The sequence below is a fragment of the Myotis nattereri genome (assembly GCF_964212035.1).
Source record: "Myotis nattereri genome assembly, chromosome: 20".
In the NCBI taxonomy this organism is placed as follows: Eukaryota; Metazoa; Chordata; class Mammalia; order Chiroptera; family Vespertilionidae; genus Myotis; species Myotis nattereri.
Window position 1 is genome coordinate 11,461,561 of NC_138096.1, and position 255,832 is coordinate 11,717,392.

Below are 255,832 nucleotides of genomic sequence, written 5' to 3' on the forward strand. Positions count from 1 at the left end.
CTAAGCAAGATGCACCAGAGAGAGAAGAGGCTGATGGTAAGCAGGCCACCTATGAATTAAGAAAGTTGTTTTAGTAGGAGGTAAGCATTTCTCACGGGTTTATATTTCAAGGCAAGATGGTCCTTAAGGTCAGCACACAGGACGATGCTCACATATTAATTAACCCAGCACATGACCGTGTGAACACAGGTAATTATGAGGTTTGCAATCATTATCAGCAATAGCATCTAAATCGCCGCCAAACAGTTCTACCAAATTTAGAAAGTGTGAGGACATACTAGTATGTCCACTAACTCCCACAGTAAGATTTTCCTTACTAAGGAAGGGAAGCAAAAATACTTTCAAGTTTCCTGTGGTAAGTATCTCTGAAAATTTAAATGATCACTATTGATACTTTATAAGAGGCCGAAACTCTTTTAAAATAAGGTTTAGATAGGAATATAGGCTTCATTGGATATGCAAGGTACAAGGTATGAGAAAAGCTTACACAAACGCAGCAAGTTGGTTTCAGATATCTGGTTCACAAAAAGGGAAAAAAAGGGCCCAGGCAGTGTGGCTCAGTGGCTGAGCATCAAGCTATGAACCAGAAGGTCACGGTGTGATTCCTGGTCGGGGTACATGCCCGGGTTGTGGCTTGATCCCCAGTGTGGTGCGTGCAAGAGGCAGCCGATCCATGATTCTCTCTCATCGTTGATGTTTCTATTTCTCTCTCCCTCTCCCTTTCTCTCTGAAATCAATAGACATGTATAAAGGGAAAAGAAGGAAAGAAAAATGAAGACATTTTCTAGGCCCAAGTGGGTATTATCGTTGCTGTGTATTTAAATCACCAATTGTACAAATGAGTTTCATATATCGGCTTGGCTTTCACCACTGCCTTCTAATGGAAAACCAGACTGCACTTCAGTCCACCAAGCGGGAGGTGAAACAAGCTACAGGCTGCCTCTGGGAGGACAGGAAGCCAAGAGGCACTTCTATCACTTCTGAATCACAGGGAGGCCTGCTTTCAAACAAGATTTTCCTCTTTGGGACCATTTTAAATAGTCGATCAGTAGGCGATAGGGAGGCGCTAAGAGAGGAGGCCCTGGGAGTATTAGGAGCTATGCAGTGAGTCATCCCATAGCAATCTGTTTCTGTTGCAATGTGCAGAAGAATGACTTCTAACTGAACAAAATTCTTTCAAGGCTAAAGTCTGGTTGTGGCAACAGACAGAGCGAGCTGGATGCATGGAAGAAAGGAACGGCCATCTACTTAGTGATCTTGAGGGACACCAAGAAATCCCACAGAAACCTAGGTGATCCTACTAACCAATGTCGCTCCCGTAGATTTAATTTTAAAAAACCTAGAGTTTGGGAACAGGAGGGGGAACCAGCAAAGGAAGACTGGGAAGCAGGGGGCTGGTCCATCAGGAATACACAAGAACAGACGGTGTCCTGGGAAATCAGGTGAACTGAGGGGCTTCCAAAGAAGGAGGAGGAAATGTCCGTGCCGCTGCCTGGTCCAGGAAGTTGAGAGCCAAGAATGTAACACTGGATTCGACAAAGTCCCCGGTGACCTTGACAAAGGAGGCCTCTGCGGGGAGGCGGAGAAGACATTTTGACGTGAATGGGTCAAGAAATGGAGGGGAAGAATGAGAGAGAGTGGGCCACAGCCCCTGTAGGAGTTTAATCGTAAAAAAAACCAAAACAAAAAAAAAACAGGAGAAAGAGGCGGTGGTGAGTGGAGGGAGATGTGGGGACTCAAAGAAGGGGCTCCTACAGGGAGAGTTGTTCCAGACGTTTCTGGGTGGGGATCTAATAAAAAGGATGTGGGAGATAAAGAGAGAGGACTGCAGGAGCCATACCCTTTACAACGTGGGAGGGGTGGGGCCCGGAGGACAATTAAAGAGGATGATTGTTTTAGATAAGAGTCCTGGGTGGAGGCCCTCAGCATATTAATTGATCAAACAGGCAGGCTCTCTGAGTTCTGATGACAAAGTCTCACTGAGCACTTGGAGCACACCAGGCACTGTTTTAATCACTTGGCATATGCTGCATCTCGTCCTCCAAACAACTCGAAGAATTAAAAAAATCGAGCCCGCAACTCATTCGTTTATTAAATCGCTGAACAAATATTTACTAAGATCCTACTGTGTCCCGAGCCCGATACGGCCTGTTGGGGAATAAAAAAAAAAAAAAATGAACAATAATAAAAATTTTTTCAAAAAGGGAGACTCTCTCTTTTTTTGAAGATAGAAAATTTATTTTATTTTATTTTTAAATTTCGTTTTATTGCTTAAAGTATTACAAAGAGTATTACATATGTCTCTTTCCCCCCGCCCCTCTTGACAATCTCTCTTAAACGTTTTGGAAAATATCCACCCAGACCTTTTCTATATGTATATGTAATGTATGTATCATATATAATTAGGGGTATAGGATTGTACATAAAATTTTAAACAAATGAACAATAAAATGATCAGGTCAGAATTGCGGAATGTCCATGAAACACCAGGCTTTTTGCTAATAAATAAAATAGAGACAGGTGAAAGTCCTATGTCCTGCAAGATGATATTTGACACATGCAACGTTTTGTTTTCCAGAGGGATTTCTATTACACTTACAAAAAAAAAAGGCCTTACATGATAAAAAAAAAAAAAAAAAAAAAATCAAACTGCTCAACCTAATTCTGTTTGAAAATCCACATGAAAATCCCAAGGATTTTAGGACCAGCATTTTTGTTATTTTTTAAATTACACCCAACCCTCACCATCAGCACTCCTGGCTTATTCTGGGCTATTATCTTTCATCTTTCACTTCGCTCAGTCAGTTCCACCCACTCCTCATCATTCTCCTCAGCAATCTTGTCAGAAAAAAAATCAATTTGCTACTTCTGCTGCTCTGAAAGTGGGAGACCCAGCAGTTCTTCCCTTTTATGGAAGAGAAATGAGGGTGGAAATGAGCTCTCCTCTGAGCATCCCTCCCAGAGGCTGGGCGCATTTCTAACACAGGTACCGTGTCAGTTCAGACCATTTCCAGCAAGCATGTCAAACTCGAGGCCCACAACGAATATTTTTGCGGCCCAGCCAATATAACGGTATGTAAGAAACGTTTTCATAAAAATTTCGTAACTTAATTTTTACAATATCCTGCTATACATCATTATTAATAACAAACTACGACATTCACTAATGACTGATTACTGTAATCGTGTTGCATTCATTTCCCTTACGTGCCTTATGCACAGGCGCACCATTTCTCTCCACTAATACCAGCAGCGAATATTTTAGCAGCCAATGGCCATGTCCTTAGTCTTAGACTGACTTGTTTGGTGTGCACAACAGGAAATATTTCGCTTTCGACGAACAAGAAAAATAGATTTATTTGCGTTACGCTTATTAATTTCTGCAGTTATTCAGTGTCTGGTAAGTTAATGTTCAAGAAAAAATACTAATTTTTTTTTTTAATATATTTTATTGATTTTTTACAGAGAGGAAGGGAGAGAGATAGAGAGTTAGAAACATCGATGAGAGAGAAACATCGATCAGCTGCCTCCTGCACATCTCCCACTGGGGATGTGCCCGCAACCCAGGTACATGCCCTTGACCGGAATCGAACCTGGGACCTTTCAGTCCGCAGGCCGACGCTCTATCCACTGAGCCAAACCGGTTTCGGCAAAATATTAATTTTTATTAACATGTTCTATTATTTTATGTTAATGATGAATCATTTATTTCAGCCCCTTGTATTCTGTCGAAATAAGCCCATGTTTCTATGAAAATTGAAGCTTTTGTCTTTTTGCGGCCCCCCATAAACTTAAACCTGTTTATTTGGCCCGTGTTAGCCTTTGAGTTTGACATGTTTGATTTACAGCAACTGCCGCACTTTTAATCAAACCTCATTAAAATGGAAATGTTCGATACGATTTGAGAGCACTTGCTTGTTGCACATGAGTTTGCTCACTGAAAGCATTTACTTTTCAGGTAATAGGACTAAAATAAATGCTATTGAAGGAGAAAAAGACTAAAGTAAAATAAGATGTTAGATCTATAGGGAACTCTCAGTCTTTGCTGTTAAGGCAGCTTAATGAAGGCTGGGGCAGCCAGTATTTAGTCACCTGGGGGAAGGGAGGGAAGAGATAGTGTCAACATTTGAGCATATGGGATATAGTCAGTAATGTTGGAATAACTATATATGGCGCCAGGTGGAACTGGAACTATCAGGGGGAACACTTTGTAAAGTATATGATTGTCTAACCATTGAAACTAATACAAAACAATACTAAATGTAAACTGTAACTGAAAATTAAAAAAAAAAAAAAACATATCGTCAAGATTTGCAAATTATACCCCATGCCTTGGAATTAAAGATTAACCTCTGAAAAAAAGTGGAAACTGTGAAATTAAGAGGTGGACTATTTTTATTTATTTCTAAAGGCAGCAGCCACACCCCTAAGTAATAACGTATCAGGAGGAGGCTGTAGGTTTTCCTCTATGGGAACAAGATGAAGGCCAGTGGGGACTATTTCTGCCTTTAAAGCGGCGCTGATAACTCTCTGTGTCTCTAACGAAAAGGACAAGACGACAAGGGGAGACACAGAGACTCGCCCCTCTGCGCCCGCCGCTAATGTCCCGGAGTCAATGGGCTAAAGGGACTTATCGAGGGAAACAGTAATGACTCTTTAAAGCAGTTGTTCAAGGGAACAAGGAACAGAGAAGACTCCCAGACACGCTGGGAGATGTGCTCCTAGGAGACATGGAGACCCCCCCCAGACCCTGGGGGATGCGCCCCTAGGAAACACGGAGACGCCCAGAGACTCCGGGAGATGCGCCCCTAGGAGACACGGAGACTCCCAGAGACGCCGGGAGATGTGCTCCTAGGAGACACGGAGACTCCCAGGGACCCTGGGAGATGCGCCCCTAGGACACACGGAGACTTCCAGGGACCCTGGGAGATGCGCCCCTAGGACACACGGAGACACCCAGAGACGCCGGGAGATGCGCTCCTAGGAGACACGGAGACTCCCAGGGACCCTGGGAGATGCGCCCCTAGGACACACGGAGACTTCCAGGGACCCTGGGAGATGCGCCCCTAGGACACACGGAGACACCCAGAGACGCCGGGAGATGCGCTCCTAGGAGACACGGAGACTCCCAGGGACCCTGGGAGATGCGCCCCTAGGACACACGGAGACTTCCAGGGACCCTGGGAGATGCGCCCCTAGGAGACACGGAGACTCCCAGAGACGCCGGGAGATGTGCTCCTAGGAGACACGGAGACTCCCAGGGACCCTGGGAGATGCGCCCCTAGGACACACGGAGACTCCCAGGGACCCTGGGAGATGCGCCCCTAGGACACACGGAGACACCCAGAGACGCCGGGAGATGCGCTCCTAGGAGACAAGGAGACGCCCAGAGACGCTGGGAGATGCGCCCCTAGGACACATGGAGATGCCCAGAGACGTGGGGAGATGCGCCCCTAGGAGGCATGGAGACGCCCAGAGACGCTGGGAGATGCGCTCCTAGGGGACAAGGAGACGCCCTTCCCATGCCCAGTTCTCACCCTCGCCTGCACACGGAATTCAATCCCTGGGGGTCCGGGCGACTGTAAAAAAGTACCCGGGCCTGGGCACCAGCCCTAGGAACCGAACCCTGCCACGTGGGGTGTGGCACGGCCTCAGGCCTTTTTAAACCTCTTTGAAGTCACTTACTCTTTTCCATACGGTCCTGGGCTGCATCACGACGTTTTGGTCCATGACAGACGGCACTTAACGCAGGGGTCCCCTAATATTTTAAAGGAGCCCACAAATTCCTGGGGAGCTCTGACGTCGTAGCAGTCGACCCTGACGTCGCCGTGGGCCCTGATGTCTGCCGTCACGTCGGCTACACGTCATCCCTGACGTCGGACGTCGTCCCTGACGTCGGACGTCGTCCCTGACGTCGGACGTCGTCCCTGACGTCGGACGTCGTCCCTGACGTCGGACGTCGTCCCTGACGTCAGCCGCACGCAGCAGCCACCCTGACTTCGCTCAGCTGTCCTGACATGGGTCGTCACAGACGCCCTGACGTCGTCGCAGCCGTAAATCAACCCACTGCAGTACAGCACCTGCGATGAGGTAGGGCCCTAACACCTGGAAACGGTCCTAAACGGCTGTGTTCCAGGTTTCTGCACTCACGACACTTTTTACCATTATTTTAGCGTGTTCCCTCTCCTTCAAGAGAAAGGTTGCCGTGAAACAGTGCCGTGCCCCGCCATGGCAGCCTCGTCCATCTCTGTCGTGTGTGTACCGAGTGTCTGGTTGCATTTTTTTTCCCTTGGGCTTGGTTTCTCTGTGTGGTTTCATCAATTTAGTATAAAAGCCTCCGCGGGCATTGTTCGTAAAGCCCACGGTCGTGTCCAGTGATGTCCTGGGCCTTCCGGTCCCCCCCCCCCTCCCCCACTCATGACTCACCCAGAGCAACTTCCGGCCTGCGGGCTCTGGGCATGCTCAGTGCCCCGTGCAGATGTGCCACTTGTTGATCTTTGATACCGTATTTTTACTGCACCTGGTCTATGTGTAAATATGTCTGGATCCACGAATGCCATTATGTTACAATTTCCTACGAAATTCAGTACCGTCACGTGCTGTGCAGCGAGCAGCCCGGGAGCAACAGGCCCCACCATAGAGCCGAGGCGTGCAGCCGGCCAGGCCTTCCAAGCGTGCAGCCGGCTAGGCCTTCCAGGCGTGCAGCAGGCCAGGCCTTCCAGGCGTGCAGCTGGCTAGAGACCTTCCAGGCGTGCAGCCGTCTAGAGACCTTTCAGGCGTGCAGCCGGCCAGGCCTTCCAGGCGTGCAGCCGGCTAGAGACTTTCCAGGTGTGCAGCCGGCTAGGCCTTCCAGGCGTGCAGCAGGCCAGGCCTTCCAGGCGTGCAGCTGGCTAGAGACTTTCCAGGTGTGCAGCCGGCTACAACTTCCAGGTGTGCAGCAGGCTAGGCCTTCCAGGCGTGCAGCCGGCTAGGCCTTCCAGGCGTGCAGCGGCTAGGCCTTCCAGGCGTGCAGCCGGCTAGAGACCTTCCAGGTGTGCAGCAAGGTAGACCTTCCAGGTGTGCAGCAAGGTAGACCTTCCAGGTGTGCAGCCGGCTAGGCCTTCCAGGCGTGCAGCCGGCTAGAGACCTTCCAGGTGTGCAGCAAGGTAGACCTTCCAGGTGTGCAGCAAGGTAGACCTTCCAGGTGTGCAGCAAGGTAGACCTTCCAGGTGTGCAGCAAGGTAGACCTTCCAGGCGTGCAGCAGGCTAGGCCTTCCAGGCGTGCAGCCGGCTAGGCCTTCCAGGCGTGCAGCGGCTAGGCCTTCTAGGTGTAGGTGCATGCCGTGGGGTCTGCACTGCAGAATCACCTGTGGACACGTTCCTCATGGCCCATACCCCCATGGCTGAGCAGTATAGGACTATATAAGCCTTTAAGGGTGTGAAGAGAGTTCTGATTACACAGGCGGTCGCCAGCTTAAGGCAAATTCATAAAATAAAGTCGCTGGACAAGATTATTCAAGGTCTCAACTATGTTAAAGAGGAAAAAAAAATCAGCCCTGAGAAATTTCTAGTTTTAGTTTTTTTCCCTGAACTATTTTTCCGTAGAAAAATGTGCCATTAGTTACTTTCTAACATAGTAATTTTTTCCTGAATCGCTTGTCAGGAAAGAGATTGAACCAGAATGCAATCACGTATCAACAGGCCAGGTGACCTTTAAACATTTATAAGGCGCACAGACATGTTCAATATGGCCTTGCACATTGAGTGGCAGAATAACCCAGGGACCTGTAAACACTGAACAGTGCCATTTTATGTCATAATCTCCCAGAGCCTGATACTGAATGTATTTAAGCCTCTACACAATGTAACCCATTGATAATTCTACTACTTTTTAAAAATATTTTTTCATTGATTGCAGAGGGGAAGGGAGAGGGAGAGAGAGAGAGAAACATCAATGATGAGAGAGAATCATTGATTGGCTGCCTCCTGCACGCCCCACACTGGGGATGGAGCCCGCAACCCCCGGCATGTGCCCTGACTGGGAAATGAACTGTGACCTCCTGGTTCATAGGTCGACGCTTACCCACTGAGCCACACTGGCTGGGCTAGAACCTCTGACTTTCATTTGCTCTGTATCTCAACCCCCAGCCCCGCCAACACACACACACACACACACACACACACAACTGTATCATCCTTCCTTCCAAGGTGTTGAAGGGATTAAGTAAGATAATATATGTAGGCACTTTAAATCATGCTCAATAAATGGTGGTGATAAGTTATGTTAACTGTTTAAACCTGTGTGAAGTGGGATAACCATATGGTGGCAGAGAGAAAAGGGAAGCAGTCCCATACCCCAAAGACAGGCCAATTCCAAGAGCTCCGATTTTGATGCGTCCCCACTCAAACAGGGGTTACATCCCAGCACATATAACTGTCTGACATATAACTGTTGAGTTGGTTTATTTGAAAACCATTGGTCTAGTGAAAAAAAAAAAAGTCTACGGTGAAATTAGGGTTCCCATCAGAGGCCTGACTCCGATATTTGAGCAAGTTCCCCAACTTCATCTCATCTTTGTTTTCCTGCTCTTGGGGATCAATCATGCTCGCCTCTGCTTAGCCAAGAGAACAGTCATGAGGGGGAAATGAGATACGAGCAAACCTCCCATCGTACAAGTGGAGACGAAGACATTCACATTACAATGGGATCTGTTTTCTTTCTCTAAGGATATTATGAAGCCGAATAGGAATAATGATAACCACCTTTCACGAGAATTAGAAATAATACAGGTATCTTGCTTGCGCAGTGACTGACATCAAATAAGGAGCCAATAAATTGCAGCTATTATTTTGATGATGATGTTGATGACGACAACGACTGAGGGACTTTAAAGCGATGTCTGCCTCCTGTAAAAGGACGTTGACAGAACAGCTGTGCAAACAGTGCCCAAGTTCCTCAGGATTAATAGAAAATGTTCACGTCTCCACTGTCAGGAGCCCGCTGTGTCCCTGTTTGCTAAGTGAGAACATCATGAGCAATGGCGATTAGTCAGTCTTGTCCAGCCTTCCTTAGGACGTTATAAAATGTGGCATGCTGGGAAGGAGCTGCCACCGTTGCCCTTTAAGACTCATACTGTGGTGCTTCATCAGAATTGCATTACAAAATAAATAGGACGTTTACTTTTATCACCACGCCCGTAGAGTCATGCATGGGGTAGAAGTCAATCAGCCACGGAGAAACTCCCAGAGAAAACCATGTAAAATACCTCTTTGCAGGATTATCACAGGGGCAGTCTGATCATGGATGATCTTTGTGAAATGTCTCCAGCTTTGCTTTAGCTGTGAAGAATATTTCACTCAAATAACATGTTTTCATCGTGTTGTTAGCTTATTTGATCTTCATACTGCCCCCCGCCCCAACGAGAGCTTTAAGGTGGTGTCATGCTCTCTGTTTCACAACTTGAAAAATTGACATGCTGTAAGGTGAAGTGACTTCTGCAGAGTCAGAGATTAAGACAGCTATCGTCCAGGTCCCTGGATCTAGCTTCTTTCCGTTGCATTCTGTGCTTTTCACGTATCTCTGGTGCTCGAAGAAAAAATGTGTCTGCGCTAGCCCATTTGGTTCAGTGGAAAAAGTGTCGGCCCACAGACTGAAGGATCCTGGGTTTGATTCCCTTTAAGGGCACATACCTCAGTTGCAGGCTCTGGTAGGGGCGTGTGCATGAGGCAGTCAATCGGTGCGTCTCTCTCACATCGATGTTTCTCTCTCTCTTTCTCTCCCCATCCCTTCCACTCTCACTAATCTCTAAAAATCAATGGGGAAAAAGAAAATGTGTCTAAACAATCCATCACTTTTTTTAATGACCACAAATAATACTTTGAGGTGAGTAGAATACACATTCTTCTAGGGAGTCGATCCAACCTTACTATTAGTAATATATAAGATGAAAAAAACTTGCCATCTCAGAAGAAAAACATCCGTAATCAGCAAAGATAAGAACGAAACAATCAGGCAACTGAAGCTTTTGAGCTTCAGGTCAAAAGTCTGGGTCCCAGGCTAATTCTGGCTCTAAGTATTTGTGTGACTTTGGATAAACTCCGTATCTCTCTAGGGTTCCAGTTTTAGCATCTATAAAATAAGGGAGTGGGACTAAATGTAGCTGGCAGATGTTGACGTTACCATAGTTACAAATCAGCGGTTGACCACATGGGAGCTAATCACCTCGTTAGCAATAATTTACTAACATAAGAAAACTGACAAGCACCCTGACCCGTGTGGCAGTTGGCTGGGCATCGTCCCCTGCAACTCGGGGTCACTAGTTCGATTCCCAGTCAGGGCACCTGCAGGGTTGCAGGCTCAGTCCCCAGTGGGGGGCATGCAGGAGGCAGCCCAGCAGTGTTTTTCTCTCCCTCCCTCTCTCTTCCTCTCTGAAATCAGTAACATTTTTAAAATAAATAAAAAAGAATTGTACACCAGAACCTATATCATTGTATTGATCAATATCACCCCAATGAATTCAATTTAAAAAGAAAAAATGATTAGCAAGGTAAGTTAAGACTAATAACATTTATAGTAGTATTCTGTATAATAATCTACATTAACTGTTCTCATGAATAAGCTGCAATAAAATAGGTAGTTGGACCAGCAAGTGTCTCAGCTTTATCAAGGTCAAAATTAGAGATGAGGAGATCTATTCAGAGAGCTAACTGGGGGATGTCCTGGTCTCTGCACTGTTCTCATTCTGAGAGTGCCAGAGTTCCCCTCCTGTGCTCGGTTCCTCCCGTGGGTCCAACGCAGTGAGGAGAAGCAGCCTTGCTCCCGCATCCTGCGCCTCGGAGAGATCTAAAACCCATCAGTCGGCCACCGACTCCAGGACCACATCTCTGGGGTAGTGTGAGGCTGCCTTCCCTCGCTTCCCACACAAGTCCCCAAAATGTATTTTTCACAATTCGTTTTTCCTCTTAAAAACATCCCTGAAGTTTCGTCAAACTTGGTTTTACCAGACCTCCGTCCCATAAATTGTCTTTTTCCCCCCTCATATAATTGCCATTTAAAGTGATCAAAATTCCTTAGGAAAAACATTTCCTCTTTTTATAAGTTTATAAATATGGAAGGAACGCATCTTTTTATCTTGCATTTTTATGAATATCCTTTTTCACCTTTTATTCACCGTGAGAGAAATGAAATAATGATCCTATTCCTTAGAAGTTCCTGAAGAAAGGCCATTAAATGAACAACAAGAGATCCCTAATGCATCCCTGGGGAAAGAAAGACCGTTTCAGATGGGTGAAAAGCAACCTTGGGACAGATCTAGAGAAGGGATCTTTTTTAATATCGTGTGTCCTGATGTTTCTTTCAATAGAAACTTTGCAGTAGTGTAATTTTCTTTTCATTTCATGACATTAAGCTTAAACTGATTCTTTAAAATAAAATTAAAATCACACTTTTAAAGGTTTGCAAAAAATAGAGACAAAAATAAAAAACAAACCAACAAAAAATATATGGACCAAGATGGACATTCTTTTCCATTCTTAAATTATGCAACCTTTGTTTTGGTGTGGTGTGTTTTGTGTGGGTTTTTTTCATCAGTAGCCCTGGAGGACTTTGTCACTAATGGGCGTGGCATTAGGGAGGGGAGGAGAAAGAGAAAACTGTTTTTAGGTGGTTCGAATTCTCAGTAGAGATCAAAGAGAATATAGATACAGGTATCTGTTATTAACTACAAAATTGTGCAAGGAGAAAAAAAAGGAAAATAGAGACAGAAGAGGGAAAGGCAAGTAGAAGTGAACCTGCAACGTATACTGCCGACAGCCATCGTCAAGACCACGCTAGTCCAAATGCGATCCGCCTTTGCCACTCTGGATCCTTGTGATGTCACCTCACTTCGGCAGTTCACCAAGTCGAGAACACTCGGACAACTATTTCCTTTGTGTTCCAGCCCTTGGGGAACTGGCCATTTCAATCATTTATTTTAATTAATAATGCCTTCAGTAAATTAAGGTGTTACACCTTCCCAATAACATTCACATGTTAGTAGCACTTCTCTGCTTCCTCATTAATTTTTGTTGTCGCAGAGTGTCTTCATTTGGCTTCTCTCAGAAGCTGACCCTGAGGTGAGGGGCCAAGGGCACACAGTTATTGTATTTATTTTTTTTAAAATATATTTTATTGATTTTTTACAGAGAGGAAGGGAGAGAGATAGTTAGAAACATCGATGAGAGAGAAACATCGATCAGCTGCCTCCTGCACACATGCCCTTGACCGGAATCGAACCTGGGACCTTTCAGTCCGCAGGCCGACGCTCTATCCACTGAGCCAAACTGGTTTCGGCGGCACACAGTTATTTTAGACGTTGATACCAGGAAAGAGTGGAGGAGTAGAGAAGTGGAAGCTAGTGTCCCCTGAAGTTGAGAGGGGACAGATGATGGCGTTGGTATTGGCTGCAGAGAGGGAAGGTAATCTGAAAACGTTTGGAAGGAAATAAATTTATTTCAGACTGACCCCACTTACATAAATAACTCTCTGCCTATAACGTTCTTTGGGCCGAAGACAAAATGTGTATATTATGTTGTAGTCTATGTTCGCATAATAACGTCCCCTGTTGTCATATGTTTACATGTTCAAAATGTCCACTTTAAAGATGATATAATATTCGTTCCTGCATTTGTATTTCCTATGTGTTGCCTCTGATATTTCTTGAATGATCAGGATAGATATGGAAATGAATTTGAACATTGTTAGAAGAGACGTGTGTGTGCGCGAACGTGTTCAATGCTAGACATATGTCCAGAATGCAGAAGAGCCTGGTTAACTGGAGAGCCATCAGAGCAGGGCCCACAATGGGGAGCCTCTTACTTAGGTTGTGAAGTTCAAATAGATGAATACGAAGCAGTGAGGAGTGCCAGCAGGAGGCAGGACCTGTGGAAGGCACTCGGGCATGACGATCATTAGAAAAAGAACATAAATTGTTCATGTGACACCCCTCCTCCTGGTGGATCTTTTGACTGTTGCCCTCTGTTGATGTTGCAGCACACCTCTGTGCTTCCACCTTTCTGTTTCCTTGGACTGTTCCTTAAATATGAGCAGCTAAACCTGAAATTGCCTGACCACAAGGAAGGCTCATTTATCAGGAGCTCTGTCTTAACTCTGGAGTGCGGATGGCGAAATTTCTGCAAAATGAACCAACGGCCTCAATCCAAGACAGAACCTGCAGAGTTCTTTTCCCTCCTTTCCTTGCTTCCTGTTTAGGCTTCCGGCCTTTTCCTTGCCAGCATCTGAGGCGTGGTTCCGAGGCCAGGCCACCAGCTTGGAGACCGTACAGGCTCAGGATGCTAAACAGAGCGGAACACCAGAATGAAGACTATAAATCATCTCGTATTGTTACAGGGTTCTATTTCTAACTGCTTCTTTCTCAAAGAAGAAAAGTCCCTTACGAAACTTGAAAGCAAGTGGTTGCCTTTTATTTAAAAAATTTAAATGACCTTCAAGACTAGCTTAGTTTTTATTTTCTATTCCTAAAGCATTTTAACCAATATTTTTGTGAAATAAGTTTCAAGGTTTTCTTTCTACTCATCAAATCTTCAAATTAAAAGGTGCTTGACAAGAGAAACAAAAAAGCCTCCTAAACTCTTTATAAATTGTTCTTATACAAATACGGGAAAGCAATTTGAAGCAAATTACTTTATAAAATTATACAACAAACCAGATACAAAAAAAGTTGTCAATACATATGTAGAGTGTAATAAGAATTTGAAGCAAAATCATAACATAAACCTATTTGAACTTTAACTCAGTCGAATATTGGGGAGGGGAGAATACTATATTTACCTATAAAGTTATTCAAAACTCAATACTTGATTTAGTTTATTAGTCATGTCACAGACATAAAGAAATAAAATTAAGTAAATAATCCTGATTCACACACTTCCTGGCTTTTATACTCAATAACTTTGTTCATTTCTTGTTTTCAACTTTTCTTGAAGTCATCATTGCTCCCGATGAAATTGCTTCAGATTATTTCCTAAATGAAATTACGTAACTCCTCTTACTCCTTTGATTTTCTTTTTTTTTTTAAAGTAATTATTTCTTTTCAAAGTAGAATAAGAAAAATGTAGCATAGAACATCTCTCCATCTGGTCCTCACTCAAACCAAGTTATTTTAAGTGAAGGCTGGAGTATTAACTTCTAAATCTCTCTCCCTTATTTTACTTAAACGAAGTCTTTGAGCCAGAGACTCATTTCTGGCTACCTGACCTACCCTGCAGCAAGCAGCCTGTGTCCTGTACATGTCAGACCAATCAGAATGACACCACTTAGGGCCCTGTCATTGTTGCCACCATCTGATAACCAGTCCTTAGTGAGACCTTAACGGCTGTTGACGACTTGATGTAATCAACTGCGTTTGGAATCAGAGGACATTCTCGTACTCCTGCTCCCTCCCTCGTTCAGTTACCCGACCCTCCATTTCAACAGTATTGTATGCTAGGTCCTAGGGGTACAAAAATAATTGAGAAAGACCTGGTCAGTGCTCACAGGTGTTTTGTCAATAGTGGATGAAACAAAAAGATCATTTCAAGCCCAACTAGCGTGGCTCAGTGGTTGAGTGTGGACCTATGTCAAGAGGTCATAGTTAGGTCAGGGCACATGCCCGGGGTTTCAGGCTTGATCCCCAGTGTGGGGTGTGCGGGAGGCAGCCAATCAATGATTCTCACTCATCATTGATTTTTCTATCTCTTCCTCCCTCTCCCTTCCCCTCTGAAATCAATAAAAATATATATACATTGAAAAATATATTTTAAAAAAATAAATAAGTAAACTTTTTTAAAAGATAATTTTAAGCCCTGGAGGGGTGGCTCAGTTGGTTGGAGCGTCGTCCCATACACCAAAAGGTTGCAGGTTTGATTTCTGGTCAGGGCACATACCTAGGTTGCAGTTCCATCCCCGGTCGGGGTGCATATAGCAGGCAGCTGATTGATGTTTCTCTCTCTGTGTCTTTCTTCCCCTCTCTCTAAAATCAATAAACATCCCCGGGTAAATGTTTTAAAAAAAAGATAATTTCAATACAGTGTGATATGTAAGGACATATTCTATTGGGAGGGAATGGAAAGCTAATTGTCTTTTACGATTGTTCTTTTTCAAAAAATTTTAAGTTTTGGCAAATATCTCTCAGGAAAGACATGTTCCCCCCTTACTAGAACTGGAACATCTTCTTACCTTTTCTCATTAAACCTTATTTGTCCTAGTTTAATGATAACACGGGGAGGTAATTAGAAAAATAAAAACACAATAACAACCTTAGAGAGTTTGCTGCTGATTTCGGAAAGATTTGCAAGCGCTGTGTTAATGAAGTGTCTGCTCTGTTGGGTGGGGGAGAAGATCTGATCTAACCATTGAAAACAAGGGAGGGAGCCCAGCCAGCATGGCCCAGTGGTTGAGTGTCCACCCATGAACCAGAATGTCACAGTTCAAATCTCCGTCAGGGCACATGCCCCGGTTGCGGTGTGGGGTGTGCAGGAGGCAGCTGATAAATTATTCTCTCTCATCATAGATGTTTCTATCCCTCTCTCCCCTTCTCACCCTCTCTGAAATCAATAAAAACATATTTAAAAGAAAACAAGGGAGGGAGTACCAGGCCCCAGTCATATTTACAGGTGAGGAAATGGAGAACTTATGTATATGCATACACGTTCTCTGGTTAATCTCTTCCCACACCCCCCTTCCCTCTGAGATGCGTCAGCCTGCTGCATGCTTCCATGTCTCTAGATCTATTTTGTTCTTCGGTTTATTTTGTTCATTAGATTCCACTTGTGAGTGAGATCATGTGACATTTCTCTTTCTCTGTCCGGCTTATTTTGCTTATTAGCATAACAGTGCTCCTTCAGTAGAATGCTCACTGTGAACTGCGTTTTGTGGCCACCGACGAGTTATTTGAGACAGACCCTGTTTATCTGAAGCGATGAGATGCACAAAACTATGAAGTCTGAATTAATATGAAGTAGGCAGGGTGACGTGGGTCCTCCGGGGTAACACAGCGAGTGAGTCCTGTCGTGTACTGGCAGGAACTAATGAATAATCACCGTAATCAGAATAGTAGCTGGGTTGAGTGAGGATAAGTGACCCGAACTGTGCCTTTGGTCTTAATCTTAGGGACAAAGAAGAGAGAAAAGCAGCCGTAGGGAAGCAGCTTTCTAAATAAACGATTGAGGAAGAGGCTAAGCTAGGAAAGTTGTTGCTGTCCATTGACCCCAAAAGGCAGTGGGATATGTATCTTGTGGACTCTGTATTTCCAAGTCTCACCCCTATAGAGCCTGACTACGATGGAACTGTACTAGAATTCCTAGTGAAATCCCTTTAGGTTAAAAAAAGAAAGAAAGAAAGAAAGTCTAGCCAGACCGGCGTGGCTCAGTGGTTGAGCATTGACCTATGAACCAGGAGGTCAAGGTTCAATTTTCCGGTCAGGGCACATGCCTGTGTTTCAGGCTCAATCCCTTCCTCTCTGAAATCAATAAAAAAATATATTTTTTAGAAGGAGTATATAGAAAGAAAAAATAATCTCCACAGTCACATTATTGTGGTATTTATTGAACCGTCAAAGATGTGACTCGTGGGGTTCAGTTGTCGGAACTAGCGTGAGAGTCTCAGTAACGACTCTTCCTTCAACGCTGAGAAACTGGGTTCCAACCAGAAATCCCAGCAGAAGGGTGTGTTTGTTGCTCCTTGTGTCTTGGCTCTCAGGATCCTATCAGAACTTGCCCTCTCGTCATCCTGTTCAATATAGAGACGTGGACAGACCAGACTGTCTGGGGTGCCTCTGATTTCTACAGATCTCAGACACTATAAATTTGAGAGTCGCTGTTTCTCATCTTTTTTCAGCCTAATTCTTCTTTGGAATCTATGACCGGTCATTTCATCTCTATACATTGCCTAATTGTGTTGTGATTAAATGCTCACAGCACAAAAACAAACACCAGGGCAGAGCCCTGGTGGACACCTGTCATGTCAGTGCATGTAGGTTGCTCCTAATACAGAGGAGGTGAATGTCTGCGATCCCTCTGTGACATGAGAAAATCGCCTAAAAGAGAAGAGCCACAGTGTGTGCTATCTGGTGCGAATCCCTCCTTTTCCAGTCACTGCCAGGCGGAATGTTAGCATACCTATCTTCTTTTCCAAGGGAACATGTACTACCGAGGGAAATTAAGCAAGATTTGGCTTCCTAGAAATAGTCAAAGTTAATCCTTCCACCCCGCAGTTGGAAAGAGGACGACGATATTAATCTCCTGTGTGTGTTTTTCAGTGCCCTCTGGTTAATGCCTTTACTTTCCCAGTGAGCCAAAAAATAATAATAATAAGTCAGGTTGTTGCAACCAAAGCCTGGATCAGTTGTAGGGTCTCTCGGAAAGTTCATGCCCAGAAACAGGCTTTCAGAAAGTGGGCGTTGAGTTCCATGAAGCCTACAAATAGGTCCGAGTGCCATCCCCCAACGTGGGCCAAATGCAAGGAGTATATTTGGGCTGTAAATACTATCCAGAGGGATTAGGGCGACATTTTCACAGTATCTTCACCCAAAACTCTGCGGAAAACGAGAACTGGACAAGCGCACAGTCTCTGTTTGTGTTGGGGGTTTGGAGGACTTTTGTTATTTTAGTTTTTGTTTTTGTTTAGACTGGTGGCGCTGGGAACCTCTTGTGAGTTCAGCTATCCGTCAAGCTTTGGGCTGAAACGCGCTGAGTCAGGCCCTCTTCCCCAACATGCTCAGTTCCTCAGACGAGGTACATCCTGTGCATGTAAACACCAAGCGCTGTGAGGAAAGGGCTCTGGGCGCTTGACCGCAAAGCCGATTGGGTAAATGGCCACCATGCAAGGCTACCAGGCGGAATGTTCAGAGGCCACTGCCCCCTCCTTTCTCCTCTCCCTGTCCCTCGCCGCCCTACCTTCTGACAAGGATCCTGGGGAGTATTTAGACTACAGGCAAACCTCGGTGCCTTCTTTACTATTCTAAACAGTTCCGATGTGTCCAAGAGATAGGAGCTCTCCAGGTCATGTAGTTCACCCTGGTTCGGCCATCTTTTGGAAGCCCATGTGAAACCCTCCCATGAACTTTAGTTTTTAAACTCAAATTGGAGCCCGGCTGGTGTGGCTCAGTGGTTGAGTGTTGACCTATGAACCAGTAGGTCAGAGGTTGATCACAGTTTGATTCCTTATCAGGGCACATGCCCAGGTTGCAGGCTCCATCCCCAGTGAGAGGTGTGCAGGAGGCAGCCCATCAATGATTCTCTCTCATCATGGATGTTTCTATCACTCTCTCCTTCCTTCCTCTCTGAAATCAATAAAAATGTATTTTTTTAAAAAATTCAACTTGGAATGTGGGACTCATACAGTGCAGTGAAGTCAGATAGGTGGCATTCAAATTCTGAATTCCGTCTCTTTCTTACTGGCTGTGTGGCTTTAGGCAAAGTACTTGACCTTTCAGGCGTCCTTTGTCTCAGCGGCTGTGCAATCCAATCCGGTAAATATTTAGGAAGTACCAGAGGCTGTGCAAGTCATGAGGGAGATAGAGATATGATCAGTATGCACTAGCCCTGGCAGGTCAGGTTGGGGAGAGTCACGGGAGTCCCTCAAGGAGGCTGCAGAATTCTCAGGGCACAGAGGGCTGGAAGGCATGTCATCAGGGCGCCAGGACGCCAGCGCCTGGGAGCACGAGGCGGAGGACTCACGGGGCCTTCCACACCACCACCACCACCCCCACCCCCTCGGGAGAGACTGGTGGATCTCCAGCTGTGGGTGGCCCCAAGCAGCCGAGGAACCAAACCGGACCACCCATGGGGAACCTCACCAGGAGCCCTTGCCAAATTTGGAAAAACCAAGACCTGGACCCTCCTCCCCCTCTAAACCACAGCACTTTCCCTTTTGAGTAGAAGAAAGGAGAAAAGGGACCCGAGAGAGGGAACTTGACAAGCAAACAGGGGGGATCTGTGGCATGCTCTTCCTTTGGGGGGCTGAGGAAGGAGGCGCAGGAAACCCTCCCCTGAGAGGAAGAGAGGTGGGAGGGCAGCAGGTTCTACTGGCAGGCCGGGGCCCTCGGCTTCTCTCTGCCACTGGCCCTGTGGACACTGAGCCACCGCCTCCCTATTCTTGCAAACGGTGGGTAGGCCAGGCCCTGCTCATGCGCCTGAAAACCTTGACGTGCCCCCAACTGGGCCCTTATCCAGCCTCCATCAACTCACAGCAAAATTCCAAATGGATCATTGTCGCAGGAGACTTTTCATTCTACTTTATCTAGCTCTTCTAGCAATTGGATCAGTTTGACTTACGGTGAAAGGAGAAGTAAGCTTTTTTAAAAATATTTTTTTATTCATTTCAGAGAGGAGAGGGGGAAGGAGAGATAGAAATATCAATGATGACAGAGAATCATTGATCATCTGCCTCCTACATGCTCCCTGCTGGGGATTGAGCCCACAACCTGGGCATATGTCCCGACCAGGAATCAAATCTTGACCTCCTGGTTCATAGGTTGACGCCCAACCCCTGAGCCACACTGAAGTAAACTTGATTTTGAAGACTGTGTGATTAGATAATACTTTGGGTACTATCTGATATTTGAAGAAAATACCACAAGTAGAAAAGCAAACATAAGAAAAGCGCTGAGAAGCAGCCAAATCACAAGCAATTTACCGTCTCTTTCAATGTGCTTATTTCATATAACGAGGGAGAAGGATTAGGTAAGTTCTGTTCTGGTCTTCATGTTGGCTGAGAAGCAGTTGTCAATCTGATCTCAACTCTGTTGGGAAAACAACTATATAATTATGTGCATATGAGGGCAAGCCATACAAGGGGACTGGACGTTATGGTATATTATCGTGGAATGGTGTAACTGTCATGTGATTTACTGTATTGCTGAATTCCCTGCAACGGCATGTATTACTTCTGTAACCAGGGACAAAAAGATTCTCGTTATAAGGTTTTTTATACAACATCCCTGTGTTTGACTAGCAGAGTGGTTTATGGGGCTTTCACTGTCTTGGCGAGTCTTTCAGGGGGCGCCTCTCATTGCTGACATCTGTCTCCTCCTCCCAGGGGTACAAAGAAGGGGTTGGGGGGTAGGAAGCGTGGATCAGCTCATACCGGAAAGGGGACAAAGCAAGTCCACGGTCAGGAAGCAGCCAACAATATTAACTTAGAAGATGTGTATTAATAAACCAGTGAATGCCTCGAGTTAGAAAATGTAGAATTACTTGGATAAATGAAAATCCATTACACACAATAAAACAATCGGTAAACTGACGTGGTGAACAGGGTCTGTGCTTTGTCTCGTCACATGAAATAGTAGATGAAAGCCGGTCAGTAACGGGAGAAATTGGGTGAGTAACCCTCACCTGGATGAGCGGTTGCCTTCCGAGAAACCTGACCCCTCGCAGCCAACTTACTCTATTTACCAGAAAAAAAGCATGTTATTAACTGAAAAAAAATAAATAAATCAACCTCTGAAAAGAAATGTGATCTTCTAAATATATCTGGTAAGCTATATTTCTCCCTCTTTCTCTTTTATATTTTGTGTCTTTGAGCACACAGATTTAACAATTTATTATTATCCAAAGCATAAAACTATCCCTCCAGTGGGGAAGAAACTCAATAAATATTAATTGAAGAGCAAAATACTGGGTTAAAGAGAAAGAGCTAAGTCAATTTTCTTTCATTGGATAATAGAAGGAGAATAAAAGAAAGGACATTGGGTTAAGAGCCCTTAGGGGAAAACAAATTAAGTTGGTTGGGTTGGTCTGACATTTCTCAGAAGTTTGCTTTTGACCTCTCAAAAAAATAAAATAAAAATGCCATGCTAGGAAAGTAAGAAAGCGAAGGGTTGTGTGCGTGGCAATGGTGATGTCCTTGCAGCATTGAAAGGAAGGACCTCTGAAGGTCAGGGCAGTACACGGACAGGGGCCATAAAATCAGAGTTGGAATAAAACGCAGGACGATACAGTGAAAGGAGACGGTTGTCAAAGATGCCATCAGACGTTACTACCATAGGCTAAAAGAGAAAGCCCATTCGGATGACAAATGACAGACTGTAACATCTAAAGAGAAATGGGGACATGAAGCAGCCCATGTCCTCATGTGACTCTCTGGACGCTTCCCAGACAAGCTTAGTGTAGGCAGGCCTGTGTGATCCCTGAGCTCTCCCCTCTGCGCAGCAAAGAGGAAGGCAGCCTGGTCTGCAGTTTTGAAACAAACGGCCCAGGGCTGGGCGTAGCGGGAGATGATGCTGGAAGGTGAGGCCACATCCTGGTGGGCTGTAATTTCTGTGCAGAGGAGTTAGAATGTTCTTCTTCAGGAAATGGAGAGCCACAAAGGATGTGTGCTTCACTGTGCCGCCAATGCTTTTTAAAAATATATATATTTTTATTGGTTTCAGAGAGGAAGGGTGAGGGAGAGATAGAAACATCAATGATGAGAGAGAATCATGGATCGGCTGCCTCCCACACGCCCCCTACTGGGGATGGAGCCCGCAATCCAAGAATTGAACCATGACCTCCTAGTTCATAAGTCAACGCTCAGCCACGGAGCCTCGCAGGCCAGGCTCCTGTGTTATTTAAAGGTCTATTCAAAGGGCCATGTCTAGACTGGCCAAAGAAGGTGAGAATTCTAAATGGAATTCCTCTCAGGAAATACGATCTATTTTTAAAACAACCCCGTGGGCCAGTCCCAGGAGTTCATTGTGGACTAGATCACCTCCTCATGAATAAGTTGGCTCTCTGTGAAGAGCATGGAAAACGTTCTGTTTGGAATGAAAACACCGGAAAAGGAGAAACAGAAGAGAGGTATGAGGATAAACAAGCAAAGGATGCTGAATACTCAAAGGGATCATTCAAGTTTGGCACGAAAACATCGATAAACCGTGTTTCTGAGAGAGTCAGTGGGATCTGAGGGGTAAAAGGGAGGATATTTGGGCAGAGAAATCTCTAAGACAGTAAATTAGACATTTCATTTGTTCAGACTGCACTGCACGCGTTTTCTTTGAGAATGCAAGTTGCTGACCCCGGGGCTGTTTTTATCCAACACCCACCGTGAAGGAGGCTTTGTTCAGCTGTGCCTAACAAACGCCACGGAAATCATTCCGCACGCGTGGCCGGAGGATCACTAGGCCAACGATGAGGCAGGCTTTCCTCCCTTCTCCTTTCGGAGGTTAAAGATTTGCAAGCATCAGGCCTAATACATTGAAATCTGCCGTAACATCTGCTAGATCCAGAAGAATTCATTATAACACACAACCCCCCAAAAAAGTCCCAAAACAAAACTACTTGGCCCACGTCCATTATTTTCTGAAGCATTTTTAAATACACCTGACCTAAAAGTAGTTTTCAGGCAAGTTATCAATTTTAAATAGAACACAGAGTTCACTACTCTATAACCTTGAGCACAAATAAAGGGTCTATTAATTGCATAAACTTTAATTTAGCCAACCCTCATTGTGGCACCCCGCTCAACATCCTAGAAACAAAAATTGCTCTATACCTGTAGTAACAACAGAATGAAGAGCTTCAAAAAGAGCTATTTCCACAACCGTATAGAAACTTACAGAAGTGAAAGGCTTGTTGGGGCTAATCGAAATACAATAGCAATAAGTGAAATCTTGAGTAAGAACTATGAAATGGTTAAAAATTAAAATTCTGCCCTAACCGGTTTGGCTCAGCGGATAGAGCGGATAGAGCGGATAGAGCGTCGGCCTGCGGACTGAAAGGTCCCAGGTTCGATTCCGGTCAAGGGCATGTACCTTGGTTGCGGGCACATCCCCAGTAGGGGGTGTACAGGAGGCAGCTGGTCGATGTTTCTGACTCTCTATCCCTCTCCCTTCCTCTCTGTAAGAAATCAATAAAATATATAATAAAAAAAATTAAAATTCTGATTTACTTGAATATTTTTGAGAATGGTTTTTGGATATTATAAAAGACCATAATCCAGGGTTTCATTCTTCAATCTAAATGTAACATTTTTCAAGCACCTACTGTAGATTGGGTATTAACTTAATTTTTTAAAAAGACCTGTTCTCCCCCTAGCCAGTTTGGCTCAGTGGATAGAGCATCGCCCTGCAGACTGAAGGGTCCCGGGTTTGATTCCAGTCAAGGGCACTGGAAGTGTGCAGGGGGCAGAGGATCAATAATTCTCTCTCATCATTAATGTTTCTGTCTCTCCCTTCTCTGAAATCAATAAAAATATTTTTTAAAGTGATACTGATTTTAAATTAACTGGGGGGAAAAACATGATTTGTCAACAAACAAAACTTATCAAATTTAGTTTGGGGACCAAATGTACATTGAAATATAACTATATGTTATAAGATCAAAATGGGCAAAAATGACTTCCATGATACGATTGAATTTTATGCTGAAAGTTTGTTAAAACTTTTAAAAATAAGTCAATCTTAAGAAAAAAAAAAAAAACAACAGCCCTGGCCGGTTTGGCTCAGTGGATAGAGCGTTGGCCTGCGGACTGAAGGGTTGCAGGTTCATTTCCAGTGGGGGGCGTGCAGAAGGCAGCTGATCGATGTTTCTCTCTCATCGATGTTTCTGGCTCTCTGTCCCTCTCCCTTCCTCTCTGTAAAAAATCAATAAAATGTATTTTAAAACAACAACAACTTGCAGTCTTATCTTCTATCTAAAAGGTGAAAAACTATGACTCACAGTGGACGAGTGGGTTGCCTGGACAGTGAGAGAAAGTCAAGCCTCCCACCTCCTGACAGATCTCCAGGCAACCCCTTCACGGTTGGACGTGGGGAGTATGCCCAGATGCCAGTGCAGTTACTAAGGCGTGGTCCACACTAGCTCTCAGCTGGCCACCACCCATTTCACCGAGAGTTTTAGACCAGAGGTTGCAAACCGACAGCCCCGGGCTGGATTCAGCCCCAGAGGTATTTGTTTGTTTGGCAAAGAATAAATTACTTTTCTTTTAATTTGCTTTTTTTTTGTTGTTAATCCTTACACGAGGATATTTTTCCTGTCCATTCTCTAGAGCAGGAGCAGGGAACCATTTTTCTGCTAAGGGCCATTAACATCATTTGAGGGCCATTCAAAATTAGCAACTTAAAAATTATGAAAAACGCCTAGATTTATTGACTTTTGAGTCCAGACTTATTTTGTGCCTATGCATGGCCAGACCAAATGATATAGCCTGCAGGCCAGATGTTGGGGGGGAGGGGCGGCGGGGGAGGGAAAGAAACAGTGATGTGAGAGAGACAAATAGATCCGTTGCCTCCCACTCGTGCCCCAACTGGGGCCAGGGATCGATCCCACAACCCAGGTACGTGCCCTTGACTGGGAATTGAATCTGTGACCCTTCCACCGTACTCCAACCAGTGCTCTAACCACTGAGGAACACTAGCCACGGCTAAATTTACATTTTTAACTTGAGAAATTTTAACCAATAATCAGAATTTTTCCCCACTTAAATAAAAATAAACTGGGTACCCTATTCCCACCCGGTGATTGTAAAGCTGAGTAGCTGCTCTGCCTTTAGGCATGTTCTCTGCTTCGCCCGCGTCCCCACCTCGTCTTACCATCTCTCATTCCAGCTGGCTTCTCTCATTTCTATTACTTGCCTGGTCACTGTGACATCTGAATCTGTAATAGAGTTCCAGCGCATTAGCTGACAATCTTTTCTTCCGCACTTTCAAAAGATAATTCGAAGGCATTTAAAAGAAATGTCCAGAAAATGTCTGGAGAAAATTAATGCAGTGATAATGCACACAAGACGGGCGACTCGTTCTGGGCTGTTATAAAAATGAGATGGACTAACCCCATCTCTGCTACCACCTGCAAGACCCAGGACAAGACTGTAAATGCAGGGACCCCGGCCACAGCCCCCTCCTTCCTCTTCTCGCCTCTGGCTCCAGCCTTCACTACCAGGGGCCCCTCGTACACGTGTGGACAGCCTGGCTGTATGTCCCACGTCTGTTGACAACCCACACTTGACACACAGCTATGCCTTGGCCCTAGAAGTGGCTGGACCCTGGCTGGACCCTGTGGAAGTGGCTAAGGACCCTTGGAGGGGAGAATTCCAGGGTCCGAGGTCCTTGGAACATGACCTGGAGCAAGAGAGAGTATCTGGGTGAGCACAGTCCCTTGGCCCAGCGATCCTCACCCCACAGGCAAGCAGAGGAAAGGGAATCCCTCGTTACCCAACTTTTCCGTCTTTGCCAGTCAGATAGGTGAAAAACGACCTCAGAAGAGTTTTTATTTAATTTATCTTTATTGTTGAAAGTATTACAGATGTCCCCTCTGGTTTTTGTTGTCATTGTTGTTGCTGTTTTTCCCATGGACGCCCTCCTCCCCTCACCTGCCCCTCCCAAGCCTTCGCCACACTATTGAACCTCAGGGTAGTTCTTAACCAGCATGTCTCTTATTATAAATGAAGTTAAGCATATCTGAGTAAATTTCTTTTTTTAATACATTTTATTGATTTTTTACAGAGAAGAAGGAAGAGGGATAGAGAGTTAGAAACATCGATGAGAGAGAAACATCCATCAGCCTCCTCCTGCACACTCCCTACTGGGGATGTGCCCGCAACCAAGGTACATGCCCTTGACCGGAATCGAACCTGGGACCCTTGAGTCCTCAGGCTGACGCTCTATCCACTGAGCCAAACCGGTTAGGGCCTGAGTAAATTTCAAAAGTGAATCATTCACAAGCCCGGAATATTAGCAATACCGTCAACTCTAGATAACCTGGGGCAGTGGGTGGAGGTGGTCATTTTTGAGAAGACCAGCCGTGTGAGGCATGAACCATGCTTCTGCCCATCTCACCCCCCTTCCCCTCCCTCAAATTTGCATGCCTTGCCCTTCCAGGCATTGGGGCCTCAGTTTTAATGCCACCTCCTTAGAAAGGCCTTCCCTGACCACCCAGTAGAAAATAGCCAGTGGAGCCCAGCTGGTGGTTGAGCATCGACCTGTGAACCAGGGGGTCACGGTTCGATTCGCGGTCAGGGCACAGGCCCAGGTTGCAGGCTGGATCCCCAGTGTGGGGCGTGCAGGAGGCAGCTGATCAGTGATTCTCTATCATCATTGATGTTTCTCTCTCTCTCTCTCTCTCTCTCTCTCTCTCTCTCCCCCCCCCCCGCTCCCTTCCTCTCTGAAATCAATAAAAATATATTCAAAATAAAACAGCCAATAGAGACTTCCTAACATTCACAGTCCTATCTTAATTTTTCTGTATTGCCCTTATCGTAATCCAACGTTTCTCTTATTTTTCCTAACATATTTAGTGCCTTTCTCCTCTACCAGAATATGCTATCTAAACATGCAGGGTTCACATTTTTCCACTTACAGCTTCTAGATCTAATATAGCAACAGGGGGGGAAAAAAAGGAAGTTTGATTACATTGTTTATTATCTACTTAAACTAAGGGAACAAGGACATCATCTGTCTTGGTCACCCCTCCGTCCCCCAGAATGGAAAGTCTCCGTCATGTTATGGGAACTCCAACGATAGGCTTGCACACGTGATGAAGGCTTCCTTTCTCGCTGCGCCCTGTGGTCATGCGTGCGGGCCCAGGCTGAAGAAGTGAACTGTGCCACAGCCCTGGCTCACAGGCCAGTCCTTCCAGATTCCTCTGAAAGGTTCTAGCAATTTCCCCGGGGTTCAGGCCGGTGCCACCTTTATCCATACGGCACTCTGCCTCCCTCATCTGCCGGCAGCTTCCTGGTGACTAGAGCAACTTGTGGAAATGAACAGCTTGCCACAGATGCCAGAGCCACGCCAGCAGGTGCCACGCTTCCATACAGGCTGCGGGGAATGTGTCTGGAGCGGCACTGAAGTGGGGTCCCAAGCAGCAGTGGTGTGTTGGGGCCCCACAGGACCAAGCGTCTCTGTAGTGACATCTCTGTTTATGTTACCAAGGCAACCCCAAAAGCGTATTTCTTTCTCAGTCCATCACTTCTGCTTTTTTGTTGTTGTCGTTGTTGGTTAATCCTCACCCGAGGATATTTTTCCATTGATTTTTAGGGAGAGTGGAAGAGAGAGGGAAAGACAGACAGGAACATCGATGTGAGAGAGACACATTAATTGATTGCCTCCTGCACGAGCCCGGACCAGGGCCCGGGCCGAGGAGAAGGAGCCTGCAGCCAAGGTGTGTGCCCTTGACCAGAATCAAACCCGGGACCCTTTTGTCTGTAGGTCAGCACTCTGTCCACTCTGCCAAACAGGCTGGCGCCACTTCTGCTTTTTTTCATAATGGTAGAAGGTAAAGAAATTTCTCAGCATTGCATGTAAATTGTGTAAAACTACTCTTCCACCACTGTTGACTTTAGAACACCCCAAATGTCTTCCTTGAACCACAAGTCCCCATAACTTATACATGGCTCTTTTACTACTCTTTTTTATTTTATTATTATTATTATTATTATTATTATTATTATTATTATTGATTTCAGAGAGGAAGGGAGAGGGAGAAAGAAATAAAAAATCAATGATGAGAATCATCGATCAGCTGCCTCCTGCACACCCCTCACTGAAGATCAAGCCCGCAACCCGGGCTGTGCCCTGACCGGAAATTCAAGCTGTCACCTCCTGGTTCATAGGTAGACACTTAACCATTGGGCAGCACAGGCTGGGCTGATTTCCTACTCGTGCTAATAGTTCACTAAAAAAAGTCCATTCATCTGTTTTCAAAGCTTCCACCCAGTCACCCCAGCTGCCCTGATGAAGCTGCTGGACAAAACCGAAGCTTCCCACGCCACCCAGTGAGATGCTAGGACATTTACAGGAATGTTGGAAGATGCTTCCCCATCTGATCTCCGCTGGAAAACAGAAAGCCCGTCTCAGTTCAACAGACTGGATGGTGGGCTCAGGCACGGAGGGATCACACTGTCCTGGAAATTGCCAAACAGGCAGCTTCTTCACGTTCCCCGAGTGACGCATTGGTCTTTCTCAGTCTCAGAACTGAAGATCGGAAAGCTGCAGACGTGCATCTGTGTAGTGTTTCACAGTTTAAAAGGGCAGCTTTGCCATTGGGTGATACGGGGTAAGTGACTTACCACAAGATCCAAGTGGGGTACAAAATGTATCTGTGGGGCTGGGTGGAGGTGGCCAAGGGGAGGATGGGGACATCTGTAATGCTGCCAGCAATAAAAATAAATTCTAAAAATAATTTTTAAATGTATATGTGTTTTTTTATTTAAAAAGGAAAAACCCTGGCCAGTTACTTGGAGCATTGTCCCATGCACCGAAGGGTTGTGAGTTTGATTCCCAGTCAGGGCACATACCCAGGTTGCGGGTTTGATCCCTGATCAGGGCATGTGTGGGAGGCAACTGATCGATGTTTCTGTCTCTCCCTCTACCTTCCTCTCTCTCTAGTCCAGGGGTCCTCAAACTTTTTAAACAGGGGGCCAGTTCACGGTCCCTCAGACCATTGGAGGGCCGGACTATAGTTTAAAAAAAAAACTATGAACAAATTCCTATGCACACTGCACATATCTTATTTTGAAGTAAAAAAAACAAAACGGGAACAAATACAATATTTGTATTTGCATGTGGCCCGCAGGCCGTAGTTTGAGGACCCCTGCTCTAGTCAATGAAAATAACATATCTTAGGGTGAAGATTTTTTTTAAAAAAAGTTAGTGGTGATCTCTAGGTAGCAGAATAATGCATTACTTTTATTGTGTTCTTTATACATTTTTGTAACCCCCCAAAAAATCCACAGTGAATGTGGACTATGTTACCATTTAAAAAACTGCTCTTAGCCCAGAAATCGGCCCGAACCAATATGCTCAACTAATATTTGACAAAGGAGGCAAGAACATACAATGGAGTCAAGATAGTCTCTTCAATAAATGGTATTGGGAAAATTGGACAGATATATGCAAGAAAATGAAACTAGACCACCAACTTGCACCATACACAAAAATAAACTCAAAATGGATAAAGGACTTAAATGTACGACGGGAAACCATAAAAATTCTAGAAGACTCCAAAGGCAATAAAATCTCAGACATATGCCGAAGCAATTTCTTCACTGATACAGCTCCTAGGGCACTTGAAACTAAAGAGAAAATGAACAAATGGGACTACATCAAAATAAAAAGCTTCTGCACAGCATAAGAAACCATCAACAAAAAACAACAAGAAAACGCACTGCGTGGGAAAACATATTTGCCAATGTCATATCTGATAAGGGCCTAAATCTCCAACATTTATAGGGAACTCATACAACTTAACAAAAGGAAGATAAACAATCCAATAAAAAAATGGGCAAAGGACCTAAATAGATACCTTTCAAAAGAGGACAGTCAGAAAGCCAAGAGACATATGAAAACATGGTCAAAGTCACTAATCATCCAAGAGATGCAAATCAAAACAACAATGAGGTACCATCTCACACCTGTCAGACTGGCTATCATCAACAAATCAACAAACAACAAGTGCTGGAGAGGATGTGGAGAAAAAGGAACACTCGTGCACTGCTGGTAGGAATGCAGACTGGTGCAGCCACTATGGAAGACAGTATGGAGTTTCCTCAAAAAACTGAAAATGGAACTCCCATTTGACCCTGTGATCCCACTTCTAGGAATATATCCCAAGAAACCAGAAACACCAATCAGAAAGGATATATGCACCCCTATGTTCATAGCAGCTCAATTCACCATAGCTAAGATCTGGAAACAGCCCAAGTGCCCATCAGTAGATGAATGGATTAGAAAACTGTGGTACATCTACACTATGGAATACTATGCTGCTGTAAAAAAGAAGGAACTCTTACCATTTGCAACGGCATGGATGGAACTGGAGAGCAATATGCTAAGTGAAATAAGCCAGTCAATGAAGGAAAAATACCACATGATCTCACTCATTCATGGATAATAAAGACCATTATAAACTTATGAACAATAATAGACACAGAGGCAGAGCTGCCTCAAACAGATTGTCATACTGCAGCGGGAAGGCCGGGGAGGGTTGGGGGCAGGTGGGAGGGGGGTAAGAGATCAACCGAAGGACTTGTATGCATGTATATAAGCATAGCCAATGGACATAAGACACTGGGGGGTAGGGGAAGCCAGGGATTGTCAAGGGCGGGGAAAAAAAAGGACACATATGTAATACCCTTTGTAATACTTTTAGCAATAAAAAATAATAAAAAAAGGATTAATAAAAAATAAAAAATAAATAAAAAACTGCTCTTAAGGCCTTCTCATATTTCAGCAAGGGCTCACATGTTCTGGAAGCATGCATCTCCTCCTTGTACAAGTGAAACACTGCTTGGGTAAGAGAGGTAATAGCTTCATCCACAGTTTGATTATTCTGTATTTAGTATATTTGCAAGCTTTTCAGTGACATGCCAGAGAAAGAAAGCCGGGGCTGGAAAGCAGGCTGAAGGAAGAGGAGACGCCTGGGAGTCTATGTCTTATTCAGATGTTGACAGATTGTGACGCTGTCGGGAATCGGTGCCCATCACGGGCTTTTTGCAGAAGATCAGCCACATGAGGCAGGGATTGTCCTGGGATCAGGATGGTCCTGGGAGTCTAGTTGGGGTGATCAACGCTCCAACCGCGTGTTCTAACGTTAAAAGGGAGCGAGAGGAACACACGTCACTGGCTGATAGCTTACGGACAGCAGCCCACTATGATTCATTATTTTGGCAAACATGCGAGATAAGAATGTTTTATTTAGAAGTTTTGTACCATTCCGCAGGGCTCCGCTAGGGGCACGGCACGTAGGTTTTTGCACATGTGTCTGAGTCAATAATGAATGATTCCCTTCATTTAAGCGTATAATTTTTTTTTTAGTCAGCTTCCTTCCTTTTGGTGATTCTATTTCATCCAGGAGCTATAAGTGGAACAAGATGGACCTCAGTATATTTATTAAGCTGATTCACCTATCCCATTCATTTGCAAGGCATTGTGAAATACAAAGGGCAATTCTTCAAGGAAATTATGAAATTCTTTACTGCTATACTTCACAGGGATTGGGGGAAAATAAGCAAGAGCTACTGGCTTTGAAGAAAAATCCTTTTTTTTTCATGCTCCTAAGGGGGGAAAAATAGGTCTGCTAAGAATACATAATGACATTATTGGTTTGATCCCCATGAAGTTTGTCAAATATATCACCCTGTTCTGACTAAAACTTCCTGTATCACATTTTTATAAAAGTGTGTGTGTGTGTGTGTGTGTGTGTGTGTGTGTATTGAGGACCTGTGATGTCAGTTTCATATGATCTTACTTTTTTTAATATCGCTATCATAATACTAAAAAAAAAAAAAAAAAAAAAAACCTGACTAACAACAGACTCTTCAGGTAAAACTGCCCGATATTACAAATGATCTTCAATCAGGATGCTGTAAGTACTTCGATCCTAATTCAAGATACTCAGTGCTGCTTTGTGACTCTTTTACCAATATGATTCTATATCCTGTTTTTTTTCTTGGTATAATAATAATCCGGGCTTATGGAACATTTAAACAAGGCATAACATCAAGCAGAAAATGACAGTCCCCCACCCCGCCCCCACCCCCATCCTCCCCACCCATCCCCCACACCCCCTCCCCCTGCGCCAGACCGCCCATGCCGTTGCCGAAGGAAGTTGTGACAGTGAATGAGCTTGCATTGGAGAAGGGGCTCCCGGGACAGTGGGCTGCCGGTTGCTTGTATGACTATTGCAAACATCTCAGGAAAAAGGAGTTACAGAGGGTAGAATTTGCCCCCATTTCTGCACAGCTCCTCTACAGAAATAGCTGAGGTGAAGGGACTACACCGGGTGGCGGCTTTGGTTGGGAATGAAGTGTGGGCCATTGGCACACTCTCCACTCATCAGGGCAGGGAGGCAGCTGGAGTGATGGGCCTTAGCTAAGCGAACCCTGACCGTCCTTGAGTGGGACGGAGGAACATCCACACTCACGGTCCATCAGTGCTTGGGGAGTGGGGCAGTCCTACACCCTCACCCCTGGGATAAACGGGTTACAAACCCCCCGGTGAGCTCTAGCCAGTTTGGCTCAGTGGATAGAGTGTCAGCCCTGAGGACTAAAGGGTCCTGGGTTCGAGTCCAGTCAAGGCATGTACCTCAGTTGCAGGTTCAATCCCCAGTCCACAGAGGCAACCAGTCGATGTGTCTCTCTCACATCAACATTTCTCTCTGTCTCTCCCTTTCCCTTCCACTGTCACTAAATATCAATGGGAAAATATCCTCGGGTGAGGATTAACAACAGCAACAACAACAAAGAGTACAAAGGCTTGTGAATGATACTGGATTTGTCATTAAAGATGAGACTAAACCTTAAAAAAAAAGAAGAAGAAGCAATGTCCCAGTGAGTAGATGAAGAAACAAGCAGAAACGCAAGCCCCACCCCCTGGCCTTGGGTCGAACTCTGAATTTTTGCATGACCAGGCAGATTTCAGTTCTCCGGGGCTGGCTGCCTACTTCTCACATCCCCACCCCTACTTTCTAGGCTGTAGGGTTCATTCTAGCTGCTAATAACACTTAATCCACCCAACAACACCTACATCAGGGAAAATGATGGGGATCAGAGCATGCCTTCCCGCCTCCCACCTTGCAGCCTCAGAGAATTCGCTACCACGGCCTGCAAGTTCAGGCTCGCTGCAAGGCTTAGCTGCAGGCAAGTCGGCTGCAAAGTGACTTGTGGCAAAGCTGAACTACCTTTTGCCCCCCGGGGCCAGCTGATGTTGGAAATAATAAATTTTATTTCGAAATCAGCCCTTGTCCACAAGACTAGTGTATTCCCGCTCCTATTTTAAGCCTGGAATCTAATAAACAGAACAGGCCGCCCCAGCCATCCTCTGCCTACCCCCTTGTTACCGCCGGTTCGCATCTATTTTTCTGTGTTGCTATTTCTGGCCGTGCTTTTAGCCGCAGGATTGAGTCTCGGAACAGGCAGATAGGGACTCCGGGAAAGACAGATGATGGTTTTCAATTTATTCGCACAGGATGGAGACCAAAACAGCCTTCTCCCGTTCGAGGAGCACTCCACGCGGATGAGCTTAATTGCCATCTTTGAGCCTCCTAACAAAGCGAAACATAACAAAACAAGAAAAAAAGTCCTATTTAAAGGGTTCTAGTCACGAGGCCCATGGAATAAACTCTCTGTTGGATGATCATGAATCCACGTTTGTCAGCAACACTGCTGCAGAGCTTAGGAGTCAGGTGAACGCACACGGGTTTGGGTGGTGCGTGGCCTGACTCTTTCCCCCGGACAGGTGTAGCAGGCACTTCCCCACGTGGAAAATGAAGGGACTGCGTGGATTCCACACGGTGCCTTCTAGCACTGAAAGCCTGTGAATCTGCCCAGCTGGTGTGGCTTGGTTGAGTGTTGACCTATGAACCAGGAGGTCACGGTTTGATTCCCGGTCAGGTCAGGGCACATGCCCGGGTTGTGGGCTCGATCCCTGGTACCTGGTGTGCAGGAGGCAGCCGATTGATGACTCTCTCTCATCATTGATGTTCTTTCTCTCTCTCTCCCTCTCCCTTCCTCTCTGAAATCAATAAAATATATATATATATTTTTTAAAAAGAATGCAATACCCAGCCTATTTGATTCATGATTTGTTGTTTGGCGCTGGGCATAGCTACCATCAAAATGTCACTGCCCTGGAAATAAACATAGAACAGAGTATTGATTAAACACAGGTTGGTACATCCATAAAATGAAAGGCTGTCCATGTATAGCCCCTAGCTGTGTGGCTCAGTGGTTGAGCATCAACCCAGGAGCCAAGAGGTCACAATTTGATTCCTGGTAAGGGCATATGCCTGGGTTTTGGGCTGGATCCTCAGTAGGGGGCGTGCAGGAGGCAGCCTCTCTCTAAAATCAATAAAAACATTAAAAAAGAAAAAATGCGATACCCCGTGTCCTGGGCCTAACTCTGGGAATTTCTGCATTTCTTTTCTTAGAATGTGTGTTCCTAGAACAGAAGGGGACTATAGAGATTATCTAGTGACACTCTACTCAGTTTTTACACAAGAACTTATAACACCCCCCCCCCAAAAAAAAAAAAAAACAACAAAAAAAAAACGAGAACACGAGCTCTGAAGGCACATTTTGGGCCCAGAACTTCCAGGGGCCTGAAAAAAATGGTGTGGCTTATATGAACTTTCAAACCCACTGGTATTTCTCACATAGTCTTAGTAATGAATAACTTGCAAACAAACCCCCAAAAAGCTAGTGATGAAATGTCGTTTGTTGGTTTGTTTCTAATTAAACATCATTTTCTAGGAGTCACTAGCGGCTTGGTGTAATGGCATTATTTTAATTTTACTGTGGAAATGAGGATTATGCCCATTTCCTTTACCTCAGAAGGCTTGGGATGGAAAACCCTGCTTGTGGAAGTACATGATGTGTTGCATAGTTTTGAAATAAAACTGTACTTTTGAATACCACTGGTCTTCCTCACGAGGCATTTCATCAAGAACTGCTTAGCAGCTGTGTTGTTCTGAAATGCAGATGTACTGTTACAGCTTTCATTCCATGACAAAAGAAATCCTGTAACCAAGCAATAGGACTCTGGCCTATTTGATTCATGGTTTGTTGTTTGGCGCTGGGCATAGCTACCATCAAAATGTCACTGCCCTGGAAATAAACATAGAATAGAGTATTAATTAAACCCAGGATGGTACATGCATAAAATGGAAGGCTGTCCATGTATAGATATGCTTTCGAAAAAAAATAATACTTGCATTAATGAAAATATGCATTATTAATTTAAAAACGGTTACTGCCCCGCTGGTGTGGCTCAGTGGTTGAGCATCAACCTATGAACCAGGAGGTCATGGTTCAGTTCCCTGTCATGGCACATGTCTGGGTTGCAGACTCGATCCCCAGGAGAGGGTATGCAGGAGGCAGCTGATGGATGATTCTCATCATTGCTGTTTCTGTCTTTCCCTCTCCCTTCCTCTCTAAAAATCAATTAAAAATATATTTTAAAAAATGAAGAGGTTACTAACTATAGAGTGTCCCCCCAAAAATATATACACACCTTAATAGCTGATAGCTTAATTTTGAAAATGAGATGTATATTATTAAACACTGCCTTTATGATTATTCAAAGTGTGTCTATACATTTTGGGGGACACCCTATGATCCTCATTTTGTAAGTCTGTGTGTATAAAATCCTAAAAATGGATTACATCAGAAATTTCAAGTCGATTTGGAGCAAAGTGTCTTGCTGGGGGAAAAAAATTTTTTTATATATATTTTATTGATTTTTTTACAGAGAGGAAGGGAGAGAGAGAGAGAGTCAGAAACATTGATGAGAGAGAAACATCGATCAGCTGCCTCCTGCACATCTCCTACTGGGGATGTGCCCACAACCCAGGTACATGCCCTTGACCGGAATCGAACCTGGGACCTTTCAGTCCGCAGGCCAACGCTCTATCCACTGAGCCAAACCGGTTTCGGCTGGAAAAGTTTTTGAAGATGATGCTGCTGTTTGTTTTTTAATCTGGAAAAGCTCGTTCCTCCCATCCTCCCTCCCCATCTCACGTCCACCCCCCTCCTTAAAAGCCACCATTTCCTGGGTCCTCATCTGAATGGATGCAGATCTGAAACGATCGTTCCGTTTCCTTCTGCATTTAACGTGAAAAACTTCATGGTCCAATGACAGTAAGAAAACCTGGGAGTCTCAAACAGATGTGTCATGGTTTGCTTTTCCACGTAATAATGAGGAAGCATGCCTTTCTGATACTATCAAAGTGATTCAATATGAATCCATTTTCCAAAAAAAGACCCACCCCTACATCGTAGATAGTGCAATTCCGAAGCCAGTGTGACTTCCTGTAGAACTGGAAAAGAAGAAAGCTACACACACCCTTCCCAAGTCCTGACCCCTGGGGTGTGTGTACTGAGGGACCGTAGTAATTGCCTTCCTTGGTTTGCAGAGAACATGCCGGGACACCCTGCCCTGCCTGGGAGAGCTACTGGCCTGTGGCAAGGAACTAAATGGCAAAGCTTTGGCCTCGTCTTTGTGTTGCTGCCAACCGAAGGCTGCTGATGGTTCCTGGCTTCTGGGCAGGTGGGCAGAGCCTAATGGTTCCTGGCTTCTTGGGCAGGTGGGCAGAGCCTTAGTCTGGGCCCAGGGAAGTGGGATTGGATGAAGGGTGACCTTGAACTGCATCGCGGTGTTAAGTCCCATGCTGATGTCATAGCAGAGGCTGTGGGGTGCCAGCCCAGCTCTGCTTAGACCTACTGCACTGGGCTTACCCATCCATTCGCCAGCCGCTAGGAGTGTGGGCTGGCTGGCAGCTCACACCCACCCTCCTCCAAGAGCTCTGCTGACCAGGGCCATGCCACAGAGCTGAGCCTCCCAACAGAACCCACAGCCCCCGTCTGACACAGCCTACCAGGACAATGCCCCCGGCCCTGGCCACTGTGGCTTAGTGGTTAGAGCACTGGCCTGCGCACCAGTGAGTCTCTGGTTTGATTTCCAGTCAAGGACACGTACTTGGGTTGCAGGCTTGATCCCCTCCTCCTGTTGGGTTGCATGCAAGAGGCAACCAGTCAATGTGTCTCTCTCACATCCATGTTTCTCTCTCCCCCTCCCTCCTCCTTTCCACTCTCCCTAAGAAGCAAGGGGGAAAATATCCTCACTCCTTGGGTGAAGATTAAAAAACAAAAAAAGGAAAATCGTAGCCCCCCCTTACCTCAGGGGAGGACCCCTCAGCAATGTGAGGTTAGCCCCCATCACCCCACGGCACCCCCTGAACGCAGCCAGCGCCAGAGCTCACCTTAGATCACATCCTGCCCGGGCCCGCCTCGCCTCCACCCCACTTCCCTCCATCTCTGAGAGGTTTCTGCTGCAGAGCTGACCCTCAGCAAATCACAGGAACCCCAGCCCTGGCTCCCACTTTGCCTCGGGGAGCCCAACCTGAGACAGGTTTTTTAAAAATTTATTTCAGAGAGGAAGGGAGAGAGAGAGCAACATCAATGATGAGAAAGAATCATTGATCGGCCGCCTCCTGCACACCTCACATTGGGGATGGAGCCCGCAACCCAGGCATGTGCCCTTGACCGGGAATCATACTGTGACCTCCTGGTTCATAGGTGGATGCTCACCCACTGACCCACACCGGCCAGGCCTAAGACAGATACTTTGACATGGGGAAATGGTTGTATTTCCTGGACAAGCATCTGGAGGCACTGTCTGAGAAGCGGTGTCTAGCTTCGGGCCCGTGTGTCTGAGCGCACCTGTGCCGGGGGAGGGCTTGGAGGGGCTCACTCGTTAACTGCTGATGGAGACTACAAATCAGCCTCCTGCCTCGCACCCTGGATGGGCAATAGTCAAGGCCAGGCTGGAGGGTCCAGGAGGACCCCCATCACAGGTGCCGTCTCCGATGCCTGACTCCTGTCCCTGTGTCCCTGCCAAATACCCACAGCAGGGATGGCTCCCAGGGCCAGGCCAACCCTGTGGGGAGGGGCGGGGTGTTCTTCAAGAAAAAGGGGGACAAAGAGTCTGTGTGTCCTGGAATAGTTCTCCAAGACCACCAACCCTCTTAACTCCACGCTTTTCATTTTTAACGTATTCTCCCTCTCTGAAAAGTACTTCCTCCTCCTTCCAGCTTCTCGAAATCCTACGCAACCTTCAGTGCCCTACTGTGCATGCCCTCCAGGCTCCACGTCATCCCACACCGTGCTCCGTGCCACGGAAACCTCTCCTCTCGCCCCCTCTGCTGTTGCCTACACCCTTCTAGAGCTCACGTGGACTGTGTTACGTTCATGCCTCCTCCCTCCAACTTCCTTGAAAAGTCCTTGAGAATAAGGACTTTGCTTTGTACAGAATTTCCCTGCGTAGTAGGCACATTACAGATACTGAGTAAATATTTATTAGTGATGTTGACAGGTTTATGCATAGCTGAGCTGGCAGAAGGAGATGTCTTCGTGTAAATAACAGGATTTTGTGAGGTCTGTTAATTAAGATCTTTTCTTGCCCGGGGAGGTTACCAAATGATCGCAGGGATTAAAGAAGAGTTGGTGTTTTGTTGACAGCAGAGAGATCCAAGTTCAAAGAGGGCTCGGTTCAGGCAGAGCAGACCCTGCTCTGACCCCCCCACACACCCCCCACACCCCATGTGAGCGAGAACCATCCGGTGTGACAGGTTCTACCCGAAAGAGATATAAGAGAGAGCTCTGTGCCCCCTCCCCCCCCCCAAAGGGAGGGGATGCCCCACGCTGGGGGTTGAGCCTGCAACCCAGGCATGTGCCCTTGACCGGGAACCTCAATGGGCCCTTTGAGGAAAGAAGGGGAGGAGGAATGCTGTGTTTGTAAGCCTGTAACAGCCCTTTCGAATGATTTGTGTATCAAAAACTGTGGTCTCAGTTCAAGAGAAGAGGCTTGCTTTTGAAGTGTGGGGATAATTGAGAGATGGTGACAGTGGCACCTTGTTTCCAGAAGGTCGTCTTCTAAGCCTGGCAGAGAGGGCCGGGTGTCCCCTAGAGGTACCCCAGGTGCTACCGGCCTGCACCCTCAGGCTGCAGCGTTAGAGCCACAGAGGACAGAGCGGGCCCCATCTGATCAGCCAGGCCCCACCTGCTTCAGGTGAAACTGCCAGCCAGAGGTTAGCCAAGGTGGTACCCAGGTCCCAGGAGGCGCCACCACTACCCAGGAAGGCCCTTGGAATCGAGTCCCTGACGGGCATGTGAAGTGGAATTTTACCTCTTCCTCCCACATCTAAGCAGGCCAGACTCCTCTCTGCCAGGATAGAAGGAGTGGGCCACTTTCTACTTGAGTATGATCCTGTCATTTTCCTGACGTGCACATGGCCTGCAGGACCGAATAGATCGTCTCTCCAGCAGTACAGGCTGCTGGGACCCAGTCTCATCCCTCTTATATGGGAATATTCTGTTTACCCATCAAGGAGGTGTTGGGCTAGGGCCCAGAAGTGCTGGGACTGGCCAGAGAAGGCCCTTAAAAGGGCAAGAATGAAGAAGGCCAGGAGTTAGAAGAAATCAGAATTATAACCGATGCAACACTGTAATCACATCCAGGGACACCAAAGGGGAGGCACTGTGCTTCTGTAGATATGTGCGTGATGTACTTTGTAATATGAAAAACATCTGAGCTCAAGACCGAGTAGGGTCCTTCTATATGTTTTATACCCTTAGGTCAATTGCAGAGAAATTAATGTTTCTATCTCGACATTGTAAGAATATATGCACTACATGTATGACATATAATAACATAGATGCCCCCCACCTGTGAGGTACATAGGACTTAATTTAATTTTGGGCTCCCTACAGCACTTAGCACCGCACCTTGCACATATGACACACTTGATACATTTAGGAAATCAGTAAAGCACACCTTCCTTCATAGATTTGCTGCCTCAAAGAATGCCAAGAAGTAGCAGAGGTCTCTCCCCTGTCCACACTGGTTCCACCCACCTCCACAGGCTGGGAGAAGGACATGGAAAATGGGGACCCTGGAGGGCATGGCCATTCCCCAGGCTGGGCCTGGACCTAGCCAGGCCCGTGGCCGGGTCTTGCTTCCACGGCGGGGGGCACTGCATCTGGGTGGCCCCCAATCTCTATGCCCCATCAGGCTTCCTCCCGCCCATAGCAGCCTTCACGCTGCCCCTCCCATGGTCTCCTCCACGCCCACCCCCATCTCATCTGTTCAAAGGAACCTGCCCCGTAGCTAAGGTGCACCTCTCTGTCATCACTCATGTGAGTCAACAGAACTAACTGAGGTCGTGGTAGAAACACAAGCAGAGATCGGGGCCAGCGTTAAGCTGAAGCAAAACACGGAGCCTGTGGGAGCTTTGTACGTGTGTCTTTCCCGTGTCCATCAACCTTATGGACGAGAATGCACGGTGAATGATTACGAGGTAAGCTTGAGTCCTTGAACCTGACACTTGTTTTCCCAACTTCTCATCTACATACAGAGAAGTTCCATGACAGAGAAATCCTCTAGGAACCATCACGTGAGCAGATGGTTACATTTTGACTCTTCCACATCTGCACTGCAAGCTTATCCGCGGATCAGTCTCTTGGAAATAGGGGATTTCCAAGTGTCTAAATGTCAGAGCAAGTTCAGAAATAGCCCGCTGGAGTGTTTCCCTTGAGCAAAGCAAATAAATCGCCCTCCAAACCCAACATGTCTGGGGTGTGAAGTTTGAAACAAGGGTGGATATCTCTACACAAAACATTGGCAGGCTTGTAAAAGGTTTATGATCAGCCGCATATTACAAGATTCTATTTTCAGCAGATTCCTCCCAAAGGAGGTGCCTTATACACTTGCAAGGAGCAATCCAAGAGTCACCAAAAAGTAAATATCATGAGTAAAGATTTCCAAAAGGAAAAGTATAGTTTCAAAAACACCAATCTATTAAAAAAAAAAAAAGTTAATTTTCTCTTGCCACCACCCACACTTCATGGTGTTCCTTTCTTTCCATCGCTCAAAACTTCTGTGTCTCTCCAAGAACCGCGCTTTCACTTCACCTTAGGCGTCAGCACTTCCTCTTTGAGCCAGAAAGGGTCTGATGGATCATTTCATCCAACCCTTTCATTTCACACATGACCGATTTTGCAAATTGTATGGAGCACCCATTACCTAAGAGGCAATGCACCAGGCTGTAGGAGAGAGACGAATAGGAAAAAAAAAAATGCGTGATGTCTGGAATCATTTTACAAAAGTAATCTCCCTGCTGTCTTAGAGAACTCGTGTATTTATTTGTTTGAGGACTGATCCTGTGTACATATGGAATAACGCAGAGACATATAACTGCAACAAGACTGATTCAAACCAAATGCAACCCACAGACTGGCGGAAGTCAGGTTGACTGGTGGGATGTTGGAAGGTGATAGGATCTGGACTAGATCTGAGGAATGGATGGATTTCCACTAGATCTAAGTGCAATGAAAAGTTATTTTCCATAGAAGGAATAGTGTTGGTAAAGATTCATAAATAGTAGAGAATATGTGTGTTCCAGGAGCTCTAAAACCCAATATGGTCGAAGCGATGAAAGAAGTACCTGAAGCCCTCGCCGGTTTGGCTCAGTGGCTAGAGCGTCAGCCTGCGGACTGAAGGATCCCAGGTTCGATTCCAGTCAAGGGCATGTACCTTGGTTGCAGGCCGATCCCCAGTGGGGAGTGTGCAGGAAGCAGCTGATCAATGTTTCTAAATCTCTATCCCTCTCTGTAAAAAATCAATAAAATATATTTTAAAAAAGAAAAGAACAAGTACCTGAAGATGAAAAGGCATGGAATCTGGCCAGGTGGAGAAGTCTAATTACGTTTTTCACTACTTTTTATAGCATTCTGTCCTACGTAGAAATTTTGATTGGAAAAAGCAAAGAAGCTAGAGATTATCTATGGGAAAGCATTTGCGTCCAACATTTATTTATGACTGAGTTTCCTGGGTTAGGACCTCCTGATGTTGAGAGTTTAGCAGTGAAGATGCTTCTGACTACGAGTAGACAATGTCAACTTCAACAAATAAGTCAACTTGCCCAGCGCATGTGGCTCAGGTTGAGCGTCGACCTATGAACCAGGAGGTCCATAGTTTGATTCTCGGTCAGGGCACATGCCCAGGTTGCAGGCTTAATCCCCAGTAGGGGGCATGCAGGAGGCAGCCAATCAATCCTTCTCTCTCATCATTGATGTTTCTCTCTCTCTCTCTCTCTCTCTCTCTCTCTCTCTCTCTCTCTCTCCCCATTCCTCTCTGAAACCAATAAAAAATATATTTTTAAAAAATCCTCCAATCAATTTATTATCTTCTCACCTGCCTTCATAACATGATGTCAGAATTCTTAATCCCTCAGTCAAGGTAATGTTTTAGTGAAGGCCACTGTTGCATCCTGCGTCAAGGGCCTATAATCTGGGCACCAAATGAGTCTCCGTAATCACAGGTTGCTACATTGTCATTTGAGTTAGGAAATGATGATGATGTTTTGCGAAACCACATCTTTCATTTCTCAGCCGCTGTTTTCTGCTTTGTGATAAGAGGAAATTAAACACCAAAACAGCATGAGTCACTCGGTAGCCACCACTTCCCTTTCGTTTTCCTGCCGGTTTTCCCTTTGGAGGCTGCCTGCAAGGTCACGGCTGGGCTCCGGAGAGCCTCAATTCAGCTCAGATGAAAGTACCACGGTGATGTTTCGTCCTTCGTTCGCCAAATAGGTGGTCCAGACTCAGCGCCAGAGAATTAAAACATCCAACTGAGAGGAGAGACACGGCCGTATGGCCTAACTACTCACCATGATAGAAGGAAAGTCCACTTGTTAGCATGGGAAGGAGTTCACAGCAAATGAAAATGTGTTTACATTGGTGTGTGGGTGTACCTCTACCCAGACATTTTCAACGCATTATATGGAGATGCCTGCGGGGGTGCGGAGTGCTTTTTAAACAAACAAAAACACCTAATGGCAGTCGTTCTGTCTTCTAAGGGCTGGTGTGGGTGGAAGGGCCTGGTGCTGATGGCGATCAGAACCGCAGGATCCATGCCAGCGGAAGAAGAATCTCCACGCTACTTCCTTTTTGCCTACGCGAAGCAGTGCAGACCCATCTTCCATACGATTTTACTCATTTAGATCAACTGAAGGACTTGTATGCATGCATATAAGCATAACCAATGGACATAAGACACTGGGGGGTAGGGGAGGCCAGGGGATTGTCAAGGGTGGGGGAAAAAAGGAGACATGTGTAATACCCTTTGTAATACTTTAAGCAATAAAACAAAAAAAGAGAAAAGAAAAGATTTTACTCATTTAAAATAAAAGAGGATAGCCCGGCCAGTGTGGCTCAGTTGGTTGAGCACCGTCCCATGTACCAGGAGGTTGCTAGTTCCATTCCCGGTCAAGGGCATGTGCCTGGATTGCAGGTTTAATCCCTGTGTGGGAAGCAACCAATGGATGTGTCTCTCTCACATCGATGTTTCTCTCTCCTCTCTCTCTCTCTCTCTCTCTCTCTCTCTCTCTCCCTCTTCTTCTCCCTCTCCCTCTCCCTCTCCCTCTCCCTCTCCCTCCTCCTTTCTACTTCCTCTGAAAATCAATGGAAAAAAATATCCTCGGGTAAGGATTAAAAACAAGAGAGAAAAAGACACACACATACACACACACAGCAAATATATCCTTCTGTTAAAATTTTCATGCCAAATTCTTCGTTGAAGAATCCAAAGGGGCCTGAACTATAACGCATGTGCATAACTTCCTTCTGTGAGGCATGTGTCTTCTGCATTGCTGGCCATAAGGAAAGAGTGTACCAAGTGAATCTACTCTCCCTTTTTTTAATGGGTGGAAGTCCCTCAGTAGATGGTGTTGACAGTTCTAGCAAGGAAGGAGCTGGGATCGTGTTCTCGGGCTTGTGGGATGCAGAGGTATGGCAGGATGCTTGCTGGGAATTTCACCTTATTCACTCTTCCTTTGCGTGATCCTTCTTTTTTTTTAAATATATTTTTATAGCCCTGACTGGTCTGGCTCAGTGGATAGAGCGTCGGCCTGCAGACTGAAGGGTCCCAGGTTCGATTCCGGTCAAGGGCATGTACCTTGGTCCGGTCAAGGGCATGTACCTTGGTTGCGGGCACATCCCCAGTGGGGAGTGTGCAGGAGGCAGCTGATCGATGTTTCTCTCTCATCGATGTTTTTAACTCTCTATCCCTCTCCCTTATTCTCTGTAAAAAATCAATAAAATATATTTTTAAAAACATATTTTTTTATTTATTTCAGAGAGGAAGAGAGAGGGAGAGAGAGAGAAACATCAATGATGAGAATCATTGATTGGCTGCCTCCTGCACGCCCCCTACTGGGGGGATCAAGCCCGCAACCCAGGCATGTGCCCTTGACTGGAATCGAACCTGGGACCCTTCAGTCTGCAGGCGGACGCTCTGTCCACTGAGCCAAACCAGTCAGGGCGCGTGATCCTTCTCAGCATTGTCGTGTCTCGGTCCTACAGTCAGCAGTTCACGTGCAGACATTTGTCCCTAATTTGTTTCTTTATCAAAAAAAAAAAAAGTGTATTGAGAGGGAGAGAAAGAAGGGAGAGAGAGAGAAATTGATTTGAGAATGTAACACCAATCAGCTGTCTCCTGCACGCCCCCTACTGGTGATGGAGCCTGCGACCCAGACATGTGTCCTTGACTGAGAATGGAACCAGCAACCTCCCGGTGCATGGGACGCCGCTCAACCACTGAGCCACACCGGCCAAGGCCCTAGTTTGTTTCTTGAGCGGTTGTGTTCTCTCTGCCACAGGCTTACACACTCCTTGAGGTGCTCTGGGTGTGTTTCTGCAGGGCACCCAGGCCCACGGGCTCCTGGAAGTGTGTTTACTTACATTTCCTTCCCACGAAGAGCCATAAAGAAAACGACCTTGGCCGTATAACCCTCCACTGAGGCATCCCATTTGTGGTTTTCATTCCAAGCCTGTCAGTCGGTTGTGCTTTGGCAACTAAACATCATAAAGGTAAATTTCATGTTAACTTGCTGCTATATACATGGAAATATCCTTTTCCTATTTCTCTTTCCACTTGTGCCAGCGCATAACAGAAATTAAATCCATCTGCCTCCAGCACAGGCGTGGTCTGTTCAGTTAAAGACAAGGAGAATAGGAATTAGAAGGGTCGATTGGAAGACATGTCTGGAAATACACACAGGTACTCAACTCAGACTTCACCTTTTAAAGAGCAAACATCTGTGCCTTGTAAAATCCACGAAACTTATTTATTTCCTCATAGAAAATAAGAGAGAAAGATAACATTTAAAGCTGTGCATGCAAGATTTAGACATGTTCACCTTCTGAGTGTATCTCACTATTTTATTTTCTTCTCAGTAATTATTTTTTAACATGCAAATAACCTATTTTCACCATCCGTGGTTTCAAAAGCCCGTAAGTAGTTTTAGCAAAATATGGAAATCTCCCCTTGTTCCTGTGCTGCCATTTCTACCCCCCCACCTAAAAATAACGGCAGGAAGAGTCGTGAGCATTCTTCCTCAGCTAACCATTTTAAGCAGCTAACAATGAAGCTAATTGCTCAATAACTCAGAGTGCGCATCAGAAAGATACATAAATTAAGCAGAGAGGCCTGCCTGGAAAAAATATATACCGTTACCACCACTGCTTGAGTTAGGGTTACTAATAACTACCGTTTAGTGAATGCTTATGATATCACAGGCACTGTGCTAAAAACTTTACACATATGTACGGGCATGCGTAATTTTGTTCACTCTTTACGACATTGTAAAGCAGGGACTTTTAATGTCCCCATATCACAGGTAAGGAAACAGAGTTCCTGGGAGGTTCCTCAACTTGGCCTTCTTATTCATTTATAGAATTCTTTTTTTTTTTTTCTTATTTGATTTCAGAGAAGAGGGGAGAGGGATAGAGAGATCAATGATGAGAGCGGTTCATTGATTGGCTGCCTCCTGCATGCCCCCTACTGGGGATCGAGCCCGCAACCCAGGCTTGTGCCCTGACCAGGAATCGGGAATTAAACTGTGGCCTCCTGGTACATAGGTCGACGCACAACCATTGAGCCACCCTGACTGGGCTGAGTTTGATATTCTGTGAAGTTATTTATGTCTCAGAGCAGAATAATAGAATTCCTTAATAAACATTTTTAATTTCCGAGCACTCTCTTTTGTTCTCTGACTTGCCTTCTTCACGGCATCCTTATCCCTCCTGTGAGGGTACTTATTAGGATTTATTTCTGTTTCTCTTTTGTTCCTGGCACTATATTTCCCCGGCGATGTTCTGTGTGTTTCTGTGTTTTCCCCACTGGCGTGGAGTGTTACCTCAATGATGCCTGATCCTCCATTCACATCGGAATAAGCCAGTCAGAGGCTTTATTAACATGGATGAAGTTGTGTTTTGTTTTTTTTCCAATGGACTCACTTTGCTTTAAGGTCATCATTGAATGAACAAGCCACGTTGCTGGTGTCCCTAAATGACGCATTTGGAGCTCCTCTGTGAGGCTGGCGGGTTTGCTGCCTGATTTTATTTAGAGAAGAAACGTCTAACGTTCTAACTCAGGCTTAGAGGAAGCTGGGCCGCCATTAGGCATGCACATGGCAGCAGCTGGCTACTTCACATACCGACATCCACCCCTTGTGAATGCTGGTCTGCTGAGCCGTGCATCTCAGCCCCACCCTCTCTCAGTTCTGCCAGGCAGTTGCGAGTTCCTCTTACCCCCTTCTCTTCTGAGACTTTCTGGGCCTCAGCTTCCCTACATCAGGGGAAACGCGACTCACTCTCCATCCGGTAGAATTTTGTCGAGCCCTCTCAGCTCCCTCTGGCACCTCCCTCGTTCTCTCTTGTCATTGGTATGAATTGATTCTTTGGTAATTATTTTATCTCGGGACTGCAGGAGAAGTGATAAATGCTGGCTTCAGAGCCAGAAGTCACATTCCAGGCCCTGGTCACAGTCAGAGGCAGTTCTCTAAACCAACAAATCCTATTTCATTTGTCTAACGTCAGTTGGGTTTCTGTCACTTAAAAAAAAGACCCCTAAAAAAAAAAAAAAAAAAAAAAAAAAAGACACCTTACTGGCCTGGCCGGTGTGGCTGAGTGGTTGAGCATCGACCTGTGAACCAGGAGATCATGGTTCGATTCCCGGTCAGGGCACATGCCCAGGTTATGATCCCTAGTAGGGGAGGCAGCCAATCAATGATTCTCTCTCATCACTGATGTTTCTATCTCTCTCTCCCTCTGGCTCTCTGAAATCAAGAAAAAATATATATTTTTTTAAAAGATCCCTACCACAAAATTTTATATCAGCATCTTTAGACTCACAATCATCCCTCTGAAGACTCTCTAACATTTTTATTTTTTCTAAAAACAAAGAGGTATTCCACACTTAACTAGGCACGCTCTCTTTTCTCCGTCATCCTCCGGCTATTTTCCTAACCATTTCCGTCAGCATCACACTCCCATTTCACAGCGAATATCCCCCCACTTTCTGACACACCCCGGCTTCTGTTTGAGAGCTGTAGGTCCCGGGTGGCACCTTTTCTCTGCCTTAACGGTCTGCGTACGTGAAGATGAGCTTCTGGGCTGTGACACTGAAGCCAGAGCCCGTGGTGTTCCCGACGGCAGCTCCCTCTCGTCCTGCCACGTGGCTGAGCAGAGAACAGCCTCCGTGGTGCCAGAGTGGCAAATCCAAGTCTGTTGAGGCTGCAGGTATCACGCGCCTCGTTAGAATAATGAAGGGAAGTCAGTCCCAGGGCAATTCAGTGCTGAAACCTGACATCCCAGCGCCTGATGAGTAAGCATCCCTGGGCCTCCGCGGGGCCGGCTTTTGTGCCATCCAGGAATCACGGTGACAAGACTCGCTCACGAACCAATTATTTTGGCATTTCTGCCGTGAAATGATGCTGCAAATGAAAAGCCCACGACTTGGGTTGTGAAGGCAGCGGCGGGTGGATGCTCAGCCCATCTGTTAAGGGCTGACATTTTCACAGGCGCTCACGCGGCGTGAACGTGGAGGCTGAAATAGAACCATGAACAGGACCCGCACCCGGCCGGCGTCCCTGCAGGAGTCACCGGGGCAGCGCGACAGCTTGGAGGGAAAGCCCGTTGTGCACCCGGCTTGGTTCTCGGCTGCAGAACCAGGGATCTTAGAGCCAGGAAGCACATACAGGAGACCCCCTCTCGGAATTCCTTGAACTTGAGGCTCCAAGGGACCTCACGGCCAGTAAGGGAGCCTGCAGTCAGGGGCCACCTCCCTGCTGCTCTTCCCTCAACCTCCCTTCACCATCATCCTTGGGTTCATTCCCCCTCCAGCTGGGGTTTGCTGGCAAAAGGCAAAAGGGTTCGAGGACCTAGACTTCAGTCCTGGCTGCAAAGCACAGCTGGTAACACCAGTGATGCAGCCGACAGGGATGCTGCCCGCTGAGACCCTGGTACCAACACCTCCTTCTCCAGCTCCCTTCCAGAAATACTGTCTCCAAACCCGCAATTCTGATTTTCAGAGTTGTAGTTTTTATGTATTGTTTTTTGTTTGTTTGGTTGGTTGGTTTTTTTAATATATTTTATTGATTTTTTACAGAGAGGAAGGGAGAGGGATAGAGAGTCAGAAACATCGATGACAGAGAAACATTGATCAGCTGCCTCCTGTACACCTCCTACTGGGGATGTGCCCGCAACCAAGGTACATGCCCTTGACCGGAATCGAACCTGGGACCTTTCAGTCCGCAGGCCGACACTCTATCTACTGAGCCAAACTGGTTAGGGCTGTATTGTTGTTGTTGTTTTAGTTACCACTTTAAAAAGATAACTCTTGCCTGACTGGTGTGGCCCAGTGCTTGAGCGTCGACCTATGAACTAGGAGGTCACAGTTGGCTTCCCGGTCAGGGCACATGCCCGGGTTGGGAGTTAAACCCTGACTTCCTGGTTCATAGGTTGATGCTCAACCACTGAGCCATGCCAGCCAGACCCAATCTGTACTTCTCAATCCCTTCACCTTTTTCACCCTGCACCCCAATCCTCCTCCCCGCTGGCGACCATCAGCCTGTTTCCTGTGTCTATAAGTCTGTTTCTGTTTTGTTTGTTCATTTATTTTGTTCTTTAGAGTCCACATGGAAGTGGGATCATTCGGTACTTGTCTCTCTGTGCCTGACTGGGAAGAATACTTGACGGGGCAGCTCCATAGGTTGTTGGATGGGCCCCTGGGAGAGAAAGCGGACGTTGGGAGTCATATTTCCAGATGTCGGCGCGGAACCTGTGGGGATGGAGGAGTCTAAACAAGAAGATACAGCGTCGTGAGAAGAGAAGCCGTGCCTTCTTCCTTAAAAGTCGCAGGATCTTCTTTTCTCCATCTCATGCCAGCGGAATCAGAGCCTGCTGCCTACCTGCTTATTAAGTGTGTGGGAGAGCACCGAGTGAGATGGTAATTCAGGGAGGACGTGACAGGGAGCGGGGGAGGCGGGGTGCAGGTGCAGCAGAACCTCCGGCTGCGGTCCTCCCAGCAGCTTGTGCTGTGCAGGAACCTGGGTCCTTCCGGAGACAGTGACAGGCCTCCCACTGCGGACTCGGTGGGAAGTGGGGCGGCCTGTGTCCAGTGACGGCTCACCCTTGTGTGGGGGCAGATGTGAGACGCGATCAGAGGGACACCGTGGGAAGCACAGGTACGCCGGAAGCCATGACTCAGACAACAGCGAAGTCATCACTCGGCTCTGCTAGACAGATGTCAGCAAGAAAAGGCAGATGAAGACAAGGAGGACCAGAGTCACCTCCCGCTGGGAAGAACCGGGAGGGGAGGAGAAGGGGGGGAGATCCTGCGACTTTTAAGGAAGAAGGCACGGCTTCTCTTCTCACGACGGTGTATTTTCTTGTTTAGACTCCTCCATCCCCACAGGTCCCACGCTGACATCTGCAGTTTGGCAGCAGTGGACAAAAGATGGATCCATGGAAATGAGGCCTCCAGTGCCTGACGCTTAGAATACGTTCAGTAAATGATCGTTCCAGATCACCAGCCTCAAGCCATGTGTATCAACATTTCTCCTTGTGATGATGGAGTCACCTGATAGCGGAGAAGAATGAGAAACAGTGCCTCAGCTTCCCTCGCAAACCAACATGTCCTAATATCTAAAATGCTATTACAAGTGGAGAACAAAAATATGAACGCATCAAAAGGAAAATGAGCTGAACATACGACGGGCACTTCACTAGCCAAGACATACAAATGGCCATTAAATACACAAGTGATTAAGTGCACTATCATCAAGGAACACTAAAACACAAGGTATACCTCCACTGCAGAGATAAGAACTACATTCATTTTTATTGAAATTACAATCGACTTGGGGTGGTGAACACACAATATAATAAACAGATGATATATAATAGAGTGGTACCCTTGAAGCCTGTATAATTTATTAACCAGTGTGACCCCACTGGGTTCAATGAAATTTTTTTAAGAAATTACTATCAATTTTTAAAAATTAATTAAGAACTACTAGTAGGAAACCTAAAAAAATAAAAATATAAGAACTACTAGTAAACCCTGACAATTTTTACATGTAGAAAAGAACAGAAGCAACTCCATCGTCTAGTAACGCTGACCTGGTAGTTCACTAAATCTCTTGCTTACAACAATTAAAACATCATCATAATAAGCCCAGCCAGTGTTGCTCAGTGGTTGGGCATCAACCCATGAACCATGAGGTCCCTGTTTGATTCCCAGTCAGGGCACAGGCCCAGGTTGCGGGTTTGATCCCCAATGGGGGGTGAGCAGGAGGCAGCCAATCGATGACGTTTCTCTCTCATCGACATTTCTCTCTCTCTCTCTATCCCTCCTCCTTCCTCTCCCTGAAATCAATAAAAACATTAAATTTCAAAAAAAAAGAAAAACGGAGAAAATCACCTGTATCTGTGGAAGTGAAGAATATCACTGCGAACTTGGTCAGCTAATTATCGACCTGCTCTGTAGGCATTAAGGTTGTAGCCTGTGGGTTACAGCCACATCTAAGTGGTTGGGCACAGTGGGCCTCATCCTAGGGGCTGTCTGCTTTTGTACTCTATCTGTTACGTGTTGACTTTACCATTTAACTCTCAGGAGCAGTCTTATTTCCTAACTCCCAGGTCCTGGGAAGCACCTCCGGCCCCCAGTGCTGCTGGAATTGAAAAGTTGCCATTGCTACTTCTTATCTATCTGGAATCTAACCCTCCCCCCCCCACCCCCCCACCCCCACCCCCACCCCCCCAAAAAAGCTGTTACTGAATCTGCAAAAAGAAGGACAGGAATGAACACACTGTGACCTCAAAAACGGTACGTTGGCCTCTCGAGTGGAAGTCAGCTCATAAACATCTGGTCCAAGTACGTAAACGTTATTACTGCATATGGGGCAAAGTAGACTTATTTTAGACTGTTTTGTCTAATGTGCCGGTAACAGGTACTTACCCTCCTGTTGTCCCTGCTCCTTGGGGAAGTTATGACCAGGGAACATTCTCTTCCCACAAGGTTAAAATCCAGCCCAAGCCTACAGGGTAAGAGTGTGTTTTCCTGTGTGTCCTGAAGACAGTTTTGAGCCTGACCCAGAGTAGGTGCTTAATAAATACCTGTTGAATGAATGAGTGGATGCATGAATGAATGAATGAGTAAAGGGGTGCTTAAGCCTATCATTTTTTAAAAATTAAATCTTTATTGTTCAGATTATTACAGTTGTTCCTCTGTTTTCCCCCCATAGCTCCCCTCCACCGGGTTCCCACCCACCCTCTGCCCTTACCCCCCACCCACTGTCCTCATCCATAGGTGCACGATTTTTGTCCAGTCTCTTTCTGCACCCCCACACCCCTTTCCCCCCGAGAATAGTCAGTCCACTCCCTTTCTATGCCCCTGATTCTATTATATTCACCAGTTTATTCTGTTCATCAGATTATTTATTCACTTGATTTTTAGATTCACTTGTTGATAGATGTGTATTTGTTGTTCATAATTTGTATCTTTACCTTTTTCTTCTTCTTCCTCTTCTTAAGATACCTTTCAGCATTTCATATAATAGTGGTTTGGTGGTGATGAACTCCTTTAGCTTTTTCTTATCTGTGAAGTTCTTCTATCTTTAATCTTGGCTCTACCATTCTAATACTATCATGTAGTATTTAGATTAGGGCTTCTATCTTGACAATTATTGATAGTAAAATATGGCATTCAAAATTTGTGGCCCGGCCAGTGTAGCTCAGTGGTTGAGGGTCAACTTAGGAACTAGGAGATCATGGTTCGATTCCCAATCGGGACACATGCCCGGGTTGCAGGCTGGATCCCCAGTGTGGGGCGTGCAGGAGGCAGCCAGTCAATGATTCTCTCTCATCATTGATGTTTGTATCTTTCTCTCCCTCTCCCTTCCTCTCTGAAATCAATATAAACAAAATATTTTTTTAAAAGAAGACAGATCAGCCGAAACCGGTTTGGCTCAGTGGATAGAGCGTCGGCCTGCGGACTGAAAGGTCCCAGGTTCGATTCCGGTCAAGGGCATGTACCTGGGTTGCGGGCACATCCCCAGTGGGGAGTGTGCAGGAGGCAGCTGGTCGATGTTTCTCTCTCATCGATGTTTCTAACTCTCTATCTCTCTCCTTTCCTCTCTGTAAAAACTCAATAAAATATATTTTTAAAAAAAATAAAAATAAATAAAAGAAGACAGATCAGAATAAAATTGAAATCAGATAAATATAAACTTAAATGTATTTGTGAGCATTTGTTGAAATGAGAAAGGGAGTAGGAAAATGTCAGCCAGGAAAGTGATCATTATGTTGCTTAAAGTGTTGTCATCATGTCTCTACCACTATGTCGGAGAAGGAGGCAGTTCAACCCTTTCACCAAGGCATGTAGTGGCCCAGGAAGACTTGGTTAGTGTCGAAATGGCAAAACACGTCCCAGGCTATCACAGCCAGTATCTCTCAAACACAATGTCCTTTGGACTAGTTCTAGGGTCAGCCAGCCTTCTGGACTTAATTGGCTTTCGTTGGTAAGTTAATCTGCCAGGGAGAGAATGTATTGACAGGCAGATAGGAATGTCTGGTCTGCTTGGCAGTCATAATTGTAAAGTAAATTCATAAATTGTCTTGGAGGCGGACGTTAGTCTCCGGCAAGTTTTATTAAGTTGTCTCAGCTGTCCAGGGTGCTTGTGGCCTTTAGTGGGAGCGCTCAGTGCCTCCAGTCCTAAGCGAGGAGGTCAGATGTTGGACCTTGGTAACCTCACTGGGAGACACAGCCTGGGAGGCCCATCCCGAGAGCTTGTTAGTTTCTCATCAGGAACATTCTAATTACCAACCCACGGGAGCCATTGCCCCCCAGAGCTCACGGTTACCACTCAGTCTGTGCATTCTTCAATAACTCAGCAAGGGCACCACTGTCTCCTGTACACTAATAAGCCCAGAAATCGTGCTCTCAGGCAACTGCCTCCACCGTAGGACTCTGCCCATGATGCAAATTTCACCTACAAGAATGGGAGGGGGAAAGGGAGAGAGGGGGAAGGAAGGGAAGGGAGGGAAGAATGAATGAATTCAGGAGCCAGTTGGCTTGGTCTGAATCCCAGGTCTAGCACTTACTGGCCATGTGATCTTGAGCAAGTTACTTACTATCTTAGTGCTTTTCGGTCCTCATTTGGAAAATGGGATCATAGGATCTACTTCCTATCCTGTGAGGATTAGAGTAAATATGCAAAAATACTTAGGCTAGTACCTGACAGAGAATGGCTTTGGATTTTACTCCCGATATATTTCCTAATAGATCGCACTTTTGCATTTTGCCGCCGCAACTATAAAAATCCTAAAACCAATTTCTCAAGTGCAGAAAATGAACACAGTGCCCACTGATGATGGAAACATTTATCCCACAGACGTAAAAATAGCGAGGTTGTGCTTGTAAAATTTTAATGAAGGAATTGACTGGGCATCTCATTAAATGGCAGATTCTAATGCCACTGGTCCGGGGCCAGAAAATTCTGCATTTCTAGCACCTTCCCAGGTGATGCTCACGGTGCTGGTGTGTGGACCTCACGTTGAGTCACCAGCCTATGGATTGTTTGAGTCAAAGAGGAAAAAAGAACTAGAAGGAAGAATCCTAGCCGATTTGGCTCAGTGGATAGAGCGTCAGCCTGCAGACCGAAGGGTCCTGGGTTTGATTGCAGTCAAGGGCATGTACCTCGGTTGCAGGCTCCACCCCGGGCCAGGCCCTGGTTGGGGCTCATGCAGGAGGCAACCAATCGATGTCTCTCTCTCTCTCACATCAGTATTTCTGTCTGTCTTTCCTTCTCTCTTCCACTCTCTCTAAAAATCAATGGAAAAAACTGGGTGAGGATTAAAAAAAGAACTAGGAGGAAGAAAGGAAAATAACATATTTAAAATGGCTGGGTAGCTCAGGCGGTTACAGAGATGTCCCCATATGCCAAGGTTGTGGGTTTGATTCCTGGTTAGAGCACATACAAGAAGCAACCAGTGAATGCATAAATAAGTGGAACAACAAATCAATCTCTCTTTCTCAAATCAACAAATAGAAAAAAAAATTTAATAATAAATTCCAGCCTGGCTGGTGTGGCTCAGTGGTTGAATTTTCCTGCCCTCCAGTGTAGTCACCGGGTGCCTAAAGAGAGTCGTGGTAGGTTCCTGTGGCATAATTCTGGGGACTCAAACCTGAGCTCACTTCTCCAAAAGCTCCCCATGACTTCGTCAGGAACTAAGTAGTTTCACAATTCCCAATATTAATCCCCATGTCCTGTTAAAAATTGCTAGAGTGGCTTGTTTCCTGTAAGTCATCAGTGACACACACAAAAAATGGTAAATTGCATATCACCCACTTTAAAAATAATTGGTGCTGCATACATCTATTTCAGAATGGGGGAGGGCATGCAAGACTAACACACAAAACCCGTGTAAACCTCTGGGAAAAAGGATCAGTAAATACACTAAAATGTTACTGTCGCCTTCCCTGGTGACAGAACTATGGGTAATTTACACTTTATTTTTGTTTATCCTTCTTTAATGTTTAAGGGAAAACTTAAAAGTCATTTTTTCCCCACAAACAAAAGAAACATAATTCTCCTACAGAGAAAAAAAAAATTTCTGAATGTAAATTGAAATGTTTTAGGCCACTAAGAGGATTAACTAAAGGTGTCCGTCTGCATGTAGCACGGTAATACACACAGAAGAAGTATGTCTCATGGTCTAAATTGGGGAGCGCATCCCCATAGTTCATGATCTCAGAACAAATGTTTGTCTGTTCTGGTGGCACAGCCCAGCTGGCTGCTCGCTGGAAAAGGGCAGCTGTCTGGGGAGCAAAACATACGAGGGCGCTGTCATGAGCTTTCCGTTTATGAGGACGGAGTATATCCCTGAGCGCTGGCTGGCTGCTTTAACAGGCATCACACTGAATGAAACGGCCTTCACCTACCTAACCATTAAATGAGATTTCAGAAAGGGAAAAAGTGGAATGAGCCACGAAGACTGTCTTTTAAATAGCCCTCCTTTTTTTTTTAACTTTCCACATAACTTTTATACATATATTTCTGGATTACTCTTTTTTTTTTTAAATATATGTTATTGATTTTTTACAGAGAGGAAGGGAGAGGGATAGAGAGTAAGAAACATCAATGAGAGAGAAACATCGATCAGCTGCCTCCTGCACATCTCCTAATGGGGATGTGCCCGCAACCCAAGTACATGCCCTTGACCGGAATCGAACCTGGGACCCTTCAGTCCGCAGGCCGACGCTCTATCCACTGAGCCAAACCGGTTTTGGCCTGGATTACTCTTTATTCGCCCATTTTCTCTACCCACTGGGGTCATGACTTAGGACCCAGTCAAGGACACAAGTCAGACTTCTTTATTCCCTGGCAGAAATTACCACAAAGGGTCACAATGCATTTGCCATCATCAAAAAAGCAGATATTATAAACCATTCTATATATATATATATATAAATTTTTTAAAATTGATTTCAGAGAGCAAGGGAGAGGGAGAGAGAGATAGAAACATCAGTGATGAGAGAGAATCACTGATCCGCTGCCTCCTGCACACCCCACACTGGGGATCAAACCTACAACCTGGCTTGTGCCCTGACCAGGAATCATAAAGTAGATCATAGTTTTTAAAATTTCCTTTAAAGTTTAACTTAGAAAAGAAGATTAGGAGCAAGAATAATATTTTTATGAAATAAGAAAAGCAACTCCCAAAGCAATGGGAAAGAAACCAAAGCCTCCATTGGGGGCAAACTGCACATGTCTCTTGGGAACTGCTGGACTGGACTACTTTTGTTCAAATTGCCACATAAGAATCCTGAATCACCACTCTACCCTTTTTTTTTTTTAAGGGACATACCCTTAATTGTCAAATCTCCAATATCTTATAAAAATGCAGCTTCACAGCTTGAAAAAATGTTGCCCAGCTGAGTGTACCACCAGAACTCTTAAAGATATACACTTTGTTCTTAACCTGAAGTTTTGCTTTGAGATAAGACACCTTCCGTAAACAGTTTTACGTAAAGAAATAACCCCACACACTTAGAGAGTTTGCGAAAATAAAGTTGGGATGTTTATTACTTTTTCTACCGGCAGCATGAAAATCACTAGAAACTGTACTTTTGTCCTTTCAAATAATCTGCATTAAAATCATACTTTTCAAATAATTGATATAGAAGATAAAATTCAGTTTAAAAATCCTCAAAATATTTAGATATCAAAGACAGAAATACTGATTTTTTATTCCATTAATGATGAGAACAAGAGATCCAGTTTAATCAAGAGCTGACATTTATAAATTTTAAGCATTTAAGTGAGCTAAAAGATCAAAGGATTAATGATACCAGTTACAGGGAGAGAAGATCCTCTGTGCGTTTTCTAGATTCATTACGGTAGCTACGTATGCGGGGCATCACAGAAGTTCTCAGATCCAGTGTCAAATAATGGGATTTGGGCAAGTGCTCTTGACATCACCTTTATTTAACAGGCACTACATGCACACGATGCAGGTAGGGGGCGTTTATGAATCCATGCAGTAAAGACAAGACGGACCGGACTGCTGCCCAATGTGCACTGAGCCAGTCAGGGTGCTGCTCCACGTTCCTCATGCTCAGTGGTTTCCATGGAAATAAAGGCAGAAGCAGAAATGTGTGCACACACCACAGCATCCTCTTCATTTGGTCTCCTGTGCTTTCTTTGCGTTCTGTTTTTCTTTTGCCTAGAAATTAAAGATAGTATCTTACAAAATCTCCAAGGTCTGTTTTAGAGCATATTGACTGTATCCGGCATTTGTCAAAAAACCCGCTATTCGGTACAGTACTATACTCATTTTTCCCTCCGCTGTATCACAAGTTGCTTAAGAGAGAAGAGGTGTCTTATTCCTGTGTACAGCCAGAGGCTTTAACAGAGTGCCCGGCCTATAGCTGCCGCTGGATAAATGATGAGTAATTAAAACATTTCAAAAATTTTAATTAAATAATAACATGAGTTCTCTTCAGAATCTAGGGCGAGAACATTGCATATAGACAAGAAATAAACGCATCTCAATATTGTCTATGCAATGGGAATAAACAGACAAAAGCTGCAAGGTCAATAACAACCTCTTCAATAAAACAAATGCAACAGCAAGGACAGACTGTACTGTGCTCCATTAACACCAGACATTCACACACTGCCACCCTGTGTCCACAATGGGAACTGCGGTTCTCATGCAAAAGCTAAAAGCTATGTTCTCTAACTATGCTTTTTTAAAATAATCTGGAATTATACTGTCATTAAACCCAAACAAGAATTGTCCTTTTCCTAATTGCACAAAAATGTTTATGCACAGAACAAAATTTTAAAAATTTGTTTTTATTGACGTTGGAGAGAGGGAGATATGATTTTAGAAGATGAAGAAATAGAAACATCAATGATTAGAATCATCAACTGGCTACCTCCTGCACACCCCCTACTGGGGATTAAGCTCATAACCCAGACAAATGCCCTGACCAGGAATCAAAACATGACCTCCTGGTTCATGGGTCAACCTCAACCACTGACCCACACATGCCAGCCCACAGAACAATTTTAGAGCAAAGTACATACATTTAAATTTTCTCAAATAACATGTGTTTGCTGATATAACATATCCTATGATTTAGTCAGTCTTATTTTCAATAGAGAACTATTTCATAGTGTTTCCTACTAAGAACACAATAGCTAGGTGTTTTGGTAAGAGTAATTTGGAAAATCACAGAATCTTAATCTAAAACTTTAAAAATCTGCCGAAACCGGTTTGGCTCAGTGGATAGAGCGTCAGCCTGCGGACTGAAAGGTCCCAGGTTCGATTCCGGTCAAGGGCATGTACCTGGGTTGCGGGCATATCCCCAGTAGGAGATGTGCAGGAGGCAGCTGATCGATGTTTCTCTCTCATCGATGTTTCTAACTCTCTATCTCTCTCCCTTCCTCTCTGTAAAAAATCAATGAAATATATTAAAAATAAATAAATAAATAAATAAAACTTTAAAAATCAGTTTCCTGTCTTGGACTTTCATAACCTTAATACCCTGAGATATATAAATAGAGAAAGGTGTATCACAAAGAGAAGATTTAGCAGTCTTCTGCAGTAAGTTTTGCTTTTAATGGTAAGTTGAAGCACACATTTTTTGGGATCTGGGTAATGAGGTACACACAAAAAACTTAACTCTCACTTCATATTATTTAGAATGTGTGATCATGTATCTTTGCTTCATAAACTTTAAAATTAATAAGGAAAATATACCTACCATGTATACTCTGGTCTTTGTTATCTTTTTTAAATTTTATTTTTTTTATTATTTTTCCCATTCTTAATTCTTTTTTGTTAATCCTCACCCAAGGATATTTTTTCCATTGATTTTTAGAGAGAGTGGAAGGGAGGGGAAGAGAGAGAAATATCAATGTGAGAGACACATCGATTGGTTGCCTCCCCCATGCACCCTGACTGGGGCTAGGGATCAAGTCTGCAACCAAGGTGTATGCCCTTGACCGAATCGAACCCGGTACCCTTCAGTCATCAGGTCGACACTCTATCCCAGGGGTGGGCAAACTTTTTGACTCGAGGGCCACAATGGGTTCTTAAACTGGACCGGAGGGCCGGAACAAAAGCATGGATGGAGTGTTTGTGTGAACAAATATAAATTCAAAGTAAACATCATTACATAAAAGGGTACAGTCTTTTTTTTTTTTTAGTTTTATTCATTTCAAACGGGCCGGATCCGGCCCGCGGGCCGTAGTTTGCCCACGGCTGCTCTAGCTACTGAGCCAAACCAGCTAGGGCTAGTCTTTTAAGTTCAAGTTTCAATATTTTGTTTGCCTAGCAGTGTCTTCTCAAAGCGTTTCTGAAAATGTGGTACACACCAGCTGCCTTAGAGTCATCGCTTAGGGGGTGCGGGGCTTATTCAAGATTCCTTCCTCGGTATCAATATCTGGGGAGGGGCCAAGGAACATGTATTTTAAAGAGTATCCAGCAATGGGTCATTTTCAGACAACAATGGTTTACGTATAAACATAAAAACAATTGAAATGTGTTTCATTTATTCAACAAGTATTTTATTTAAGTACCTTAAAGAAAAACAATCTTAGAATATTTCATTAGGAGATGCTAGCTTCCCACCCTTGGAAAGAATACCAGCTTCCGGATAGGGAAACTAGTCCTTAGTCTTAGCTACATTTCTTTCCCTCGCCAATGTCCATTCTAGTTCTAAATTCTGTGATAATTCAATTTTTGCTCAATTAAATAAAAAAAATCTATTATTTCAATTATTAACATTAAGATTTGTCAGTCGCTTAAAGAAAGGGCAGTGTTTTCCATGTCACTCTAACATAGCACAGCCTGAGTTGGGACATGGAGGGCTCTAGGAGGTGAGGCGGTGGGGCAGCCCTTGTTTCTAGTTTACAGATATCTGGCTGAACTAATGCTCATCTAGAATATAAAACAAATAAGTAAAAGTCAAACAAATAAAAGTCAAAAAGCTTCAACACATTTTACCTCTACTTAAGCTAAAACAAACATTTCTTTTTGAGAATCTAAATCTAATTTAATACAGTCACTAATACTGTAATAACTATCTATGGTGACGGTCCCTAAATTGTCAGCGGTAACGTATATAAATGTCTGTCTGCTGTGCTGTACACATACAAAATAGTACTGAATGCAAACTGTAATATAAAAATATACAAATTCCATAAGGACAAAAAAAAAAATGGGTGTGTGTGTATACTAGTATATATTCAGCAGTAAAATTCTTACCTTTTCTACTAGTGGTATTAACTGCTGGTGTTCCGCTAACGTCTTTAACAATTCCATAATGAATGGCAGGTAATTATGTTTCCTTCTGATATTTTCAATCTGAAAATAAAACAATTATCAAACCATACTAGCTTTGCATTTCTACTAAGTTTCTGACATTTTTATTTTGCATACAACTCAAAATTGAAATGGGGAAAAATCCTCCATTCTCACAAGAAAACTATTAGAAATAATGAGATCCAGTTCCCACTGAGAATAAACATGGAGAGTTTCTGAGCATGGCTTACTACTACTGACATAATTAAAACAAAACTTTTTATAAAACCTAAAAATTTGGAAAGCAAAATTTAAAAAAAATAAACTCAAATTGGTAATAGAACCACACCAAGAGAAAATTTTTCAAGTGAATTTCAAAACATAGTATTTTGATTATACATTTAAAATAGGATATATCCTAAGGAAAAAATTGAGATTCCTGGTAGTGTTATTCTGAACGAATATATCTATATATGCCTATATATAGATATATATATGCGCGCGCGCGCGCACACCCACACACACACACACACACACACACACATATATCCTATCCTATCCTATCCTATATAACAAAAGCCTAACAGGCTAAGTGTCCAGTTGTCTGGTCATCCGTTCAACCAATCAAAGCGTAATATGCTAAGGCTATTCAACTGCTCGCTATGACATGCACTGACTACCAGGGGGCAGTCAGTCAACCAGTCGCTGACATGCACTGACCACCTGGGAGCAGAAGCTCCAACCAGGTTAGCTTATTGCAGGGGTCCGGCTGATCGGGACTGAGCGAGGGCCGGACATGCCCTGGAGTCCTCCCGCGGTCCCTCCCGCGGTCCCTCCCCGGTCCCGATCGTGCACCAGTGGGGTCCCTCGGCCTGGCCTGCACCCTCTTGCAATCCTGGACCCCTCAGGGGATGTCAGAGAACTGGTTCCAGCCTGATCCCGCAGGCCAGGCCAAGGGACCCCACTGGTGCACAAATTCATGCACGGTGCCTCCAGTGTGTATGTGTGTGTGTGTGTGTGTGTGTGTGTGTGTGTGTGTGTGTATGTAGCATAAAGCATATAAAAATCTCTATATACAAATGCTATATATATGTAGCATAAAGCAAATAAGTAATTATGTTACTGTTGTTAGGAACCAAGATTTTCAGATTAAGAGAAAAGATGCAAATACTTAACTTCAAGTATAAAGCCCTTTAATTCTAAATACGAGCATTAATAGGAACTCTTATTATATTTTTCTCTCCAAAAATGAAACAAAAAAAAAACACATTTCTTAGCTCTGAAAAGGTCTAGAAATAAAGGCCAATCAGTATCACTGAGAACCCAGAGAGATGGTTTCTAATACCACTTCCCACCAAAGGACCCAGGGCTTCTTGAAGAAATGGCTGATTCCAAGTCTGAGGTGGGAAATGTACAAGATGGGCCTGAAACATCAGTCACCAGGACAGAAGCTAGGAAGGACGAACAGTCATGTCAAAGGACTCAGGAGACAGCTTGCAATGACCTCTACTGGCCAAAGGGGGGATAATTTGAGCATCAGCAATATCTGCAGTGAACTGAAGCATCAAATAGGTTAAAAATCTGTTCCTAATACTTTTTAAAAAATTAAAAAGAAAGACAGCTCACTAGTTACTTTCGCAGAATGCCAGGGAATCAACTCATTCTGAGAACTAGTAAGTAATGGGAGGAAAGTGGTCACTATTAGAAAAACCTTCATGTCAAAATATACCATTCCATTTTAAAACATTAAAGGAACAAAGTTTTTTAAATACCTTGTATCTTTTTAATTTCTGTACTTCTTCTTCGATGAGCATCTGATTTTTGGCGAGTTCTGACTGGATAGCACTTAGCACACCACCCTGATCCGTACCCATGGGCTCCTCCTTAGGGGAAAGGAAGGAAAAGCACCCGAATGACTGAGGCTTAAGTGCAGAGCGTTTTCAAATGACACGCGCAGTACAATTCCTTTAAAATTTACCCTTAATACAGAAACAGAATTCCAGCTGAATACATGCAGTATTCAAGGATAAAAACCCTAAGTAATACCTTCCATGTTTCTATATTCTGCAATACTTACTGTTTACCTAAAAGTGATCTATACTGTAATATAGTTAAATCTATACCCTTCCATTCAGCTATAAATTTGCTTAAATATACTCTTAAGAAAATGTGGTCAAAGAATGTAAAAAGATCTTTTTGTCTGTTACTAATTCTCTCCAATCCTATTTACTACAGAAAGATAATCATAAAGACTAGTAAAGATTCTATGTGAGCCTAAATGTACGCAATTGAGCCCTAGCTGGTTTGGCTTGGCAGGGTCCCGGGTTCGATTCCAGCCAAGGGCACATGCCTGGGTTGTGGACTTGATCCTCAGTAGGAGGGAGGCATGAGGCAGCTGATCAATGATTCTCATCATTGATGTTTCAATCTCCCTCTCCCTCTCTGAAAACAATAAAAATATTTTTTTAAATAATAAATAAATGTACCCAATTGATTCTGTGAAAAATGCAGTCTAACTTGCTTAAATGACAGTAAATAATTGCTAACACTTATTTAGCACACACTACTCCTCAGTCACTGTTTAAAGTGGTTTACATATATTATCTCAGTTAATCCGCACAACAACCTTCTAAGGTAAATACTATTATCCTCATTTTACATAAGAAACTGAGACACAAAGAAATACACTCACATTAATGCATCCACCACAAGAGCTGAATCTAGGCAGCCTGACTCCTGAGGGTGTTCTCTGAACCACCACTCAGGACACTTGATTCATTCTACGTTTGAAAAAAGAAGAGGAAAGAAGGAAGGGGTAAATCCTTCCCCTGAGAAAATGACTAAGCCAGAAAACATGGCCACGAACCTCAGCAAGTTGTCTCTGTAGCTCAGCTATCTTCTGTTCATATATCATTTTTCTGTCAGACACGATGGCCATTAAGTTAAATCGAATTTCACCTTCACTGTACCTAAAAAAAGGTCAAGTTTATAATGTAATAAAGAATAGTAACACTATTACAATTAAGATAATCTGCTGGGATTGCCCCATGATTCTCTGGGAGATCAAAGTCAGTGGTTCATGTATTGGAAGATTCCACATAGTGAAGATGCCAATTCTCCTCAAATTGATACAAATGTTTCACACAATTTCTATGCAAGTCCCAGCAAGAATGTTAGCAGATACAAGTTTATAGTGAAATTTGCAGGGAAGGCGGAGGGTCTAGAATGGCTAGAACAATTCGGAAGCAAAGGAATAAAGCAGGAGGCGGCACTGTCCCTGATGACAAGACTTAAGGTACAGTAACCAAGATGGTGGTGCTGACAGACACAGATCAGTGGAACAGGACGGTGAACCCAGCAACACCCCACACATACGCCCACGGTTCTGTCCCAGGTGTGGGACCAGTTCCGTGGAGGAAGGACGGCCTGCTCACCCAGGGGTGCTAGAGCAGGTGAACAGCCATAGGCCAAAAAAACCCACCCAAGACATGGATAAAAGTTAACTCCAAATAAATCACAGACTTAAATGAAAACTGTTCAACCACAATAAACCTATAAAAGACAATAGCACAATCTTTGGAATCTAGGGCTAGGGAAAGAATTCTTAGACTTGACAATAAACATACAATTCAATGGGATTGAGAACTTTTGCTCTGAAAGACCACGCTGGGAAGAGGGGGATGGGCAAAGGGCTGGGACAGAGTATGTGCAGACAATGTGTCTAAGGAAGGGCAGTATCTAGAGTAGGAAAAGAACTTAAAGGCTCAACCGTCAAAAAAGAAACAATCTAATTACATACAAAATAGGCAAAAGACACACATCCTTAGTCACTAGGGAAATGCAGATTCAAATCATGATGAACTATCACTACCCACCAATCAGAATGGAAATAAAAAACTCTGACAAAACCAAATGCTAGCGAGGCCGTGGAGAAACGCTCCCTCGTACATTACGAGTGGGAATGCAGAATGTACAGCCACGCTAGAAAGGAGTTTGGTGGTTTCTTAAAACATGGAACATGCCTTACCATACAACTCAGCAGTGTGCTCTTGGCCATTTACCCCGGGGAAACGAAAGCTTAGCTTCACACACAGATCTGTCTACATGTCTGTGATAGTTTTATTCGTAACAGCCAAAACTGGAAACGATCCAGATGTCCTCCAGTGGGTGAGTGGGCAAAACAATGGTATATCCATACCACGGACTATTGTTCGAACAGATTCAACTATTGATACGCTTAACCTACAGGAATTTCTAGAGAACTGTGCTGAAAGGAGCCAGTCCAAAAAGGTGACACGCAGTACGATTCCGTTTATATTACATTCTTTAAATGACAAACGTGATGTGGGGGGTGGCAGGGAGGGAGGTGGTTGGGATGGGTGGGAGTGGGCGGGCAGTATCTAGAGTAAGAAAAGAACTTTAAGGCTCAACCATCAAAAAAGAAACAATCTAATTACATACAAAATAGGCAAATGGGCACCTGAGGACTCCTGGGAATTCCTCGGTGCCTTGACAGGGCCAGTGTCAGCATCCTGGCTATGGCACGGCAATAGTTTTGCAAGGTGTCACCAATTGCAGGATGAAGAGCACACAGGATCACTCTGCATTATTTTTATAATTATCTCAAAAAGTTTAATGAAGGAATATATGCTCAAAACAAAACTCTGCAAAGTAACTGCATGAAACATCTAATTTAATGGAGATCTGCGTTTAATTCCGCTAACAACAGGGCAGGATCTAGAGGTTTTCCAACAGATTCCCTGAACCCAGTAATCAAAGGCAGATAGGCAGTGAGCATTGCTAAAATAAAAATGAAATAAAAGTTTTTTTAAATGTTTAAAAACCAAACCAGAATGTTATGCGAAGGGGGTTAGCGGAGCATTTACTTCTGTATCCTCTTCTCTATGACGGGCCTCACGGCGCTGATCCAGTCGTCCTGACTGCAGACCCCTGGAGAAACGGGGAAGATTTCCGTCAACCACTTCCTATCTTTGGTCCAAAGCATCTCTCTCCTTTTATAAATAATTTAGGAAATTCAGGATGGTCAAAATCCTTTTAGCATAACTGTGTTCAGCTTCCATTCTTATTTATTAAAATCAATAAAAATACATACACTTTTCTGAAAGTTAACTAAAAAAATAATAAATTATGTCATCTAAGAGTTCAAATGTTTTTCTCTTAGAAAAATATTAAAGGTTCCAACTGAATTGCAGTGGTCACCCTTCCTATCTGTTGACTTCACGAAGGACTGAAGAGCGAGGGTTGTCCTGAGAGCGCCCTATGTCGTCATCGCCATCGCCGTCCCCTCCAATCTCCGTAGCATGGAGGCTAACACGGAGTGAATTCCGTTTGCTCCTGGCCAAGAGGGAAACAGCAGGAACAGGAACCGGTTACCTAAGTCAATTGGTCCCTCCCGCAGTCCATCCAGTTCATAGAGTCTTCCGTTCACAGGAACGTAACTGACAAAGTGAAACGCATCTTCTTCTTTGGTTGGTGTCTTCGCGTCGAATTCGAACATCTGCTGTCTGCAGTGAAGAAGGAAGCAGTGAGAGGCAAGCAAGGCGGGAAGGACGCAGGGTCCACTCAGCACCCCGTCTCTCACCTGGCGAAGCTGTTGTGCACTTGTCGGATCACATCAGAGTTGCTCAGTGCCAAGCCTTTCATCTAAAATAATTTGGAAAAGTCGCCCATTAAAACAAGAACTGTCACAAAGAGGGCACTTTCGGAATAAGAAGGTGGTACTCACGGCTGCATCAAAGCTTTGTGAAAATTCTTTAAACTCTGACAGCGTCTCTCCTAAATGGACGTCTTGATGAGTACAGTTCAGCAACACACTCACTATGGCTTGCGTAGCACAAGCATTATTAATGACCTATCCAACAGAAAAGCGGAGATACCAGCAATTTGTTAGAAAACAGCCTGACCAGCTCAGCGGTTGAGCGTCCACCTATGAACCAGGAGGTCACTGTTTGATTCCCGGTCAGGGCACACGCCCGAGTTGTGGGTTCGAATCCCAGCTTTGGGGGGGGGGGGGAACCTCACCTTCCTCATCAGTGAAATGGTAGCTAGGCAACGATGTTTTACAGAGAAGCACTACCAAACTGTCCTTCCTGGGTCTTCACACACACACTGTGATTACTAGGTCATTTCTTCCCTCAACATTTTATTCATCAATGATCAGACACACACACCTCCAACTAGAGCATATGATTAGCCTCAGTCAGCCAGTGTTACTGCCTCTCTAAATGGATGCAGATCTTTGGGGAGCTCAATAATTTTGAAGAATGTAAAGGAGTCCTAAGACAAAAAGTTGAGCACTGCTACATAACAAACACATGGGGAAAGATTGTTCACAAGACTTCGGCGTACCCAAGGACCATACCTGCTTGGCAAAAAAGATTGTGTCGAGTCTGGAGTCCTGAACAACAGAGCCTGCTGGTTCCTCTCCTGGCTGCCACTTGAAAAGAAAAATTAGCCCGTGAACTGGCCTACAAAATAAAACACAAATTAGTGACACCACAACCTGCTGCTGCTTATTTTTTTTAATTTAATTTTATTGTTTAAAGTATTACAAATAGTAGTACATATGTCTCCTTTTTTCCCCCATTGACCTTCCCTTGGCCTCCCCTCCCCCCCAGCACAGGCCCTCACCCCACGCTCCCAGTCTTGTGTCCATTGGTTATGCTTATATGCATGCATACAAGTCCTTCGGTTAATCTCTTACCCACCCCCACCCAACACTCCCCAGCCTTCCCGCTGTACTTTGACAGTCTGTTCGATGCTTCTCTGCCTCTGTATCTATCTTTTTGTTCATCAGGTTATAATGTTCTTTATTATCCATAAATGAGTGAGATCACGTGGTATTTTTCTTTCACTGCCTGGCTTACATCTCTTAGCATAATGCTCTCCAGTTCCATCCATGCTGCTGCAAATGGTAAAAATTCCTTCTTTTTTATAGCAGCGTAGTATTCCATTGTGTAGATGTACTAGTTTTCTAATCCACTCATCTGTTGATGGGCATTTAGGCTGTTTCCAAATCTTAGCTATAGTAAATTGTGCTGCTATGAACATTGGGGTGCATATATCCTTTCTTATTGGTGTTTGTTTTCTTGGGATATATTCCTAGAAGTGGTATTACTGGGTCTGCTGCTGCTTTTAACACATTGTCAGTATATTACATTTTACTCAGCTACTTAACATATACAATGCAAATGAAGTAAATTCAAATTTTTTTAAGGTTTCTTTTACTCCTCAGTCACTAGAATGTTGCCTGACACAGGCTAATAAAACTTAAAATTATATCAGTTAAAAAAGAACTATAGTGAAAGGCTTGTTCTCAAATCTGCGGATTATTCATTTCTACCTTATATCACTTAACTTAAACAAAGAAAATAAGAACAAAGCAAAACTAGAAGAAGCTGCCAACCTAGACTGAATTCCAACGCATATGAATAAAGTTCAGAGAGGATGTCTGCAGGTAAATGGCTGATAGCACACGTAATATGAAATGCAGAGTCACTTCATGTCATTCTCGGACGCATGAACAATCCTCACGGAATTGTTAGTGCGAAAGGAAGCTGTCATCTGGTACAGGGAGGGAGTCACCACTTTCCTGAAGGCGCTGTTGTGACCCAGGAAACATCCAGTCGACCCTCTAGGATTCTCTCCAGTCTCTCTCACAACTGCCTGCCATGCAATAAAAATCTCTCCTCTCCTTTGAAGCCAGTTCCAAGGCCCATCTTTAATGAACCTTCCCTGACCACTCAGTGGAAACTGATCTCTTATTCCATCTGCAGTGACTGCGCTTTTTGTGGGGAAGGGGGAGGCGGGGAAGCAAGCCATCCCCTTCTTACTATGGAAACAAAAGCCATATCCCAATGGTCCCCGCTGTCCCTGTTAGAAGCCAACTTGCCCCCAGCCAAGAACTTGCCCACCGTGAGAACTCCCCTGGCCTCCCTCGCAATTCAGGGTCAGCGCTTGGGGGTAACAAGGTGGGCAGCGAGGAGAGGCTCAGAGGGGTGGTTCTACACAGGGTGGGGCAAGAGGAAGGTAATTCCTGGCACCCGCATTTGGAATCTGGACTGCAGCCTCCCAGAAGCACTGGGATAATGTGTAGACAAGTTTGCATTACTATTAATATGCATTATGAAATATGCTTTTGTAGACTGACCTCTTACTCATGTCTCTTATGCTAAAAATGTGTTCCATGTTCTAATCCATGATCTAGCTGTGAATGTGGTAGAAATCAACCAATTACTTTGTTGACATGGAATTACAGGGACTTAGTTTTTAATCCCTTGCAAGCTACTTATCTAGAAGCCTCAGGTTCATGGTTATAAAAGGAGAGTAGTAACTCCTATCTCATAGGACTGAAAAAACTTTAAAGAGATCGTGTATTCAGCCTAGTGTAGTCCAAGAAAAATAAACAGACAAATGTTTGCTTACATGGAGACAATTTTTAACAGTTAGTATTATACTCACTTTAATTTTTCAAAATTCTCAGGTTCTAAACTCCATATCTCTTCTACCTGGGCTCCTCGGCAACCTGAAATAAGAAATTATTTCTTTAGAAAATAAAGTATGGACTCACTTTTCTCCAGCATTAAATATTAACTAAAAGGTGTGCACATTTGGGATGATAAGACATGAGAAATTAAAATGGTAAAACTGACCTAGTTCACAGCCAAACCCTAGTCCAGCGGTTCTCAACCTGTAGGTCGCGACCATCGGAAAACACATATAGCATATCAGATATTTACATTATAATTCGTAACAGTAGCAAAATTACAGTTATGAAGTAGCAACGAAAATAATTTTATGGTTGGGGGTCACCACAACATGAACTGTATTAAAGGGTTGCGGCGTTAGGAAGGTTGAGAACCACTGCTCCATCCTGTACGATTTCCTAATCATCTGCAGTGGGAGTGTTTGCCTTTATGACTAAGTTTCCGGAGCGTGCCTCCACTGACACGCTATCCACGTCTGTGCCTTCTCCACGCCTTCTGCATCCACTTTTTCCCCTGTCGCTAAGCTCTCCCAGCTCTGCCCTTGGCCCTCTTTTTTTCTTACTGTACATTTTTTAAGTGCTAAGAAATAACTGCCACTAACAGCGACTTCTCCTAAATTTTTATTCTATTCTCTTTTCAACTACCTCAGAGTATTTGATAGAATTTACCAGTGAAACCGTTTTGGCTGGCGTTATCTCTGTGAAAAGATTTTAAATTACAATTTCAATTTCTTTAATAAATAAAAGGTTAAGGGTTACCTATTTTTCTTGATTGAGCTTTGGTAATGTGTCTTTAAGGGAATGTGTATATTTCATTTAAGTTGTCAAATTTACTGGTATACAGATGCTTACAATATCCCCTTATTATCCTTTTAATGTCTGTAGATTCTGTGGTAACATCCTCTCTCTTCTTCCTGGTATTGGTCATCTGTGTGTCCTGTCCTCTTCTGATCAGTCTGGTTAGAAGTTTATCCATTTTATTGATCTTTAAGAAACCAGCTTTGGTTTCATTGATTTTTCTTGATTTTTGTTTTGTTTTGTTTTAATTTATTGGGATGACATTGGTTAATGGGTTTCTTTTTATTGATTTCAGAGAGGAAGGAGAGAGAGAGAGAAACATCAATGATGAGAGAGAATCATTGATTGGCTGCCTCCTAAAGCCCCCCACTGGAGATCAAGCCTACAACACAGGCATGTGCCCTTGACTGGAATCGAACCCGGGACCCTTCAGTCCACAGGCTGACGCTCTATCCACTGAACCAAACCAGCTAGGGCTCAGGTATGGGTTTCTATGTTACAAGATCTGTATATTGCATGTTGCGCCCACCCCCCAAAGCCAAAATTAATGGCTGTACCTCCTCCTCTCTAACCCATACTTCACATCACGCCAATCATCTCAGGCTCTGACCATAAGAGACCTCTAGTTTCTCTCACTTCAATCTACTCTGCACACTACACATGGTACACCTTTCTCAGTCCTAACAAACGTCATTTCAGCATTCAAATACCTTTGACGGTGAAGTCCCCAGCGACTGCAGGGCAACGCAAACTATACAACAGAGCATACAATCTGGCCTCGGCTGACCTTTTCAGCTTCCGACGCAAATAAATACTCCTCCAAGTCTGTTGGTTACGTGTTAGTCACTTTGCTAGCTGTTCCCTAAGCCACACGTGTGGCTTGAACATCAGTGCCGTGTACCTTTTTCCTTCTGCCTGTGTTCCTGTAACATTGGTTCACACTTCAAGACAGCACTCAGCACACTGCACCATGGTTTATCCACATTAAAAACCCTCACCCGCGCCCCGCGTGGCTCAGGGGTTCGCCTGTGAACCAGGGGGTCCTGGTTGGATTCCTGGTCGGGGCACATGCCCGGGTTGGGGCCCGATCCCCAGGAGGAGGCGTGCAAGAGGCGGCCGATCCGTGCTTCTCTCATCACCGATGTTTCAGCCTCTCTCCCCTTCCCTCTCTGAGATTAACAAAAACATATTTAAAGGGGGAAAAAAAAATCCCCCCGAGCCTACCAGGGTACCTGACACATGCTAGGTCCACAATCTGCGCTTGGTAAGTGATAGTCCAAATATCCAGCTATGCACAATGGACAGTGTCTGTGCCGACGTTTAATTTTTACCCCGAGTACAAGTTCTCACCTAACAGCTAGAATTAATAGCATTCCAGGAAATGTAACAGATAAAACTAAACGCCCTGCCCCATCCAAAAAAAGAAAAAAAAGAGGCTAGGAAAGAGGGGCAGGAACAGAACAGGGATGAGCAGTGCAGCGCGCTGGCTGTTCCGGGTGGAGGACGGGGCACCGGGCCAGGAAGAGACTGCCAGGCGAGCATGTGGCCTCCGGTCCGGGGCGCGAGCTCGGGGCACACGCCTCGCCGGAAGCCAGAAGCCGGCGGGGAGCCGACCGGGCGGCGCGGCCCGCCGGTCCCACGCGGGCGCACGCTCCGGTGTCCTGCTCGGAATCACCAAAACCTCGGGTTCCGGGGCGGCTGGGGCCTCGGGCACCCCGCCCTCCAGCAGGCACACCCCGGCTGCCCCTGCGGGACGGGCGGCCTGCGACGCGCACCTGGGCGCACCTGCCGGGACGGGACGGGGGGCGCGCGCGGCGGGGGCGAGGGCAAGGCTGGTGCTCAGGGGGGCAGGGGAGCTGCGGGGACTCATTGCAATGAAACAGGTCACGGGGCGCCGGACCCTGCGGCGGGGCGGGCACGCGGGGTCCCTGCCCGCGTGGTGTGACTCTCAGGATCTCTGCGGAAACGCGACCGCCCGGGGCTGGGCAGGGGGCGGAGCCCTGAGTGTCCCCTCCCCGAGTGCCTCCAGGTGCCCGGGAGTCGCCGGCTGCTCCTCGCAGGAAACCCCGCCGCGCCCGGCTCGGCCTCCCCCGTGACCCCCCGGCCCAGGACGGTGCCCCTGGCTCTCACCGAATCCTTTAATGAGCTCGGTGAAGACGCCGGGGTCGCTCTCCATGAGGCACCACTCCCCGGCATTGCTCGTCATGGCCCCGGCCACACGCCGCCCCGCTCCACCTCGGACGCTGGCCGCCACCGGCACCCGCTGCCGCCGGCCACTGATCCCTGCGAACCCGCCGCAGAGCTCGTCCGCCCCACGTCACCCCGCCTACTTCCCGACAGCCTCCGGGGCCGACCCAGCAGCGCGTTAGAGCGCGCGAGGACGTTCTAGCCACCCGGGAGCTAGTGACTCTCTCCCCGGGGCCGCGCAGGACCCGGAACGGAACCGGAAGAGGCGGGGCCTCAGCGCGCCAGAGGAGGCCACATCCGGGATTCTCGCCAATCCGGAGCGAGGGCGGGCAGACGAGAGGGCGGGGCCACTCCCAGGAGCCGGACTTGGAGGCCCGGCGGCGGCGTGCGGTCCGAGTAGGCGTCGACCGTCAGGCCGCCGCGTCTTTTCGTTTCCCCGTGCGGCGCAGGGCTCGCCCAGTGGCGCTGCGGACGGAGGGCCGGCCGCCGAGCACAGGTGAGGAAACGGCGGGAGGCTGGCGGGGGCCCTTTGTGCGGTCCGGGCGGCCCCGAGGGCGCGCGGGCTCCGGCTGGACCTCCCGGTGCCTCACCCCGCATCTCCGCGGCCGAGTCCGAGCCGACGCGTCGCCATCGCCGTCCCCGCGCCCCGCCCAGGCCGCCGAGCGGACCCGGCACCGCGGCGGGGACGTTCTGGCTCGGCCGGGCCTGGGCGCCCCGAGGGCGGGCCTGGCGCCCCCGGGCGGCCCCTTCGGGTGCTCGCGCAGGCCGGCGTCCGCAGGGCCCGCCTTCCTCCTCCGCCTCCTACCCCCCCCTCCACCCCCTCCTCCCGCTCCTCCCGCGGCCTCTGCCCAGAGGCGTTGCCGGGATCTGGGTTCGGGAAGAAAGCTCTTCGTGGGGAGGAAACTGTGCCCTGCAGTCGCGGGTGGGAGCGCGGGGATGATGGACTAGTGGTTCTCAACCTTCCTGATGCCGCGACCCTTTAATACAGTTTCTCGTGTTGTGGTGACCCCCCAACCATAACATTTTTTTCGTTGCTACTTCATAACTGTAATGTTGCTACTGTTATGAATCGGAATGGAAATATCTGATATGCAGGATGTATTTTCATTGTTACAAATGGAACATAATGAAAGCATAGTGATTAATCACAAAAGCAGTATGTAATTATGTATTCAGTATGTGTTTTCCGATGGTCTTAGGCGACCCCCAGGTTGAGAACCGCTGGACTAGACAAGGGGGACGCCTCGGAGGAGGTGGGGTTGCAGAGACGTGCGGTGTTCATCTCAAAGAGTCCGAGATGCGTTAAGCCCCACATGGCCTTCATTCGACAGTCTCTTGCAGAATGCTCGTGTTCAGATGAAAGTCTTGAGTCTATTTTATTTATGCACAGGGACTATAGTCATGATACTGCAATAGCTACGTATGGTTTTAGGCGGCTGTAGAACTATCGGGGGACGCTTTGTAAAATATGCGGTTGTCTAACCACCGTGCTGTGCACAATATTGAATGCCAGCTGAAATGGAAACATTTTTTAAACGTATTTTTTAAGTATATTTGTGCATCATTCCTTAAACCTCTTGAGTTCCAAGAAGGGCCTTTAGCTTCCAAGGAGGGAAAATATTTTAGTGCATAAGACTCTGGTTCTTTGCTAATCAAACAGGTGACCTGCGCCCTGGAGTTAGATAGTGAGCGTTGCCCTATGTGAAGCCACAAAGTAAAACGGTAAATTTTACCAGAACAACAGAATAGCTTTTAGGTGGATATAATGTGGAATAGAAGCGAAACTTTGTATCAGGTGTTTGATTTTTTTTTTTTTTTTTTAACTGGAACTTCCTTGAGGTTTGTCCCTGGGAGCCTCCCTCCAGCTGGGGCCTCAGTTCCCTTTGCCCAGTTCATTGTACTCAAATGGGAGGATGTGTAAGGCTCAGGGGTAGCCTTACAGCCTTAGCGGCCACACCTACGCAGAGTGTCATCAGGACCCAGAGGTGTTGGTGGTCATCTGTCGTCTTTTGTCATCTGTAATATTACGGTGAACTTGAGAGTGTTTTCTGTGCTAAATAAATGAAATCAAAACTTACAGGTATTTGAAACCTAACTTCATTCACATGGTGTCTCTTGAAGAAAGACCAGACCAAAAATTTAGCTCTTGATACAACCTGCAAATAATCTGAAAAGGGGGTTAGGATTTCTTCACTTTCGTTGTTAAAATTTAATCCTAAGAGTTCGTTCTAAAAATCCAGATTTCTAGGCCTTTGAGAAAAATTAAAGGATCTGGCAGTACTAAGCCTGTACCACAGGCTGAAGGTGCGCGCCTTCAGGGCGGATGCTTGACTCGATCCACTCATGCCATTCCCAGTCTGGGTGATACAGTCCTTTGAATGTGTGGCCCCAGTTTTGCAGTGTTGGGTTTTTATGAGCTGTCTTGCACACTTTCTTTCATAAGTGTAAGTAAGCTCTTACAAAAGAATGAGTTTGATCTCTGGGGTGAAAGGTAGCATTTTCAAATAACATGATTAAGAGACGTTGGAAAGAATTCAAGTGTGAACCTTTACTATGTAGGAATCGGTAGGAGTAATATATTATTAGTACTGTTAAAAGGTGCTATAACTTCTAATGAGTACAAGCAGAAAGAAGTGCTGTTACATACTGTGTGTTACTAGCATCCACTGACTGCATTCAAAGTTAAGCAGCTAAGAAAGAGAAGTAGGCAATGTGTAAAATACCCACAACCAATTTCCAAGTTGTGGCCATGCTATTAATATTGTTGCAATCTGCTTAATTTCTTCCAAAAAGTTTAACTTCTAGAAGTTTAATACACCTGTAGCTGTATAAATCCTTTGAAGTAGTGTGCTTTAAGAGCACTGGATAAATCAGGCCAACCCACTGAAGAATTAACTCTTTTATTATTATTAATCTGGATTTACAACACTTGAGTATTCAGGGGTTGGGATAGGTGAGGAACAGATATGGGTTATTTAACCAACAATGTCTGCCGAGTTATTCAGGGAATAAAGGTTCTAAGATCTTTCTTAGCCGTCAGCTACTGTAACTGCCCTCCCTACCCCTTTGATTCTCCATATGGGACTCCAGACCCCCTGCTAAGCTGCCTGTTGAGTCTCTGAAGCAACAAATTATAACTCAGAAATGTGACTTCTTAGTTGTTACTTCTGGTTATCATAGTACCACTTACTGAGCTTAAGTATTTCTATGCCCAGCTGATGTGGCTCAGTGGCTGAGTGTCAACCTACGAACCAGGAAGTCACAGTCAGGGTTCAATTCCCAGTAAAGGCACATGCCTGGGTTGTGGAGCTCAATCCCTGGTAGGGGCGTACAGGAGGCAGCCAATCAGTGATTCTCTTTCAGCATTGATGTTTCTATCTCCCTCTCCCTTCCTCTCTAAAATCAGTAAGAAATATATTTTTTAAAATATTTTTATATCAAAAGACTTTATGGCAGATTTCAATAAGCATAGATTAAGAAGTGTTTCCCTTATAATTTTACTGTGCCAATCTAGCAAGTAACATTTTGCTTTTTGTTAGGTTTCCTAAAAGACAGAAAAATGGAGGACTCTGTGAACCAACTGCAACCCCTGAATGAGAAGCAGATAGCCAATTCTGAAGATGGATATGTATGGCAAGTCACTGACTTGAACCGCCTCCACCGCTTCTTATGTTTTGGTTCTGAAGGTGGGACTTACTATATCAAAGAACAGAAGTTGGGCCTTGAAAATGCCGAAGCTTTAATTCGATTGATTGAAGATGGCAGAGGATGTGAAGTGATCCAGGAAATCAAGTCATTCAGTCAGGAAGGCAGAACCGCCAAGCAGGAGCCCATGCTCTTTGCACTGGCCATTTGTTCCCAGTGTTCCGACATAAGCACAAAGCAGGCGGCATTCAAAGCTGTGGCTGAAGTTTGTCGCATTCCCACACATCTCTTCACGTTTATCCAGTTTAAGAAAGATCTGAGGGAAAGCATGAAATGTGGCATGTGGGGCCGTGCCCTCCGGAAGGCCATAGCAGACTGGTACAACGGGAAAGGCGGTATGGCCCTCGCTCTGGCAGTTACAAAATACAAACAAAGAAATGGCTGGTCTCACAAAGATCTGTTGAGATTATCACATCTTAAACCCTCCAGTGAAGGTAAGCATAGCATCTTTTGGGGGAGAAGGGGTGCAGATATTGAATAAATAACAAATTTATTTGACAAAGACAGTTGTGTAATTTCTAGGAATAGCCTTTCATTCTCAAAACATATTAATTCAAATATGTTTAAGGCCAATCTGGAAACACCTACCACAGGCAGTCCAGACATTAGTAATCAAGAACCAAATGACAGATCTCCATGTTAAAATGTCACCATGCTAACGAAAACTGATCCAAATGATGGACTACGAAAGCAGCCTGGATGTGTTAAAGTCGTTGGCAAAATGCCCCTCGCCAGTAGGTGGCAGATAGCTGGGCTCTGTAGCCCCTTCTAATTTTGCCCCCCTCCCTGCCTTCCTAGGACACATGTTCCATGGAACCTAAGGCCGCCTGAACTAGTGCTCTGAACTTAACAGTTCAGGATATTAATTGTCTCCAAGCAGTCAGCCAGGGAAATGGTAACTTGGGCCAGTTTTCTATGTCTGTCGGAAGAGGTTTTTGAGAAGTTAGTTGGATCTACAATAAAGACTTAGTCTTTCTTAGAAGGAAATAAAAAATTTCGGTCAAGAATAAAGTGTGAACTTCCAGAAAAATCAACATGCCCAAAATTTTACTTTTTTTTTTTTAACACCAGAAGTGAAAGTTGAAAAGATGGCCACTCATGTAGGTTCAGGTTTCAGTTCTGCCCATTGCTTTGTGTCCTGGAGCCACGTAACGTAACCTTCCTGAGTTCCTGCATCTTCGTCTATGAGAAAGGGAGGAGGGGGAGTGGCCCTCCTGGTGACTAAATGTGATCGTGGAGGCTCCTGATGTGTCCCAGCATCATATGAAGCAGAAGACATCACACAAAAGTCCATGTTCTTGTTTCTTTTGAAAAATATGTTTTTGGCAGTACTAAGCAAATACTTAGCTAAAATATTTGTCAGGGCATATTCTTTAGTTCACCCCAGTCCTAACCACACTTTATTACATCACATGGCCTATTCATTTTACCCACCTTTCCCCCATAGACCTTAGAATTTGATAATTCCATTCCTTTCCCCACCTTTTTGCAGAACTGGAATGTAGTGCTTAGAATAATCACACCATTTATTGGCAGAGCATAGGTTACAACCCAAGTTTCCTCACCCTCCCCAATCCAAAGCTCATTTCAACTATTAAAAGAAATTGTAGTAGGAAACACATTACTTTCTTTTTAATATTTAGCCTATAATATTTTCTCAGCTATTAAAAAATTATAAGTTACCTACCTGTCCACATCCACTTATCTCTACTATTCATACATGCATAATCATCAGCTAAAAGAGACAATTGAGTATGAAATTAAATGAAATAGATGAGTACTTTTCAGAGGTATTCTGAGATTATGGACCTAAGTCTGGCCCTATCTACCAAAGTTTCTAATGCTGATGTCTCCAAAAATAAAGCTCTAATGAAATGGAAATATAGGAGTTTTTTAAATATACATATATATTTTAAATTGATTTCAGAGAGGAAGGGAGAGGGGGCAAGAGATAGAAACTTCAATGATGAGAGAGAATCATTGACTGCCTCCTGCACATCCCCCACTGGGGATTGAGCCCGAAACCCAGGCATGTGCCCTGACAAGGAATCAAACTGACCTCCTGGTTCATAGGTCAACCACTGAGCAACACCAGCCAGGCTAGGAGTTTTTCTTTTCTCCAAAGTTTTCTATTGAAGCAGTGATCAAATAAGCAAAATTAACTGTTTGATTAAATGTTTTTTATATCATGCATAACAGCATCACAGATTAAAGAAGTTCATTCCTGGGTATCTACTTATGCCTTTCATATAATGCCTTTACATAAACATGTTCTTTTACCTACTAATCCTACCTGCCTTTTCAATTCTCTGTTTTGTTAAAGGACTTACTATTGTGACCAAATACATTACAAAGGGCTGGAAAGAGGTCCAGGAGTTGTATAAAGAAAAAGCACTTTCTGCGGAGACTGAAAAACTCTTAAAGTATCTGGAGGCTGTGGAGAAGGTGAAGCGCACAAAAGATGAGCTGGAAGTCATTCATCTGATAGAAGAGCACAGGTTGGTTAGGGAACAACTTCTGACAAATCACTTGAAGTCTAGAGAGGTAAGTAAAGTGTACTATGTTACATCATGTGGTTAAACAGTGATGTATGGTATGTATGAAAAAGATAGCCCTAACCGGTTTGGCTCAGTGGATAGAGCTTTGGCCTGCGGACTGAAGGGTCCCAGGTTCGATTCCAGTCAAGGGCATGTACCTTGGTTGTGGGCACAACCCCAGCAGGGGGTGTGCAAGAGGCAGCTGATGGATGTTTCTCTCTCATCGATGTTTCAAACTCTCTATCTCTCTCCCTTCCTCTCTGTAAAAAATCAATAAAATATATATTTTTTTAAAAAGAGAAAGATAAACTGTGGGTACCTATATATTCATTAAAGAAAAACACCTAACAGTGCCCACAGGTAGTTGCATTCAAGAGTGTTCAAGAACAAGTTAGTTTATTTGCTAAGACTTTGACCATTTTGCACAAATTTTTACTTTGAAATTGATCTGGACCCCCAAAGAAAGTCTTAGAGAATATATTGTTGTTATTGGTACAGGTATGTTTTACTGATTCATCATTTTCTGTGTTTCTGCCTGTTATTGCAATAGGTATGGAAGGCTTTGTTACAAGAAATGCCTCTAACTGCATTACTAAGAAATCTAGGAAAGATGACTGCTAACTCAGTGCTTGAACCAGGAAATTCAGAAGTATCTTTAGTATGTGAAAAACTCTGTAATGAGAAACTATTGAAAAAGGTAAGCGTTCCCTTCATTAGCTACTACTGATTGGAAAGGTTGCTCCTAAATTTTGGAAATGCCATCAGCATATGTTTTAGGTGTTCTGAGCTTTATCATACCAAGTTGCATTTTGACTCTGAAAGCTAAGATTAATATGTCCTGTTTTTCTCTTTTCTTTATGAAATACATTTGCTCAATAACAAATACCTAAGGCACATAATTGCTCTTTTCATTTGAAGTTTCACTTACTCTCCGTCTTCATCTTGTTGCCAGGCTCGTGTACATCCATTTCATGTTTTAATCGCGTTGGAGACGTACAAAACGGGGCATGGGCTCAGAGGAAAACTGAAGTGGCGTCCCGACGAGGACATTGTGAAAGCTTTGGATGCTGCTTTTTACAAAACATTTAAGGTGATGTTTTGATTTTTGTTTTAAAACAAATGACACAGTTAGGTAGGACTTGGTATCTTGTGTAAAAACACATTTTAAAGATATTAATTGTTTAAATATTTTGATTATTCATTTGTTCTTGTGAGAAGAATGTCCACTTTTCCATTTCAGTTCCACAAAGTACTGAAAATTCTAAAAGTTAGGCAAGAAAAAACAAGACATCCAAATTAGAAATCAATAAAAATTATCTCTCTTCTCAGGTGACACGATCTTAAATGTAAAAAAGCCTTAAATAATCCCAAAGAAACTACTAGAGCTAACAAAATCAGCAAAGTTGCAGGATACAAAACCCGTAGGCAAAAATCAGTAGTATCCAAAGGCTAAGAAAACATGTCCATTTGCAGTAGCATCGAAAAGAATAAAACACGTAGGGATAAATGTAACTATGGAGGTGTAAGACTTGTACACTGAATACTACAGAATATTGCTGAATGAAACGACATACATGGTAAGACATTTTATGTTTATAGTTTGAAGGACTTAATATTAGTAAGATGACAGTACTACCCAAAGCAATCTACATAGTCCATGCAATCCTTATGGCATGTTTTACAGAAATAGAAAAACCTGTTCTAAAATGTATGTGGTCTTTAAGGGACCCTCCAAATAGCACAGCCAGTCCTTCTAAAAGAAGAACACAGTTTGAAGACTTATACTTGGAAACTACAGATTTCAAAATTTACTGCAAAGATGTAGTGACCACAACAGTGATACGCATTAAGACAGTGATAAAGACCAGTGAAACAGAAAACAGAGCCAAGAAATAAACTCACATTATGGCCAATCGATTTTTTCTTTTTTAAAATTAGTATATTTTTTAATACAGTTTTTACATACACTATATTAGTTTGAGGTGTACAACATAATTAGACATGTAATATACCTTACAAAGTGCTCATCCTAAGTCTAGTACCCTTCTAACACCATACATAATTATGACATTATTACTGTATTCCTTATAGTGTAGTTTACATGGTCCATTGATTTTTGATACAAGTATCAAAACAGTTCCATGGGGAATAGTATATAAATGGTGATGGGAAAACTTGATATCCACATGCAAAAGAATAAAATGGAACCGTTACTTTATACCATATAAAGAAATTAAAGTGGCCCTGACTGGTTTGGCTCAGTGGATGGAGCGTCAGCCTGCGGACTGAAGGGTCCCAGGTTCGATTCTGGTCAAGGGCACATCCCCAGTAAGGGGTGTATGGGAGGCAGCTGATCGATGCTTCTCTCTCATCGATGTTTCTAACTCTCTATGCCTCTCCCTTCCTCTCTGTGGAAAATCAATAAAATATATTTTTAAAAAAAGAAATTAAAGTGGATCAGACTTATATTTAAGTGCTAAAACTATAAAATACAAACTTCTTTAAAAAAAAACACCAGTAAATGCTTCATAATATTGGACTTGGTAATAGTTTCTTAGATATGACACCAAAAGCATGGGCAACAAAAGAAAAAGATAAATTGAACTTCCATCAAAATATAAATCTTTTGTGCATCAAAGGATACTAGCAAGAGAGTGAAAAGATAACCTACAGAATAGGGGAAAGTATTTGCAGATCATATATCTGATATTGTTTTGATGTTCAGAACATATAGAAACAAAGACAACTCAACAGTAAAAATACAAAGAACCCAATTCAAAAATAGAGTACTCGAATAGACATTTCTCCAGATATACAGATGGCCAATAAGCACATAAAAAGATGGTCGGCATCATGCGTCATTGGGGGAATGCAGCTCAAAACCACAATGAGATACCACCTCACACTTGTTGGGTGGCTCGTATCAAAAGGCAGAAATAACAAGCAAGAATTGAAACTAGCCTATTGCTGGTACAACCCTGTGGAAAAGCTTGGTGGTTCCTCCGAAAGTTAAAAGTAATTGCCATACCATCCAGCCATTCTACCATTTACGTATTTACCCAAAAGAACTGAAAAGGGACTCAGATACTTGTGCACGAGTATTCATAGGAGCATTATTCAGGTAAAAACAGCCCTAGTGTGCATCAACAGGTGAATGGATAAACAAAATATGGCCCTACTCAGCCTTACAAAGGGAATGGAAATAGAAACATACTACATGGATGAACCTTGAAAACATGGTGCTAAGTGAAATAAACCAGACACAAAAGGTCAAGTGTTATATTATTTACCTTAAATGAGGTACTTAGTAGGTAAATTCATAGAGACAGAAAGTAAAATAGAAGTTGTCAGGGGCTAGAGGGAGGGTGGAATGGGGAGTTATTTAGTAGGTACAGATTTTGTTTAATCTTAGAATTTCTATGATTAATTTTAATGATTATCTCATTTGTTTTCTCTCTATAGACAGTTGAGCCAACCGGAAAGCGTTTCTTGCTGGCTGTTGACGTCAGTGCTTCAATGAACCAGAGAGTTTTGGGTAGTGTCCTCAACGCCAGCACCGTTGCCGCTGCGATGTGCATGGTGAGAACAGGGGCAGTTCACCGTGTCTGCCACCCTAAGAACATGTTTGCTGTGGGGAAGAACTGTAGACCTAAATAAATAGACTCAAGGATTAGGTTTCCACTTCTTTTTGTCAATTTGACGTATTTGACAGTTTTATTTCATGCTAGTGGCCTGGTGCACAAAATTCGTGCACATTAAAAGGGGATTAATTAGAGGAGGTATTTTAATATTGCTATTTGCCCTTTCTCTGTAATGTAAGTGTCAGAGATGAAAGAAAATTAGTAAAATGTATACGAAAATCTTCCTCCTGTCAGTCTGGGGCACGCCCTAGGACCCAGAGTCAAGTCCCCGCCCACCTGCGTGCACCTTGAAATCACAGGAGACCCAGACCCATTGGGCGAGATCCAGACCTGGTTGGTCCCACCCCTGTCAAGCCCTGCTGGGTGGGGCGCAGCCTCAGGTTCCGCATCAACCCCTGCTGGGTGGGGGGCACCGTCTGTCTCAAGTCCCCCAGTGCACCCTCAGGTCCTCTGGGGTGAGGGGCACGGCCTCAGGTCCCCCAGATATAATATGTTTGAGGAAGTAGACAATGTTTAGGAAACTTTTAATACATATAGAAGTGCAAAGATCAGAAACTGGTTAACAGTAGTCAGGAGACTTCGGTGTCCACCTGCCTATCACTAGATAGCTGTTAAATGAATCATGGATGAGCTTCTTAATTCCTCCTCTGTGGCTGTATTCCTATTTAATAAAATGAAAAGAATATATTCTATCTGCTTCAGAGGGTTGTTGTGAAAAGGAGTTTAAAATAGGCATAGTGTGTTTCCTTTAAATGTGACGTTTTATGAACTTCAAGTATGTGTTTATTTCTCCCAAATCTTCTGAAAATTACTACCATTGAATTTTTCAGGTTGTCTCACGAACAGAAAAAGAGTCTCACATAGTTGCTTTTTCGGATGAGATGGTTCGATGTCCAGTAACTACAGATATGAGTTTACAACAGGTTTTAATGGCTATGAGTCAGGTAACAAACTATTTTATTAGTTTATACTGTATAATCATTGTTATTGCTGTCGTGCGTGATATTAATGCATTTGTGAGAACAAATTGTTTCATCTCAATTTTTTCATGAACATGAAATAAATATATAGGCTTTGGAAAGGCCTATATATTGGCTCAAAATACAATGATAATGTAAAAAATAGTACTTTTAAGTATTTCATTATTTCATTAGTGTCCCGGTGCATGGATTTGTAAACACTGAAGGGAAATTAATTAGAAGAAATACTTTAATATCACTACTTGCCCTTTCTCTGTAATAGAAGTGTCAACCAAATTCAGGATCGACAATGACAGTTCAAAACTGTGTGTGTGTGTGTGATTGGCGCCAGCGAGAGCTTTATATGTATTACGCATGCGCGAGTCAGCTTAGCCTTTTATATATATAGAAGATTATGGAAACTGTCTTTTATTCTTACTCATTTTTTGTTCTGAGTTAGATCCCAGCAGGTGGAACTGATTGCTCTCTTCCAATGATCTGGGCACAAAAGACAAATACAGCTGCTGATGTCTTCATTGTGTTCACGGATAACGAGACCTTTGCTGGAAGTGTCCACCCTGCTGTCGCTCTGAGGCAGTATCGGAAGGTAACACAAATTCTGATACTCTCACCCCATAAAAGTCTCAGTTCTCAAACATTCACTCTGCTTTTCCAAAAACAAGCTATGAACGTATACAACATCAGTAATGGACTCAGCAGTACTTGAAAAGTATTGGCTACATCTATATATTTCCACCAGTTCCAATTCTATACATTACTAAGAATATCCTTTATCAGTGGTATTTTTTAATATTTCAGTGTGTTCCTTGAAATATTAAGGTGTCATTTATGATTTTTGTTAAAGGACTACATAAAGTTAAATCAAAGCTATAGTCTATGGGTTAAGTTACATGGATATTTCTGGGTTCTAATCTGTGCTCTCCGATTGGGCTTTCTGAAATGAGTGAGATGTTCTGTATCCACATGGTAGCTGCTAGTCACGTGGGCTGTTGAACTCTTGAAGTGTAGCTAGTGTGGCTGGCAGTAGAAATAAAACTCGATGAAGAGCAGTGGGTCTCAAAGCGTGGTTTCCCTACCAGCACTACCGAACACCATGTTACAAATGCAAACCCTGGGACCCCGGGGGAGACCTGCTGAATCAAAAACTCTGTTGGGATTATGCTTTACAAGCCCTTAAGTTGGAGACCAACAAGTGAGAGAACAGAATTTGGAGTCAGGATGGCCTGGGTTCTGAGTCCTGGTCATTCTCTTACTGACTGTGGACCTGAGCATATTATTGAACTCTGATACATGCTTACCTTTAGGGTTGTCCCAATAAATACACTACATAAATTCCTTAAGAGCCCATTACAGTTTCTGACACTGAGTGATGGTTCTTTTATCTCAGAAATTCAACTACTTTAACAAGCCATAGCTGTGAGAACGAATTCTTCCATGTAAAAAGTATATATTATAATTAGCAAAGTTAATAATCCTGGTGAAATATCTCCTTATATTAATTCCACCTCCACACACACTGTCCAATGTTTAATATGTTGGTAAAAATAGTTTCGTCCCCTGAATATCCTGACAGGTTTGATAAGTATAGAATCCTCAGGTTGCTCAGGAAGGTGCTCTGTGACCCACAGAACAAGTAATGTAGAACAGAAAAGCAGGAATTTCAGACAGATTGTTGACAAAATTTTATTGTCTAGCCTGAAAATCACAGTAAAGCCTTGAAAGTTTGACAGATTTTATGTAGAGAGGGTGAAAAAAGAAAATCTGTGATAGAATTTAAAGTGTTAATTTTGAAGGTTATTTGCTTTTGCTTTTCTACAATTTTTTTAAATGTGTATTTTGATCTTTACCTACAGAAAATGAACATTCCAGCTAAGTTGATTGTTTGTGGAATGACATCAAATGGTTTCACCATTGCAGACCCAGAGGACAGAGGCATGTTGGATATGTGTGGCTTTGACACTGGAGCGCTGGACGTAATTCGCAATTTCACGTTGGATGTGATCTAACCATAAGCACCAGCACAATTAGTGATCTCGCTAAAAATACACAGCTACTTCCCAGCTAATCTTAATCCAGTGAAAGATAAGATGATGGCATAGTATGTGTATAATGGAAAGTTTACCTAACCAAAAAAAGGGAAAATAAGATAAGCCCAAAGTTCGCCCTATCAGCCTAGCTCCTGGGAAGTAGCTTCGAAATTCACTGTAGCTCCCTCTGATAGAGAGCTGGTAGACACTGTAACATAATCCCACAGGTTTGCTTTGGTAAATAATCACATTTGTATTTAAACGAAGTAAGAGCCAAATTTGTAAGTAGTAGTTCCATATCATGTCACTTGTTTGGAAAGTGCTTAAAGTTTTCTTAAATGTTTTCATTGGGAAAGGACAGCTTTGATAATGTCCATCGACTCTGAAATGCACTGGACCATTAACTGTGATGGCATATAAAGCTCATCTGTGAAACAGCAGCCACGACCAAGGGATAAGTAATGAGTTTTACAGATTCCTTTAAGAGTTTTCTAAGGTCACGTAAATAGCTTTCTTATTCGGTAAAAAACAGATTTTGTCTCATGTTTTATTTACACTTAGAGAATTACTACCATTAACCAGAAACACAACAGAAAGGCCACCCTTGGCTGGGGACGCTAACGCTTGTGTTGCCTGAGGAAGTCTGAGGTGTTGTTTCTGGTACATTTCATTGCTGTGAGGTGAGGGTGTGACTTGACAGTTTCCCCCGAGGTGTAACAACATAGTCACACTAAGTCATACTTTCTTTTTTATTCATGCTCTTAAATGCAAACAACATAAAATGGTTCAAGCATTTAACTCCCCCACTCATAATCTGAAAATGACAAATCTCAACTATAATTGGATTCGCTTTTTCCTAACTGTAAAATCAATACTGTTCTAATTTTTAACTTTTTTAGCCAGTTGTACATGGGTTCTAATTGTAAGCATGTCGGTGGCCTGTTTCTTTGTTCGTTATTCATTGTGAAGAAACATTCTTTCTTGGTAGAGTAAAATTAAAACAATAAAGCAAGCTAGGCCTTTCAGGTTTGAAAGGCAATTTTTGAGTAGCATATCATCACTAACCAGTTTGTAAGAAAGTACTTTTTTCTATTTTATTGTGTATATTAAACTTCTTTTCATTACACTAAAGTGCATTATTTTCTTGAGCTAATACCTCTTCTTTGTGGGGAGGTTTAACTTATTTAAATGCCAATAACTTTCCTTATAATTACATGGTTGTCTATGCTTACCCATAAAACTTCAATTTTTATGTATTTAAGTAATAATAGAGGAATTATGGGGGATTTTTATAAACTCATCACATGTAGAAAGACAGACTAGTAAATGTTCATTGCAGCATTTCGTGTGCTTGGGGTTTAGAGATTTTGTTGGGAGTTAGGGGACTTTAGTAGAGGTAGAACTTGTGTTGATATTGTCCTGTTTTAGGGGAGATTTGGGCTCTAGGAGTGACAAGAAAATGTTTCTTTCACATGTATTTGATGTATAATACTAGCTCTGATGTGTAGGCTTCAAGGCAACTTACAGCAATGTTGTGATTTACCTGAGATTTTTTTAGTCAGCAAAACTAGTAGCATCCTCACACCAAAAAAAACCCACATTGCTTCTGATATCATTTTGTCTTAATCCTCTGTCACACATTGGATTTAACATATTAGCTTTTATGTTCAGATTGAATTTGACGTTTAAAGAACCTAATAGAATTGTGTCCCATCATTTTTTAAAGTACACCCAATCTTAATTTAAAAAGTCATAAAATAATCATTTTATTCCTAATTGAAATTAAATGTAGCATAAAAGTGTATTCCTTTCAGTTACATACTATTCCTATAGTGTTTTTAGACAGATCTGTTCATGAGCTGATGTGAAATCCATCAGAGAAGTAAGATTAGAAATATCTTGCAAATTGAATTAAATGGATTAGGGAACAATTTAAGAAAGAAGAAAAGAAACAAAAACAGAAAAAACCACCACAGAAAGTAAGTTTATTTTCAAATCCTGGACTTTTAGAGCTGGACCAAACCTTAGAAACGTAAAAAGATGATTTTTTTTTTTTTTTAATTTAGGTTAGGGAACTGGGGTTCAAGAAAGGGTGGCTTTGGAGCTCTAGATCTAGAAATCTTCATTTCAGTATTCACATCCCCACAAAATAGGAAAACTGACAAGAATGGGGGTGAAAATAGAATTATTCAAGACTTTTATCTTTTAGTTATTAGGAAATAATGTATATAATTGCTGAAGAATAGAAAACCAAATTATAAACATATACTTCTGTTCATAGTAATCCTCAAGCACAATGCTTTTAATAACCTATGTTACTATATAATACACTCCTATAGGAAAATAAAAAAACTTTACCTCGTGATTAAAATGTATTCAAGTGATAAAGTTAATAAACTTTATTTCCTAGAAAATATATATAAATATTTTCAGGATAAATTTGTAATTAGTAAAACAAAAACTATTGCTAAAGTCCTTCCTTACTAGTTGATATTTCTTGGAAATTCTATTACCTGTCATACGTTATTTAATAACTTTTGTAGGTATGTTGTTGAGGAAGATACTCGGGAATGGGATTCGGTGTTACCTCTGGAAGCTTTTAGTGTGCTGTAGCGCCCAATTTAACCTGTGTGATTCAGTTTTGCTATTTTTACAGAGTAACATCTGATGCTTAGATCATAGGAAAATCAATATCTATATAAAAGTTTGTTAGGATGAGGGCTTACAATACAAATTAGAACTTAATAGGATATGTATTTTGAAACAAAATGGTCACGGGAAATAGCTTAATAGGCTCTTTTTTAACTTCTGAGTGGGAAAATGTGGAAGAAAAACTTTCATTATTCTCTGATCAAGAGAAAGAAGGAATATACCAAGTCAAACAATACCCCTCTCCCCCCATAGATGGACCTAGAAAAACAAGCTCTAACTCCAAATGAGGAGATGCTACAAACATCTTTTAATGGGGGGATGAGGACACATCTGTAATACCTTAACTAATAAAGAATTTAAAAAAATAAAATAAAATAAATCGGGACATTACAAATGATATTATACCGTTTTATGAGGCTTTTCCCCCTCTCATTTTCTGAGATTTTGCAAAAACAAATTATTTTGGAAATTTTAAGGCAGACTCTGAATAAAGTTGATCTGACAAGTGAGGAGCATCATTCAAAGCACAAAGCCATATCTGAATGATAAAATCAGGATCACCCACTGAGATATTGTACCTAAGGACACTGCACCACAAGTATGAATTTCTTGAGAAGTGATAGTCTTATAGTAAGTACCATAAGCAAAAATGAAAAATTCTACTCTTGTATGCCACAGGTTTGAACTAAGTTAAGGCAGTATCCTCTAGAGCAGTGGTTCTCAACCTTCCTAATGCCGCGACCCTTTAATACAGTTCCTCATGTTGTGGTGACCCCCAACCATAACATTATTTTTGTTGCTACTTCATAACTAATTTTGCTACTGTTATGAATTGTAATGTAAATATCTGATATGCAGGATGTATTTCCTTTGTTACAAATTGAACATAATGAAAGCATATTGATTAATCACAAAAACAATATGTAATTATATATGTGTTTTCCGATGGTCTTAGGCAACCCCTGTGAAAGGGTTGTTCAACCCCCAAAGAGGTCGCGACCCACAGGTTGAGAACCGCTGCTCTAGAGAATGCCATGTAGCCTCAATGTAAAACATGCTCAAGGAACAATTAGGAAAAAAAGATAAGGTAAGCTATGAATTAGTTGCATTTAATGTATGGATTTTCTTTACTATTTCCCTGATACTAGCTAATCTCTTTGTTGGAAGACTATTTGTTATAACTCTATTTTTCTTATAAAACTCCTGACATTGTCGTCACTTTTTTTTCTAGTCTTGCTCTATCTGGGTAATGAAAAATCACCCGCATTTAGATTTGGGAAGAATCTTTTGCAGATTGCTTTGTGTTGTAAATAGATTTAAGATCATTTTTTTCTTTTTTTAAAAATATTTTTTATTAGTTTCAGAGAGGAAGGGAGAGGGGAGAGAGAGATGGAAACATCAATGATGAAAGAGAATCATTGATGGGCTGCCTCCTGCACACTCCCCCATTGGGGATGGAGCCCGCAACCCAAGCATGTGCCCTGACCAGGAATCGAACCCTGGCCTTTTTGTTTATGGGATGCTCAACCACTAAGCCACACGATGCAGGCCATATTTTTTTTCAAATTAATGATAGGCCTCTTGGAACAATATATTAATCTCCCCAAATCAAGTTATGTTGTATACATTTTGTATTAGATATTTGCACTCTTCGAAAAATAAGTAACTGAATACTCTTTCAGAAAATAGTATGTTTCAATCTTTATATTTGCATAATTATAGAGACCACTGTCAAAATCTTTAGTCTAAGTACTTCACTAAGCTTGTAGCAAAGTTTTCTAAATGGCATGTATTTACCTTAAACCCTTTTTTAAAATTAGTGAGCTTAATTTTTAAAAACTTATTATGAAGATAATTTTAAAAATAATCCTGCAGTAATGTTTTTCGTGAAAAAACTAATATAGTTTAGCATAAATTCTGAATAAAATTATTATAATAAATGACACATTTCCCTAAACCCTGAAAATGCCAAATTATATCGGAAATTGGTAGAAAGAAGCATAAGCTAGAGTAGTTACATTACAAAATTCTATTACTGAAATTAAGTTGATAATTTTCAATGAGAATTAATTTTGTAAATACAATGAAAATACACAAAAGCTATTTCTGAACCGAAAGTGATTTTCCTTTGCTTCTATTCAGCACCACCATGAGTCATACTAATTGTAGAAATAAGTGACGATATTTAATTTTAAAATATATTTAACTTTTAGTGGTTTTAGAAATTATCAGAATCTGCTTGCACAAAAGAAATAGTACGGTAGCTATGTTGCTGCTGGTTTCGCTTAATGAACACTTGGATTATTAAGGATAGTGACTGAGGTTAAAGGCTTGCTATTTTAATACTATCACCACATAAGTGATGGATATTGTATCAATCCAAACACTGAATGGAAACTTCTGTTTAAATTACTTGTTAGGCTTTATTTGCAATGTAAACTGTTTAGAATCCATACCAGCCAAATTAAAATTTAAATATATGTATTTGATGAATAGCAGGAAAAAATGATTTTGCACTATTCTAAATATGGACTATTTGGTATGGCGTGACCTGACATAACTTTTATAGAGCATTTGACTTCTATTTCTTTTATTGCCAGCTTCTGATAAGAAAGAAGTCCAAAGGGATGAGATATATATAAGAGCTTTCTTTAATTGGTTGGGGGAGGGGCATTACCTAGTTCTAAATGTGCATGTGCTTTATATAAAGGCTTTGATTTCCGTGATTGACCACTTAAGGAATATTTAAATTACACTGACTAATGCCTGCACAGAATAAAAGTTAAGGGTACAAGAGCCTTAAAGTGAAAAACATGATCCTTTTGACTGCCTTACAACATGACTGACTAGCTAACACAGGCATACTGGTTCCTTTCCATGGGTCTGTTCAGTAAGTGGTGCCTTAATAGTGTTGGTGTTTCCGAAATACAGAACTCACAGGGTCTTTGAGAGCTTCCACTCTTACGTACTGAATGGGAATTTAACTATCAAGTTTTCAAACCTGGTCGTACATTTGTAGTGGAAGCACCCGTGAACAGGATAATCTGGGGCACTGGTGTGTTACTACATACGTGACTGTTAACATCAGTACTATTTTGTGGTAGTTTGAGGTTTTTTATTGTTTTATATAACAAATTATCCAGGAAGCTGGACTTTATGTAACCTCTCTAAGGACCAATTTGCATACCGTATTTTAAACACTAAATAAAAAAAGTTATACAGTTCCAAAAAAATGGTTAATTTTTAAGGGGATTTTTTCAAGACAAAAGAAAAATATTTTGTTTCGAGCCTACAAGCAAATTTCATTCAAAATGAAATGAGTGAATGTAGCTGTAAAAACATTACGACTATTGTGATTTGTTTGATTACATTCACATTTTTACATTCACTTTGCCTTTCAAAGCAGGAATCTTTTATAAAACTGAAAGAAAACTTTAAATTGTCAAGCTGGTGCTTAAAAGTATATAATTTCAATTTATAACAAGTGTCATTTTAAAGGACAGGGACCCAGAAGGAGGTGGGGGTGGGGGGGCGTCCTAGGTCTGTTGATAAACTCACTGATGCTTTGTTGAGTCTTCCAAGTTTTCAGTGTAAGTAAAATACCTAACAATGTAATTTTGCTGTTTTCTGATAGAAAATGGAAGAAATACTAATGTATTAAATTTATTTCATGATAAAACAGATTTCACCCATACTGTGAAATCCTGACTTTCTATCTTTGCAAAATACCATATTGAAAAAATCGTCTTAGACACGGATGCAGGTGGGCACTATGCAAGCTGTTGCTGGTCAGTTGTATCATTGTAGATGTTGCTAGAAGTACCAAATAAAGTCTATGCACTTCCAATAATCGTCTTTCTATTTCTTTAAAGAAGTAAGAATTTTAAGATTATCATATGCCTTATAAATTCTAACGCTTTTAGTGATCTGTTATATTTGAATAAGATGAAGATAAGGTTTTGATAACAGTGGCCTTACAGTGCCTCTTTACATACTATTGTGTATAAGTATTTATTTAAAATATATGTGGTTTCAATTATAGGACCAAAACTACTGGATTTAATCAAAATGCACTTTCTTAAGACTTTTAAACAGGATTTTTTTGTGTGTGAAAAAATCTACTCAAAATCGCCTTTGGGGAAAGTTGACAGCAAAAGTCAGCTATGCAAATAAACCTTTTGTTGCAGTGCCAATTTGCAGAAATTTCTATCTGAATTCCCATAAATTTTTTCTGAAAATTTCTAAGATTGGAGCTGGAAGTTAGGCAGAGGGTGAAATCAAGTTACATCAGAATATACCCACAACTTTGAACATTAGATTGATTTTATAGTTCTCTATTTAAAGATGATAGTCAACAGTTGTATGGAGACAGGAAGATCAAAAACCATACGTTTCTCCATAGATGAAGGAAACGACTTAAAACCTTAAACCTTATGAAGAACACTTGACTTTAAAAATATTGCTTATATGGTGTCTTTTATAATATATACTAGAGGCCTGGTGCACAAATTCGTGCACCAGTGGGGTCCCTTGGCCTGGCCTGCGGGATGGGGCCGAAACCAACTCTCTGACATCCCCCGAGGGGTTCCAGATTGTGAGGGCGCAGGCCAAGGGATCTCACCAGTGCACAATCGGGGCGGGGAAGGATACAGGAGGTTGGCTGGGGAAGGATTGTGGGAGGGCTCCAGGGTCCAGCCTGTCTCGCTCAGTCCTGATTGGCCGGGCCCCAGCAGCAAGCTAACCTACTGGTCAGAGCGTCTGCCCCCTGGTGGTCAGTGTGTATTATAGTGACTGGTCGACAGTGGACTGCCCCCTGGTGATTAATGCACATCATAGTGAGCGGTTGAGCAACCTTAGTAAATCGTTAGCATATTATGCTTTCATTGGTTGAACAAATGACCAGACACTTAGCATTTTAGGCTTTTATTATATAGGATTAGTTAGAACACAATAAAATCCAGATACATTTAAACCAAAGACACCTTTTTTCCTCAACAGATTTCCAGCTTTTCCCAATTAGATAATTGGAAGTTTAAGTGTAAATTCGTGATAAAATGAGAAAACAAATGGCCTATTTTTTAAAATATTAGCGGGGGAAAAAAGTTAACACTTTTCTTAAACTGGTCATTCTTTCTAACCTATGGTTCTGGGGGGGGCAAAGGTTCCCACCCAGTTTCTTCTTACATTCTATACTTTCATCAAGCTGGAAGGTGTTATGGACTGAATGTGTCTCCCCAAAATTTACTCTTGAAACCCACACCCCCAATGCGTGTTTGAGAAGGGCTTTGGGAGGTAACCGGGCCTTAGCCCTGGTGATGGGTGGCTGAGAGCTTGCGTTCTCTCTGCCGCGAAGATACAGCAAGACCTTGGCAAGAACCCAATCAGCCGGCACCTCGATCTCGGACTTCCCAGCCGCCAGAAGACCGGGGGATGAACGTCTGTTGTCTCCCCCGTCCCGTGGACGTAACGTCCAGCAGCCGTGCAAAGGCACGGGGAGGGAGAAGAAACGGAAGTCGCCCATACCATGCGAGCGGGGACCTGGGCAAACCCGGGCCGGTCCACAGCCGGACCCTGCGACAGGCCCACGCTCACCTGCAGCTCCACTTACCCGCGGCCTCCTCGCATCCGGACACATCCAATGGAAAAACCGCAGGAAGAACCCAGGCACCGGGCCTCCTGCGCGCTGGGCTGGGCGTGCGGGGAAAGCTCGCGTGGTGACGTCTCGCGCGGTGAAATCTCGCGTGATGAAATCTCGCGAGGTCCTGCCCTGCGCACGCTCCTGCCCGTGCGTCACGTCGTGGCCGCGCCTGGGCAGGTGGACTGTGGCGGAGGCTCAGTGCTGCGGACCGTCACCCTTGTTCCAGTCATTGGAACATTTCGTAGCTAGACGATCCCACAGTCCTAGGGAGCAGTGATGCTGGGAGTCGGGGTGCCCCCGAGAGGAGCCGGGAAGTGCCGCTCATGTGTGCCGAGGTGAGTGAGGGCGGTGAGGCCCTCCGCCTGAGAGCGGGCCCAGCCCCCCGTGTTGTTAATACGGGGCTTTGTCATACTTTTTAAAAAATATTTTTATTGATTTCAGAGAGGAAGGGAGAGGGAGAAGGAGATAGAAACATCAAAGACGAGAGAATCATTGATCAGCTGCCTCCTGCACGCCCCTACTGGGGATCAAGCTGGCAACCTGGGCACGTGCCCTTGACCGGAATCGAACCTGGGACCCTGCTGTCTGTCTGCAGGCTGAGGCTCTATCCACTGAGCCACACCGGCCAGGGCTGTCATACTTGTTCTGTAAGTTACCCTTCCTCCCTCCCTGTGCCGAATCCTAAGCGAGCACAGTGCGCATGTGCAGGGGAGAGCCTGGTGCCTTCAGGGGTGCACCAGCCCGGACGCTCTGCACACCCGTCCTTTTGGGTTTTTATGGGGGATTCACCCCACAGGGTGAGTAAGTCATCCCTGAAGTCCCTCTTCCAGCCCTTCCCCCTCCCTGAAGGTCCAGCCCTCTCCCACTTGCTTGGTTCCCCTGGCCGCCCTCCCCCATCCTTCCTGGCTTTGCAGAAGTCACCTCCTCCACACCGTGCAAATGCACAGGGACGGGCCCACGGGAGAGCATCAAAGTTTAATACCCACGCGCGGGGATTCACGTAGGCATGAACCCCTACCCCCCAACAGGCACCGTTCGCTGTGTGTGTCGGACATTTGCACAGAGAAGAATGGGGCCTTCGATTTCAGAAGCGAGGGTGGGGCTTTCCACGAGCTGAGGCAGAGCTGCACACACGTGGCGGGAAAATCCCCGCTTGGCGACTGGGAAACGGTGGGACCTGGGGCATCTGGCTGACAGGCACCCGCGAAGCCCTGTCCTGGGTCCACACTTAATGCAGATTCGGCGAAGGTGGCATCCTCATGTCTCCCTGAATCTCTTGGGCAGGAAAGGGGGGGAGAGTCGAAAGTTCTGAGCCTTTTGTTTCTTAATAAGCAGCTGAAAATCAATACCCTAAAGGCAGCTCCTTGGTGGCCAAACTCTGGTTCCGCTCCGTTGCATTCCAGTGTTAGAACGGACCACGTGTGAATGAAACAGTCCCAGTTCCTGCGTCATCGGGGTCCCCCCAGTGGCAATTTCATAAACCCGCGTAGGGAGCCCACGCCGCTGCCAGCTGTCTCCCGCCCGACTGTCCCAAGGTCCCCTGGTCCACGTTGACCCCAGGGCAGAAGCACCCCACTTCTCTTACAATCCGTTTTCCTCTCTCTGGGTAGCTTCTCTCCCCAGCATCTGGTCATCGGTCCCTAGGACTGTGGGGATCGTCTGGGAACACGCTTCCTAGGCACCAATAGTAACTCCAGGACGTTTCTGAATTGTTTCACACGGGGCTGACATGTTCCTCCTCCTCATTTCTGTTGAAGAGCTGCACGGAATGGAAGGCTTTGATGGGCAGAAGGGGTGAGAAAGGAAGCTTACAGCGGAGAGTTGGGGGAGCAGGGTCTCCAGGGGGGACCCCTCCCCATGTGCTGACGGGCTACCTTTGCATTCCTGGGAGGGGCCGAAGCTGCAGTTAGTTTAGGTCTTGGGTGTGAGATCTCGGTCGGTGCCGTGGGTCTGCTTTCTCTTTTTTCACACTGCCCACAGGTACAGTTCTGTTCTTTGGAACCACTAAGTCCTCAAATGCGTGATTTTGTTTTTCTGGAATAAGTTTCATTCCATCCTACCAATCCTCCTCTATCATGAAAGGCTAATATGCAAATTGTCCCCTTTGACCGGGAGTTCGACCAGGAGGCAGGGCCAGCCAACCGCCTAGGGCCCCTACCCCCAGCGGTCCCTTACATTTTAAAGAGAAATTACACATCAACCCTCATCACTAAACCCTGTAAAAGGAAAGGCATTAACACCTTCTGAACAGTATACATAATAAAGAACACCAAATCTGTAAAATTCATATATAAATTCCCAATAAAACACATTTTTTCCTTTTCGTTGGACACAACTCCCATCCTCCAGTTTTAAACACCATCTCCTTTGCTCAAAAAAAAAAAAAAAAAATGGCAAGCAGGAAGGTGAGGTTTCCACAGCGATTTATTGTTCATTTTTTTTTATAATATATTTTGAGTTTTTACAGAGAGGAAAGGAGAGAGATAGAGAGTTAGAAACATCGATGAGAGAGAAACATCGACCAGCTGCCTCCTGCACACTCCCTACTGGGGATGTGCCCTCAACCAAGGTACATGCCCCTGACCGGAATCGAATCTGGGACCTTTCAGTCCGCAGGCCGACGCTCTATCCACTGAGCCAAACCGGTTTCGGCTATTGTTCATCATTTTAACGTTTTCATGAAGACTGTTCACATAGTGAGACATCCTCAAACACTGTCGCCGAAATGCTTGTTGCTTTTTTTAAACAACACCTATGAACCCATGGAAGCAGTTTCCCGCCCTGGTGGAGCCTGTGGGTGTTGGTGTCCCTCCAATAAAAGTCCTATTGACAAATATTCTTGGCACCTGTCAGATACACAGAAGATCAGGTGTCACCCAGTGTCGGCAGCAGAACAGCATTGCATGTAATGATGATGGGTGCTCACGCCCGGGTACCGTTATGGGCCGGGCACGACACTAAGGAAGCTCTTCCCTAAATCACCTATTTAAATCTTTCCATGCCAAATCAGTTATAGTTTTTAGCCTTATTTTGGAGGGAAATGAGGCAGTTACTTGTCCAAGATCATAGTAAACGACAGAGCAGGGACTTAAATTTAGGACCATCGGACTCTCCAAGCCCTTCCTCCTAATCACCGCGCCACATAAAAGTCCCTAATTATTACTAATGTTTAACTCTCTTACAGTTGTTGACTAAAGGGGAAGAGGACACAAATTTCTTCCATGCACATAAGAAGGAAAGTGACACCATGGGATATTTTTCTGATAAAGCATATTATGGGAAAACCCACAAAGTTCAAGAATCTGCCTGACCAGCATTGCTCAGTGGCTGAGCGTTGACCTATGAACCAGGAGGTCACGGTTCCATTCCCAGTCAGGGCACATGTCAGGGTTGTGGGTTCAATCCCCCATATGGGGCGTGCAGGAGGCAGCCCAGCAATGATTCTCTCATCATTGATGTTTCCTTCTCCCTTTCCCTCTCCCTCTCCCTGTCTCTATGAAATAAGTTTTTAAAAATATTTTTTTTAAAAGAGTCTAAGCACATGGAGCACTAAAGCACTCCTATTGAAACAGTCTGAACTGTCCAGTCAAACACACACGCACACATGTGCACACACGCACACACACAAATACACGATCCTGGAGGATAGAAATAAAACAAATCAACTCCTCTCTTTCCTAGTCTATAAATCTGGTTCCCGGATCTGCCATTTTTTTTTTTTTTTAGAAAAATATATTTTATTGATTTTGCACAGAGAGGAAGGGAGATTTCTTGATCAATGTAAGATTTTCAGAGAATGTCCGGGTCCTGGTTCCTAACACTAGGGTGACCCCCTGCCCGCCAGGTCAGCGCCCACTTTGGGGGGAAGGACCACATAGCAGGACGCCTGCGCGCTGGCGAGCGCGCCCTGAGACCGGCTTCACATTCGGGTCAGGCCCCGCTGCGCACTCCCGTTCACGTCGGGAAAAGCTCCTGGGCCAGGCCGCAGTGGGAACAGGATGTCAGCAGAACTGGTTTCCTGGCGTCAAACAGGTCATCTTACTGCCAGACGTTAACCTTCGGGAAGAAATCGTGGCAGCGCAGAAGGACATGGGTGTTGGGGTCTCGGGACTGAGTCGGGGCTGGGACCAGGTCTCCGTCCCCCCTTCCTCCTCGGCGCGGCGGGTAATGGTGTTCATTCCGAGGAACACGATGGGAACAAAGGTGCCACCGACCCGCCGATGGGAGGTGCTGGCCCGCAGTCCCGACGGCGGCAGCCGTTCATTGACGCGAACACCCGTGTGCGGGACACGGCGCCCAGTGAGGCCGCTCCCAGTCCCGAGAGAGGCCCGGGGAAGGGACTAACTTACTCCTGGTCCTCGGCTACTCGGCGGCAGGGCCGGGATTTGAGCCCCTATAACAGGGACAGAGTGCGGTCCGCGTGGGGAGATGGGTGGGCACAGGGACCCGGGAGAGGCGGCGCCAGGCGGGGAGAACTGGAGGGAGGAGGAGGAAACGCCGAGCAGCCTGGGGTCCCCGTCGGCCGGGCGGCAGGAGGACGCTCAGGTGCGGGGCAGTGCAGGGAAGGGGGCGCTTCCTCCTCCAGCCCCGCTCACCCCAGAGGCTGCCGCTGAGCCGCTGCCCGCGCCGCCCCAGACCCAGCCGCTCCGCAGGCGGGACCCGAAGAGGGGCGGCGGCAGGTGGCGAGGCTGGCGCTGGCCAGGAGGGCGGGTGCCGAGCTGCCGCACTGGCAGTTGGGGCGAGGCCAGCAGGTGGCGGCCACCGCCCAGGGGCCCAGCCCAGCCGGGTGGCCCAGTGGTTGAGCTCCGACCTCTGAGCCAGGAGGCCACGGTTCCATTCCCATCAGGGCACAGGCCCGGGTTGCGGGCTCATCCCCAGTGCGGGGCGTGCGGGCGGCAGCCGATCCATGATTCTCATCACTCATGTTTCTCTCCCTCTCTCGAATGAATAAAAATATATTCTTTTAAAAAGCGCGGGGGCCCAGCGTCCCGGAGGCGCCGACTCTTCGGTGCCCGAGGCCGAGCTGGCCTCCCCGAAACTGCCCGCCATTGCGGTTCCCCGAGAACCTGGCCCGGCGCCGGCGCTCGGCTGCGGAGGGCTCAGCAGGGCGAGGCGCTCAGCGTCCCGCGTCCCGGCGGCTCCGCCGACTGCCCGGGCCCTGTGCCCGCGACACCGCTTCTTCCGCCCGCGCGCCCTGAGGCCACGCCCCTCCACGCGGCGCGTTCCCGCCTCCCTTGTGGCCACGCCCCTCGTCCTCGTGGCCACGCCCCTTCCTGCCTTCTGCTCTGTGTCATGTTTTTATCCTGAAATCCCCGCATGAGTATGGCCCAGATTCCTCCCAGTAGCTGGTCAGGTAGCGTCCTGCCCGCTCTCTGTGCCCGTCGTATGCATCACCTAAGAATCCTCATTCACCCCAGAGCAGTTCTTCCCTGACCTCTTATCCCGAGAACTGGCGTTGGCCTTGGTGAACTCAGAAACAGAAAATGCAGAGCTACCTATTCTAAGAGGATTTCTACCGGAGGATCGGTGCCTGGGCCATGTCACCGACCGGCTGAGACCTAACTACAGGCTTGCGTCATGGCCTTTCCCACCGACTTCCACGCACGGCTCTCAAGACCCATAGAAGCTGAGGCCATCGTAGCTCAGGGAAACTATTGCACCTGTTTTTTTCCTGGAGCCTTTCCCTAGCAGGGGTAATACTACTTCCTTCCCCTACACAGCTAGGAGTGTGTTTGCTTCTGAATTTTTATATGTCACCTTCCATAATCATTTATATGTAAAAAGTAATTAATAAAATATTTGATTGAAAGAAGTAGAAGGAAAGCTGTGCCAAATAGTGCTAATAAGGTACATAAATGGGAAAAAATTATATTTGTAAAGGATATTAGAATCATGGGTACAGCTTTATGAAATAATACATTAATATTTACAGAATGTGCATAATTCTATTGAGACTGCATACAGTCATGAAAATATGTGGCCTGGGCCTAGAAGGCGGTATTCAAAAAATCAGTAGTTTTAGAAGAATGGTAGAAATATTGGTGATCACTTTTTTTAATATATTTTGATTTTTTTTACAAAGAGGAAGGGAGAGGGATAGAGAGTTAGAAACATCAATGAGAGAGAAACATCGATCAGCTGCCACCTGCACACCCCCTACTGGCGATGTGCCTGCAACCAAGGTACATGCCCTTGACCAGAATCGAACCTGGGACCCTTCAGTCCGCAGGCCAACACTCTATCCACTGAGCCAAACCAGCCAGGGCTGGTGATCACTTTTAATATTCTGTAAGTTTGTGGTGATACCATTTTTGCAACTGAGAAAATAGTACAAATACATCCTGTTGCTCTGTAAATAGCCTAATAGCTATGAATTGTGCCAGCATCCATTTTTAAGATATTCCCAAAAGCCGGTGCTATAATATGCATGCATGCCTACCGTCTCCACATCCCTTCCTACCACTCTCTCTTTAATCCATTACACCACTCACCTAGCTTTTCTCAAGGTGAACATCATGCACATCCCAGTGCTTAACTTTCAGTCCTCACTGTATGTACCTTATTAGCATTATTTGGCCAAGTTTACCATTCCTTTGTATTTGAATGCTTATCTGTAAATATTGCAGTATGTAGTTCTAATATAGAATATCACATAAGTAGCACCGTAACAAATTATAATACATCTAAAATAATAAACAGTAATTTCTCAATATCATCAAACATCTAGTTCAGGGGTGGGCAAACTTTTTGACTCGAGGGCCACAATGGGTTCTTAAACTGGACCGGAGGGCCGGAACAAAAGCATGGATGGAGTGTTTGTGTGAACTAATATAAATTCAAAGTAAACATCATTACATAAAAGGGTACGGTCTTTTATTTCAATAGTTTTATTCATTTCAAACAGGCCGGATCCGGCCCGCGGGCCGTAGTTTGCCCACGGCTGATCTAGTTGGTGTTCCAATTTGCAATTGTCTCATAAATGTTGCAATTATTTTTCAGTTTGGTTGAGTCAGGATCTAAATAAAGTTTACACACAATGATTGGTTGGAGCATCTTTGGAGTTCTTTTAAATCTGTTTGTCCCCACTCCTTTTTTCTTCTTATGTAAATTCTTTCTTTGTTTTTTAAATATATTTTTATTGATTTCAGAGAGAATGAGAGAGGGAAAGAGAGATGGAAACACCAATGATGAGAGAAAATCATTGATGGGCTGCCTCCTGCACGCCCCTTACTGGGGATCGAGCCCACAACCGAGGCATGTGCCCTGATTGGGAATCGAACCATGACCTCGTGGTTCATAGGTCAACACTCAACCACTGAGTCACGCTGGCGGGGCACCTTGCAGATGTTTTTAAAGATGGACTCCATCTGTGTCACCTAGACCCATGGTCGGCAAACTGCAGCTCGAGAGCCACATGCGGCTTTTTGGCACCTTGAGTGTGGCTCTTCCACAAAATACCACGTGCGGGCGCACGTACAGTGCGATTGAAACTTCGTGGCCCATGCGCAGAAGTCGGTTTTTGGCCTGGGCGAGTCTGTTTTGAAGAAGTACTGTTGATATTTGGCTCTGTTGACTAATGAGTTTGCCGACCACTGACCTAGACCATAGGATTTTAAGTAATTGTTGATAAAATATTAGACAACTTCTCCTTCCCATAAAGGGCTGAAGGTGGAAAAACTTGATTCAATAGCAACTGGAGCAAACGGTATTGGAGATTACGAAGAGGGGAAAGAAGATACGCAGAAAATCCTCTTCTCATTCAATAAATAACCCCTTGAAGAACTTCCTTCCCATTCAGAAGCTCACCCTTCCCCATGCCTGGCTCACTTTTCTGTTTTCACTAAAGGACAATGCCTAAAGGAATACGAGGCATTTTTACTCTTTCTGACTGCTAAAAGTATCTCCATCTGTGATAGAAATGGCAGATGCCGAAATCCATTTTCATTTTTAGAAGCCCATGCTTTCCAATCCAGGGCAGCCGCAAGAATGAAAGTGAATGTTACTCTCCAAGGTGCCTCGAGGAAGAAGGCAAGAGGATTGAGAGCGGGTGTAGGAGGGGGGAAGGCAGGCCAGTGTCCCGTCTTGGTCTTACCCATTCCTCTTCCCTGTCTGGAACTGCAGACACACGTGCGCACACACAGTCCGTTTGTGGGAAAATACGTCTCAGCCGCCTCCTAATACAGGGAGATTATGATGCAGGGGGTGCCCTGTGACGGACACTGGCCACATTGTGAGGTCAGATCTCCCTGCAAGGTTTGCCCACGCGCCTTGCCACGCATTAGTCCTCAGTCAGGTTCCTCCCTGCCAACGTCCTGGTGGCCACTCAGACTCTTCGTCCCCACGGAATGGGGTCGTAAGGTCAAAGGAATGAGTCCTAGAGGGACTGAGACGGCAGGAAGGCAACGTCACAGCTGGGAGGTCATCCACGTTGGCAAATTTGCGTTCTTTTTTCTGTACAGAAATAAACACTCCCCGGAGCCCCCATGGATCCCGGGAAGGAGAAGTGGCTCAACAATGCACTTCAGGTGGTCAGTTTCAAGATAGCCCTGAAGGGGTTCGGAAGGCTGGTCGAACGTACAGCGGCCCAGAAGAAGGATGAGAAAGCGGGCTTGTTTACCCAGAAAGAAGGTAAGCTCGGTGACTCCAGGGCGGCCCAGTGGAGTCTGTTGATTAGAACTGGGGAATGTTCGAAACAACACAGCTTCATAGCAAAGACACCAAATAGGCGGCCTGACTCCTCGTTCTCCTCAGTCCTGAAAGCTAAGTGATCTTGTGGAAGTTTTTTTTTTAATTAAATCTTTATTGTTCAGATTATTACATTTGTTCCTCTTTTTCCCCCCCATAACTCCCCTCCTCCCAGTTCCCGCCCCACCCTCCGCCCTCACTCCCCACCCACTGTCCTCATCCATAGGTGCACGATTTTTGTCCAGTCTCTTCCCGCATCTCCCATACCCCTTTCCCCCTCAAGAATAGTCAGTCCATTCCCTTTCTATGTCCCTGATTCTATTATAATCACCAGTTCATTCTGTTCATCAGATTATTTATTCACTTGATTCTTAGATTCACTTGTTGATAGATGCATATTTGTTGTTCATAATTTGTATCTTTACCTTTTTCTTCCTCTTCCTCTTCTTAAAGGATACCTTTCAGCATTTCATATAATCCTGGTTTGGTGGTGATGAACTCCTTTAGCTTTTCCTTATCTGTGAAGCTCTTTATCTGACCTTCCATTCTGAATGATAGCTTTGCTGGATAAAGTAATCTTGGTTGTAGGTTCTTGGTATTCATCACTTTGAATATTTTTTGCCACTCCCTTCTGGCCTGCAAAGTTTCTGTTGAGAAATCAGCTGACAGTCGTATGGGTATTCCCTTGTAGGTAACTGAGTTTCTTTCTCTTGCTGTTTTTAAGATTCTCTCTTTATCTTTTGCTCTTGGCATTTTAATTATGATGTGTCTTGGTGTGGTCCTCTTTGGATTCCTTTTGTTTGGGGTTCTCCGCACTTCTTGGACCTGTAAGTCCATTTCTTTCAACAGGAGGGGGGAAGTTTTCTGTCATTATTTCTTCAAATAGGTTTTCAATATCTTGCTCTCTCTCATCTTCTGGCACCCCTATAATTCTGATGTTGTTACCCTTGAAGCTGTCCCAGAGGCTTCTTACACTATCCTCGCATTTTTGGATTCTTTTTTCATTACGCCCCTCCGGTTGGGTGTTTTTTGCTTCCTCGCATTTCAAATCATTGACTTGATTCTTGCGCTCCTCTGGTCTGCTGTCGGGAGTCTGTATAATATTCGTTATTTCAGTCCGTGTATGCTTAATTTCTAGTTGGTTCCCCATCATGACATCGAGGGTCTCATTAGTTTTCTTGTAGATCTCATTAAGTTTATCGGTGGCTTCTAAATAGTTCTTGAGAGACCTTAAAAGTGTGGTTCTGAACTCTATATCTTCCATTGACAATTTTGTCCTGTTTCTTTGTCTCCGCATTTTGTTATGCTTCCTTGGTGCACCCCCTAGTGGTCTTTGTTCGCAGTCTTATAGTTAAACCTTGATTGTTGTAGCTAATACCAGGGAGGGTTTGACCTCCAGGCCAAGTGGCTATGAGAATCAGCTGTGTCAGCAGTGAGAGAACTTCTGTCCTCTAGGGAGGTGCTAATCTAGCCTTTGCCTGAGGCTATCCGGCAAATGGCTCTATGCAGGGCTTGGGCGGGGCGGGTCTCACAGGATCAATAGGGTGGGCCGGAAAGAGCAGTTATGGCTGGCGGCTCTCAGTCCTGTCCCCAGGGGCTCTGCCTCTCTGAGTCCCAGCACCTGCTGCAAAGCTCGGAAAGAAAGCTGCACTCGCTCTGACCGAAGCCAGACAGTCCCGCTTCTCCCGTTTGAGTCTGGGTCCCTAAAGACTCGCCCGTATCTGGAGCTCAGAGTCTGCGACTCCCTCCCGATTGAAAACGCCAACCGCGCCCTCTGCCGCCAGCCCGCTCCGCGCACTCCGCACCTCAGAATTTGACTTCAGCACTGCGCCTCCTCTGAGTGTCCGTGTGCGTTTCTCTTTCCTCCTAGTTGTAGGACTTCCACTCAGCCAGCGTTCCTGTGGTTCTGGGTGATGTCCGTTCCGTTTTTTAGTTTCACTTTTGAAGTAGTTGTTCAAGGCAGCAAACTCCGGCGTTAACCTATGCCGCCATCTTGGTTCCCTCGGAAGTTTTTTTTTTTTTTTTGTTTTTTTCACTTGTCTGAACCTTAATATTCTCGAGCATAAAATTAGGGGGTGGATTAAATGACATCTAAGGGTTCTTCTAGCACAGTGATGGCGAACCTTTTGAGCTCGGCGTGTCAGCATTTTGAAAAACCCTAACTTAACTCTGGTTCCGTGTCACATATAGAAAATTTTTGATATTTGCAACCATAGTAAAAAAAAGACGTATAGCCCTGACCGGTTTGGCTCAGTGGATAGAGCGTCGGCCTGCGGACTGAAGGGTCCCAGGTTCGATTCCGGTCAAAGGCATGTACCTTGGTTGCGGGCACATCCCCAGTAGAGGGTGTGCAGGAGGCAGCTGATCGATATTTCTCTCTCATTGATGTTTCTAACTCTCTATCCCTCTCCCTTCCTCTCTATAAAAATATCAATAAAATATATTTTAAAAAAAGACTTATATTTTTTATATTTATTTTATATATTTAAATGCCATTTAACAAAGAAAAATCAACCAAAAAAATGAGTTCGCGTGTCACCTCTGACACGGGTGTCGTAGGCTCGCCATCACTGTTCTAGCATATGGCTCAGTGAGCACGCTAACCTTGTTCTCATGTGAAAGCTTGCAATCACAAAGCCGTATTGAAAAATCTCCATCCTTTCCAGTATCCGTATGAGTATATATATATATATATACACACACATATATTCCTTTATAGTATACGTATACATAGTATATGTATATACACCTATATAGAGAGGATATTATATATATATATGTTTTATATAGACATTATAGTAGATAGTATATATTTTATAAAGTATAGATTTGATAAAGACTAAGTACTACTAGACAAACTAAACTAGACAAACTACCTTCTGTGACAGAGGGACTGACCTGACAGATTGAGAAGGGAGAGATGTAATCATGACTTTCATCAGACTGCTAATTCTGCTATACATGGACTTTTTGTTTGTCTGTTTGTTTGTTAATCCTCACCCGAGGATTTTTCCCATTGATTTTTTAGAGAGAGTGGAAGGGAGGGAGGGAGACAGAGAGAAACATCGATATGAGAGACACATTGATTGGTTGTCTTTTGCATGCATCTCGACCAGGGCCAGGGATTGAGCCTGCAACTGAGGTTGTTTCTTTGTTTAAATACATTTTTTATTGATTTCAGAGAGGAAAGGAGAGGGAGAGAGAGATAGAAGCATCAGTGATGAGAGAGAATCATTGATCGGCTGCCTCCTGCAGGCACCATACTGGAAATCAAGCCCACAACCCAAGTGTGCCCTGACTAGGAATGAACTGTGACAAGAAGAAAACTGTGATTCATTTCTGATCTTTGTATTCATGAACCAAACTCCTAAAATAGTTGCAACATAAGCTACGGAGGAGGTATTAGACACCAAAGTAATACTTTCTTCTGACTACATAATCTTTTGCCAAGTCCTTAGTTCTATTTCCAATGGAAAGAAAACCTTTAAAGTGCAGACGAGCCCTAGTTGGTTTGGCTCAGTAAACAGAGCGTTGGCCTGCAGACTGAGAAGTCCCGGATTCGATTCCGGTCAAGGGCACATGCCCGGGTTGTGGGCTTGATCAATGATACTCTCTCATCAATGATGTTACTCTCTCTCTCTCTCCCTTTCCCTTCCTCTCTGAAATCAATAAAAAAAATTTTAATTTAAAAAAAATCCTATATAATAAAAGGCTAACATTCAAATCGACTGAACGGCAGGATGACTGGTCACTATGACACGCATTGACCACCAGGGGGCAGACATGCAATGAAGGAGCTGCCCCCTGGTGGTCAGTGCAGTCCCACAGAGGGAGCCCTGCTCAGCCAGAATCCAGGCTCACAGCTGGCGAGTGCAGCAGCGGTGTTGGGAGCCTCTCCCGCCTCCACCGTAGGTGGTTAGTACGGAGCGAGGTGTCCCAAACTGCGAGAGCCCCAGACTATGAGAGAGATGTCTGAGATCGGGCCTAAGCCGGCAGTCAGACATCCCACCAGGGGTCCCGGACTGCGAGAGGGTACAGGCTGGGCTGAGGGACCACCCCCTCCACACCAGTGCATGAATCTCGTGCACCGGGCCTCTAGTACATAAATAAAGTGCAGAAGAATCGAGCTTTAGTAGGCTGAGATAACGGAGCAGATTAGCAAATAGAAGAGGCCGCAGCCATAGGCCGTGCAGCTCTTGGAATCTGATGCCCACGTGTTTGCCCTTTCTTCTGACGCAGACATGATTAACTATGAGAAGTTCTTTGCGGAGGTGCAGGACCTCTTCGGCATGGAAGTGAAGAATCAAGACGTGAAATGCTTCTACAGGAAACTCTGCAACAACCCCGATGTGCCCACAGACTGGTGTGAGGTAGTCACTCTTCATGTTTCTAGTATGAAATGCATGTCGTATTTTTCTTTCTCTTTTATTTTTTTAATATATTTTATTTATTTTTTTACAGAGAGGAAGGGAGAGGGCTAGAGAGTTAGAAACATTGATGAGAGAGAAACATCGATTCAGCTGCCTCCTGCACACCTCCTACTGGGGATGTGCCTGAAACCAAGGTACATGCCCTTGGCCAGAATCGAACCTGGGACCTTTCAGTGCTCAGGCTGACGCTCTATCCACTGAGCCAAACTGGTCAGGGCTTTCTTTTTTTTTCTTTTTTTTTTTTTACAAGAAATAATTAAATCAAAGTGCCGGCTCCCAATAGAACTACCAGTCTGAGCAGGGACACCCGCCTGGTCCATCCATCTTTAATCAAAAAGGAAAATCAGGGATTGCTTAAGGACCATGCACCATCACCACACGGTGTGTTGAATGTGTTAAACTGCCTTCTCTTCCTCTGGGGACCTTCTGCCAATATACAAAGCAAGGAGTTGACCTTTTTTTAGAAAATATATTTTTATTGATTTCTGAGAGGAAGAGAGAGAGAGAAACATCAGTGATGAGAGAGAATCATGGATCGGCTGCCTCCTGCACGCCCCACACAGGGGATCGAGCCCACAACCCGGGCCTGTATCCCGACCGGGAATTGAACTCTGACCTCCTGGTTCCTTGGTCGATTCCCAACCACTGAGCCCCAGGGGCTGGGCAAGGTGTTGGGCATTCAACCAAGACTTTAAATCCAACCAGCATCCAATCTGTTACTTCGCAGTGGATTCTGAAATAGTGTTCGTGTTGACATGTGTCGTTTGGGATTGTAGATCTTTGGGTATTACTCCTCTGAAGAAGATCCTCTTGCTTCCCAAATGAATGAAGAAAATTTGGTTTTCCTTGTGTCTAGAAAACAGCGAGTCGTAATTACAGGTGATAGTATGACTTTCCCTTCCAAGTTAATATGGGTGCTACTCTTTCCCCCAAAGCAAATATTGGCATATAACGTTTCCATAGACTCCCTTTTCACTTACTTTACTTTGTAAGTGACGGTGTCACACGCAATATCAGAAGAAACTGTACCTGCGGTTGAGTTTGAAATGTTGTCATTGCTCTAAAGGATCTAATGGTGGGCCCCTCTCACCCCAACCCCCTCCCAGCGCCCTTCCCGCACCCACAGCACTGTGTGTGCAGCTGTTCTTGTACCGCACGTACATCTGGTGTGAGACGCAGAAAGAGGGAGGCTCGTTCACATAGCCCCAGCACCAGTTCCCACCTTCTTGGGGGCAGGGGTTTCTCTGTTGAGAACGAGTTGGTTGTTTCCTTTTCTTCCTTAACAAACCTAACAAGTGACTTTTAGGGTCTTTACTGCTGGGAGTTGAACTGAATATTGTGCTGTTGACAGGGAGTCGGAGACGGGATGTGATTAAGTGCATGGTCAAGATCCCCCAGTTGGATTTACTAATAGCAGCTTCTCAGAGAGGATTGATAACAGTCTTTAACAACCAGGTAATTTGAACCTTGGACTCCTCCTTCCCTCCCACCTCCCTTCTTCCCTTCCTCTCTCTCTCTCTTTCTTCCTCCTCTCTCCTTCCCTTCCTCCCTTCTTTCCTCCCTTCCTCTCTCTCCCTCCCATTCTTCCCTCCCTTCCTCGCTCCCTCCTTCTCTCCCTCCCTTCCTCCCTCCCTTCCTCCCTCCCTTCCTTCCTCTCTTTGTTTTGTCTGTGCACTATACATATGTATCGCGTACAGCAGAAACCATAAACCACATTTCAGCGTTATTAAAAAACAAAAAAGCTACATATGAGTAAAATGAAGAGGTTGCTGAACCCCAGAGCACTTTTTGAGAGTTTAGTAGCTGCATCTAGCACTGTTCCTGGCATAGCTATCCTATGAACCAGGTGGCATCAGCACAATTAAAGGATGAGCCTGGATAACGTCTCAGAGAACATCAGAAACATTCACAAGCCAAGTGATTTTGTCGTAATCCTACCAAATGATAAAAGGTCTGAACAAAAACCTTGGAGTAAAAAAAAGCGGGGGGGGGGGGGGGGGGCTCAAATTCTAGCCACTCTATTTTGCTAGCTATGATGTTAAGTAGGAACTTAAGGAGCCTACATGTGTTCTCACCTGTCTTTTCTTTGTAAAATGAGGACAGTAAGACCAATCCTCTCTCCCTCAGAGGATTGTCATGAAGGTCAAATAAGATAATGAATGTGGAAGCACTTTATGAACATACATCCCCATGTAAATGTAATACATTGCTCTCAATGTCATTCTTTTCTAAATTGGACTTCTATTTTTAAAATAGGAGATATTTTAATGGAGACATAGTCTACATTGAATTTCATTATGAGAATATAAGGTGAATGTTTGGTGTTAAATATAAAAAAATAAGCCCTGGCCAGTGTGTCTCAATTGGTTGAGTATCATCCCATGCACCAAAAGGTCACAGGTTCGATTTCCACTCAGGGCATACGCCCAGGTTTTTGGGCCCAGTTTCCAGTGGGGGCCTGCGAGAGGCAGGTAATAGATGTTTCACTCTCACATCAATATTTCTCTCTCCCTCTCCCTTCCTTTCTCTATAAAATCAATTATACACACACACACACACACACACACACTCTCACACTAGAGGCCCGGTGCACAAATTCGTGCATAAGTGGGGTCCGGCCAGCCCACCCCTATTGGGGCCAATTGGGCCGGCCAGGGGGAGGGGCTACAAGCGGTTGGCAGGCCAGCCCCACCCCTGATTGGGGGCAGGGTGACTGGGGAGGGGCTGGCCGGGGGCAAGGACTGTGGGTGGTTGGTGGGCCAGTCCCACCCCCTGGTCAAACTCCGGGTTGAACTCTGGGTCGAACTCCCGGTCGAGGGGACAATTTGCATATTAGCCCTTTATTATATATAGGATTATTTTTGTTGTTGTTGTTGTTGTTGTTGTTAATCCTCACCGAGAATACTTTTCCCTTGAACTTGGAGAGAGTGGAAGGGAGCAGGAGAGACAGAGACACATTGATTGGTTGCTTCCTGCACATGCCCCAACCAGGATAGAACCTGCAACCAAGGTACATCCCCTTGACCAGAAGCAAACCCAGGACCCTTCAGTCTGTGGACTGGCACTCTATCCACTGAGTCAGACTGGTTAGAGCAAATCAAAACATATTTTTTAAAATGTCAAAAAATAATTCCAATTTCTGGTTCATTTCCAACTAGAGGTAAGCTTTATACAAGCTACCCCTCCTCACTCCCCTCCACTCGCTCTAAAAAAAAATAATAATAATATCCTTGGGTGAGGATGTCTTTAAAAAGCAGCTAGTAAAGTGTAAGACCCTGAGAGCCGTCACCAGGCTTAAAGACAACACACAGAGCAGAGCGATTCCACAGAGCTGGACCCTTCCGAGGGAGGAGGGGCCGGAGGAGAGTGGGGGAGAGGGAATGACCAGCAGGTTGGGCCGAGGAGAGAGCGGGCTGTTTCCGTCAGCATTCTCGCCTGTAACTAGGCCAGCGGGGCTTCCATATTCTCTCCCTTTGTTCACAGATGCGAGTGCAGACCAGCACCACGGTTACCGTAAGTGCGTTTTACAAATTCCTACTTAAGTCACATGGAGGCCTAGGAGGGTGGTGCCTCCATCACTAATCACGAGCTCAGTGACAGCTCGGAGAATAAGATGTTTTCATGGGAGGTGCGTTCAGGTGTATGCACGACAGCTGAGCCTTGGGCAACAGCAAAGTGCACCCAGGTCCCGCTTTGTGGAGTTAAATGGGTTGCGGAGAATTGATGGGAAACTGATCGCTCCCCGAAGCTTCCATTTAAAGCTTCACCGAGTTCTTCGGAGCACCCTCTACTCGGGAATGTAAACAATGGCCACAACCCACACTGTGAGAAACAGCCAATAGAAGTAATTTTAAACATTTTTTTAAAACTGGAAAACAGTATAAACATTCGCGTACAGTGTTGGAACTTCTTTCATCCATATTGCTAATTGGAAAGCAACCCAGCGGCAGGTGTAAAGCTAGAGCGGTTTGCTCCCGGCATCCCAGGGTGCCTTGTGGGAGACGGGGGATGCTTGGTTTGCCTGCTGCCTGCTTGCTGGCACCCAGTGCGCTGAACTACGAAGGAGGTGCCAGGCCATTGGGGAGGGAGTGAAGGGGGGGAGGGGGTGTCCAGTTTCTCTCCAGACCTCTGCGCCTCTGGCTACAGGGCCAGAGACCTGGATTAAGCTGGTCTCAATGTGTGTCCCTGTGAAGTTCTCACCTACGTGAACAGGCCACACAGATGGCTGTGCTTCCAGGCCTGTGAGGGGCACTAGCTCCACTGTTCCCCAGCTCTGCTGTTCCCCACTGCTGCTGCTGAGAATCTCCGGGAAGGGGAGAGGGGAAAAGATGACACCACCTCCTCAAACCAGCACAGAGGAGACCTTGGGAGGCTCCTCTGCAAATAAGGGGGCAAAACAGGGCTTTTCAGGTAACTAACCTATTTGTCAATAACCATCACCATTGACAGGACAAAGCACAACATACACCTCCCCGCCTCCCGCCCCCCAATTCTGTGCTTTCCTATCAGGATACCTCCTGGATTACAGGATGTGACTACCTCTCTCAGCTGAAACGAATTGTTGCCACGACAGAAAGGACCATCATTGTGTGGGATTATAAAGCTCAAGGGAGCAGCCAGGTACCGAATGGAGAGAAATACTCAAAGAAATGAGATTGTCATTTTCGTGCTGGGAGGATATGGGCACCACCTTTGTCTATGGAAGATCAGTTCCTTATATGTAAAATGAGGGGATTTAACTAAATAATCAGTTTCAGCATTAACATTACTATTAATATTTTCCACTTAGTGTGTATTTAATGTGGGGGTATTGGGTTTTGTTATTAGTTGTGTTTGTTGTTTTTTAAATATATTTTTTATAGCTTTTAGAGGGAGGAAGGGAGACGGAGAGAGAGATAGCAACATCAATGATGAGAGAGAAGCATTGATTGGCTGCCTCCTGCACACCCCCCACTGGGAATGGAGCCCAAAATGCAACCCTGGCATGTGCCCTGACCAGGAGTCGTGACCTCCTGGTTCATGGGCCTATGCTCAGCCACTGAGCCGCACCCACCGGGCTTGTTTTTGCTTGTGATAGAGGCTGATTCCTTTCTTCCTTTGATGCCTTCTCTGAACCCAAGTATTAGCTTTTTGCCTACGCTCTTATTACCAAGTTCACGGCTTTTCTCTCCAGTCCCGCTTCCTTCGGTAAGAAAATTGCTCAAATCAAACGCTTCGTTCTGGCAAAAAATCTACTGGCGAAGCCCGGCCAATGTGGTTCAGTGGTTGTGTCGACCTGTGAACCAGGAGATAGTTGGATTCCCAGTCAGGGCAGAGTGCAGCCGATCACTGATTCTCTCTCATCTTTGATGTTTGTCTCTATCTCCCTTCCTTTCTGAAATCAATAAAAGTATATATTTTCAAAATGTCCAAGTCTCACTCATTCTAAAGCAGTGGTTCTCAACCTTCCTAATGCCGCGACCCTTTAATATAGTTTCTCACGTTGTGGTGACCCCCAACCATAAAATTATTTTCGTTGCTACTTCATAACTGTCATTTTGCTACTGTTATGAATCGTCATGTAAATATCTGATATGCAGGATATATTTTCATTGTGACAAATTGAACATAATTAAATCATAGTGATTAATCACAAAAACAATATGTAATTATAGATGTGTTTTCCAATGGTCTTAGGCGACCCCTGTGAAAGGGTCGTTCGACCCCCAAAGGGGTCGTGACCCACAGGTTGAGAACCGCTGTTCTAAAGGGAACAAAACAAATAAAATTTTTAAAACATGTATGTTTTCTGCTTTAGGTAGAGACTGAGTTCCAGGAGAGCAATGGCTTTATAGCCTAGGGAACCCAGAGTGGCATTGGCAGATGCTTGTGACTAATTCTGGATAAGCCTGGATGTTCGGCTATTTTCCCCCTAGTTACTCCTGGTGAAATAACTGGGACTTGGATTCTTAACTTTCCTGTTCGCCATCCAATTTTATGTCAGTGGTCTTTTAACACCTGAACCTTTTTATGATTCCTGTCAATATTCCTTACAAACCCAGGACAGGGACATTCACAGAATTACATCAGAAAATCTCACCACTACTGAGCCACAGGCAAGCACCTCACCTTTTCCCCACAAAACAGCCCCAAATGCACTGTAGGGCTCACAGTGAGTATTCATTCACTTCTACTTAGTTAACTTGGTGTTTCATTCAAGCTCCTTTAACACTGTGAAAAGATCTAAAATAAGAAATATCAGAAGTAAAACTTTTTTAAAAATATATTTTTATTGATTTCAGAGAAGAAGGGAGAGGGAGAGAGAGTTAGAAACATCAGTGATGAGAACATCATTGATTGGCTGCCTCCTGCACACACCCCGATTGGAGATCAAGCCTGCAACCCAGGCATGTGCCCTTGACCAGAATCGAACCTGGGATCCTTGAGTCAACAGGCTGAGGTTCTATCCACTGAGCCAAACTGGCTAGGGCCAGAAGTAAAACTTTTATCAAACAATACAGACAGCCCAGCTTGCGTGGCTCTGTGTTTGAGCATCGACCTATGAACCAGGAGGTCACGGTGCAATTCCTGGTCAAGGCACATGCCTGGGCTTGTGGGCTTGATACCCAGTAGGGGGCGTGCAGGACTCTCATCATTGATGTTTCTCTTTCTCACCCTCTCCCTTCTTCTCTGAAATCAATTTAAAAAGTGTTTTAAAGCCGAAGCCGGTTTGGCTCAGTGGATGGAGCGTCGGCCTGTGGACTGAGGGGTCCCAGGTTCGATTCCGGTCGGGGGCATGTGCCTGGGTTGCGGGCGCATCCCCGGTGGGAGATGTGCAGGAGGCAGCTGATCGATGTTTCTCTCTCGTCGATGTTTCTAACTCTCTATCTCTCTCCATTCCTCTCTGTGGAAAGTCAATGGAATATATTTTTTTAAAAAAAAAGTGTTTTAAAACAATAGGGACAATATTTAAATTTCATATTTAGATATTTGGAGCGATGTAATACCTTATGAAAAGCGCTCTTCTGTTCCCAGGAAAACTACTTCATCATAAAGCCGATGGACCACTGCCTCCTGTGCGTGTGTGTGGTGCCCATGTCCGACCAGCTCTGCCGAGATGACATCCTGCTGGGGGACGACGGCGGGTTTGTGAACAAATTCACCGTGAATACAGAGGACTTTGGGTTAAAGCAGACCAAGACCAAAAAAAAAGTACTAAGTCAGGTCTTAGACTCCAAGGACTTTAAAAGGTCAGTATGTCACACAGCTGGTCCAGTTGTTTTAATATAGACGTTGTTCAAGTATTTATGTAGTTAAGTAAGCCCTAGCTAGCTTGGCTCAGTGGATAGAGCCTGTGGACCAAAGGGTCCCGGGTTCGATTCTGGCCAACGGCACATACCTTGGTTGCAGGCTCCTCCCTGGCCCCCGGCCCTGGTCGGAGCTCCTGCAGGAGGCAACCAATCAATGCGTTTCTCTCAAATTGACATTTCTCTCTGTCTTTCCCTCTCTCTCCCACTCTCCCTAAAAAGATAAATAAAAAATAAATGGAAAAATATCCTCGGATAAGGGTTAACAAAAAAAACCAACAACAATAAGAACAAAAGTATTTATGTAGTCAATAGGATGTGTCAGACCACAGGGTAAAGATCTGAAACATCAAACTGAATGAGGAATGCCTCATACCTCAAGGGACTTCCAATACTAAGGGAAGACAGACAGAAAAGTAGCCACTGAAATTCCTATTCTAAGTGTCATTGACAATTAAAATCTATAGGCACTTAAATAAATTACAGAGTTAAATAAAAAATTAAATTATGTCCTAACCGGTTTGGCTCAGTGGATTGAGTGTCGGCCTGTGGACTGAAGGGTTCGATTCCAGTCAAGGGCATGTACCTGGGTTGCAGGCACATCATCCCCTGTAGGGGGATGTGCAGGAAGCAGCTGATCGATGTTCCTCTCTCATAAATGTTTCTAACTCTATCCTTCTCCCTTCCTCTCTGTAAAAAATCAATAAGATATATTTTTAAAAAAATAATAATAAAAAAAATAATAAAAAAAAATAATAATAAATTATCCAGTGTCTAACAATAGGGGAATTATTGATTTAAAGATCAATAGCCATTGGAAAATATAAAAATGAATAGACTCATATGAGATATAAAACAATATGAAACACAGCTCTTCATCTGGATGATCAGAATTTTTTCAGTAAAGAATGTAGTACCAATATGGGACTGAGATTCTTCTATATTATTTTTTAAATTCTGAATTTTAGCTCAAAATGTGATGATGATCTTTTATTTTTCCATTTTAAATGATTTAGGTTATGAAATTTTAATTAAATAATTAAAAGTGGCATAATGCATAGGGCGGTATTATATATGCAGACTTTACTCCAATTCAGAGTTGCACTTTGATGAAAGTCAAGTTGAAATGACAAATAGACACTCAACATGATGTGTTTGTGTGTCTAACATAATCCCTCCCTTTTTTTCTCCTTTTAATTCCCAGTGTTAAAAGGAAGCTACATAATGACTGGGTTATGAAAATTAAATTTATTTCAACCCTAAATTGCTTTGGATCCTGCTCCTTAGACAGTGTTCATTCGTTAGTTTTGGAATCCGTGAAGAGACTTGAGGATAATGGGTAAGTACAGTAGTTCATGTACATGAATATTCTGTGACTTTCAGGCTTTTTTTTTTTTCCAAATTATAAGAGGAGGTTTATTTAGAGAGTTACAGACATAGAAAGAAGTGAGCCAGTTGGCCTGCGTGGGCTCAGGAAACAAGCGACAGAGGCAGAAGAAGGGCCCTGGAGCGTAGGAGGGAGGGAGGCAAAGGTAATGTCCTGGAGGGAAAAAGGGGGGGAAGGGAAAGGCTCGGGTGTGCTCGAAGAGGGAGCGTGCACCTCGGGCTTTTTGTAATTGATAAGCCCATGGCAGCCTTGGAGCTATCAAATTGGCTGTTAGAAAAATCAACGTTAATTATTCCATCGGTTTGACAAGTTTAGATTTTCAGGAGGAAATTGAAATTATTTGTGCCAACGATGGGTCCTCCTGGCAACAGTTTGGCTCATTTGTTGTTTGTTGCTATAATCGATCGGAATAAATCAAGACAGGTATATCCATAACTATATTTTCCTTGTGATTCCTTTTTTCTTTTAATATTTGCTCTTAAATGCTGGTGTTCTTTAAAGTTCTGTAGGTAGCCAATGTTAACTCTCACTTTCCGTGCAATTCTTAGAAATTCATGCACACATACATTCTAATGTTATGTATTTTTAATTTATGTAGTAGTACTGAGGAGAATTTAAATGCCCACTGTCCATAGTTTCCCATAGATTTGGTGCTTGGTGGTTGTAAACACTGAGATTATCTACAGCAGTTCTCAACCTGTGGGTCGTGACCCCTTGGGGGTCGAACGACCCTTTCACAGGGGTCGCATAAGACCGTCCTGCATATCAGATATTTACATGACGATTCATAACAGTAGCAACATGACAGTGATGAAGTAGCAACGGAAATAATGTTATGGTTGGGTCACCACCTGAGGAACTGTATTTAAAGGGCCAGAAGGTTGAGAACCACTGATCTAGAAGGTGCGTTGTTGTTTTCCCCAACTAGCCAGCACTTTCTGTTTTGCTCTGAAAAGCACCCATTTTGCAATGGTCAGGAGTTCGTCTTGGAGCCCAGTGTTGTGCTTCCTGGTATTTACCGTGTCTCCTGGGATTTGGTTGATGATACATTCAGCCCAAGGGCGTCAGTCAACTGGCTGGGCTTTTCAGTTGCTTCCCTGGGCCCCTCTCCTTCTAAATCTGGAAGCAAAAGAGCGTTCTCAAGTGCTACAGTGTCATCCTGCTTTCCCGAAGCTCACTGCCACCGGAGTGTCCGTCACCCCAATAGGAGGAGAGCGGGGGCCACTCCATCCCCTGGTGCAACATATTCCTGCTCCTGTAGTTCCCTGTAATGAGTCTTGAGCTGAGCCAGATGAAACCATGTTTATCCCAGTCCATAACTGGCCAGCTGTTAAATGGGAGCTAGCAAACTCCTCTCAAAAAAATTTCCATTTCAAAAATGATTACTTATTCTGGTTATAATTTTGTGTGATAATTTCACGAAGTTTTGTATCAGCAAAGTGAGCACTCACTATTAATTATGTCATGGAATGCATGTTGGCCGGTTGCAAGACATATGCTGAAACGTTCACCCTTCCATAGCTTGATCATTTCCCAGAAATGTGCAAATAACTACCAGGCAGTTATTATATATATATATATATATATATATGTATATATATATATATATATATATATAATGATTTCAGAGAGGAAGGGAGAGGGAGAGGGAGAGAGATAGAAACATTAATGATGAGAGAGAATCATTGATCCTGCACGCCCCCCACTGGGGATCAAGCCCACAATGCAGGCATGTGCCCTTGATTGGAATCGAACCCAGGACCTTTCAGTCTGCAGGCCGATGCTCTATCCACTGAGCCAAACCTGCTAGGGCCCAGGCAGTTACTTTTTGTCAATTACCCAATTCAGAGGCAGATTATTACATTGGAAAGCATGCAATGCCCTTTGGTAGGGTTGCCGTGAAGCCAGACAGAGCTGGCTTCGGTCCTAGTGCCATAGCTCTTCTTTAATCTTTCCATCTTTAAGTGGGAATACCTACCTTACCATCTAATAAAAGTTTCCTGGCTGCAGTAGCTCAGTGATTGAGCACCGACCTATGAACCAGGAGATCATGGTTGGATTCCTGGTCAGGGCACATGCCCAGTTTCAATCTCAATCCCCAGTGTGGGGCATGCAGGAGGCAGCTGGTCAGTGATTCTCTCCCATCATTGATGTTTCTATCTCTCTCTCCCTCTCCCTTTCTCTCTGAAGTAATATATAATAAAGAGATAACATGCAATTGACAGTCACATCCTTGCACAAGATGACTGCCCCCATGTGGTCACAAAATGGCCACCACAAGATGGCCAGCAGGGGAGGACAGTTAGGCGGTGACTGGGCTGGCAGGGGAGGGCAGTTAGGGGTGACGGGGCAGGCAGGGGAGGGCAGTTGGTGGTGACCGGGCTGGCAGGGGAGGGCAGTTGGAGCAATCTGGCCTGCAGAGGAGCAGTTAGGCATTGATCAGGCAGGCAGGCGAGGGGTTGGGAGCCAGCAGTCCCAGATTGTGAGAGGAATGTCTGACTGCCAGTTGTGGGATCAGGCCTAAACCAGCAGTCGGACATCCCCTGAGGGGTCCCAGATTGGAGAGGGTGCAGGCTGGGCTAAGGGACAACCCCCCCCCCAGTGCACGAATTTTGTGCACTGGGCCTCTAGTATATGGATATGTGTATGTATTGCCTAAGTTAACCTACATGAGGTGCCCAACTTAACGTCTGGAACAATGAGCACGCCCCACACTGGGGATTGAACCTGCAATCCAGGCATGTTCCCTGACTGGGAATCAAACCATGACCTCCTGCTATGCCCACTGGGCTGGAAATTTTTTCTTCAGTAGAAACAATACAGAGTGTTGTGCTAATATCACCACATTATGGAGTAAATAAATCTGTGTGTCAGTGCGGATTTAATAATTACTTACAGTATTTTCTGTGGGCAAATGGATTTATAACCAACTGAGAATCATGAGCCCTATTGAACATAATCTACTTAAATTAGAATTAGCTTCATTCAGGAAAACCGAAGTTTGATATCGGATTTGTGTTTCCCAGGCCTGTCAGAGAGTTTTCCATGCCAAGAGGAGCGAACACTTTTTGCTACTGTATAAAAGCCAATGTCATTGTCACCGGAGGTAAGAGAACAGTCCATGTTGCACAGAGATTTTCTATCTTGCAAACTGTGCTCTCCTTATTGAACATGGAATTTTCATAAAGCTGCATCATTTTACTGGTGGGGAAACCTTTTAGAGAATCTAAACATTTAAATAAAGTCAAAACTGTCTGCCTCTTGTTTGTTTGTTACTCCTCGCCCGAGGATATTTTTCCATTGATTTTTTTAGAGAGAATGGAAAGGAGGGGGAGAGACAGAGAGAGAGAGACATGGATGTGAGAGATACATATCGACCGGTTGCCTCCCACACGCATCCTGACCAGGGCCGGGGATCGAGCTCGAGCCTCCAACCGAGGTACAGGCCCTTGACTGGAATCGAACCCAGGACCCTTCCATCTTCAGGCTGACACTCTAGCCACTGAGCCATATTGGCCAGGGCTTTTTTTTTTTTTTTTTTTTTTTTTTTTTTTGGTGGCTTCTGGGTTCTTAGAAGACCTTCCGTAGCCCAACAATATGTGAAGCAAATTCCTCTGTATTTCAATGTTATTTTTTATTGTTTCATTTTACATTTTAACTTTAGTTCTTTAATGTATCTAGAACTTATTTCAATGTGTGAGAGCATGTGTTCTTAGCTTGGGACCTAGGTGTGGGTTTTCAGGAGTCCTGTAGCCCCCGAAACTGAATACACTTGTGTGTCTAGGTACATTTTTCCGGAGAGAAAGTTAAAAATTTTATCAACTCGTCAAAAGGGATCCATGACCAAAAAAGTCAAGAGTCATGGTTTAGAGTTATCAGAGAAGAAGGCCATGGAGATAGCCTTAAAAAATGCCAACATCTCAGGGCTAAGTAGGGTAGAAGATGGGAAACCAGGTTATCTGCTGAGAATAAGGGCCACGAAGATGATCTAAGAAGCTGGGAAAGGTGGAGGACGGACGGGAATATTCTTTGAGCCTTAGATTCCTCATCTGTGATGCTGGGGTTCTAATTTGAGCCTGGGCTCTGGAGTCCGATTGTTTAGGAACAAATCCCGGCTCTCTTACTAGCAAGTTGTATGGCCTTGGGCAGGTTATTTAACTTCTTTAAGTTTCAGTCTCATCGGTAAGGTGAAGTTGATAACAGTACCTACTCATAAGGTGTGGCTCAGTGGTTGAGCGTTGACCTGTGAACCAGGAGGTCATGGTTCAATTCCCGGTCAGGGCACATAACTGGGTTGCAGACTCGATCCCCAGTGTGGGGTGTGCAGGAGGCAGCTGATCCATGATTCTCTCTCATCATTGATGTTTTTCTGTCTCTCTCCCTCTCCCATCCTCTCTGAAATCGATAAAAATATTTTGTTGTTGTTATTGTTAATCCTCACCTGAGGATTTTTTTCCCCATTGATTTTTAGGGAGCGTAGAAGAGAGAGGGAAAGACAGAGAGAAATATCCATGTGAGAGAAACACATTGATTGGTTGCCTCCTGCACATGCCCCGACCAGGGCTCTGTCCAGGGAGGAGCCTGCAACCAAGGTACGTGCCCTTGACCGGAATTGAACCCGGGACCCTTTGGTCCGCAGGCCGACGCTCTATCCACTGAGCCAAACTGGCTAGGGCAAAATATATATATATATATTTTAACTGAACTAATGGAAGCAGAGAGTCTAATGGTGGTTACCAGGGGCTGGGAGTGGAGAAAATGGGGAGGCACAGACTCTTTACACTGTGCCCCCTGTGCCCCTGAGAAAATAAGCAGCCATTCCACCTGTTTCCAGGAGACGACAAGGTGCTCCGGCTGTGGCACCCCAACATCAGCACCAAGCCCGTGGGGAAGCTCGTGGGGCACATGTTCAGTATCACCGAGGTCGTCACCAACGAGAAGGACCAGCTCGTCATCAGCCTTTCCTCGGCCAAGGTAACAAACGGGAAACAGCAGAAAGAAAGAAGCTGGGTTTTTTTGGGTTTTTTTTTTTCTTTAAAATCAACTATTAGGAAATCTAGAATCCAGACAATTTTTTGCCTGAAAGAGCTGACAGTCACTGAGAAAAGTATTCTCAGTGTGGGGAAGGAGCTGATGAGCCGCTGTTCTGTCTGGGCTGATTACAGCACAAGGAAGGGCGTGTTTAAAGAGTAAAAGGATGCAGCGCTGGGGAGAGAGCCAGTGTTGTCTCCATAGCAAACACGAGAGGCCCGCCCAACACAGACATCATCGTCATTAGGTGCAGGAAAAGCTAGGATTTCTGTCATTGCTGCTCTTCTCAAACCAGTGTTTTATTTTGTTTTTGTTTTGTTAACCATCACCCAAGGACATTTTTCCATTGATTTTTAGGGAGAGTAGAACAGAGGGGGAAAGACAGAGAGAAACATTGATGTGAGAGAAACACATCGATTGGTTGCCTCCTGCACAAGGCCCGACCAGGGCTCAGGCCAGGGAGGAGCCTGCAACCAAGGTACGTGCCCTTGACTGGAATCCAACCAGGGACCCTTTGGTCTGCAGGCTGACAGTCTATCCACTGAGCCAAACCGGCTAGGGCTCTAACAGTGTTTTAAGTGTTCTAAGCAATGTGATAAAATAAGAAAAACCAGCTATAAACATTCTAAATGAGGAGACCGAATTACTATATTTGCAAGTAATGGGATTGCTTGAAAATGTTAATAAAATCAGCTTAAAATTTTAAAATAAGTTTAATAAGGTGACTGGTTGTAATAGCAATTTCTAAAAATAAATTTCTATGTAAGAGCAGTAACCAGTTGGAAAAAAAAAATGGTCAAACAGATAGCATTTACAAGAGCCAAAAAATTATGAAATAGCCCTAACCGGTTTGGCTCAGTGGATATAGCGTCGGCCTGCGGACTGAAAGGTCCCAGGTTCGATTTCGGTCAAGGGCATGTAACTTGGTTGTGGGCACATCCCCAGCGGGAGGTGTGCAGGAGGCAGCTGATCGATGTTTCTAACTCTCTATTCCTCTCCCTTCCTCTCTGTAAAAAAATCAATAAAATATATTTTTAAAAATATATTGTACTCTAAGATAGTGTTCGGCAAGTTAAGCTACATATTTAATGCCAATCAGGATTATTTAAGTATCATTTTTCCAAGTTTAAAGTTAATGTAAAAATAATAGCATGTAAAAATCCTATAAACTTTGGAGAATAGCCTTCTACGATGACACTTTCCCTGTCAGATGTTTACTAAAACATATTGTAAAGCCACAATAAACCACACAGAGCAGTAGTCAGTACAGGGACTGTTAGACACACCTATGAGACAGATAGGAAATGCAAGAATTAGTTCATGTGTGTATGGGAATTTTGCGTATGATAAAAGTAGCATTTCACATCTCTGAGCAAAGGGTGGTTTTGTTCATTAAATTTGGGGAAAACGGATTAATCATATAAGGAAAAATGTGAAATCAGATCATCACTTCATACTAAACAGAAAAATACATTCCATGTGGATTAAAGATTTTAAATGTGGACTACAAAACCACAGAAATTCTAAAGTTTTCCATAAGAACATATCGGCGGCCCAGCTGGTGTGGCTCAGTGCTTGAGCATCAACCTATGAATCAGGAGGTTGAGGTTCGATTCCCAGTCAGGGCACATGGCCAGGTTGCAGGCTTGATCCCCAGTGTAGGGCATGCAGGAGGCAGCCAATCAATGATTCTCTCTCATCATTGATGTTTCTCTCTCTCTCTCTCTCTCTCTCTCTCTCTCTCTCTCTCTCTCTCTCTCCCCCTCTCCCACTCCCTCTCCCTCCCTCCCTCCCTCCCTCTACCTTCCTCTCTGAAATCAATAAAAATACATTTTTTTAAAAATATAATTACTCTATAGAAAAATCACAGGTTTCAAAGCATATTGACATCAACTCAGTAAGGTGGAGAGTGTTGGTGTTATTGAATCCATTTCAGAAATAAGGAAACTGAGGCTAGAACTGAAATCCTAATCTTCTTTTGCCTCATCCCTTGCTGTTTCCACCAACCACAATTCAGAAAGTGGACACCTAAAGTCAAAACACTGCCAACCGTGAATGTGTCTCAGTCAAGCAATAAGATTGGAAATAATTTGAATAGAGACCAATTTCTTCAAACTCCTTGATTCCACTCTTAGGTTCTTCCCTTACTTGCCTGTCATTCTAGGCTCTGAACCTAGATTCATAAATAGTCCAAGATACCTGTTTACTCAATAATACAAACAGCTGATAAGGTTTGATGTCGTAGCTATTCTCTTAAAGTGTTTACTAGAACAAAGGAAGTACAAGCTCTGAGTAATACTGGCCTTCAGGGAGTATATAGTCCAAGCTCCTTCCCAAGTCACATGACTCAGTCACATGACTCAGACATCCTTATGTGTTTATACAGAAGGACCAGCCTATATCTGCAATAGTGAAGCTTTTAACTCAATTAACTACATTATGTGTCTCAAATAAGTTAGTATCTTTGTGAACAGAGTGCTTATTAAAGCTTTATAAGTGGTTTTATAAAATAATCACTTATTTACTCAACAAAGATTATAATTTAATTTTTTTTAAATATGTTTTATTGCTTTTTTACAGAGAGGAAGGGAGAGGGATAGAGAGTTAGAAACATCGATGAGAGAGAAGCATTGATCAGCTGCCTCCTGCACACTCCCTACTAGGGATGTGCCTGCAATCAAGGTACAAGCCCTTGACCAGAATCGAACCTGAGACCCTTCAGTCTCCAGGCCGACGCTCTATCCAGTGAGCCAAACCGGCTAGGGCAGATTATAATTTAATAGCTTAATAATAACTACTATAATTTAAAAATATTTAAGGCTGATGCATGCTAGGAGATAGAATCCTTAATGAAATCACACTTATTTCTGAAATTCAATCACACTGTAAATTGCTAAAAGAAAAAAATAGAAGAAGACGAAAACCTGGAGAAGACGAAAACCATTATTTCAAGTGACAAAGGGTAAACTTTTCCTAGTTTTACTGAATTAATTCTTTCTAGCCTCCTTTGCCAATCCAAGATGTATTTGAGAAGTTACGTAGTTCTCTTTCTTTCCTCAAAGGCGAGCTCCAATAACCTATTTCCCCACACTTTTACTATATTTACACCATCCTTTAAAACTGCTTTCGTACTAGCTGGTTTGGCTCAGTGAATAGAGTGTTGTCCTGTGGACTGAAGAGTCCTGGGTTTGATTCCGATCAAGGGCACATACCTCGGTTGCAGGCTTCTGACCCTGGATGGGGGCATGCAGGAGGCAACCAATCCATGTGCCTCTCTCACATCGGTGTTTCTCTCTGTCTCTCCCTTTCCCTCCCACTCTCTCTAAAAATCAATGGAAAAAATATCCTTGGGTAAGGATTAAAAAAAAAGAAAGAAAACTGCTTTCTGTAATTCTTACATGCCTGGGCAGGAGAAAGGGGAGCGTCTTAAAACCTTCACTTAGTAAGATGTTCCCATCTTCTTAAGTCATGAAAGAGCAATTTGAAACACTCCACCTCAAATATGTCTTCCCTCTATTCTCTAATCCACGCTGTAAAGAAAAATGGCTTCTATAGCGCTGTAAATCACACTCGGTATTTTATTATTTCTCCAGGTTCTCAAAGAATAATAGATATTATGTTTTCTCCTCCCTTCTGTAATGATGGAAAAATCCAGTTCCTTTAACACGATAAGCACCCAGCCTGTTTTGTCTTCTGGACGGAAAGTACAGTGTCAGTCACCGGTGACTGACTGGGCGCTTAATGTGGTACCAGACTATTTCCCCCTGAACAGTAGTTGAACCAACAGACAGATGAGAGCTGAGCAAATATTAGTGTGTGCTATCCAACAAGTCATACTTTGCAGCTAGTTCTTAGGAGCATATTACAGACTCTGAACGGCTTTGAGTGGGGGAGGCCTGGTGTCACAGAGGTGAGCTGTGGTTTTCACCCCCAGGTGTTCAGGGTGTGGGACATACAGACCCTGTCGCTGCTGCAAGTCTTCCACGACAGCCAGGGAGGGCCCGGAGACATGCAGATCTACTCCATGATCTATGACGCCAACCACGGCATGCTCATCGCAGGCAAGTGTCCCGACTCATGGCAAACAGCTCACATTCCGACTTCTAACCCTTTCGAACTAGTACACGAGTATAAGCTAGAAGAACAACAAAACCAGAAGGGGAATTTATAAACCTTTATTCATCACAGGAGGTATTTAATTCAGTTTTATTCCCTCCTGCATTTCCATGGCTGGGTGGATAAAATGTGTAACTGTCCTGCATGGCTGGTGTGGCTCAGTGGTTGAGCATTTACCCATGAACCAAGAGGTCACCGGTTCGATTCCCATTCAGGGCACATGCCCAGGTTGTGAGCTCAGTCCCCAGTAGGGGGCCTGCAGGAGGCAGCCAATCGATGTTTCTTTCTAATTGATGTTTATATCGGTCCCTCTCTCTTCCTCTCTTTCTAAAACTCAATAAAAATATATATTTTTAAAATGTTTAACTGTCCTCAGAAAATACCTAGAAAGATGTGACAGCATGGGTTACGCAGAAACGTGAGATGTATAACCTGTTGCTAAGACAAGGTCAGTTCAGCTCTGTTTTGACTCTTGGAAACAGGAATATGGTCCATTTTATTTATTTATGCTTTTATGGTTAAAGGAAGCACTTTTATTTTTATTATTATTTTTTTAAATCCTCAACTCGAGGATATTTTTTTTTCATTGATATTTAGAGAGTGTGGGAGGGAGAAGGAAAGAGAGAAAGAGAGAGAGAGAGAAACATCGATGTGAGAGAGACACGTCGATTGGCTGCCTCCCAGATCAGGCCAGCAGTCAAGGCACATGCCCTTGAGGGGAATCGAACCTGGGACCCTTCAGTCTGAGGGCCAATGCTCTACCCACTGAGCCAAACGGGCAAGGGCAGGAATACAGTCCATTTTAGAGCAGATGCACCACTTTCTTCAGGCGTTTTGGCCCTGGGCCTTCTGATAATGAGACAGTACTTAACACCAGTGATGGCGAACCTTTGAGCTCGGCGTGTCAGCATTTTAAAAAACCCTAACTTAACTCGGGTGCCGTGTCACATATAGAAATTTTTTGATATTTGCAACCAAAGTAAGACAAAGACATATTTTTGATATTTATTTTATATATTTAAATGCCATTTAACAAAGAAAAATCAACCAAAAAAATGAGTTCGCGTGTCACCTCTGACACGCGTGTCATAGGTTCGCCATCACTGACTTACACAGTAATAAGGGTGCTGTCTCTCCTTCCTACCTGCCTTCACTTCTAGACAAAGTATAGAGAGAGGAGAGGCCCAAGTGACAGATGCCCAGAGCCGATGCCAACAGATTCGTGCCTTCTTGTTGCCTCTTAGAAACACATGCTTACTAAAGAGGCACTCACAGCTGAGCACTGTTCACGCACATACCCTCAGGCTTTGGAGGGAAAATGAACCATATTAACAATACAACTTCCTTCTGGAACACCACCCCGGAATGCGTTCCCTGAGCAATTTCCCAGTGACCACCTGCTCTGACTTCCCCTGGGATTCGTTAGGGACTGGCTGGTTACCATATCCCTCCTAGTTCCATCATGAGGTATTTGGATTGGAAAAATATTCATCACAGTCCTTTACCCATGAGTAGGTTTTCTCTTAAAATTTGAACACCTGAGGAAAGAGTTTAGTAACTCGAAACTCCTGCTGGAATGTTTCGTAACGTTGAGATTTCCTGGGAGAGACTTTAGAAACTCAATGCAAAGGGGAAAATCCACACTGGAAAAAAAACACAAAACAAAACAGGAAAGAGGACTTATTTTTATTTGAGCTATGGATGCTTTGGGGTTCTTATTTATATTCCCAGACGTTATACTCAACCAGGATACATGGTTCATTGATCTTGAGAGTCAAATCATACTTGCAGATTAGCCTGTTACTGTAAAACCAACCCAAACGCCCTTAGGAGAAGGAAAGTAAGAATTACCTGCTCTCCATGTACTGCACTATGGTGATTTGGGAAATAATCTTTTTTTAAAAAAATATATTTTATTGATTTTTTACAGAGAGGAAGGGAGAGGAATAGAGAGTTAGAAACATCTATGAGACAGAAGCATTGATCAGCTGCCTCCTGCACACACCCCCCCCCCCCCCCGAGGATGTGCCCACAACCAAGGTACATGCCCTTGACTGGAATCGAATCTGGGACCTTTCAGTCCGCAGGCTGATGCTCTATCCACTGAGCCAAACCGGTTAGGCTAATCTTATTTTTTTAATATATTTTTATTGATTTCAGAGAGTAAGGGAGAGGGAGAGAGAGAGAGAGAGAGAGAGAGAGAAACATCAATGATCAGAGAGAATCACTGATTGGCTGCCTTCTGCATGCCCCCCACTGGGGATCGAGCCCGAAACCCAGGCATGTGCCCTTGACTGGAATCGAACCTGGGACCTTTCAGTCCGCAGGCCAGTGCTCTATCCACTGAGCCAAACCAGCGAGGGTGGAAAAAATCTTATTTAATAGTAATGTTGCAAGCGCTGGCTTGCAATTATTCTCACTGGTTACATTTAATAAGACCATGTTTACAGTGGGCGTTTTTGTTTTGTTTTTTTATCATTCGTTGGTTGGAAAGGGCTCTCTAACTATCAATTTCAATCACTAAATGGCAGCTCACCTCCCTTTTCCATCTCCATCCTCCCTCTGCACCAGATGGAGAGGCACTCTAACGGGGAAAACACAAGTCACTGAAAAGAGGGTATCAGTGAGACCCAAATGGCCGGCACTTGAAAATGAATGCGGCCCAAAATGAATGTTGTTCTCTGGCTCAGTCACATTTGCTTTATTTATCAAAATTGTTTTAGAGTAAATGAATGCATTTTCCCCTCATTAAAGTTCCTAGGCATTGATATTACTAGTCTCACTGATTGGCTGTTTCCAAACACAACTGGTTGCATAAAATCCTTTGTTGTTCAAAACTTCTAATATTGCCCTGGCCTGTTTGGCTCAGTGGGTAGAGCATCAGTCTGCGGACCAAAAGGTCCTGGGCTCGATTCTGGTCAAGGGCACCTACCTTGGTTGCAGGCTCCTCCCTGGCCTAGGCCCTGGTCAGGGCTCGTGCAGGAGGCAACCAATCAATGTGTTTCTCTCGCATGGATGCTTCTCTCTGTCTTTTCCTCTCTCGTCCACTCTCTCTAAAAACCAATGGAAAAATATCCTCGGGTGAGGATTAACAATAACAAAAAAACTTGTAATATTGGTTCAAAAATAACCTCCTAGTATTGAGTATTTATGAGACTCTTACTTTTTCCCAGGATCTACTGTTATTGACATGTACCCTTTGACTAGGATGATACAAGATACCAAACAGGTTCCTCACACGCACGAGCGAGAAATCAATGTCATGCTTCACAACAGATACTTCCACCAAGTGCTCACCATCTGCTCCGAGTCCATCATTAAGGTGAGTGCGTGTTGGCTGCAGAGAGAAAAAGGAAAGCAGATTGAATTTTCCTTCTTCCTGGGAAGTCTTTGGATGATTAAATATGCAGTGGCACCTGTGATGATGCCCTGCGTTCGATCTATTTTTAAGCTTTCACAAACACATGAAAAACAGGTATGTTAAGCCAGCTCAGACTGCTTAGTATTCAGTGACATGCTCAAATAAATAAATAAAGCTGGTTGTTACTATCAGAATAGGAATTTTGCCCGGCCGGCCTGCGTGGCTCTGACTTCAGAAAAGTATGGAGCAAGATGGAAACGTAACAGAGATGAGTCCAGCAGAAAAGATCACCCTGGATGGTTTCCCCTCTGTTTTAAAAAAAATATTTTTATTGATTTCAGAGAGGAAGGGAGAGGGAGAGAGATAGAAATATCAATGATGAGAGAGAATCATTGATCCGCTGCCTCCTGCACACCCTACACTGGGGATGGAGCCCATAGCCGGGCATGCCCCCTGACCGGGAATTGAACCGTGATCTCCTGGTTCATAGGTCAACGCTCAACCACTGAGCCATGCCGGCCCGGCTTGCCACTTCACTTTTATTACAAGTGAACATAGCAAATCCATGAAGAGGGGAGATTCAGACCTAAGGACTGTGAGACTAAAGTGCCTGCTGTGTTTCCAAAGAGAGATAATGATGAGTCTTGTGTTTTTTCTTTTTTTTTTTAATAGTCTTTTTTTTTATTATTGATTTTAGAGAGAAAGGGGGAGGGAGATAGAAACATCAGTGCTTCAACATCCATCAGCTGCCTCCTGCACGCCCCCTGCTGGGAATCAGGCCAGCAACTTGAGCATGTGCCCTGACTGGGAATCGAACCCACCACCTCTTGGTGCATGGTTTGATGCTCAACTACTGAGCCACACAGGCCAGGCAATGATGAGTCTTGACATGTTCCTGCATTTCCTGATTATACCCAGCCTGGTTACAGAGGCAGCCTTTTCTGAAGTCTTAGCCTTTCCCCCATCTCTCCATATCTCTCTCTCTCTCTCTCTCTGCCCCTCTCCCTAATCACTCCTTGGAAAGCTCCCTCCTCAGGCTTCTCTCAGATTACAAGGGACCCCTCGCTAACTTGGATGAGTGCCAGCAGAGGGGAGACCATCCAGGGTGATCTTTTCGGCTGGACTCATCTCTGTTCTCTCTCCGTCTTGCTCCATGCTTACCGTGGCGATGGACTGCTTCCCACAGGCTCCCTGGAACAGTCCCTGCCTGTCTCAGCCACAGGCACCCCCAGGGCAGCACAGGCACTGGGAGGCGGCCTTGCTTCGTTTAGAACTTCCTTTGAGCAAATCAACATTCATGGCAGAATGCTGAGAAGGGTGTTAGATGGATGTAGCACCATTCTTTTTTTATTTTTAAATGCTCACCCGAGGATATTTTTTCCATTGGTTTTTAGAGAGAGCAGAAGGGAGGCAGGGAGGAGAGGGAGCGGGAGAGAGGAAAGACAGAAAGAGAGAGAGGGATTTGAGAAACACATTCATTGGTTGCCTCCCACATGCACCTCAACCAGGGCAGGAATAACCTGCAACCCAGTTATGTGCCCTTGACTGGGAATCAAACCTAAGACCCTTGGTCCAAGGGGCCAGGGCGACGACCACTCACCCAAACTGGCCAGGGCCATAGCACCAATTGTGAGGCTGTCTTGAATATTGTAAATTTATTGATAAGAACTGAAAGGCATTTGATCTTCTTGTTCTTACCTATAGGTGTGGGAACTTGAGACTGGCCTCCAAATATACCAGATTCTAGACCCTCATGGCTTCAATATTGAACTGACTTCTGCAGCTATCGATGACAGTGGATTTCTTTTTGCCACAGGAGCGTATAACGGTCAGACTAAGATTCAGAACACGGCCTCCCTGCGTTAGTGCTCTGAGAGTTTGCTCGGGAAACTCATTAGTAGTTTGGGTCACAGGGAGGGCACGAGCCTGGCTGGACCACGTAACCCTGACAGCAAGATCACCGCGCCTGACGGGAGCGTGATAACTCTTCTCTGATGGGCATTCTTGTCCTGAGACTGATGTTCACTGTAATCAATACTTTCCATTACATCATACAGCTGCTTTACAGTTGTCAAAAGTCTTCCCCACATACAGTCTTCCTCCATCTTTGCTTGGACTTATCTGTGTTGCACTAACTCATCCAGTCCTACTTTTGGGGACCATCTGCTAAGATATACATATTAGGTTCAGTGGTTGTTGATAATATTTTTATTGACGGTAGATTTGGGGGCCACACAAAATATCCAGCCAGCTTTGTCATAGAACACCTCGAATTCTCCTTTCGACTTGTCTGTGTGAGCTCCTTGGGGTTAGGTGCTGTGTACGTACACATTGGAGGCTCAGGCTGTGCTGTGTTGTTTTGTGTGTGTGTGTGTGTGTGTGTGTGTGTGTGTGTTTAACATTTTTATTGATTCCAGAGAGGAAGGAAGAGGGAGAGAGAGATAGAAACATTAATGATGAGGGAGAATCACTGATCAGCTGCCTTCTGCACGCCCCCTACTGGAGATCAAGTGCACAATGGGGCATGTGCCCTGACCAGGAATCGAACCGTGACCTCCTGGTTCATTGGTCCACGCTCAACCATCGAGCCATGCTGGCTGGGCTGTGCTGTTTTGTTTGATGTCCCTGGTGTTGGGAAGCAGGACATGGAACTTCTAGGAACTGGAGCTACAGCCTGCTTCCCTCTTACTTCATTGTGTTGTAAACTCCCAGCAAAGAATTGCTTTATCTAGACCAGTGATGGCGAACCTTTTGAGCTCGGCGTGTCAGCATTTTGAAAAACCCTAACTTAACTCTGGTGCCGTGTCACATATAGAAATTTTTTGATATTTGCAACCATAGTAAAACAAAGGCTTATATTTTTGATATTTATTTTATATATTTAAATGCCATTTAACAAAGAAAAATCAACCAAAAAAATGAATTCGTGTGTCACCTCTGACACGCGTGTCCTAGATTCGCCATCACTGATCTAGACCAACCGCATGCACTGCTCACAATACATTTATTCTAGGGACATATTTACTGGCATGAAAGCCCATTGATGGATTGAGTGGACATCCTGATATAAAAGTCTGCTTTTTATTCTTTTAATATGTTTTTATTGATCTCAGAGAGGAAGGGAGAGGGAGAGAGAGAGAAACATCAATGATGAGAGGGAATCATTGATGGGCTGCCTCCTGCCTGCTCCACGCTAGGGATGGAGCCCGCAACCCAGGCTGTGCCCTGACCGGAAATCGAACCATGACCTCCTGGTTCAAAGGTCGACGCTCAACCACTGAGCCACGCCAGCTGGATTAAGAGTCTCCTTTTTAAAAATGTGAGCAGGTAGCAATACCCATGAAATAAAATTGCCCCTGCTGAGTGGATGCGGTGTGATTGAGTGAATGCAGCTGCTCTCTCATGGGACAGTTCCTAAGAAAGCAGTCCCCTACTCTTAGCAACGCTGCACAATGTGAAAATTAGTCATAATAGAAATTCTGAGCAATGGATACAGCTATTATCAGACATAAGCATTAAGCAATTCAATGTAACTGAGGTGGCACTATTTTCATGCAAGCATAATATTTTATTGCATTAGTCATACAGTCTAGACTCTAGAGGGTTTTTCAAGTACTAACAGTTAAGGGAGGGGAGGCAAAGTGCTGTGAGGGGCAGCCCACTATACCTAGCACTGAGGTGACCCTGTGATCTTTACTATTGCAGTGATGATCTTTCTATTAATAACAATTGTGGCATGCCCAGCAGGTGTGGCTCAGTGGTTGAGCATCCACCTATGAACCTGGAGGCCACAGTTTGATTCCCTGTCGGGGCTCATGCTGGGTTTGCAGGTTTGATCCCCAGTAGGGGGCATGCAGGAGGCAGCTGATCAATGATTCTCTCTCATCATTGATGTTTCTCTCTCTCTCTCTCTCTCTCTCTCTCTCTCTCTCGCTTCCTCTCTGAAATCAATAAACATATTTTAAATAATAATAATAATAATAATAATAATAATAATAATAATTGTGGCATAATGTTAGATATACAAATGGATAGATATCGGGGATATTTAGCAAACTGGAAAGCCTTGGGAGAATAAAGGCAGAAAAGGTCCATTTAAGACAGAAAGCTCAGATAGGAGAGTTCAAAGAAAACGCTCGCAATTTCAAGACATTGCCTGGTCCCGTTTCATGGTTGTCAGCCTGTGTCCATCAAGGCCCACAGAAACATACACTGTGCCCAGCAAGGCCAGGGACACTCACCTTTCAGTAGGAAATAGACATTGGATAAATCGTGGGCAGAAAGCTCTCAATGAGGCCCGTGTTCTCTGAGATCGGAGCCCAGCTTCCGATCAATTCCTTTCCACCCACCGTGTCTCCCTCTGTGCTCAGGAACCGTTAAGATCTGGGACTTCGGCAGTGGGCAGGAGCTGAAGGTGCTCCCCGAAGGGAAAGACTGGAAGGAGGAGGAGCACTGGGTGAAGCACCTGGCGTTCCTGAAGGTGCAGGAGAAACACCAGCACCTGCTCCTCGTCTTGGAGCACAATGGGAAGATCAAAATGATGCAGGTTTGCCATCCCCCGTTGACACCTGTACTCTCTCTGCTCTTCTTGGGAAAACCAACTGAGTCTGGGGGACCATCCCCATTGAACTTCTCTCTTGCCAGCCAGCTGAGGATGGCATTTCCCCATCCACCACCGTAGGAGGCTGCTAAGTAAGCTTGCCCAGGTCCAAGCAAAGAGCCAAAAAGGCCCTGGCTGGATTGGCTCAGTGGTGAGAGCGTCAGCCTGCAGACACAAGGGTCCCGGGTTTGATTCCTGGTCAAGGGCACATACCTCCGTTGCAGAATTCATCCCCAGTAGGGGTCATACAGGAGGCAGCTGGTCAATGATGTTCCTCTCTCATCACTGATGTTTCTATCTCTCTCTCCCTCTCCCTTCCTCTCTGAAATCAACAAAAACATATTAGAAGAACAAAACAAGAAAAACAAAAAAACAACAGCAAAGAGCCAAAAAGAAGAGCTGCTCAGCCTGGCCAGTATGGCTGAATGGTTGAGTGTCAGCCTATGAACCAGAAGGTCACTGGTTCGATTCCCAGTCAGGGCACATGCCCAGGTTTCGGGCTAGATCCCTAGTGAGGGGTGTGCAGGAGGCAGCCGATCAATGATTATTTCTCATCATTGATATTTCTATCTCTCTCTCCCTCTCCCTTACTCTCTGAAATCAATCAAAACGTATTAAAACACACACACACACACACACACCCCAAAACACAACTTAAAAAGAAACCCAGCAGTGATTAAGATGATTTGATGGCCTGCTGCTGGGAAAAAGGTGATTCAATATACTCTTCCCAGAAAGAACTATAAGACACCTCTTGTAAGGTGTACAATAGTAAATGAATGGGACAGGAATCTAATTCATTCCTGGAGTTGGAGCTGGAAGTGGAATGAAGGGAAGATGCACCAAACCTCTATCCTCAGCTGCATTAAACAAACAGCAAACACTGCTTCCGTAGGCACAGCCGGCCACTCAGGGGCCATTGCTAATGCATATGTTCTGAGGCAGGCTCCCCATAAGTTTGAATGTCTTTGAACCAGTCCCTAAGAGAAATGTAATGTCTCTTTGGCACTTAGATTCTTTTTTTAAAAAAATATATATTTTATTGATTTTTTACAGAGAGGAAGGGAGAGAGATAGAGAGTTAGAAACATCGATGAGAGAGAAACATTGATCAGCTGCCTCCTGCACATCTCCCACCGGGGATGTGCCCGCAACCCAGGTACATGCCCTTGACCAGAATCGAACCTGGGACCCTTCAGTCCACAGGCTGACGCTCTATCCACTGAGCCAAACCGGTTTCGGCACACTTATATTCTTGATTTTATCTTCTCTACCTCAGAAAAGTGCTTGTGCAACTGCCCGATCCTTTCAGAAATCATCACTGTGCTAGATTGTCTGGGTGTGGTCTTGGAGCCACTTAATGGGTTATAAACTGACCCATTGATAGAACGTCATAGACCACAAGAGACGGGAACAACAATTTTTTCATGATCTCCGTTTTAAGGAGATAACATTGCATTCTGCCAACATAATTTATTTTTTAAATTTGGATACATTTTGCTCCTAAAATCTTCTTGATAAAAACCATTGATCGGTGAGAAATTGCTATCCTTACAGTATGACTAAAGCACTGTGTGAGTTTAGAGATTTTGATTAATGCACCGCAAATATTTCAAATACTAAAGAGCCACTTACAGCCCTAACTGGTTTGGCTCAGTGGATGGAGCGTCGGCCTCGGACTGAAGGGTCCCAGGTTCGATTCCGGTCAAGGGCATGTACCTGGGTTGCGGGCACATTCCCAGTGGGGAGTGTGCAGGAGGCGGCTGATCGATGTTTCTCTCTCATCGATGTTTCTGACTCTCTATCTCTCTCCCTTCCTCTCTGTAAAAAATCAATAAAATATATTTTAAAAATAAATAAATAAAGAGCCACTTATGTCTCTTTATTTTCCCTCCCTTCTGGCCACATTGCTTGGTGAGTTTACTCGTGTAGCCCTATTTGTAGGTCCCTTAGAGCAAAGGAGCTTTCTCTGTGAAGCAATGAAAGGCATGCACGCCCTTAGCATCCTGTGAGCTGCTGGTTTCCCAGAGCACCGATTCCCAAAGGCCTGTCTGCCAATGCAAACCAGAGGTCAAAGTTTTCACCAGTTAGGAATAAAATGAAGAAAACAAGGATAGCTTTTTCCTAAAGCTAATTTTACTTTTTTAAAAATATATATTTTATTGATTTTTCACAGAGCGGAAGGAGAGGGATAGAGAGTTAGAAATATCAATGAGAGAGGAACATCGATCAGCCGCCTCCTGCACACTCCCTACTGGGGATGTGCCCGCAACCAAGGCACATGCCCTTGACCGGAATAGAACCTGGGACCTTTCAGTCTGCAGGCCAACGCTCTATCCACTGAGCCAAACCGGTTAGGGCTAATTTTATTTTTTAAGTATTAAGATTATACCTTTCCTACTTTTACTTTTTCATATTAAAATATAACCTCTCCTCTCATACAATGATGATAGCAGTGTTTCTAGTCCCTCCTTTCCTATGCCCTCTCTTGTAAAATTAAATGTTAGTAACTATAAGTCAATATTTTGTGGGTTTTTATTTTTATTTTTTATCTTGCTGTCCTAAGTGGGTCAGTTGAAACCAGCTAACGCCATGAAAACCATGGCGGTCAGCTCATACCACCAAGGGGGCATGTGAACCTAGCAAAGCTGGTACTGAGGATACTCATCTCCGCTCACTGTTTGGATGTGGCTGAGATGCATTCTGCTCCCACAATGGCACAAACTCTAACAAAAAACAACTAGTCGGTAGGAGAACCACTGGCCCATACTTTTTAGGGAAATTAGCATAAATATGAAAGCACAGAGACCTTAGATCACCTAGAAACAAAAAGGTGGCAAAAAATGAAAGGACTGCCCGGCCTCTGTGGCTCAGTGGTTGGAGCATTGATCTGTGAACCAGGAGGTCACAGTTCAATTCCAGGTCAGGCCACATGCCTGGGTTGCAGGCTCGATCCCCACTTGGGGCCATATAGGAGGCAGCTGATCAATGATTCTCTCTCATCATTGATGTTTCTGTCTCTCCTTCCTTCCTCTCTGAAATCAATACAGATATATATTAAAGTAAAAAAAGGAAGGACTTTTGTTTGTTAACTAAGCTAAACTCCTCAGCTTATAAATAAGGCCCAAAGAAGACAGGTGCTCTGTTCAACTTCTCACTAGAACTGAGACTAGAAATCTGTTGTTTTCATGCTTAGGCCAATATTCTCTCCACTTTACTGTAGCTGCTTTCAACCTTTAAAATCCCGCTCTGCTGGCAAAATGACCAACCTTGAAAATGTGGCTTTTATCCTCATTTCAAAATTAAATAGCATGTCATCAATAATAACCACCTAGAAAGCAGAATAAATGATTGCATTACAATAGCAAAGAAAAATATGAAGTGCCTAAAATAAATTCAATACAGATATGCCAGAGTTTTATGGAAATAAAAGAAAAGTAAAGGACATAAAAAAAAAAACCACTCCTGAAAATATGAGAGCTATAACATTTTCACAGATGGGATGCCACAACAATGTCTTGCTTTCAAATTAAAAATAAGCTCTTTTCTTAAAAAAGTGAAAAGACAAGTCACATCGTGTGAAAAGACCACTCACTGGATCCCAGGTAAGTGAGAGAAGATTAGGAACCAGAGTAGCTAAAGAAATCCCACAAAAGCAGAACACCAAACAGCCCAAGATGAAAATGGACCAAGGACAGGTAAGGAAAGCCAAATGTTTCACAAACACATAAAAAGTTCAGTTCACTAATTCAGAAAATGTGATTGATATAATTAATATATTTTACAATTAAATTTTTTAATATTTTTATTGATTTCAGAGAGGGAGAGAGAGTGAGAAACATCAATGATGAGAGAGAATCATTGATCGGCTGCCTCCTGCACACCCCCTACTGGGGACTGAGCCCACAACCCTGGCATATGGCCTTGACCAGAATCGAACCCAGGGCCCTTCAGTCCACAGTCTGATGCTCTATCCACTGAGCCAAACCAGCTAGGGCTAAGATTAATTTTTACATGTCCCATTTCAAACCCATTAGGTAGGCTACATAATCGAATAAAATCAAGTGTTGGCAAGAATGAGAAGAAAGGAGAACTCTGCTCTGCTCCAGTTGGGAGTGGGAAAAGATTAACACTCCTTGAAAAGTCACTTGGCAATATCTAGTAAAGTTGATAACATGCATCTCTTACAACTTGATAATTCCACTCCAGGAATTGTTCTAGAAGCTGTAGCAATTGTCCATAAAAACAAGCAGCAAAAAACTGACAACAAGCTTAATATCCATTACTAAGAGAATGGGTTAAATCAGTTGTAGTATATTCATACAACACTATAAAGCAGTTAAAAATAAATGAACTAGAGCTTTATGTAAAAAATCTCAAAAGTATAAATTTTTTAATCCTCACCCAAGGATATGTTTTTATTGATTTTTAGAGAGGGAGGGCAAGAGAGAGAAACACAGATGTGAGAGAAGCATCAATTGTTTGCCTCCTGTATGCGCCCCTACTGAGACCAAACCCCAACCCAGGTATGAACCCTGACTGGAAATTGGACCCTTGGCCTTCTGGTGTATGGGACGTTGCTCCAACCAACTGAGCAACTCCGGCCAGGACTCAGAAATATAATTTTAAGTGAAATAAGAGAGTTGAAGAAGAATTTATATAGCTTGCTAACTTTATTAAAAGGTTAAAAGCCTGTTGGAAGCTGAAATCCATCCGAATGGAGCCGAGGTGAATGTGAATGCGCTGACTATATCCTGGAAGCATTTTTATACCATCTTGAAATTTCAACAAAACTGGCTTTTGCCAGTTTATCCAGCTGTCTTTCAAAAATAAAAGTTAGGGTTTTCAAAAAAAAAAAAATGGTTAAAAGCCTGAAAGCAATATTTATATAGATTTATTTATATGTATGTAGAATGTATGTATATATTTATGTATAAATATACAAACTTTCTGCCAAAACCGGTTTGGCTCAGTGGATAGAGCGTCGGCCTGCGGACTGAAAGGTCCCAGGTTCGATTCCGGTCAAGGGCATATACCTTGGTTGCGGGCACATCCCCAGTCGGAGATGTGCAGGAGGCAGCTGATCGATGTTTCTCTCTCATCAATGTTTCTAACTCTCTATCTCTCTCCCTTCCTCTCTGTGAAAAATCAATAAAATATATTTTAAAAAAATATACAAACTTTCATAACTAACACCTTGTTCAGGTTACTAATTATTTCTGGAAAGGGAAGAAAAAAGAGGAATTATATTAGGGAGGGGTAGATAGAACTTAAGACTTGACAAAACTGGGTGGCAGATACATCCTGGCCTGTTCTATTTTTCTCTGTATCCTTACAACAGTTCCAAATAAAATAGTTAATTGAGTTTCTCATGTCCTCACTGGGTTTCTATTAAAGGGTAAAGAAAATGATATTTGTCTCATTGTGATATGGGAGCTGCCTGATGTCATACCTGTCCTGCGAGATGGTAATCATATCGTGCGTCTGAAAACATCTACTAAAAACAGGAACATGGCTCTTCCCTTCCCATATGTTTCGCTGATAGCCGAGAAAACCCAGTCTCAAGATGTTCCTGTAAGTTTCATTTATTTATTTTCTTCCCTTTTATTATGGAACATTACAAACAGACACAGAAGTAGAAAAAATAATGCAATGAACTTCAACGTACTATCACTTAATTTCAGCTATAACATGAGTCATGGAGATGTAATGTATGGCTCAGGGATTATAGTCAATAACATCATAAGAACTTTGCATGACAGATGGTTTTCAGACTTACGGTGATCACATTGTAAGGCATATACATGTCGAATCACTATGTCGTACACCTGAAACAAATATAATATTGTATACCAACTCTACGCCAGTAAATTTTTTGAAAAATCGTAAGACATTTTAAGTTAATGAGGAGATAACAAAGTGTACACACAGCATGTGTATTGTGGTTAGATACTGTGTTCATGACGGTCAATGAGTTGGTTTCCTCCCTTCTTTAGAATCCTGCAGTCAGTTCAGAAGTGAACTGCATTGATATATTGCAAGTAGAAGGATATAATTTGATAGCCGCTGGAACCGTAAATGGTGTGATCATCTTGTGGAATTTTGTAACATCCACTGTCAAAGAATTGTAAGTTGCATCTTTTTCTTAAATAATATAAGTTGTACTACAGAAGAGCCAAAGTAACATTCAATGCTAAAACAAATAAATCAACAAAAGCAATAAATAAAAGTAGTAGATACTATCAAGGTAGGCATTCCTGGAGTCATGATCATGAGGAGACTATGTACTAAGTGTCTAAATCCCAGAATCCTATATAATAAAAGGCTAATATGCAAATCGACCAAATGGCGGAATGACCAGTCGCTATGATGCGCACTGACCACCAGGGGATAGACACTCAATGCAGGAGTTGCCCCCTGGTGGTCAGTGCACTCCCACAGGGGGAGCTCTGCTCAGCCAAAAGCCAGGCTCACAGCTGGTGAGTGCAGTAGTGGTAGCGGCAGTGCTCTGAGGGCTCCCGGACTGCGAGAGGGTGCAGGCAGACTGAGGGACCCCACGAGTGCATGAACCTCGTGCACTGGGCCTCTAGATAAGATGAGCCTTAAGTATTTGTGTTCTCAAGTGCTTTGACTTTTACTCTTCTCACTCTAGTACATGCTTACATGCGTTATCCTGTCCAAATTCATAACCGCAACAAATACTGAAAATACACACTAAACTTAAACTCTGATCTCCCCAGAGCTTCAAACATACATGGCAATGATCAAGCCCCAATTACCTTCAAGTCCCACATGCCCCAAACTTTGGCCCAACCTCCCCTCCCCCGAAACAACTCCTCTTCCTGTATACCCAGGGACACCATCTACTAAGTCACCCAAATCAAATGGTGAGAGGCATGCTGGATGGGTTTTCCTTCTCATTCACCCCCCAACACATCTAATTCATTACAGAGCAGTGCTAACAAGGCCATGGCATTTGCGATTCCAAATCTCCACCAATTAGATTTTCTTCATGCTATGGTCAAAAACTTCACCTTCTCCCTGCCATCCATTTCTAAATGTTCTTGCCATTGGTTGTAAAGGAAACAATAGAACGATCGTGTTATTTGCTCCGGATGGATTGCAAGTGATAAGCAACCCACAGTTGTGCAATTGGGCGAGAGAGCAAGGGCCACGTGTGAACACCCTCGGTCAGAGGAATCTGTAATATTGTACTTTGAGGTACAAGGTGGTCAAGAACCTTGATGAATGAATAACAGGAAAGTCAAGTTTATCTGAGCATTTGGGGAAAGGGAAGAGGTAAAAAGGAGGGGGAGAAGAGAGTGGGAGAGAACAAGGGAAAAGAAGAAGAAAATGCAAAAGAAATCCCTGCCTCTCTATTTACAGTGCATTACATATTACTGGTCTACCCGGACTCCGTGCCCCTTCCCAATCTAAGTCTGAATCTTTACTTTTAACCAACTTTTTAAAAAACTGATTTCAGAGAGGAAGAGAGTGGGAGAGAGAGAGATAGAAACATCAATGATGAGAGAGAATCATAGCATTGATCAGCTGCCTCCTGCTCGCCCCCTAGTGGGAATCGAGCCTGCAACCTGAGCATATGGCCTTGACTGGAATCAACCTGGGACCCTTCAGTCCGCAGGCTAATGCTCTATCCACTGAGCCAAACTGGCTAGGGCTTAACCAACTTTTGAGAGAACATGCATCTTTCTTGTCTAGCCCTGGATTTATTCCCCTTTGAACCTTTAGTTGAAGTAGATGTTTCTGCGAAACGCTCCCTCTGTACCCCAGCTCGTGTTCTCTCGGTCTCGGCCCCTACAATTTCTGTCATCCTTCTGTTCCTTCTCTTCAACCCTCACCCGTAAGCTTTTCTCAGAGTCTACTTGTCATTTGCATATGCACTGTACAATGTCTCACCCTTTTATTAATGCAGTTCTCACACTTGAGTGTCGGATGGTACGTGACTCACCACCAAGGGAAATCAGCTAGACACAAAGGGCACAGAGTCCTGATGCCACAGCCCAAGGAGCGGGGAGCTGCCCTGAGAACATGTCCAGCTTGAAGGTGGAGCTCCTCCTTGTTGAAGTGCTAGGCATTTCACCAAGGGATGCATGCAAACACCACATCTAATCAGAGAATGACAGTGTCTCCTTAGGAAAAGATGATTATGTGAAAACAATCGATTTAGAATCAGTGGAGTATTTTTGCAGAACATATAATTTAGCACAGCAATGTCTAATGTAATTTAGGCCCAGCTTTAAAGGCTCTGACACGAGATATGGTACCCATATTCATGGCGGAGGCCATCTCTACCTCTACCTCAAACTTGGCCTAAGATCCCTTCACCAGTCAGGAAGAAACAGCTCTTCTCTTCCTGTTCAAAGCTCTTTGGAGACCAAACTAGAAATTGTTCTTGCTCATTAATAATCCATTCCACCATTTAGCTAGGCTGCAGAGCAGAAATGTGTAAAAAGTTTGAGCTTAACAAGTCATCAAGCCCACAAGGTCCTCTTTTGAGCTTGGTTCACCCTCCCCCGACCCCTCAAGAGCTTCCTTCATCACTCAACAGATCCAATTAGCAGAGGCAATTTCCATTAAAGCAGTGGTTCTCAACCTTCCTGATGCCGCGACCCTTTAATACAGTTCCTCATGTTGTGATGACGCCCAATTTCATTGTTACAAATTGAACATCATTAAAGCATAGTGATGAATCACAAAACAATATGTAATTATAGATGTGTTTTCTGATGGTCTTAGGCGACCCCTGTGAAAGGGTCGTTTGACCCCCAAAGGGGTTGTGACCCACAGGTTGAGAACCACTGCATTAAAGGAAGAAGAACATTTTGCTTTGAGGTCCATTTGCTATAAGAAATGTTAAGTGTGGCTTTAAGAGCTGAGCATGGCCCGGCCAGTGTGGCTCAGGGGTTGAGCATCAACCTATGAACCAGGAGATCATGGTTCAATTCCCGGTCAGGGCACATGCCTGGCTTTCAGGCTTGATCCCCAGAGTAGGGGGGCATGCAGGAGGTAGCCAATCAATGATTCTCATCATTGATGTTTCTCTCTCTCCCTCTCCCTTCCTTTCTGAAATCAATAAAAATATATATATTTTTTAAAGAGCTGAACATGAAGTGCCAGTGGAAACTGCCTGGGAAGGTGTTCAATTCTTTGGAATCTGGGTCAGTGGGAGACTCCAGTAACAAGAGCAGCATAATCACTGAATTCCCTGTGTGTCTTCTCCACTCTGTTCTAAGTTCCCTGATGGCAATAACTACATTTTATTCAAATTTATCACTCTACTTGTTCAAAGAGTAGAATTCTAACCTTTTTTTTAATCCTCACCCGAGGATATTTTTCCATTGATTTTTTATTTTTATTTTAGAGAGAGTAGAAGAGAGAGGGAGAGACAGAGAAATATCGATGTGAGAAAAACACATTGATTGGTTTCCTCCTGCACGTGTCCTGACCAGGGCCCAGGCCAGGGAGGAGCCGGCAACCAAGGTACGTGCCCTTGACCGGAAATGAACCGGGGACCCTTCAGTCTGCAAGCTGACGCTCTATCCACTGAGCGAAACCGGCCAGGGCTGGAATTCTAACCTTTAAATCCTATGAAACTTCCAGAATATTGCAGAAGCCCACTCTCTGACCTACAAGTAGGAAGAATAGTCCAGCCACTTGAATTAAAGGACTTTTACACACTCAATGTTTATGTCTCTACACAGAGCCTTGTTAAAAAAAGATATGTTCAAATGCTATACCTCTGGATTTTCTATTCATATTCAATATCAACATTTTAGGAGTTGGTGAGCTCTGCGTGGGATTTGTAATGTAAGGCATGTAAGTTACCTAATTCTTACAGGTTTATCATGTACACGTATGTTTCTTCCCAGGTACAGACCTGAAGATTGCTTCACTGTGAATCTTGACTTGGATCCCAAACGCTATAGAGTTAACGACATCATGTTCCTCTTCCGTACCGTTGAGTGTGCAAGGTAACTTGGTACTTACTGATAGAGAAATGCTGTCTGAGTCTTACGTGGGTGACATCAAAAGAGTTCTCCCCGCCCTAACCGGTTTGGCTCAGTGGATAGAGCGTCGGCCTGGGGACTGAAGGGTCCCGGGTTCGATTCTGGTCAAGGGCATGTAACTTGGTTGTGGGCACATCCCCAGTGGGGAGTGTGCAGGAGGCAGCTGGTCGATGTTTCTCTCTCATCGATGTTTCTAACTCTCTAACCCTCTCCCTTTCTCTCTGTAAAAAATCAATAAAATATATTTTTAAAAAAAGAGTTCTCCCCATCCCTGCCTTAAGGAAGGTACACGTGAGGGAAGGCAAATTGGGTAGACTGCCTGGTTTCAGCTTTCTTCCCCGTCACTGGGTTTTGTAGTGGATGGTCCCCGGGGATCCAATTTGCTGTGTGGGAATGTAATTTCCTTCACTCAGTCAGACCCACAGCACCCTTTACAACAGTAGCAAAGAGGGGACATGCTCACTTGACCACACTCGTAGCCAAAATCAAACTCTGTGAGCACGGATGTGACGCAGACAGATCAAATGGCAGCAGGTCTCATATGGCCTCCAATAAAACTGAGCAATCATCATCCATTTCGGAGAGAGCGAGAGATCATTATTTAAATATTGAAGAGAGGCCCTAACCAGTTTGGCTCAGTGGATAGAATGTCAGCCTGTGGACTGAAGGGTCCCAGGTTCGATTCCGGTCAAGGGCATGTACCTTGGTTGCAGGCACATCCCCAGTGGGGGGCATGCAGGAGGCAGCTGATCAATGTTTCTCTCTCATCAATGTTTCTAACTCTCTATCCCTCTCCCTTCCTCTCTGTAAAAAATCAATAAAATATATTTAAAAATAAATAAATAAATATTGAAGAGAAAGTATTTTTCTCTTTATATTTGCTTTATGGTCTGGTTTTCCATCCGTAGGCCTTGGTAAACACCTCTCTGAAGAGAAGTCAACAGTTTCTATGCTAGCCTGACCAGTTTGGCTCAGTGGTTGAGCATTGACCTATGAACCAGGAGGTCAGGACGCATGCCCAGGTTTCGGGGTCAATCCCCAGTAGGGGGCGTGCAGGAAGCAGCCAATCAATGATTCTCACCATTGATGTTTCTATCTCTCTCTCCCTTCCTCTCTGATATCAATAAAAAAATATTTTTTTAAAAAATGTTCCTATGCTAGTTTTGGGTCACCCAGCGGTGAGCCAGAATATACAGAATATATTCTGTTGGCTTGGAATTCCTTATTCTGAGAAGATTTTGAGGACTTGCTGTGGATATGCTTGCCCCAGACCCCAAGGCACTGTTCAGCCCATTCCAGCAGTGTCACAGAGTGGACCAGGCCAGAACCGGAAACTGTAGAGCAGAAGTTAGCCAGGCTATTAAGGCCCCACCCCTACCCCCACCCACTCCCACCACTAGACGCCATGTCAGAACCTCTGGGACTGCATCTAGCCTTGGGCATGGGACAGGCAGCTGTTTCGTTCCCAGACCAGGCAACAATGAACCTGAATTCCTGGGGCTCCCCGACAGCCCCCACCAACACAAGGCAGATGAGCATTTGTGACACAAGGTATGGGATGTGCTTTGTTTTGTAAGTGAGCGGCTCAGTATCTACAGAGGATGAAAGAAGTATCAGAGAATGAACTGAAATCAAAGCAGAGAAGAGCACCCATTGAGTAGGAAAGAACCTTAATGTTTCCTCTTTGGGCTTCCTCTCTCTCCTTACAGGAAGACAAGTCAGGATTCCGTATGCTCTTCGTCCCAGTGTGACTCTAGTAAGGGTCCTCAGAGCAGCAAGGTAAGCAAGAAATAGGGAGAGTGTGTCTTAACTTTTACACCCAGTGTTGGTTCAAAAATCAGGGTTGGTTGCATTTTCGCCCTTCCTTCGATAGAAGGTAAAGGGGCCCTGGCTGGGGTGGCTCAGTGGGTTGGGTGTCGTCCCGTGCACCGAAAGGTTGCTGGTTTGATTCCCAGTTAAAGGTTGTAGGCTCAGGATCAGAAGGCAGTCAATGAATGTTGTGCTCTCACATCTATGTTTCTCTCTCTCCCTGTTTTCTCCTCCTTCTCTAAAAAAATATTCTTAAGAAGTAAAGAGGAAAAAAAATCTCTGTGTGTGTATGTATGTAAAAGTTATTTTTTTCTAAAAAGCAATGTCTAAACTGATTTCATCCATTTTTCCCTATTTCTGAAGGCTTTCATTACTTCAAATAATCAATACATAATCATGAATAAAATAAATTACAGAGGCTACTTTTTCATTGGTAAAATAATTTAGACGGTTTTGCTAAACGCATTCCATACGTTTCACAGGGGGGAGCGACAACACAGTGCAATGTTTGGCTTTCAAATTGTGTTTTCAGTTACAATTTCATATATGTTTACACGTAACACTTCTAGTTAGGATTTTGTTTAAAGGGGAGTTTTCACTGCAAAAATTAATTAAAACCACTAGCATGGTGGAAAGAAAAACTTATGAGAATATTAGGAGTCAGACAGATTTGAACTTGAATCCAAGTGTTCTGATTTATCTGATTAGCTTTAGAGACAGCCCTTAATCTCTGAGTTTCCATTTCTTCATCAGTGAAAATAATGAACAAATGGAAATAATAACACCCACATGCATGGTGGTTAATGAAATTCAAAATAATGTACACCACGAACGGGCACGCATTGGGCATTTAATTACTCTCGCTATTATGCTATCTCTGAGCCACTAGGAGGAAGTTGTGTCACAGATAACCCAATTCAGGAACATGAAAATCTCTGCAATATGTATTTCAAAGAATTAATCCAAAAATAACTTTAACGCTTAGCAATGTATCAGCTATCTGAAGCGTCTACTGATCCAGTGTATCTCACTTCCTTACAATGTCTTAGAAACACCTTCTTTTTCTCCCCGAATCCAGGGAAGCAAGCAGAGCATACATGACGGCGAGGGCAAAGGTCAGTATGAAGTCACCTCACTCCCTTATTCTAAAATGATCGCTTTGTGCCTCAGCCGGTTTGGCTCAGCAGATAGAGTGTTGGCCTGTGGACTGAAGGGTCCCGGGTTCCATTCCGGTCAAAGTCATATACCAGGGTTGTGGGTTTGATCCCCAGTGGGGGGCATGCAGGAGGTAGCTGATCAATGATTCTCTCTCATCATTGATGTTTCTCTCTCTCTCTCCCTTTCCCTTCCTTTCTGAAATCAATATATATACTAGAGGCCCAATGCATGAAATTTATGCAAGAGTAGGCCTTCCTTCCCCCAGCTGCCGGCACCGGCTTTCCTCTGGCATCTGGGACCTGGGCTTCCCTCCAGCTTCTCTGGCACCTGAGACCCGGGCTTCCCTCGCAGCCCCAGTTTTGTCCGGAAGGTCGTCCGGAAGGACATCCGGTCTAATTAGCATATTACACTATATATATATATATATATATATATATATATATATATATATATATATATAACTGTGCCTCTTAATCTCCTCTGAAACTGATACTAGATGCATAAGCCATTCTGTATGTGTAAGGCTTGAGCTGGATGTTTACGTGGTTTTAGCGGTTATATACAGTGAAGAAGCTATGCAATAGGACCAAAAGCAAGCTCTTAGGTTTTTCCAGCTATATTGGAGTCCATTTGCTAATGCTGTGTTGTTCTCTGCCCTGATTGAAACTCACTTGGGTTAAAAAAAAAAATTCTAGGGAAAAGAATGTGTTGTTTTGGGTATTTTCTACCCGCATTCTAGAAGACTTTGAATTCCAAGTGTTGCCAGCACCGTGGCAGCTCATTAATTTTCCAGTAGGTGAGCAAACGGATATCATTGAGGGAGAGCAACAGCCAGCTGACAAAAAACACGTTACAAGCATCGGTGTGGCCGAACCTCAGCCTCCTGTCCTGGTCACCGCTCACGAGGACGGCCACCTGCGCTTATGGACTATCGAGGTGACGATGCCCATTATTTACCCGGCATAGAAAAGGATGAAAAAGATCCCTGGCCAGTGTGGCTCAATGGATAGTGTTGGCCTGCGGACTGAAGGGTCCCGGGTTCCATTCCAGTCAAGAGCACGTACGTACCTTGGTTGCAGGCCCCTCACCAGCCGGGGCCCTGGTCAGGGCACATACAGGAGGCAATCAATTGATGTGTTTCTCTCACATGGATGTTTCTCTCTGTCTTTTCCTCTCTCTTCCACTCGCTCTAAAAAAAAAAAAAAAATCAATGGAAAAATATCGGCTGAGGATTAAAAAATAATAATAAAATAAAACAAGTGAAATGCGCGTAAGCCTGTAAAGAATGTTTGTTTAAAATAATATGTAACTAAAAAAGAGATCTGAGGAATGGCATGATGAGGGGCAGGAGAAGTACAAAAATCAACCCCCAAATGATCTGTAATAATCAGAGTCCAGATGCCAATCATGAATAGTTATCTGTACCTTCATGAATATTTAATTTCCTATGGATAGTTTCAAATTACTTCTGCTACGCATAGGATTGTGTTTTGGTAGTAGAGATAATTTTTTAGGTAGACTACTTACAGAGAAACTCAACTCCCACATGAATATTTTACAGAATTTGTGATTATACTTTCTGCAGGGACGACTGCTAAAAGACATGCTACCTTTTACAAAACATTCTGCCATTTCTCTGACATCACTGAACACTGATTCCTGTTCCCGGATCCTACTGACCAGCAACGTAGGTAAGTCATTGTCTTCATGTAGTTGGCTGTCTTAACCTACACGATATAAAAAAGGAAAATATGTGGCATGCGTTCATACAAAGGAATAAGAGCGATGCTCAAAAATGAGAAGAGGTGTTGAGAGTGCCAAGGATAGCTTGCTGAGTGGACAGAACAGTCAATAATGTGAACACCTATCTCATTCCTATTTCCTTACAGTAAGACATTCTATTTCTTCCATGTTTAAGGTGCGTATAGGACTACCCTGACCTTACCTATTGGGGAGAATATAAAGTTTTCGTTTTTAACCTAGAAAGGGTTGTGTTGCATTAAGTCTTCATTATTAAAGGGAGAAGTAGCATGAACAGAGAGGAAAGGAAGTATTGGTTCTCAATAGGAGACTCTATTTTATACTTGTTAATAACTAATATAGTTGATCTTAATTCTTTAATGTAATGATATTCTTTTTAGTGTTTTTCTGTTTGTTTTATTTTTTATTGAATTTATTATTTGGATGGCATTGGTTAATAAATTATGTAGGTTTCAGGTGTGCAATTCTATAATACATCAACTGTATATTGTATTGTGTGTTCACCACCCCAAGTCTCCTCCCATCACCATTTATCCCCACCTGCCCCCATACCCTCTTCTGCCATCTCCCCCCACCCTCTTCCCCTCTGGTAACCACTATACTATTATCTGTATCTGAGGTTTTTTCTTTCTTGCTTGCGTAATCTCTTCACCTTTTTAACCCAGCCTTGCACCCCCCTCCCCTTTGACAGTTGTTAGTCTGCTCTCTATCTCTGTGTCTATTTCCATTTTGTTTGGTTGTTTATTTTATTAGTTCGAGTCCACATATGAGTGAAACCATATGGTACTTGTCCTTCTCTAACTGGCTTATTTCACTTAGCATAATGCTCCCCAGGTCCATCCATGCTCAACCCCTGAGCCACACCAGCTGGGCTCTCCTTCACTTTTGAAGAATAATTTCTAAGGACACAGAATTCTAGGTTGGTGGGGTTTTTTCCTCAGCATTTAAATATTTCACTCCATTCTCTTCTTGCTTACATGACTTCCAGGTGTCAGATGCAATTCTTTACTTCTCTATAAGTAAGGTGAAATTTTTCCCTGTGGCTTCTCTCAAGCTTTTTTCTTTATGTTTGAGTGTCTGCAGTTTGAATATGATGTGCCTCGGTGTAGTCATTGTTGCTTTTTAAAAATCTAGTTGTTGTAACTATCATTTGGATTGTAGGACAATTATCTTCATAACCATTTGGGCTTCATTTGGTCCTTGTATACTCACCTCTCTTTCATCCACCCTGATGTCTAGAAGAGCTTTGACTTTGAGTGTAAAAGACAACCTCGTTTTGACTTATTAAGCCAGAAACAGAAAAGAATTGCCACATTTAAAGTCGATATGAAATTTCTTCTTTCACGGCTGGTTCCGCAGACCCTACTTATTTACTGTTGAAACGCCGCGGCAGTGTAGGGAGCATGGACTTGGACAACAGAGCCCTCAGTCACACGGTGCGATGTTTACATTTTCCACAGAAGGACACGTGATCCTTTGCAGCGTTAGCTCCTTCCTGGACCCGCCTCATGATGAAAAGGTAAGACTTTAGTCTTCGTCTGACTCGTGAATCGGCGCAGATGGATTGACATCTCTCTGTGGTGGACATCACGAAAGATCTCCAAGCCAAGACTCCCTACTCTCACGTCATAGAGACTACTAGGAAACTTAAGCCACATGACAAGTGACACTGGTCTACTGGGGAAAGGAGGGGGTTAGTGAGTGAGCGAGCGAGCAAGCCAGCCACTCGTCATTTTCCACCTACTTCATGTGTTTTTTTTAATTGTATTTTTTAAGTATATTTTTATTGATTTCAGAGAGGAAGAACGAGGGAGAGAGAAATAGAAACATCAATGATGAGAGAGAATCATTGATCGGCTGCCTCCTGCACCGTCCGAGCCCTCAACCGGGCATGTGCCCTTGACCAGAATCAAACCTGGGACCCTCAGCCCACAGGCCGACGCTCTATCCACTGAGCCAAACCAGCTAGGGCTCTACTTCATGTTTTGACTTATTTGTGAGAATCTATGGAGAAACCCAGAGCTTAAAAGAGCTTATCCATCATTTAGCCCTCCACAGGCAGTTTTTATATCTTTTATATCTTCATAGACACTCTATGGCAGTGGTTCTCAACCTTCCTAATGCGCGACCCTTTCATACAGTTCCTCATGTTGTGGTGACCCCCAACCATAAAATTATTTTCGTTGCTACTTCATAACTGTAATGTTGCTACTGTTATGAATCGTCATGTAAATATCTGATATGCAGGATGTATTTTCATTGTGACAAATTGAACATAATTAAAGCATAGTGATTAATCACGAAAACAATATGTAATTATATATGTGTTTTCCAATGGTCTTAGGCGACCCCTGTGAAAGGGTCATTCAACCCCCAAAGGGGTCGCGACCCACAGGTTGAGAACCGCTGCTCTATGGGAATGTGACTGCAGAGCAGTGTCTGCAATTGACACTCTAGTTCAGGGGGTCCTCAAACTTTTTAAACAGTTCACTGTCCCTCAGACCGTTGGAGGGCTGGGCTATAGTTTAAAAAAAACTATGAACAAATTCCTGTGCACACTGCACATATCTTATTTTGAAGTAAAAAAACAAAACGGGAACAAATACAATACTTGTATTTGCATGTGGCCCACGGGCCATAGTTTGAGGACCCCTGCGTCTAGTTCAGCAATTAAGCAATGTCTTCTGTGGCCTGTGTAGGAGCTCCTAGAGTTGAGAATAAGCCATGTCTGGAAGGAACTTACCAGTCAAACATTGGGATGTCTTTGAAAGAGAATGAGCTGGGCCCGTTTCTTTTGTTAATTCCTTGTGTTTTTAGAGTTATTATATATAGCCCTCCCCCCCCGCACCTCTTCCTCCACACACACACCACCAACAAAAATAACAAAATATACCTGGATAAAATTTTAAAATAGGAAAAGTCTTTTTGTCACTCTCTCCTTTAGTCTCCACCTTTCAACTCTGCTTGCTCCTGCTCCTGAGTACATTTGCTCCGAGTTCCCCCACAGCCTTTATCCTAAGGCTATTCTGTTCTTCCAGCAAGTCATTTAATAATTTTCAACTGAATGAATTGCTAATCTCAATTAAATGATAAATTTCTAAAGACATAAGATACTTTCTGTTCCAGGGATCTGTATAGCTTATCAAACATCTAAAAATTGAATTAAAAAAATATATATTTTTTTTATTTCTGAGAGGAAGTGAGAGAGAGAGAGAGAGGGGGGGGGGTAGAAATATCAATGAAAGAGACACAGCAAATGGCTGCCTCCTGCATGCCCCCCAATGGGAATCAAGCCCAAAACCCGGGCATGTGCACTGACTGGGAATCAAACTGTGACCTCCTGGTTCATAGGTCGATACTTAACCTCTGAGCCACACCAGCCGGGCTAAAAATGGAATTTTTGAGACCTTACCAAGCAAAAGAAGAGCTCACTGGGGCAGGGGCACCATCACCTTCCACACATGCCCGCACCATTAATATATTATATTTATATTACTATTATATTAATATCTAATCTAATAAAAGAGAAACATGCAAATTGACCGCACCTCCACTACGCCCCAAGCCATGCCCACTAATCAGAGTGATATAAGCAAATTAACCCAACCAAGATGGTGGCTGGCAGCCACAGAGCCAGAGCAAGCAGGAGGCTTGGTTGCCCCGGCGATGGAGGAAGCCAAGCTTCCCACCTGCCCTGGCCGGCTGTGGCCTCCGCTCAAGGCAACAAAGTTTCAATTATAGATGATAAATAAATCCCAAATACCTACTTTCAGCCAGCCTCCACTGGGAGCTTGGGTGGCTGGGGGCCATGGCCAGCTTGCAAACAGCCCTCAGCCCCTCACCCAGGATGGCCATACTCTCATGGGGTGAGGGTCCCCGCTGGGGGGCTTGGCCAGCCTGCAAACAGCCATCAACCCCTCACCCAGACTGGTCAGGCACCCCAGGGGGGACCACCACCCTGAAGGGGCTATGGCCAGCCTGCAAACAGTCATCAGCCCCTCACCCAGACTGGCCAGGCACCCCAGCAGGGACCCCCACCCTGAAGGGGCTGTGGCCAGCCTGAAAACAGCCATCAGCCTCTCATCCAGGCTCGCCAGGCACCCCAGGGGGACCTCCACCCTGATCTGGGACACCCTTCAGGGCAAACCAGCCGGCCCCCACTCGTGCATCAGGCCTGTATCCTCCTATATAATAAAAGGGTAATATGCAAATTGACCCTAACAGCAGAACAACTGAGAATGACTGGTCACTATGACACACATTGACCACCAGGGAGCAGACGCTCAATGCAGAGGTTGCTCCCTGGTGGTCAGTGCACTCCCACAGGGGGAGCTCTGCTCAGCCACAAGCCAGGCTGATGGCTGCCAGTACAGCGGTGGTGTGGGAGCCTCTCCTGCCTCCTCAGCAGCGCTAAGGATGTCCTACTGCAGCTTAGGCCTGCTCCCCCCTGGCAAGTGGACATCCCTCAAGGGCTCCCAGGCTGCCAGAGGGATGTCTGACTGCCAGCTTAGGCCCAATCCCCTGGGGAGCAGGCCTAAGCCAGCAGGTGGTCATCCCCTGAGGGGTCCCAGACTGCGAGAGGGCACAGGCTGGGCTGAGGGACACCCCCCGAGTGCACAAATTTTTGTGCACCAGGCCTCTATTATAATTAATATAATATTTATATTAATATATTTAAGAGCTCCTAAGCCAGGCTCTTTAATGATCAATAGTTTGCTCACGCTTGAATTTTAATCAGCACATACTTATTCCAAGGTAAATGTGCTTTATCGTTGCCCTCTAGAAATTCAAGCAGCTGCTTGCCTGGCGTGCTCATTCTTTAGAAATTGTTCAAGCGATCTACGTAGAAGACAAACAACTGGTGCTGACTGCGTCTGTCGATGGCTCCGTAAGGTATGGACTTCCATGCTCTGTTTGTTGTTGTTGTTGTTTTTAAAATACATTTTATTGATTTTTTTACAGAGAGGAAGGGAGAGGGATAGAGAGTTAGAAGCATCAATGAGAGAGAAACATCGATCAGCTGCCTCCTGCACACCCCGTACTGGGGATGTGCTCGCAACCAAGGTACATGCCCTTGACTGGAATCGAACCTGGGACTCTTCAGTCCGCAGGCCGACGCTCTATCCACTGAGCCAAACCGGTTAGGGCTGTTGTTGTTTTTAATCCTCACCCAAGGATAGTTTTCCATTGATTTTTAGGGAGTGGAAGGGAGGGGGAGAGACAGAGAGAGAGAAACATCAATGAGAGAGAGATACATGGATGGGTTGCCTCCCGCATGCATCCTGACCAGGGCCAGGGATCTAGCCTGCAACCAAGGTGCATGCCCTTGACTGGAATCAAACCCAGGACCCTTCAGTCCACAGGTCAGTACTCTATCCACTGAGCCAAACCGGCTAGGGCTGGATTTTCGTGCTGTGAATTCAGGGTTTTGAGTATGAGAGGAAAAGGATGTTAGGCTGCAGTCGAAGTACATAACCTAAACACTATCATGCTTAACTGACTGAAATAAATAAACAAATAACTAAAGGTGGCACACAAAACAGCCTTGGGAAGAGGGCCATTGATTTGGAATTCTTTTGCAGGCCTAAGGAAACGAGATCCCTTGCTCATCTGTGTTCGAATGTATAATAAGTACTTTCAAAAAAAAAGTACTTTCAATAAGTAGGCTTTTTGTAGACTTATTTCAAAGAATTAAGCAAGATGGATAGCTCAGAGAGGTAAGCCCAAGCCCAGGGTCCCCACAGGAAGAGACACAGAATCAGAAGTCAGTAAGAAGTCACAGAGCCCGGCCAGCATGGCTCAGTGGTTGAGCATCGACCTATGAACCAGGAGGCCATGGTTTGATTCCCAGTCAGGGCACATGCCAGGGTTGTGGGCTCGATCCCCAGTAGGGGGCATGCAGGAGGCAACCAAAAATGATTCTCTCTCATCATTGATGTTTCTTTTTTTAAAATATATTTTTTATTGGTTTCAGAGAGCAAGGGAGAGGGAGAGAGAAATAGAAACATCAATGATGAGAGAGAACCATTGATTGGCTGCCTCCTGAACGCCCCACACAGGGGATCAAGCCTGAAACCCGGGCAAGCTTGCAAGCCCTGACCGGGAATCAAACCGTGACCTCCTGGTTCATAGGTCAATGCTCAACTACTGAGCCATGCCAATTGGGCCTTCTTTTATTACGGTATAATTTACATATAACATTAGTAAATGACTCAATATTTGTATATGTTGTAAAATGATCACCACAATAAGTCTAGTTAACATCAAGTCTCCTTAACATCCATTACCACAAGTAGTTATAAAAATGTTTTTCTTATGATGAGGACTTTGAAGATCTATTCTCTTAGCAACTTTCAAATATACAATATAGTATTATTAACTATAGTCACCATGATATATAAGGCCTACTTGTTTTTAATTGCCTAAATAATGCTACATATACATACATAAAATTCTAAAAACACAAATATATATGTATTAATAGAAATGTCATGACATTTATTGAAACAAATTGTCACATATTAAAGTGTCTTAAATTATGGTGATGAATTGTCCTCTTAAGAGAATAAATTTAGGTAAGAGAGGCTTCAAAGTATATTAGCGAGTTTAAAATAAATAAAAGAATTTACAACTGTTACCACAGAAATACAGAGGATTATGAAAGAGCATTATGAATGGCTGCATGCCACCAAATCAGACAACCTAGGAGTGGACAAAATTTTAGAATAATAAAACTTTCTTTGATTAAATCATGAAGAGCGGAAGCAGAGTAGCGCAGCGGAAGCATGCTGGGCCCATAAATCATGAAGAATTAGGAAACCTGAATGGACTGATAGTAAAGAAATTAAAACAGTAATCAAAGACAAAACACTAGGACCAGATGGCTTCCCTGGTAAATTCTACCAAACATTCCAAGCAGATTTAATACCTGCCCCTTTCCAACTCTTCCAGAAAGTTCATGCTTCTTAACTCATTGTGCGCGGCCAATCTGACCCTGGTACCAAACCCAGGTAAGGATAACATCAACAAATAAAATGACAGGCTGATATCGCTGATGAACCTAGATGTAAAAATCCTCAAAAAAATGTTAGCAAATCAAATACAGCAACACATTGTAAGGATCTTACACCACAGTCCAGTGGGATTCACCCCAGGCATGCAAGGATGGCTCGACATGAGAAAATCAATCCATGTGAAACACCACATTAACTAAGTGAAGTAAAACTGTCAGTGTTTGCACATCATATATTAGTTATATAGAGAAGAACCTAAAGACTCCAGCAAAACAAACAAACAAACAAAAAAACACACCAAAACACAAAAAAAATAATGATAAATGAATATAATGAAGTTACAGGATACAAAATCAATATACAGAAATTGTTTATTGTGTTTCTAAATACTAACGATGAATTCTCTGAAAGAAAAAATAAAAAAAGCAATCCCACTTATGATCACAATGAAAAGAACAAAATGCCTAGAAATAAACTTACGAAGGAGAGGAAAGGCAGGAAAGGCCAACACACTGAAAACTATAAGACATCTGTGCTCATGGGTTGGAACAATTCACATTATTAAAAGGTGCGTATTGATGAGTGGATTAGAAAACGGTGGTACATCTACACAATGGAATACTATGCTGCTGTAAAAAAGAAGGAACTCTTACCATTTGCAACAGCATGGATGGAACTGGAGAGCATTATGCTAAGTGAAATAAGCCAGTCAATGAAGAAAAAAATACCACATGATCTCACTCATTTCTGGATAATAAAGACCATTCTAAACTGATGAGCAAAAATAGATACAGAGGCAGAGCAGCATTGAACAGACTGTCAAACTACAAGGGGGGGAGGGGGGAAAAGGGAGACATATGTAATACTCTTTGTAATACTTTAAGCAATAAAAAAATACAATAAAATAAAATGTGCGTATTGCCTAAAGCAATTTACAGACTCCAGGCAATCCCTATCAAAATACCAAAGTTATTTTTAGAACAAAATAGGACAAAACATCCTAAATTTGTAGTATGATACCATAAAAGACCCCAATTAGCCAAAGCAATCCTGAGAGAGAAAAAACAAAGTCAGTGTGAGCTCTGATTAGCTTAAACGAGCAGTGTTACTTGGAGAAAAACCTGTTCCTTATTTTCTGGCTTCAATGAATGGTTATCATAAGTCCAAATTCAAATTGACATTTTCTGAAGTTGTTGTAGATTAGAATTCTAGCTAATAAAAATGTTTATGTTATGATTAGATCCATATATTTAATGAAAAGAGTTCTGGACTCAAGTTTAAAATCCATAATGAAAACCTTGTTGTTAGCCCTGACCAGTTTGGCTCAGTGGATAGAGCGTCGGCCTGCGGACTCAAGGATCCCAGGTTCGATTCCAGTCAAGGGCATGTACATTGGTTGCGGGCCCATCCCCAGTGGGGAGTGTGCAGGAGGCAGCTGATCGATGTTTCTAACTTTCTATCCCTCTCCCTTTCTCTCTGTAAAAAAAAATAAAATAAAATATATTAAAAAACAAAACAAAACAAAAAAAACCTTGTCATTAACAAAATAACTTCCACTGAATTCCAGTGACTGTATTCTCCCTATCTTTTGCCTTTCCTTAGGCTCTGGCATGCCCTCAATGGTCATTACTGTGGGTATTTTGGACAGCGAAGGTCCTTTGACCTAGCACAGACAACTGATTTCATTTTGCCTTGTGATGTTAATGAGTACCCCATAGAAATAAAAGAAGAGAGCAAGTTCACAGAAAATAAACAAAAATATGACTATCCTCTGGTATTTGACCGGCAAAGGTAAGGCCATTGGGTTTCCTTTAGAGACCAGACAAGAATTAAGCTATTATCAGCTTTCCACAGTTGCAGTATCGTAGCCAATGAGGCTTATCCAAGGTGTGATTATTGCTAATTTAGAAATAATAATAATAATAAGAAGAAGAATAAAACTATTATGATACCATAACACTGTGCCGGACATGAAAAATTCAAAGGCGAAAAACTCAAAACTTTTCAATTATTTTGCAATCCAGTGGGAGGGTGCACAAAGATTTACAATCCTATATAATAAAAGCGTAGTATGCAAATTGTCCCCTCCACCAGGAGGTCCTCTGGGAGTTCAACCAGGGGTCGGGGCCAGCCAGGGGAAGGGAGGGAGTACCCAGCCAGCAGCCGCTAGGGACTCCACCAGTGTACAAATTTCGTGCACTGGGCCTCTAGTTCAGTATAATAGTACTGCTAAGAATATCAATTCCTAAGATAATCAAAGAGGAGCAAATAAGATTTATCCAAATAAAGAAAACCAAAGAGGCAATTGCCTAAGCAAAGGCACAAAATGATGAAACACTATTATATAGTCATTAACGTTCAGGGAGCAATTAGAGAAGACATGGTAGAAGATAAAGCAAGAAAAGTCTTTAGATTTCAGAGAGGAAGGGAGAGGGAGACAGAGAGATAGAAACATCAAAGATGAGCATTGATCGGCCACCTCCTGCAGGCCCCACACTGAGGACCGAGCCCGCAACCCAGGCATGTGGCTTGACCAGGAATCGTGACCTTCTGATTCATAGGTGGAGGCTCAACCATGTGGGGCATATAAAGACTAAAGCAAAATGAGCTTTTGTTATGGCCAACATAAAAGATTTTCAGCTTTACTGACATCACTGTGACAGAATGTACAAGAGGAAAAGCAGGTCTGGAGAAAAAAAAGATCGTGTGTATGATTGTCTAACCACTAAGCAGTACGTCTGAAACCAACACAAAATAAAACTGGGAAAAAAAGATACTGAGTTTGGTTTTGGACAGGTTGAAGTCGAAGATGCCTGTGGGATATGATTTTTTTAAACTAGAGGCCCGGTGCACGACATTCGTGCACTGGTGGAGGGTCCCTCAGCCTGGCCTGTGCCCTCTCACAGTCCAGGACCCCTCGAGGGAAGTCTGCTGAATAGTCCTTAGCGCTGCCGCAGAGGAGGGAGAGGCTCCTGCCACTGCGCTCGCCAGTCATGAGCCCAGCTTCTGGCTGAGCGGCACTCCCGCTGTGGGAGCACACTGACCACCAGGGAGCAGCTCCTGTGTTGAGCGTCTGCCCCCTGGTGGTCAGTGCGCATCATAGCAACCGGTCTTTCCGCCATTCAGTCTATTTGCATATTAGCCTTTTATTACATAGGATGTTTTCAATGCTTAGTTATGGCTTTTTAAACATAGGCAAAAGTAAGTTTTAACTAAGTGGAAGCTTCCCTGAGTCACCCAAATATCAAGCATTGGTTTGGTACCCAAGGTTTCCTCATCCCTACTATGCAGTATTTTTCCCAATGGCTATATAATGAATTTAACAGCACGGAATGCTCAGGTCTAGTAGAAATCTCTTTCGTTCACCTGGAGAGAAATCTGGGAAGCCAAAGGGAATAAGACTTCCGCACAGAGGTGGCATCGTTAGGGCTGGTGCCATGGGAGCCGGGGGGCTTGGGACGCAGCGGGGAAAGGTGTGGATAGGTGCGTAACAGCTTTTCTCATATCCTCCTGTGCAGGTGGCAGAGGCTGAGCTCCATGGCTTTGCTTTTCAAACGGACACCTTCTAAGCCCTTCAAAGTGGAGCATGATTTTAAGTTTTTCAAGTCTCTTTCTTCTCCCAAGGTAATTCTGAAACACCCAACAAGAATACTGTAGCTTTCCTGAATTATCATATGTACAGTGTATCAATTTGCTATTGCTGCTATGACAGATTACTATAAACCAAGTGGTTTAAACAACACATTTATCACTTGACTGTTCTGTAAGTCAGAAGTCAGACCTGGGCCTGGCCAGTGTGAGTCAGTGGTTGAGCGTCAATCTGTGAACCAGGAGATCATGGTGTGATTCCCGGTCAGGGCACATGCCCCAGTCGTGGGCTTGATCCCCAGTGTGGAGCGTGCAGGAGGCAGCCAATCAATGATTCTCTCTCGTCATTGATGTTTCTCTCTCTCTCTCCCTCTCCTTTCCTCTCTGAAATCAATAAGAAATAAATTTTTAGGAGAACGGCAAAAACGTGCCTAAGGCCCTGCAGCTAAGAAGTGGCAGAGTCCGTTTACACCCAGGAACTTTGCCGCTCCCGGAGTGTGCCCTTTGCACTGAGCATCCGCTCCTCTGTTTTGCAGATTCGAAAGCATGCCTTGGAAAGCTACTTGACTGAAAATAGAGAGGCGGGGATTGTTTTTGGTTCTCTGCCCATATACAGGGTGAGTTGAATGCTTCCAGGACTGCGGTGGTGACGGGACAATAGGGAATCTCACCTCTCACTCCCGACCCTGGGCTCCCAAGCCAGGTCGGAGAAAATCCACGCCACCGGGCGGACTGATGTCTCCATCACCAGGCTGTGTCCGACCCCGAGAGGCCTTCGGTCTGTGTGGCGGCGGCCTTGACCACTTGCCTCTGCCTTCCCCGTGGAACACCACCACAGGGAACTGCTTTGAGCTTTATCCCAGCTCTTCGTTATCGTTTAGCCTGGCACACACACCTGTCACGCTCTGGCCCCCGCCTGACCTGTGTGCCCTCATTTCCACCACCTTCTCCCATGACCCCTATCGTCCAGCTGAGCCAGACTACTCGCTGCTCCTTAAGCACCAGCATTCCTCCCTCCTCAGTGACTTTGCCTGTGCTGCCCCCCTGCCCAGAATTCATCCGCCTCTTGTTTCCCTCCAAATTCCCCCTCATCCTTCAGGTCTCCATTCCAGATCACTTCTGTCAAATTAAAGAACCAATTGGTTAACCGAGAGTAATAACATGAAGATAAAATATTTCAACTTAATTCTAACTTATTATTTCTTAAAATGTTACCCCTCCTTGCCCAAAACGCCTTGTGATGAATATCAAACTCTTAAGCTGCAGGTTGATGCTGAGTGTGAACTATTAAGAATTAATAGTGGGGCCCTAGCCCGTTTGTCTCAGTGGATAGAGCATCAGCCTTCGGACTGAAGGGTCCTGGATTTTATTTCAGTCAAGAGCATGTACCTCCATTGCAGGCTTGATCCCCGACCCTGGTCAGGACACGTGTGGAAGGCAACCAATCAATGTGTCTCTCTCACATCAATGTTTCTATTTCTCTCTCTCTCTCTCTCTCTCTCTCTCTCTCTCTCTCTCTCTCTCGCTCTCTCTCATCTCTTTCCCTTCCCTTCCACTCTCTCTAAAAATCAATGGGCAAATACCCTTGGGTGAGGATTAATTAAAAATAAAATAAAATAAGAATTAATAGTGGGCAACTGTGAAGGGGAGTATATTTTAAAGCAGTTGGAACTTCTCACTCCCTATCCCCCACCCCTGAATGCACATTACGGAAGTAATCACTTGAGTATGTCTCACTCTTCACTTGTGGTTCGCAGGTACCAAGCCCCACGAGTCTGAAATTCCTTCCGCTCATTGGCTCAGAGGTCATAAAGGAGTCTTCTGACGGCTTTCCAGGAAAGAAGAAGGCAGGCCATGTTCAACATGAGAAAGTAAGTCAGCACGTGGGATTCCATGGCCCCTCCCACTTCTGTTTGGGTTGGTATCGTCTGCACCTAAATGAGTAACAGGTAACAAACACAACTACAACAACCAAAAGCTGCTTTATCTATATCTATATATATAAAAGCCTAAGCTACTGGCCGACCGGCTAGTAGCTAGGACGAGCACTGACCACCAGGGGGAAGACACTCAACGCAGGAGCGGAAACCACAGGCATGAAAACATGGAACAGACTGATGAATCTCAGAGGGAAGAGATTAACCAAAGATCTTATATGCATACTAGAGGCCCTGTGCATGGATTCATGCACTGGTGGGGTCCCTCGGCCTGGCCTGTAGGGATTGGGCTGAAACTGGCTCTCCGACATCCCTTGAGGGATCCCGGATTGTGAAAGGTCGCAGGCCAGGCCGAGGGACCCCACCAGTGCTCAAATGCGTGCACCAGGCCTCTAGTTTAATATAGAAAACTTGACCCTAATTTTGTTAGCTTGTGCCCTTAATGAAGAAAATATGAGTGATTCTTGTTATCAACAATTCTACCAATTGTTTGAGTAAGAATTTTTGACAATAGAAGAGTTTTTATTACAAAAATTATTTGCTTTTTTTTTTTTAATATATTTTATTGATTTTTCACAGAGAGGAAGGGAGAGAGATAGAGAGAGTTAGAAACATCGGTGAGAGAGAAACATCGATCAGCTGCCTCCTGCACACTCCCCACTGGGGATGTGCCCGCAACCCAGGTACATGCCCTTGACCGGAATCGAACCCGGGACCCCTCAGTCCACAGGCTGACGCTCTATCCACTGAGCCAAACCGGTTTCGGCCAAATTATTTGCTTTTTTAAGTTAAGTTAAAAAAAATTATTTATTTTTTTAGCCGAAACCAGTTTGGCTCAGTGGATAGAGCGTCGGCCTGCGGACTGAAGGGTCCAGGGTTCGGTTCCGGTCAAGGGCATGTACCTTGGTTGCGGGCACATCCCCAGTAGGAGGTGTGCAGGAGGCAGCTGATTGATGTTTCTCTCTCATCGATGTTTCTGACTATCTCTCTCCCTTCCTCTCTGTAAAAAATCAATAAAATATATATATATATAAAAAATGTATTAAAAAATTATTTTTTTAACAAAGGCAAATCAACCTTTTTTAAAAATATATATATTTTACTGATTTTTTTACAGAGAGGAAGGGAGAGGGATAGAGAGTTAGAAACATCAATGAGAGAGAAACATCAATCAGCTGCCTCCTGCACACCTCCTACTGGGGATGTGCCCGCAACCAAGGTACATGCCCTTGACCGGAACCGAACCCTGGACCCTTCAGTCCGCAGGCCGACGCTCTATCCACTGAGCCAAACTGGTTAGGGCCTTTCTTTTTTTTTTTTTAATACTAGTATATTTTTATTGATTTCAGAGAGGAAAGGAGGGAGAGATAGAAGCATCAATGATGAGAGAGAATCATTGATCAGCTGCCTCCTGCATGCCCCCTACTGGGGATCGAGCCCACAACCCGGGCACGTGCCCTTGACCAGAATGGAACCTGGGACCCTTCAGTCTGCAGGCCGACGCTTATCCACTGAGCCAACTGGCTAGGGCTATATCAGTTCCTTTTAATTTGTTAAGTGATGGATAAAAAACACAGTGGTATAAATAATCCAAAACTAACAGGAAAATGAAAAGAGTGTTAGAGTTTTATAATTGGTTTATTTTATGCCCCATATGTGCATTGCTTTACCTCATCTGGTATTAAATATGTAGGAAACTAAAAAAAGAAAGATCAGTGAAGCTTAGGAAGCTGCCTCAGCCGTTAGCAGATTGATCTGGGGAACAAAGTCTCCCACCTGGTCTTAGGGGGAAGGAGGAGCAGTCACGTGACCCATGCGTATCGAAGCCCAGGCCACAGGTAGTTAAATGTTGACCTTGGGGCCCCGTCAGTCTTTTTCTTTACCTTGGAACTCTCTACATCTGCTCTTCTGTCTTCTCTCTCTCTTCTTCCCCATCGTGGACCATACAATCAAATTGATGTTTGCTTTAAATATTGGCTGAACATGATTGACAATATTAGACACTTCTTGATGTGATTTTTTAATGAGTCCAACATTTTATATGTATAACTTCCAAACACACCCAATTCCAACCAAAACGAACTTTCCTTTCTCATTTGTGGGATCATCACTGGATTTTATTTTCCTGTAAGTCACTGGACGCTGGGAATATTTATTATACAGTATCTCTCTGCTGTGTCTCCGCCTTAGCAAGCTGCTTTGCTCTGTTTCGTTTTAACCAGTCCTTTACAGTTTGGGCAGTTGAGTGACAGAATGAATAACTGCCCAGTCAACTATTTCTAAAGCGTCTGCTCTTCCACCCATCCCCTTCACCCTTCGGTAGCGCCCCCTTCTGTTTTTAAACATTTTGCCCTGGAGGCACCCAGGATAGTTAAGTGAATAAATAGACTTTCTTTCTAGGAGGATGATAATCTCTGCAAAATAGTTGAGCATTGACCTACGAACTAGGAGGTCACAGTTCAATTCCCAGTCAGGGCACATGGCCGTGTTGTGAGCTCGATCCCCAGCAGGGGACGTGCAGGAGGCATTCGATCAATGGTTCTCTCTCATCATTGATGTTTCTCTCTCTCCCTCTCCCTTACCCTCTGAAATCAATAAAAACAGATTTTTTTTTTTAATTAGTGGTGCAACTTGACTCTAGAAAATTATGTTTGTCTTGCAAGGCTAGCTCTTAACTGACATATCCTTTATTTCACAGCTGCAGCGGAGGAAAAGTCTGAAGAGGAATTTAGTCCCACAGATCAACCTGTCGCCTTTCTTCTTCCCAGTCATCCCCAAATAAGGGAAAAATGAGAGCTGGCTGCCAGGGCCGAGCTGCACGAAAGCACGGCCTGAAGGAGAGGTCGGGCTTTATTTCAGGATGAAAGCGAGGGCCCCTCAGACACTGTCACCCTCTCTGTATCCTCAGACCCGCTGACGCCTGGAGAAGCTCATTCATGGAGCGCAGGTGGCCTCAGCTCTGAACGCCACGCAAGCTGCCAGCAGCCAGGCGGCCAACATCTTTCACCCATTGAAATGCACTTAAGAAACTGGCAGTGTTTCTTGTGTACCGTCGGCAAAATGACAAAGGAAACAGAGAAAATCAATCGCATAAGTAAAATCAATGGCATAAATCGCCCTAGTTATTACCTTTCCACCCTCCCCATTGTTCAACCTAACTCCTGGCCAGAATTATCCAACGGTACACGTTAAGAGACAAAAAAGATCAGAAATATAAACAATAAAATGGCAATAAATACATATCCATCAACAATCAAATCTAAACATCAAAATAAATGAACGAATCGAATGAACAAAATAAACTGATAAATAAAATAGAACCAGGGGCATGGAAACATAGAACAGACTGGGGAATCTCAAGGAGGAGGGGGTAGGAGGAAGCTGGAAAGATTAACCAAAGAATTTACATGCATATCTGCACTGCCCGTGAACACAGACAATAGGGCTGGGAAGGCCTGGGGTGGGGGGGGGGATCCGGGTGGAGGAGGGCAATGGGGGGACATCTGTAATACTCTCAACAATAGAAATAAAAACGAAAAAGAGATAATTATTTTGCTGTGGCATACAAAAGAATTGTTATTAAAAGGAAAAATGTACCAGTCAACCTTCTAGCTTTTTTTTTTTTTTTTTGGTAAGAGAGCATTTATTGGGTGAATCACAGAGGTAGATTCCTAGAAGCAATGGGCTTAGGAAACAGGTGGTAGAGGTAAAGGAAGGGCCCTTGGAGCTTGGGAGAGAGGTGATGGTGACGTGCCCAGGGCAGGGAGGGAAGGGGAAGGGAAAGGCACTGGCTCCTGGGAGAGAGAGGCACTGTGTCATCCTTCCTAAGGGCTTTAAGGTGGAGATTTTAGGGGGGCCCCAGGGAAGGTCTCAAGAGATCATTCAGCAGCTTCCCAGGTGTCCTTTCAGGGTTGTGAGCTCCACTGATTGGTTGGCGGCACGAGGGCAGGGGTCATTACTCCATGCAGCTGGTCCTACCGTCAGCCTTTAGCAGTGGCGGGTTTTGTTGCTCATCTGGGCCTGGAGCTGAAATACAGTTGAGAACTAGATGTTACCTCTCGGGAGGAAAGGTCAGGGGCTCCAAACCCCAAGACGAGCGATATGCAAGGGGGAAAAAGTCACCCTGGGGCGAGTCCCACCCTACCATGGATTGTCCATTGCTAGGCACCTATGGCTTTCCACCCTGATGTCCTTCTGACCTGGCCCACCTTCCTGTCCGTGTAACTGCCTACACCACCAGTAGCTTCGGGCGTCTGGTAAGAACCTGCTTTCTGGCTCAGCGATGGCATCTACTTGGGCACTTGCACGGCAAAGGGTTCTTTGTCTTTTCAGGGAACTGTCATGTGGAAGAAAATGTTCAGAGTTTCTTAGGTAAAGTCAGAAGGAATTTTCATTTAGTCTAGAAATGACTCGAGATAAGTAGAACTTGAATGATTATCTGAACTTCCTAGGGGTTATCACTTACTAATTCTTTTAACTCATTGATTTTGTTACTTGGACCAAATGATTCATTTCACCAATGGGGACTCATGTGAAAAATAAAAATGCATCTAAATTTGATCAGTAATAAATGAGATGTTAATTAAGTCATATAAAATAAATTTAACTGGTTTTTCTTTTTCTTTTTTTTCACTTAAAAATATCCTTGAATCCTTATTATATAACTTGTTATATTTAAAAAAATAGCTTTTACCTTTTGTCCAAACTCCTCTATGTGATTTCCAGTTATTTAAGTGGAAATTAGTTATTTTCTGTAAGGCTTATTTCAGCCAGTTTCCTCTCTTTCAGAGAAAAGAGCATGATTTATTGTATAGCAGTGGTTCTCAACCTTCCTACTGCCATGACCCTTTAATACAGTTCCTCATGTTGTGGTGACCCCCAACCATAAAATTATTTTCGTTGCTACTTCATAACTGTAATGTTGCTACTGTTATGAATCGTCATGTAAATATCTGATATGCAGGATGTATTTTCATTGTTACAAATTGAACATAATTAAAGCATAGTGATTAATCACAAAAACAATACGTAATTATATATGTGTTTTCCGATGGTCTTAGGCGACCCCTGTGAAAGGATCGTTCGACCCCCAAAGGGGTCGCGACCCACAGGTTGAGAACCGCTGCAGTATATGGGAAGGGACAGCAGTTTCTTTCAAGCAAGTGTTGCCCTCTAGTGGATCAAAAGAGACAACACAGTTTTTGAACAACTGGCTGACATTCTGGGAAGAATGTATTTGGGGAAAGCAGAGAGATTACTAATGCAGAAGAAAACAAAGACACCAGTTATTTTGCCAGATATCATAATTGTTTTCGATGAAATCAGATAATATTAGGATAATTGACTACCTACTAAATTTAAAACTTAAAAATGCATCATAAGCACAAGTAAATTAATTAGAGACAACACTTCTCACACACAGGGCATAAAAATAGAGCAAAGTGCCCAAGAGATTTGAAAACCTACAAGAAAAAAAACAGGAAACATACAAAAATGGGTGAAAGTTATGATTAGGTTATATATACAACAGGAAACCTAGAAAGCTATACTCCATACTCGCAGTCGTTAGCAATCAGAGAAATGCACATGGAAACAATAACGTCTCACTGTTACATGTTAGAGTGTAGGAAAAATGTAGGAAAAAATGTAGGAATTTATACTGGAATTCCTATCTGAGGAGCAATTGGCAGGTTCGTCAGATTAGGTGTGACCCAGCCCGGTGGGCGTGGCTCAGTGGTTGATCTTGGACCTATGACCCAGGAGGCTGCTAGTTCAATTCCCCATCAGGGCACATGCCCAGGTGTGGGCTCCATCCCCATCGTGGAGCGAGCGGGCAGGAGGCAGCTGATCAATGATTTTCTCTCATCATTGATGTTTCTCTCTGTCCCTTCCTTTCTGCAATCAATAAAAAAAATACAGTAAAAATAACCAAAACAAAACTATGTTTGTGGGTTTTCAGATCTATGTAGTCCAAGGTTGCAGCCTAGTTGAGAATGAAGAAGGCTTCGAGGAGCCAGGCCAGTAAGGAGAGAACCTTTGTCCCTTCTTAGTTAAATTGCTTATCAAGCGCCACCTCTGTCCCTTCCTAAAGTCTCTCAGAGCTCATGCTGCACTCCTGTTTCCCTGGAGCCCTTTTTTAGGTTTTAAAAACAACAAAGACACGCGGAGGCGGTTAGAACTTCAGCAGCTCTGAACTAGGCTGCGGTCGCGGGAGAACTACAACTCCCAGCGGCCCCCGCGCGAGAAACAATTCTCCACGCCCTGGCGCCATTCCATGTTGGCCAATCAGCTCAGCTCTTCCCGCCCCTTCCACAGGCTGCATGGGCTTCCGGCGGGAAGCGGCACCCGGAGTCGCAGGGCAACGGGACCACGGTCGCTTCCGGGCAGAACGCCCTTCCGGCGGCGCGGAGATGCGTGACGTCACTTCCGCTGGGCGGGCCGCGGGCCATCCCGCGCAAATTGAAAGGTTGGTCCGTGCAGCGCGGCGGCGCCCCGCTCTATTGCCGGGACCCCCGGGAGTCAGCGGCGCTGGGGCCGGGTTTCGGAGCCCCTGCCCGGCTGCCCGAGAAGCGAACGGAGCGGGCCGTGCAGAGGCTTTGGGTAGGTTCCTGCTGGTCCCCGCGGCGGGGGTGGTCTGCGCGCCCCCACGTTCCGGGCTGGAGATTCTGGGTTTGCGTGGCTCCCCCCCTCGACCCTGCAGCCGGGCCCCGGGGAGCGCGGGGGGTCGCTGCCTGATGTGGCTCGTGGCCCGGGAGGGTGTGGGGTCCCGAGGGAACGTGCTTGGCGTGGCGGGGGCTGCAGTTCGTGAACCGAGGGGCCGTCCGCGTGGCCTGCAGGCCATTCATTCCCTGCCGGGCCCGGCCCCGGTGGTCGGACCCCAGTCCCCCCCGTCTTTGTGCAAAAGCTCGCAGTCCCGTTTTCGCATGCGATCTCCCAGCTTTTTTTTTTCTTTATTGATTAAGGTATTACACGTGTGTCCTTATCCCCCCATTTCCCTCTACCCCCACCCCCACTCTTGCCCTCACCCCCTGGTGCCCGTGTCCATTGGTTAAATGGTGACAAGTACATTTTTCCTTTCCGCAGGCCAAGGAACACGCGCCTTCTGGGATGGGCCTGCGGGCCTCGCCCCTGCACCTCCGGGCGACCTAGGAGCCAAGAGGCGCGGGTGCAGCTCCCACGGCACCTCGGGCGCCCCCGGGGGGCTCCGGGAGCGACCGGTGGCCGATGGCGCGCCGTCACTGCCCCTGGGCCGAGGAGACAACATGCATCCGAGGGCATTTACCTAGTTCAGAAGAAACCACGTTCCACGCAATGTCGGCGGCGCCAGTTTCCCTCCCGGTGCAAGGAAGCGCTCTGTGAGGACGGTATCGGTGTCGGAGGGAGACTCATTGTGATCCTGGGACTGTGGCTGGAGGGCCAGCCGCATCCGGATGGCCTGCGGCGATTGCAGTTGAGCCTCTGCGAGCTGCTGGCATCTGGGGACTCGCCGGACTAGCGCAGCGGGCATCGGAGCTTCCGTCCGGGATCCGCAGGGTGAGGCTGCCTTCGGACCGACCCTGCGCCTGCTTCCTTCCCTTCCTCCCAAGCGCCGTGTTTGCGGGGAGAGATTCACGGTGTGAAATGCCACGCACCTGCGCAGTGCCCACTGCTGCCTCCGCTCATCGTGGGGAGCTGGGATTCCGCGGTTTCTGTACAGAAAGGGCTCAGGGGGTGCCGCCTGGGTGGAAGGGGTCGGAAGTCAAAGCGTTTGTCCTGAAGCATTTATTACACTTTTTGGTTGAAACGCCTGCCTGCCTACAAGCCGTTTTGAGTTTCCACTCCCGTGCTCATTTGCACGTTGCCTCTGACAATGCCTGCATAGAGGGAGAGTGATGCCATAGCAAAACAATGTTATCGGTTTTAGCAGTGCCTCTTTTTTTTTTTTTTTTAAATGTTTTTATTGGTTTCAGAGAGGAAGGGAGAGGGAGAGAGGGAAACATCCATGATGAGAGAGAATCATTAATCAGCTGCTTCAGCTGCTCTTCACCAAATGGGCAGATGGAACTGGATCCTTAACGCTAATCCAGGGGTCAAGGGCAGATCCTGGAACTGTGGCTGCCTCCACAACTCCTGTTGTTGCTGTTGTTTTTAATATTATTTTATTGGCTTCAGAGAGGAAGGGGGAGAAGACAGAGATAGAAACATCAAGATGAGAGAGAATTATTGATCCGCTGCCTCCTGCAGGCCTCCTGCTGGGGATCGAACCCTGGACCCTTCCGTCCTCAGGCCAACACTCTATCCACTGAGCCAAACCAGCCAGGACTGCTGCTGTTTTTTTAAAATATATTTTCATTGATTTGGGAGAGAGAGAGTGAAGCATCAATGATGAGAAAGAATCATTCATTGGCTGCCTCTTGCAAACACACACACACACACACACACACACCACACTAAGGATTAAGCCTGCATCCCAGGCATGTGCCCTAACCAGGAATCGAACCATGACCATCTGGTTCATAGGTCCACCCTCAACCACTGAGCCATGCCGGCCGGGCAGCAATGCATTTTTAGAGAAGAGAGACTCATACTTCCATGTGTCTAGTATTGTGTTAAGGGCTTGGAGCACACATCATGATCCCATGTGGGAAAGCACTTTGGAAAGAAAATTCTAGACTACGGAAATTGTTTGACAGGGAGGAGCCCAGTTAAAATATTTGAGAACACTGATTCTCAAATATCTCAATAGTAACAGGTCCTTACTCGTTTCCAGACTCTCTTTTTCTTGTTTTGTTTTTATTTTCCTAAAACGTTTGGGTAAATGTATATTTGCCTTTAAATATTGCTGTTTTCCCCCTCTCCTCTCACGTCACGTAGTTCACTTGGCAGGATGGGGATACAAGGATTACTGCAGTTTATCAAAGACGCCTCCGAGCCCATCCACGTGAGGAAGTACAAGGGGCAGGTGGTGGCCGTGGATACGTACTGCTGGCTTCACAAAGGTGCTATTGCTTGTGCTGAAAAACTAGCCAGAGGCGAACCTACCGATAAGTAAGTCTGGACCTCCTGTTTCTGTAGCTTGTTGCCAGTGAAGAATGAGCCTCATTTTCTATTTTAAGTTAAAAGATCCCCCTTTTAAATGAAATGATGGGAGATGTAAATTAACGTTCATTTCCTATGAAGACACTTTTTAAAAAAAAATTAAAAATGTCTTATTTTTTATTCAGTGCCAGGTCTATCCAAAAGTGTGTTTTCGAACATTGCCAAGTCAGGAATGACTTCCTTCTGTGACAGAGACCTAGTTTTTACTTGGATGAAGCCAGACCATCAGCACGCTGATGGACAAAACCCCCAAATCGTCTCCTATTACTTTTTGTCTGAGATAAACAGTGTTCTGAGAATCCATAGTGATTTCAGACGCCTACTTCCTCGGGGGCCGACAACACTAAGTCCTGTTACGGGAGCAAGGCGTCCGCTTCAAAGGACAAGGGCGTGTGGCTCGCTTTCCCTTCACTTGGAGCCGTCTTGACGTCCAGTTATAAACTCCGCGACCTCATTTGAGGCAGGACTGATGTCCTCTTTATTTTTAGATAGAAACATCAGAAAAACAAGCACAATTTTTGGACAGATTTTCTGCAGGGATTTGGACACGAATCATACATTTTCTTTTCTGTAATATATAACCTATCTCCTAGAGCAGTGGTTCTCAACCTTCCTAATGCCGCGACCCTTTAATACAGTTCCTCATGTTGTGGTGACCCCCAACCATAAAATTATTTTCGTTGCTACTTCATCACTGTCATTTTGCTACTGTTATGAATCTTAATGTAAACATCTGATATGCAGGATGTATTTTCATTGTTACAAATTGAACATAATTAAAGCATAGTGATTAATCACAAAAACAATATGTAATTATATATGTGTTTTCCGATTGTCTTAGGCGACCCCTGTGAAAGGGTCATTCGACCCTTAGGAGACCCTTGTGAAAGGGGTCGCGCCCTACAGGTTGAGAACCGCTGTCCTAGAGGAAAGGCTCACAGATCTTAGTATTACCTCAGCTCAATAGACACCAGGTGAAATGTGTTAATCCTGCTTGTTTCTTAGAGGGAAGGAGGGGAAAGTCATTATTGCATGGTAATGTTTGAGGCTGTTAGGGTTAATTTGACCAGGCAGCCTGCAGCTGTGGGATCTGAAGCAGTCTGGGCACACCTGCCACTCCCGAGCTGTGGTCGTGTTTTAAAGCAGTTTCTTTTCCACCATTACATTTAAGCAGCTGCAACTGTGCTTGAAGAATACAGGTTTTCCATTGCTTCTTAAGACCAACGAAGGGTCGTTGTCAGTAGTTTACAACGTAGTGAGTCTTTCATTAAGATGAATATGTTTGATTTAAATGATTGCTTTTTAAGATTATGCCTTTTTATTTCTATTTTGAGTTAAAAGATCCCTTTCTTAATTTTTTTATTTTTATTTTTTAAATATATTACTTTATTGATTTCACAGAGGGAGAGAGAGATAGAAACATCAATGATGAGAGAGAATCATCAATCGGCTGCCTCCTGCACACCCCCCCACTGGGAATCGAGCCCGCAACCCAGGCATGTGCCCTTGGCAGGAATCGAACCTGGGACCCTTCAGTCCGACGTTCTATCCACTGAGCCAAACCGGCTAGAGCAAAAGATCCCCTTTTTTAATGAAATGATGGGAGATGTAAATTAATGTTCATTTCCTATGAAAACATTTTCTCTAAAAAACAAAAAACAAACCTCTTTTCATAATTCATTTTATCAGGTTTTAAAAGGAGCAGAAGTATTACTTACAAGATGCAAACACTTAAATGCCTTTTATTTTCATAGGTATGTAGGATTTTGCATGAAATTTGTAAATATGTTACTGTCTCATGGGATCAAGCCTATTCTTGTGTTTGATGGATGCACTTTGCCTTCTAAAAAGGAAGTGGAGAAGTCCAGAAGAGAGTAAGTTGCGTCTCTCTTTCATCTCTGACGTAATTGTATTGAGGTCTGATGCTATGGTTTGTAGAATACTAGTTGTTTGGTTTTTTGTTTTTATCTGTTTTTATTGATTTCAGAGAGGAAGGGAGAGAGAGAAACATCAAATGATGAGAGGGAATCATCGATCAGCTGCCCCCTGCACGCCCCACACTGGGGATGTGCCCTGACCGGGAATCAAACCCTGACCTCCTGGCTCATAGGTCAACGCTCACCCACTGAGCACTTGGCCGGGCTAATACTACTTTGGTTCTTTGTGTTGTTTTTTTTCTCAGCTGCACAGAGAGCTTCTTTATTTCCAGGTGATGTCAATAAAGAACCCTTCCCACTCCCACCTGACGCAAGCCCCACGCAGGGGCCCAGAGAGAGGCGGCCGCGTGCTGCCTGGGCAGGAGCTCGGGGCTCCCCGTGGGGTCAGCTGTCAGCTGTCGGCCGGGCCCGCTCGGCCTCTGCTCCTCCTGCGGGATGGAGCCGGATCTCCATCCCGGCGAGGCCTGAGGTTCTGTCCGCTGTGCAGGAGCACGGCCCCCCGCCAGCCGGGTGGAGCGGCAGGAGCCCGTCTGCATGTCCACCCACACGCAGTTGGGGCAGCCGCTCACGCAGCAGTTTGGGGGGGGCTGCGGCTCAGATTCGGGGGGCTGGTACGGGGCCTGGGAGGTGCCCCTCCCGGGCAGGGAGGACTGAAGATGCCTGGTGCCTGGGCACCTGCTTGGGAGCCCTCCTCCTGTGGCCCTTCCCGAACCCCCCTCGGCCTTCCCAGACCGGGATCCGGTGGTGCCCGTGCAGCGGTCCCAGCAGGGGAGGCGGGCTGGCCCCTAAGAAGGCAGGTGAGCCTGTGAGCCTCCAGGAAGCTGGTAAGGCCTGGCCGCCCGGCTCGTGGGAATCTCGGCCTCCGCGGTGGCAGAAGGCCCCGCAGCCTCTCGGCTCCCTCACCCGTGTGACCTGGGACAAGTCACCTCACCTGCGGGCTCAGCTTCCCTCCAGCACAGGCATCTGAGGCCGCGCACCCAATGCCAGCTTTTCGTTAAATGTTTAATTTATTGAGGCTTTTTTATAGCCTAGGGCATGAACACATTTCCTTAAGTCTTCCGTGTGCGGGAAAGGATTGTGCGTTCTCTAATTATTGAGTGTAAATCGGGCTTATTGTAGGATTCAAATCTTCCGTCTCTTTACTGGTTCTTTTGTTTTTCATGTGTGTCTTAATCCATCAGTTACTGAGAAAAGAATGTTAAAATTTCACTGTGATAGTGAATTTCTTAATTATTAGTTGTGTCCATTTTTAAAATTGATTTTATTGAGGTGACATTGATTAACACAATTATTTGGGTTTCAGGGGTACAGTTCTATAATACATCGTCTGTATATTGTGTTGTGTATTCACCGCCCCAAGTCAAGCCTCCTTCCAGCTATCCATTTTGTAAATTTTTTTTTCTGATTTTGAGAGAGAGAGAGAGGGAGAGAGACATTGATGTGAGAGCGAAGCATCAGTAGGCTGCCTCCTGCACACCCACTACTGGGGCCCAGCCCACCACCCGGGGCATGTATGTGTGCATTGACTTGATGAAAAAACCTCACTAGTTCAGACTGATACTTCCCATTCAGATTCAGGGCACAGGCTTTTACTTAACTTCTGTGCTTCATCAGCATCTCCTTCCTCCCATACTGAGAATCCTTGTTCTAAGGGGACAGGGGATGATAAAGTTAGAGCGTCTTATAATTCCAGTCGTCCCCCCTATTCAGTGGGTACACATGCCAAGTCCCCCAGTGGATGCCTGACACCCCGATAGAACCAAGCCCTATCATGCTGTGTTTTCCTGCACATAAGACATATGACAAAGTTTAACTTGTAAATTAGGCACAGTGATTAACAACAGTAATTTAATAAAATACAACAACCATAATAACCTATAACAAAAGTTATGTAAATGTGATCTGTCTCTTCTCCCTCAAAATATCTTATATTCTACTCACCCTTGTTCTTCTTTCTTTCTTTTAATATATATTGATTTCAGAGATGAAGGAAGAGGGAGAGAGAGATAGAAACATCAATGTTGAGAGAGAAAATCATGGATCAGCTGCCTCCTGCACGACCCCCACTGGAGACCAAGCCAGCAACCCAGGCATGTGCCCTGGACTGGAATGGAACCCGGGACCCTTCAGGCCACAGGCCGACGCTCTATCTATCCTCTGAGCCACACCGGCCAGGGCCTCGCCCTTCTTGTGATGGAGATGATACGATGCCTATGGGATGAGATGGAGTGAAGTAGATACGGCACAAGATTTCATCCTGCCACTGAGAATGGCACACAATTTAAAACTTACTAATTTTGTTTATTTCTGGAATTTTCCATTTAATATTTCACTTGACTCTGGGTAACAAACCATGGAAAGCAAAACAGGGGATATACTCAATAGGACTAATACTCCCACCACCAGTGGGATTACTGAAAGCAATTAAAGTTTAATATATTTTATTGATTTTTTTACAGAGAAGAAGGGAGAGGGATAGAGAGTTAGAAACATCGATGAGAGAGAAACATCGATCAGCTGCCTTCTGCATGCCCCCCCCCCCCACTGGGGATGTGCCCGCAACCAAGGTACATGCCCTTGACCGGAATCGAACCTGGGACCCTTCAGTCCGCAGGCTGATGCTCCATCCACTGAGCCAAACCGGTTCGGCTCCTTACTGAGTTTTGATTCTACAGTTTACTATGTGGTCATCACCCATCCTTGTGTCCCTGCCTCTCATCATGTTATTTTGGTTTTTCTGAAGCTTGTTCTCTAATAGATTTCACAGGGAAGCTCACAGAAGCAGCGTTCCTCAAGTTCCTTGTGTGCTGATACAGTTCCACCCTTTGCGCGTGGAAGTTGGTTTGATGGTGTGAAAGCCTTGACTCGCATTTTCTTAAGCGTCTTGGTTCACTTTCTTCTGACAGAGGCGTTGCTGTGGCAGAGCCCACTGAGCTGGCCTGTGAGTGCGCCCTAGAGAGAGAGGGCTTGTTCTTTGCTTAGGAGCCCAGGGCCTGCGGGCTAATGCTCTCAAGGACCAGGGGCGCACTTTCAAATGAGCCAGGCTTTTTTCTATTCAAGGGAAATGCCTCGCATTTGAGTTGTATCATAGTTTCTTGATCCAGCTCTGGGTTTTCTTGTTCCTTGCAGGCGACGACAAGCCAACCTCCTTAAGGGCAAGCAGCTTCTTCGCGAGGGGAAGGTCTCGGAGGCCAGAGAATGCTTCACCCGCTGTGTCAACATCACACATGCAATGGCCCACAACGTCATTAAAGTAAGCAAACAAGGAATAACGCGCCCTCGCCGGTGTGGCTCAGTGGAGAGAGCCTGCGGACCGAAGGATCCCGGGTTCGATTCCTTCCGAGGGCACGTACCTCGGTTGCAGGCTCCTCCCCAGCCCGGGCCCTGGTCGGGGCTCGTGCAGGAGGCAACCAGTCAATGTGTTTCTCTCACATGGATGTTTCTCTCTGTCTTTCCCTCTCTCTCCTGCTCTCCCTAAAAACCAATGGAAAAATGTCCTCGGGTGAGGATTAAAAAAAAGAAATGATGCCTAAGTAACAAATAGTGACGTTCATGGAAGCTGGTTGTAAGTTGTTTATTGATGGGAGAGCAAGGAGATGAAGGGACGGGAATTATTGTAGGCCTGACCTCCTGGAGCGGGCTAATGTCAGCAAGAAGGGAACAGTTTGCTTGGATAGAATTCAGCATTTCCAAGGGAGAAAGCCCGAGGGATAAGCTGAGCTCTCCCTTTTTAAATAAGACCCTAGGTGACCTCCATCAGCATGTCCCGGAGATGGAGGGGTGCACTGCTGGGGGCTCAGTCCCACCCCCACTGGCACTGAGGCTTCACCACTTACTGACCCTTCGCCTGGACGCCTGTCCGAGACCCTGAACCAGCCTCGCTGACTCGGGAACTCTGCAGACTTCCAGGCTACCCCATCTGCTCTGCTTAGACCGGTCTTTTATCACCAAATATTAGTGTCCACGTGCCCACAGTCCCAGCCCTCCCTCCCCCTTTTCAGGCCTGTGTTCAAACTGCTCGAAAACAACTGGGATTATAACTATGGTGATTAGATTCAATGTTAGGTAGACTCTTGTAGTCTGACAAGAGAGCCTGTTATTTTCATGGGGAAAATAGATTTAGAGCTCTAAATATGTCAGATACTTTTGGAGCGTAGCCATTCTTTTTTTTTTTTTTTTTTTCTCTCTCGGAGAGGAAGAAAGAGGGAGAGAGAGAGAAACATCATTGATGAGAGAGAATCATGGATCTGCTGCCTCCTGCACGTCCCCTACTGGGGATCGAGTCTGCAGGTGGAGCATAGCCATTCTTCAGATGGAAACTTGTCTTTTGTGACTTACAGTTACTGGCTCCCTCCCCGTGTAAAGCAGTGTTTCTTTTCTCCAAATTTATAAGTTGATTTAAAAAAAAGACTCAGTGGCTATTTGATCAGTTCATTATATACTAGGACTAAAAGTAGAAAAAGCAGACTTGAAAGGATATGATTTTTATGTGTATACTCGAGGCTCGATGAAATTCGTGCGAGGGTAGGCCTTCCTTCCCCCGGCTGCCAGCACCGGCTTCCCTCTGGCACCCAGGGCCCAGGCTTCCCTCGCAGCCCGTTTCATCCGGAAGGATGTCCAGAAGGACGTCTGGTCTAATTGTGCTTTTATTATAGATATTTTTATTGATTTCAGAGAGGAAGGGAGAGGGAGAGAGACAGAAACATCAAAGATGAGAGAGAATCACTGATTGGCTGCTGCCTGCACGCCCCCTACTGGGGGTTGAGCTTGTGACCCGGCATGTGCCCTTGACCGGAATTGAACCTGGGACCCTTCAGTCTGCAGGCTGACACTCTATCCACTGAGCCAAACCGGCTCCGGCAAGGATATGATTTTTGAAAATAGTATCAGCACGTGCACGGTGAAGCTGGTGATAAAATGGATTTGAAACAGGGAGTTGTTGAGTTCTTTCCAGACGCTGTTCTGCACATTGACTGCCCCTCTCCCACAGGCTGCTCGGGCTCAGGGGGTCGACTGTCTCGTGGCGCCTTACGAAGCAGATGCACAGCTGGCCTATCTGAACAAAGCTGGCATTGTACAAGCCATCGTCACGGAGGACTCTGATCTCCTCGCTTTCGGCTGTAAAAAGGTGCTAAAATAGTGTGAACCAAGGAATTAAAGTTTCTCCTCTCCTGTAATATTTCATTTAATACCTGAAATTCTTACAGTGTTAATAGTTATATTTAAAATGAAAAGACGGGTTTTGCTGCTTGATATTTGTATAATCTGGGTGCTTTTTCAGACTAAACTTACGGTTAGAGCATTTTGTTGTTTTGTACAAATTCTTTAGTAGAATATAGACTTAGTCTTATTTTTTAATAATTATTTGCTTTATATTTTTCAATTAGATTAGGTAAATTTTTTTATAATGGGATTGTGTATAAACTGTTTAATGGAAATTTTTATGATATATTATGTAGGAAAGTTAAGATACAGAAATATAGGATGATCTCATTTTTGTTATTCTTATCATCTATACATAGATGACTAGAAGGATCTATGTCAAAAGGATTACGCTGGGTAACAGCGATAGATGAGAGATTTAGGGCCACTTCTATTTTATTCCTTTGGAATTTCTGTTTTCCAAGTTTTCTATAGTGAACATGTCTTACTTTAAAAATAAAACGGTTTACTTTTTAAAAAGTAACAGTGGTAGGTAAGGGGGGGAGTGCTTTCTGTATGAATTTCTATTTGATCACCATGACAACCTGTAATAGCGGTAGGAAGTAAAGTTGTAGAAAGGGTATTCCTTGTGTCAAGAGTCCTAGCCCATGCTTCACCTTGATTTGTCTACAGATTTGAAAGTAGTTAACTGGCCGACCTGTCTCGGCTCTCTCATTGCCCTGATGAAGAACAAGAAAGGTTTCTTAGAAATATTGCAGTGAATTGATTAATAAAAAATAAAAATGGCCCTTATAGGTATTAACAGTTTCCTTTCCTCTTAAAGGTGATTTTAAAAATGGACCAGTTTGGAAATGGACTGGAAATTGACCAGGCTCGGCTGGGCATGTGCAGACAGCTTGGGGATGTGTTCACAGAGGAGAAGTTTCGGTACATGTGCATCCTTTCGGGCTGTGACTATCTCTCATCACTGCGCGGGATTGGGTTAGCAAAGGCCTGCAAAGTGCTGAGGCTAGCCAATAACCCAGACATTGTAAAGGTAAGGGGGACTCACCAAGGGTCATACTCGACTTCTGAAGCGTTTCTTAAATGATAGATAAAACACTAAGAATATGGATTTTAAATATTATATGTTAGTAGCCAATAATGTGTCACTGAAATAAAATGACTAAGACACTAGAACTTTGCTTTTGGCAACTATAATGAGCCATGTTTTCAGCAATTACAAACTAGTGGTTTTTAAAATGAGTAATATAGAGACTTAAGGGCTATTTAAAATATTCTAGGGTAGGAATAATGTTAAAACATACCATATTTGTAAAAAAAATTTTAAAATGTATTTTTATTGATTTCAGAGAAGAAGGGATGAGATATCAATGATGAGAGAGAATCATTGATTGGCTGCCTCCTGCACGCCCCCCACTGGGGATCGAGCTTGCAACCCAGGCATGTACCCTTGATCCGAATCGAACCTGGGACCCTTCAGTTCACAGGCTGATGCTCTATCCACTAAGCCAAATCGGCTAGGGCAAAACGTACCATCTTTTTATCTCTGTCCTATTACTCAATGTAATGGTTCTCAATCTTTAGGTCTCAGGATCCCTTTATACTCTTTTTTTTTTATATATATATATATTTTTTTATTTCAGAGAGGAAGGGAAAGGGAGAAAGAGACAAACATCTATGATGAGAGAGAATCATTGATTGGCTGCCTCCTGCATGGCCCCTACTGGGGATTGAGCCCACAACCTGGGCATGTGCCTTGACTGGAATCGAACCTGAGACCCTTCAGTCCCTAGGCTGACACTCTATGTACTGTGCCAAACCGGCTTGGGCCCCTTTATACTCCTAAAAGCTTTTGGTGGTGGTAGTTTGGTTTATATAGGTTATAGCTATTGACATTTACCAAATCAGAAATTAAAAGTTGAAATTATTTATTACTTCATTTAAAATTAATAATAAATTCATTACATATTAACATAGCTGGTATGTTTTTATGAAAAATAACCATGTCTTGTAAAACAAATGAAATGATGAGAATTGCACATTGATGTACATAAATCTCTGTGATGTGGCTTAACGGGAGGCAGCGGGTTCTCGTCTCTTCCTCCCGCGATCTGCTGTGCTATCCGAGGTATCACGGAGCCTCTGGGAAACGCTGCCTGTAATCCTCACGTCACATCTCTGCTCGCATCACTGCTCTGGGATTCCTCTGCTGTCCTGGCCCTTCCTCCCGCTGGGTAGTTCTCCAAAGCCCTCAGGTTGCAGAGCAGAGCCCCTTTTCCTTCCAAAGGTCAATGCGCGTCCTCAGGGCCGAGGCTGGTGCAGCATCGTGGTGTCTGGGGAGGGAGACGCTGGGAGAGCTGGGAACGGAGGGTCAGGCCCTGGCCTCCTGGATCCCTTCAGTTCTCTGGGTCTTCCCTTCTCCATCTGTGAGTTTGATAGAAACTATTTAAAACCACGTCAAGCTTTAATCATCCTTGACTGTTAGTAGGGATTAGAATGCCAATTTCTCTTTCAAAATGTGATCTAAGAATACTTGGGGGTTTTTAATTCTCGAGTCGTGTATGTTTTGGTTTTTTTGCCTTCTGAATAAAAGGGACTTTGAGTGTGAAGAATATGTTCTTAGGAATGTAAACTTGATGTGCAACTGAATTTCTCATTATTTGGATTAACAGGAGAAGATGCAAAGAAAATACTGTTATAGAAACACAGCATTTTAAGTGCTCTGACATGGTTGTGTTTGCTGGTAGAGGTTTTTAATGTAGATAAAAACAATTGGTTTTTCTATTTCTCCTCATCCTCTCATGTAAGCAGATGGGTCTCAGGGCTAATACATTCTGTATTCTTGTGGATAACGCGTAAATATTTTTGCATCCGTTGTTAGGTTATCAAGAAACTTGGACATTACCTCAAGATGAACATAACAGTCCCAGAGGACTACATCAAAGGCTTTATTCGGGCCAACAACACCTTCCTTTACCAGCTGGTGTTCGATCCCATCAGAAGGAAGCTCGTCCCTCTGAATGACTACAGAGATGACGTAGACCCTGCAGCGCTGAGCTATGCTGGGCGGTATCCTTTCTGAACCAGTGGTAGGATTTTTCAGTCCCTCCGTGTGTCCCTAGTGGCATTTTTAGGGAGACATTCAGTGAAAAGCTTACCAACTGTTTCTTGCTTTCTTTTCTATAATGAAATCTGTGTTTTGTTCATTTTAACTAGCATGCTGGTGAAAACTTAGAGCAACTTTTTGTTTGTAAATCTGCGGCTCATTCGCGATAGCTTGTTAATTACTTAGTTTGACTTGATAGGAACATATTCCAAAGGTGACACTTACAACTCCTTTCTACAGCACTAGGAATGCTGCCTGATCTGTGAATCCTCCAATGGAGCCAAATAGATCTTTTAAAAAAATAACAACAAAAACAAAGGGGACACCTAAGAGAAACACTTGTGGCCAGCAAGCTGGATGTATTAGGAGAGGCGTTGTGGGTGTGCGAGGACTCCCGATGAGGGTGCCCTTCCCACAGCCACCGGCCACTCACTCGGGCAGTGCCGAGCCTGAGCCACTCAGCTGGCCGCCAGCACTCCTCTCCATCTTCTCGAGAGGGAGTAAGCGATGCCTCGGGGCTTTGCTGCAGGAGAGCCAGCTCCTGCAGTGACAAGTAGAGATGCGTCAATGTGCTTGTGGTTTGGGAGTGCGGGAGTGCTGAGTGTGGAAGTCAGCATCCATTGACGTTATAAACCTGAGGATTTTCTGTGACAATGGAATACACTTTTCTTTCTTTCCATTTATATTTTTATTGATTTCAGAAAGGAAGGGGGAGAAATGGAAAGAGAAATATCAATGATGAGAGGGAGAATCATTGATTGGCTGCCTCCTGCACACCCCCCACTGGGAATCAAACCCACAGCCCAGGCATATGTCGTCACCTCCTGGTTCATAGGTCAACGCTCAACCACTGGGCCACGCTGGCCAGGCACACTTTTCTTTCTTATTATAGTGGGTTTTGTTCCATTGTTAATAAAAACATTTTTCCTTAATCTTACCAACCTAGGTATATTGATGATTCGATAGCTCTTCAAATAGCACTTGGAAATAAAGATATAAATACTTTTGAACAGATTGATGACTACAATCCAGACACTGCTACGGTAACCTTCTAATGGCTTCTTTCTAAACGCACATCAGTTGTGTCTCAGAACTGTGACTGAAGGCAGCTCTCCATTTAGTGAACATCTTTGAAGCATTTTTTTTTAAAAATATATTTTATTGATTTTTTACAGAGAGGAAGGGAGAGAGATAGAGAATTAGAAACATCGATGGGAGAGAAACATCGATCAGCTGCGTCCTGCACACCTCCTACTGGGGATGTGCCCGCAACCCAGGTACATGCCCTTGACCGGAATCAAACCTGGGACCCCTCAGTCCGCAGGCCGACGCTCTATCCATTGAGCCAAACCGGTTTCGGCTTTGAAGCATTTTTATAGCCGGGCACTGTGCAGAGTATAGATCAGAAACAGCTTGGTGCTAAAGAAATTATGTCTCTTAGAACATAGGCATGTCGGGTAATTTCCTTCCATTAAAAACCTGTAGACTTGAACGTTCCATTTGAATACACCAAGCACTTGATGCCTCTTTTCTCCTCTCACCCTGTTCACCCTGTCATGTTGCTGAAGACCCAAAACTAGAAACACTGCCCTTACAGGTACAACGTGGTTTCCCCTGATTCACAACTTAGCAAATGTTTAATGAGCACCCCGCTGTGTTCTGTCGCCCTTCCCTGTTTTCTTCTACTTTTCCCCAATTCTGTCTATCCCTTTTGGTCCACTCTCCCCATTCTCTCTTTTCTGTTCATATTTTCACTCAGACTCTATTCTCTTTTCATTCATATTTATTCTAACCCAATTTCTAGTCTGTGTACCAGCCACATAATCTCTACGTAAATGACTTCCTGTAAACTGAAATAGATCCACAGTCAAAAACAAACTCTTCTTCTTCATCTAATAACATTTCTCTTTTTTTTTTTTCCTTTTTACCACTTACTACTATGTAATTTATTTGGTTTATTTTCTGATTCTGCCCAAAATAATGTAATCTTCATAAAGGCAGGGTTTTATGAGCTTTCATTGCAAAGTCCTTACAAGGAGGGATTATGTTTTTTTTTCTTTGTACTCCAGAACATCAGCTAGCCTAAGCATGTTTTATGTGCTTAATAAATGCTTAGTAAAGGACTGAATTATTAAATGAGAATGAGCAAGGGTAAAAAGGCCTGGATTGGACTGGAAACTATGAGAAAGAAGGCACTTATTAACCAGCGAGACAGCTCAAAGAGGCAGAAGGACTGGGCAGTGAAGGCAGGCCAGCTTGTTCCCAGGTGTTCTGGTCTGAGGATGAGAGATCCTGTAACTGACATTCACTCAAATAACGGTGGTAAATACACCAGTCCTGCCTGCAATAAGCCCTTTCTCGGAGAAAGTGTTATGGAAGTCTCAGTGTAGACCAAAGGAGCTGTTTCTTCATCTCGTCCACGAAAGTCAGTTCCAAGCATGGGTTTAATAGAAACGAAGAGTTTTGGAAATTAGATTGTTTTTGTTTGGCCCAACCGATTGCTAGAGGTGGGATAGTTGATTACTTTGAAGACATAATTTTATGGCTTTAACTTTCAGGTGGTTTGTAAAAGGTATGTAAATGATTATTTAGAGGCTTAATTGCCAGGTGGTTATTAAACTAATGTCAAATTTTAAAAGAACTTTTTTCTACATTTCTTCCATTGCAGCCTTTATATCTTACACCATTTATCTTAGGAAGCTTATTTTTTCCTTTGTTAATATATTTTTTATTGATTTCAGAGAGGGGGAGAGAGATAGAAACATTAATGATGAGAGAGAATCATTGATCAGCTGCCTCCTGCACGCCCCATACTGGGGATCAAGCCTGAAACCCAGGCATGTGCCCTTGACCAGAATTGAACCTGGGAGCCTCAGTCTGCAGGCTGAAGCTCTATCCACTCAGCCAAACCAGCTAGGGCTATTTTTTCTTAAGATGAGCTAATAAGATCACTTGCCTCTTGTTAGAAGAGGAACCTAAGAATACAAGGTACATGTAACAGAAAGTGTAGAACATGTAATTAGAGGACAGATAATTCATTAAAAAGCTGTTCTTTTTAAGGGTAATTATTTGCTTATAATTTGTGTTGCTACAGAGGGAAATAATTGACTATTTTCTTCAGGAAACCTTTTTGCTTTTACTATTTTAGCCCGCCCTGTTGAGAAGTCGTAGTTGGGATGACAGTACATCTCAAAAGCCGTCTGGTGTTCATAGCATTTGGCATAGGAACTACTGCCCTAGACCTGAGCTGGCCCCTGTTCCAGGAGCTACAAGACTGAAGGCGAACCCAAGCACTGCGGGCAGGGAACAGGTGGTCAGCACCAAAGGGCTGAACCTGCCGAGGAAGCTGTCCATTGTCAAACGGCCAAGAGGCGGTATGTATTTCGCTTTTATGAAGTGCTCGTTAGCAGTGGTCATGTTTAAGAAATCTATCTTTGCTAAACCCAGGGTCACGAAGATTTCTCCTGTTTCTTTTAGGAGTTTTATAGTTTTAACTCATATTCAGGCCTATGATGCATTGTTAATTGATTTTCTTATGTGATATGAGGTAAGGATCAAGGCTGCGTTTTTGCCGGTTCAGTCGTCCCAGGGCCATTTGTTAAAAAGATGATCCTTGCCCTGGCCGGTTTGGCTCAGTGGATGGAGCGTCAGCCTGCGGACTGGAGGGTCACAGGTTTGGTTCCGGTCGAGGGCATGTGCCTTGGTTGCAGGCACATCCCCAGTGGGGGGGTGGTGTAGGAGGCAGCTGATCGATGTTTCTCTCTCATCGATGTTTCTAACTCTCTATCCCTCTCCCCTCCTCTCTGTAAAAAAATCAATAAAATCTATGAAAAAAATAAATAAAAACAAAATATATTTTTTTAAAAAAAGATGATCCTTCCCCACTGAATTGCCTGGGCACAGTTGGTGGCCGTCGGTTGGCGTGTGTGTGAGTCTCTGAATGTTAGTGTGAAGCGTTGCTCTCTCTCTCCCTATCTTTATGCCGGACACACTGTCTTGATCACTGTAACTTTACAGTCAGTTTCAGAATCAAGTAGTATAGTCCCTTCGTTCTTCTTTTGAAAAGTTGTTTTGGCTAACTCTTTGTTTTGCACCTTTTCATTTAAATCTTAGAATCAACTGTCAGTTTGTTGTTTTTTGTTTGTTTAATTTTTTAAATTGATTTCAGAGAGGAAGGGAGAAGGAGAGATGGAAGCATCAATGATGAGAAAGAATCATCGGTTGGCTGCCTCCTGCAAGCCCCCTACTGTGTATCAAGCCCACAACCTGGGCATGTGCCCTTGGCTGGAATTGAACCCAGGACCCTTAAGTCTGCAGGCTGATGCTCTATCCACTGAGCCAAACCAGCCAGGGATGTTGTTGTTTTTTAAGATATTTGCTGTGATGTTGACTGGGAATTAGTTTAACCTATAGTTCAATTTGGGGAGAACTGACATCTGAATATTGAATTTTCTGATCCATTTATTTAAAGTAAGTCTTCAGCAGTGCGTTATAGTTTTCACTGCCCAGGGGTTGTACATCCGTTATAAAATTGATCCCCATATTTCAGATTTGTTATGCTATTGTAAATGATATTTTGATTTTGATTTCTAGTTGGTCATTCTAGTATATAGAAAGGTAATAATTGGTTTGTGTAATTTGCAACCCTGCTGAATTCACTTTGGTAGACTCTAGGATTTTCCATATAAACAATCAGATTCCCTATAAGTAAAGACAGTCTTGCTTCTCCTTTTCCAGTCTGGATGCCTTTTTTTTCTTTTTCTTGCCTGCTGGAACCCCAGTACAGTGTTGGACAGAAGTGCTGAGAATGGAAAACTAGGTATTGGGAAACGTTTTTGGTTTTTGTTTTTCACCATAGAACATGTTAAGAAGTAGAAAGAATGACTATAATCTATTTATTCTTTCCCTCAAGCATCTACTACATGAATGAATAAAAGACTAACCACAAAAACAAAGCAAACACCTTTGCAAACTTATAGTTCATGCTTTTACTTTTTATTATTTTTTAAAATATATTTTTATTGATTTCAGAGAGGAAGGGAGAGGCAGAGAGAAAGAAAAACATCAACGATGAGAGAGAATCATTGATCCGCTGCCTCCTAGACTCCCCCTACTGGGGATCGAGCCTGCATCCCAGGCATGTGCCCTTGACTGGAATCAACCCAGGACCCTTCAGTCTTCAGGCCAACGCCCTATCCACTGAGCCAGACCAGCAAAGGCTAATTTTTAAATTTAGGTATAGATTATACATGTTTGGTCAAAATGTCCAAATTCTTTATGAACCTAAATATTTTTCATGATAATATCTCTCAAACTTTGTTTCCTCTTCTATTATGGGAATGAAACTGACTATTTCACAAACTTTTTTGTATGTTATGTAAGATAACGTATAAAAGCACCTGGTACATAAGCAAGTAACTACACGTGTTCATTCCTTACTAAGTCTGCTTTGTTAAACTACATCTCATCAATGGATCTTATCCCCTGGGCGTACACACGGACACAAAAATAAAACAATAGAGTAAGTCGCACTCCTCTTTCCTGTGACAGCCGGTCATATAGTTAGAGACAGCTCTGTGACCCTCCTGGATTTCTTCCCTAACTGAACGTTCCGCATCTGTCCCCGGGGGGCGTCACTGTGCAACTGTCGCAGTGCGTGGTCGCTAGCATGGTCCGCTTACCGCAGCACAGCAGAGGTTTAGAGTTGCGGCACTGTTCCAGTCCTTTAGCCAGACGGGGATTTTGTTTTTGCAGACGAAGATAGTGTTAGCTTTCATTTGCATTCTTGTCATTTTGCTGGCATTTACTGAGTTTATCATCAAAATCCGCCAGTTCCTATTAAACTAGGTACAGTTACACATTTACATCTAACTGCAGGTGAAATTATTCTTTTTTTTTTTAAATACATTTTATTGATTTTTTACAGAGAGGAAGGGGGAGAGATAGAGAGCTAGAAACATCGATGAGAGAGAAACATCGATCAGCTGCCTCCTGCACATCTCCCACTGGGGATGTGCCCGCAACCCAGGCACATGCCCTTGACCGGAATCGAACCTGGGACCCTTCAGTCCGCAGGCCGACGCTCTATCCACTGAGCCAAACCGGTTTCGGTGTGAAATTATTCTTATTGAGGTGTTCTGAATTCATTTTAATCCATTGTTCTGCCCACTCGTCTTTTCTTTTTTTTTTTCTTTTTTCATTTTTGAATCTCTGTATTATCTAACATATGGGTATTATCTTTGTCAGCTAGAAATTTGAGAAGTATGGCTTCCTGTGTCTTAAAGTTTTGGTTAAAATGTGTTTGCTTATGTAATGTTCACCTGAATCAGAGACAGTGCAGAAATCTAAAGCACTATATAGAGACACCCTCCTTTCAGACTGATGGCTGCCAGTAGCTTTTCAGGGCTGACCAGCCTGCTGCTGACCCCACGTAATAATGCACAGTAGATGCTGGCTGCTGTCTACTGGGATAATGGGAGAGACACTGCGTGTCCTCCTCAGGATATGCTAAATCTGTGGGATTGCCTGAGTAGCTCGTCTAAAGCTTATTCCAAAAAGAAAACGAGGTTAGTCTGGCGTGGCTTCTTAAGGAAGCCTTGTTGGGGCTCCTACAATATTTGTTTTCTGTAAGGGCTCATAATTCTCTTCATAATAAACAAATTTAGGCTCATGCCAGGAGTCAAAATCTCTGATCTATAGCTTTTTATTTTTTATTTTTTTAAATATATTTTATTGATTTCTTACAGAGAGGAAGGGAGAGAGAGAGTTAGAAACATCACTGAGAGAGAAACATCGATCAGCTGCCTCCTGCACACCCCCTGGGGATGTGCCCGCAACCCAGGTACATGCCCCTGACCGGAATCGAACCTGGGACCCTTGAGTCCGCAGGCCGACGCTCTATCCACTGAGCCAAACCGGTTTTGGCTGATCTGTAGCTTTTTAAAAATTGGATTGGAGGTATCATCTTTTTGTCTCTGGTATTTTGGGGCCCTCAACTATTTTACTGACTTTTTCGAGTAATGGGCATTCAGTCCTGTGAGAGGAAGCTGTTCAGACTGAGAGTTCATTGAACTAATTTAAGACACTTACTGCTATCGCTATGTCTCAGCCTATCTCGGCTGCAGCCTTTGTATTACTTTGTCTTTGATCTATTCTAATACCACAGGATACGTTTGCCGCGCAGCCAATTAGGGCTCCTTAGCAAATTACTTCTGACTCCTGACAATCATCATTTCACATAGATATGGTTTTACTGGGACATTTTTAAAATCAAACATTAAATTAATTATGTATCTACATGTAAATCCCCTTAAAATTGGTTTTTTATTTTTTACATTCAAAATTAAGCCCTTAGTATAATGAGTATATACCCTTACAAAATTGATTGTGTCCTGAAATTTTGGTTTGGGTAATTTCACATAAAATTGTACAAATAATTGACATTAAAGCATACTAACTTGTGAAATTGTAAAACACAGCCAAGAAAAAAATTTTAAGTTATCCTTGGATTTTCTTTTCTGGTGCATAGTTTTAAAAAAAAAAGACTTTATCCTTAGAACAAAGGGACATGGACTGTGAAGCTAAAGCCAAATCTTTAACTGCATGTGGACAAACATTTATTCATGGTCACTTTGTTTTTATTTAGAGGAGATGTCAGAAGATGATCTGTTGAGTCAGTATTCTCTTTCATTTACAAAGAAGACCAAGAAAGATGGCTGTGAAGGTAGTACATCCTTGAACTCTTCCAAAATGCTGATGCCTGACCTGGTGGATGGAACTACTATTAAAAAAACCTTAAGCACACCACCTACGACAAGAAATAAGTTTGCAGCATTTTTGCAGAGAAAAAATCAAGAAAGTGGTGCCGTTGTGGTTCCTGGGACCAGAAGCAGGTAAGGTTCCATCTCTAGGATGCTGTTTGTCTGTTGTGTTATCTACTGCGTTGCCATGTGCTTTAATGGTCTCAGGTAAACGTCGAGTCTAGTTGGGGGAGGTGTAGGACCCGACTTAATCCAATGACAGTTTTTATTGCCTGAGTTCAGACCTGAGTGCACAGCTTTCCCCTTGAACTTCTGGTACTTTTTGTATTAGAAAAACTCTGTTTTTGGAGGCAGTCCCTACTTCTTTGTTTCTACTTTCTTAGTTTCTTTAAAAACTAAGTATACTTTGCAAAGTATTATTAGAAGTATATTTAAATACTGATGAATATAAGAGCTCTATTAATTAAGAACTTGATACAATAGTAGGTGTGGGCTACAAAAGTGAGAGACGTAGATTTCATTCTTGAGAAGCTTGTAGTATAGTTGGAAAAATAGGTCCGTAAACAAAATCTTTTCATCCCATGTGGTAAGTGCTGTGATAGAAGCGTGCGTAAAATTATTTATGAGATTTCATTTTAAAAAGAAACGGCCATATTCTGAATCTTAACACCTTGCAAGGAAACTAAAATACTTATGCATTCTTTCCGTTGGTTTTTCTATTAGGTTTTTTTGCAATTCTCTGGATTCTATGGACTGTGTATCAAAGAAAGCAAGCCCCCAACATCTAGATGAAACTGCTGACACAGATAAAAAGACCAATCTCAATGAATCAGATTGTCTAGATGATAAGAAAGTGGTTGATCTCAATGAATCAGACTGTTTAGAGGGCAAGAAGCTGGTTGATCTCAATGAATCAGATTGTCTGGAGAGCAAGAAGCTGGTTGAACTAAAGGAATCAGATTGTCTAGCTGATAAAGTTGTTGATCTCAATGAATCAGATTGTCTGGAGAGCAAGATGCTGGTTGATCTCAATGAATCAGATTGTCTAGAGGGCAAGAAGCTGGTTGAACTAAAGGAATCAGATTGTCTAGATGATAAAGTTGTTGATCTAAATGAATCAGATTGTCTAGGAAACAAGAAGCTGGTTGAACTAAAGGAATCAGATTGTCTAGAGAGCAAGATGCTGGGTGAACTAAATGAACCAGATCGTCTGGAGGGCAAGAAGCTGGGTGAACTAAATGAACCAGATTGTCTGGAGGGCAAGATGCTGGGTGAACTAAATGAACCAGATCGTCTGGAGGACAAGAAGCTGGTTGAGAGGAACGTCGCACACACTCCGAGTGATCAGACTCCAGATGGCGTAACTGTGATTGCTGATGAAGAGTCTCCGTCTTTTAAGAACATCGGATTCACAAAGACCATTTCACCACCCACTCTGGGGACACTAAGAAGCTGTTTTAGCTGGTCTGGAAGCCTTGGAGATTTTTCAAGAACTCCGAGCCCCTCTCCGAGCACAGCATTGCACCAGTTCCGGAGAAAGGGGGGCTCGCCCAGCTCTCTGCCTGGGAGTACGGTGTCCGATGTGTCTCAGGTCAAGGGCGATGTGTCGGGTGATGAAGCGCTTCCTGTACATGAACTGAGTTCGTCCTCGCAGTCTCAGGAGAGCGCGGAATTGTCCCCACGCAGCTTAAGTTCATCAACACTTCCTCAGCCTTCCAGGAAGGACTGCAGTCCAGAGGTAAGTCACACGAAACCTGTTTTCAAATCTATATGTAAAACAAAGTGGGGTGATTAGCCTATAATTGAGAAAAGTCTGCCTACATTATGGGAATAATTGTCTTAATTTTCATTCTAGGTATTACTGTGTAGACAGTTTACATTTCATTCAACTGAAGAACTTCTCCATGTCTTTGCTATTTTAAACTCATATCCATTTAATCTAACTACATTTTTTAATCACTGTGTGTTCCATTGATAGGTGCCTCAAGTTGTGGAGTAGTTAAGACCTAAGCAGAATAAGCTATGAAATGAAAAGTTGTTATAAATTTAATATTTATTCCTTAATATACTCTTAAATTCAGAGAACATTTAAGGAGATGGCCCTATTAATGTAATGGTGTTCACCTTAAGTTCTAGTACTTCAAAAATACCTTTCACCCCTAACCGGTTTGGCTCAGTGGATAGAGCGTCGGCCTGCAGACTGGGGGTTCGATTCCAGTCAAGGGCATGTACCTTGGTTGCGGGCACATCCCCAGTGGGGGGTGTGCAGGAGGCAGCTGATCGATATTTCTCTCTCATCAATGTTTCTAACTCTCTATCCCTCTCCCTTCCTCTCAGTAAAAAATCGATAAAATATATTTTTTAAAAAATACCTTTCATTTACTCTTATTCTTGCTAAATTTCTCCTTTATAACAAAAGTGATTTTGTTATTTTGTGTTAAATTAATAAAAGCATCCTAGCCATTTTTTAATTTATAAAATACCTTTTAATTTGACGTTAATAAAATCAAAACCCTAGCCATGGCTGGTTTGGCTCAGTGGATGGAGCGTCGGCCTGCGGACTGAAGGGTCCCAGGTTCGATTCCGGTCAAGGGCATGTACCTTGGTGCGGGCACATCCCCAGTAGGGGGTGTGCAGGAGGCAGCTGATCGATGCTTCTCTCTCATTGATGTTTCTAGCTCTCTCTCTCCCTTCCTCTCTGTAAAAAATCAATAAAAAATATATTTTAAAAAAAAATCAAAACCCTAAATAAGTGTGTTCATAAGACCCAGTGGCATATTTTAAAATGACATGATGACATATAGCTTTTTTCAAATCTGAGTTATGTCATCATACTTCAAAATCTCAATTTGAGATACCTTAGATAGCATATCTCAATATAAGACACTTCATTTTTTTTTTTTTTTTTAAACATTAGGGTTAGTTTTTGTTTTTTTGTTTTTAAATATATTTTATTGATTTTTTACAGAGAGGAAGGGAGAGAGATAGAGAGTTAGAAACATCGATGAGAGAGAAACATCGATCAGCTGCCTCCTGCACATCCCCCACTGGGGATATGCCCGCAACCCAGGTACATGCCCCTGACCGGAATCGAACCTGGGACCCTTCAGTCCGCAGGCTGACGCTCTATCCACTGAGCCAAACCGGTTTCGGCAAGACACTTCGTTTTTTATCTACCAACTTTACTTACCACGTTGTGAGAACAGTTATAGCCTCGGTGGTATGTGACAGAATTTCGATGTGTGATAATCCTGATTTTGGACAGCATCTAACCAATCAGTATAGCTTATATTTAGCAAAAGGAAAATATTTTATTTAAGTTCCTAAAGGAAACGTTGTATTGGACTCAGTTAAAGAAAAGAACTAAGTTAAGATGTGGAGACGAGTTGTTTTGACTTGGAGAAGCTGAAACCAGTTAGTACATTTGGGTCCCCAGCCTGTTCCGTGTGGTGTAAGTTGGAGAGAGCGCCGCCCTAATGCCGGGCTGCCGTTATGGCTTTTCCTTCTTTTCCCTTTGCCGTTGGCTCCCCCAGACTGGTCTGGACGACTGTTTCCTTTAACTTGTGCCTCCATTGCAGTGTCATCTCTTTCATTTTCCAGTTCACACTGCAATCTTCCTTTGCACCATGGGTACAACTACACTTGCTAGCTCTTGAACGTCTTTCATCTGTTGCCGGCTCCTGTTGCTTAGAGGTTGAGTGTTCCCTTGTCAGGACACATGTCAGGATGCGGGCTCAATCCCCAGTAGGGGGCGCGCAGGAGGCAGCAGATCCATGATTCTCTCTCATCATTGATGTTTCTATCTCCCTCTCCCTTCCTCTCTGAAATCAATACAAAGATATTTTTGTAAACACCATCTATTGGTGAGGATTCCTTTAAGTCTGCTGAGCTCCTCTGGGAGATTTTTTGCCCTTTCCCAGTGGATGTCTGTGTAACTGACTTTGTAAGCTCGTAGCCACGGTTTACTAAGAAGCCTTGTTCCAGCTCACAGCCTGTGGGCCAGTCATGCCCCCAGAACTCCCGCGCTCCGTCTTCTGGGCTAACCATTTGTTGTACTAATTCATTACGGAAACATGAACCCGCCTCCCTCCGCAAAACACCAGCTGAACTAGAAGTGACTCTTTAAGTCATCTTTTGCTTCGGATGTAAATTCCTATTAGGATAACTGAATGGTTAACTATTAGGATAAATGAATGGTTAACTATTAGGATAAATGAATTGTTAGTGCGAACTGTGTAATCAGTGTTTGATTCAGAAACTGTTTCAGAGCCACAGTGCATGGGGACCTCATTCGAATACGGGAGGGAGACTCCATGTGGCTCACCGGGTCTGCGTGTATGAGTCCAATGGCCCCGTCTGAGGTGAAGTAATCTTGGGATCTTACTCGTGATCTGCAAGAAACTGATAGCCCAGGGTCGCACTCCTGTTAGCTCTGAGAGGAGAATATTAGAGTTTCTATAAGTGGGTTAAAGAGCTAGAAACATCGATGAGAGAGAAACATCGGCCAGCTGCCTCCTGCACACCTCCCACTGGGGGTGTGCCCACAACCAAGGTACATGCCCTTGACCGGAATCGAACCTGGGACCCTTCAGTCCGCAGGCCGACGCTCTATTGGTTAGGGCTACAGTCCATGTTAATGCAGTATTTTTCACTTTGTTTTTTAAATATATAATAATACTATGTAGATCCCAAGATAAATATCAAAAAAACACACACAAAAAACTCATGAAAAATGCAGAAATGTGAAGCCTTCTAAATTTCCCCCCATTGTCCTTTTTATTTGACGTTAGTGGGGACCCAGATTTGTCTGTCTGTAGAAAAGTCTCACCTGAAGGGTTGGGAGCAGCAGGCAGGCCTTCGCGTCATCGCTAACGCTAACTGCATTCGATGTGGCACGACCCTACTTCCTGAAAGCAGATAGATGCCTTTTCTCTTTCACGCTGAACACGTTACACCATTAGAAGGTGTAGAACGATCCTGGTTCGGCGTTTGTGGCTGGGAATTTAGGACACGGAGAGCCAGGCTTGTGTAGGAGGCAGCTTGTGTCATCTGAACTTGAGCGTTTGGGCCGGCTTCTGAGCCGATGCAGAAACGCCTTCCGTTTCAAATGTGTTTTCTCCAGCTCACGCACCTTGCTCGCTCCTTCCCTGCATCTGAGGTGGCACTGGCTAACCTCATTCTTTCCGCATTAGGCCCATTTATCTTTACTCTAGCCCTGGTTTCTTATACTTGCTTTTCTGGGGGGAAAAAAATAACACAAAAAAACCATTTTATTTATACTGATTTTCTCATTTCGTTTTATGTAATCAGAAACCCAAGCTACATGTATCTCACTTTTCAAAAAAAGACACGCTTCTAAGAAACAAGGTAAAACATTTATTTATTTATTTGTTTCATGTCAGAAGCAGCGCATGATTGTTTCCAGAACGTGAGAAACATTTCATGTCAAGATTAAAAATTGAAATGCCTATATTTTTATTTACACAGAAATGTCTACTTTCAAACAAACCTTCTAGCATCAAGTTTGTGCTTGACCAGTGTTTCTCAACCTTCTGGCCCTTTAAATACAGTTCCTCATGTGACCCAACCATAAAATTATTTCGGTTGCTACTTCATCACTGTAATGTTGCTATTGTTATGAATCGTAATGTAAATATCTGATATGCAGGATGGTCTTAGGCGACCCCTGTGAAAGGGTCGTTCGACCGCCAAACTCACAGGTTGAGAACCGCTGTGCTTGACTGTAGGTGTTTCAGTTGTGAAACCTGTGTTTCCTTGTGGTATAAAGTATAAAGGTCTTTGTTCCATGTGCTTATTTAGCATTTATTTGTAATGACTACATAGTCACGTTCCTTTTCACAACGCAGATATGTTCTGTGAAGTGCGTCATTTTTATGAAAGTATAGTGAGATATAGGATCAGATATTTAAGGGACTGAATTGCCCTGCCATTTCTGGAAAGCAATTTGAAGGAGTTCAAATTATTTAACCCGGTAAGTGCATTCTAGAACTTGAACCTAAGGAAATGGAGTTGTACAAGAACATTTACTTGTGAATTGGTCACAGTGGTGATGACTGGAAATAAAAGGCGAGTTATTAAATACATTTTTGGTTTTAGGTCTTAGCTGGTAGGAATAAAGGTGAGTTTGTTTTCCATGTTTTTCTGTAGTGAACATATTTTTAAAGCATAAAAACTTTTAAGTATTTCAAAAGTCTTCATATCCATCTGAAAGGTTTCCATCTCATACTCTAAAATATAATCCCAAATATATTAAAACATTAATGTAGCCCTAACCGGTTTGGCTCAGTGGATAGAGCATCGGCCTGCGGACTGAAGGGTCCCAGGTTCGATTCTGGTCAAGGGCATGTACCTTGGTTGCAGGCACATCCCCAGTGGGGAGTGTGCAGGAGGCAGCTGATCGATGTTTCTAACTCTCTATCCTTCTCCCTTCCTCTCTGTAAAAAAACAAACAAAACAAAACAGAAAAACATTAATGTAAAGTAGCAAATATAAGACTCAACATTGTTGAATAAGAAAGACTTTTCAATCATACCCTGCCTTAGAAAGATGTCCATTTTATTTTGAATGAAAAGGAAAACCCATGTTATTAACATGATGTTTTTGTTTGCTTTATAATACTTAAAAATATTCATGCGCATGTGTATGTTTATATGATTATAGTAAAAAGTCTGGAAATAAATACCAAAATTATTTGCAGTAACCGATAGGACTAGAAATGTAGACAGTACTGTCCCCAAAGGAGTTAGGTCCAGACATTAAACCATCATCTTTTGTTGTTCTTGCTGTCAGAGATTCGCTTTGTCGGGGTTTTAACGGCCACTCCTGGTTCAGTGAAAACTCCAGGGAACCCTCCCTCTCAGTCCCGTTTTCATCATCTTATCGCTAAGCAGAGCTGCTCAGCATAAAATTCTATTATTTTCTCATTTAGTTTCAAAATCTTCGAGTTGTCCTATTTCTTTGTAACTGCCAGCTCAGCCCGTCTTCGGCAGGGGATGAAGTGAAACCACCGAACTTTGTCCTGTCCGAGTTGGGACGTTTCTTTGTCCTGTGTCTTGCTCTCTCCGTCGTCCCTCAGCCGGGATTTCCCCTCTCACCTGTGAGTCCTTTCTTTCTTTATACACCGTCTGCGGCTTCATCGGTTCTCTCTACCGCACTTGTTTCATGTCTCACTTGCTGTCCTGCAAAACACCCACACTCCAATGGCCCCGTATTTCATCCAATAAAAATCAACCCTTTGGTGTAAATAGCCTGTCAATAGAGATCTGTTTAAGTAAATGATGGCACATTTACACAGAGGAACAGGCAACCTATTCAAGACAAAGGTAAGTTTTATGTGTGAAGTGGAAAAATCTCCAAGATACATTATTAAGTAAAATCAAGATATATTAAGTGAGAAAAACAAAGTACGCAGTAGTGTGTATTATGCTGCCATGTGTGTGTGTGTGCGCGCGCGCGTGTGTATGTGCACACACATGTGTACGTGTACGTACGTACGTACAGTAGTTCCCTTATCCATGATTTTGCTTTCTGCTGTTTTGGTTACTCATGGTCAACTATGGTCTGAAAATATTAAATGGAAAATTACAGAAATGAACAATTCATAGCCCTACCCCCCCATTAGCTGGTGAGTAGCCATCTCTGCTCTCAGACCAGCTGTCCTGTTAGCTCAGTGACTGTGTGCACGTCACCCCTATTTTACTGAATGTCCCCAAAGCGCGACAGTAGTGATGCTGCTACCACAATCCAGATATGCTGAGAGAAGCTGTAAAGTGAAGAGGTGAATGTTCTCAGCTTAATAAGAAAAAACTTGTGTGCTGAGGCTGCTCAGATCTATGACAACGAATGTTCTGTTGTGAACGGTGAAGAAGGAAAAGGGATTTGTGCTAGTTTTGCTGTCGCCCCTCAAACTGCAGGCTGTGTCCGGGCTTAGTGTAGACGGGAAAGGTGTTGAACTTCATCATAGGTGTGTGTGTATAGGACAGAGCATAGAATTTACAGTGAGGTACTGTCCACAGCTGCAGGCATCCACTGGGGTCTTGAAACAGATCCCCACAAACAAGGGGGGAGCGACTGTAAATGGATTCAGGCAGCGATTGCCTAGAGGCAATGAAGGACTAAGGCAGAGAGAGAGGCTCACTTAATTCTTGACTTTAGTGCTAGGTGCTATGTGTATTAACCGCTAAAATTATAATTTTTGTAGTACATGTTTATAAATAGCACATTTTTACATGCTGCCTATGTTATGCTTCTGTTCCGGAGTATAAAGGACAGTTTGAAATTAACTAAAGGTAGCTGCTTTAACAAAGGAGTATTAAAACAGGCGTTTATTCTTCAGGTTCCTGGGCTGTATAGGTCTAGTTCTCTGGACAGTCTCTCTACAACCAAGATCAAAGCGCTAGTGCCCGCGAGAGCCAGTGGGCTGAGCAAGCGGCCGGCGAGAGTCCAGAAGAGGAAATGCCACGACGCCGAGAACAAGCCGGGGCTGCAGACGAAGATCAACGAGCTCTGGAAAAACTTCGGATTTAAAAAGTGAGTTGTCTTGTTACTTTAAAATAAGATAAATTTTCCCCCTGCAATTTCAGTCCTTCTCCCAAGTCTTTCTGTTCCCATATGAATCAACTTCTTTTTCTCTTACCGGTTTCCTTTCGCTGGCTCTCCACAACCATATCGAATTGCAATATCTGTGCCTTTTAGTGAAAAGATGGCGAACTGAAAACCTCCGTTCTCAGTCGGCTCTGGGGGTCTCTCTCTTGTTAAGCAAATCACATTCCTTTTCCTGGCCTGGGTGTCCCCGCTTTCTTTCCTTAGGACTGTAATGAGGACAAGGTTAAGACATGGGGTTTGGGAAGATAATGGTGCTTCTGGGTTTAATGCACTTTGTTTCCTTAAATTATCACATCGAAATGGGAGGAGCCCTAGCCGGTGTGGCTCAGTGGATAGAGCGTCAGCCTGTGGACTGAAGGGTCCCGGGTTCAATTCTGGTCAAGGGCAGGTACCTTGGTTGCAGGCTTCTCCCCAGCCGGACCCTGGTCAGAGCGCATGCAGGAAGCAACCAGTTGATGTGTCTCTCCCTCTCCCACTCTCTCTTTTTTTTTTTTTTTAAATATATTTTATTGGTTTTTTACAGAGGAAGGGGAAAAGCTAGAAACATTGATGAGAGAGAAAGATCCATCAGCTGCCTCCTGCCCCCCACTGGGGATGCGACCAACCAAGGTACATGCCCTTGACCGGAATCGAACCTGGAACTCTTCAGTCTGCAGGCCGAAGCTCTATCCACTGAGCCAAATCGGTTTGGCTCTCCTACTCTCTTAAAAAAATAATTTTTAAATGAGGAATTACTGTCCTGGCCGGCTTGGCTCAGTGGATAGAGCATCGGCCTGTGGACCAAAGGGTCCCGGGTTCGATTCCAGCCAAGGGCACAGGCCGGGCTGTGGGCTCAGTTCCCAGTAGGGGACGTGCAGGAGGCATTATCTCAATGATTCTCTCATCATTGATGTTTCTCTCTCTCTCTCCTTTTCTCTCTGAAAGCAATAAAAACATAGATACATTAAAATAACAAATGAGCCCTGGCCAGTTTGGCTCAGTGGCTGGGGCGTCGGCCTGTGGACTGGGGGAGTCCTGGGTTTGGTTCCGGTCAGGGGCATGTGCCTTGGTTGCGGACACATCCCCAGTGGGGGGCGTGCAGGAGGCAGCTGATGGATGTTTCTGGCTCTCTGTCCCTCTCCCTTCCTCTCTGTGGAGGGTCGATAAGATATATTTGAAAAAAAAATGAGGAATTACTGAGTTTATAAGATGAATTGGCCAGATTTCTAATGTATGTGGCAAGCATGGTTTTAAATGAGTTGACCCTGTATATCTACAATACTTGTTAGATTACAAGATTAACTACAGAGTAACATTGATTTACAATTCACTTTTTTCTTTTTAAATCTTTATTATTGAGAGTATTACAGATGTCCCCCTTTTCCCCCCCAATTGCCCCCCTCCACCCGGTTCCTGCCCCACCCCAGGCCTTCGCGACCCTACTGTCCTGTTCATAGGTAAGATCTTTGGTTATCTCTTCCACACCCACCCCCCTTCCCTCCGAGATTCATCAGTCCATTCCATGCTTCTGTGCCTCTGATTATATTTTATTCACCAGTTTATTTTGTTCGATTTATTGTTCATTTTGATCTTTAGATTAGATTGTTGCTAGATAAAATATATGAACAATATATTTTCTTCTCTTCCCCCCCGCCCCCCACCTCCCCACCACCACCATTTTGGCTGCTTCCCTGTGTTTGTTTCTATGTATTAGGTAGAGCTGCTCAGTCTCCTAGAATTGGTAGAGGTCCTATGGCTCAGCCCCCCAGTCACCTGAGCTGGGGGGCACTCTAGGTGCGCCCCATCTTGTAGGTGAGCCTTGATGGCTGTTGCTGTCACTGGGAGGAGCTGACCACCAGGCCAGGCTGTGGGGAGAGCTGGCTGTGGTGCTCACTGAGTCCGCCTCGCGGCTGTGTCGCATGTGGGTGTGTCGAGTTGTAATCTGCTGTGGTCAAGGCTGTCCACTGGGTGCACTGGCTCCAGGGCCACTGCCTGGGGCCACGCAGCAGGAACTACAGAGAGATCTGCTATTGGTATTGGGCTTAGAGATACCCAGGCCAGCTGTGGAACAAGGCGGGCTGGTGCTAGTGCTGGGTCTTGGGCCTTTTGTTGATCGCTTTGGCACCAGCTGCTGCCTGTTTGAGAGATTTGTTTGGGAGATTTTAGTGAAGTCTGAAGCCGGAGCCAGGACAGGCCATTCATTTGGAAAAGCAGCTGGAAACAGCGTGGGTGAGGCTAAAATTGGGTGGGTGGGGCCTCAGGGAATCCCCAAGGCAGAGCAAACAGTGTGCTGACTGAGACTCAGATGTGGCTGCCAGGCAGCCCTGTGACAGGGGAGGTCCCGGCACAGGAACAGTGGCCACTGTGAGCACCCCTGTCTGGGAGAAAGCCGCCCCGAGTTCCTGCCACGATGCCAGACTGTCCAGTTCCTCCCCATGTGCCTGGTTCCCCAGCGCTGGAGCTTGGAAGAAGTGGGGCCCTGTAAGTGTGCGCGTGAGCCCTTTGCTGGAATGCCAGTGTTCCCCTTAGCCTCCCTGTCACTGAGCCACAGCCCCCCTGCTTTTTACGGCCTGTAGGTGCGTGGACTTCTCTCCCCAGCCCTGGAACCCTAGGCTGGGACCCCTTGCGCCTCACTGGCAGCCTCCTCAGGGCATCTCCCTCCCAATTAAAAAAACACAAGGGCACATGAGGCTGTCGGACCAGCCAGTTCCGCCCCTCCTACCGGTCTCCGTGCTGTCTTCATTGCTCCGGTTGTAGGACTTCTGTGCAGCCAGCTTTCGGGCAGTTCTGCATGGTGGTTGCTCTGTATTTTCGTTGTCATGTTGCTCTGGTTACGGGAGGCTGCGAGTACGGGCGTTTACCTACGTAGCCATCTTCGTTCGCTCTTCATTTATTTTCTTGTTCTTGAAGCAAATGTGCTAAAAATAAATGAAAAACAAAGAAAGATTACCTGGGTGCGATAGGATTAAACCTTACCTAATAGAGATGTTGTCACAACCAGATGAAATGGTGCAAATGGGAACACTCTGTAAATAAGTGCTGGGCAGTGTTCTCATTATTTTACATTGTGTAACGTCTAGGATTAAACCATATGGCATGAGTTCTCAAACACCTGTCTTCAGAAACCCTTTATACTTTTAAAAGTTGAGGGCCCCAAATTACTTTGAGTTACATCTGTCAACATTTAACCATTTAGAAATTAAAATAGACACTTAAAAAGATAGTTTTAAACTTATTAAGTACTTAAAACCAATAGCATAGTTGTTTTACAAATGCTAAATTTACGTTTGCAAATCTTTATTGCCTAGTTTAATAAATTAGCTGGGTTCTTGTATCTGTCCTGTGTTCCATCTGTTGTATGTTGTTTTGGTTGAAGTCTATGGAGAAAACCTGGCCCCACCATATTTGCAGTTTGAACATTTGTATTTTGATAGCCTTTTTACTTCACTGTAAATCTTTTTGACATTCCATAAGAAGTCAACAAGCAGTAGGTGTTTAGTTATTGTGATGTCGAGCAGGAAACCCTGACAGTGAACTTCCCGCGCCTGGTATCAGGCATTCCACTGGCCCGTGATGCTCTTTGAGAGCATCTTGTGCTTGTGCATGACAGCGCGAATTGATCATGTGTAAGATGATGTGCCTGGAGGTGGAAAATACCAAAAAATGGGGGTGGAGGGGGGTAAGAGTAGAGCTAAAACATTTGTTCATGCCTCACTTACATTGGTTCTTAGCAAGACTTGAGGTGCCAAGTAGAAAAGAACTCGTTTCTCTACTGGAATCATTCTGCCTTAGCACGTGTGTATTCGGGCATTGAAGCAGATGTTATTGGAGGTCCTTGGAGAACTTGGATGTGCATACGATGAACTGAGGCATATTCCACACAAAAGGGTCTTGTCCTCTTTATATGCCGTCACTTTATCCAGGGAGAGCATTCTCTAGGAATCACTGCCCTTTAAAGACACCAAATTCACCCTGGCCAGCTTGGCTCAGTGGATAAAGCGTCAGCCTGCGGACTGAAGGGTCCCAGGTTCGATTCCGGCCAAGGGCACATGCCTGGGTTGCGGGCTCGATCTCCAGTGTGGGGCGTGCAGCCGATCAATGAATCTCTCTCATCATTGATGTTTCTCTCTCTCTCTCTCTCTCCTTCTCCCTTCCTCTCTGAAACCAATAAAAAAATATATTTAAAAAAATAAAGACACCAAATTCATGGCATTCTGTTCTGTTTTGCAGAGATTCTGAAAAGCTTCCTTCCTGTAAGAAGCCAGATCCCCTGTCTCCAATCAAGGATAATATTCAACTCACTCCAGAAACAGACGAGGACATCTTCCACAAGCCGGAAAGCGCGCGTGTGCAGAGAGCCATATTCCAGTGACCGGCAGCTGGGGCCGCCCCGAGCCTTTCTGCCCGTGAAGTCCTTGGCAGGGAGGCGGGTACCAGTCTGAGATTTGTTCTTAGAGCTACGCCACGTTTTTTTAATAGACTACATTTTGTGTATGAACTATATGATTGTTTTCTTTGTTCAGCTTTTTATATTTTCATAAGAAGCTAACTAGGGAAATTATTTTTAACAGTTTTGGAAGTTTTAATGTTATTTAGGCAAGTTTGCTAGAAATTTATAAAAATTTAAAGATTTCTGTTACATTGTCAAGCATAAGACTGGCAAATGGAAAACCACATTTCTGTAAATTATCTTACCCTAGAGGAAATCACTGAATTCTTCCAAACGTTACAATTTTCCACGTGCCTCTGTCTTTCGGGGTTGAATGGAAAATAAAGTTGCTGGGAGGGGAGGGGCAGTTGGAGGCGTGAAGGTCGTTGCACAGCGGGACAGGCCTTTACTACCCCTGAAGGGTTTGGTTGGGATACACATTTGACAGTGGAAGGAACTACTACTTACATCATTAATATTCTTAGGCTTCAAAATAGCCTGTTTTTAAATATGTCTCTCTTTTTTTTTTAAATATATTTTATTGATTTTTTTACAGAGAGGAAGGGAGAGAGATAGAGAGTTAGAAACATCGATGAGAGAGAAACATCGATCAGCTGCCTCCTGCACACTCCCTACTGGGGATGTGCCTGCAACCAAGGTACATGCCCTTGACCATAATCGAACCGGGGACCTTTCAGTCCGCAGGCCGACGCTCTATCCACTGAGCCAAACCGGTTTCGGCTAAATATGTCTTTTTTAAAAAATATATTTTTATTGATTTCAGAGAGGAAGGGATAAAGAGATAGAAACATCAATGATGAGAGAGAATCATTGCTCTGCTGCCCCCTGCACACCCCCCACCGGGGATTGAGCCCACAGTCAGGACAGTGCCCTTGACCAGAATTGAACCTGGGACTCTTCAGTCCACAGGCCGATGCTCTATCCATTGAGCCAAACCAGCTTGGGCTAAATATGTCTTTTTTTTGAAGTACAGGCTAGAAATTCCTTAACATATATTTAAAATTAGTGTCCTAGGTGTGATGTAAGATACTAAAATTGCAAAGTCTATAACAGCGGTCGCCAACTGGTGGTCTATGGACCACTGGTGGTCCGTAAGGTCCAAACGGTTGGCGACTGCTGGTCCATAATATACACACTCTACAGAGAAATAGACATACCTGGAAAGAACCAGCTGTGCAAGTGAAGGTCTGGCATGATGTAAAGAAATTTTTAAAATATGTTTTTATTGACTTTAGAGAGGAAGGGAGAAAGAGAGGGATAGAGAGAATCATTGATCAACTGCCTCCTGCACACCCCACACTGGAGATGGACCCTGTAACCCGGGCATGTGCCCTGACCAGGAATCAAACTGTGACCTCCTGGTTCATAGATCGATGCTCAACCACTGAACCATACCAGCTGGGCTAAAGAAATTACAGAATTACCTAAGCTATAGAAGATAAAGGATAGGGACCCAGAATATTTGAGACTTAATAGAGGACTATTGGCTAAAAGAGGTCAGAATGAACATAACATTGTAAGAAACAGCATTAAAAAATTTTAAATAACCAATCTGAAAAGAAAAAAGAACAAAAGCAAATCTGAATTTTCTATGAATGTTTCCTGCTACAGAACGATTCAGAATGTGAACCAGCCCTAGCTGGGTTGGCTCAGTGGATAGAGCATTGGCCTGGGGACTGAAGGGTCCCAGGTTCGATTCTAGTCAAGGGCACATGCCCAGATTGTGGGCTCGATCCCCAGTAGGGGGCATGCAGGAGGCAGCCAATCACTGATTCTCATCATTGATGTTTCTATCTCTCCCTCTCCCTCCTTCTCTGGAATCAATAAAAATATATTTTCTTAAAAAATGTAAATCAAACACTGTCTACAAATGTTTATCTTCTCACCCATTTAAAATACCACTTGAAGGACAAAAGGAATAAAACATACTATAGACTCACAAAGGTTAACAGAAGAGACAGGCAAGTGGTTTAACATCTCCTCCAGGGGCAGGAGCCCACAGGGGTAAAAGTTCAGAGGAGCTCACAAGTGGGGGTACCACGCAGGTCCCTTTAAAGTGGGGGCTCGAAGTGAGGCTGAAACGGGGCTGCCTCGAAGCATTTAAAGTTCGGGCAGAAGAAGAAATGGCAACAGCACAGCCGTTCCTCCATCTTTAAATCCCCACACCAGAAGCAGATCAAACCCGATGAGCATGACGACAGATCTAGGTAACGGGTCTCACGGAGCCCCACACCGCCACCAGGACACACGCAGGTGCTGGCACCTGCTGGGGAGCAGAGGCGGGAGCGGGCCGCTAGTGCCCCCGAGAGGAGAGCTTTAGAGCAGCCACCGCCACGCACAGCAGGCCCGGGAGGAAGTGGCATTGAGACAGGCTTTGCCCTCCAGCGGCGTGCGTGCAAGAGGCCTGCGGTAACGTGGAAGACAGAAGCCATCTAGTCCCAATGAATCGTGGGAACTGGCTGGCCCAGGCTTCCTTCTAGGGTAGGGGGCCCACAGGAGACAAACTGCTGGAAACTGAGCCAAAAATGAACAGGAGAGACCACAGAGGCAGAAAGGTTAAAGGAGAGGGGACAGTTGACCGAGAAAGCTCAGCAGAATACCCTGCTCTTGAGCACGTCAGGGGCAGGGGAGGGCTTAAAGCTCCTGTAAACCATGTTTCTCAGCTTAAATTTTACTTCAAAAGAAACCACAGAATAGCTTTTCGATTCATCTCTTACAAAGTTAATATTTTTAAAAAGAATCTCCAGCAGAATAACATCTTTACAGATGATGGAAATCTACCAGAAAGGCCCACAAGTAGATTAAAACCAGTTCCCTAAGATTAGGAAGTGACAAATGTTGAAGTTACGGACAGAAAGTCTAATATGCAGATAATAGTTTCTGAAGAAAACACTAATTTCAGAAAATCTTCCTACTTTAACAAGATTTATAACTCTACAGTGGGCCCTTGTACCTAAGATGATTGATCCTAAACAGCCAACAGCAAGACAGTCAACAAAGTTACTCTAAAGAAAAAAATATATATTTGATAAAAACAGCAAGTGACGCCGAAACCGGTTTGGCTCAGTTGATAGAGCGTCAGCCTGCGGACTGAAAGTTCCCAGGTTCGATTCCGGTCAAGGGCATGTACCTGGGTTGTGGGCACATCCCCAGTAGGAGATGTGCAGGAGGCAGCTGATCGATGTTTCTCTCTCATCGATGTTTCTAACTCTATCTCTCTCCCTTCCTCTCTGTAAAAAATCAATAAAATATATTTTAAAAAAATAAAAAAAAAAACAGCAAGTGACATGTAAGGAAAAAACTAGATTATGTCATTTTCACAATTCTGAAATCAAAAATACTTTTTTTTTTAAATATATTTTATTGATTCTTTACAGAGAGGAAGGGAGAGGGATAGAGAGTTAGAAACATCGATGAGAAACACCGATCAGCTGCCTCCTGCACACTCCCTACTGGGGAAGTGCCCGCAGCCAAGGTACATGCCCTTGACCGGAATCGAACCTGGGACCCTTCAGTCCGCAGGCCGACGCTCTATCCACTGAGCCAAACCAGTTTCGGCTCAAAAATACTTTTTAAAAAAACCATAGAGAATGCATAGGTAAGTGGAACAACAAATCAATGTTTCTCCCTCTTTCTCAAACCAATAAATAAGTAAAAAATAAAACCAAAGACGGCATTTGTCTCTGAGTACCTCCCCTCTGGGCAGGGGGGGCTTTCTGGTGGGAAGTGCTCCGTCCACCTGCTGGGACCAGGGGCCGAGGACTCGGCTTCCCCACATCCAGGGCCTCCCACTCGGAACAAAGGCAGGTGAGCGAAGGCCGCTGACTGAGAAAAGCTTCACGGGTTACAGCGGTCACCTGCCAGCTGAACGCCATAAAAAGTGACATGACACTGAGACAGCTGAGTGGGCAGTGCCTGAAACCTCCAGTTTCTCTGGAGCAGTTATATGTTTTTTTTTTTTTAATATATTTTATTGATTTTTTACAGAGGAGAAGGGAGAGGGATAGAGAGTTAGAAACATCGATCAGCTGCCTCTTGCACACTCCCTACTGGGGATGTGCCCGCAACCAAGGTACATGCCCTTGACCGGAATCGAACCTGGGACCCTTGAGTCCGCAGGCCGACGCTCTATCCACTGAACCAAACTGGTTAGGGCAGTTATGATATGTTATGAGCTCCCTGGGAACCTGCCGCAGCTCCGACCAGCTGAGGGTTAGGTCAGTGGTCGGCAAACTCATTAGTCAACAGCCAAATAACAGTACGATTGAAATTTCTTTTGAGAGCCAAATTTTTTAAACTTAAACTATATAGGTAGGTACATTGTTAGTAACTTAATTAGGGTCCTCCTAAGCTGGCCTTTGCTAAAAAGTCCTCATTTTATAATAATAAAGCCACCAACACAAAATAATTTCAATTCTTAAATGGACGACAAAAATACCTATAGGATTTGCAGCCGGTTGGAAAAGTACAGGTAACTTTATGCTTCGAGTAGGTGCTTTTGTCACCCACGTGCGATTTGCGGATGTGACTAGCACTAACCACTGCACATGAGACTGCTGACCTGACTGGCTCCCTCAACTCCTGCATGAATCCCGCGGTGCGTATCCCGCCGACACCCCCCACTTCCTCTAACGCCACTTCTTCAAAATAGACTCGCCCAGGCCGAAAACCGACTTCTGCGCATGGGCCACGAAGTTTCAATCGCACTGTACCTGCGCGCCCGTACATGGTATTTTGTGGAAGAGCCACACTCAAGGGGCCAAAGAGCCGCATGTGGCTCGCGAGCCGCGGTTTGCCAGCCACTGGGTTAGGTGAATCCAGCGGGAATGAAAGAAAAGCCTATGTCAGGCTTAGGTCCTCAGACTATAGGATGCTGGGGCCATCAGTGGCTTCCTCAACAAGGGAGTCTTGCCACGCTTTCCCCCTTTTTCCATCTAGGTGCGCCTCTAATTTTCATGCACTCGCCACTCTCCACCCCAGTAAAAGTCCTGCTCTAAACATCTTCCAAACCAGAAGTCCTCACTCCTGGGGACTCCTCAACTTAATCACATGAGAACCAGGTAGCAGAAGAAGGGATGAGAGACAGCTTCTGGACACGAGCCCAGAGCAATAGGGCCACCTTCAGCGCCACCATCTCCCATGCAGACAGGCATTTGCTCACCATGGGAGAGCAGACCAGGGTCGGAGCTCAGTCTTTGGATTATCCAGCTTTAGTTAACCGCCTTCTGAAACCATTTCCCTTCCCACCCACTGTGTAAACTTAGCCACTCCTAATGAACAGGGTTACCCATTACCAACAGCCTCAACTTGCTTTGTTATCAAAAACAACTCAGGCATAAATAAGTAATGAATAAATGAACAAGTGAATGAATTAATAAATGAATGGATGGATGACGAATAAGCAAATGGATGGATGAATGAATGTAGAATAAATGAATAAATGAATGACTGAATAAATAATAGATACATAAATAGATAAACAAATAGCATTTTCCTGCTCCTATTTCCCATTTTGGTCTGCTTCATATAAATTACATTTCCATATTGTGTGGTTATGATTGGCCAGTATAGATGCAAATGAGGATATAATTTGCATAGTTCTGATAGGACGGGGCCAATCTCGGTCTGTTGGTAGAAAGATGAAGCCGAAAGAGGCGAAATAACAACAGACCCCTCAGAAATTCAAAGAATTGTCAAAAAATACTATGAACAACTCTAACAAACTAGACAACCTGGAGGAAATGGACATATTCCTAGAAAAATACAATCTTCCAAAACTCAATCCAGAGGATTCTAAAAATCCAACAGGCCAATAACGATGGAAGAAATTGAAGCAGTCATCAAAAAGCTCCCAGCGGTGAATCCACGTGCCCTGTCCTTGGGCCCCCTGCCTCCTCAAGTTCATCCACTCCCGGATCACGGAGATGTCACGGGTGACTGTGAATCAGCTCCTGCTCCATCCCTACACTCGGCTGCCCTCTGATCTGCCTCTGCCTAACCCTGGCCTTTAAATGCCCCCCTTGTCGCCCTTAGTCAGCTGGAAGCAGTCAGAACGAGTCGGTCGCCGTCCCTTATCACCAAAAGGCCAGGATGTTAGGTCGCAGAGAGCCCAGGATCAGATACATGCAGACATGTGATGAGACAATGGACTTCCCCTGGAATTTCTCACAGATCAACGTGCCAGACACAGATACCAGCTTCTTCTCCCTGAATCCACATACCCCCACACAGATACTGGACTTCTTCTGAATACCCCCGCCCATCCCCTGTGGCAGAGAATTCCTCAGCTCATGTCCCCGCCCCTCACCCAACTGCAGTATAAAAAAAGCGCCCCCCTCCCTGTTGGCGTGAATCCACGTGCCCTGTCCTTGGAGTACATGGGTCTACCGGGGACGCAGAAATAAATCTTTTCCTTTCCTTTCAAAAAAAAAAAAAGCTCCCAGCAAACAAAAGCCCGGGGCCAGACGGCTTCACATGGGAGTTTTACCAATCATTCAAGGAAGAACTAAAACATATCCTCCTCAGACTATTCCAAAAAATTCAAGAAGAAGGAACACTTCCAAGCTCATTCTATGACGCCAGCATCACCCTAATACCAAAACCAGATAGAGACAACACAATGAAAGAGAATTATAGGCCGATATCCCTCATGAACATAGATGCCAAAATACTCAACAAAATTCTAGCAAATCGGATCCAGCAGTACATCAAAAAGATCATACACCATGACCAAGTAGGATTCATCCCAGGGATGCAAGGATGGTACAATATCCACAAATCAATAAACGTGATTTATCACATAAACAAATTGAGAGATAAAAACCACATAGTCATATCGATGCAGAAAAAGCTTTCGACAAAATTCAACACCCTTTCTTGATAAAAACTCTCAGCAAGGTAGGAATAGAAGGATCATACCTCAACATAATAAAAGCCATATATGACAAACCCACAGCCAACATCATAATCAATGGGCAAAAACTAAAACCATTTCCCCTGAGAACAGGAACAAGACAGGGATGCCCCCTTTCACCACTCCTGTTCGACATAGTACTGGAAGTACAAGCCGTTGCGATCAGACAAGAAAAAGAAATAAAAGGCATCCAAACTGGAAAAGAAGAAGTAAAACTGTCCTTATTTGCAGATGACATGATATTGTACATAGAAAACCCTAAAGACTCCATCAAAAAATTATTAGAGTTAATAAATGAATTCGGCAATGTAGCAGGATACAAAATTAATGCCAAGAAATCCAAGGCATTTTGTTACACCAATAGTGAACTTACAGAAAGGGAGACTAAAAAAGCAATCCCATTTACCATTGCACCAAAAAAATTAAGATACCTAGGAATAAACTTAACTAAGGAAGTAAAAGACTTATATGCGAAAAACTACGGGACACTGAAAAGAGAGATAGAGGAAGATATAAACAGATGGAAGAACATACCGTGTTCATGGATTGGTAGAATCAACATCATCAAAATGTCCATACTACCCAAAGCAATCTATAGATTCAATGCAATCCCCATTAAATTACCAATGGCATATTTCACAGATCTAGAACGAACGTTCCAAAAATTTATCTGGAATAAAAAAAGACCTCGAATAGCTGCAGCAATCCTGAGAAAGAAGAACAAAGTAGGTGGGATCTCAATACCAGATATCAAACTGTATTACAAAGCCACTGTTCTTAAAACAGCTTGGTACTGGCACAAGAACAGACATATAGATTAATAGAGAACCCAGAAATTGACCCAAAGCACTATGCCCAATTAATATTCGACAAAGGAGGCAAGAGCATACAATGGAGTCAAGACAGTCTCTTCAATAAATGGTGTTGGGAAAATTGGACAGATACATGCAAAAAGATGAAACTAGACCACCAACTCGCACCATACACAAAAATAAACTCAAAATGGATAAAAGACTTAAACGTAAGACAGGAAACCATAAAAATACTAGAGGAATCCATAGGCAGTGAAATCGCAAACATATGTCGAAGGAATTTCTTCTCTGATAATGCTCCTAGGGCGATGGAAACTAAAGAGAAAATAAACAAATGGGACTACATCAAAATAAAAAGCTTTTGCACAGCAAAGGAAACCATCAACAAAACAAGAAGACCCACTGCATGGGAGAACATATTTGCCAATGATATCACTGATAAGGATTTAATCTCCAACATTTACAAGGAACTCATGAAACTTAATAATAGGAAGATAAACAATCCAATCAAAAAATGGGCAATGGACCTAGATAGACACTTTTCGAAAGAGGACATACAGAGGGCTGAAAGACATATGAAAACATGCTCAAAGTCACTAATTATACGAGAGATGCAAATCAAAACGACAATGCATTATCATCTCACACCTGTCAGAATTGCTATCATCAACAAATCAACAAACAACAAGTTTTGGAGAAGATGTGGAGAAAAAGGAACCCTTCTGCACTGCTGGTGGGAATGCAGACTGGTGCAGCCACTGTGGAGAACAGTATGGAGCTTCCTCAAAAAACTAAAAATGGAACTCCCATTTGATCCAATGATCCCACTTCTAGGAATATATCCCAAGAAACCAGAAACGCCAATTAGAAAGGATATATGCACCCCTATGTTCATAGCAGCACAATTCACCATAGCTAAGATCTGGAAACAGCCTAAGTGCCCATCAGCAGATGAGTGGATTAAAAAACAGTGGTACATCTACACAATGCAATACTATGCTGCGGTAAAAAAGAAGGAACTCTTGCCCTTTGCAACAGCTTGGATGGAGCTGGAGAGCATTACGCTAAGTGAAATAAGCCAGTCAGAGAAAGATAAGTACCACATGATCTCACTCATTTGTGGAATATAGAGAACAACATAGACTGATGAACAGGGACAGATCCAAAGACTGAGAAACAGCGATCAGACTATTAATCCCCAGAAGGGAAAGTAGGGGAGGGTGGGGGTAAGGGGAAGAGATCAACCAAAGGACTTGTATGCATGCATATAAGCCAAACCAATGGACATGGACAACAGCGGGATGAGAGCATGAGTGGGGGGTGGGGGGGAGGGGAGGATGGGGGTTAATGGGGGGATGAGGACACATTTGTAATTCCTTAACTAATAAAGAATTTAAAGATTAAAAACAAAAACAAAAAAAAAACTAAGTTCTTACTTAGTTATGGCTATGTGCAGCTCTATTGAGCTCCAAATGTAACCCCTGAAAAACAAACAATTTCAAAGTTTTAAAATCAATTCATAGAGTAACATAAAATGCCTTTCTATTCAGCAAAATAAAAGCATGTGATGGGGTGAATGTCAATAATTCTGTTGTCCCACCAGGAATAGCCATCTTTAATTCGAGATTATTTTTGGCTTCACTTCCTAAGGTATATAAATGTCTAATCACTGCTGTGCACCCGAAGCTAGCATAATATTGTACGTCAACTCTAACTGAAAAATAAATTTTTAAAAAGATTCTTTTCTTTCCCTCCTAACCTGTAGCTAAATATTCATGACAAAGTGAGGGGTTTTATAAAATACTACCAGAGAAGGAATGAATCTGTGGAGATTTCTTTGCATAGCACCAATGAAGGGAATTTATAACTTTAGGCTTACTAAGTATTTCTAGATGATGTTTGAAGAACATAATGCATGTTGAATCACTATCTCCACCCCATTCCGTTTTCAACACAGAAATTCTTAGGGGAACGTTCTTACTTTTAAATTACCCTCTTGTTTAATACTACACTGCTATAAAAAAGAAGGAACTTTTACCATTTGCAACAGCATGGAGGGAACTGGAGAGCATTATGCTAAGCGAAATAAGCCAGTTGGAGAAAGATAAATATCACATGATCTCACTCATATGTGGTATATAATGATCAACATAAACTGATGAACAAAAACAGATCCAGAGACAAGGGGGCACTGAGTACACCATCCAACCTCAGGGAGAAGGCAGGGGAGGGGAGTGGTTAGAGATCAACCAAAGGACTTGTATGCATGCATATTAGCATGACCAATGGACACAGACACCGGGGTGGTGGGGGTCTGCCCTTACGGGTGGGAGTGGCTTGGGGGGTGTTATTTGGAGGGGGGAGAGACATGTAATACTTTATACAATGAAAAAAAACACCCTCTTGTTTTACTCATAAAAAAAAAAAAGATGAAGCCAAGAAAAATTAGTAAGAAAAACTATTTAACCCTACAACTTAAAGAATTAGTAGAAAGAGCTCTAGCCGGTTTGCTCAGTGGATAGAACATCGGCCTGCAGACTGAAAGGTCCCAGGTTCGATTTCAGTCAAGAGCATATGCCTGTGTTGTGGGCTCAATCCCCAGTAGAGGGCATGTAGGAGGCAGCTGATCAATGAGTCTCTCTCATCTTTGATGTTTTATCTCTCCCTCTCCCTTCCTCTCTGAAATCAATAAAAATTAAAATATATTTTTTTAAAAAACCATTTTATTTTTATTGATTTCAGAGAGGAAGGGAGAAGGCGAGGGAAAAATAGAAATATCAATGCTGAGAGAGAATCATTGATCGGCTGCCTTCTGCATGCTTCCCACTGGGGATCGAGCCCACAACCCTGGCATGTGCCCTTGACCAGAATCGAACCCAGGACCCTTCAGTCCGCAGGCTGACGCTCTATCCACTGAGCCAAACCAGCGAGGGCAAAATTAAAATATTTTTTAAAAGAATTAGAAAGAGAACAAAAAAAAAAATGCCCAGCGTAAGTAGACAAAAGGAAAAAATAAAGATTAGAGCAGAAATAAATGATGGACACACACACACACAATACAAAATATCAATGAAACCAAAAGCTGGTTCTTTGAAACGGTAAAAAAGATTGATGAACTGCTAGACTCATCAAGAAACAAAGGAAGAGGACCCAAATAAATTAAATCAGAATGAAAGCAGAGAAGTAACAACTGACACCACAGAAATACAGAGGACTGTAAGGAAACACTTTGAACAACTATACGCCAACAAGCTGGATAATGTGGATGAAATAGACAAATTCCTAGAAAAATACCATCTCCCAAAACTGAATCGGGAAGAATTAGAAAACCTGACTAGGCCAATAACAACTGAGGAAAAAGCAGCAGTAATCAACAAAAAACTCCCCGCAAACAAAAGCTCTGGTCTGGGTAGCTTCATAGGGTAGTTTTACCAAACATTCAAAGAAGAATTGACACCTATACTCCTCAAATTATTCTAAAAAATCCCAGAGGAAGGAACACTTCCAAGCTCTTTTTTAGGAGGCCAGCATTATCCTAATTCCAAAACCAGAGAACTATAGGCCACTCTCCCTGATGAACACACATGCTAAAATCCTCAACGAAATATTAGAAAATCGGATCCAGCGATATATTAAAAACATCATACACCGTGACCGAGTGGGACTTGTTCCAGGGATGCAAGGCTGGAACAATATTCGATATTATCAATAGGTATTATCAATATTCGATAGAATCAATAAATGTGACACATCACATAAGCAAGTTGAAAGACAAAAATCATATCAATAGACGCAGAAAAAGCATTCGACAAAATCCAACACCCATTTTTGATAAAAACTCTAGGCAGGTGCGGGGGGGGGCGGGCAATGAGGGGGAGAAGGACACATGTAATACCTTAATCAATAAAGGAAAAAAAAATTAAAAAAAGAAACCTCTCAGCAAAGTGGGAATAGAGGGAGCGTATCTCAACTTCCTAAAGGCCATGTATGACAAACCTACAGTGAACATCACACTCGATGGGCAAAAACTAAAACCATTTCCCCAAAGAACAGGAACAAGACACGATGTCCAGCCCTAGCCGATTTGGCTCAGTGGATAGAATGTCGGCCTGCGGACTGAAGAGTCCTGGGTTCCAGTCCGATGAAGGGCACAGGCCCAGGTTGCAGGCTCCTCTCTGCCCAGGCCCTGGTCAGGGCGCATGCAGGAGGCAACCAATCGATGTGTTTCTCTCACATTGAAGTCTCCCTCTGTCACTCTTATTGAAAATCAATGGAAAAATATCCTCCAGTGAGGAGTAAAAAAAAAAAGACATGATGTCCGCTCTCACCACTCTCATTCAACGTAGTACTGAAAGTCCTAGCTACAGCAATCAGACAAGAAAACACAGAAGGCACCCAAATTGGAAACGAGGAAGTAAAACTCTCATTATTTGCAGATAACCTGATACTGTGCGTAGAAAACACTAAAGACTCCACTAAAAACTACTAGATTTAAGTGAATCTGGCAATGTAGCAGGATTCAAAAACATTTTTTTATATATTTTTATTGATTTCAGAGAGGAAGGGAGAAGGAGAGAGAGAGATAGAAACGTCAATAATGAGAGAGAACCATCAATTGGTTTCCTCGTGTACACCCCCCACTGGGGATTGAGCCTGCAACCCCGGGCATGTGCCCTTGACCGGAATTGAACCTGGGACCCTTCAATCCCCAGGCTGATGCTCTATCCACTGAGCCAAAACAGCCAGGGTCATTTTTTAATTTTTTTTTTTTTAAGAATTTTTGTGAGTTTATTTGAGCCAAACTGTTGACATATGCTGGGAAGCAGAACCTCAACGAAATGAGATAATGCTCTGGAGAATGGCGGGTTACATTGCAATCAAAGGAAAGGGACGTCGGTGGGTTACATGAAATCCATTGGTGATAGACTAGAGAGGCGGGAGAAAGCAAAGCAGGGAAACCCCTGGGATTGGATAAAAAGTAAAATGATAGACACATACTGAGGCGGGTGCAGGAACAATTAACATGATAATGAAGGAGTTTGTGGTATCTGTCCTGGAGCCCAGGCACATTAGGTTGTGCCCCAACGGGTCCAGAAAAAGAGAAGTTACAAGTTACCCAGACATTTCAAAGGGTATGTTATTATCGATGCAAAAAGACAGATAGGCTCAGTGAAGGTGAATTTTGACCTTGTGGGATTCATAATCAACACCCAGAAATCGATGGCCTTTTCATACCCCAATAATGAATTCTCAGAAAGAGGAACTAAACAAACAATCGCATTTGCCATGGCAACAAAAGTCATTAAGGTGCTTAGGAATAAACTTAGTTAATGATGGATGGCCTTGCACTTGGAGCCCATCTGAGCGAGAGTACTGGGGGCGCTAGAAAAGGTACAGCCTTTCAGACAGGTTCTCGGGGCTCTCTTGTTACGCAAGGGACACTGCAGAGATGGAGGTGGGCAGGTTCTCTCATTTCTTTTATTATTATATCTTTAATTCTAAAAAAATGCCATATTACCATTTTTTTCTGCTTTGTTAGTTCATGTATGGTACTTTTTAAAATATATTTTTATTGATTTCAGAGAGGAAGGGAAATAGATAGAAACATCAATGATGAGAATCATTCATCAGCTGCCTCCTGCAAGCCCCCCACTAGGAATGAAGCTCACAACCCCGGCATGTGCCCTGATGAGGAACCGAACCATGACCTCCTGGGTCATAGGTGGACACTCAACCACTGAGCAACACCGGCCGGGCTGTTCATTTATTTTATTAATTACAATTTTTTTAAGTGAGCAGTTCACTGGCATGAGGTATCTTCACATTGTGGTATAAATGAGAAGGCTAACCCCTATTTTGTAAAACTACTGTGTGGAATTCTCTGCTATTCTTTAGATGGCCTCTTATTCTAAAAAAAATAACTTTGCTTTCTAGCCTGCTTGAATAATGAGGAAGATAAACTTAGCTGTCTGACCTTGTAGGCCAGAGACTAGACACGCCCATCCTCTCAATGCCATGTCAGGTGTATTTTTTAATTGGATAGAACTGTGTTGTTTGCAAGGCCACCAGCGAGATAACCGCTAAGCACACACAGGTCTGGCTCTTTAATAAAAAGGGAAGTTCTGCTTGTAGCTCTGCTTAGAATTTGAATTCATTTCCTCTAAGCCCACCGCGGTGAATAAAGTGTGACTCCAAACTCTCTGGGCATTGCTTGATTTATTCCGGTTCTCTGTAACATAAAGGTCACCACCACTCATCTCCAGAACTTTCTCATCTTCCCAGACTGAAACTCTGTACCCACCAACCACCAACTCCCTGGTTTTTGACACCAACTACTAGGACTGTGCTTCCAATTCTTATGTGTGGGTTCCCCTAGCCCCTCACAAACGAGATGCTGGAATGAGAAGGTAAGAAGAACTAGAGCGGAATTCTCCAGAAATAAGAAGGGATTCATTCCCAACTGAGAGCAACACTCGGCTCCACCCACTCCATTAATTACAGGAGGGCTCACAGCTGGCTTCTGGCTCGTCCTGGGGGCCCCCGCCCCCCCGCACAGCTGTGTCCCCTTGGCTGCTTGAGACAGCTTTCCTCTGGGCTGGCTCGGAATCAGTGGAGGGGGTTAAAATGAGGCTCAGCCGTGTTAGCAGCGTTTACTTTGCTGGTCTCCCAGCCTTGCATCAGGACTCAGAGCTGATGGCAACATTGAAAGCAGTTCCTGCCAGGCCAGTGTGGCTCAGTGGTTGAGCATCGATCTATGAACCAGGAGGTCAGGGTTGGATTCCCGGCCAGGGCATATCCCTGGGTTGTGGGCTCCATCCCCAGTGTGGGACATGCAGGAAGCAGCCGATCAATGATTCTCTCATCATTGATGTTTCTATCTCTCCCTCTCCCTTCCTCTCTGAAATCAAGAAAAATATGAGAGAGAAAGAAAGAGAAGAGAAGAGAAGAGAAAAGAAAGCAGCTCCTTATTCTGTGGCTCCCCAAGCCCTCTGGGGGTGCCAGGGTGAGGAAAGGCAGACCCCTGCCCACCAACCCGAGCTTGTATCTCAGGGGCACCGTACCCCTGCAAGGCCTGTGCCATCCTTACTGCTAAATTCCTAGCAAACACCGACGGCTGTTTCAGCAGCTGATCCCTCATCCAGTGAACAGTGGGGCTGACTCATCGCTGGCGCACTAGGCCAGGGGTCCTCAAACTACGGCCCGCGGGCCACATGCAAACACAAATATTGTCTTTGTTCCTGTTTCGTTTTTTTACTTCAAAATAAGATATGTGCAGTGTGCATAGGACTTTGTTCATAGTTTTTTTTTTTAACTATAGTCCGGCCCTCCAACGGTCTGAGGGACCGTGAACTGCTCCCCCCCCCCAATTAAAAAGTTTGAGGACCCCTGCACTAGGCAGATCCTGGGGACGCTGATTGCCTGGAGGGGGCAGGGGCTGGGCTGTCAACTTGTGGAGGAGGATCCCAGTGCCTGTCAATTCGGGGGCTAGAGGGACTCTGGACTAGCTGTCAACCTCCCTTCCCCTTAACCTGCTGCCTGTCTCCCCACCGCCCGGTGACTGCGGCGCAGACAGGACGGGTAAGAGCCTGCAGGGAAGCCAAGCGGAGTCACAGGTGCCGGTGGCCAGTTCACCCGGGCGGCGCCTGGGGTTTGAAAACTGCAGCAAAGGGTGGCTGGCCTCGTGCGCCTGGCGGTCCCGGCTCTGTCTCCGGCTTCTAGGGTTTCAGGGAACAGACCCAGGGACCCCATTCCCCAGCCCCGACCCCCTCCAGGTCCCATCCAGTCCCCACCTTCACATCCGCCTCCCAGGCCAGCCAACACAACGCTTTCTTTCCACCCTAACCCCTTCCTGCCGAACCCCCACACTCACCCCAATTATCCCACCCGGTGGAGGCCCCGCACCCGCCTGGCCACCGGCCCCTGCGGGCCCCACACCCACCTCTCCGGCGTCTGTTGGCCCCGCACGGGGTGGCTCTGAGCTGGTGGAGAAGCCGAGGGCGCTGAGCATCTTAGAGACGCGAACCCGGCGCGGGGGCCGCATCCCCTCCAGGACGGGAGCCTCCCCAGCAGGAGGGCGACGCCCCGGCCGCCATGGGAGCCCGAGGCCCTGGAGGGGGCCCGACCCAGGCCCTTTGGAGCTGCAGCCGGGGCTCTGAAGGCTCTGCAGATGCTCCTCCCCTTGAAACCACCTCCGGGAGGAGGGGCAGCTCATCAGGAAGATGGGCCACAGCTGCCTCCCCCGCGCAGGCGGCCCCAGGCTGGGCTGGCGAATGCGCCCCGCCAGGCTCACCTGCCAGCACCACTAGGAGCCTGTGGGGCCCAGAGGCCTTTGAGAGCCCCTCTGCACCCCCTGGTGTCTGGCAAAGCCAGAACCTCTCCCTAAAACTACTAGCTATGCTTATTTTAAAATATATTTTTATTGATTTCAGAGAGGGAGAGGGAGAGAAACATCAGTGATGAGAATCATTGATTGGCTGCCTCCTGCACGCCGGACACGAGGGATCGAGCCCATAACCCAGGAATGTGCCCTGATTAGAATTGAGCACAGGACCCTTCAGTCCGCACCCTGACGTTCTACCCACTGAGCCAAACCTGTGTCTGGTTCCCATTCTTTCAACCACCTGGAACCCTCTCCCATGCATTAGACCAGCCGCGGGCCGGATCCGGCCGGTTTGAAATGAATAAAACTATTGAAAAAAAAGACCATACCCTTTTATGTAATGATGTTTACTTTGAATTTATATTAGTTCACACAAACACTCCATCCATGCTTTTGTTCCGGCCCTCCGGTCCAGTTTAAGAACCCACTGTGGCCCTCCAGTCAAAAAGTTTGCCCACCCCTGCATTAGACCAAATGGAAACAATAAAACTTTTTCCAGGGGGAAAAAGGATGGCTAGCAGTGTTTCTGGCCCTGGCTAGTTTGGCTCAGTGGATAGAGCGTGGGCCTGTGTACTGAAGGGTCCCGGGTTCAATTCCGCTTAAGGGCAGATACCTCAGTTGCTGGATCCCTGGCACTGGTTGGGGTGCGTACAGGAGGCGACCAATAAGTGTGTCTCTATCGCATGACATTTCTGTCTTTCCCTCTCCCTTCCGAAAAATATCCTCCAGTGAGGATTAACCAAAAAAATAGTGTGGTCCAGCCGGTGTGGCTTAGTGGTTGAGTGTCGACCTATGAACCAGGAGGTCACTGTGAGATTCACGGTCAAGGCACATGCTGGGGTTGCGGGCTTGATCCCCAGCAGGGACCATGCAGGACGCAGCACATCAACAATTCTCTCAACATTGATGTTTCTCTCTCTCCCCTTCTCCCTTCCTTTCTGAAGTCAATAACAATGTTTTTTTAAAAAAGAAGAAATGGGGAAAGAAGTTGGAAACTCAGAGACCTTAGTATCAGGCTAAGATGTTAAGATCTTATCTTAAGGTCCCATAAGGATTAAATGTTTTTAGGAGGGAAGTACTATGATCAGATTTTAGTTTTAGGAAGACTATTTTCAACTCTTCTGGGCCTTTTGGCCAAGATCAAGTATTGAAAGATTACCTTAAGATATGTTTTAAAAAAATTAAGGGAGATGATTGGATTTTCCTTGAAGAAAGACTCACTTGACTAAGACAGCTCAGGGAGGCCTGAGTCCCTAGTGAGGGTCAGGTTTGAGGCGGGAGAGAGGCAAGATATGCATTTTAAAATTCACGACCTTAAAAGCCCTTAGGAAGTATAAATGGAGAAGTAACTCAGGAACCAGAGGAAACTTAGAGTCAAGGTGAAAGTCAAGACCTCCACCACATTCTCCATCTCCTTGACCTGCCTTTTCTGCGGCTTCGAATTTCCCTCAGCTCAGGGGGAGCCGGGACACACTCCGGGGGAAGGCTCTGCCTCCAGGACGGAGACGGACCTGGAAGAGCTGCAGGGCGGTGCCTCCGGCTGGACCATCCCTGGTGACGGCGAGATGTCCAGGGACAAGCCCGGCCACTTCACCCTGCTCGGGAAGCTGGCCTCGGTGAGGACGCTCAATAGCATCCAGGGGACCATCGCAGGCCTTGGTGACGTCCTATCCGGTGAAGAGCTGGGCCACCCCCTGTGCGAGGACTGCACCGACAGTCTCTTAGAGCAGATGGACACCCAGCTCAGAATCGCAGGGTCTGACAGTCAGACCTACAAGCGCTGTTTGGAGGCCAGGGATGGATTAGCTCAGTGATGGCCAACCTTTTGAGCTCGGCATGTCAGCATTTTGAAAAACCCTAACTTAATTCTGGTGCAGTGTCACATAAAGACATTTTTTGATCTTTGCAACCATAGTAAAACAAAGACTTATATTTTTGATATTTATTTTATATATTTAAATGCCATTTAACAAAGAAAAAAATCAACCAAAAAAATGAGTGTCACCTCTGACACGCGTGTCATAGGTTCACTATCACTGGATTAAGTGATGACGCAGGGGAGACGTGGCAGCAGGAGCTGAAGGTTGTGGAGTGGGAGGAAGCGAGGCTGGCCCAGGAGCTGGAGGAGGTGGAGAAGAACCGAGACAGGACAGCTGTGGCCCTGGAGGCAGCCCGGGCAGAGACGGAGATGCTGGAGGAACAGGAGAGGCAGTACCACAAGGACCTCGGTGAACTTCAGTGGCAGCAACAGGAACTGCAGGACGAGCTGTTGAGCTTGGAGGACCGGCTGCTGTACGCCCAGACCCAGCTGTCCAGGCTGAAGAGAACCAGCGCCTTCAAGGCCGCATTTGAGATCTGCTGTGACGGCCCCCTGGCCATCATCAATAACTTCCGCCTGAGCTGCACCCCCACGGTCCCGATGATCTGGTGGGAGATCAGTGCAGCCTGGGGGCACACAGCCTTGCTGCTCGTGGCCTTGTCCAACACAGTGGGTCTGCAGTTTCAGAGGTACCAGCTCATCCCCTGCGGAGACCACTCCTACCTGAAGTCACTGACAGAGGACGCCGTGGAGCTGCCCTTGTTCTGCACAGGCGGGGGGGGGGGGGGGGGGGTGTGTGTGTGTGTGTGTGTGTGCTCTCTCTTGGACAGCAAGTTTGACCAGGCCATGGACTGCATGCAGTTCAATGAGGAGGCCAAGAAGGGCGAGCCAGCTCTCTACATGCCCTGCGGGATCCTCGTGGAACAGGGCCTGAGATGGGGTGAAGTCCACTCCATCAGAACCCACCTGAGCACGGAGAAGTGGTGGACAGAGGCACTGAAGCTCATGCTTATAAATTTTAAGGCAGCGGTTCTCAACCTTCCTGATGCCGCGACCCTTTAATAGAGTTCCTCATGTGGTGGTGACCCCCAACCATAAAATTATTTTCATTGCTACTTCATAACTGTAATTTTGCTACTGTTATGATGAATTGTAATGTAAATATCTGATATGCAGAATGTATTGTCACCATTAAAAATTGAACATAATTAAAGCATAGTGATTAATCACAAAAACAATATGTAATTATGTATTGTGAAATATTTATTTCCAATTACAAATAAATGAAATTCTGCCTTGAAGCATGGGGTAGCATGGGTAACAGTCTTAATATAACAACAGTAAACTACATTGCTACATTTTACGACAGTATGCGTAAAAGCCAACGTCAGTGCGAAGGTTGAGATTGCTTCTTTCTCACCAGATCAGAAATTCTCGGGGCAGTCTTTGCAAGAGCACAACGAAGATCATCTTCCACAACAAGTCTCTTTCTGTACTTAGACTTGACAACCAACAAGCTGGCAAACCCTGTTTCACAAAGATATGTTGTCGGAAATGGAAGAAGAAGGCGCAACACAGTCTCAGACAGAACAGGATACGACTGCAAATACTTGATCCAGAATTTTGTAACTGGCATTGTGGAGAAATCAGTTCTCGCTGCATCGTTGTTAGTAAGTTCAATGAACTCCTCTTGTGCTTTCTCAGGAACATCTTCAACTTTGACTGTGAATGGGCTTCTAACAAGTGCAAATGGGGTGTCAGGTAGATTTGGAAAGTACCATGAAATTTCGCTTGCAAGCATGTGCAAGTGTTCTTTCACAGAAATTATCATCGTAATCCTTTTGTGTGGTTCAATGTCATGTTCCTCAAAGAAAGCAGATAAGGTAGGCAACATGTAAATTTTATTTTCATCCAATTTTTTTTGCCAAAGCTGAAGTTTCATTTGGAATGATTGGATCTTTTCAGATAAATCCAGGCATGTTGCATTTGGTCCTTGCAGTGATAAATTTAACTCATGCAAGATGGCAAAGATGTCAACCAAGTAAGCTATTTTCTGCAGTTCACTTTTATCGCTGAAAAGTGCTTCGAACTGTGGTTTTGCTTTCTGATTAAAAAATGTTTTGAGTTCATCACGAAGCTCAAAAACACGTTTTAAAATTTTTCCTCTCGACAACCATCTCGCTTCAGTGTGAAATAGCAGAGCATTGTTTGGCGCATCCAACTCATTGCACAGATGTGAAAACAGTCGACTGTTTAAAGTGCTCGCCTTTACAAAATTGACACAACTTATGACGCTTTTCATTACTTCTTGTAACTCTTGTGGCAGCGTCTTCCTTGCTAATATTTGCCCATGAATCATACAGTGAGTTCCGATGACTTTTGGTGACTCATTCAGTACCAAGCGTTGAAATCCAGATAGGCATCCTAGCGTAGCTGGAGCACCATCTGTGCAAACACCACAGACCTTTTCCCAAGAGATCTTATGCTCTTTCAGGAAAGAACCAACTGTGTCAAATACATCAAGGGCAGTAGCTGTTGTTTTAAGAGGTTTACAAAAAAGAAACTCATCCTTAAAGTCGCCATCATTAATATACCTCACGTAAACCAGTAACTGTGAACAGTTTGCAACGTCTGTAGATTCATCAAGCTGGATACTAAATATTGGAAGTGGAGCAGATTTGATTTCCTGGATTACCTGATTAAGAATATCAGCAGACATGTCATGTATTCTTCTGCGGATAGTGTCGTTAGATAAGGAAATTGCACTCAATTTTGTAACAAATTCGTCCCCGATCATAACTCGAACAATGTCTTTGGCCTCTGGCAACAGTAAATCCTTAGCAATGGTGTGAGGTTTCATAGCTCTGGCGATTCTGAGTGCCACCAAATATGAAGCTTCAACGGCTGCTACGTTTTCTTTTTGGTACTTGCCACCAGTGTCAAGTCTGGCTTTCTTGAGTCCATCAGCTTTGCTTCTGAAATAGCTGGTATCCTTGCCGGCAAAGCTAGGATGCTTGCTATCAAAATGGCGTTTTAGTTTGTTCGGCTTCATAGATTCGGATGATAGAACGTCACAACAAATAACGCATTGAGGTTTCTCAATTCCTTCTGTAATTATTGATGTGAAACCATACTGTAAAAAATCCTCACTATATTTTCTTTTCTTAACGTTCTTCTCTACACGGTCCATTGTCATGGGATGGTTTGCTAATGAAAATAATATATAACAATAGCTTTAATAATACAAAAGTGATACATGGCATAGTTCAGTCAATACCGTTCATTTAAAGTTTCCTATGATTTACCATTCTGTGTTGTTTTTTACATACCTGTTACTATCACAAGGGGGCAGTATTCGCATCAACCACAGCTGAATATAAAAAGACTGATCAGCATCCAGATTAAGTTCCTGTGGTACAGATGTGTTTTTTTTTACAGTAGTTGATGATTTTACATTATATGATTTTACATTTACCCAGTAATTATAATTCACAAAGTGTCGTTTTACCTCCAATACTGCTGCTTTCTACAGAGTAGCTGCTCTCTACACACGTGTAACTGGTCCACATAAGTACATTACGGCGCCAACCCTGTCACATACACATGTATTTGTAAAGGGTTTATGTGATGGGGTTGGCGCGATGATGTCATCACGCCGGGTACTCATGTATCTGCATGTGGGCGGACCTGCCTGGAGACGGATAGAGGAGCAGTGTCTTCGTTCCTAAGACCATTGAAAATATGTGTTTTCCGTTGGTCTCAGGCGACCCCTCTGAAAGGGTCGTTCGACCCCTAAAGGGTCGCGACCCACATGTTGAGAATAGCTGTTTTAGGGTGTTCTTCAGGCTATCATTCTTAAATTCTAACCAAAACAAGACTTTTTATGATTCTTCCATGTGCACATATTAAATTGGTTTTTCTCCCGTTAAAAATAAAAAGAGAAAAAAGGGTCCTTTTAATAACTGAAAATGCTAGGTATTGATTAACTTAAGTTATATTAACAAGTCGATTACTAAATTACTGATTTAAATGACTTTGGCCAGTCATGTCACCTCAGATTTTCCTCAACTGACATATAAGACACATATTACCATGTGTCTCACCAGGTAATACAATATGAGCACATATGAAACAATCTCGACAACAGAGGTAATCTTGGAGACTGTCTAGTTCAGTGATGGCGAACCTATGACACGTATGCCACGCGTGTCAGAGGTGACACACGAACTCATTTTTTTGGTTGATTTTTCTTTGTTACATGGCATTTAAATATATAAAATAAATATCAAAAATACAAATCTTTGTGTTACTATGGTTGCAGATATCAAAAAATTTCTGCCGAAACCGGTTTGGCTCAGTGGATGGAGCGTCGGCTTGCGGACTGAAGGGTCCCGGGTTCGATTCGGGTCAAGGGCATGTGCCTGGGTTGCGGGCACATCCCCAGTGGGAGATGTGCAGGAGGCAGCTGATCGATGTTTCTCTCTCATCGATGTTTCTGACTCTCTGCATGTGGGCAGACCTGCCTGGAGACGGATAGAGGAGCAGTGTCTTCGTTCCTAAGACCATTGAAAATATGTATTTTCCATATCTTCTCTGTAAAAAATCAATAAGATATATTAAAAAAAAAAAATTTTCTATATGTGACACGGCACCAGAGTTAAGTTAGGGTTTTTCAAAATGCTGATACGCCGAGCTCAAAAGGTTCGCCATCACTGGTCTAGTTCAATTCCCTCATTTTATTTCCCTCATTTATAGTTAACAAAAGTAAGGCCCTGGTCATATAAATGATTGACAGTGGCCCTTAGAACCCAAACTGTTTTAACTGCTAGGTAAGAGGAAAAAACAATTTGGGGTACTACTTCACAGAAAAGATATTTGAAATTTTGTCAACTTACCCACAATAGGGCCAGGATTCACCCCATATTTCACAAGCTGATCCAGAAGAGCTTCATTAGTGAGTTCAGTTACATCTAAATCTTTATCTTCTAGTCTGGGTTTATCAGTTTTCTTTGTGGCTTTCTGTAAACAAAGTCCAGTTATCATTTAAAATATGAATTTTAAAATGTTCATTTTCTATATAAATAATATTATATACAACAAACATGGAAATTTACCTTCAAGTTGATTTATAGTTATATCAAGCCTCATCTATTTGACTAAATTAAAAATAACTCATTGTTTGGAGATATTTTCTAAGTTTGGTTATAATTACACAAACCTAGAAGCCAATCAAGTAACTCAATTTTACAGACATTATTATTATTTTGTTTTGATTGATTTCAGAGAGGAAGGAAAAGGGGGAGAGAGAAACATCAACGATGAGAGAGAAATCATTGATCGGCTGCCTCCTCCACGCCCCCTACTGGGGATCGAGCCCACAACCCAGGCATGTGCCCTTGACTGGAATCAAACCTGGGACCCTTCAGTCCTCAGGCCAATGCTCTATCCACTGAGCCAAACCAGCTAGGGCCAGACTACTGTCTTCTTACTGAAATGGTCATAATAGATCTGGGATCTTTATATATCCCTTTAGCCCTTGGATAAGGGCGGACTGCTGTATGCTTAATGAAACAGTCATATAGAACTAAGTATGGCAAAATAGCTTTGTCAGAAGTGATGTCTAACTTCCTTAATGGGTCAGAAACTGGCTATTACAGTCACTATACTATGAGAAGAATATTCACTTGGGCTTTGTAAATTCTGGTGTGCTTGTTTAAAGGAAATCATCTTTATACATTTTTATGGTACAGTCTTAAACTCCTAGATCAGTGGTTCTCAACCTTCCGAATGCTGGGACCCTTTAATACATACAGTTCCTCATGTTGTGGTGACCCCCAACCATAAAATTATTTTCGTTGCTACTTCATAACTGTAATGTTGCTACTGTTATGAATCGTCATGTAAATATCTGATATGCAGGATGTATTTTCGAACGACCCCTGTGAAAGGGTCGTTCGACCCCCAAAGGGGTCGCGACCCCTAGGTTGAGAACCGCTGTCCTAGATGAACTTAAACATTTAAATATTATAAAAGAGGCCAGTAGTGAATTGTATTTACAGTTATCTGGATGAAAATATTTAAATTCGGTCCATTTACTGGTTTGGATTTTTCATGCCATCATCTGCTCTTTATTTTTATTTATTTATTTTTTAAATATATTTTATTGATTTTTTACAGAGAGGAAGGGAGAGGGATAGAGAGTTAGAAACATCGATGAGAGAGAAACACCGATCAGCTGCCTCCTGCACACCCCCTACTGGGGATGTGCCCACAACCCAGGTACATGCCCTTGACCGGAATCAAACCTGGGACCCTTCAGTCCGCAGGCCGACACTCTATCCACTGAGCCAAACCGGTTAGGCCATCATCTGCTCTTTAGACAGGTTAGCCCACATTGGCTGTTTTAACAATAATGTCTGGCCCCGGCTGGTTTGGCCCAGTGGATAGAGCGTCGGCCTGTGAACTAAAGGTTTGATTCTGGTCAAGGGCACATGCCTGGGTTGTGGGCTCAATCCCCAGTAGGGGGTGTGCAGGAGGCAGCCGATCAATGATTCTCATCATTGATGTTTCTATCTCTCTCTCCTTCTCCCATCCTCTCTAAAATCAATAAAAATATATTAAAAAATAAAATAAAAAAGAATACAGTAGTCTGGCCCTGGCTAGTGTGGCCCAGTTGGTTGGGTGTCGTCCCATGCATTGAAAAGTTGCCAGTTTGATTCCTGGTCAGGGTAAATGCCCAGGATACAGGCTCAGTGCCCAGTAGGGTGTGTGCAGGAGGTAGCTGAATGACACTCTCACGTCAATGTTTCCCTCCCTCTCCCTTAAAAAAAAGAAAAAAAGTCTGCCCTTATCCAGTGGGTGCCTGACACTGCACATAGCACTGAACTCTGTATATACCATATTCTCTCTCCCTCTCCCTCTCTCTCTCTCTCTCTCTCTCTAAAAGCCCAGTGACCAGGATGACTGGTCACTATGACGCACACTGCGGAGAACAGCCGGCCCTGATCGCGCCCCCGCAACCTCTTGCGGCCTCTCCCCAAGGCCAGCTCAGCCCCAATTAACCCCCACAACCCCAACCGGGGGTGGGGCCGGCCTGCCAACAGCTTGCGGCCCCTCCCCCTGGTCCCCATCGGGATGGGCTGGCCAGACCCCACCCATGCACAAATTTGTGCACCAGGCTCTAGTCCTATATAATAAAAGGGTAATATGGAAATTGACCAAACAGCAGAACAACTGGTCGCTATGACACGCACTGACCACCAGGGGGCAGACACTCAATGCAGGAGCCACCAAGCTCCAGTGACTTGGCAGCGGCAGTTCTCAGGTGAGGCACCCCGGTACCAGAGAGGAGGGAGCCCGATTCCTGAGTGCATCACCCGAGTACCGCCCTCTCGCAAATCGGGACCCCCTCAGGGGATGTCGGAGAGCTGGTTTTGGGCTGATCCCCACAGGACAGGCTGAGGGACCCACCTGCCAGAGGGACCCACTCACTCTGCAGACGCCCTTCAAGCTGAGGTGCAGCCGGCAGGGGAGGGACCGCAGGAGGTTGGCTCCAAAGCCTGTCTAGCCCTTCTCACCCAGTCCCGCCGCCACCTTCTAATTAATTTCCTTTCAATGTGCCCGAATCCGTACACAGTGCACTAGTACATATATACCTATGAAAAAGTTTAATTTATAAAGTAGGCACAGTAAGAGATTAGCAATAACTAAGAATAATATAAAACAATTATAACTACAGCATAATCAAAGTATACGAATGTGGCCTCTTAAAATACCTTGGTGTATTATTGTATGTACAGCGTGGGTACATTGGACAAAGGGATGATTCTTGTCCTGGGTGGGACAGAGCTAGACAGTGCGAGATTTCAGTCAGCATGCTACTCAAAACCGTGCAAAATGTAAAACATGTGTGAACTAAGTTTATTTCTGTAATTTTCATTTAATATTTTAGACTGGCTAATCAAGGGTAACCAAGGGTAACTGAAACCATGGATATGGGGGACACTACTATAGTTGAAAGAACGTGGAACAGATTTGAGAGAAATTACAAAGGAATTTTTAAGAAAAATTTAAGCAATGGCAGTATCTACTGGATAAACTATGTAAACTTACAATGGCTATTTAAATAATGGCCACAAATATCAAAGTCAATGTAGGCCCTGATATTTAAGCAGAACAGTTAACACATGAAAAATTTTATGCAAAAGGGCAAAAATCATAAAGGTGTATAAACTGCTTACTTTCCAATGATGGGGGGTAGGGGTGGGAAGGATCACATTATTTGGCCATGGATTAGAATTTCTGCTTTTTTTAACCAAATAAAAACTTGAATACTTTAATCAAATAAAAATTTGAACACAAGATTGTGAGACATTATTTAAAGAGAGCTGCTAATAAGAGCAATGACATCAATTTAAGGTAAATCTTTAATAAAAATCTGGCTGTGATAAGTTAGTGAGGGTACTTTCAGAAAGCTTTAATATACAGGGGTGGGCAAAAGTAGGTTTGTAGTTGTTAGTATGCAAGTTTATTCTTGTATTATTTATTACTTATTGAATTATTTGTATAATTTTAAACCTACTGTTATCCACCCCTTTACATACTGCACTTATCTAGGATCATTAAGCTCAAATCTTAAAGCAACCCACACCTTGATATCAAAATAGTTGCCCAGAGCCTAAGAGTTCTATATATCAAAGCCCTGAAGTCTCTTTAGAGAAAAGACTTTTAATCAAACAGACCTAATCCCGTGTTGATGATCTACTTGAATTTTCCAAAATGTGTGGATAGGCTGGACAGAAAACCTCCATATATAACATAAATACCTTAAAGAAAACCAATCAGGTAGAGAACCCTCCCACCATAAGAATGTTCAAACTCTACTATCAACAAAACATCCTGGATGTTCTACAGCTCAGTCCACAGAGTGGGGCATGCAGGAGGCAGCAGATCAATGGTTCTCTCATCATTCATGTTTCTATCTCACTCCCTCTCCCTCTCCCTTCCTCTGAAATCAATAAAAATATATTTAAAATAATAATAAAATCCAACAGTTGTATAGTATCACCTATGAGTTACTTATTAAAATATATTATGGTAACATTGTATTGTTCTGGCATTAAATAAAAAGAAAAAAGTTTAGAAATCACGTTATCCTATATAATAAAAGCCTAATATGCTAAGTGCCTGACCGTTCACTCGACCAGTCGCTATAATGTGCACTAACCACCAGGGGGCAGACGCTCCGATGGACAGGTTAGCTTGCTGCTGGAGTCCGGCCGATTAGGACTGGGCGAGATGAGCTGGACACGCTCCCGTGGTCCCTGCCCGGCCCCAATCATTCACCGGTGGGGTCCCTCAGAGAGCCGGTTTTGGCCCAATCCCCGCAGGCCAGACCAAGGGACCCCACCAGTGTACAAATCCATGCACCAGTCTCTGTAGTAGTAGTAGTAGTAGTAGTATAAATTGCTGAGCACTAGACACTTTCAGAAATGCAACCTACTGTAAGCCTCAACCTAATTAAGTAGCTATTAGATTATTTCTATTTTCCAAATAAAAATGGCATGTAATGGACAATGTTTATTATTAAAAGCCATCTAAATAAGCAGCTGACCTAGAATTTAAATCTATAACCCTGATTCAGAAGCCTGTACACTTAATACCTTATTGTAGAGTCTGATGGCCAATTTATGATTTAATTAATATTTACCATCATTAGCATACTTTTGTTGTTAATCCTCACTGGTGGATTTTTTCCCATAGATTTCTAGAAAGAGTGGAAGGGAGAAGAGACACAAAGAGAGAAACAGCATTGCCTCCCACCTAGAGGATTTGTGCCCGCAACCAAGGTACACACCCTTGACCGGAATAGAATCTGGGACCCTTCAGTCAAAGGGCTGATGCTCTAACCACTGAGCAAAAACTGGCCAGGGCACATTAGCATACTTTTTAATGTTTTGTTTCATGTCTTCAAATATTTCCTGGCAAGAATTCATAATCCTGACCAGAGCAAGACCATTCAAGAATGTTATGGTCCACTGAATTCAAAATTGCCACAGGGCCTCGCATCTTGGCGGTAACAGGTAGACTGCCAACTTCGTAAATGTTTATTTTGTGACAACAATCTAGATCATCTCAACACCTAAAAATACCAGTAATGACCCAAATGCATAAAATAAAAACCAAAACCAAATTTTGGACATGCAAACATTTTTGTCATGTTACATCAAATGAACCTGAGAGACCACAGCAATGACAGAAAACAAGTGCTCAGGTAGTTGAGTGTTGTCCTTGCACAAAAGGTGGCTGGTCTGATTCACCATCAGGGCACATGCCTAGGCTGTTGGTTCTATCCTTGGTCTGAGTGCATATGAGAGGCAACCGATGGGTTTCTTTTACATGTTTCTCTCTCCCCTCATCTCTCTCTAAAATCAGTAAGAACATTCTTTTAAAAAATATTCCTGATAAAGCCATGTTTAAATGCTATGCCTTTGGCCAAATCCACAGATTGACTTAAAATGTGAGTCTAGCCCAGCTGGTGTGGCTCAGTGGTTGAGCACTGACCTATGGACCAGGAGGTCACAGTTTGATTCCCAGTCAGGGCACATGCCTGGGTTGCAGGCTTGATCCCAGAGAGCCTTGAGGCAGCCAATCAATGATTCTCTCACCATTGGTGTTTCTCTCTCCCTCTCCCTTCCTCTCTGAAATCAATAATAATAAAAAGTTAATTCTTCCCACGTTCCCATTAAAAAAAAAAAAATGTGAGTCTATATTGTTGCTATAAACAGGGCTAACAATGACTAGAACGTAAAATGTTGTACACGTAAGAGGAATGTTCAATAGAGAATAATTTCACTATTAAAAATGCCAAGATGCTTTTCCTATATATTCAAGGTATTTTTCCTATGTCTGACAAACCTGTCTATTACATTCCTAAGTTAAATTATAACAGATGGCCAAAACCGGTTTGGCTCAGTGGATAGAACGTCGGCCTGCGGACTGAAAGGTCCCAGGTTCGATTCTGGTCATCCCAGGTGGGAGATGTGCAGGAGGGCAGCTGATCGATGTTTCTCTCTCATCGATGTTTCTGGCTCTCTATCTCTCTCCCTTCCTCTCTGTAAAAAATCAATAAAATATATTTAAAAAAAAATAAAAATAAAAAATAAATTATAACAGATGATTTTAAATTTCTGCTTTTATGATGTTCTTGACCAACTACCACTATTAACTATTTTTTTAAAAGACTATTTAAAAAAATCTTTTTATTGACTTCAGAGAGGAAGGCAGAGGAAGATAAAAACATCAACGATGGGAGAGAATCATTGATCAGCTGCCTCCTGCACACCCCTTACTGGAGATCGAGCCCGCAACCAAGGCACATGCCCTTGACCACATTCGAACCTGGGACCCTTCAGTCTGCAGGCTGACGCTCTATCCACTGAGCCAAACCAGCTAGGGCCCACTATTAACTTCAAGTTGTTTACACTATTAAGCCTAGCCAAGGATGCATATTTTTTTTTGAATTTTAAATACACAAGTAGAGAGGTCCTGAATCTATGGCAGTGGAAGTTTTTCTCTATACATATCAAAACATGAAATGACATATAAAAGGCTTAGCATGCCACTGAACATAGTAGGTTCTCTTAAAATGTTAATTCCTTTCACCCAGAATTTATTTGCATAGTGCTAAACAATAAACAACTTGGATAATATGGGGAATTTGTTGATAACAAAAATAACAAACATGATTATCATACAAAAAATAAAAAATAAAAAATTAAGGTGGTGGGCAGGGTCAGCAGAAATCCATCTACAGTACTTAAGAGGATAAGACAGGAACTAAAAAAATGTTGAGTCATTAAACTGAAATTTCGAATACCGGGTAGGTTGGGGCATACTCTTCTAAATATGAATTGAAGAACGAGTATCAAAACCAAGGTGGTTGTTTTTGTAGAAAATGAATCATCAAAATAAGAACAGTAATCCTATATAATAAAAGCCTAATATGCAAATCGACCAAAGGGCAGAATGACAGGTCACTATGATGCACACTGACCACATGGGGGCAGACGCTCAATGCAGTAGCTGCCCCCTGGTGGTCAGTGTGCTCGCTGATCAGCCAGAAGCTGGGCTCAGGGCAGCACTGAGGAACAACGAGCAGGTGGAGCAAGTGGGCGGTAAGGAGCGAGGTCCCAGACTGTGAAAGGGCGCAGGCCAGGCTGAGAAAACCCCACCGCCGCCACCACCCAGTGCACAAATTTCGTGCACTGGGCCTCTAGTGCTATTATAAAACATACAACCAAAAACTTCTATGGTTCAAGAATGTTTCTGTCCTGGCCAGTGTTGCACAGTAGTTAGAGCATTGGCCCGTGGATATAAGGGTCTCAAGTTTGATTCCTGGATATGGGCATATACCTGGTTTGCAGGTGTAGGTTGTACGGGCTCCTGCAGGAGGAAACCAATCAATATGTTCCTCTCACAACCTCACCACAGTGTTGCCAACCCCGAACGCTTTCACAGCCTCCCTCCCTCCTTTCCACTCTCTAAAAATCAACAACAAAATACCCTCGGTGAAGAATTAACAACAAAAAAGAATGTTTGGCCCTGGCCGGTTTGGCTCAGGGAATAGAGGGTCGGCTGGCAGACTGAAGGGTCCTGGGTTACATTCCGGTTAAGGGCACGTGCCCGGGTTGCAGGCTAGATCCCCAGTATGGGGCATGCAGGAGGCAGCCAATCAATGATTTTCTCTCATCCTTGACATTTCTAGCTCTCTCCCTTTCCCTTCCTCCCTGAAAGCAATAAAAATATATATTTTTAAAAAAGAATGTTTGCACAGTCCAAGATAGGGTTCTATAGAAGACCTGTTTGTTTTTTAAAGTGTGCTCGTTTAATAAATAGAAAACATTTCATTTTCAGGCAAATCTTTACTGAAATAGTTTGAGCATTACTTTCTTTTTCAGAGGGCCTGGAGAAAAACAGATACGGGATATGCTTTACTTCAAATGTAAATTTCTGGTTTTTATGGAAGAGTCAAGTGGCTTTCTTCAAATCCACAAAAACAATAAGGTCAGTCTTTTATTTGCTTATTTCTTTATTATTTTTAAAATATATATATATTTATTTATTTCAGAGAAGAAGGGGGGGAAGAGAGAGAGAGAGAGAGAGAGAGAGAGAGAGAGAGAGAGAGAGATGGAGAGAATCACTGGCTGGCTGCCTCTGGTACCCATCCATCTGCAACTCCATGGGCAACCCGGACATGTGCCCTGACCTGGAATTCAACGTGACCTCCTGGTACATAGGTCAACGCTTAACCACTGAGCCATCCCGGCCCAGCAGTCTTTTATGTACTGACCAAATACAGACCTGGTACTACTATTTTCCAGGCACTGGCTTGAGTTACAAGATTTTCAATTCTTGAAAGCCCAGGCTAAGATTTTCAATTAAATTTACATGTATCTATTACATCTTTCTTTCATTTCTATAGGATAGTCCAGAAAGCACCTCAGATAGATCTTTTAGAACTAAAGTTAAACAACATAACTTGGAAAGAAGTACTTCTGAATTATACCAATAATTAGCATCAACAGCTTCAAGCTCAATATTAAGTCTTACAAAGCACTGTCCTACCTTCTGTTAGGATTTGAAGTCTGGTAACTAGTTTGATTCTTACCAGCAAAACAACCTACAGAAACCCACCCAACAAAACCCCCAAACTGTTCTCACAACAAAATATCCATTTGCTGGAGCCAATCTGAGATTGACCAGCGATTAGATATTCCAAACTGTGACGCTCACATACCAGAATGTCATGAAATAGACGTGTCTCGTGATTCCTAAGTCTTTGCTTTCCTCCTACAAAACTGACCCCCCAAAAATCCAAAAAACCCAAGCCCTTAAAACCAGAATTTTAAAATGTTTGAGTGTCTAAGACAGTAGTCCTCAATCTTGGCTGCACATCAGAATCACCTGGGACTCTTTAAAATCCTGATTTCTGGGTCTCATCCTCCGGAAACTGTTTCTTCGTTACTAATGTTGTGGCCCCGCCCCATCACAAAGAAACAGAATTTTCCTTATTTCACAAAGTTTGGTGAGAAATTAGTATGCACAAATTGCCCTCCAGGGGGCGCTCCGAGACTCGGTTACCAGCCGCCGCAGTTAAAGCGGGAAAGCGCTCGCAGGTGACCCGGGGCGCTTCCGGGCTGACCCCTCCCTCCTAAGCGCTTCCGAAAAGGGCTCAGTCCCCGAGCAAAGACCATCCCCGCGGCCGGTCCCGCAACACCGATCCGCCCCCCCCCCCCCGCGCACGCGCACTTCACGCCTCCCAGGCACTCTCAACCCAGACGCCCGCCCTGCGGCCCCAACTCCGGGACTCTCCTCTCCAGCGCCCTCCCCTCCCGAGGCCGGCAAACCCCGTCCGGCCCCGCCGCCCAGGAGGCCCGCGAGCACGCGGTGGGGGTGCGACTGTTGTCATGTCCCCCGCGAATCACACCAAGACGCCCCAAGAAGTCGAATGAGGGGTCACATTTATGGCAAATCCGGGACTAAGAGGAGGCCACGCACTCGCTCCAAATCTCGGGGTCCTAAGATGGCCGCAGCAACAGATTTTATATATGCAAAGATCGCAAGGGTATCGATTACATCTTTGGGTTTGGAATGCGGGACCTGGTTTGCACCAAGCAGTTACAGAAGCGAAATGGAGCCGATGAGTTTATCTACGAAGATTAATTATAGTTTTCGGTCTGGGGACCACTGGGTCAACCGGAAACACATTATCTGGAGCCATCGAGGCCATTTAGGATAATTGCTCTGTCCTGGTTCCCAGGCGCAGAGGAATGTGCTTTCCCAAACCAGTATGACCACAACCAATGGGGCATCCACATGACAACCACTAAGGTATTCCATCGGATGGTATATGTGTCTAATTCAGAAAACCAAAAGAACTTTTCTATTACTTTAGCAAGCGAATAAGGGCAGAAGCCAAGTCCGCAGGGTTAAACTAGGAAACATTTACCCCAACATGGTTGCCATCATGTTTCCCGACCACCGCCAAACGGCCGCCTGGGTGGCCCGGGCCGGGCGCCCTTACCCTGCGGCTGCGGCCCGCGGCGGCGAGGACGGGGGCGGCGAGGACCGGGGCGGCGAGGACGGGGCTGGGCTTGCGCTCCTCGTCGCCGGACAAGTCCGGGGGCGCTTGGCTGTCGGCGCCGGCGGCGAGCGGCGGCCGGTTGCGCGCCGTGAGGTGCTGCAGGTAGAGCTGCACGTACACGTCTTTGCGCGGCTGCCCCGCCGGCAGCGGCACATTGTGGGCCACCAGCTCCCTCTTCAGCTTCTCCGTCGTCAGGACCCAGGGGTCTTGCAGGAACTCCGCCATCTCCGCGGCGAACCCCTCTCCCCGCAGCCGCCACTCCGATGCTCCCGCCGGCGCGCTCGCTCCTCGCCAGGGGTGAGGGCTGCTGCCTCCGAGCCTCCCGGCTTCCGCTGGGGAGCAGCGCGCGGAGAAAGAAAAAAAAAAAAGGACAAAAACAAAAACAAAAACGCGCCCAGAAAGCAAAGCAAAAGGCGGACACAAAAGCCCCGGGAGCAGAACCGCGGGCCAAGTGCAGCCCGCACCGACCCAGCCCACACGCGACAGCCAACAAAAGCAGCCGGCTCCGCCCACGCCCCAAGAACGCGCGCCGCCATTGGCCGGCGGCCGGAGGAAGCGCGGCGCTGATTGGTCCGACCCCTCGCGCGAGTTAAAGCCGCTCGGGGCGGGAGTTCCGCGCCGGCCCCTTTGTGTTTTCCCTTTGTCCACCCTTCCCCGGGACGCTGATCGGGAAGCAGTCGGGCTGCTTTTGTGCGCCGTTTCCTCCCCCCTCCCGGCTGGAGAAGCAGCCTTTTTCCCCAGGGTCGGGCGCCCCCCGAAGAATGGCCGCAGCCCTTCCTTCCCCAGCCGCTGGCCCCGAAAGGAAGGAGAAGCAGCGAGGCGCGTACGGACCCTCCCCGTCCTTGATTTGATTTACTTTCGAGTAAATGTAAAACCACGTCTCGGCTCGGGAAGGCTTCTTTTGTTCCCGAAACTCGGGGAAAAAACCCGACCTCGACTACTGGGAACTTCCGATCGCCCTTGAATTGGTGATCAGATTGTATGGTCGAGTCTTCCACTGGCTTCTGACCCTGAAGGTTGGGGGCATTCATTATCACATGCGAACAGGTAGTTGGGGTTCAGCTGTCTTTTTTGTGGGGAGCCGTCTCTGAGTGACCCTCCACCTGGATCCGGCCATAATTTAAACCTAACGTTAAACAATTCAACAAAACGAAAGGAAACATGTAGGCATGCCTGAATGGGCGACTTAAGATAACGGAGGTGGACACACACCCGGTTCTCATCATGCCCAGTGACTATGGTCAGGCCGGGAAACCCTCACCACGTTTCTGAATCAAATGCAAACCTGGTAGAGAGAGGCTCAGACACTTGTTACAATTCAAAGATCCTCCTCAGAAATGCCACCGATGGCAAATATCTGTATTTCTTAGGAACTTACAGATCTCACCATGCTTTCTTCCAAGAAAGGAAAGAAGCTGAGATTGGATCCAGGGGGATGTCTTAATCATTTACCCAGAGTCTGATCTCCCAACGAGTTTATAAGCTGCTTTTAAAGTGATTCTTTACACGTTTACCTGATTTCTGAATGGTTAAGTTCCAGGGAATTTAAACGCTGTCACTAAAAAAGTGGGCGTATCTGCATGTGGGCGGACCCGCCTGGAGACGGATAGAGGAGCAGTGGCTTGGTTTCTAAAACCATCGAAAATATGTGTTTTCCCATGGTCCTAGGCGACCCCTGTGAAAGGGTCGCGACCCACAGGTTGAGAACCACTGTTTTAAGGATTTCTGGACTGGGTCTCCTTAAGGTATCCTCACAAATAACTGCATTTGAACATTTTGCTAAGAGAAAGAACACACTATAGAAACAGACTCAGAGAGAACAGGCAGACAGCTCTGACGGGGGTGGGGTGAGAGGGCTGGAGGGATTGAGCAAAAAAAGAGAATTCATGGACATGGACCCAGGTATGGGGGAATAAATGGTGATGGAAAATAACAAAATAAAGGAATAAAATAAATTTGTGGGTTTTTGGGGGTTTTTTTGCTTTAAAGTATCTTTTCCAATCAATTGTAAAACTGAACATAATGACAAGTTTATAACTTTAGTAATAACTGACACAGAAATTAATCGAAGAGGAAGGAAAGAATTGCCCACAGCAAAGCAAGGCCATTGTGCCTTCCCCAGCACAACCCTGTCCTCTTGTACCTTCCTCCTTCCCCTTCTTCACCTGGACAAATGCAAAATGGCAGCAAAGGTTAAATGGGAAGGTGATGGGAAAAAGCTTTGTAGAGGGCAAGAACAAGGTGGGGATAAGAGGAGAGGGGGTGGTAAGGAACAAGGTTCAGGTCTTCAATTTTTTAATAAGAAAATAAGTGTTGCCCTAACCAGTTTGGTTCAGTGGATAGAGCATCGGCCTGCGGACTGAAGGGTCCTGGGTTTGATTTCGGTCAAGGGCATGTACCTTGGTTGCAGTCACATCCCCAGGAGTGGGTGTGCAGGAGGCAGCTGATCGATGTTTCTCTGTCATCGATGTTTCAAACTCTCTATCCCTCTCCCTTCTTCTTTGTGAAAAATCAATAAAATATATTAAAAAGAAAATAAGTGTTGACCTATGAACCAGGACGTCACAGTTAGATTCCCGGTCAGGGCACATGCCCGGTTGCAGGCTCAATCCCCAGTGAGGGGGGTGGGGGTGTCTGCAGGAGGCGGCCGGTCAATTATTCTCTTATCAGTGATGTTTCTCTCTCTCCTCTCCCTTCCTCTCTGAAATCAATAAAAAAATATATTTTTAAATAAAGTGTTTTCTGCTAGAACAATGTCCCTGACATGTGATCCAGCCATGTATGTAGGCCTGAAGCCCCAGGCCACAGTCCAGGGAGACAGCAAGACCACACCTGCCCCTCCAGGATTGGGTGGCTGGCATGTTGCCTTCTGCTGGACACTGGGTCAGACAGGCCCTATGGCTTCACACCCTTATTGTGGTTAATTGAGGTCTGTGTTTGTTGTTTTCAAAATATATTTTTGTTGATTTCAGAGAGGAAGGGAGAGGGAGAGAGAGAAACATCACTGATGAGAAACACTGATCAGCTGCCTCCTGCACGCCCCACACTCTGGATCAAGTCCACAACCCGGGCATGTGCCTTGAGCAGGAATGGAACCGTGACCTTCTGGTTCCTAGGTCAACGCTCAACCAGGGTCCCACAGTGGCTGGGCCTTCTGTGTGTATGTCATACTCTGCTCCACCCGGTCAATAACTGCAGGTTTAGCCAGAACCGGTTTGGCTCAGTGGATGGAGCTTCGGCCTGCGGACTCAGGGGTCCCGGGTTCGATTCCGGTCAAGGGCATGTGCCTTGGTTGCGGGCACATCCCCGGTGGGGGGCGTGCAGGAGGCAGCTGATCCATGTTTCTCTCTCATGGATGTTTCTGGCTCTCTATCTCTCTCCCTTCCTCTCTGTAAGAAATCAATAAAATATATTTAAAAAAACAAAACAAAAAAACTGCAGGTTTAAAGCTCTGGTTTGTTAGTGTGCTTCACTGGGTGGTTGACAGAAGTCAGTGTTTTGCTCTCACATTGATGTTTCTCCCTCTCCCTTCCTCTCAATAAAAATCAATAAAGAGAGCCCTGACCGGTTTGGCTCAGTGGATAGAGCGTCGTCGGCCTGCGGACTGAAGCGTCCCGGGTTCGATTCCAGTCAAGGGCATGTACCTTGGTTGTGGGCACATCCCCAGTAGGGGGTGTGCAGGAGGCAGCTGATCGATGTTCCTCTCTCATCGATGCTTCTAACTTTCTATCCCTCTCCCTTCCTCGCTGTAAAAAATCAATAAAATATATTTTTAAAAAAATCAATAAGAGAGAGAGAGAGAAATGCAATTGTTTTTCAGGAACACAGGGGAGCCCATGGGTGAGGGTGGCGAGAAATGGGCAGAGAGGTGATGGGCGGTGTCAGGGGCCTGGGGTCTGGAGTGTCCAAGTGTCTGGGATGCCTGCCTGACCTGTTTCCTCCTGGGCCCCAGTCCCGGAGCTGGGCCCCCGCCTCGGAGTGCTGCGGGCCGACCTTTGCACCAGGTTGAGGGCCTTGGTGGCCAGAGCTCCAGACTCCACCCAGCTCTTCCACCAGGGACTGAGGCTTCCAGCCACTGGGCCCAGTACATCCACCTTCCAGAGGTTCAGCGCTGAGGATGTGCCCTGGGAGGGGGAGTCCACTGGGTACCCCGTGTTCATCCATGAGGCTGTCTACTAGCAGAAGGGCCTTGCCAGCTTCCAGGCTGAAAAGCTCACGGTTCTGTGCCTGCCCTGCCCACGCTGCCTCCCACCCCCACCCTGCCCCCTAACCCAGGCCACACCTGCGCTGCCTCAGCACCTGCTGTGTACCATGATCCTTGCCACAAACCCACCTCCAGCCTCAGTGAACCATTCTATCAGGAGGGAGGTGTGCAGGGCATTTAAAAGTTAGAAACACACACACACACACAAGAAAGAAATAGGAGAGAAGAACCTGGAAACATGGGCAGAATCAGGTTAAAATAGCCATGGGCAAACTACGGCCCGCGGGCCGGATCCGGCCTGTTTGGCTGTTCTATCCGGCCTGCCCACAGAGCCAAAAGAGCAGAGGGTTCTCTTGCTCTCCCCTCTGCTCCTTCACCAGCAGCAGTGTTAACATAACAAACACTCCATCCATGCTTTTGTTCCGGCCCTCTGGTCCAGTTTAAGAACCCATTGTCAAAAAGTTTGCCCACCCCTGGGTTAAAAGGTTAAGACCTTGCCCTGCCTGGATTGGCTCAGTAGACAGAGCATCGGCCTGTGGACTGAAGGGTCCCAGGTTCGATTCTGGTCAAGGGTACATGCCTGGGTTGCAAGCTCAATCCCCAGTGGGGGCATGCAGGAGGCAGCCAGTCAATGATTCTCTCTCATCAGTGATGTTTCTCTCTCTTCCTCTCCCTTCCTCTCTGAAATCAATAAAAAAATATATATATTTTTAAATAAAATGTTTTCTGCTAGAACAGTGTCACTCACATGTGATCCAGCCATGCACGTAGGCCTGAAGCCCCAGGCCACAGTCCAGGGAGACTGCAAGACCACACCTGCCCCTCCAGGAATGGGTGGCTGGCAGCTGCCTTCTGCTGGACACGGGACAGGCAGGCCCTATGGCTTCACACCTTTATTGTGGTTGAGTAATTGAGGTCTGTGCTTGTTGTTTTCATAATATATTTTTGTTGATTTCAGAGAGGAAGGGAGAGGGAGAGAGAGAAACATCACTGATGAGAAACACTGATCAGCTGCCTCCTACACGCCCCACACTCTGAATCAGGTCCACAACCCAGGCATGTGCCTTGAGCAGGAATGGAACCGTGACCTTCTGGTTCCTAGGTCAACTCTCAACCAGGGTCCCACAATGGCTGGGCCTTCTGTGTTTATGTCATACTCTGCTCCATCCGGTCAATAACTGCAGGTTTAAAGCTCTGATTTGTTAGTGTGCTTCACTGGGTGCCAGGAGCCAGTCCATCCTTGCTGTTTCAAGGGACCTGGCATATATGGCATACTGTTCTTAATATGTTTGCTCACCTTCTTGGCACTATGTGTTTTAACCAAGGTCACCTCTCTGAGAAAGGTTGTTTCCCCAGGTAGGGATTTTCCCCTGAAGTTAGGGAGGGAATAAAACCTCTTAACTAAGTGCCAGGCGGGTAATTAACCACTTTAACTACAAACAATCATGCTTAAGCTACATAATCTTTACTCCCTGGAATGGAGATAAGAAACGCCCTATCCTTTGGAATAGAGATTGATAGGACTGGAATCAACTGGTATAAATACAGATGTAACAAGACAACAGGACACAGAACCTAGACACAGAACCTAGAGACAGAAGAACTTCGCTGGAGAGAACATGGCAAAAGATCCTGGACAGAAACTGGCCACAGAACCTAGAGACAGAACCTAGTGAGAGAACATGGCAAAAGATCCTGGACAGAAACTGCAACAGAACCTAGAGACAGAACCTAGCGAGAGAACCTGGCTAAAGAACCTAGAGACAGAACCTGGCTACAGAACCTGGATAGAACATGGCAAGAGAACCTGACTAGAACCTGGTGACTGAACCTGGCAAAAGATCCTGGAGAACCTGGACAGAACCTGGCTGGAGAACCTGGAGAACCTGGCTGGAGAACCTAGCAAGAGAACATGGACACAGAACCTGGCTGGAGATCCTAACCAGAATTTCGCTGGAGATCCTGACCAGAACTTGGCTAGAGATCGTGGCTAGAGATCCTGGCTAGGCTGCTGATCAACTGAACGCTGTCTCTGTGTCATTCCTTCTTCACCGACTCTGTCCACACCTTTGGGGACCCCTGGACCTGCTGGGGTTGGACCCCAGCAACTGGGTGGTTGACAGAAGTCAATGTTTTGCTCTCACATTGATGTTTCTCCCTCTCCCTTCCTCTCAATAACAATCAATAAAGAGAGAGAGAGAGAGAAATGCAATTGTTTTTCAGGAACGCAGAGGAGCCCATGGGTGAGGGTGGCAAGAAATGGGCAGAGAGGTGATGGGCGGTGTCAGGGGCCTGGGGTCTGGAGTGTCCAAGTGTCTGGGATGCCTGCCTGACCCGTTCCTTCCTGGTCCCCAGTCCCGGAGCTGGGCCCCCGCCTCCGAGTGCTGCGGGCCAACCTTTGCACCAGGTTAAGGGCCTTGGTGGCCAGAGCTCCGGACTCCACCCAGCTCTTCCACCAGGGACTGAGGCTTCCAGCCGCTGGGCCGGGTACACACACCTTCCAGAGGTTCAGCGCTGAGGATGTGCCCTGGGAGGGGGAGTCCACTGGGTACCCCGCGTTCATCCATGAGGCTGTCTACTAGCAGAAGGGCCTTGCCAGCTTCCAGGCTGAACAGCTCACGGTTCCGTGCCTGCCCTGCCCGCGCTGCCTCCCACCCCCACCCTGCCCCCTAACCCAGGCCACACCTGCGCTGCCTCAGCACCTGCTGTGTACCATGATCCTTGCCACACACCCACCTCCAGCCTCAGTGAACCATTCTATCAGGAGGAAGGTGTGCAGGGAATTTAAAAGTAAACAAGAAAGAAATAGGAGAGAAGAACCTGGAAACATGGGCAGAATCAGGTTAAGAGATTAAGACCTTGCCCTGCCTGGATTGGCTCAGTGGACAGAGCGTCAGCCTGTGGACTGAAGGGTCCTAGGTTCCATTCCGGTCAAAGGTATATGCCTGGGTTGCAAGCTCGAACCTCAGTGAGGGGCATGCAGGAGGCAACCGATCAAAGATTCTCTCTCATCAGTGATGTTTCTATCTTTCCCACTCCCTTCCTCTCTGAAATCAATAGAAATATATTAAAAAATAAAAGAGGTTAAGACCTTATCTCATGGTCAGATAAGGGCATTACATGTTTTAAGGAGGGAAGCACCATGATCAGATTTTAGTTTTAGGAAGGTTACCCTCAGTTCTGGGCCTTTTGGCTAAGATCAAGTGTAGGAAGATTACTCAGAAGACATGCCTTAAAAATGTTAAAGAAAGTGAGATGCTTGTCTTTCATCCTTGGAGAAAGACTCGCTGACTGGTATCTAAGGAGGGTCAGGTTTGAGGCGGGAGAGTGACACATGAGATATGCATGTGAACACTCATGGCCCTAAAGGCCCTCACAAAGTATAAATGGAGAAGGAACCCGGGAGCCAGAGGGAACTTTGAGTCGAGGGTGGAGATCAAGACCTCCACCATGTCCTCCATCCGCTTCGTCTGCCATTTCTGCCGCCGGCCCCTGGTGCCGACCCTGTCCACAGAGACCTCGGGCCTTGACCTCAGCCAAGAACCTGCAGCCTTGACCTCCCCCTCAGCTCAGGGGGAGCCGGGAGACACTCCGGAGGAAGGCTCTGCCTCCAGGACGGAGTCGGACCTGGAAGAGCTGCAGGGTGGTGCCTCCGGCTGGACCATCCCTGATGACAGCGAGATGTCCAGGGACAAGCCCGGCCACTTCACCCTGCTCGGGAAGCTGGCCTCGGTGAGGACGCTCAATAGCATCCAGGGGACCATCGCAGGCCTTGGTGACGTCCTATCCGGTGAAGAGCTGGGCCACCCCCTGTGTGAGGACTGCACCGACAGTCTCTTAGAGCAGATGGACACCCAGCTCAGAATCGCAGGGTCTGACAGTCAGACCTACAAGCGCTGTTTGGAGGCCAGGGATGGATTAGGTGAGGACGTGAGGGAGACGCTGGAGCAGGAGCTGAAGGCCGTGGAGCTGGAGGAAGCCAGGCTGGCCCAGGAGCTGGAGGAGGTGGAGAAGAACCGAGACAGGACAGCTGTGGCCCTGGAGGCAGCCCGGGCAGAGACGGAGATGCTGGAGGAACAGGAGAGGCAGTACCACAAGGACCTCGGTGAACTTCAGTGGCAGCAACAGGAACTGCAGGACGAGCTGTTGAGCTTGGAGGACCGGCTGCTGTACGCCCAGACCCAGCTGTCCAGGCTGAAGAGAACCAACGCCTTCAAGGCCGCATTTGAGATCTGCTGTGACGGCCCCCTGGCCATCATCAATAACTCCAGGTTGGGTTGTGTCCCCACGGTCCTGGTGAGCTGGAGGGAGATCAATGCAGCCTGGGGGCACACAGCCTTGCTGCTCGTGGCCTTGTCCAACACAGTGGGTCTGCAGTTTCAGAGGTACCAGCTCATCCCCCGCGGAGACCACTCCTACCTGAAGTCACTGACAGAGGACGCCGTGGAGCTGCCCTTGTTCTACACCGGGCGGAAGAGCTCTCTCTTGAACAGCAAGTTTGACCAGGCCATGGTGGCCTTCCTGGACTGCATGCAGCAGTTCAATGAGGCGGCCAAGAAGTGCGAGCCAGCTCTCTACATGCCCTACAGGATCCACGTGGAGCAGGGCCTGATGGAGGACCCAGGATCCGGTGAATTCTACTCCATCAGAACCCACCTGAGCACGGAGGAGCGCTGGACAAAGGCACTCAAACTCATGCTTACAAATTTTAAGTGGAGTCTGGACTGGGTCTCCTTAAGGTATCCTCACAAATAACTGCATTGCAACATTTTGTTAAGAGAAAGAACACACTATAGAAACAGACTCAGAGAGAACAGGCAGACAGCTCTGACGGGGGTGGGGTGAGAGGGGTGGAGGGATTGAGCAAAAAAAGAGAATTCATGGACATGGACCGGGGTATGGGGGAATAAATGGTGATGGAAAATAACAAAATAAAGGAATATAATAAATTTGTGGGTTTGTTTTTTTTGCTTTAAAGTATCTTTTCCAATCAATTGTAAAACTGAACATATGACAAGTTTATAACTTTAGTAATAACTGACACAGAAATTAATCGAAGAGGAAGGAGAGAATTGCCCACAGCAAAGCAAGGCCATTGTGCCTTCCCCAGCACAACCCTGCCCTCTTGTACCTTCCTCCTTCCCCTTCCTCACCTGGACAAATGCAAAATGGCAGCAAAGGTTAAATGGGAAGGTGATGGGAAAAAGCTTTGTAGAGGGCAAGAACAGGGTGGGGATAAGAGGAGAGGGGGTGGTAAGGAACAAGGTACAGGTCTTCATTTTTTTAATAAGAAAATAAGTGTTGACCTATGAACCAGGACGTCACAGTTAGATTCCCAGTCAGGGCACATGCCCCGTTGCAGGCTCGATCCCCAGTGAGGGGGGCATGCAGGAGGCAGCCAGTCAATGATTCTCTCTCATCAGTGATGTTTCTCTCCCTTCCTCTCCCTTCCTCTCCCTTCCTCTCTGAAATCAATAAAAATATATATATATATATATTTTTTTTAAATAAAGTGTTTCCTGCTAGAACAATGTCCCTGACATGTGATCCAGCCATGCACGTAGGACTGAAGCCCCAGGCCACAGCCCAGGAGACTACAAGACCACACCTGCCCCTCCAGGATTGGGTGGCTGGCATGCTGCCGTCTGCTGGACACTGGGGCAGACAGGCCCTATGGCTTCACACCCTTATTGTGGTTGAGTAATTGAGGTCTGTGTTTGTTTTTTTCAAAAAAAAAAAAAAATATATATATATATATATAGAATTGATTTCAGAGAGGAAGAGAGAGGGAGAGAGCTATAGAAACATCAATGATGCGAGAGAATCATTGATTGGCTGCCTCCTCCACACCCCCTACTGGGGATCGAGCCCACAACCCAGGCATGTGCCCTTGACTTTAATCAAACCCTGGACCCATGTCTTGCTGCTCCCCTGGGGGCCGTCATCTTGAAACAGCAAAGGCCAACCCCTCCTTTTGAATTAGCCAATCGGGAAAGACTGTGTGCCTGAGCGCCAATCAAGAGCAAGGGACAGGTCACGTGGGTTATTAAAGCATCTGCTTCAGAAAGGAACTTGTAGAGATTCAGAGCCAAGTTCAAACAGGAAACTTTCAGGGGGGTAGGGTAGCATGTGTCCCGTTAGGGACACTGAACAAGCCAAGAGTCATGATTCCCCGTGAGGGCGTCTGCCAGTGATGCTCTAGGTATTTGCTTTTCACAGATTGGGAGTTTATGAATTATTTCCAATGCTGAATACACTGCCTGCAATAAGCCATGTTCCTCATTTTAAAATCTTACATATTATTTATTATTTATATGCTGAAATTATAATTGAATCTAAAGGTATACAAATTTTGCCCTAACCGGTTTGGCTCAGTGGATAGAGCATCGGCCTGCAGACTGAAGGGTCCCAGGTTCGATTCGGGTCAAGGGCATGTACCTTGGTTGCGGGCACATCCCCAGTGGGGAGTGTGCAGGAGGCAGCTGATCGATGTTCCTCTCATCAATGTTCCAAACACTCTACCCCTTCCCTTCCTCGCTATAAAAAAATCAATAAAATATATTTTAAAAAAATAAAGGTATACAAATTTTATATTCTCTATGTCATTTTATAGGGATTATTGCTTACAAAGAAATTTTTGTCTTGGAATGGTATATTTTATAGAAAAGCAAAGTTTTTTATCAAATCCATAACCATGCCACTTTTAAATTTCATCATCCGCGGACATCTTTATTCCGATGCATTTGTAGCTATATTATATGTTTAGAGAAATCCATGAAAAGGACTCTGACTTACTCTAAATTGCAGGCTTGTAAGCAGGTCATATTTTTGAACTGGATGAAGATTTATAGAACTTCAAGGAATAACTGAATTCAAAAACTACTGGCAAATAATCAGGATAAACAAAAATAACTATGGGACTACATGAATTGAGGATAATTATTCTTATGGCTGTTTAAAATATTGTTGACTTTTAAATCTTTTGTTTCCCAAATATAAGGAAAAGTAAAGAGAAGACATTCTGCATTTTGGGAACTAACAAATTGGTAACAGATTCATTTCACAGTTCACTCCCGGGAGACAAAGATTTCAAAGATCATGGCTTACAACCAGGAGATTTGGTGTAAACTTGGATACCTGGGAATCTTTCCCACCTACTGCACAATGATGTTCTGATTATCAGGTATGATAGTGAAATTAATGCTTTGTTAGCCACACATTGGTCTTCTCCTACTATCGATATAAGCTTTGGTACATTTTTTTTTCTGACTATATCTATCATAAAGGACCCACCTTAGGCAAATACCTCCCTGATAATTCCACTGGTAGAATTGTATATGGATCTAATCTGGATGAATATTGTATAGCTATAGAGATGGATAATGAAAAGTGAAGAAAAACACCTGGGTATGATGGCAAAAGGCTTGCAGCAGCCTGTCCTATCTGTTATAGTATATCTTGTTCTTGGACTCACCAGCCATACTCTTGAGGCTGGATGTCTGTGAAAAAGAAAGAAATCAATGGATCCCCATTTCAGAAATTATTGGGATCACTTGGTGGGTAGATATGTCTAACTACCCCACCATCCTTGCATCCTGGATGCTTGTGGGAAGCCCTATGGAATACTTAAACTCTAGCTCACTTGGGGGTCACCTTCACCCATTTAACTATGGCATGGGAAACTCAACATTGTTGGGTCCACTCAGTATACCCTAACTGCTCCCAAGCCATAACTACCCAATGGCAACAACATTCCTGGTGGATCCAACAACATTGGCCCCCTAAAAGAAGCAAAAGGGGAATACTTGGAAGAGTAGGGGCTGGCCTTGGTATCCTGGGACAAGCTGAACTTGCAGCTAATGAAGAATGTCATTCATTAGAAAAAGGTTTTTAATCTCATATAGGTCATATAGCGGGAATACTGCCGGGAACCAAGTCCAGCATGTCATAATTTCAGGAGTTTCATCAAAAGGTTGATAAGACCTGGGGACTCAACAGGGTTGAGTCACACATGTAGTCACCTGTTGGGAATGGCTTAAAGGCATTTTCCCTAACCTGAATAGGACACATTTAAAATCTGTTTTTCTATTAAGCATGACTTTGGGAAAAAATATGCCATTTGAGTCATTGGCTGAAACTTCCCCCAAAGCAGGATGTGGGGGAAGGGAAGGAAGGAGCCACGTGGTGATCCAATATGGATGCCCCTCCCCGAATATGCTAATTTAAAGTCTCCTTCTCGCCATGAAAAGTTTTACAAAATTTAGAAATGTGTCTGGGATTTCTGTGCTCATAAAGAGAGAAACTAGCTTGGGACGAAATGTGCGCACAGTCCGATTTGGGATTTTAATAAGCTAGGCTTAAATCTCTGTGATGGTACAAAATAAAACCCAAGACTGATTATTTCCTAAGAAAAATGGCAAATTTGACCAAAGGAAAGAATGCAGGCTGGTTCTAGCAACAAGATTGGTATTTTCCTTAATAAGAGTAGTCTTTAAATGGCTAATGAACCGCATTCCAAAGTTAGCTGTTAGGCCGCAAAGAAATTCAGTAAAATTGTCTCTGTTACAAAAATTAACCTAAAAAATAGGCCTTAAAATAACAATTGGAATTGAATCTCAAGAATTATTGAAATATATTAATTATAAAAATCTAGGTAGCCCAGGTAAAAACTGGCGACGCCCTTTGTTAATTGGGGGGCTAGTTGCCCTTCCCCCAACAGAACAAGCAGGTAGGCCAAAAAAATTTCCCACCGGTGGCAACTTGTAAAGACAGGCTTGCTTCCCGGTCTCCCATCTTTGGGGCTAGTCACATTTCCAGCAGAAAAGAATATGGTCAATTTACATCTGAAAACACCAGGTAGGTCAGAGCCTGCTTTACAAGCCTCAAATGTGGTTTTCCAGAGCCGCTGGAAACTAACAAGTAAAGTTTAAATTTGCCTCATTAAAAATCTAGAGGACAGAATTGAATCTATTGATTGTGTCTTGTATTTTTCAAATTTATTCTTAAGAATATAAGGTGTTATTAATCTAAAGAAATGCTACATATTCAACTTGCCAGCTAAGAGTTTAAAGTTCTAGTTAAAAGAAATTGGGAGAAATTATAGTTGTGGTAACTAAATGCATAACTCTAGAAATTTAATTTTAAGAAAATCTTGTTTTCTCTGAAAATAATTAGGAATTCAAAATATATTGCTTATTGGTCTAATTGAAAAAGAGGACTAATTCTCTGATCCCAACCGAAATTTTTAATACTAAAACCGGTTTAAATTTAATTGATATCTTAAAATAATTATAAAGGTATATAATCTTTAAATCACATATATATATATATATTTGATGGTCTTTCAGGTTGGATTTCAAAACTATAACCAAGGAATCACCTTGAGACATTTCACGGGCCCTGAAAAGTTTTTAAAAGTTACTCTTAAAGGAAATATTTTTGAATTTAACCAAATTTAATATACTTGAAATCACATGGAAAGCTTTATCAAATAAAAATTAATAAATTACATTTTACTTATATACAGATAAGTAAACCCTTATGTGTTATAAGGGTTTTGGCCTCTAAAGAGGGCAAAACAAGTTATTTTGTTTAATATCTCTTAAAATATAGCAGTGGAATTTTAAGACAGAATTTATAAAACAAAAGCTCCTCGCCGCCTGCATTTTTAATTAGGCTGGAGGTGGGGCAGCATTTGTGCCTTGTGAATCAAATGTATAACTTTACTAAATTTACTTGCTTTGCTGTTTTAATAAAAATGCCTACTTAAATTACTTAATAAATTAGCTTTTAAAAAATATAATCAAGGTTTCATACAAACTAAGTTATCTGAGAAGCCAATGTCTGTGTAAGCAATTTAATCCTCGTAAAGTAAATTCTTCTAAGAAAGTTACTAAAGGCTTCCCATAATCCCTCTGTATATGCAAATAAGCCAAAAGGGAATGCAGTTTGAAACTATTATTCTAAATTTAACAAAAAGGAGAAATTTAAAAATTTTCAAATATATTTCACTAATATTTACAGAATAAACTAAAAATTGTTAAAATACAAAATCTGAAAATAAGTACAGTCATCATAAATGTGTAATGACTTGAAATATATGGCTTTGCGGCAGTAGCTGTCCAAACCTCTGTAGGTTCCTCTGTGTAAAAGAAAACCATTTTTTTATTTGAAACCTTTTCAGTGTGTCATGAAAGCTCCTCTGTAATGAAATAAAGAGAGGTTTTCTTCAAACATCTGAAGGACTGTAATTAAATTACTAGGTCTCCTATAGGAAGCTGAATGACTTGTATTCTTTCCTGTTTGATAAAGTGTATATAAAGTTACTCAGAGAAGTTGCAGAAATGTGATTACTGTCCATAACCTCAGACAAGTAAAGTTAAAAAATAAACCTTTAGACTAGTTTATTGAAATAAGTGAATATTTGAGAAAACTTAACTGCACTGAACAGGAAAGTGTTCCTGAAGCATTAACTAAATTTTGTTGTTGATGGTTCACCTCATAGTAAAAATTGCTTAATATACAATAAATCCAGAGCAGTCATATTTCTATGCAAAAAAATTAAAATTAAAAGTTATCAAGACTGCATTGTAAAATTTCCAAAAGCCTCCTAATATTTAAATAAAAAAAGGGGGGATAGTGGGATAATGCCCTGTAAGTAAAAGCCTTAATTACATCAAAAAATTTTTTACTTTGAAAATTAATTCTCATTTTTAATGCTAATAACAACACACCCATGAAAACACACATGGTGTCAAAATAAGCCAAAGGAAAGTTGTTTGGGCAAAAAATAAAAAGGATCCCAAGTCTAATTTATAGATGATTCCTTTATTAACTTTTGGTCGAGAATATGTTTGTATATTTTCAGAAAACTCCAAGCTCATGTGGATTCCTACAACAGATCCCAGAGAGGAACTGACAGGACTGCTCCAGCCACAGAATAGCAGTGGCCCCATGAGACAACAAGAAGAGAATCAGTCCAGAAAGGAAGATGGTGAAGACGCCTTGCCATGCTAGCAGTCAGTAGCTGTGAGTTGCTGCAGGTTGCCCAGGACCAAACCAGAGAGGGGCGGACCTGCATTGCCAACGTTTGTCCACCATCCAGAACTGAAATATCATTGCTGACATGTTCACCTAAGAAACTGTTGGACATTGAAATTGGGACTCTAAGAACTGTTGGCCCAGAAAGAAACTTACTGCAAACTGATTCCTTTTAATGCCTGACAGCAATTTAAAGGGACATGACAGAACTCTGTCTTTTCCAATGAATTTAAAAATCTTAAAACATACATTCTTGTCAGAACCAGTTTAGCTCAGTGGATAGAGCGTCGGCCTGCGGACTCAAGGGTCCCAGATTCAATTCCGGTCAAGGGCATGTACCTTGGTTGTGGGCACATCCCCAGTGGGGGGCGTGCAGGAGGCGGCTGATCGATGTTTCTCTCTCATCGATGTTTCTAACTCTATCCCTCTCCCTTCCTCTCTGTAGAAAATCAATTAAACATATTTAAAAAAAAACAAAAAACATACATTCTTGTTAAATTTTAAATAATCAAAAAGGGCGAGATGCCGGTGACCAATTCCTGCATGTCATAATTTCAAGAGTTTCATCAAAAGGTTGATGAGACTTGGGGACTCAACAGGGTTGAGTCACACATATAGTCATCTGTTGGGAATGGCTAAAGGCATTTCCCCAAACCTGAATAGGATACATTAAATTGGTTGTTTGACTGCCTGACAGTTAAAAGGCATCTTAATCTACATGTTATTGCCTCCTACCTGCCAAACACCTGAACAGCTGTAGGCTAATTCCCCAATTCTGACAATGCTTCTGTAACCTTTGAAACCTTACCCTTTGAAATGTATTATCTCCACCTTGCCTTAGGACAAATTGTGTTAATAAAAGCAAGGGTCCTAGACAAGGAGGTACTCTTCAGTTCCTTTAGCTGAAGGTCCTCTGACCCCCAATGCCTTTCAAAATTATATCTCGTCTCTGGACTCTTTATTAGTCTCTGGATTCCTATGTCATCTACACACAGCCTTTTCCAGATTCCTGAACCCTTCTTGATGCTGGTACAAGAACCCCGGCAGAATACTGTTTCAGGAAGAAGGAAAAAGGGTTGGAAGCAGCATGGAAAGACAATAAAGCCTTAGTTTCATGGATAGAACAGACTCAGTAGACTGTAGAAACTCATGCACAGACCCAACAATGGGAATGTGCTTGCACCCTAACTCAACAGGGCCTTTTGTCTATGCTAATGCAAATGGAATCTGAAGTGGCTATGAAACAATGGCCAACAATAATGGCTGCAGAAGCCCAGGCCAGACACCTTTGGGACTCATATGATTCCCAGGAATTGGAAAATTTTGGATGGGAAATGCAATCGAAGACGTTGTGTTTTAAAAGCCCAGGTGCCTCGGTTAAATCCTAAGCTTAAATTCCCAATAGTTCAACTGGCCGGCATAGGGACCATCCTCAATAATACTAAGAATACTTCCAATGGGAAGTAGATGGGCCATATTTAAAAAAAATAATAAACAATGTGAACCCATCTCACTGTCTGATTGTGAAAGTCAGAAAGGTGAATGGTTATGCCCCCAATTCATATGGAATACTGAATTCACCCAGTCCTGGCCTATTGTATCTACCCCAAAGAATAACAATATATGGTATATGGAAAAGGGGCGTTTTTGCTGGGAAGGGTTAAAAAACTCTTCTGTTATATATACTAAGTGATTTTTACTGTACTATCACCAAGTTTACATTGAACAATACTGGAATATGGTGTAGTACTGAAATTATAGGCAGAGTGACTTTGCCTGAGGTTCATAAAACCTATGATAATATTGACACTGAAAAACCAATGTATTGGGAAATTGAACTCCTCTCCATGAAGTCATTTCTAAGGAAACTAACTGGCCAGAAGAAAATTAGAGCATCTAGATAATGAAATAGTAGAGAGTCTTAATTCATCTGGCCAAACATATCATAAGGTACAAGTGACAGTGGATGAAGGAGGAAAACATACAATTAGCTTAATAAAAAATTACGATAATACATGTAAAGGGTTTTTTGGTTGGCTGGGATGCTTATTACACTCAGACTTTTCCTCGTCTAGTATCAGACATTTTCTGTTCCTAATCGATGTTGGTTTGGTATTGTTACTTTTGTTCCTGATATGTAAATGTTATACTAGATGCAGAAAAGCAACACTTGACAAATAGCAAAAAGACTCGGATCATGGTGGCTCAAAAATTAGAAATGATCCGGAATACTTTGTTAACAAGGACATATAGGACCTGCCTCCCATTTACCTGCCCTTTTTTTTTTTTTTTTTAAATATATTTTATTGATTTTTTACAGAGAGGAAGGGAGAGAGAGATAGAGAGTTAGAAACATCGATGAGAGAGAAACATCGATCAGCTGCCTCCTGCACACCTCCCACTGGGGATGTGCCCGCAACCCAGATACATGCCCTTGACCGGAATCGAACCTGGGACCTTTCAGTCCGCAGGCCAACGCTCCATCCACTGAGCCAAACCAGTTTCGGCTACCTGCCCTTTTTAAAATAATAATAATTCCACCTTAAATGCCATCTAAGGTTATGGTCTTGCCCCATCCCCAGTGGTCCACCTGTTCAGAAAGACACGCTGACACTGAGCCTTCCTAGGAGTGAGCCTTCCTAGCACCGCGGGACTCCATTATCCAACCAAAAGGTTGGTCATCAATGCATCCTTTGGATTGACTTATGGCCAAAAGGGGGATGTGTGGACGAAACGGGCCACATGCTGACCTGACAAGCTCAGGGGAGGCCTGCAAGGCGGTCGTGCAAACTCAGAGACCTAAAGTAACCACAAAGGATGGTCTGAAATTAAACTTTAAAAGTAGTGATGGTGGGCAGTTACGTCCTAGGCCGGTATCCTCACTGACAAGGTCAACCTTTATCTTAGCTGAGCCTATCTGTCTTTTTGCATCTATGATAACATACCCTTGACATGTCTGGGTAACTTGTAACTTCCCTTTTTCTGGAGTCCCTGGGGCACAACCTAATGTGCTGGGAGCCAGGACAGATACCACAAACTTCATTATCATGTTAATTGATCCTGCACCCACCTAAGTATGTGTCCATCGTTTTACTTTTTATCCAATCCCAGGGGTTTCCCTGCATTGCTTTCTCCCGCCTCTCTAGTCTATCACCCATGGATTTCATGTAACCCACCTACGTCCCTCCTTTGATTGCAAATGTATAAATACAAATGTAACCCCGCCATTCTCCGGAGCATTATCTCAATTCGTTGAGGTTCTGCTTCCCGGCATATGTGGACAGTTTGGCTCAAATAAACTCACAAAAATTCTTTACAGGTTTCAGTGGTTTTTTACATTAACACAATGAATGAAAAGTCACATGGAGGAGCACCGTTAGCGGAAACACACTATACACAGGGCTTTGGGCACATACGAGGAAGCTCCATGAAACATAAAATGCCCGGCTGGTGTGGCTCAGTGGTTGAGCATGAACCCGGGAACCAGGAGGTCACAGTTCAATCCCCGGTCAAGACACATGCCCGCGTTGCAGACTCAACCCCCAGTGTGGGGTGTGCAGGAGGCAGCCGATCTATCATTCTCTCTCATCATTGATGCTTCCCTCTCTCTCCCTCTTCCTTCCTCTCTGAGATCAATAAATATATAAATATATATTTTTAAAAACCCACAAAAACCTTTCATACAAAGAACTGAGCACAGTGCCTGGCTCACTGCCGTCACTCCATGTCCAATATTAGAAATGTATGGGAACCCGAGTACAGGACAAAGTCAGAGACCCCACATGCAAGAGAGGCTCAGAGACGGAAAGGGGAAATGTGGGTATAAGGCACTCTGAGCTGCGGGTGAGGAAACGCGCCCCAGGGCCGCCAGGGGTCATTGCAGGACAATCAGGAGACCAGCCGTTTAGTAACCAGAGGCTGGCCCTGCCATGCAGGTAGGTCAAGAGAGGTCATCTCCGATCATCTCTGGGGAAGGCTCCTAATTCGAGTTCTCATCTGTGGATAAGGGAGGCTCAGAACTTTGTCCTGAGCCCTGGGCTAAATTGCCTTTCGCTCCAAACAAGCCGGACCCCCAGGGGGCTCCGCGCAGGGTTTTCCAAATCTAGTCAGAAACCCCAATTTATTGTAATTAGTCCTGAAGAATAGAGGGAGGTGCAACTCTATTGTCTTTTCCACCCACTCCCACCCCCACCCTCCTATGCGGGAACCACACCTTCTCACTACTCCTCACCTGGTCATTCCTTTAGGTTTCCATCTGAAAACCACTTTTTCTTTTAATTTTTTTTTTTTTATTTCTTCCCCCCTGAGGTCTCCAGAACTATCTTGGGAAATCTGAGCAAACACAATCACCAAAACATTGTAGCTAGGCATGACTTTTCCCCTTCACCGGTCTGATCTCATGATCCAAAGAGCTGGGCTTTTTAGCATTTGCCTGCTGGTGGGTTTTTTGGTTTGTTTTTTAATCCTCACCCTTTAGTCCACAGGCCTACGCTCTATCCACCGAGCCAAACCAGTGAGGGCAGGGCACCCTCTCCTTAAGGTCAAATTACTTTAGAAGCTGAATCAATTCACGGAGATTCTGGCCCACTGACCCCACCCTCATTCAGATTCCTGTTTCCTGTTGGCCCAGGAGTCGACACTATTGATATTCAGGCGTTAATACTCTCTCGGGCCCTAGCTGGTTTGGCACAGTGGGTAGAGCATCAGCCTGTGGACTGAAGGGTCCCAGGTTCGATTCCGGTCAGGGCACATGCCCCGGGTTCAGGCTCGATCCCCAGTAGGGGGAGGGGAGGAGGCAGCTGATCAATGATTCTCTCTCATCGTTGATGTTTCTCTCTCTCCCTCTCCCTTCCTCTCTGAAATCAATAAAAATATATTTAAAAGAAAATACTCTTTCGGTAACTGAAAAGCCGTTCTAATACCATAGCTTAGTGTGTGAGGCATGGTGGTGGCTAAGCTTTCTAAACTAGTATTGACCTTTCGTTAAAAAGCATAATATACAGTAAAAAGCATCATCTAAAGATAAAATAACATGAACATCTGGGACTTGTGATTAGAAATTCTCTACTTTTATCCCTTCCCTGACTTCTTTCCCACACGCTGGTCTGTGGTCCTCGCTCCCTGACCCTGCTCCCAGGGCCCACCTGGGCCACTTGTGCCCTGAGGAGGGATCCTGTTGCCATGGCAGCACCAGGAGGTGGGAGAAGGATGCTTCCTTTGTGACGTTTTGTTGCCCTGAAGGTCTCAGCAGTTCTTTTCTGTGGGCGTGAGGATTCCTGTCAAGGGGACACCTTTCATGTTTTAGCCACTGCTTCCCCCACATCTATGTCCGGTCTCCCCTTCGGCTAGAGTCAGCCTTCCAGAAGTTTCAGATACTCTCTTTGGAAATCGTGGGCGTATTTATGCCTATTGCCAACCAAGCTCTTGGCCTTATCCATGTGATGAAGGGTGTTGACGCCACCTGGTGGCACTCGTCAGGCCTGCCTTCAATGCCAACAGGGACGGGGGCAGGAACTGGCCCGAGTGTCCTGGACAGAGAGAGGGATTCATTCAGGCATCGCCCTGGCTGTCTTTGCTGTTTCCTCGCTGCGTGGGGAACTCACACAAAACAGATGCGTTGCAAACGTTGCCGCTGACCTACCGACCATCACCTGCTCAGCAGCTCTCCACGTTCTGAAGCACAAGTCGTAGCTTTTTCAGATGAGGACACTGGCCGGAAGGAATGAGCCCCAGGCCACAGCGGAGACCCTGCTTGGGGCCCAGGTCTGCCCAGTGACAGAGCCCCGGCTCTTCCCAGGACCCCCCACGGCTGGGACACAGGCCCGGGGCAGGGATGTGCTGGAAAACTGGAACAGCCCGGCCGGCGGGGCTCAGCGGTTGAGCGTGGACCTATGAACCAGGAGGTGGCGGTTCGATTCCCGGTCAGCGCACAGGCCCGGGTTGTGGGATCCATCCCCAGTGCGGGGCGTGCAGGAGGCAGCCGGTCAGTGATCCTCTCTCATCATTGGTGTTTCTTTCTCTCTCTTCCTCTCCCTTCCTCTCTGAAATCAATAAACATATGTGTGTGTTTTTAAAAAAATATATTTTATTGCTTTTTTTTTTTACAGAGAGGACGGGAGAGGGATAGAGAGTTAGAAACATCAATCAGCTGCCTCCTGCACACTCCCCACTGGGTATGTGCCCGCAACCAAGGTACATGCACTTGATCGGAATCGAACCCAGGACCTTTCAATCCTCAGGCCGACCGACACTCTAGCCACTGAGCCAAACCGGCTAGGGCTATTTTTTGTTTTTGTTTTTTTAAAAAACCACACAAAACACCTAAAATAAATAAATAACCAATCAACCTTCCCTGGACTCTACCTGACATGACTGTCATGGAAAGAAGCATTGATTGGCTGCCTTCAGCACACCCCCTAGTGGGGATTGAGCCCGCAACCGAGGCACGTGCCCGAACCGTGAATCGAACTGTGACCTCCTGGTTCAGACGCTCAACCACTGAGCCCCTGAAGCTGGGCATCCTCTCCCAACTCTTTCTTGTTGGTGTTAATCCTCACCCAAGGATATTTTCCCATTGATTTTTAGGGAAACTGGAAGAGAGAGAAACACATCGATTGGTTGCCTCCTGCAAGAGCCCTGACCAGGGCCCAGGCCAGGGAGGAGCCCGCAACCAAGGTACATGCCCTTGACCAGAACTGAACCCGGGACACTTCAGTCTGCAGGCCAACGCTCTATCCACGGAGCCAAACCAGCTAGGGGCCCACCCCCACCACCCTCTTTTAACTGAGTCTGGGAGCTCCAAGAAGTGCAGAGGCAGCACATTTCCATCTTCGAACCCCCTCAGCCCTTAGTTTCATGTTTACACACAGTAGCTGTTCAATGATTTCTGGCTTCTGTGCATGTTTTATCGCTGGTGTGTCTACACCAGGGGTGGGCAAACTTTTTGACTCGAGGGCCACAATGGGTTCTTAAACTGGACCGGACGGCCGGAACAAAAGCATGGATGGAGTGTTTGTGTGAACTAATATAAATTCAAAGTAAACATCATGACATAAAAGGGTACGGTCTTTTTATTTTTTTAGTTTTATTCATTTCAAACGGGCCGTAGTCTACACCATGCCAGGAAGAACCGGAAATTGGTGACTTTGGCCACTAGATGTCACACTACACTTAACCGTCAACATAAAACTCCTAACCCTGATTCCAAATTTCCTTGACATATTAGTATGAAAGCAAATCTCATGTTACTGCAGTCTTTAACCTCAACCATTTCAAGCCAAGTCTGGACCAGACTTTTCTCGGTGTAAGTTTCAGCTTTTAATGTCTCCCCTTATATGGGAGGAGAGGATGTGTAGGGGTACAAATGCGCACACAATTTGTCATTGACTTTGGAATGTATTATCATGTAACATCTTCCCAGCCCAGTTGCCTTTCTTACTGTGCCTGGTTCATATTAACCGTTTTTGCTCAGCATTGCATCTGCACCTTCTAGCCTTCTGTTCAAATCAATGCCAAGTACAGGGCTGGCCAGTGCGGGACACGTGGTGGTTGTAACAGCATTTTCTTAAAAAAGATTAATCCAGCCCGGCTGGGGTGGCTCAGTGGTTGAGCATCGACCTATGAACCAGGAGGTCACGGTTCGATTCCAGGTCAGGGCACATGCCTGGGTTTTGGGTTCCATCCCCAGTAGGGGGCGTGCAGGAGGCAGCCAATCAATGATTCTCTCTCATCATTGATGTTTCTATCTCTCTCTCCCTCTTTCTTCCTCTCTGAAAAAAACACACCACAAAACCCTACATCCATCTATCTATCTATCTATCTATCACCTATCTATCATCTATCTTTCTAGATCTCTATATCATCTATATCTATATCTATATCTATATCTATCTATACCTATCTATATCTATATCTATCTATCTCTATCTATATCTATCTATACCTATATCTATATATCTATAAAGAAGTCTCCAAAGGAGTAGTTGGGAGCATCCAGGAATTTAAGAGTTAAGTGGTTAAGTGTGGCCCTGGCCGGTTTGGCTCAGTGGATAGAGCATCGGCCTGTGGACCGAAGGGTCCCAGATTCGATTCCGCTCAAGGGCACATGCCCAGATTACAGGCTCGATCCCCAGTACGATGTGTGCAGGAGGCAGCCAGTCAATGATTCTTTCCCATCATTGATGTTTCTATTTCTCTCTCCCCCCCTCTCCCTTCCTCCCTGAAATCAATAAAAAAGAATATTAAAAAATATATATATAAAGAATTAAGTGTGACAATGACAAGACATTAAGAACAGCTCCGAGCACAGGGCTCTGGGACCCAGAGCGGTGAGTAATGGCCATCACACAGCCTTGGGAGGTGTTTGATGCTGTAGATGACAGAGTCACCCACCTCGCCTCAGAACACCCCCACACTCTCAATGAGCCAGGAGCTTCCGTTTCCGGGCTGTGTCCATTCCTACTGTTACAGATGCTGTGGCCTGGCTAAGGCCCGGCTTTCGGAGCCCAGTAGCAGGAATCCCAGGGTGCCTTTCACTTCAGCCGAAAGAAAGAACGTACCCCGTGCGAGCTAAACAGGGCTACCCCTGAGCGGGCTTTGGGTCCACAGCGTGTGCACAGACTCTTGCTCTCCGGCCCAGACTTCCCCAGGTCGCTCAGCACCTGACCCTGAACTAAGAGCTCAAAGCCCACACTGCTCACTCTTAGCTGCGAAGGGCAGTTACTCACCAATGTCTCACCGCTCGTCACTGCACTCCAGGGCGTGAGGACTTGCAGGACGATCGCATCCACGGAGGAGCCCCGACGAAAATCACACGTCCCTTAGTGGATGCGAGATAATTCTCTCATTCCCGGGCCTGTGTTTCAGTGCGTCCATCCCACAAGGACAAGTCTTCCTCATCCTGTGGCTTCATCCG

At 44.4% G+C, this 255,832-nt stretch overlaps 7 protein-coding genes across 15 annotated transcripts; 5 read left to right on the forward strand and 2 right to left on the reverse strand.

Moving 5' to 3' along the window:
- Window positions 1–55,883: 55,883 nt before the first annotated feature.
- Window positions 55,884–71,787, reverse strand: UCHL5 (ubiquitin C-terminal hydrolase L5). 3 transcript variants are annotated; one of them, XM_081114560.1, is made up of 12 exons: window positions 71,079–71,283; window positions 69,003–69,226; window positions 68,126–68,189; window positions 66,027–66,132; window positions 65,391–65,516; window positions 65,247–65,308; window positions 65,039–65,169; window positions 64,531–64,594; window positions 62,511–62,613; window positions 61,417–61,527; window positions 59,609–59,707; window positions 55,884–56,554 (listed from the first exon to the last, which is right to left on the reverse strand). In XM_081114560.1, the coding sequence occupies exons 2-12, from the start codon at window positions 69,124–69,126 to the stop codon at window positions 56,510–56,512; spliced, it is 1,035 nt and encodes a 344-aa protein (XP_080970686.1). In that variant the 5' UTR covers window positions 69,127–69,226; window positions 71,079–71,283; the 3' UTR covers window positions 55,884–56,509. The 3 variants fall into 3 exon arrangements, with proteins under 3 accessions (XP_080970686.1, XP_080970687.1, XP_080970685.1); XM_081114561.1 differs by having other exon boundaries at window positions 69,003–69,106; window positions 71,079–71,267; XM_081114559.1 differs by lacking the exon at window positions 69,003–69,226 and having other exon boundaries at window positions 71,079–71,787.
- Window positions 71,473–85,959, forward strand: RO60 (Ro60, Y RNA binding protein). 2 transcript variants are annotated; one of them, XM_081114557.1, is made up of 9 exons: window positions 71,473–71,631; window positions 74,675–75,274; window positions 77,164–77,384; window positions 77,928–78,074; window positions 78,330–78,467; window positions 80,840–80,956; window positions 81,849–81,962; window positions 82,438–82,584; window positions 83,852–85,959. In XM_081114557.1, the coding sequence occupies exons 2-9, from the start codon at window positions 74,695–74,697 to the stop codon at window positions 84,002–84,004; spliced, it is 1,617 nt and encodes a 538-aa protein (XP_080970683.1). In that variant the 5' UTR covers window positions 71,473–71,631; window positions 74,675–74,694; the 3' UTR covers window positions 84,005–85,959. The 2 variants fall into 2 exon arrangements, with proteins under 2 accessions (XP_080970683.1, XP_080970684.1); XM_081114558.1 differs by having other exon boundaries at window positions 71,525–71,631; window positions 77,164–77,338.
- Window positions 85,960–100,798: 14,839 nt separating this feature from the next.
- WDR64 (WD repeat domain 64) lies at window positions 100,799–162,028 on the forward strand (the record flags this gene model as incomplete). Its single annotated transcript, XM_081114520.1, has 28 exons — window positions 100,799–100,943; window positions 105,240–105,370; window positions 106,207–106,309; window positions 106,782–106,885; window positions 108,914–108,943; window positions 109,940–110,050; window positions 112,445–112,659; window positions 113,921–114,055; window positions 117,130–117,209; window positions 118,938–119,077; window positions 123,069–123,195; window positions 126,424–126,572; window positions 128,316–128,439; window positions 130,982–131,157; window positions 136,608–136,784; window positions 137,207–137,337; window positions 141,101–141,202; window positions 142,948–143,017; window positions 144,126–144,162; window positions 145,002–145,141; window positions 145,791–145,896; window positions 147,427–147,485; window positions 150,750–150,859; window positions 154,582–154,770; window positions 156,498–156,603; window positions 157,104–157,184; window positions 158,325–158,438; window positions 161,203–162,028. The coding sequence occupies 28 exons, from the start codon at window positions 100,799–100,801 to the stop codon at window positions 161,284–161,286; spliced, it is 3,276 nt and encodes a 1,091-aa protein (XP_080970646.1). The 3' UTR covers window positions 161,287–162,028.
- Window positions 162,029–162,134: 106 nt separating this feature from the next.
- Window positions 162,135–232,237, reverse strand: LOC308535544 (lamina-associated polypeptide 2, isoforms beta/delta/epsilon/gamma-like). Of its 5 annotated transcripts, none has more exons than XM_081114482.1 (3): window positions 231,615–232,137; window positions 196,878–197,073; window positions 162,135–162,530 (listed from the first exon to the last, which is right to left on the reverse strand). In XM_081114482.1, exons 1-2 carry the CDS (start codon window positions 231,897–231,899, stop codon window positions 197,017–197,019), a joined length of 342 nt encoding a protein of 113 aa, XP_080970608.1. In that variant the 5' UTR covers window positions 231,900–232,137; the 3' UTR covers window positions 162,135–162,530; window positions 196,878–197,016. The 5 variants fall into 5 exon arrangements, 3 of the variants coding, with proteins under 3 accessions (XP_080970608.1, XP_080970606.1, XP_080970607.1); XM_081114480.1 differs by lacking the exons at window positions 162,135–162,530; window positions 196,878–197,073 and adding exons at window positions 217,773–219,736; window positions 221,425–221,548 and having other exon boundaries at window positions 231,615–232,237; XR_013997276.1 differs by lacking the exons at window positions 196,878–197,073; window positions 231,615–232,137 and adding an exon at window positions 165,787–165,860 and having other exon boundaries at window positions 162,431–162,530.
- Window positions 167,371–198,885, forward strand: EXO1 (exonuclease 1; the record flags this gene model as incomplete). Of its 2 annotated transcripts, XM_081114483.1 has the most annotated exons (13): window positions 167,371–167,531; window positions 169,337–169,456; window positions 172,649–172,772; window positions 174,510–174,647; window positions 175,506–175,718; window positions 177,567–177,754; window positions 178,738–178,834; window positions 180,940–181,165; window positions 185,437–185,683; window positions 186,275–187,289; window positions 190,862–190,918; window positions 193,908–194,101; window positions 198,386–198,878. In XM_081114483.1, the coding sequence occupies 13 exons, from the start codon at window positions 167,371–167,373 to the stop codon at window positions 198,525–198,527; spliced, it is 2,922 nt and encodes a 973-aa protein (XP_080970609.1). In that variant the 3' UTR covers window positions 198,528–198,878. The 2 variants fall into 2 exon arrangements, with proteins under 2 accessions (XP_080970609.1, XP_080970610.1); XM_081114484.1 differs by lacking the exon at window positions 190,862–190,918 and having other exon boundaries at window positions 198,386–198,885.
- LOC308535668 (beclin-2-like) lies at window positions 215,503–217,591 on the forward strand (the record flags this gene model as incomplete). Its single annotated transcript, XM_081114638.1, is given in 4 exon segments — window positions 215,503–215,520; window positions 215,992–216,088; window positions 216,091–216,520; window positions 216,757–217,591. Coding segments are annotated over 4 exon segments (1,380 nt in total).
- Window positions 232,238–239,219: 6,982 nt separating the features above from the next.
- LOC308535614 (beclin-2-like) lies at window positions 239,220–240,633 on the forward strand (the record flags this gene model as incomplete). Its single annotated transcript, XM_081114574.1, is given in 2 exon segments — window positions 239,220–239,240; window positions 239,242–240,633. Coding segments are annotated over 2 exon segments (1,413 nt in total).
- Between the last annotated feature and the right edge of the window lie 15,199 nt (window positions 240,634–255,832).

Excerpts from the sequence above, each read along its gene's own strand:
- UCHL5 (XM_081114560.1), bottom strand. The coding sequence starts at position 69,126 with ATGGATAAACTTCTAACCAGACTGATCAGAAGAGGACAGGACACACAG. Across the intron at positions 65,517-66,026 it reads CAATCTTTTTTGCCAAGCAG|GTCATTAATAATGCTTGTGC; the intron begins GTATGGTCCTTG and ends TCTGTTGGATAG. Across the intron at positions 65,309-65,390 it reads CACAAAGCTTTGATGCAGCC|ATGAAAGGCTTGGCACTGAG; the intron begins GTGAGTACCACC and ends AAATTATTTTAG.
- RO60 (XM_081114557.1), top strand. The coding sequence starts at position 74,695 with ATGGAGGACTCTGTGAACCAACTGCAACCCCTGAATGAGAAGCAGATA. Across the intron at positions 77,385-77,927 it reads ATCACTTGAAGTCTAGAGAG|GTATGGAAGGCTTTGTTACA; the intron begins GTAAGTAAAGTG and ends TTATTGCAATAG. Across the intron at positions 81,963-82,437 it reads TTTTAATGGCTATGAGTCAG|ATCCCAGCAGGTGGAACTGA; the intron begins GTAACAAACTAT and ends GTTCTGAGTTAG.
- LOC308535544 (XM_081114480.1), bottom strand. The coding sequence starts at position 231,899 with ATGGCGGAGTTCCTGCAAGACCCCTGGGTCCTGACGACGGAGAAGCTG. Across the intron at positions 221,549-231,614 it reads CCGCGGGCCGCAGCCGCAGG|AAAGCCACAAAGAAAACTGA; the intron begins GTAAGGGCGCCC and ends CTTTGTTTACAG. Across the intron at positions 219,737-221,424 it reads GAATCCTGGCCCTATTGTGG|CAAACCATCCCATGACAATG; the intron begins GTAAGTTGACAA and ends TATTTTCATTAG.